At 55.4% G+C, this 271,704-nt stretch overlaps 6 protein-coding genes across 12 annotated transcripts; 2 read left to right on the top strand and 4 right to left on the bottom strand.

Annotated features, from left to right (window-relative positions):
• Nucleotides 1–65,243: 65,243 nt before the first annotated feature.
• On the bottom strand, nt 65,244–172,583 carry LOC139681459 (S-adenosyl-L-methionine-dependent tRNA 4-demethylwyosine synthase TYW1-like). The gene is made up of 16 exons (XM_071574858.1): nt 172,528–172,583; nt 168,764–168,912; nt 168,023–168,163; nt 167,434–167,535; nt 166,363–166,557; nt 164,738–165,019; nt 163,134–163,256; nt 147,702–147,819; nt 134,500–134,552; nt 131,048–131,166; nt 121,210–121,319; nt 114,870–115,047; nt 108,359–108,494; nt 83,887–83,997; nt 76,819–76,986; nt 65,244–66,841 (listed from the first exon to the last, which is right to left on the bottom strand). The coding sequence occupies exons 1-16, from the start codon at nt 172,565–172,567 to the stop codon at nt 66,620–66,622; spliced, it is 2,247 nt and encodes a 748-aa protein (XP_071430959.1). The 5' UTR covers nt 172,568–172,583; the 3' UTR covers nt 65,244–66,619.
• Nucleotides 172,584–172,616: 33 nt separating this feature from the next.
• SBDS (SBDS ribosome maturation factor) lies at nt 172,617–178,078 on the top strand. The gene is made up of 5 exons (XM_071574859.1): nt 172,617–172,805; nt 173,752–173,881; nt 175,369–175,569; nt 176,522–176,686; nt 177,269–178,078. Exons 1-5 carry the CDS (start codon nt 172,678–172,680, stop codon nt 177,395–177,397), a joined length of 753 nt encoding a protein of 250 aa, XP_071430960.1. The 5' UTR covers nt 172,617–172,677; the 3' UTR covers nt 177,398–178,078.
• Nucleotides 178,079–180,215: 2,137 nt separating this feature from the next.
• LOC139681746 (coiled-coil domain-containing protein 183-like) lies at nt 180,216–185,895 on the top strand. Its single transcript, XM_071575388.1, has 14 exons — nt 180,216–180,312; nt 180,404–180,525; nt 180,638–180,709; nt 181,375–181,542; nt 181,678–181,782; nt 181,971–182,078; nt 182,686–182,814; nt 182,930–182,987; nt 183,071–183,171; nt 183,409–183,569; nt 184,419–184,578; nt 184,705–184,830; nt 185,054–185,150; nt 185,786–185,895. The coding sequence occupies exons 1-14, from the start codon at nt 180,216–180,218 to the stop codon at nt 185,893–185,895; spliced, it is 1,614 nt and encodes a 537-aa protein (XP_071431489.1).
• A 5,497-nt stretch (nt 185,896–191,392) lies between these two features.
• On the bottom strand, nt 191,393–204,853 carry LOC139681503 (septin-4-like). Of its 2 annotated transcripts, none has more exons than XM_071574930.1 (12): nt 204,769–204,853; nt 199,601–199,900; nt 199,290–199,383; nt 199,105–199,191; nt 198,165–198,288; nt 197,894–198,028; nt 197,331–197,448; nt 196,911–197,012; nt 196,319–196,415; nt 196,034–196,196; nt 193,456–193,555; nt 191,393–193,175 (listed from the first exon to the last, which is right to left on the bottom strand). In XM_071574930.1, the coding sequence occupies exons 1-12, from the start codon at nt 204,769–204,771 to the stop codon at nt 193,116–193,118; spliced, it is 1,383 nt and encodes a 460-aa protein (XP_071431031.1). In that variant the 5' UTR covers nt 204,772–204,853; the 3' UTR covers nt 191,393–193,115. The 2 variants fall into 2 exon arrangements, with proteins under 2 accessions (XP_071431031.1, XP_071431030.1); XM_071574929.1 differs by lacking the exon at nt 204,769–204,853 and adding an exon at nt 201,662–201,742.
• Nucleotides 204,854–211,245: 6,392 nt separating this feature from the next.
• On the bottom strand, nt 211,246–222,565 carry LIMK1 (LIM domain kinase 1). Of its 4 annotated transcripts, none has more exons than XR_011699531.1 (17): nt 222,376–222,565; nt 220,042–220,138; nt 217,366–217,504; nt 216,879–216,988; nt 216,607–216,798; nt 215,769–215,874; nt 215,506–215,684; nt 215,248–215,431; nt 215,063–215,149; nt 214,711–214,842; nt 214,543–214,602; nt 214,387–214,452; nt 214,144–214,300; nt 213,985–214,040; nt 213,031–213,188; nt 211,783–212,934; nt 211,246–211,312 (listed from the first exon to the last, which is right to left on the bottom strand). XR_011699531.1 is itself a non-coding variant. In XM_071574928.1 (17 exons), exons 1-17 carry the CDS (start codon nt 222,431–222,433, stop codon nt 212,781–212,783), a joined length of 2,028 nt encoding a protein of 675 aa, XP_071431029.1. In that variant the 5' UTR covers nt 222,434–222,565; the 3' UTR covers nt 211,755–212,780. The 4 variants fall into 4 exon arrangements, 3 of the variants coding, with proteins under 3 accessions (XP_071431029.1, XP_071431026.1, XP_071431027.1); XM_071574928.1 differs by lacking the exon at nt 211,246–211,312 and adding an exon at nt 219,394–219,486 and having other exon boundaries at nt 211,755–212,934; XM_071574925.1 differs by lacking the exon at nt 211,246–211,312 and having other exon boundaries at nt 211,755–212,934.
• A 1,131-nt stretch (nt 222,566–223,696) lies between these two features.
• On the bottom strand, nt 223,697–250,481 carry ELN (elastin). Of its 3 annotated transcripts, XM_071575210.1 has the most exons (42): nt 250,278–250,481; nt 244,023–244,073; nt 243,556–243,582; nt 243,337–243,369; nt 241,903–241,947; nt 241,261–241,353; nt 240,821–240,880; nt 240,641–240,706; nt 240,508–240,555; nt 239,127–239,198; nt 238,912–238,938; nt 238,632–238,703; nt 235,707–235,733; nt 235,198–235,263; nt 234,889–234,945; nt 234,681–234,755; nt 234,538–234,597; nt 233,717–233,857; nt 233,592–233,633; nt 232,260–232,397; nt 232,135–232,176; nt 230,959–231,096; nt 230,834–230,875; nt 230,082–230,234; nt 229,957–229,998; nt 229,164–229,361; nt 229,039–229,080; nt 228,366–228,488; nt 228,227–228,286; nt 227,921–228,067; nt 227,761–227,811; nt 227,237–227,338; nt 226,969–227,022; nt 226,665–226,775; nt 226,450–226,485; nt 226,056–226,097; nt 225,797–225,841; nt 225,330–225,368; nt 224,885–224,926; nt 224,633–224,662; nt 224,460–224,510; nt 223,697–224,329 (listed from the first exon to the last, which is right to left on the bottom strand). In XM_071575210.1, the coding sequence occupies exons 1-42, from the start codon at nt 250,357–250,359 to the stop codon at nt 224,280–224,282; spliced, it is 2,922 nt and encodes a 973-aa protein (XP_071431311.1). In that variant the 5' UTR covers nt 250,360–250,481; the 3' UTR covers nt 223,697–224,279. The 3 variants fall into 3 exon arrangements, with proteins under 3 accessions (XP_071431311.1, XP_071431312.1, XP_071431314.1); XM_071575211.1 differs by lacking the exon at nt 241,903–241,947; XM_071575213.1 differs by lacking the exons at nt 240,641–240,706; nt 240,821–240,880; nt 241,261–241,353; ... (1 more) ...; nt 243,337–243,369; nt 243,556–243,582.
• Between the last annotated feature and the right edge of the window lie 21,223 nt (nt 250,482–271,704).

Here is a 271,704-nt window from a genome sequence, read left to right as displayed (position 1 = left end):
TCCCTTGGTGCCAGCTCACTCTGCAGTGGCACAAAGAGGGTCCAGCCCCAGGGCAGCTGCCAAGAGCCAGCCCTCACCCCCACCCTTGGCCAGCTCCACGGAGCCTTTTCCAGGACACATTTGTAATTTTGCTGAAAGCTGCAGTCCTAATGGATGGTTGGAAATCCTCCACGGCTCTCTGGCTGGCCCTCCCCCAGGTGTCACAGGCAGGTCAAGACACTCTCTTGCTGTCCTGCTGCCTCCCCCCACCATCAGCAGCCTCTGGAGCAGGTTGGGAGGCTCCTGGCTCGTGGTTCCCATCCTGTCCCCAGCTCTGCACCACCCAAAGCACCACCCACACCCCAGTGCAGAGCTCTGTGCCCGGCCCAGTGCCAGCACAAAGGCCTCAGTGTCCTCTGGAGGAGCTGCCACCATCTCCCCATCATGTGATTCCATGCAAGGTCCTGCACCCACTTTTTCCATTTCCTCTTAAAATGTGGAATCAAAGAATCCCAGAATGGTTTGGGTTGGAAGGAACCTTAAAGTCCATCCAGTGCCACCCCTGCCATGGGCAGGGACACCTCCCACCAGCCCAGGGTGCTCCAAGCCCTGTCCAACCTGGCCTGGGACACTCCCAGGGATGGGGCAGCCACAGCTTCTCTGCCCAACCTGTGCCAGGGCCTGCCCACCCTCCCAGCCAGGAATTCCTTCCCAATATCCCATCTATCCCTGCCCTCTGGCAGTGGGAAGCCATTCCCTGTGGCCTGTCCCTCCATCCCTTGTCCCCAGTCCCTCTCCAGCTCTCCTGGAGCCCCTCTGGGCACTGGAAGGGGCTCTGAGATCTCTGGTTCTAAACCCAGCCTAGAACATTCTCCAACTCCATGGAATCACAGGATTCCAGAATGGTTTGGGATAGAGGGAAACTTAAGGATCCCACCCCCTGCCATGGGCAGGGACACCTCCCACCAGCCCAGGGTGCTCCAAGCCCTGCCCAACCTGGCCTTGGACACTCTCAGGGATGGGGCAGCCACAGCTTCTCTGGGCACCCTGTGCCAGGGCCTGCCCACCCTCACAGCCAAGAATTCCTTCCCAATATCCCATCTATCCCTCAGGCAGTGGGAAACCATTCCCTGTGGGAGTGGCTGAATCACCCGTTGGACCAGTTGATCTTTGAGGTCCCTTCCAACCCAAACCATTCCATGCTCCCTGTTTTGGGAACAGCTGTTCTCCTCTGAAGAAGGCAAAGCCAATGTCGGAGTGAATGAGGGCTGAGGAATGAACACCCTTTCTCATCTCTCCTTGGCTGACAGGAGGACTCCAGAACCTGCAGTTTGGGGGATGGATGAGCTGCCACGTTGGCAATCCAGGGCTTCACCACCCTCCCAGGGCAGAATTTCTTCCCAATATCCCACCTAACCCCACCCTCTGGCAGTTTAAACCCGTTCCCTTTGCCCTGTCACTCCGTGCTAAAATCAAGGACGTTGTTTTCGTTGCATGTCTGAAACCTTCCAGTTCAGGGAAATCAGGAGTGAATCTCTGGGGCAAACCCAGCGTGATGTGGCACCACAAACCCCAGCCGGGCACTGGGATGAAGCAGTTGGGGGGGCACAGCCACGGTGGGCACCTGCCCATCCCACTGAGGTCATGAGGAAACAGCAGCACAAGGCTTTGCTCCAACCCTGCTGAGCTGAACCTGCTGGGCAGTGACTCTGGAGCAGCCCCTGGAGCGGAGCTGGCTCAGGAACAGCCTGGCACACAACTGTGCCCAGGCTGGAGGGTGGGCAGTGTCAGTAGAAGAGTTTGTTCTATAATTTATCCTGCCAGATGCCCCAGCTCTCGATGCACAAACCTGAGCCATCAGCTGTGAACACCTGTCAGAGGAACTGAGTGATGTTCCAGTTTCTGGGGAGAATAACTGGAGACAACATGGCTGATTTAATCACTAAGTGCTTAGTTCTACAAATGGAGTGGCTTAAAAGAAAATCTCACTGTATTTTTTTTATTTTTTTTTTTAATGAAAGCCTTTCTGCATCAGATTTAACCCAGAAAAATACTCCTCAGAACATGTAGTGCCAAGCAGGTATTAGCCAAATTCATGGGGAAAAGGAGATAAACACTGTCCTCCTGCATGTCCACAGGAGACAAATCCCCCACTTAGAAAGCCCAAGAAAAATGTAATTCTTTTATCACAACTCCATTCACTCTATATTGTTTCTCTAAGAAAAAAAAAACCCTGTCGACTTTGAAGTCCTCCAATGCCATCAAGAACATTTTTTTCCCTCCCAAAGTGTCTCAAAAGTAGCAGAAAATATGAAAAAATTAATGACTGCTAACAGCTGAAACAGATGGTCTGCTGTGAGTCCCCACAGCCTCATGCAACTGTGAGTCAAGTCATTGCTCAAAATGGTGAAGGAAAAAAAAGAAAAAAGAAAATAATAAAAAAATCATTTCAATTTCCAAGGCTACCAGGCTTCCAAAATTCCATTCAGGCTTCCCAGAGGAGAGCCAGCAAAAAAAAAATAAAAAGGAGGGGCTGGTTGGTTTGGCCCCACAGAGGGCTCAGCCCCAGAGTGTCCTGGCATCACATGGGCATGTCTGTGCTCAGCACAGATCCTGCTCCAGAATCCTTCCCACCATGACATTCCCACCCCACACTGCCCACCCCTGGGGGCTGGCACACCCCTCCCACCCCACCCGGAACGAGAGAAAAGCACTTGCCAGGAGGGAAACTCTGGTTGCCTCGTCCTCTGCTGCGGCTCCTCCTTGTCCCCGGGAGACTCGTCCCCTGGGCCACCTTCATGTTTGCGCTGCCCCTCTCGGTGCTCCTCGATCAGCCCCATCGGGACGGTGCCACGGCGGGGTCCGGGCGAGGCGAGGGCTCATCATGGGCACATCAAAGCCCGGAGTGTGACTCTGCAAGGGGTGGACAGAAACTTCACCGCCCGCTCGGTGCCGCTTTATCACTTATTTAAAGCCCATCTCTCAATAATTCATGCCAAGCCTCGTGCTGGGAGCGGGACAGCGATGGCAGGAGCGGCCACATCTGGAACAGATGTTCAGTCCTGCAGAAAAGCTGGCTTGGCAGGGAATGTGCAATGCCATGGGAATGAGCGTGCTCCGGGACACAGCCCTGCTCCTTCTGGGGGCACCAGCGATTCACTCTTGTGTTTTGCAATGCAGGGTTGGCACGGAAGGAAAGAAGCAGCCAGGGCTGGCTCAGACGCTGCCCGGGAGGTGGGAGGACACAGACCTGCAGCATCCACAGGATACTCCTCAGGAACACTGGGAAGATGCTGGCAAGGCACATCCACACATGATGCCATGGGCCCACTCCTACCAGTGCCAGGCTGGAGCACATCGACATGTCCCTGCACAGAGTGTGCCCATCTCCCCTCTGTGAGATGCCACTGTGTCCCAGAATCTGCTGAGCTGGGAGGGACCCACAGGGCTCCTGGAGTCCAACCCTCAGCCCTGCCCAGGCTCAGCCCCAAGAGTCACCCCCTGTGCCCCAGAGCATCATCCAAACCCTCCTGGAGCTCTGGCAGCCTTGGGGCTGTGCCCACTGCCCTGGGAAGGAGCTGGGCCCAGCCAGTGCTCCCGTGCTCCGCCGTGGCCAGGAGGCCCAGGGCAGTGACCCGTCCCCTGGACTCTGCCTTGGGGAGGCCACACCTTGAGTGTTGTGTTCAGTTCTGGGCCCCTCAGTTCAGGAAAGAGATTGAGGGGCTGGAGCGGGGCCAGAGAAGAGCAACGAGGCTGGAGAAGGGACTGGAGCACAAGTGCTGTGGGGAGAGGCTGAGGGAGCTGGGGGTGTTCAGCCTGGAGAAGAGGAGGCTCAGAGGTGACCTCAGCACTGTCTGGAACTGCCTGAAGGGAAGTTCTGGCCAGGTGGGGGTTGGTCTCTTCTCCCAGGCACTCAGCAATAGGACAAGGGGGCACGATGGGCTCAAGCTCTGCCAGGGGAAATTGAAGTTGGAGAGCAGAAGGAAATTCTTCTTTGCAGAGAGAGTGCTCAGGCATTGGAATGGGCTGCCCAGAGAGGGGGTGGATTCCCCATCCCTGGAGGTTTTTCAGCTGAGCTTGGCTGTGGCACTGAGTGCCATGATCTGGTAAAGGGACTGGAGCTGGACCAAGGGTTGGACTTGATGATCTCGGAGGTCTTTTCCAACCCAATCCATTCTATGATTCTGTGAATGTTGGTGGCACAGGAGGCACCAGGGCCACACACACACTTGTCAAGAGCCACAGAGGGATCTCTGCAGGGCACCCACCACAGACCCCCAACCTCCAAGCCTCCAGGCAGGTGTCTCTACCCCACCTGGGACACACAACACCTGACCAGCACCTTCTGGGCCATGTACCTGAGCTCTTGCCCATCCCCAGCATGGGCTGCACTCACTGCCCACCACCATGGACATGCCTGACCCGGCCTTCTTTTCTGCAGCCAAGGCAAGTCAGTGTGTCCTTGCCAAGACTTCATGGCTTGGACCTGCTTGACCCACCATCCCTATTCCTGTCCAGGGACAGCACCCAGGGAATGGCTGGAGCTGTGCCAGGGCAGGGGCAGGTTGGATCTCAGCAAAAGGCTCTTCCCCCAGAGGGTGGTGGGCACTGCCCAGGCTCCCCAGGGCAGTGGGCACAGCCCCAAGGCTGCCAGAGCTGCAGGAGGGTTTGGATGATGCTCTGGGGCACAGGGGGTGACTCTTGGGGCTGGGCCTGGGCAGGGCTGAGGGTTGGACTCCATGGTCCCTGTGGGTCCCTCCCAGCTCAGGATATTCCATGATTTTACAATTCAAGTTTTCAGTCCCTGCAACCCCAACCACTCTCCGACTCTCATTACACTTTGAACAGGCACTTCCTGCCTTGCCCTGTGCTGGCCCCGGTGCCCGGGCAAGTGCCCCCGAGTGATCCACATATGCACCTTGTCATCCTTCCTGCCCCAGCTCCGTGCCAGCCACACTCCTGCTGGTGCCCCAGCCGTGCCCTCGCCGTGCCAGCCGCTGCCACCTCCCCTCCCCTCGCCTGCCCATCTGTCACTCGCCGTCTGGCTGCTCCCTCCTCCTTCCACACAGAGAAGGAGAATTTGAAGCAACAATTTATTTGCTATTTTGCCTGCAATTGCACAGCACCTACAGCTTGAGTTCTGCCCCAAGAGCAGGTGTCTAACTATTAATTAATTGTAATTGTTATTGCCAACCATCTGAGAGCACCTTCTTGGTACAGTCCTTACTTTTTGGGGCTGTCTCCCTCATCTCTGTGTTTTGCAACTTCTCCTCCACAGCTGAGCTCCACTTTTTGGGTGATACAAACTTCCAAATTACTTTCACTGCAGTTTTTCTCCCTAATAGTGTCTTGCTCCTCTTCTTCAAAGTGAGCCTTGCACTTTACTCCACCAGCCAAGCACTTGATGCCAGTAAGAAATTGCCTTTTTTTTTTATTCCTAGATAATGACTGATCTCCCAGATTGGATAATGAAATAAGTAATGACATTAGGAGCCCATTAATCAGGAGTGAGCAGTGAATAACACAGAGTACAAGGCTGTCAATGCTCCTGGAGGACATTGAAAGGGCAACTCTGGAGAAATGGTAAATCCACTCAAAATCTGGTCCACCAGTCTCCCCATGTATAGTTTTATTATCTTAACGTGGCCAACAAGCTTGGAGGACCCAGACTTGCTCCAGGTATTCTGCTGTCCAGGTTAGACATCAGTGCTCAGAAGATTCCCAGCACATTCCAAATCCTGCTGCATCTCACACTTAGCAGGAAGTCATTTTCTTCCATTTCTTCCTCACAGAATCATAGAATCAGAAAAGACCTTCGAGATCATCAAGTCCAACCCTTGGTCCAACTCCAGTCCCTTTACCAGATCATGGCACTCAGTGCCACGGCCAAGCTCAGCTGAAAAACCTCCAGGGATGGGGAATCCACCCCCTCTCTGGGCAGCCCATTCCAATCCCTGAGCACTCTCTCTGCAAAGAATTTCCTTCTGCTCTCCAACTTCAATTTCCCCTGGCAGAGCTTGAGCCCATCGTGCCCCCTTGTCCTATTGCTGAGTGCCTGGGAGAAGAGACCAACCCCCACCTGGCCAGAACTTCCCTTCAGGCAGTTCCAGACAGTGCTGAGGTCACCTCTGAGCCTCCTCTTCTCCAGGCTGAACACCCCCAGCTCCCTCAGCCTCTCCCCACAGCACTTGTGCTCCAGTCCCTTCTCCAGCCTCGTTGCTCTTCTCTGGCCCCGCTCCAGCCCCTCCTCCCCCTGGTACAGGATGGGAAAAAGAGAGGGAGGAGTCCAGGAGGGCCCTTCTCTACAGTCACATCAGTGGTGGTGGTGATAGAACACCAGGAGGACCTTCCCCCCCTCAGCTTGTTCTGCCCTGAGCCACGTTTTCCCAAAGGCATTCCCAGGAGGAAAAGGGCACGTTGTGCCAACAAGGGCTCACACTTGTCGTGCCAGAGGGTGTGTAACAGAGAGGCTGAAGCAGATCTGAGAAGTGAATGCCTGAGCAAAGCCAACCCTTGGAAAAGCAGCCAGGGGGTCACTGCCAGGGGCACAGACACCTCCATCAGGGCAGAGCCTGGTTTATCAGTCTCGCTGTGTCTCCACGCCCACACAAGATGTGCCACCTTGGGCCCAGTGCCTTCAGTCTGGATTTAGAAACAGCTCCCAGGGGACTGCTCAGATGTGTTTTGTGCAGCTGCTGCCAGTCCCTCTCCAGCTCAGAGTCCTGGAATCACTGAGGTTGGCAAAGCCCTCTCAGCCCATGGAGCCCACCGTGTGCCTGATGCCCACCTTGGCAAAGCCCTCCCAGCTCCTGGAGCCCACCGTGTGCCTGATGCCCACCTTGGCAAAGCCCTCCCAGCCCATGGAGCCCACCCTGTGCCCGATGCCCACCTTGGCAAAGCCCTCCCAGCCCCTGGAGCCCACCCTGTGCCTGATGCCCATCTTGGAAAAGCCCTCCCAGCCCATGGAGCCCACCCTGTGCCCGATGCCCACCTTGGCAAAGCCCTACCAGCCCCTGGAGCCCACCCTGTGCCCGATGCCCACCTTGTCCCCCAGCCCAGAGCACTCAGTGCCACATCCAGTCATTCCTTGGGCACCTCCAGGGCTGGGCACTCTGAACCTCCCTGGACAGCCCCTTCCAATGCCTGACCACCCTTTCTGTGGAGAAATTTTCCCAGTATCCAATCTGAACCTCCCCTGGCCCAGCCTGAGGCCGTGCCCTCCCCTCCTGTCCCTATTCCCTGGAGCAGAGCCCGACCCCCCCAGCTCCCCCCTCCTGGCAGGGATTGCAGAGCCAGAAGGTTCCCCCTGAGCCTCCTTTTCTCCAGGCTGAGCCCCCCCCAGCTCCCTCAGCTGCTCCTGCTGCTCCAGCCCCTTCCCAGCTCCATTCCCTTCCCTGGACACGCTCCAGCCCCTCAATGTCTTTCTTGTCAGGAGGGCCCAGAACTGGACATGGACCTGAGGTGCAGCCTCATACTCAAGGTGTGGCCTCGATCTTTACACAAAGGAGGAAGACAGGGAGCCCAGGGATAGAGTTATCCTGGTGAAACACCATCCTGAGCTGCTCAGGACCCTTCCCCATGTGGAGCGTCCACTCTGGGACAGAGGAAGATCAGAAAAAAAATTTTAAAAAGTCATCAGAAAGAATAGAGAAAGAAACCCTTTTTAACTCCCTGCCTAAGACACCTCCCCTGTACTGCCCTTCAGCCCATCTCCCACTGCCTCAGTGAGGCTGCAGACACAGAATTACAGACTGCTGAGCTGGGAGGGACTCACAGGGACCATCAGTCCAACCCTCAGCCCTGCCCAGGCCCAGCCCCAAGAGTCACCCCCTGTGCCCCAGAGCATCATCCAAACCCTCCTGCAGCTCTGGCAGCCTTGGGGCTGTGCCCACTGCCCTAGGGAGCCTGGGCAGTGCCCACCACCCTCTGGGGGAAGAGCCTTTTGCTGAGATCCAACCTGCCCCTGCCCTGGCACAGCTCCAGCCATTCCCTGGGTGCTGTCCCTGCCCTGGCACAGCTCCAGCCATTCCCTGGGTGCTGCCCCTGCCCTGGCACAGCTCCAGCCATTCCCTGGGTGCTGCCCCTGCCCTGACACAGCTCCAACCATTCCCTGGGTCCTGTCCCTGCCCTGACACAGCTCCAACCATTCCCTGGGTCCTGTCCCTGGACAGGAATAGGGATGGTGGGTCAAGCAGGTCCAAGCCATGAAGTCCTGGCATGGACACACTGACTTGCCTTGGCTGCAGAAAAGAAGGCCAGGTCAGGCATGTCCATGGTGGTGGGCAGTGAGTGCAGCCCATGCTGGGGATGGGCAGGAGCTCAGAGATACAGCCCAGAAGGTGCTGGTCAGGTGTTGTGTGTCCCAGGTGGGGTAGAGACACCTGCCTGGGGGCTTGGAGGTTGGGGGTCTGTGGTGGGTGCCCTGCAGAGATCCCTCTGTGGCTCTTGTCAAGTGTGTATGTTCCCACTGCCCGGGGAAGCCTGGGCAGTGCCCACCACCCTCTGGGGGAAGAGCCTTTCCCTGAGATCCAACCTGCCCCTGCCCTGGCACAGCTCCAGCCATTCCCTGGGTGCTGCCCCTGCCCTGGCACAGCTCCAGCCATTCCCTGGGTGCTGTCCCTGCCCTGGCACAGCTCCAGCCATTCCCTGGGTGCTGTCCCTGCCCTGGCACAGCTCCAGCCATTCCCTGGGTGCTGCCCTGGCCCTGGCACAGCTCCAGCCATTCCCTGGGTGCTGTCCCTGCCCTGGCACAGCTCCAGCCATTCCCCACACTCTGGTGGCCGCTGTGTCACTGCAAGGGTTAACTGGGAATACATTCCCAAGCCCTCCCTTGGCTGGGGGAGACTGCAGAGCTCCTGGCCCGGAGTTGCCTTTCCTCTTCCCTTCCCGCTGGCTGTGCCAAGCGTCAGGATCTGGCCCGAGGCACAGCCCTGTGTGCCAGCACGAGCTCACTGACTCACTCAACAGCTCTTCATCACAACACATTCTTTCAATGGGACTTGCATTTGGATGACACTTGCCTTCAAAATCTGGTGCTGGAGAGAGGCAAGAAGTGCAGAAACACGAGCTCAGAGTGAGGGGGGGATGGTGGGGTGGGGTCGGAGCTGGGGGGTGATCCCAGTTGTCTTTGTCTCTCCAGAAACAGATAATCCATTTTGCTCAGAAGAAGAGAAACCCAAAGCTCAAAGGGAAAAGAAAGGTCCCCACATCACTTCTTCCATCAGGCTGACACCTCTTCATGCCAAGGAATTCAACATCTGTTACATAACTCAGGGAACATGTGGTTATTTTCCAGGCTTATTAATAGCCCAGACCCAAAGATTTGAAATGAAAATCAGCAGCTGCTCCAGACTTCACCCCTTGGGGAGGGGGAGAGCAGGTACAATGGCTGGCTGGGGGTCAGGCCTTTCCAGCCCTCCAAAGCTCCCTCTTACAAGCCATAAGGGCTTGGCCTGCTGCTGAGACAGCTGGATTCCCAGATTTTCCCTTTTCACATCTCATTTTCCTTTCTAGTGGAGGCAGAGGAGAGGGGAGAGGATCACAGAGCTGGGGGAGGGCTGGGAGGTGCAGACAGGAGGGGAGGGAGGCAGAGCATCATCATCATCATCACCCCCTCCCAACACAGAGCACTGCCATTCACAGGGCACTCAGCAACATCCATGGCACAGGCACCTGGATCATTTTCTCCATTCCTATGTTGCCCTCTGAGCTGGCAAACAGGCTGAAGAAATGCCCTTGGCACCTGCAGAGAGGGTGGGAAGGTTGGTGGCAGCTCAGCCTGCCCTGCTCTGGTGGGGATGGAGGTACCACCTTTAGTGCTCTCTGACAGTGTTTTCAGGGGGCATTCAGGCTGGCAAACAGCCTGAAGAAATGCCCTTGGCACCTGCAGAGAGGGTGGGAAGGTTGGTGGCAGCTCAGCCTGCCCTGCTCTGGTGGGGATGGAGGTACCACCAGCCTGGGCACACCTTTAGTGCTCTCTGACAGTGTTTTCAGGGGGCATTCAGGCTGGCAAACAGCCTGGCAGTGGGGAGGCTGCGGGGGAGCCAAACAGGGAACTCCTGGCACAGCTCCTAAGTCGTGCCAGGCAATGGTGGAGGCAAAGCCCCCTTGCCATCTCCAGCCCCTCTGAGGAGCAGTGACCACAAATGATCCTACCACTCTCTCGACCCCCTCAGCAGAACCTGAAGCTCAGCTCGATCCAATCCCAAATTCCTCTGTGGCTTTGAGCCAGTGAAGACAAAGCAAGTCTGACAAACGACAGTGACAAGGAGTGCAAACCACTTAATTGGCTGATAATTAGTAAAAGCCAAGAAGGTGTGACTGGTGAGGCCACACCTTGAGTGTTGTGTTCAGTTCTGGGCCCCTCAGTTCAGAAAGGATACTGAGGTGCTGGAGCGAGTCCAGAGAAGAGCAACGAGGCTGGAGAAGGGACTGGAGCACAAGTGCTGTGGGGAGAGGCTGAGGGAGCTGGGGGTGTTCAGCCTGGAGAAGAGGAGGCTCAGAGGTGACCTCAGCACTGTCTGGAGCTCCCTGAAGGGAAGTTCTGGCCAGGTGGGGGTTGGTCTCTTCTCCCAGGCACTCAGCAATAGGACAAGGGGGCACGATGGGCTCAAGCTCTGCCAGGGGAAATTGAAGTTGGAGATCAGAAAAAGATTCTTTGCAGAGAGAGTGCTCAGGGATTGGAATGGGCTGCCCAGAGAGGGGGTGGATTCCCCATTCCTGGAGGTTTTTCAGCTGAGCTTGGCTGTGGCACTGAGTGCCATGATCTGGTAAAGGGACTGGAGTTGGACCAAGGGTTGGACTCGATGATCTCTGAGGTCTTTTCCAACCCAATCCATTCTATGATTCTGTGATTCTATGACTGGGAGGGCCGAGTTCACCAGACACCAGTGCAGGGAGGAGGCTCCTCTCTGAGCCCCACTGGAGTGGAAGGCAGGTGGGCTGTGCCTGAGAGGCCACTCAGACACACTGGGAACAGCAAAGAGCGTGGCCTGAGCTCCAGACTGGCAGAAATCAGGAGCTGCTTTAGCTCTCCTTACAAGAAATCCTGAAATACCCCCTAGGACAGAGGGCAGAGCTCACACAGCCCATCCCACCGGGAATAACCAGAGAGTAAATTGATTTTTCTTCATCTTCAGTCCCAGTTATTTGCACAGTGCAAGGCAGCAGAGGAACAGGAGGGAGAACACCCAAAGACACCGTAGGATCTTGGAGGCAAAAGGCTCCAAAAGACCTTTCAAACTGAGCAAGGAGATGCCTTCAGGCAACACATCCCACCTTCTGCCTCATTGCTGGATCAAAGGCTGGCCCTGGAGACTGCAAATTGCAGTTTGCACATGGTCAAGAACCACAGCACATGGAGGTGCCCCAGGAGGTCTGGGGAAGGGGTCAGACAGGACCCACACTGGTCTCTGGGACTGGGCTGGGCTTGGGGGCCCCCCCAGGCACCTCCAGCAGCCCTTGGGGGTGGTTTGGCCCCAGCCCAGAGATGGGGGTCCCTCAGCTCTCCACTCCCCCCACTGCAGAACTTGCCATGCAGGAGGATCTGACCCAGAGCTGCTTCCTGACCACAACCAGAAGGCACCACTTTGGCAGAGGAAAGGAGCTGTCAACCTGATCATGACTGGAGTGAGATTTTCACTTTCTCTCTCTGTAGCTGCCTTTTCATCCTCACCCAGCTGAAAGTTCACTCATTTTTACTTTCAGAGGCAGCACTTCATATTTTTCCTGTCCACCAAGCTGTGCTTATCTGACCTCATGGATCTATAACAACCATTTCTTATCCCTTTGCCTGTACCTGGGCTGATCCTGTCAAGCTTTTCTGGAAGAATTTTGACAAAAAATAGCATTTTTCTCGAAATCATCATGGGATTCTTGTACAGAATCTTCCATTCCTTCTTTGCCTTCAAATACAGTTCCCAAAATCTGCAGGGTCAATTGGCCACAATTCAGTTTATTAACACAACAGCAGAGCCCCAGGATATTGGGGAAGGAGTGGGCTGAGAACCCAAAAGCTCTTGGAAATTTAGAAAGAGTCTAATTATGTCTGTTACCCAACAAGGACTTCACACATTGTTCACTGCCTTTAGAAAAAGCAACTGACGGTGTCAGAAAAATTAGAAATTGCGAATTTGGGGTAATTGAACTCCTGTTCTCATTGTGCATTTGCCATGGAATGAAAGAAAAACAGGAAGGAGCCTTGCCAAGGTATGGAGAGGGGGAAAAACAACAACAAAAAAATGAGATTTTTGTTGGCAGAGACTTGGAAATTATTGCTGCTCCTCTTTGCTTCCCTCCCAGAATTGCTGCGATAATTCCCCGGAGAAGCTTCTGCTTCTCTGGCACCTTGTGCTCAGCAAGAGGCTCCTGCCCTCAGAGACCCACCCAGGAGCAAAGGAACCCAAAAGGAACAGGGTTGAGGTGCAAACCTGGCAGTTCTGGGGCTGAGCTGAGCTTGAGAAGGTGTTTGGCTGGACTGGAATGCCAAGGGAAGAGGTGTGGAATGGCACGGAGTTGTTCTGAGCAGAGGGCCAAGGATGGCACAAATCAAGACCTTCAGATTTAAGGGGTGTCCAGGCTGAACCAGGTGGTGCTCAGCAGCTGTCTGAGCACAGATGTGCTCATCTCTCCAGCTCACAAGGCCTCTGGGATCTCGTTGTCCCATCCTGCTCCTGACCAGCTCCTGGGGATTCAGGCTGTGAGGCCAAACTCAACCCAAGCCATGGTGCTACTACTTGTGTTGGCACTCACTGACCAGGAGAGACTCAGAGATGGAATGTCTGGTCAAGAAAAGCTTTGTCAGAGGGGGACAGAGATGGACCTGCTTGCGGGGTTATGGCATGCCAGGGTGATGAAGGAGCTGGCAGAAGAGCTTGCCAAACCACTCTCCATCATCTTCCAACAGTCCTGGCTCTCTGGGGAGGCCCCAGGTGATTGGAGGTTGGCCAATGTCACCCCAATCCACAACAAGGGCTGCAAGCAGGACCCTGGCAACTCCAGGCCTGTCAGCCTGACCTTGGTGCCTGGCAGGGTTATGGAGCAGTTCATCCTGAATGCAATCACACAGCACCTTCAGGGTGGACAAGGGATTAGACCCAGCCAGTAGGGGTTTAGGAGGGGCAGGTCCTGTCTGACCAACCTGATTTCTGTTTACGATCAGGTGACCCACCTGGTGGATGAGGGGAAGGCTGTGGGTGTGTCTGTCTGGACTTCAGCAAGGCCTTTGACACTGTCTCCCATAATATACTCCTGGAAAAGCTGGTAGCCCATGGCCTGGACAGGTGTCCCCTCTGCTGGGTCAGGAGCTGGAGGGCCCAGAGAGTGCTGGTGAATGGAGCTGCATCCAGCTGGTCACCAGTGGTGTCCCCAGGGGTCTGTGTTGGGTCCAGTCCTGTTTAACATCTTTAGTGATGGTTTAGATGAGGGGATTGAGTCCATCAGCAGCAAATTTGCTGATGACACCAAGTTGGGAGGGAGTGTCGACCTGCTGGAGGGCAGGAGGGCTCTGCAGAGGGATCTGGAGAGACTTGAGAGATGGGCTGATTCCAATGGGATGGAGTTCAACAAGGCCAAGTGCACGTCCTGCCCTTTGGCCACCCCAAGCCCTGCAGCGCTCCAGGCTGGGCACAGAGTGGCTGGAGAGCAGCCAGGCAGAGGGACCTGGGGGGACTGAGGGACAGGAAGCTCAACAGGAGCCACCAGTGTGCCCAGGTGGCCAAGAAGGCCAATGGGATCCTGGCCTGGATCCAAACTAGCGTGGCCAGCAGGCCCAGGGCAGTGACCCTTCCCCTGGACTCTGCCTTGGGGAGGCCACACCTTGAGTGTTGTGTTCAGTTCTGGGCCCCTCAGTTGAGGCAAGAGATTGAGGGGCTGGAGCGGGGCCAGAGAAGAGCAACGAGGCTGGAGAAGGGACTGGATCACAAGTGCTGTGGGGAGAGGCTGAGGGAGCTGGGGTTGTTCAGCCTGGAGAAGAGGAGGCTCAGAGGTGACCTCAGCACTGTCTGGAACTGCCTGAAGGGAAGTTCTGGCCAGGTGGGGGTTGGTCTCTTCTCCCAGGCACTCAGCAATAGGACAAGGGGGCACGATGGGCTCAAGCTCTGCCAGGGGAAATTGAAGTTGGAGATGAGAAAAAACTTCTTTGCAGAGAGAGTGCTCAGGGATTGGAATGGGCTGCCCAGAGAGGGGGTGGATTCACCATCCCTGGAGGTTTTTCAGCTGAGCTTGGCCGTGGCACTGAATGCCATGATCTGGTAAAGGGACTGGAGTTGGACCAAGGGTTGGACTCGATGATCTCGGAGGTCTTTTCCAACCCAATCCATTCTATGATTCTGTGATTCTATAAGTTCTTGATGAGTTGAGGGATACACCTCAGCCCCCCTGAATGTGACACTGCTCCATGGGGGGAATAACAGACCAAGGGTGGCCCTTCCAAAGAAGTCCCATGGGATCTGAACTCAATGAGCAGAGCTGAGTGCTGGCAACAGAAAAGGTGAGAAATTCAGCCCAAGCTTCACCCAAAAAGCTCAGTCAGGAGCAGGTGAGATGAGCCTGAAAGCAAAGCTCCAGTGCAGGTCCATCCAGGAGACAGGGTGGGAGCAAAGGTGCCTCCAGCCCAGCTCTGAGATCTTTCCAGAGGGCAGAGACCGGCTGGAAATGGGCACAAACAGCTCAAACTGGGTCCAAAGGTGCAAGGTTGAGCTTAAACAGGCTCCTGACCCGTGGGCAGAGGTGTGGGTGGGACCCAGGTGAGGGTGTTCAGGGCATTCAGTGCCCTCAGGGCTCTGGGAGCATCAAGGTTTGATCCTAGGATTCAGAAATGTGGATTCAGGTGATGAACACCTACAACCTTCTCACCTGTCCTGGCATCTCAGACAGGGTTCTCCTGAAAATCTCCCCGGGCCAGGGCACAGAATGACATTTATAGAGTCATTGAGGTTGGAAAAGACCTCCAAGATGCCCACCTTGTCCCCCAGCCCAGAGCACTCAGTGCCAGGGCCAGTCCTGCCTTGGGCACCTCCAGGGCTGGGCACTCCAAACCTCCCTGGGCAGCCCCTTTCCAACCTGACCACCCTTTCCATGGAGAAATTCCTCCTGTCACATGAGGACAAGTGAGCTGGGGCTGTCACAGCACAGATTTGAGCTCCTCTTGAAATCAGGAGTGATTTGCCAGGCTCAGGAAAGCAAATTGTGAGGATTTATCAGACCACCAAAGTCCCTTCACCTCCTGTGCCATCAAGTGAAGTCACTGTATTTGGATTTCCACATTTTTCTAAAACAGGGCTTGAGTTCTGGAAAACACCTTTTCCTGTGCTTTTCTTCTTTTGCAGCAGCAATTTGAGCCATTATTTATCAAAAGGTGCTTCATTTCCCCAACTTACATAATAAATAAAGAAAGGGAGGTCTGTGTCAGTCAAATGTGCTTTCAGACATTCTGGGGGTTTGGTAAAGAAAACCTGGTGTGTATTTAAACTCTGCAGTTTTAAACTCTGCACTTTTACCTCAACTCTGCAGTTTTACACGTGCAAAAGTTTTAATTTGATGCTCCATCTTATTAACTCTTGGGTGTCCTCCCCCTTCCCCTGAAATAAAGGGCAGTCCCCTCTCGCTCAGCACTGAGAGTTTCATTTTTCAAGCTCTTAGCAAAGCATGTTTGAGGCTGCCCCGACAGACACACTCATTTTGCCTTCAAACATTTCAATTATTACTTAATTTAGGCCTGCCTGAATTGTCCTGCTGCCTCCAGTCTGACCATTGTCACAGCAAGGCTGGAGCATCTTCAGCATGAAAGGGGTTTTAAATTGTACATTTTAATCAATGTCCAAGAGTTGATGTTAATATTGTGACTTCATTCGATCTTGGGGAGGCTTCACCTCCAGTCCTGGGGACAGTTTGGGGCTCTTCATGGTAAGAGAGACATTGAGGGGCTGGAGAACATCCAGGGGAGGGAATGGAGTTGGAAAGGAGCTGGAGCAGCAGGAGCAGCTGAGGGAGCTGGGGGGGCTCAGCCTGGAGAAAAGGAGGCTCAGGGGGGACCTTCTGGCTCTGCAATCCCTGCCAGGGGGGGAGAGCTGGGGTGGGTCGGGCTCTGCCCCAGGGCACAGGGTCAGGAGGAGAGGAAGCTGTGCCAGGACAGGGTCAGGTTGGATATTGGGAATATTTCTTCATGGAAAGGGTGGTCAGGCCCTGGCACAGCTGCCCAGGGCAGTGGGGAGTGCCCATCCCTGGAGGGGTTTAACAGCAATGTGGATGTGGCACTTGGGGACATGGGGCAGTGGTGGCCTTGGCAGTGCTGGGAATGGTTGGACTTGGTGATCTCAGAGGGCTTTTCCAGCCTTAATGATTCTGTGATTCTCTGATTCAAATGGGGTGGATTCCACCTCTGGAGCTGTGCCTTGGACAGGCAGGAAAATAACAGGGCACACCCTGGGTCAAAATGGTGACAGGGCATCCCTTGGGGCAAAATGGTGACAGGGCACTCCCTGGGGCAAAATGGTGACAGGGCACCCTCTGGGTCAAAATGGTGACAGGGCACCCCCTGGGGCAAAAGGATTGCAGGGCACCCCCTGGGGCAAAAGGATTGCAGGGCATCCCTTGGGTCAAAATGGGGACAGGGCACCCCCTGGGGCAAAAGGATTACAGGGCACCCCCTGGGGCAAAAGGATTGCAGGGCACCCCCTGGGGCAAAAGGATGACAGGGCACCCCCTGGGACAAAAGGATGACAGGGCACCCCTTGGGGCAAAAGGATGACAGGGCACCCCCTGGGACAAAAGGATGACAGGGCACCCCCTGGGACAAAAGGATGACAGGGCAACCCTTGGGGCAAAAAGATTGCAGGGCACCCCCTGGGGCAAAATGGTGACAGGGCACCCCCTGGGACAAAAGGATGACAGGGCACCCCCTGGGTCAAAATGGGGACAGGGCACCCCCTGGGGCAAAATGGGGACAGGGCACCCCCTGGGGCAAAATGATTGCAGGGCACTCCCTGGGTCAAAATGCCCCCCAGTGCTGGTGCCAAGGGCTGGAACTGTGATGCCCACCAGGGCCCTGGAGGTGCCTGAGCAGGGAGGGGTGTGGAGCTCAGCTCAGAGAGGTGCCTGGGATATTCTTGCCCCTGGAAGTCACAGCCTGGGCACAGCCCTGGGTTGGGATGCCCACTTAGAGGGCACCTGGGTTTTGTTGGGAAGAGGCTGCTGGGGGGATCTGTGAGGCCAAGGCACACACTGGGTTGGCTCCATCCAACACACCTCACGAGGTTTGAGCTCCTAAATAGTTTTGTGGCCCAGGAAATAACTATTGGAGTTAAAATGTTTGAGTCTGGAAGCAGAAAAGAAATTCTGTTTGGCTGTGAAATGCCCAGGATTGATTCAAATTGTAAGCACTGCTCATATGACTGTAAATATATATATATATATTCACCATATATATACACATCTTACTATATATATATAATATTATACAAATTATCAATCAATATATAAATAAACAATATATTGATTTTTCTACAGCTACATTAAAAATGAAGAAGCTGGTTGAAAAAAAAGAAATAAAAAGGGAGAAGGGAAAAGATGAAAATAAGGGCTTCAAACTCTCTATTTCAAGCCTGGAATAATCACAGATTGCCAAACCAACCAGAGTTAAAAGGGAAAAAAAGGTTGTGCAGCAGAGTGGGAGAGTTAAAAGGCATTACTCAAAAAGCACAAGTGTGTGGAGGGAGGAAATAGAGCCCTGGATGTGACAAATTGCACGGGAAAGAACAGTGTGACAGGCCAAAAAATGGGCTGGAAGAACAACCTGCTGGAGATGGGAGAGGCAACAACAGAACCTGCTCAGAAACCTCAGGGGAAGGAGGTTTGGGGGGAGCTGAAAAATGAGCCCTGGGGAAAAAAAACACTCAGGACAGGCAGGGCCTGGCTGGGAGAGTAAAGGGGCTTGTTGGCATCATTTCAGTATCAAGGAGATGGGAAAAGAAGGAAAAAGGATGGAGAGTTTTTTATAGTCAAAGCATCAGCTCAGTTGGTTAAAACTTGGCTTTAATAATGCCAAGGTCATGGGTTCAATCCCCTGTGTGGGCCATTGACTGAAGAGTTGGACTCGATGATCCTTGGGGGTCCTTCCAACTCAGAATAGTCTGGGATTCTGTGACAGTCTGTGAACTCCCTGCTGGAATCCCAGAGAGTCCTTTCAAACACCTCTGTGTTTGGTAGGAATTACCTGGAGGGGGGTGAGGAGTGAGATGACACTCATCAGTGATACAAAATCAAGCAGGATGGGCAGAACCTGAGCTGGGTGTGAGAGCTGCAAAAAAATCTCCCCAAATCCGATGGCTGAAGGATGAAAGGCTGAATTTTGGTGCCAAACAGCACAAACAACTCATGATCTCCTACCAAATGAACAGCTCTGAACTAGGAATTACCACCCAGGAAGGAATATGGATCCTGCTTGGAAAAGATCCCCTCCAGAGTGGAATCCATCCACTCCATGGCCTTGGGAAAACACAACGTGAGATGTTTCTGGCTGGAGAAACAGAAGCCAAAATTGCAGCTTTGCTGTTGTCTGAACCCATTTGGCACCCACCTGATGAATAAATTCCTGCTCAGGGCACTCCAGGAGGGAGATAACAGGATGAGGAAGGGGCAGAGGAGGGAAATGAGCCTGGCCAGAGACAGAGAGTGGCTTCAGGGCCTTTCAGTGTGGCAAAGAATCACAGACTCATAGAATGGATTGGGTTGGAAAAGACCTCCAAGATCATCAAGTCCAACCCTTGGTCCAACTCCAGTCCCTTTACCAGATCATGGCACTCAGTGCCACAGCCAAGCTCAGCTGAAAAACCTCCAGGGATGGGGAATCCACCCCCTCTCTGGGCAGCCCATTCCAATCCCTGAGCACTCTCTCTGCAAAGAAGTTTTTCTGCTCTCCAACTTCAATTTCCCCTGGCAGAGCTTGAGCCCATCGTGCCCCCTTGTCCTATTGCTGAGTGCCTGGGAGAAGAGACCAACCCCCACCTGGCCAGAACTTCCCTTCAGGCACTTCCAGACAGTGCTGAGGTCACCTCTGAGCCTCCTCTTCTCCAGGCTGAACACCCCCAGCTCCCTCAGCCTCTCCCCACAGCACTTGTGCTCCAGTCCCTTCTCCAGCCTCGTTGTTCTTCTCTCAGTTGGGTTGGAAGAGACCTCTGAGATCATCAAGTCCAACCCTTGATCCAACCCTACTGTGATCACCAGCCCATGGCACAGAGTGACCTGGGCTGGTGATCACAGTGGGGTTGGATCAAGACATGTTGGATTCTCTGTCCCTGGAGGTGTTTAAGAGGACACTCAGAGCCACATCCAGTCCCTTCTCCAGCCTCGTTGCTCTTCTCTGGCCCCGCTCCAGCCCCTCAATCTCTTGCCTCAACTGAGGGGCCCAGAACTGAACACAACACTCAAGGTGTGGCCTCCCCAAGGCAGAGTCCAGGGGAAGGGTCACTGCCCTGGGCCTGCTGGCCACGCTAGTTTGGATCCAGGCCAGGATCCCATTGGCCTTCTTGGCCACCTGGGCACACTGGTGGCTCCTGTTGAGCTTCCTGTCCCTCAGTCCCCCCAGGTCCCTCTGCCTGGCTGCTCTCCAGCCACTCTGTGCCCAGCCTGGAGCACTGCAGGGGTTGGGGTGGCCAAAGGGCAGGACCTGCACTTGGCCTTGTTGAACTCCATCCCATTGCAATCAGCCCATCTCTCCAGTCTCTCCAGATCCCTCTGCAGAGCCCTCCTGCCTTCCAGCAGGTCGACACTCCCTCCCAACTTGGTGGCATCAGCAAATTTGCTGCTGATGGACTCAATCCCCTCATCTAAACCATCACTAAAGATGTTAAACAGGACTGGACCCAACACAGACCCCTGGGAACACCACTGGTGACCAGCTGGATGCAGCTCCATTCACCAGCACTCTCTGGGCCCGACCCTCCAGCCAGCTCCTGACCCAGCAGAGGGGACACCTGTCCAAGCCATGGGCTACCAGCTTTTCCAGGAGTGTATTATGGGAGACAGTGTCAAAGGCCTTGCTGAAGTCCAGACAGACACAACCACAGCCTGCCCCTCATCCACCAGGTGGGTCACCTGACCGTGAAAGGAGATCAGGTTGGAAGGGCTTGAAAGGGATGTAGGACACACTTATTAAAATAAGAGCTTCATCACACCCTCAGCATCACAGAATAGAGAACAAGTACTTGCTGTTTCTCACAGACTTAAGAGGTACCTGATGAAATTACCAAGAAATAATTTTAAAAAAAAAGAAAGAAAAAGCCAAAGAAAGCATTTTTGCAAATAGTGCCCAATTATGTTGTTGGATTTTTCCAGGAAGACATCGTGGTGCTCCGAGGCAGAAATAGGTTCAGGGAGGAGTGAAATGCTGCACTGGAGCTGAGACAGACCCAGAGTCAGCTCAGGAAGATTCCAGGAGGGATGGAGAGAAGTTGGGAAGCCAGAGGAGTCTCCAGGAGATCAGGTGGGAGGGGAATTTGTCCTCACCACACAGAGTCCCAAGTAAAGGAGCATCATTGCCCTGAGTCTTGTGGCTTTTCATCTCCTGACAGAGGAGAAGATGTTTCCTCCTGTAGCTGCTGGACGTTGGAGCTGACAGACACCCTCAGCAATTTCATGAGTATGACATTTGGGACATAACTAATGGCCAAGAAAAACCCTCCTGAATCCTCACCTGTGCCCCTGTGCTTTGCACAGAGCAGGTTCTGCTCATAATTCACACTCTTAAACTCAGCTAATCTGCTCTTTAAAGTCCTTTATGGCGCATCTGACTCAGGCACAGCAGCCCCAAAAATAAATATCTTTTTTTTAAGGGATTTTCACTGGCTTGCCTTGGGTAGGGGCAGGAGGAGGGGACAGAGAGGGCAAGGGGGAAGCCACTGGGGCAAACTCTGGTTTTTCCACATCCCAGAATTAGTCCTGGGCTCTGACCTTTAGCCCAAGAGCCCAGAGCAACCTCCCCAGCCTTCCCCCCTCCTCCTGCCCCTCTGCCCTGCCTGCAGTTCCCACGGGCACCAATTCCCTCTGCTAAAGAGCCAGAGTGCCCACCCAAAGAAGTGAAGTCTGACTGGTGGAGCTCTGAGCTTTTAGAGAAGCCGAGTCAGAGACGCCCCAGCACTCACAGCGCTGACCAGAGGGCAGGGTTAGGTGGGATACTGGGAAGGAATTCCTCCCTGAGAGGGTGCTGAGAGCCTGGCACGGGGTGCCCAGGGAGGCTGTGGGTGCCCCAACCCTGGCAGTGTTCAAAGCCAGGCTGGATAAGGTCCTGAGCAACCTGGGACAGTGGGAGGTGTCCCTGCCCATGGTTGGGATGAGACGAACTTCAAGCTCCTTTCCAACTCCTCAGTGTTCTCTGATTCTGGGATCTGGGATTCTGGGAGCTGGGATTCTGGGATCTGGGATTTGGGGATTCTGGGATTTTGGGATTCTGGGATTTGGGGATTCTGGGATCTGGGATTCCGGGATTTTGGGATTCCGGGATTCTGGGATCTGGGATTTTGGGATCTGGGATTCTGGGATTTGGGGATTCTGGGATTTGGGGATTCTGGGATCTGGGATTCTGGGATTTGGGATTCTGGGATCTGGGATTCTGGCATCTGGGATCTGGGATTCGGGGATTCTGGGATCTGGCATTCTGGAATTCTGGGATTCTGGGATTCTGGGATCTGGGATTCTGGGATTTGGGGATTCTGGGATTCTGTGATCTGGGATTTTGGAATTCTGGGATTCTGGGATCTGGGATTCTGGGATTTTGGGATTCTGGGATTCTGGAATTCTGGGATTCTGTGATCTAGGATTCTGGGATTTTGGGATTCTGGGATCTGGGATTCTGGGATTCTGGGATTTGGGGATTCTGTGATCTGGGATTCTGGGATCTGGGATTCTGGGATCTGGGATTCTGGGATCCGGGATCTGGCATTCTGTGATCTGGGATTCTGGAATCTGGGATCTGGGATTCTGGGATCTGGAATTCTGGGATCTGGGATTCTGGGATCTGTGACCCTGACTGAAGCACACACAGACCCGGATCTGCAGCCCCACATCTGCCCCCAGGGTCCCAGGCACTCCTGTGCCATTCTCTTCATGCCTATCCGTGGCTCCTCTCATGCCACCCTGCCTGGGACATCCACCTCTGGAAAACCACCCAAGGCTTGGCAGAGAATCTTAAAATCCCAACTGGTCTGTGTTGGGAGGGACCTCGAAGCCCATCTTGCATTAGGGACACCTCCCACCAGACCCCACCAGAGGTTTTGCCAACTGGCACCTGCCCCTGCCCCAGCCCTGGGCAGTTTGGGGTGACCCAGAGCGAGCCCTGCTGGGTTTGAACAGCTGACAGGGGGCAGAAATAGGGGCAGAGTTACCCAGAGTGGTCAGCAGGACTGGCCAGGGTTTCTTGGTGTCTCTGGAAGCTGCAGTGGTTTCCTCAAGCATTAAACAAGACCTGAGGTGGAGCTTTTTGAGCCAAAACCAGAATAAACCCATCACCTCATCATAAACCACCTCTCTGCAGCCACCCAGCTCAGCTGGGCTTTAAAGGCACTGCCAGCACCTTCCACAGACCCATCTCCTTCTCACACCCCTGAGAAAGCCCATCTGTTATAACTCACATTTCAGGGGGGAATCAAACATCTATCAAACATCCCAAAGAAAATTTCACTGCTCCTGTCAGGTCACAGAATTGCACCTTCAGTCCCTGGACCAACCTGATGGACAGAAGATTCCACCTCCTCTTTGTCTTTTATGGGTGAGGATTCTCTATAAGGCCTCAATCTCTTTTCCCACTCCATGTGGTCATCAGGAGCAGAGAGAACAATGGGCTGTGGGATGAGCTGAACTGGGGAGGGCAGAGGGGCTGCTGGCAGTGCCTGGCACCTCCCCTGCCCCCCAGCTGCCCCACAGCTGCCCCACAGCTGCCCAGGGTCCTGTCCCTCCAGGCTGTTCTCTGAGGTCAGCACTGGTTGGGATAATCCCACTGGTGTCATTAGCATGACAACAGCTCTTGGATCCGCAGCTTTTGTTCCAGAAAATGGGTTTTTGGATGGAAGCTCGTTGAGAGGAGCTTACAAAAATACCACAGCTCTGCATGGATGGCTGTGCAGTGCCAGGGGGCAATGCCACCCAACAGAAGCTTCTTGGCACCAGCACAACTCGCTCATTACAGCACATGAACAAGTGTAACACACGTTATGAAATCATCTCCAGCACCAGGACAGAAGGACTTTGCCCTTCCCAGGCACATCTGCAGGGCTGTGCCAGCTCTGGCTCCTCAGCACAGCAGGGCCATGGAGCTCCTGGAGGGGCCAGGGCAGGCTGTGAGGATGAGGAGGGCACTGGAGCATCTCCCTGCCCAGGGCAGGCTGGGAGGATGAGGAGGGCACTGGAGCATCTCCCTGCCCAGGACAGGCTGTGAGGATGAGGAGGGCACTGGAGCATCTCCCTGCCCAGGGCAGGCTGTGAGGATGAGGAGGGCACTGGAGCATCTCCCTGCCCAGGGCAGGCTGTGAGGATGAGGAGGGCACTGGAGCATCTCCCTGCCCAGGGCAGGCTGTGAGGATGAGGAGGGCACTGGAGCATCTCCCTGCCCAGGACAGGCTGAGGGAGCTGGGGCTGTTCAGCCTCCAGAGCAGACACTGAGAGGGACCTCCCCATGGCTGGCAGTGCCTGCAGGGAGGGGGCAGAGCACGGACCAGGCTCTGCTGGGGGGGCCCAGCCCTGGCACAGGAGGAACGGGCAGAAGCTGATGCCCAGGGAGTTCCAACTGGACAGGAGGAAGAACTTCCCTGTGCAGTGACCCAGCTCTGAACAGGCTGCCCAGGGAGGGGTGGAGTCTTCTCCCTGGGGATATTCCAGAACCCTCTGGGCACAATCCTGTGCCATGTGCTCTGGGCTGGCCCTGCCTGGTGTGATAAATACAGACTTAATTCATGTCCAGAACATAACAAGACATTCTGTGTAGCTGGATGCAGTAAAGATTTAGCAACAGGATGTCTATGAGCTTATCAAATAATGTAGAAAAAGTAGAAAAATAATTAAAGTTAATAACCAAGCAGCCTTTTGCAGTCAAATAAATACAGTGCAGACCAAAGATAATCCGAGAACACCCAAATACAATAGAGAAGTGAACCCAAAGATAAGGAAGAAGCACCTCAAGACAACAGATAAGGCTTAACTAAAAAGATTGTCTCCAGTTAAATTTTAAGTTAAGAATCACACCAAAGAAGAACCAGTCCCCAGGACCAGGGAGAAGCAACAGGAAGAATCAGATGAAAGGATCTCAAAGCAGAGAAAGAAGAAAGTCATTTATTGGAACTGGTTAAAAATAAACCTGCTCTGAGTGTCTAAAAAGGAGCCTGCGAGCTCAGAGGGGAGTCACTGATGGAGCAGAGACTCCCAGTGCACCCAGTGCTGGTTACTCTGTAGCTTTCATTACTTATAAAATTAAACTACCCTTTATATCGAATGATTGGCTATTTGGGTGGTCGTTTATCACACTGGGCAGGGAGGTGGCACCAGATGCCCCACTGTGGTCCCTCCCAGCCTGACCCAGCCTGGCATTCTGTGCCACTCTCCTGCTCTCTCCTCCTGCGTGGCTGCAGCTCTGGAGCTGTGCTGGCCCTGGGGTTTCACAGCATCACAAGGGGCAGGTCCAAGGGGCAGCCAGGCTTGGTGTCTCCTCCGTGACAGCCCCACTCCTGTGGCATCTCCTTGTCATCAGAAACCAGCAGCTTTCTTGTTCTTTCTTGTTCTCAAACCCTGGAAGACCTTTGCTGTTCTCCAGTTAATCCTTTCCCAGCTTCCTGGGCTGTTTCTCCACAGTGGATTTGTGAGGGAGCCCAAATAAAACCACCCTCTCCACAGATTCCAGTTTCATTTGCAGGTCTGGGTGTGCCAGCCCCGTTCCTGCCTCTGCTCCTGCAGCAAAGCTTCCAAGAGAAACCTTTCCAAAACCAGCAGGGGCATCTCTCCAACTTCTAGCAAAGCATCAGCAGCTCCTGAGGGTTTATTAATCCACTTTGAAGCAGTGCCTGGGGCTCCCAAAGCACTTGGGCACTTCTCAGACTGGAGTCCCTGCCTTGGTTGGAGCCAGGAGTAATTCAGAGCAATTCAGTTCCCGAGCAGAGCAGGTCACAGCACAACAGGATTTAAAGGGTGAAACCTCCATCAAACTGGGTGACATCTCTACATGACTTTCTTGAAAATCTACTTTCAAGGATCCCCAGGGCTCCTGATACAATTTGGCTTAACTTTATTTAAAGATCAGCCTCTGGCAGACCATTGATTTTTGGCAGTCTTGGGGTGGACTTGGAAAGGAAGGTTTGCATTGTCTGGGCAGCCTTTTCCCTCCTTCCATTAAAAGGTGGGTTTAAAATAATTCACTGCAAGTGGCTTTACCTTCAAAGGGCAAAACAGATCCTGAAGGAAGGTGGGGGGAAAGGATAAAAACATCAAAGAAGACAAGATGAACCTGCCCTGAAAGGCCACCTGGATCCAGCTAAAGCCTCCAGATGACCAGCACAGATGACCCACCTTCAAGCTCTCCTGACCCATGTCTGGATCCCCTGGCTGGGTCTGCTCTGGTGTCTCCACCCTGACTCACTCCCCTGCTGTTCGTGCCTCCAACACTTCTCTTCATAACTCTGCCATTTCAGTCACTTGATCCCTTCCTACCATTTAGGACTTCTGTAGACTGGGTTTAATTTGTCACACTAATTCACACTGCAACATTCTGCCAGAGATGTGGAATGGGCTCTGACATACATCCCTCGCTCTGAGGAGGAGAATATATTCATTTCTAGCAGCTAGAAGTAGTAAATTTAGGTTTTATCTCCATCACATCCATATTGGTCCCTTCCTGCTCCAGACACTCCACTGGGTTTCTTTTGTTTAAAGGTGACTGGCAGAGAAAAAGCCAAAATCAGAGTTATGCCCTCTGTGCTCGTGCTCTTTCCACTGTACAGAGGAAAGGAAGTAGGAAAGGTTATTACCTACAATAAAAATAGAATTATTTTTCTGCTTGTTCCTCAGAAATTCAGCTCTTGTTTGCAGGAGGAAAATCTGGGCTGGTTGGAGAGGGACAGGCAGGGAAAGATGGAGCAAATGGGAGCAGTGAAGGTCAGACCTTTGTGCCCAGCTGGGCACTGGTCTGTGGTGGTGTTATCAAGGAGCCTGGGGGAAGGAAAGGGCACTGGGACTATGGAAAATTTGTGGCCCAGAGAGTTTCTGCAGGATTCTGGGCACTGCCTGCCACACTCACTGAGGGCCCACGACTTGATTTGGGTTCAGATTCACTCTCTCCACCTGCAACCACCTCAGAGGCCACCTCAGAACCTCCCTCAGATGGGCAGGGACAGCTTTGCCACTGCTCATCCTTCCCAGGGGAAGACAGAAGGTAAATTAAAAAAAAAAAAAAAAAAAAAAAGAGGACTTTTCATCACCACAAAGCCAATTTTTCTCAATTTAGAAAAGAAAACCTTACCCAGGTCACCTTTAATGCGAGCGATGTCAGGTGAGCAATTCCCTGCCCGCCAGTCCTTCCAATCCTTTTGTCATCATCCCTGACACTCAGCGCTTAATTACAGAGGACAAAGCCCCAAATCCCACTAACTGCTGAGCTCCGAAATTCCTCCCTCCCCTCCCTTTTTCATCTCAACATTCCCAGAATTAGAAGGGAAAAGCCAAACCTGGTGGCCCAGCCCTTCCCGCTGCCGAGCTCAGGGATCCAGCAGGAGATAAATCCAGCCTTGGGCAGCAGAGGTGGCTCAGGGGGGAGGTTGGAGGTGGCATTTAAGCTCGGTCCTCCTGCTGGGTTGTGGGTGCCACCCTGGGCAGGGAGCGCTGGAGACACGAAGGGCTGGGCTGGGCGAGATCCCTCCGTGCCAGGACTCATTCCCTGAGAGTCAGCAAAACTTTTCAGCCCTTCATTTCATCCCATTATTTCTGCTGATGGCACTATAAATAATTACTCCCCACCCTCTGGATGCTTGAGAGGCTGGAGATGCTCTGCTGAACCAGGAGGTACATTTTGTTCGTCTTTCTGCACCCCACTTGGATTTTTTTGGTGGGTTTCAAACTCTGCTCTGTGTTTTGCAGCTCTGCTGGATGGAGGAACCAGGTCCCAGGGCCTTCTCCCGACAAGGCTTTGCCTCCAGCCCCGCTCAGACCACGGGAACAGGTTTTTTTACTTTCAGGCACTCTCAGGTTTCCTTGCCAGGTCTGCAGGCTGGGAACAAGGGAGTTATTATGCCACGTCTGGGTCACAAGGGACAAGCTGCCTCCTGATGTCCCCAAAAACCACAAATGGTTAAATCACTACCAGAGGGATGGGAACCACTGAGGGAAACAGCCCTGAACAGGAAACCCGACAAACCCCAAACCCCAGGACACACAACATCCCTTTTCCTCCCCAGCCGTGAGTTAACCCCGCAGCTGTGCCATGGCTTTCACCCTGTCCTGGCACCTTTGCTTTTCTTGCAGCCTCCTCCTCTCTAAGTTTCCTTCTTTCAACTGCTCAAGCTGAAATGTTTTGGTGCCCACAAAGCACCTGATCCCTCCAGGTGCTCAGCTGCTCCTCCCCCGACCCTGCTCTGCTTCCCTCGCTCACTTCCAAGTTCCCATCCCGTCTCTCTCTCACGGCAAACACCGACAGGGAGGGACAAACCCATTTTCCTGGCCCAGTCCTGGGCCGTGCTGAGCTCACAGGATTCCCTCCACAAACCCTGGGAAATGACGGCCAGGCAGAGTTTTTCCCCCGGTGGATTAAGCCAGGCGGGATTTTTTTGCTGTGCCGATGTCGCACACAGCCTGTCCCCTGATTTACTGAAGGAGTGGCCACCATCGAGCACCTCTCAGCGAGATTAGTGGCGGCTTTTCCAACCCTATTTCAAGCCTCGAGGAGGTTTGTTGTTTGTCAGAAGTGTTATTAACTTCGGGTAGGCAGGGGGATAAATGTTTCCTGGCAGAGCCCGTTTCCCTCCGGGCAGCGGGGCAGGAGAGGGACCCCAACCTCACCTGAGACCCGCTGCGAGGGGATAAATTTTTCCTGGCAGAGCCCGTTTCCCTCCGGGCAGCGGGGCAGGAGAGGGACCCCAACCTCACCTGGGACCCGCTGCGAGGGGATAAATGGGTGCTCATTAAGCTCAGCGCACCCTAATGATGCACCAGCTCGAGACAGGGATGAAGGAAGCAAAAAACATGATTTAAAGAAATAGCCCTATGGAAATCTATCTCATTTGGGAGGAGAGGGGCAGAGGGAACCCCTCGGGGAGTGGGGTGGTTGGCACTGAAACGTTCCCCTCGCACCACGTTCCTGCCGAAGGGCAATCCATCAACCCAGCTCCGGCTTCTCCTGCTGAAGGGACGGTGTGAAAGCGGCGCTGCCTCTGCTCAGACCCCGCGGGTTTCGGGCCGTGAGGCTCGCGGGGAATGCTCTGCATTGCGAGTGCAGTGCGCATGGAAGGATGTGGCAAAAACTCTCTTTAACCTGGGCACAGCCTGGCGAGAGGAGCCAGCGGGGGCGGCCGGAGGCGCCACCAACTTCGGCGCTGATTTATGGAGCGGGCAGCGCAGCGCAACTTATCTCGGGCTGCGTGGCAGCTCTTGGCGTTTAAGGAGCGAGGCAACAAAACAAAACAAAAAAAAATTAAAAAAAAAAGCAAACCGCAAGTCCAGGTCGCGCAGTTAAATTATTTATAAGGGGAGGGAGAGGAGAGCGGAGGGAAGAGAGAGCAGGGCAGGACGGAGAGCCCCTCGCCCCCAGGTGCGCGGAGGGAGGAGGATGCTCCGCCGCCCGCCCCGCCAGCCAGAAACGCCGCGTTAGACTTTCTCTCCAGCAAACGAAAACACGGGAAAAAAAAGCAGGGGGATGCTTCCAGCTGCCAGGCAGGAGAGAGGGAGAAGCCATGCAAGCAGCCCCGTCCCTCCGCGCGTACCTCCTGCCGCCGGTCCCAGGTGAGCCGCTCCCCCCATCCATGCCGGAGAGCGCCGAGATGTCCTGGAGAAGCCGGAGCGACTGCCGCGACTTGGGAATACAGAATATGGTACAAGCTTTAATTAAAAGAGTCTGAAGGCTCTCTCCTGCTCGCTCGTCCTTTTTTTTGCAGTACCAGAGCGGATTTAAAGGGCTAGAACCCCAATTTGGCAGCGCTGCTCCCCCAGGAGCCACGCTCGCCCGCGCCGGCCTGCCAGCCCCAGCAGCGTCTTGCCGCCCGTCGGGGGCATCCTGGCAGCCAGGAAGGTCCGGAGGAAGCAGCAACACAAGTTGCTCGGTGGCAGCAACACCAAATTGTAAATCGGTGGTCCCTTGGTGCCCAGTCGGGGTTCTATGGGCAGCGAGGCGGGCGAGGGGAGCCCCAGCGCTCCTGCGGGCGCAGGGAGGGAAGTTTGTGCTCTGCCAGCGCTCTGGTGAGCCCAGAGGAGGTTGGGTGGTGTCCCCTCTGCCTTGGTGCTCTGTGGCAGTGCCCTGCAGGGCTCTGGGGAAGGGCTGCGTCAGCCCAGCCCAGCTCAGCTCTGCGGGACGGGGTCCTCGCCCTCCTGCCTCTGCCCAGGGAGCTGGGAAGCAATTCCATTTGGATTTGGTGGCCACTTGCTGGTGCCAAGGCAGCAGGGAGATAGCCCAGAGAGTGACGTTGATCCCTCCTCAGCTTCAGGTTCCTCCAGTCATTCTCCAGATCTCCATCCAAACCCCTGTCTGCGCCAGGCTGGGCTCAGCGGGCACCTCGGGGGGCTCAGCAGGGCAGGGGCGGCCAACACACCATGTCGAGCCCTGCCATTGCTTCCCATCCCCTCCCCAGCAAAGAGGTGGTGAGGATGGAGTGAGAGGTGGTGAGGATGGAGTGAGAGGTGATGAGGATGGAATGAGAGGTGGTGAGAATGGAGTGAGAGGTGGTGAGGATGGAGTGAGAGGTGGTGAGAATGGAGTGAGAGGTGGTGAGGACGGAGTGAGAGGTGGTGAAGATGGAGTCAGAGGTGATGAGGATGGAATGAGAGGTGGTGAGGATGGAGTGAGAGATGGTGAGGATGGAGTGAGAGGTGGTGAGGATGGAGTGAGAGGTGATCAGGATGGAGTCAGAGGTGATCAGGATGGAGTCAGAGGTGGTGAGGATGGAGTGAGAGGTGATCAGGATGGAGTCAGAGGTGATCAGGATGGAGTCAGAGGTGGTGAGGATGGAGTCAGAGGTGACCAGGATGGAGTCAAAGGTGATGAGGATGGAGTCAGAGGTGATCAGGATCAGGTGCAGCCTTTCCACAGGTCCAGATTTTGAGTTGAAATGAGGAAAAACAAGTGGAACGACCAGCACAGAAAGCCTCATCTTCTTCTTTTCCCTGGTTTGGCCCCAAAATGCAGCCCACCCTCGCCAAGACCAGCTCCAGAGCATCCCAGAGCTGGCATGTCTGACCAATCCCTTGCATTCAGGGCTGACCCACACGTTCTGGCTTTCTCTTGTCTTATTAATTACACTGAGTGGCGGATGCCAAAAGGAAAAGCTGGTTCTAATTCCACGCCACAACCCAGTTCCAAGCTGCTGAGATAATTAGCAGGTTATTAATGAAGGAGAAGACTACCACCATGGAGGAAGAAAGGGTGGGGAGGGAGGGCAAGCACAATTTGGGCCTGGGTAGGGAAACCACAGTCAAGCTGGAGAAGACTCTCTTGTCCAAGCCAATGCCTTGAACCTCCTTCAGCGCTCAGAAGGTGCTCCCGGCGCAGGGCCGGATCCATGAATGTCCTGACGAGGCGGCAGCTTGGCCGGGGGCCACAACGGGAGTGGAGCAGCTCTGGCTCATCCCTGTAGCCTGTGGACATCCATCTGGCTGCAGGGAGGGAGAGGAAGCTGTTTGGGATCCTGCTTTTCCACGAGTCTTGGGAAACGACGGCCACGGGTCGCGTCGAATCGGGGGTGGTGGGTCTGTTGGAGTGTCACCATCGCTCTGCAGGGGTTTCTCTGGTGGCTGCAGGGTGTCAGCCCTGACCACATCTCCCCCCAGAGGGTGGTGGGCACTGCCCAGGCTCCCCAGGGCAGTGGGCACAGCCCCAAGGCTGCCAGAGCTCCAGGAGGGTTTGGATGATGCTCTGGGGCACAGGGTGTGACTCTTGGGGCTGGGCCTGGGCAGGACTGAGGGTTGGACTCCATGAGCCCTGTGGGTCCCTCCCAGCTCAGCACAGTGTGGGGTTCTCTGAACACCTTCACATCTTCCCTCAAAGTCAATCTGATGACAGGTATTGATACAACTTCCCAGGCACCAGCTACAAATTGCCCATAAGACATCACTTGGCAGGGGCTGGTGGGGAAGTCCTTTTCTGGGTGAGGAGGTGACCAGGCAGAGATGAAATGCCACCAAAAAGAGGATGTCCCAAGAGCTTCTACCCTCTGGCCTGAGCTGTTGCCTTCTCATGTGTATCTCAGAGGCCTGTGGTTGTTGTTCCTTTAATTATTAATCCTTGCATTGACGTAATCAAATGTGCACAAGCTTTTCAGGGGTGCTCTGATGTAAAAAAATGAAGAATAAATTTCCTTCCCTCCCTTAAAACTTCTCGCAGTCCCATGACCAATTTTATTGCCGTTCTGCTCTAATTTTAAATCTAGCAAGAAACATTAAGTCTTTCAATTAAAAGATCTCTTCCTTCAGATACTGGAACGTAGCCTGAAGTGCAGACCATGAGTGATATTTTTCATGGGGATTGTAAGTGCTGGATCTGAGCTCCAGATCAGCTGCCTCAGCAGCTGGGCTTGGGCTTCTGCACTGCCTGGTTGGCTAGACTTGGGTGGCAGTGCCAAGGTGTTCCACTTTGGGAAGATCCTCAGCCTTGTTTGGGGTTTTTTTCCCTCGTCCTTGTGTTTCTGAAGCGACCCTTGAATTTATTCTTTATGTTTTGATCATCCTGGAAGTCTGTGGTGAGGGACAAATAACCCTCAGCGTGATGCCAGCCTGGAATCTTGGATGGTTTGGCTTTTGACTGTGCAATATCCATCCCTTCCCTCCTCCTTAGAATGAGCTGATCCATGGCCATGACACACGAGATCTTCCTTGTGGAATGAGCTCAAACCCCTCATTTGTCACAATTTCAGAGTTGGGTTTATCACAGACTGGGCTGAGCTGGGAGGGACCCCCAGGGACCATGGAGTCCAACCCTCAGCCCTGCCCAGGCCCAGCCCCAAGAGTCACCCCCTGTGCCCCAGAGCATCATCCAAACCCTCCTGGAGCTCTGGCAGCCTTGGGGCTGTGCCCACTGCCCTGGGGAGCCTGGGCAGTGCCCACCACCCTCTGGGGGAAGAGCCTTTTGCTGAGATCCAACCTGCCCCTGCCCTGACACAGCTCCAGCCATTCCCTGGGTGCTGTCCCTGCCCTGGCACAGCTCCAGCCATTCCCTGGGTGCTGTCCCTGAGCACAGAGAGCAGAGATCCCCCTCAGCTCTGCAGAAGCAGCTCTGCAGTGCCAGGACAGGTTTGGGTCACACGTTGAATCAGTTCCTTTGGGCTCATCGACATTTCATACGAAAATCCTTTTGCCCCCTTGGTTTGAGAAGGAACAAATGGCAAAATAGAATCATTAGATTGTCATATGGAGAATCTCAGACAGTCACAGACTGTTGAAAACCCCTCTGAGATCACCAAGTCCAACCATTCCCAGCACTGCCAAGGCCACCACTGCCCCCTGTCCCCAAGTGCCACACCCACATGGCTGGTAAACCCCTTCAGGGATGGGCACTCCCCACTGCCCTGGGGAGCCTGGGCAGTGCCCACCACCCTCTGGGGGAAGAGCCTTTTGCTGAGATCCAACCTGCCCCTGCCCTGGCACAGCTCCAGCCATTCCCTGGGTGCTGCCCCTGCCCTGGCACAGCTCCAGCCATTCCCTGGGTGCTGCCCCTGGTCCCACAGAGTGCCTGCCCCTCCTCTGCCCCTCCTGAGGGCACCATAAACACCAGGAAGTGTGAAGTTTTGTTCACTGAAGGTTTTCTCATGTTTAAACCCTAAATTTTTCACTTTCCCACAAATCTTGCACTTGAGCCCTTCGGGATCTGTCTCTGCAGGTCAAGTCTCCTGGAGGGAGTGTGGCTATGGAGGTGTTTAGTCTCTGGCAGAACTCAGGGTTTGAAGGTTTCTGCAGGTGAGATGGGAAGAGCTGGAGACATTAAACAGCTCCAAGGCAAAGGCACTTCAGGAGAGGAGCAGGTTCAGGAGGCTGGGTCAGACCCAGCCAGCAGTGCCCACTTGCCCTGGCATGGGCACCTCTTACTGACCCAGCTCCACCCTCCTTCCCCAAACCCTCAGACCTGGGGCACTTGGGCAGGGTGGGCAGGAGGTGTGAGCCAAGCAGGGGGGTGGCAGATGCAGAGCTGAGCAGGACCTTGTCCAAAACCCACAGGGTCATGTTGCTGCCAAATTCCTTCTCCACCCCAAACCATGAGGCTGCTTGGAAAAGGAGGAATGGCCAAGCACAGGGACAAGCTCACTCTGCAGCCAGATGGTGTTAACTTGGTCACTGCTGCACAGCCTGAGGCAGCTTGTCCTCTACATCCCATTTTCTGGAGGGCAAACCATCTCACTTGCTCAGGTCTCGAGGCTGGAGGAGCCCATTTCTGTTTCTGCCACTCAGAGTTTCCCTCAGCACAGACTGGACAGTGTCACTGATGGCTCCAGGACAGCCCCACTGGTGGGAGACCTGTCCCAGTTGAGCAGGTGGGAGCAGTTTGTCCCTGTGTGGGTGTGCCCAAAGCTGGGCATTCTAAACCCTCTGGGCCATTGCCCAGCAACTGTTCCCAAGGGCCCACTGGCAGCAGCTGCCCAGGGCACAGCTGAGCCCTCAGGCTGGGAGCTGGCTGGGAAAGAAGCCTGGCAGAGGAGCTGGGAGAACTGCCCTGCAGGGACTCCTTGGCACCTCCACACCCACCTGAGGGCTCAGCTCTGCTCAGGGGCCAGCAACCATTCCAAAATCCCCCCTGACTGACACAGTCAGATCCCCCAGTGTGGAACTCCCTGCCCTGGGGGAGGCACTGGAGGCTCCCACCCAAACCTCAGGGGAGACAATCTTGGGCTTTGGGGACTTGGGGAACCACTGATTGGATGCAGAGGAGGAGCAGCCCCTGGCCAGGAGGAGCCCCCCACTCTCCACCAGACTGTGCCATCATCTGCACCAACAGGTTTGTCCCTTCCTTTTCCTTTGGCCTCGAGGGAACCACGTGGGGCTCAGCACAGGGGCCACCAAACCCCCCTGTGTTTGTGCCCCAGGGGGTGGGTTACACTGCTGGGCTTGGGGGTTAAACCCAATTTCTCTTTGCATTTCTTGTAATATTGTTATTAAATTGTAACTCTGACTTAGAATCTCTTTTGTGTTGGGTTCATTTCTCCTGCAGGTTTATCTTTCAACCAGCACAAGACCCTAAACCTGATTGATTTAAATCTAACTCCAAAGAGGAGTTTATGTGACAACCCTTTTCCTGCTGACATGGGAGCAGCACTCAGAGTGTCTGCCCTGGGCAGACAGAGGGCTCTCAAAGTGCCATATTGTGTCAGGCCAAGAAAATTGCCCTGTGCATTTGCAGTTAATCACCCAAATCACAGCCCTTTCATAAAGAGAAAAAGCAGAGAGAATAAAGCGTGCTGGAAACCTCTAGGCAGGGGTTTGGCCTCCTGAATTCCAACACAAAGCTTTGAAAACCTTGTTTGCTCGCACCAAGTGTCACCAGGGGATTATTTTTTAGAACTTCAAAAGGAATTTGGAAACAAATAAAAAAAAAAATCCCTTAGTTATACATGGGGGAGCTGATACTTAATCCAGTTTTGCAGATCTGTCCCCAGTCTCCTTTTGCTGACTTTCCAAACCTCTCTGGGACACTGATGGCCAAGCTCAGGTCGTGCAGAAAGGTCTCATCCATCTCTCAGTATAAAGAGGTCCTAAATTAATTTAGTCACAAAGGATTCTTTTCACCCAGATTTGTAAATGAAATGAGATTCTTGCCATGTTCATGTGCCCACCTGTCTCAGTGGCTTCTGTCTGACCTTGACCCTGGTCGATGCCAGGCTGTCCTCCAAGGAGAGAACCCTTCAGAAGTTGCAAATCTGGCCAAAAAAAAACCCTTCACCTGGGCAGGCATGACAGAAATCAGCATAAAACTGATCTTTACCAGGTCTGGTGCAAGGGGGTTTGATAAAGACAAATCAAAAGCAATATCTGTGCTGCAGGTAAGTGATGGTTAAAACAGGAATGGAAAAAAAGTGGGATTTTTTGTTTCCACTGAGTGAGATTTTGTGCAAGACACAAAGAGAGCAAGGGCTGAGCAGGGCCCAGGGAGGGGCTGCAATGGGGAGGGGTCAGAGAAGAGCAACGAGGCTGGAGAAGGGACTGGAGGTGGCACTGAGTGTCCTCTTAAACACCTCCAGGGACAGAGAATCCAACATGTCTTGATCCAACCCTACTGTGATCACCAGCCCAGGGCACTGTGTGCCCTGGGCTGGTGATCACAGTGGGGTTGGATCAAGGGTTGGACTCGATGATCTCAGAGGTCTCTTCCAACCCAAGTGAGAAGAGAAGAGCAACGAGGCTGGAGAAGGGACTGGAGCACAAGTGCTGTGGGGAGAGGCTGAGGGAGCTGGGGGTGTTCAGCCTGGAGAAGAGGAGGCTCAGAGGTGACCTCAGCACTGTCTGGAACTGCCTGAAGGGAAGTTCTGGCCAGGTGGGGGTTGGTCTCTTCTCCCAGGCACTCAGCAATAGGACAAGGGGGCACGATGGGCTCAAGCTCTGCCAGGGGAAATTGAAGTTGGAGAGCAGAAACAAATTCCTTCCAGAGAGAGTGCTCAGGGATTGGAATGGGCTGCCCAGAGAGGGGGTGGATTCCCCATCCCTGGAGGTTTTTCAGCTGAGCTTGGCCGTGGCACTGAGTGCCATGATCTGGTAAAGGGACTGGAGTTGGACCAAGGGTTGGACTTGATGGTCTGGGAGGTCTTTTCCAACCCAATCCATTCCATGATTCCATGAATGCCTGTGCCATGGGCAAGAAAAATGGGAAGGGGACCTAAATCATCCTGCTGGAGGACACAAATCAGCCTGGAACCAACAGTGGGAACAGAGGAAACCTTATTGATGGGCTGCTTTGGGCTTTCAAACTGTTAAGGAAGAATGAGGAGAGGGTGTGCTGGCAGGTTTAGTGACTGCCCTGGGCTTGGGGCTGCTCCTGCCCTCGGTCTGAGGAACAGCCAAGGCCACAGAGCCAGAGCTTCCAAACACTGAACTGTCCATCCTTCTGAATTCTTGCATATATTGACCAGCTCCAACTCCATTTCAAACTGGAGCAGAGATCTCCAGGGTTTGCTCCTCCAGCAGGTTTCCTGACAAGTGGTTGGATAAGTGAGAAAGCCCAAAAATAACATTGGGAAGAGGAAGAGACAAATTCAAGTCTGTCACAGAAGACAAGAAGTCACTGTCCAGCCCCTCAGCAAACACAGGCCCACAAAGCACAGGATCACAGATTCAGGCAGGCTGGAAAAGCCTTCTGAGGTCCAACCATCCCCAGCATTGCCAAGGCCACCACTGGCCCATGTCCCCAAGTGCCACATCCACATGGCTGTTAAACCCCGCCACGGGTGGTGATTCCATCACTGCCCTGGGCAACCTGTGCTTGATGAACCTTCCAGTGAGGAACGTTCTCCTGCCAAACTGGTGAGGGAACTGGGTGAACTGGGTAAGGATTTCGAGATCCTAAGTCCATTGGAAAGCAGGTCCTGTTGATTCTGCTCCTCACAGAGCTCTTGGCCTGAGATTTTTTTGCCTTCAGCTGAGTTAGACACAGAGCTGGAAAATCTCAAATTGCCTCAAATCATGGAAACACTCAACTGAGACCCCCCAAGGCTGTGTCCATGCAATCTGTTCTGCTCCTGAGTGTGACCTCCCTGCTCAGCACCTGCAGGACTGGATGGCTTTGCAGGGCTCATCCATCACAGCCATTCCCACTGCCAGCCTGGGCTACAACGTGCCCACCAGCCCCTTGCCACTCAGAGCCAGGCTTTGCCTCCTGGAGGGGAAAGCCAAAGAGAGCCTCTGCCAGGAGCCCACACTGGCCTGTTCCTGGGGCATTTTTAACACCTTTGGGGTCATTTTATTCTCTTTTGGGAGGACACAGAGCCTGCACCCACATGTGGGATGGAGCACAAGCCAAGATGTTGGTTTTGTTACAAGTCCCCCCCAGCCACATCCCCCTTTGTGGGGTTTTTCCACGTGCTGTGTCACCAGTTCTCCATCCAGTGTGGCCAAAACCAGCTCTCAAGCTCCAGGATCCCTGCCCTGGGGCCACCAGTCCTGCTGGGTGGCCCTGGGGGTGTGGACAGTGGGAGATGAGTCCCTGTGGGCACAGCCACTTCTTCTCCATTGGGGTGAAATCGCACATGAAAACCACACTGGAGATCATTTCCATAGTTCTGTGGCATCTCCTGCTTCCCAGCCCACCAAGAGCCAAGGAAAGGGGCTGGGAACACACTGGGAGAGGAGATGAGCAGTCAAAGGGTGCTCAGATGTTTGTACCTGCTCAGGAAAGGGGGTTCTGGGCCAGCACAGGGATTTGGGCCACTCTGTGTCCACCCTGGGGGTGTGAAAGTGTTCCCAGAGGGGATGAGAAAGATTTGGCTCCTCATAAATAAGAGAAGAAAACCAGCTCTTCATGTGTGTTTGGAGCCCAGAGACCCCCCCGTGCCCTGGGCTGGTCCCACAGGGTGGGCAGCAGCACAGGGGGGATTCTGCCCCTCTGCCCCCTCAAGTGAGACCCCCCTGCAGAGCTGCCCCAGTCCTGGGGGCAGCACAGGAAGGACATGGAGCTGCTGGAGAGTCCAGAGGAGGCACCAGGATGGTCAGAGGATGGAGCAGCTCTGCTGGAAGGGAAGGCTGGGACAGCTGGGAGTGTTCAGGTGGAGATGAGAAGCTTTTGGGGGGAACTAATTGTGGCCTTCCAGGACTTCAAGGAGCTACAAGAAAGATGGAGAGAGACTGTTTAGAAGGGATGGAGTGACAGAACAAGAGGAATGGCTCCCACTGTCAGAGGGCAGGGTTAGATGGGATATTGGAAAGAAATTCCTGGCTGTGAGGGTGGGCAGGCCCTGGCACAGGTGCCCAGAGAAGCTGTGGCTGCCCCATCCCTGGGAGTGTCCCAGGCCAGGCTGGGCAGGGCTTGGAGCCACCTGGGACAGCGGGAGGTGTCCCTGCCCATGGCAGGGGGTGGCACTGGATTATCTTTAGGTCCTTTCCAACACAAACCATTCCATGATTCTGTGACATCCTGACAAACCAGCGGGTCTTTCAAGCACATTCCAGCCCATCTGTGCGATGTGGGTGGGTGTTGGAGCTCCGGGTGCCCCAGCAGAGGATGCTCTGCCCTCGGGCTGTGCCTGCCCCACACAACCCCTGCTCGGGCCTTTCAAGAGCCCCCACTTCTCTCGCAGCCTCTAATTGGGCTTGGCGGAGCTCCTGGCCCGCTCTCCTGTGAGCTGAAGAGTCATTAAGCAATTCTTTGAAGTGGAGCTATTATTACCTAAAATGCTAAGCACGACTTGACGCTCGCGGGTTGTGTAACCGCATCGGGCCGCACACGCCGCAGCCCGTGCGCTGGAGGAGCAGGAGGAGCAGGAGGGAAGGGTTCAACCCGTGCTTGCTTATTTACATCCCCAAATTATTGCTGGGAATAAAAGCCGCAGCCAACGGCGCTGCCGGTGATGGCAAACCGCGGGGAGCGCCTTTTCCAGCGGGATGCGGGATGCGGGATGCGGGATGCGGGAGGAGCGCGGAGCTCCCGGGATGTGCCGGGAGGGAGCAGCGACGGCTCCTCCTCACCTTGGCTTTGCTGTCTCCATGGCGATGGCTCTGCGTCATCCTTTCCGCACGGCGACAGCGACCTATGCAAAATCTGGCCTCGTTTTTGGGAGCTCAGGATGGAAAGGAGCGCGGGGAGGGGTCCTGGAAGGTGCTGTCCTGCTGTGACACGCAGGAGGGATGGACAAACCCCAGGGGCTGCAAAGGCGCCTCCAGCATCACCTGCTGTCACCCCGCCCCGCTCCTGAGAAGGAGTTTGGTCACCTGTCCCCTTGTCGCCCTCAGGGCCAGCAGGGGTTGAGCTCTGGAGCAGGGACAGCTCACAAAATCACTGGTTGCAGCTGCTGCTTCTTCTGCCACATGCAAAGAAACCCCCAAATGCAAGAGCAAAACACCAGTGCCCTCCTGGCTGGGACCATGAGGAGCACCCAGAGGCTGTTGGATGGGCTGTGCCCAGTGGCAACAGGCTCCCCAGGGCAGTGGGCACAGCCCCAAGGCTGCCAGAGCTCCAGGAGGGTTTGGATGATGCTCTGGGGCACAGGGGGTGACTCTTGGGGCTGGGCCTGGGCAGGGTTGAGGGTTGGACTGATGGTCCTTGTGGGTCCCTCCCAGCTCAGCATGTTCTGTGACTGATTCTGGGACAACTTCTGGGCTCTCATGGCTCCACCTGGGGCTGCTCAGGGCAGGGCTGGGGCCCTCCTGCTCCAGCACCTCCCAGGAGGTGCAGAAGGGCCTCTCAGCACAGCTGGGAAGATCCATGGTGGGATGGGATGATGGTCCTTCACCTTGAACTCAGCTTACAGGTAGAGGTGGTGTCCACTTTCATCAGCCTTAATTCACAGGTTAATGCAGCCCCCAGAGGAGAGAGATCCTGAGTGTCTGCCCAGGTAAAAAACAAGCTTTAAAAGGAAAGAAAAAAATTGTGCAAACCCCAGAATTTCAGGATGAAGAACTTACTAAGAGATCTTGGAGGGAAGAGGAGAAAAAGAGAGACAGGTTGGGTTTATTTGAAGCAGAAATTGGTGCCCACTGTGGCTGTCCCTGGGCCTTTATCCTTCCCTAAATCACCTCCCCTCAATCACCAGAGTGAAGTCCCTGCACGCATTTGAGATTAAAATTAAAGTGTAAGAGGTTCTTCCTCCTAAACCCTCCTTTTGGGTTAATCCTGTATTTGTACTACATGGGAATGGATCAAATGATTGAAGGACCAGGACATGACAACAACCAATATCATCAAACAGAGCTTCCCATTAGTGTGTGTGGGATTACATCGATTCAATTCAGTCCTGGAGAACAGGGATTAACCCTTCCTGTGGCCCTTCCCTCTTCCTCAGGCTCCTGGGAATCTTTCTGCTGGCTGTCCTTGCTGGAGGAGAAGCAGGAGAGCAGCCCATGGACCCCCAGCCCTTCTTTTTGGGGTGAAGAAGGAACAGGATGGTGCTGGTGGGGCCTTGATGTGAGCAGATGGGAATAAACCTCAATGACCTGGGCAGAACAGGCAGGTGACATGACGTGGTGTCCCAGGGCCACCCCCTGCTCAGCTGGTTGGTGACCCTGCAGCCAGCCAGGATCTCCTCAGGGTGGAGGGTGCCAGAGAAATGCCTTTGGACACGCTTTGCCTCGGGGGTTTGGGGGAGCTGCTGGTCAGCAGAGACTGTCCAGGCAGGGCCAGCCCTCCCTGTAGAGCCAGGAGGGTCAGTTGGGCAGAGGAGCTCAGAGAAGGGGCCTCCACCATGAAATCCATTCAGAGGGACCATCCTGAGCTGGGAGTGTGACCCTGAAGAAAGGCCTGGAAGGATTCCCAGGACAAAAGGGATGAGGGGGCACAGGAGCACCAGTGAGGTGGGAAAACCTCATGATGGGCCCATTTTGGGCATGTGATCAGTCTTAGCTGTTCCTCTCCAGCCCATTCCCAGATCCCAAACACTCAGCCTGGCCTTGCCTGACCCACATCCACAGGATCGTTGTGCAGGAGCTTGGGATTGTTTTCCAGATGGATTTAGAGCATGAGCAGCCCCAGTGCATGAGCACATCTTTCCATGCAGGAAATCCCTCAGCCAGGAGAGGGCTTAGGGATACTCCCCTGGCCCTCTCCATGAGCAGACAAGGTCCTGCTCCACTCTTCTCCCCAAAGGATTATCCAAGGAGGCCTCTGCAGGACAACCCTCACAAACACCTCCTAAACCAGAGGGATTTTTCCTCCTGTGGTTGTTCATGAAGGTCTGAGAACTTTGCCCACAGATCACATAAAGCAGGTGCAGGAGCAGGAACGGGTTTCCAGCTCCTTCAGAGCTCTTGGCAGCTCCAGGGGCAGCTCAGCTTTGCAGGAGGCAGGACTGTGACCTGCTAAAAATGCAAACCCAGTCCTGCAGGGTTTCTTTGGATTGCAGGAATCTCACCTGCTCAAATTCCACGGCATAATGAAGGGTCAAGAAAGGCTGTTCTGACTCTCCAGCCTCATCCTCTTGATAAAACACCAGCCAGGGAAGAGCTCCCAGCCACGTCCTCAGCATCACCCACCAGAGAAACACCTCAGCTCTGCCCACACCTCCACCTGGGGTTCACACTGGGAAAGGTGGAGGGCACCAGTTCCTCCAGTTTAAGGGGAAAGGGTTGAAGTGGTGGCACAACACACAGGAATGAGCTCAGCTGTTAACACATCAAAAAAAAAAATTAAAAAAAAAGAGAGAAGAAAGAAAGGAAACTTTGGCAGAAGTGAAAAAGAAACAAATCCCAAACCCAGAGTTGTTGATGTGATGGGAACACTGAGAAATGAGCAGGCACTTGATGAACTGCAGTGAGGGCAACGAGTGCAGAGAAGGATGGTCTGACCCACAGAATCCTGAAGGATCCTGAGCTGGAGGGACCCACAAGGACCATCAGTCCAACCCTCAGCCCTGCCCAGGCCCAGCCCCAAGAGTCACCCCCTGTGCCCCAGAGCATCATCCAAACCCTCCTGGAGCTCTGGCAGCCTTGGGGCTGTGCCCACTGCCCTGGGGAGCCTGGGCAGTGCCCACCACCCTCTGGGGAAAGAGCCTTTTGCTGAGATCCAACCTGCCCCTGCCCTGGCACAGCTCCAGCCATTCCCTGGGTGCTGTCCTTGCCCTGGCACAGCTCCAGCCATTCCCTGGGTGCTGTCCCTGCCCTGGCACAGCTCCAGCCATTCCCTGGGTGCTGCCCCTGCCCTGACACAGCTCCAGCCATTCCCTGGGTGCTGTCCCTGCCCTGGCACAGCTCCAGCCATTCCCTGGGTGCTGTCCCTGCCCTGGCACAGCTCCAGCCATGCCCTGGGTGCTGTCCCTGAGCACAGAGAGCAGAGATCCCCCTCAGCTCTGCAGAAGCAGCTCTGGAGTGCCAGGACAGGTTTGGGTCACACTTTGAATCAGTTCCTTTGGGCTCATCGACATTTCATACGAAAATCCTTTTGCCCCCTTGGTTTGAGAAGGAGCAAATGGCAAAATAGAATCATTAGATTGTCATATGGAGAATCTCAGACAGTCACAGACTTGAAAATCCCTCTGAGATCACCAAGTCCAACCATTCCCAGCACTGCCAAGGCCATCACTGACCCATGTCCCCAAGTGCCACACCCACATGGCTGTTAAACCCCTCCAGGGATGGGCACTCCCCACTGCCCTGGGGAGCCTGGGCAGTGCCCACCACCCTCTGGGGGAAGAGCCTTTTGCTGAGATCCAACCTGCCCCTGCCCTGGCACAGCTCCAGGCCTGGTGTTGGAGCAAAGTGCTTCTCCCAGAACACTCTTGCTGGAGGCAGCACCCTCAGTGGGTGGGAGATGGACAGGAGGGCACAGGGTGGGAAAGGACCCCACAAGCCACGAAGTTTGTGGCCAACCCAGCCCAGGACAGCACCTTGCCCTGCCCACCCTCAGGGCTGTGAGCCAGGGTGGGGAGATGCCTCCTGGGCACCCTCCCTGTGTCACCCCCAGCAGGAACTGTCCCAAGTTTGGCACTGCAGTGATGCCCTCACTGTGGGATCAACCCTGAGGCCACACGGGGGGTGCTGATGGACCCAACCCTGCAGTGGTGGCACCTCAGGGGGGTGAAAGCCCGAGAGGCGTCTCCAAACGCTTCCTGCAGGCAGCAAATTCCCCAAATCCCGGCGGAGCATCCTCGGGATGGCCGCGGCTCCCGCACATCGCGCAGTGCCCTCTGCTGCACGCTCGGCATCGCGAGTCTCCCACCTCAAACAGCATTTCCAAGCCAATTCAACCCCCACTTCGCTGAAATGAAAAAAAAAAAAAAAAAACAACAAATAAACCCAACCCTAATCCAAAGGATTTTTTTGGTTGTGTTTTTTTTTTTTTTTCCAGGAGCTCAATCCATTTAAGGTGGGATCTTTTCCAAGCTGATAGAAGCTATTCATCATTAAAAAAATATCTCTGTCATATTATTCCTCCTGTGACTGATGGCACTGATGGAGCATTGGAGGTGGCATCACACGTTTCTGTTATTGAAAGGGACAAAATTGGGCAGCCCCTCCTGCTCGTTCAGCACAGACAGGGGAACGAATCCTGCTTCCTTAAAATTGCTCCTGACTCCTGTCACAGGGATGGGATTTGCTCAAATAGATATAATTTCCTCTCCCATTATGACAGGACTGGAGAGAGACACACGGTGTCAAAATCCAGATCAACACGATCGAGCACTGACAGAGACACCAAAGATTATCAGACCCCTCCAGGAGCTGAACCTGGGCAGGAATTGAGTCCTGGTGCTCCCCAGACCCCCCCCAAACCTCCTCAACACCCACATCTGGCTGCAAAAAAATCCCCTGGAAAAACCTCAGGGGAAAAACTCACAGCTTTTCTTGCCCTGCTCTAGAAACAGTCCCTGATTTCTGGAGTCAGCAGCAGGAAGCTCCAGGGATCCTGGGGCCTGGCAGCAAACACTCAGTGAGAGGCCAGGACAGAAATGGGATGAGCCAAAGGCTGTTTGATGGGATGGAGGGATAAAAAGAAGACCAGGCTGAAGCACTTAATGCTGTGAGGGAAATAATTAGCACCTCACATGAGAAGGGAGCAGAATCTGAAGGTGCCAGGAGAGGTGGAAAAGAAAACGTGCCATGGAAGGTCCAGGTAAACAGAAATAAAGATGCAAGGAAAGATATTAAGTGACATTTTCGAAAAGGTTTTAGGAAGCCTGAATTCCATTTTATGCAGGATTTTAATTTCCATGGGCTGCCAATCAGGTCTGAGCTATGGAGAGCCTGATTTGAGGGATATTTAAACCCCCAAAATACATGTCTGGCCTTGGGGGATGGAGGTTTTTCATTATGAAGTCCCTCAGCATGACCAGAATCTTCCAAAGCCTCTGGCCAGACTCATGCAGATCATTTCCCTCCCTGCCCCAGGAACCTCAGCCATTGCAGAAATGGGATTTGAGACAGACTGAAAAGTTTGCCCAAAATCCCATTTCTACAAGTGAACATTGCTGGGAATTTGGCTACAGAGTGGTTTGGAAAACGAGTCCAGGTGGCTCCGAGCCACTGCCTGAGACCCAGCACAGTCTGGGCAGGGGCTGCACTTCCAGCCTGGGAGGAGAGTCCAAGAGCAGCCACCTGAGATCCAAAGGGCTCCTGTGCCATGGAAAAGGGGAAGGAAGGCCCAGGTCCTGCCCAGGGAACGTGTGGGGACCACCATCAGCAGGGACAGGGCTGTGCTGCAGGATTGGAGCTGCCCAGCAGGTCAATGACACAGAGCAGAGGTTTGGGGAGCACAGAGGGGAGGGTTGGCTGGAGATGGTCCCTCCATTCCCATCAGTCACAGAGAGGGTGCCCAGGGGGTGAGCACAGAGGGGAGGGTTGGCTGGAGATGGTCCCTCCATTCCCATCAGTCACAGAGAGGGTGCCCAGGGGGTGAGCACAGAGGGGAGGGTTGGCTGGAGATGGTCCCTCCATTCCCATCAATCCCAAAGAGGGTGCCCAGGGGGTGAGCACAGAGGGGAGGGTTGGCTGGAGATGGTCCCTCCATTCCCATCAATCACAGAGAGGGTGCCCAGGCGGTGAGCACAGAGGGGAGGGTTGGCTGGAGATGGTTCCTCCATTCCATCAATCCCAAAGGGCATGCCCAGGGGGTGAGCACAGAGGGGAGAGTTGGCTGGAGGTGGTTCCTCCATTCCATGAATCCCAAAGGGGTGCCCAGGGGGTGAGCACAGAGGGGAGGGTTGGCTGGAGATGGTCCCTCCATTCCATGAATCCCAAAGAGGGTGCCCAGGGGGTGAGCACAGAGGGGAGGGTTGGCTGGGGATGGTCCCTCCATTCCATGAATCCCAAAGGGGGTGCCCAGGGGGTGAGCACAGAAGGGAGGGTTGGCTGGGGATGATCCCTCCATTCCATGAATCACAAAGGGGGTGCCCAGAGGGTGAACCCAGAAAGGAGGGTTGGCTGGGGATGATCCCTCCATTCCATGAATCACAAAGGGGGTGCCCAGGGGATGAGCACAGAGGGGAGAGTTGGCTGGAGATGGTCCCTCCATTCCCATCAATCCCAAAGAGGGTGCCCAGGGGGTGAGCACAGAGGGGAGGGTTGGCTGGAGGTGGTTCCTCCATTCCATGAATCCCAAAGGGGTGCCCAGGGGGTGAGCACAGAGGGGAGGGTTGGCTGGAGGTGGTTCCTCCATTCCATGAATCCCAAAGGGGTTGCCCAGGGGGTGATCCAAGCACAGAGATCCATCTGTTATTTAAATCACCTCCTGAAATGGTCTGCCTGGAAATGCTGCCTCATTCCCAGTAAGGAGGTACAGCTAAACCCTCCAGTGGTGGCTTTTGGCCTTTTCCATTCACATTCCTGCTGCCAGGGAAGCTTCTGCTGATCCATTTGATCTCCTCTCAGTCATCCAGCCCAGGACATGGAAGTGCTTTCACTCAAATTCTCATCCAGACATTTTCCCCTCCAAACGTTCCACAAGCAAAGGCATCCTGTGGGATGTTCTGTCCAGTGATGACCATCAGGGACAGTCCCCACCACTCACCTCTCCCAAAGCCACCTGCAGCCAGCCCAGCCCAGCTCCAGCATTCCCAGGAGTTCCACACCAAAGTCCAAACAGGAAGCTCTGGGTTGTATCAGCCAAGTTTCCAAACATGTGACACCTTCAGTGGGTCAAGTCCCTTCCAAAACCTCCTGGAGACACTCCAGTGTTGTCCTCAGCATGTGCAGCTGGGAGTGCTGCCCAGAGGGGACCCACCCTGGGGCACCTCGACCTGAAGACCATCGGCTGGGCATGGATCTCCTCCGGAGTGTCCATCACCCAGGACAGCAGCAGAGCAGGGCAAAAATGAGCAGAGAAGAGTCAGCTGAGGCTCAGCTCGGGGTCTTCAGGATCTTGGCTGGCTCTTCCTTGGAGCTGGCTCAATGCCCTCCCCCCTCCCCTTGTCCTGGTCTCTGCCAGAGCTTTATTTTCTCATCCCAAAAATGCAAAATGAGCAGAGAAGCTCTGGGGGCCTCAGACACTTGTACACAGAGGCTGTTTCATAAACCCTGGTGTGGCTGAGATGTTGGAAGCTGGAGCTAAACAGAACTTCCTCTGTGGCCATAAAGCCTTGTGGGCTCCTCCTCTCTGGCTTTGGGACACCAAGGAGCCAGAGGTAGGGAAAAGGAGAAGTGCCTTCTCCTGGCATTGCCTCAACTGGACCCCAAGGAAACCACCTCAGCTCCTGTAGGTTTGATGGTCACACTTGTGCAGGTTGGGAATTCTGCTGGGAATCCCCTGGTGTGCCCAAGGGCTCTGAGGTGAGGTCTCCATGGCCCAGGCTCTGCTCACACCTGAACAACAACCACCTCCAGCTGAGCCTGTGGCTACAGAGCCAAGAGCTGCAGGGACATGATGGATAAAGCCTAGTCCTGCAGGTCCTGAGCTCACCAGCCAACCCACCAGCCTCTCCAAAGCTCCATATTTTTGTGCCCCCAGGTGAGGACAGACCATCTCGAGTCCATCATTTCCATCAGAGCAGGGATGACGTGGCTGCAGTCCCAGACTGTTTCCTGGGAATGCTGGTTGTGACTCAGCCCCTGCTGCTGGAGTGAGGATGGACAACACAACCCCTTCTGCCTCCCTCTGCCACCTGCAAGGGCAGGTCACTCCAGGGCTGATTTCCCTCCAGGATTTGGCTCTTGGTCTGTGTTAAAATGGCAAACTGTGTGTGCAGGGGTGGGTCAGACAACCCCTCTGCCTGGAGGCTTCTCCTGGGGCAAATCAGAGAATCACAGAATCACTGAGGTTGGAAAAGCCCTCTGAGGTCACAGAGTCCAACCATCCCCAGCACTGCCAAGGCCACCACTGACCCATGTCCCCAAGTGCCACATCCACATGGCTGTTAAACCCCTTCAGGGATGGGCACTCCCCACTGCCCTGGGGAGCCTGGGCAGTGCCCACCACCCTCTGGGGGAAGAGCCTTTCCCTGAGATCCAACCTGCCCCTGCCCTGGCACAGCTCCAGCCATTCCCTGGGTGCTGTCCCTGCCCTGGCACAGCTCCAGCCATTCCCTGGGTGCTGTCCCTGAGCACAGAGAGCAGAGATCCCCCTCAGCTCTGCAGAAGCAGCTCTGCAGTGCCAGGACAGGTTTGGGTCACACTTTGAATCAGTTCCTTTGGGCTCATCTACATTTCATATGAAAATCCTTTTGCCCCTTTGGTTTGAGAAGGAACAAATGGCAAAATAGAATCATTAGATTGTCATATGGAGAATCTCAGACAGTCACAGACTCATCAGGGTTGAAAACCCCTCTGAGATCACCAAGTCCAACCATTCCCAGCACTGCCAAGGCCACCACTGACCCCTGTCCCCAAGTGCCACATCCACATGGCTGTTAAACCCCTCCAGGGATGGGCACTCCCCATTGCCCTGGGCAGCTGGGCCAGGGCCTGACCACCCTTTCCATGAAGAAATTTTCACAGTATCCAACCTGACCCTCCCCTGGCACAATTTGAGACCATTTCCCCCTGTCCTGACCCTTTGCCCTTGGAAAAGACCCCCCTGGCCCCCACTCATCTCCCCCCTCCTGGCAGGGATTGCAGAGCCAGAAGGTCCCCCCTGAGCCTCCTTTTCTCCAGGCTGAGCCCGCCCAGCTCCCTCAGCTGCTCCTGCTGCTCCAGCCCCTTCCCAGCTCCATTCCCTGAATGTTTCCACCCTGCCCATGGTCATGAAAGCTCATTAATGCTGACACAGCATCACTAAGAGCACCTTAAGCCAATGAATGTGGGATCTTTGAACAGCCATTTCTTAATCCAAAGCTCTTGGATTTAATGCCCCACCATAAAAAAGCCTGAGAGAGGATCCTGAGAGCTTATAAATGGCACCTGGTGGCCAGTGGTGACATGCTGAGTGACTTGGGCTTCCCCAAGCTCTGCCAGAGCAAATTGAAGTTGGAGAGCAGAAAAAACTTCTTTGCAGAGAGAGTGCTCAGGGATTGGAATGGGCTGCCCAGAGAGGGGGTGGATTCCCCATCCCTGGAGGTTTTTCAGCTGAGCTTGGCCGTGGTACTGAGTGCCATGATCTGGTAAAGGGACTGGAGTTGGACCAAGGGTTGGACTTGATGATCTTGGAGGTTGTCACATGAAAGGGAGGAGGGAGACAGAAATACAAAATTTCTGGTCTTAACTGTATTAATTAAAAGTTATTAGCAGTAAGTGCTTCCAGACAATCAAATCTGGAGGTGCTGGAGTGGGGCCAGAGAAGAGCAATGAGGCTGGAGACGGGACTGGATGTGGCACTGAGTGTCCTCTTAAACACCCCCAGGGACAGAGAATCCAACATGTCTTGATCCAACCCCACTGTGATCACCAGCCCGTGGCACTCTGTGCCCTGGGCTGGTGATCACAGTGGGGTTGGATCAAGGGTTGGACTTGATAATCTCAGAGGTCTCTTCCAACCCAAGTGAGAAGAGAAGAGCAACGAGGCTGGAGAAGGGACTGGAGCACAAGTGCTGTGGGGAGAGGCTGAGGGAGCTGGGGGTGTTCAGCCTGGAGAAGAGTAGGCTCAGAGGTGACCTCAGCACTGTCTGGAACTGCCTGAAGGGAAGTTGTGGCCAGGTGGGGGTTGGTCTCTTCTCCCAGGCACTCAGCAATAGGACAAGGGGGCACGATGGGCTCAAGCTCTGCCAGGGGAAATTGAAGTTGGAGATGAGAAAAAACTTCTTTTCAGAGAGAGTGCTCAGGCATTGGAATGGGCTGCCCAGAGAGGGGGTGGATTCCCCATCCCTGGAGGTTTTTCAGCTGAGCTTGGCCGTGGCACTGAGTGCCATGATCTGGTAAAGGGACTGGAGTTGGACCAAGGGTTGGACTTGATGATCTCGATGCTCTTTTCCAACCCAATCCATTCTGTGATTCTGTGGTTCTATGAAATCCTGATGTCCCCAACACTGTCTGTCTTCTAACTTACAGCCCACAGGTTGGAAGGGGTTCCGACTTCCAATATGAAGCCACACTTAAGCCAGAAAAGAACTTTTCTCACACCAGTTCCCAAAATAACATTTATTAATACAAATCTGTGACAGTTTTTGTGGGTTCTGCTTTGCCAGTGAGAACGTTCAGCTGCAAGATTGGATTGAATTGATAATAAAAGAGCCCAAAAGAAACCAGCACAGAACACATTTTACAGAGACAAACACACCAAACTCAAGTTCAATGTATCCCATTTTCCCAACAGACAGAAACTAAACAAAGAACTACTAACTACAAACACAGCCAACTAAAACACTTACCCAGACACTCTCTCAATAACAAGACAATAAAATATCTTGCCCACCACTCTCTCTGTGACACAAAACAAAAGAACAGAACTGCTTCTTACCAACACACATGTTGAAAAAGAAACTGCACATTGAAAGCACAGCAAGTTACTGTAGAGCAAAGCAGAGCTGGGCTTATAAAGTAAGAACAGCAAAAATTAATAACCAACATAAAGTAGCAAAGTGTGAAGCAAGTTACTGTTATTGGTATTGAGGCAGCAAAACACAGTCAGGAAAGGAAATGCTTATAAAGCAAGAATCAAAGTAGCTGTTGGCATAAGATGTAAGATGGAATGTATAAAGGAAGAAAGTAAAGTTAGAAAAAATAGAAAGCACATGGTCCTCTCACCCCTACACTGTTCCAGGAGGAGGAGGAGACAGGACAAGCTGCAGCAGTTCCCCTCACAGAGACTCTGCCATTTCTCCCTCTCTGCTGGAGTTTAAACTCCACACACTTTTTATACCTTTTTTTTTTCTTTCATGTGGTTTTGTGTGGCTAAAAGTCAATCTGTTGGGGGGGTGATGGTGATGCCTGAGGGGAGGTGGCTCTGAAGATATCACAAAGGGGGCCATGTCATTCCTTAAACAACACTCCACCCTCTGTTATCAGTTTGAAAGCCTTTGCCCTCAGCCAGGGTCATCCCTCCAGGGGCTGAGACATCTCCTTCAACCCATCAGGCCTTATCAGGGGCCATCACTCCACAGAGGTCTCTTCCAACCCAATCCATTCTATGATTCTCTTCTGTGATTTTTGGGAATGGCAAATACACCTGGAAATTCTCCTCTGAGAAGTGAAAGGAAAACATCAAAACACCCCATTTAATGCAGTTATTAGAAATGCAAGGAGAGTAACCAGCCTCATGCAGGTAGCACCAGGATGATTTATATTATTACTCCTACAATTATTATTAGAGCTCCAAAGATCCTGAGGCACAGCAGGACCATTTGGAGAAAATATGGAAGTAAATTGCAGAGGAAGGCGTAATAATTGAGGCAATAAGTGAAAACACATAATGCACAAGGAGAGGGTGTGATCCAGCCCTGTAAAACTGGAAGTCCTCCTCAGGAAAATCAAGGAGCAGCTGTTTGGGAGAGCTCCACAATGCTGAGGTGGCCCTGGGAGCTTTAACACAGGCAGGAGGAAGAAATTCCTGATGTGGGGGGGAAATGTCAAGACTGGAGGGTCAGAGAGGAGGAGACACCTCTGGGTGTCTGCTGGAGATGGGGGGCTGAGCTGGGTGGAGCTGAGGGATCACTCAGAGCAGGGCCAGGGGTGATGCAAACCACTCCAACCTTCCTCAGATTCAGTGTCCCCAGATTCAGGGTTCCCATTGGGGTCTCAGTTACCCCAAGGGGAGATGCCTGGAGGGTCCTTAATTCAAAAGCAGCGATGAAAACATCTCCCTGTGTCTCTGCCTCTGTTTTCTGCACTGAGAGGGGACACATCAGGGCCCTGGAGATCTTATTTCTCAGGCAGTCACCAAAATAAACCTCAGCATTCCAACCACCATCCAGCAGCCCGTGGTGGGAACTCCCAGCCAGACGTTCCATGTGAGGCACCAGGGGGCTTTGAACACCTGTCTGGCTTTATTGGGGTTTTCACACAGAAAAGAAGCAGAGGGCAAAGGGAGAACAGGCAGGAAATGGTTCTGATTCAAGCAAAGACATAAAAAAAGTGAACATTCCAAAGCTGCTGGTTTTGCCCAACTGTAGAGGGAAGAGTGAAGTGCAGGGACTGAGCACCCCAATCCCAAACAAATCACCCCTGAGTTCCCACCATTCCTTCTGGAACTGTGACTTTTGGTAGCCTGTATTTTCCCGTGCCTTTAACTGGAATGTAACTCCTCCAAAGCTTCCAAACCTCCCTGCAACACCAGAGTCTGCTGGAAATCCCTGTCAGAGCTGAGTGTCACCACCAAAGGCTTTGCATTTTTAACTGAGATCAGAATTCCTGCTCTGACCGAGCCACGAGTGCAGCCCTGCCTTTGCCACCTGCCTTTTGGAGGTGAACTTCAAGTTTTGCCATCATTAATTCCTGCAGAATGTGCTGCTCTGGAATGGTGGGGGTGGGACTTCAAACTGGACCAAGCACCAGAACTGCCCCGTTTTGGGGGACTGAGTCAATTATCAACAAATTTGCTGATGACACCAAGTTGGGAGGGAGTGTCGACCTGCTGGAAGGCAGGAGGGCTCTGCAGAGGGATCTGGAGAGACTGGAGAGATGGGGCTGATTGCAATGGGATGGAGTTCAACAAGGCCAAGTGCAGGTCCTGCCCTTTGGCCACCCCAACCCCTGCAGTGCTCCAGGCTGGGCACAGAGTGGCTGGAGAGCAGCCAGGCAGAGGGACCTGGGGGGACTGAGGGACAGGAAGCTCAACAGGAGCCACCAGTGTGCCCAGGTGGCCAAGAAGGCCAATGGGATCCTGGCCTGGATCCAAACTAGCGTGGCCAGCAGGCCCAGGGCAGTGACCCTTCCCCTGGACTCTGCCTTGGGGAGGCCACACCTTGAGTGTTGTGTTCAGTTCTGGGCCCCTCAGTTGAGGAAAGAGATGGAGGGGCTGGAGCGGGGCCAGAGAAGAGCAACGAGGCTGGAGAAGGGACTGGATGTGGCTCTGAGTGTCCTCTTAAACACCTCCAGGGACAGAGAATCCAACATGTCTTGATCCAACCCCACTGTGATCACCAGCCCAGGGCACTCTGTGCCCTGGGCTGGTGATCACAGTAGGGTTGGATCAAGGGTGGGACTTGATGATCTCAGAGGTCTCTTCCAACCCAAGTGAGAAGAGCAACAAGGCTGGAGAAGGGACTGGAGCACAAGTGCTGTGGGGAGAGGCTGAGGGAGCTGGGGGTGTTCAGCCTGGAGAAGAGGAGGCTCAGAGGTGACCTCAGCACTGTCTGGAACTGCCTGAAGGGAAGTTCTGGCCAGCTGGGGGTTGGTCTCTTCTCCCAGGCACTCAGCAATAGGACAAGGGGGCACGATGGGCTCAAGCTCTGCCAGGGGAAATTGAAGTTGGAGATCAGAAGGAAATTCTTTGCAGAGAGAGTGCTCAGGCATTGGAATGGGCTGCCCAGAGAGGGGGTGGATTCCCCATCCCTGGAGGTTTTTCAGCTGAGCTTGGCCGTGGCACTGAGTGCCATGATCTGGTAAAGGGACTGGAGTTGGCCCAAGAGTTGGACTCGATGATCTCGATGCTCTTTTCCAACCCAGTCCATTCTGTGACTGTGATTCTTTGATTTTGCCAAGGGAACAAGAGCAAAGCCCAGGCCATGCCCCGGGGCTGCTCCGTGTGCTCCTGTTGCGAAATAAAGGGGAGGATTTGCTGACCCGAAATCCTTTCCTAAAGGAAGAGGCTGCTGAGGAAGCACTTAATAATTAATGCAGCCACTTAACTCCACTTAACCCGCATCATTAATATTTAGAGCCAAGGAAAGGCAGAGCATGGCACAGAGCCCACGGAGAGCACAGCCCGGGCTGGGGATGTTTTCCTGGTCCCAAGGGATGCACCAACCTGGGATACCCCTCAAGAAAATGGATTTTATCCCTTCTCTATAACATTATATGGTCTTGCTGCTTTTCATCAGACCTGTAGTAACTTTGTATTTTATATTAATTTTGGATTTTCTCTTGTTGTGTTTGTTTAAAGGGAAACCAGCAGGAGAAACAAATCCAACACCAAAGAGATTATAAGTCAGAGTTACAATTTAATAACAATATCACAAGAAATGCAATGGCACAAAGAGAAATTGGGTTTAACCCCCAAGCCCAGCAGTGTAACCCACCCCCTGGGGGCACAAACACAGGGGGGTTTGGTGGCCCCTGTGCTGAGCCCCACGTGGTTCCTCCGAGTCCAAAGGCAAAGGAAGGGACAAACCTGTTGGTGCAGATGATGGCACAGTCTGGTGGAGAGTGGGGAGCTCCTCCTGGCCAGGGGCTGCTCATCCTCTGCATCCAGTGAGTGGTTCCCCAGTCCCCAAAGCCCCAGATTGTCTCCCCTCAGGTTTGGGTGGGAGCCCCCAGTGCCTCCCCCAGGGCAGGGAGTTCCACACTGGGGGATCTGACTCTGGCAGTCAGGGGGGATTTTGGAATGGTTGCTGGCCCCTGAGCAGAGCTGAGCCCTCAGGTGGGTGTGGAGGTGCCAAGGAGTCCCTGCAGGGCAGTTCTCCCAGCTCCTCTGCCAGGCTTCTTTCCCAGCCAGCTCCCAGCCTGAGGGCTCAGCTGTGCCCTGGGCAGCTGCTGCCAATGGGCCCTTGGGAACAGTTGCTGGGCAATGGCCCAGAGGGTTTAGAATGCCCAGCTTTGGGCACACCGACACAGGGACAAACTGCTCCCACCTGCTCAACTGGGACACTTATAGCCAAGTTTGTCAGTTCTCTTAACCATGCAGAGCTTTAGACAAAGAGGAATTTAACCCTGGAGCTGTAAAATCAACTGTAAGAAATAAACTAAACCCTTGTTTTAATTAGAGGCTGAGCTGTAAGAAATGAATCAGCAAAGCTGCCCAGGTTAGAGACTAAAGCTGTGACATTGTTTAGTTAAAGGAAATGCAGAGCTGCAGAGATCAGAGCAGCCCATTGAGCTGTTCAGCCACCCCAAATATCCTGCCTGACTTTGGGGAGGGGTTTCAGTTGTAACTCAGTAAATAAACCTGGAAACACAAAAGGCTCGTAGAACACCTTTGGTGGAATTATCCCCCATATTCCCAGTGCTGAACAAAAGAAAGGATTTTATTCTATTCCTTTGGATTTGATTGGTTCTTAATTCACCTGGATACACAAACTGGGACCCAAGTGCTGGGCAAACACAACCCCCAGCTGGGTGGGGTCTTAGTTTGAGGGAAAACCAAAATATTTACCCAAAAGCAGAGGGGACGACTCCTCCACAATAATCACATTATTCCTTATTAAATTTAAGAAAAAGGAACTTTAATTAGAAAATGGATACAAGAGGGATAACTGTTCTTAACTACTATATATCCCCATATATATGTAGATATGGATATAACTGTGACAGATCAGAGCAAACAACTCCCCCAGCCCCAAAGGTAAAAGCAAAAGAGAACAACCCCCAAAGGGTGGATTCCTCCTGGGGCAGTTCCATTATGGACAGTGTCAGTGTCACACCTGGGCTGGCTGTGAGGGGAGTTCTCAGTCTTTTCCCAGAGAGGCACAGACAAGGGGTGAGCACTCACTGAACTCTCTCTCTTTGTCCTTTGTCCCAAACAAAGAGGGAATAAAACTGGGAGTGGAGGAAATGGTGATAATTCCCAGGAATCTCCTTACAGTCAAATCGATCCCCAGGAAGAAGGGAAAAAAAGGGTCTGCAGTGTCCTGAAGCAGCTGTGACTCTCTTCTCTCTCTCTCTCAAGCTCAGGGTGCCCAGAGATGGAGGGGAAAAGCAAAGAGCAAACCCAGAAAAAAACAGTTCTCACCAGCAGCTGTGGCTCCTTTTCTGCAGCTGCCCAAAGAAAAGCCCAAAAGTCAAACCAGCACCCAGGGAACAAAGAAAGAAAAACCTCTCCCCACCCCCCAGGTGCTGGGGTTCTGTTTTCTCACCTCCATCCCACCATTCAGCTGGAATCTAAAAGTCCTCAGCCATCTTTTGTCCTCACTCCTGGCACTCCAAATCCAAACTTTTGTGCTGGGATGGTGAGAAAAATTCTCTGAGGGGGCTTCTCCCAACACCACCTTCCTGTGTTTGAACCTTTAACAGGTGGGGAGGTCCTGGAGGGCCCCCTGGATCCAAAAGTCAGTGCTCAGAGCAAATCTCCCAGAGCAGGGTTGGACTCCATGGTCCCTGGGGGTCCCTTCCAACTGGGAATATTCCCTGATTCTGGGATGTGTTGGAAAAGTGGCTCCAGTGTGAGTGAGGGGGATTTGGGAAAGCTCAGCAGGGTGGGCAGGAGGGAGGGAGAAGCAGCCACAGCCACTGCACTGGTTTGTCCCTGCCCAGCTGACACTGGCAGAGAATCCCAGCCCTCTCCCAGAGCCTGGTGGGGGTGTTGGAGGTTTAACATCAGCAGAACAAATCAGTGCCCACCAGACCTGAGGGCAGCACAAAGAGTCCAGGCCAAGGGTTCAACACCCCAGAGCAGAGCTGTGTTTGGATCCATTCCCTGGATGGACACTGGGGACAGGGGCAGTGCAAAGCAGGGAACCAGGAAATGGGAATGGGATGGGGGGTCAGGGAAAACATCCCACTCCATCCCTGGCAGGATTGCAGACCCTCCTGCAGGGGCAACTCTGAGCCTTTGGAGATGGGTTCCATCAGAATGGGCAGTGTGGGAAACGCTGGAGAGCCTGGAGCCACAGGAACCCAGGGATTGTGGTGATGGGTTTATGGACTCCTGCCCTGGAGCTGTGCCAGGGCAGGGGCAGGTTGGATCTCAGGGAAAGGTTCTTCCCCCAGAGGGTGGTGGGCACTGCCCAGGCTCCCCAGGGCAGTGGGCACAGCCCCAAGGCTGCCAGAGCTCCAGGAGGGTTTGGATGATGATCTGGGGCACAGGGGGTGACTCTTGGAGCTGGGCCTGGGTTGGACTGATGGTCCCTGTGGGTCCCTCCCAGCTCAGTGATTCCCTCATTCTGGGGCAGTAAGAGATGTGAGGATTGTCCTGTGGCTCCTTCTACTTGCAATGCACTCCAGATTTACAGCCCCATCTCCAGACATTCCTCCAAGGGAACCAGCTCTGAGTCCTGGGGAAGGACTGTCACTGCCCCTCCTCCTCCTCCTCCTCAGCCACCACCTCCTTCCCTGGCACCCCTTTAACAGCCACACCTCCCTCAGGCTCAGCTCTTTGTTAGTCCAGACCCTCCCAGCCCATCCCTCCAGAGCAAACCCACCCACCCTGTGCCCTCCAGCCCATGGTGCCCCCCAGCCCCTGCTCCCCTTCCCCTCATCCCAGACCCCGAGGCCCCAGCTCAGTGCTCTGCCCCACAGACCTGCTGTTTGTCCCCCTGCAGCCTCCCTGTCCTTGGTCTTTGGGAGCCTTGAGGACTTCAGGAGGCTTTAAGGACTTTGGGAGCCCCTCTGGGCCCCCCTTCTGCACAGCACACACACATGGATTTAGATCATTAATGCTGATGAGATCAAGCATTTTCAGTTTAACAATTTCCAGGCTGCTGAGGGCTCTCTGTTCCCTTTGTTTTCCCTCTCCCATCCCAACCCACAGGCAAAGGAGCCCATTTATGGATGCCCATGTGTGGCCTGGCAGGAGGGTCCCCTGGCACCTGCAGGGCTCTCAGGGCTGTTGCCCCCTCTGGTTTATGCCAACAACCCATCCCACCAACCCCTCACACCACCCACCCCTTCAGGATGTTCCCCCGAGGCTCATTGCAATTTCTGCCACCAGGTTTTCGCTTCAGTTTCGGAGATTTGTTTATTTATTTTCCTCTTGCAAACACAAACCCTGCCCTGATAAATGACATCCCTGCTTTTATGGCTCTTCCCCTTGTCTCTCTCATATATTTGCCTTTCCTCACCCTCCATCCCCAGGCTTCTTATCTCATGCATCATTCATCCCAGCTCCTGCCTTCTTCCAGGCCACACTTCTGGGAGATGCAGATCAACTTGAATTCCTTCTCTCCCTCTGCCTTGCCCTGATTTGCACTTTCCCATCTCTGCAGCAGCCTGGAGGTTTTTTGGGAAGAGCAGGGGGAAGGAGAAAGGCAACAACACACCTTTCACCAAAGCCTTGGAAGATCTCCATGGAATTCTAATGACCTGGGCCATCCAGAGGGACATCAGCTCCTCTGGCATTAACACAGGGACAATAGAAGGGGACAGGGCAACATCTTGGTGTCCAGCCTGGTAAAACACAAGGGAAAATTAGCAGGGGGGCTGTCAGGGGTGTCCCACCAGGCTTTGGGCATGGTCTGGTGCCAAGGGAGGAGGCTGTGGTGGCTTCCCCATGTGCCCCCCTGCACTCTGCAGGTGACACTCACACCTAAACCCCTCAGCTGGTCCTTCCCTGAGCAGCATCTCCACGAACAGCCATCCCTGACCCTTCCAGCTGGACTTTCAGCTGTGGCTCAAGCACCCACAGGCCACTTTGGTGTCCTTGGAGCTCCCACCATGGCAGTGCCCACCACAGAAGGTGATCCTGGGGATTTCCAGTGCGTTTCTCTGTTGCTTGGTGGCTGCCCCATCATTCCAAACGTTCCAGGCCTGGTTGGACAGGGCTTGGAGCAACCTGGGGCAGTGGAAGGTGAAGGAGATGGGCTTTAAGGTCCCTTCCAACCCAAACCATTCTGTGACTCTCCATTCCTCAGCAGGACCAACCAAGCAGGTCTCACCTCTGGGGCCACTCAATCCCTCCCCTTCCCTCCCCCTTTCCCATTCAAAGCCAAGCTGCAGATTGGCCAGAAATCCCCAGGATCACCTTCTGTGGTGTCCTTGGAGCTCCCACCATGGCAGTGCCCACCACAGAGGGTGATCCTGGGGATTTCCAGTGCGTTTCTCTGTTGCTTGGTGGCTGCCCCATCATTCCAAACGTTCCAGGCCTGGTTGGACAGGGCTTGGAGCAACCTGGGGCAGTGGAAGGTGAAGGAGATGGGCTTTAAGGTCCCTTCCAACCCAAACCATTCTGTGACTCTCCATTCCTCAGCAGGACCAACCAAGCAGGTCTCACCTCTGGGGCCACTCAATCCCTCTCCTTCCCTCCCCCTTTCCCATTCAAAGCCAAGCTGCAGATTGGCCAGAAATCCCCAGGATCACCTTCTGTGGTGTCCTTGGAGCTCCCACCATGGCAGTGCCCACCACAGAAGGTGATCCTGGGGATTTCCAGTGCGTTTCTCTGTTGCTTGGTGGCTGCCCCATCATTCCAAACGTTCCAGGCCTGGTTGGACAGGGCTTGGAGCAACCTGGGGCAGTGGAAGGTGAAGGAGATGGGCTTTAAGGCCCCTCCCAACCCAAACCATTCTGTGACTCTCCATTCCTCAGCAGGACCAACCAAGCAGGTCTCACCTCTGGGGCCACTCAATCCCTCCCCTTCCCTCCCCCTTTCCCATTCAAAGCCAAGCTGCAGATTGGCCAGAAATGCCCAGTGCCCCCCTGGTGGCACCTGCCAAGGCTGCCATGGCTGCCAACTGCAGCTGAGAGATGGACACACCAGAAACCTCCACAAATCCCCCAAAGCTGCTTTTGTCAGAACAAAAATGACAGTTTGGGGTGGTGTAACTGAGAGATAAACACAAGCACAGGAGTAAAAGCTTGGGAAGGGCTTTCCAGTCCCTTTGGGAAGGGCTTTCCAATCCCTTTGGGAAGAGCTTTCCAGTCCCTTTGGGAAGGGTTTTCCAGTCCCTTTGGGAAGGGCTTTCCAATCCCTTTGGGAAGGGTTTTCCAGTCCCTTTGGGAAGAGCTTTCCAGTCCCTTTGGGAAGGGCTTTCCAGTCCCATTGGGAAGGGCTTTCCAATCCCTTTGGGAAGGGTTTTCCAGTCCCTTTGGGAAGAGCTTTCCAATCCCATTGGGAAGGGTTTTCCAGTCCCTTTGGGAAGGGCTTTCCAGTCCCTTTGGGAAGGGCTTTCCAGTCCCATTGGGAAGGGCTTTCCAGTCCCTTTGGGAAGAGCTTTCCAGTCCCTTTGGGAAGGGCTTTCCAGTCCCTTTGGGAAGCCTCTCAGACTTCCAGCAGCTGCAGAAGGCTGTGAATGTCCCAGCTCTGCTTCTGACACTGCTTAGAGAGGTGAAAGCTTCTGAGAAGTGCCCACCTGGTTGGGGGTTTGGCCTCTTGCTGGGAGGAGGAAGGAGACAGGAGGCAGGAGGCAGGAGGCAGGAGACAGGAGACAGGAGGCAGGAGACAGGAGACAGGAGGCAGGAGGCAGGAGACAGGAGGCAGGAGGCAGGAGGCAGGAGACAGGAGGCAGGAGGCAGAGCCATCTCCAGCTCCTTTGCCCAGAGCTGGTGCTGGGGGTTGTTCTGCAGAAGGTGTGGGAGGAACTTCTCCACTGGGCCATAAATGCTCATAAAATCCAGAGGCAGAGCTTGGCAAACTGTTGCTGAGGAGACCAAACAGCTTCTTGGGGCTGAATGAATTAATGCAGCACATCCTGCCCACAGCAGCTCCTCTGAGACCTTCCCCAAGCATGTCCAGAGCTCTTGTGCCTTGGGTGAATATCAATCCAAGCAGGAGCACACGTGTCTCTCAGGGGTTTCAGCCTTTCTGCAGGTTGTGGGTGTTTGTTGTCCCACCACAGCAGGTGCTGTGGAGCTGAACCTGGAGGGAAACCATCAGTGAAGTTGGATCTGGATGTGGAGCACCTGAGGCCAAACCACCCCTGGAGACCTCCTGGGAGGGATGGACCTTCAGCAGAGCGAGGAGAGACAAAAGTGAGATGCCCTGAGAGGTGATGTGGCCACATCCATTGGCAAATCCAACCATCTCAGTGGGTCACAAGTGTTTGGGCTCATCCCAAGGCAGCTCTGTTGGGTTCCACCCCAGGCTTGGCATCCCACTGAAGGAGGGGGCACCATCCAGCTGGTCCAAAGCACATCTCAGGAGAAACCCAGGGGTGCCCAGCAATGGTGAAGGACACCAGCATTGCTCCAAGCCCCTGGCCAAGGGCTGGCCCCACCTGGAGGTCACTCCTGGCTCCAGGCACGGAGGGCACAGCCGAGGGGCACCCTGGGGCACCCTGGGCACGTGAGGAGCTCCCAAGGCCCTGAGTCAGCGTTTGCAAAGCACAGTTCACTTCTGAGGGGATTTCAAATTAAGCTCTTTAAGCAACAAAGCAAGATTTCTCTTTAAACCTCTGTTTAATCTCATAATCCTGAGGGAAGACCTCTCCTCCCCTTGGGGAAAAAAAAAAGAGATTTGCTGAGGGAGACATAATTACTTTATCCCCTTATAATTGGATGATATTTGCTGATTAAACACAGAAAGCCTTGGGGAAAGTTTGATTTTGGATAAGAGTTTAAAGATCTTTAAGGAAAAAAAAAAAGATAACCCAAAAACCACCAAAAAACCCACAGAGAAGGATGAGAGAGGAGAAAAAAGGGTCATCTTCTGGTGGCCTTGTGGTGCAACCAGCAGGAGGAGGCAGGAGGGACTTCTGATGACTCCCACTATGGTCCAACCATGGGCAAGGAGCTGAAGCTCCTCCAAACCCCACCTGGCCCTGGTGGGACCAGGGGTCTGTCACTTTGGATGACCATGACAAAGCTCAGCTCTGAGATGAAAAAGATCCCCAGATATTTAGGGTTGGCAGGAACCTCCGGAGGTCTCCAGGCCAACCTTCTCCTCAAGGGGATGGAGGAGCTGCCACCACTCTGTGTGTGATCCAGCAGGAGGATTTGACCACCAGGACCTCCAGGAGCAGAGAAACAGAGAACAAGGACCACAACCCCACCATGGAGGGGTCACTGATGGCAGCAAAGCACTTTGAAGGCTTTGGATGGGAGATGTGAGACATCAAAACCCCCTCATGGTGTTATCAAAGTAGCAAAAGCCAAGTCTGTAACAGCCTAGAAAATATTAAATGATATAAATATAAAATAATATTGAATATCTGAACAATGTGAAGGGAACTCCCTGAAGGGAAGTTCTGGCCAGGTGGGGGTTGGTCTCTTCTCCCAGGCACTCAGCAATAGGACAAGGGGGCACGATGGGCTCAAGCTCTGCCAGGGGAAATTGAAGTTGGAGAGCAGAAAAAACTTCTTTGCAGAGAGAGTGCTCAGGGATTGGAATGGGCTGCCCAGAGAGGGGGTGGATTCCCCATCCCTGGAGGTTTTTCAACTGAGCTTGGCCGTGGCACTGAGTGCCATGATCTGGTAAAGGGACTGGAGTTGGACCAAAGGTTGGACTTGGTGATCTCAAAGGTCTTTTCCAACCCAATCTATTCTGTAATTCATTTTCTGTGTCAGACTCTGATTGTTCTGTGAATCTTTCTGACCTAAAGATCAGCACAAAGATGCCAAGGGAGGACCTTCCCAAAGTCAGAAAATTCCTGGACATGCCCCACCCCCTCAGTGTCTGTCCCATGAGGGGTTTCAGCCCCGTGGGGAGGACACAGCAAAGCAAAAGCTGCACCCAACTGATGTCCCTGCAAACCTTCCCAGGTCCCGTTCCCTGGCAGGGAGGGCACCAACCCCCCGGTGGGCTCTCCCCTCTCTCCTGCCCCATCCCACCCAGGGGAGAAATTCCCTGATCCCCAAAACAGCTTGGGGAGGGCTGTGGATGCTTTGCCGAGCGACTCCAGGTTTCCTGGGGAAAAGCTCCACGGGCTGCTCTTTGAACAGCCCGTTATTATTCAAGTCTTTGATGCTTCCTCTCTGTTCTCCAAAGGACGCGTGTTCAGCACTGAGATGGTTCAAACGCTGCTCCAGCCGGAGCCGCGGGCAGAGGATGAGCTTTGGCGGCGGGTGGAGCCGCAGAGGGGAGGATTGAGATGTTATCAGCATCCCTACGATATCCTGGCGATGGGAAAGGCCGACACGGCAGCGGGAGGGACGTGCTGGAGCTGCTCCTGCTGCAGGTGATGGCGGGAGGTTCATGGACACGGTCCTTGTCCCCCGTGGCCACCCAGCTGGATGGCAGAGGTGACAAACACCAGACCAAAGTCCCTCTCCAGCTCTCTTGGAGCCCCTTCAGGCACTGCAAGGGGCTCTGAGGTGTCCCTGGAGCCTTCTCTTCTCCAGGTGAGCCCCCCCAGCTGTCCCAGCCTGGCTCCAGCCCTGGAGCATCTCCGTGGCCTCCTCTGGACTCTCTCCAGCAGCTCCACGTCCTTCTGATGTTGAGGACACCAAACCTGGAGGCAGCTCTGCAGGGGGGTCTCACCTGAGGGGGCAGAGGGGCAGAATCCCCCCTCACCTGCAGGACATGGTGGATTTGGGGTTGCCAGAGCACTCAGGTGGGGCACCTGGAGCTTCTCATCAACCAAGATGCTGATAATTCATTCCCACCAGCAGTTTGCTGTTAGAGGTGGGATCAGAACATCTCCTGAGCATCTGCTGGGATGGGACATCCTCTCAGCTTCTCCTTTTGGGGTTTGCTCCTGGTGCAGGTGTCTGGAGGAGGGGAATGGACATGTCCCTTGTCCCCCATGGTCACCCAGCAGGTGGCTTCAAAACCCACCTGCAAACAGGGCCCTTTGGCTGGTTGAGAGAACTCCACTGGGGTAAAAACAGCACCACATTTTGGGGGATTTCTCCCATCAGGATTTAACCACAGTTTTTTTCCAATTGCTGCATTGTGAATTTTTTCTGATTTGTTTTTTTTTCCTTCAATTTTTGCAGGACTATTTCCTTAACAATCTTCTCCTCAGTTTTTATGTACCCTGAGAAGGGTTCTTGGTTTGGAGATTTGAATTTGAAAGATGCCACCAGTCACTGTGCAGTGGGGACATGGAGGTCTGGCTGGGGCAGTCCAGGAGAGGCACCAACCCATCCCAGCAGCTCCCAATGACCTGATCCCACCTGGGAATGGGATGGGGGGGAGAAGGTGGGAAGGTGGAGCAGAAACCATCCACAGGGAGTGGTGGGATGGAAGGCACCTTGAAGCTCATCTTCCTCAGTCCTTCCAAGTGATGACAGGGGAAGGCTTTGGGATGGAGGGAGAGGCTGGGAATTGTCCAACCCAGACATGGTGGCCCCACTCTGGGAAACTGGATGTGCCCCACAGGGGAAAGGGATGTTGGCACCAGGGGCAAGGCCTTGGTGACAGCCACAAAATCCCCCCATTTCATGCTCTCATTGGCTTCAGTCCTGCTGCTGCTCCACGGATTTTAGGGGTGAAGGTTCAGGCTGGCTGGGGGTCACTGCCCCTTCCCAAATGTCCCATCCCTCCTGGAAATGCCACCCAGGAGCTCCTGCCACCTCCAGCTGCTGCTCCAACTTGCTTGGCTGGGGAAGGGAGGACACACAGGAGGAAGAGGGGGATGAACTGGTGAACTCCCACCTCGGGAAAGCTCATCTCTGGAAGAGCAAGGGCTTCCTTAGGAATATTCCCCCGGGATTAAGTGCCCCCTTTCCCTCGGGGAGCTGCTGGAGCAGCCCGTGCTCTCAGGGCTGGGTCTGTCCCTCGCTGTGCCAGCCCTGGCTGGGGCTGAGCTTGATGAAGTGAGAACGATGCCCTTTCTTCAGTTAATTCCCATCTCTTTTTCCTTCCCCCTCGGGGCACAGCAGCGGCTGGAACATCATAAATGATTTAGGAGCGGAGCCAGATGAAGACAAAGCTGATGGATGACGGTTCTGTCTGGGGGAATGTTTTCCTGCTGGAGATTTTTTGGAAACAAATCTGTTTATCCTCATTCCAAAGCGAAACACGCCCCCCATCCCGAATGACTCAGCCCTGAGTCAGGGCCCGGCAGCCAGGAGGGATCCAGGGAAGCAGGAGCTGGACCAGGCACAGGAATCCGGGCTCAGGGCTCCTCAAATTCCCCCTGGCTTTGGGTGGTGGAAATAATTTTTGCCCATTCTGCCCTTAGGATGGAACTTCCCGAGTGTCCGGGTTGGGTGTTGAAGCAGCAGGTCCCACTTTGCCCTGGGAGTGGCACCCAGGACACACTTTGTGCCCCAATCCAGAGGGTGGAGAGTCCTGTAGGAGGGTCCTGGGCAGCACTGGGGGCAGGAGGAGGATGGAAACCCCCCTGTGCCCCCACTGCTGGAGGGTGGTTGTGATCCAGATCAAAACCTATGGAAAATGGGTTGGAATTACTCAGTTATTAAATCCAAAGTATTTAGAGCATCACAAGAGCGTGGGCTGATCCTGCAGTTGTGACATCACAGAGGTTTTCCCCAGCTGGGATCTCTTCCTGACCTTTGGCAGAACACAAAACACCTCATTGAATTCAAATCCCTGTTTTTCAGAGCACATCCTATTCCATTAAAGCTTCCCTGTGGAACTGTCCAGCCTGGAGCATCCTCTGGAAGAGGATCACAGGGAGCTGCCTGAGCTGGAAGGTTTGCCCCGACCTCAAGGCAATTCCAGAGGAATTGCAGGAGTGAATCCTGCCCCAATTGCTCTTGGAGCAGCTTCCAGCTGGACCCCAAGAGGGACAGGAGGAGGGGTGAGGGATGGAGGTCATGTAGGAAGGAGGAAGAGGTGCCAAAGAGCAGGGAATATGGTGGGTCATGGTGGACACCAAACATGCCATTCCAGCACTCCAGCTCTGCCCTCAGCCAGCTGATGCTCCAGGGAAGGGAGTGGAGCTGGGAAGGGGCTGGAGCAGCAGGAGCAGCTGAGGGAGCTGAGGGGGCTCAGCCTGGAGAAAAGGAGGCTCAGGGGGGACCTTCTGGCTCTGCAATCCCTGCCAGGAGGGGGGAGCCAGGACAGGGGGTCGGGCTCTGCTCCAGGAACAGGGACAGGAGGGGAGGGAACAGCCTCAAGGGGTCAGGTGGGACATCAGGAGGAATTTCTCCATGGAAAGGGTGGTCAGGCATTGGAAGGGGATGCCCAGGGAGGTTTGGAGTGCCCAGCCCTGGAGGTGCCCAAGGCCAGGTTGGACAGGGCTTGGAGCAACCTGGGATAGTGGGAGGTGTCCCTGCCCAGGGCAGGGGGATGGCACTGGATGGGCTTTGAGATCCCTTCCCACCCAACCCATTCTGGGATTCTGTGACTTTTTGCATCAGTTTTGCACCCATCATGCACAGACACACCAATGCCCTCCCTTCCACTCCACATCCTGTTAAGAAAAGAGACATTATGCAACATTGGTGCTTTTGATCTCCTTAAAATCAAATTACCATCCCCTTGTACAAAGCCTTGTGCAGCAGCCACACACCAAAGGGGCTCCAGGCAACATTACTTTTATTTCCTTTCTTCTTTAGAAACACTTTTTACAGCTTAAGAAACGAGGCTGCTTTTAAAAAGAAAGACAATCCCCACCCCAGGAACTCTCACCACCCTCAGCACTGTGGAATGAGGGGGCTGAGGGGTCTCCTCTGGGCACACCTTTGATCCGTGTCCTGGAGTCCAACCAGAGCCCAGAGCAGGGCTGAGTTGTGTTCCCACCCCCAGCTGACACCTCTGAGGGTGAGTTAAAGCCATTTCTGGTGTTGGTTCCATGAGGCTCCTCTGCAGGGCTTTGGCTGCAGGATCCACAGCCCCAGTGCCCTTGGGGAGGAGGAGGTGCCCAAGGTGGGGCTGCCCAGGGGTGGGAGCCATGGAAAAGGTGTGGGAGGCCAGTTGGGAAGGGGCAGAGGTTTGCCTGGCTCAGCCATGTGGGCACTGAAGGCACAGGAATGTGCCCAGGGGTTTGATCTCTGTCATGGATGCAGCACAAAGGGAAAGGGAACCATCTCCTCATCTAAAAGCCTTTCCCAGCTGGGCTCCAGCACCTCCAGAGTGCCCAGGGTGGCCAAGAGCAACTCCTGAGGGACCTCCAAAGGAGAAGAGGTGGTGGCTTTGACCACAGAGACCTCAGCTGGGTCCAGTATTCATTTCCACCTGATAGTCCAAGGCTGTGGAGCTTCCCAAGGGAGCAGGGGGAGCTCCATCCCTCCATCCAGGCTCCCCATGGACACTGGGCACACACAGCCGGGGCTTTGAGGGATTGAACATGGGGGTTTAGGGCTGCTGGGAGTGGGGTAGAACTGCTCAGGAACATTCACCCCCAACCCCATGAAGCTGCAAGATCCTTGGGCAGGTCCCAGAAGTCACAGCTGGTGTCAGCTGGGGTGCTGTTACTCACACCATTCCCAAGTTTCTTGGATGGGATGAGGTTTTGTTAACAGGAATTGAATCCATAAACCTGAACTAAGTCCATACAATGCCATTCCCAGCAGGGATCAGGCTTTTCCATCCAGGTCCCACATGCACTGATCCAACCAGCTTGTGGGGCTGAAATCCTTATCCTTGGGGCTGTGGAATGTTCTGCTGCCAAGCAGGGGGCTGGCATGTGCCAGGCCCTCCTCCCAGCAGGGCACAGGACTCAAAGGAACACTCCCATTCCACGTCCACCAACATCCAACTCCCAACACTCTCCACTGAGGAGGTCACTGCTGAGGAACTTCTGATTTCAGCCAGAGAATGTCACGAATATTTTCCTCCAGGAAGCCCTAAAAGCAGGAGGGGAAGGTTCAATCAAGGCCTGAAGCTCCTTCTCACCACCCAACGTGATGGAGAGACCCAAAGGGCGGGGTGGGCCTGGAGGAGGAGCCCCCGAGCTCAGCAGCCGGAGAGGTCCCGAGCTTTGCTCCTCCGCTGGTGTCTCACATCCAGGGGGTCAAAGCCCCGTTCCTTGGCCCCAAAGAGAGCCCAGGCAGGAGTCCTGGCTGTGTAATCAGCTGCTGAGAAGCTCCTGGAGCCACCACTGAGCTGGTGCTCCTGCACCAGCTGCTGGAAGCGCTCGTAGTCGATCCACGTGTGCCACTCGCCACCGACCTTGAACTGCAGGGAAAACAAAGGGAATGGAGTGATGGGAACACCAAACCCACACCTGTGCCAAGGCAAGCTGGGTGTGGGTTCAGGGGGTCAACTCTATACCCACCCCGAGGGCCAGGGGAAAGCCATCCAGAATGGCCTCAAGAGGAACCCAAAAGAAATTGCAGTGGATGAATATCCAGAGCCACATCCCATTCCCAGGGCTGGACAACACACAGACACAGGATCCCTGTTTTCCTCACAGCTTTAGTCATCACAGGCTCTTTGGCAGCAGGGAATTGATCCTTCCCCCTACTCTGCCCTTGGGAGACCCCCCTGCAGAGCTCCCTCCAGGTCTGGATTCCTCAGCACAGGAAAGAGGTGGAGCTGCTGGAGAGTCCAGAAGAGGCCCCGGAGATGCTCCAAGGGCTGGAGCCCCTCTGGGCTGGAGCCAGGCTGGGACACTGGGGGGCTCACCTGGAGAAGAGAAGGCTCCAGGGACACCTCACAGCCCCTACCAGAGCCTAAAGGGGCTCCAGGAGAGCTGGAGAGTGACTGGGGGCAAGGGTTGGAGGGACAGGACACAGGGAATGGCTTCCCACTGCCAGAGGGCAGGGTTAGATGGGATATTGGGAAGGAATTCTTGGCTGTGAGGGTGGGCAGGCCCTGGCACAGGTGCCCAGAGAAGCTGTGGCTGCCCCATCCCTGGGAGTGTCCAAGGCCAGGCTGGACAGAGCTTGGAGCACCCTGGGCTGGTGGGAGGTGTCCCTGCCCATGGCAGGGGGTGGCACTGGATGATCTTTAAGGTCCCTTCCAACCCAAACCATCCCATGATAACCTCCATGAGGGTTGCACTCTGTTGGATGCTTTGCTGGGCCCCTCAAAGCACCAGATCCCACCCTCACTTCAGTGCCCCTTTCCCAGGAGGAACAATCCCACAGTGCATCCCAAAGCCTTCCCAGGCCTGCCTGCTGTTCCCAGAGGACACTTACACCTGACAGACCTTGGTGTGGGAACTGGAGGAGCCCTGGAGGAGATGTGCAAACCTGGGAGCAATGCCCAGGTGCCCCTTGGGGGCCAAGGGCAACCAAAGCTCCTGCTCAGAACGTGTGTGTCCAACTGCAGAGCAGCAGAGCCTGGGAAATGGTAGTGGAGCAGCATCAGAGCAGGGATTGGGATGGATTTGGGTGATTCTTGACAGGGGCAAGAGGGTTGTGTTTGGGAACAGAGGAAGATAAAGAGGTTTAATGACATGAATCCTCTTTCCATGTGAGAATTTGAAGAATTGCTCATTTTGACAAGCTGAAGCTGCATTTGTCTCGCAGACCTGCTCTGCTAATTTAGCACCAGCCTCGCCTGAATCCTCAATTAGGATTTATCTGAGCTAAGAGCTCATTATGCATTTCATCCAAAAAAAAAAAAAAATAGGGAAAACAGACTCACTCCTTGCTTGTGGTGGGTCGGGGTTTTTTTCCCCCCCCAAACTTGATGGCTGTGCATTTAAAAAGGCACTTGACTTTCTGCCCAAGAGCTAAAAGCTTTTTTGGTTGGAAAAACTGCTGACACCTGCGAGACGCTGCCATCAGAGGTGGCCGATGATCGTCAGCAGCAGCCTCGGGAATGGCAGCGCATTCCCACCGGGATCGGCTCCCCTCGGGCAGGGAGGGGACACTGCGCAGTCACAGCTCTGGGGAACGAGCTGGGCAGGAGCAACTCGCCCAAGGCTCGTGTTTCACATGCCCAGGAGGGGGATGTGTTGTGTGAGCCACCAGCAAAGCAGCACAGAGGACACCACGGGTCAGCTGCAAAGCAGGTGCCACAATCCACGATCCCAACAGGATCAGGGCTCTGAAGATCTGAGTTCCTCTCCCTGTGCCTGTGGAGGTGTGACGGGACATCCACATCCCAACAGGATCAGGGCTCTGGAGATCTGAGTTCCTCTCCCACTGCCTGTGGAGGTGTGAAGGGACATCCATGATCCCAACAGGATCAGGGCTCTGGAGATCATAGAACCACAGAATCATAGGATGGATTGGGTTGGAAAAGACCTCCGAGATCATCAAGTCCAACCCCTGGTCCAACTCCAGTCCCTTTACCAGATCATGGCACTCAGTGCCACGGCCAAGCTCAGTTGAAAAACCTCCAGGGATGGGGAATCCACCCCCTCTCTGGGCAGCCCATTCCAATCCCTGAGCACTCTCTCTGCAAAGAAGTTTTTCTGATCTCCAATTTCAATTTCCCCTGGCAGAGCTTGAGCCCATCGTGCCCCCTTGTCCTATTGCTGAGTGCCTGGGAGAAGAGACCAACCCCCACCTGGCCACAACTTCCCTTCAGGCAGTTCCAGACAGTGCTGAGGTCACCTCTGAGCTTCCTCTTCTCCAGGCAGATCTGAGTTCCTCTCCCAGTGCCTGTGGAGGTGTGAAGGGACATCCACATCCCAAGAGGATCAGGGCTCTGGAGATCTGAGCTCCTCTCCCGGTGCCTCTGGAGGTGTGAAGTGACAAGTTCACACCTCTCATCAGACTCTGCTCCCCCAGGTTTGGTTCAATGCCACACTGCAAATTCCCACACAAATTAAACCCCAATCAGGGGATCCAGCAGAGCCTTTAAGGCACATGGGAGAGCAGGGAAGGTGCTGAGATGATTCCACGATGGATGTGGAGCACTAACAGGTCCATGGGTCCTCAGAGAGCCTCGAGGCCACCTAAGAGCAACCCAGCACACAGAGCTGAGACTTCACCTTGGCTGCACAGGTAAAGCTCTTTCCCTTGGAAACCAATGGCATGTTCTAATCCCAGGGTGGAATCACAGACTCATTAAGGCTGGCAAAGACCTCCCAGATCATGGAGTGCAACCTTTGCCTGATCACAAAGGGCGAGCTCATAAAGAGCCCTCAACCCCCTGGCCCAGAGTGGCTCAGGAAGGGCAGCAAAGCCCCAGGAGATGCTGGAGCAGCAGAGCAGCCAGAAGGAGGACATGGAGAGTGGCCACCACACCAAGTTTGGGTACTGACAGTTCAACAGGGCCAGGTCACCTGGGTCAGGGCAACCCCAGGCACAAATGCAGGCTGGGTGGAGCAGGATAGAGAGCAGCCCTGAGGAGCAGCTCTGAGGTGAAGGGCTTAGGGGTGCTGGAGGATGAGAAGCTCAACATGGAATCATAGATTGGCCTGGGTTGAAAGGGACCTTAAAGATGATCCAGTTCCAACTCCCTGCCATGGACACGACCTGGCCTTGTGCCCTGGAGCCCAGAGACCCCCCCGTGCCCTGGGCTGGTCCCACAGTGTGGGCAGCAGGACGGGGGGGATTCTGCCCCTCTGCCCACCCAGGTGAGACCTCCCTGCAGAGCTGCCCCAGATATGGGATTCCCAACGTCAGAAGGACATGGAGCTGCTGGAGAGAGCCCAGAGGAGGCCACGGAGATGCTCCAGGCCTGGAGCCAGACTGGGAGAGTTGGGAGGGTCACCTGGAGAAGAGAAGGCTCCAGGGACACCTGAAAGACCCTTCCAGTGCCTAAAGGGGCTCCAGGTGAGCTGGAGAGGGACTGGGGACAAGGGATGGAGGGACAGGACACAGGGAATGGCTTCCCACTGCCAGAAGGTTAGATGGGATATTGGGAAGGAATTCTTGGCTGGGAGGGTGGGCAGGCCCTGGCACAGGTGCCCAGAGAAGCTGTGGCTGCCCCAGGCCAGGTTGGACAGGGCTTGGAGCAACCTGGGACAGTGGGAGGTGTCTCTGCCCATGGCAGGAGTGCCACTGGATGGGCTTTAAGGTCCCTTCCAACTCAAAGCACTCCATGACTCTGTTAGAACATTCCCACCAACAACCCACTGAAGCTGCCTGGAAATCATTACAAAAGCAGATTAAATAATAGCAAATATTTTTAGTGCTGCAACAGCACAGCCATAAAACAGGATGAAATAGAAGCAAGTGTGTCCTGGGAAGAAATTGCTTCTGTTGAGGAATAAAAACCAGACAAACATGGGGTGGGGGAGAAGAGCCACAATTGGCCTCGAGATTTACAGCCTGGATTTTAAGGAATTTGTGATTGCTCTGTAGGTTTAAGACCCAAATTTGTTTCCCAACACCCAGATAATACCAGGTGAGGCAGCACTAAACATCCCTGTCATTATGTGCCCAGGTGTTTTAGGGAATCTTTCACTGCCTGGTTGAGAACTTTAAGGTGATAAATACACTGACAGAAGACAAATGGCTCAAACCCTGCCCTGGTTTTTTCTTTGAACTTGAATCGTGAAGGATCTCAGCTCCTTCAGCTGGCCCTGGAGCCCTCTGGAGAGGCAAACTCTCCTCTGGAGAGGCTGATTTTCCTCTGCAGAGGCAGATTTTCCTCTGGAGAGGCAAACTCTCCTCTGGAGAGGCTGATTTTCCTCTGGAGAGCCAAACTCTCCTCTGGAGAGGCAAACCTGCCCTCCCTCAGGGCTCTCTCAGCCCTGGGATGACTCAGGAGCCCCCGAGCTCTGCTCCCCAAGCTCCAGCCCCAGGGTCCCACCACAGATGGCTCCCAACTGGCAGCTGATGGATTGTTGGAGATCTCACAGACAGGGCAAGGAGCTCCAGGAGGCCTTAAGGATGGGATATGGGAGGGAAAGGAATGAGGGGAAACTCTCAATGGCTTTCAAGCCCAGAGAAGCAGATGCTGCACCACCACTGGGACACCTGAAGGGGTTGGTGTGACCTCAGAACTGGTTAGACTGGGAGGGACCACAGTGGGGCATCTGGTGACACCTCCATCCCAGAGCACATGGCACAGGATTGTGCCCAGAGGGTTCTGGAATATCCCCCGGGAGGAGACTCCACCCCCTCCCTGGGCAGCCTGTTCAGATTGCTTTTCTTATCACCATCTTTGCATAAGGAATCTCTGGGGGGTCAAACCATGTGGAGATACGGAGGCCAATAGAGTAGGACAATTTACTGCATTCCTTCAGACACACACAGTCCAGGGTTTATCCAGGTGGATGAAATGGAGAAGGGGACAGAGAGGGAGAGGGAAACTGGCCAAAAATCAATTAGTTTGGGCTAACAAGGCTAATGTGACATGTTCTGTCACAAGGAGGTTCCACTTCAGCCTCTCCCCCTGGTCTTTCTCTGCCACAAAACCTGAATGTATTTCCAGGGCAGGAAAGGAGCAGGAGGTGTCTGAGCACATGAGAAATGTGGGATCTGGGAATGAGATCCCACTCCAGCTCCTGATCCCTGTCCCCACCATCGGCCACAGCTCTGGGCACACCACCAAAAAGGCACCTGGAAAACCGATCTGGAGTCCTGAACTCCTTAATTTCAACCTGAGGGCAGCCCTGGGAAGAACTAATGAGCTTTCACACCTTCGCCCGGGGTGTGATTAAACAGATCCCGTAGAAGGGCATTTTCACCACCTGCCGCTGAGAAGCTCTCCAAGACAAACAAAGAATTCACTGACTCATTACCCACAATTTCTCACCTAATTAAGGCTCGCGGTTATTTAAGGCTCCCTTTGTTTGACAGTGGCAGTGTCTGAACTGGAGTCACTCAGCAAAACAAGAAGAAATATTGAGGATAAATTAATCTGAGCAGGGTCATGTTGTGTTGAAAAAGGTACAAACTTTCCCTTCTTAATTATTAGTTGCAACCTCAGGCTTTAGGGGGATGAAATTAATATTAATCTGGTTTTTAAGTTGCAGGTGCAGGGAAGAGAAGGTAATAATGCAATTAAGAAGAAGAGGGCAGGGTTAGATGGGATATTGGGAAGGAATTCCTGGCTGGGAGGGTGGGCAGGCCCTGGCACAGGTTGGGCAGAGAAGCTGTGGCTGCCCCAACCCTGGGAATGTCCAAGGGCAGGTTGGACAGGGCTTGGAGCAACCTGGGCTGGTGGGAGGTGTCCCTGCCCATGGCAGGAGTTTGGAATGAGATGATCTTTAAGGTCCCTTCCAATCCAAACCATTCTATGAGTCCATGATTTACCTGAGAGGCCACCAGGAACACACAGGAGAGTCTCACCACATCCATGTCCATGAGGCTCAAGGAAAACCATCCCAGAGACACTGAGCTCTGGGAATAACCAGGCTTTAAACCCCTCCACAGACAGTGGAACAGTCAAGAGGACCAAAACTTCCATCAGTCTCAGATGGGAACAAGAATCATAGAATGGACTGGGTTGGAAAAAACCTCCAAGATCATCAAGTCCAACCCTTGGTCCAACTCCAGGCCCTTTACCAGATCATGGCACTCAGTGCCACGGCCAAGCTCAGAGAACATCAACAGCACCGAGGCAGCTCCTTCACACCTAATTCCCTTCATTTGCCTTTAATTAAGGGAGATGATCCGCAGCCTCCTGAGCGCTGGTTTCTCCTGGGGGAGGATGTGGGAAGAGCTATGCCAGAGGGTTTGGGGAGCCTGCAGGGTGTCCAAGGGGGATCAGGGAGGCACGGGAAGGGTGGGAATGAGGCTGGGCTGCCTTCCCACTTCCAGCCACAGACCATTTCATAGAATCATAGAATGGATTGGGTTGGAAAAGACCTCCAAGATCATCAAGTCCAACCCTTGGGCCAACTCCAGTCCCTTTACCAGATCATGGCACTCAGTGCCACGGCCAAGCTCAGCTGAAAAACCTCCAGGGATGGGGAATCCACCCCCTCTCTGGGCAGCCCATTCCAATCCCTGAGCACTCTCTCTGCAAAGAATTTCTTTCTGATCTCCAACTTCAATTTCCCCTGGCAGAGCTTGAGCCCATCGTGCCCCCTTGTCCTATTGCTGAGTGCCTGGGAGAAGAGACCAACCCCCACCTGGCCAGAACTTCCCTTCAGGCAGTTCCAGACAGTGCTGAGGTCACCTCTGAGCCTCCTCTTCTCCAGGCTGAACACCCCCAGCTCCCTCAGCCTCTCCCCACAGCACTTGTGCTCCAGTCCCTTCTCCAGCCTTGTTGCTCTTCTCAGTTGGGTTGGAAGAGACCTCTGAGATCATCAAGTCCAACTCTTGATCCAACCCCACTGTGACCACCAGCCCAGGGCACAGAGTGCCCTGGGCTGGTGATCACAGTGGGGTTGGATCAAGACATGGTGGATTCTCTGTCCCTGGAGGTGGATTCTCTGTCTCTGGCCCCGCTCCAGCCCCTCAATCTCTTTCCTCAACTGAGGGCCCCAGAACTGAACACAACACTCAAGGTGTGGCCTCCCCAACACAGAGTGCAGCAGCTTTGCAGTTCTACACTCAGGGATGGGAAGTTCTCTCAGCAACCAGATGTGTAAAAGCAGAGGAACCACCTTCCAAGAGAATTCCTGGAAATGGGGTTCACTGTTGTGGTTTCCCAAAGAGTGGAACAACCCCCAAAGGTCAGACCTGCACCCTTGGGAACCCCCCTAGCCCTGTGTAGGTTCTCCTAAAGAAAAGCTTCATTATTGCAGGTTTATTTGGGTTTAATCCCCACCCCTGCCAAGCTCAGCTGCCAATTAAGCCAGGGCTCCATCCAGAGAGCTCTAATTCCAATGGATCAAACCTGGATTACTGCAGCACAACAGAGATCTCCTTTTAATAATTAAAATATCAAGCCCAGCAGAGCCACCTTCCTGTTGGCAGGAGACAAGGGAAAGGAAGAAAACCTTCAGGAAATTCAACATTCTGTGTTCACACCTGCCCTGGGGATGTTTTTTGGCTGTTTGGCCCCAACCTGGGGATCTGCCCCATCCCCTGGGAATGCTGCACCTCCTGGTGACCTCATTCCAAGCAGCTTTTCAAGTTTGGTTTTGCCCTGTAATGCAGGATCTGGATGACAAGGACACCTCCCAACTCTCCCAATGACTCACAAGGCAGGAAGGAAAGGGATGTGATGGACTGTTTGTCTCTGCTCTAACCCTTGTCAGTGCAGCTGGGAGTGAAGTGCTTCCTTTCCCTCCCTAAATATAGACCAAGTGCTCAGCATGAACATCTCCACCACCTCCCCAGGCTCTGCAGCCTCTGCAAGCAGGGCCAGGACACACGTGGAGCCCCCACGGGACAGCAATGGGAAGGAAAGGCCAACTCTCACTTTTCTGAGAGCATTTTGTGATTGATGGAGAGTGAAGAGCACCTTTGGTTGGCCAGGAGAAGATGTCCCTCAACTCAGTTCAGTTCAAGCTGCCCCTGACACCAGCCCTGGAGTTACCAGGACATCCTCAGCACTGCAGTTCCGTGGAATCATGGAATGGTTGGGCTGGAAGGGACCTTAATGCTCATCTCATCCCACCCCCACCACCTCCCACCAGCCCAGGGTGCTCCAAGCCCTGTCCAACCTGGCCTTGGACACTCTCAGGGCTGGGGCAGCCACAGCTTCTCTGCCCAACCTGTGCCAGGGCCTGCCCACCCTCACAGGGCAGTTTGATTATGGGACATGAACTTTATTCCCAAGAACCTCCCAGATATTCCACAGCTCCAATCTCAGCGTCACCTCTTCACTTGTAGAGAGAAGAAAATCCCACCAGACCTACAAACTGCAGTTTCCTCTCCCTTAAATCCCTTTTTCTCCCTAAATCCCTGGCCTGAAGAGACTGCAGAGCTGAAGTCCTAAACTATCATTCATCACACAAACAGCTGCCAATCACTGAGTCTCCATCACTCAAGGCAGGATGAATTATTCCTGACATTCCCAGACTCTTTCCTACAGGCTGCCATTCAATCTTGAGGCTAAAATTAGGCTGAGCATTGTTTGAACCCCTCCAAACTCAGAACACAGTGGAATAAGTCACATTGCTTAATGATTTTTATTACAGTCTTCCTGCAACTCCTTAATTTTTTAAAGATCCCTTTGATTTTGCAATTCCTCGCTGCGGTTTGAGCGTTCCCAGGGCACAGGTTTGCTACAAATAACAGACACTGACAAATTTTATTCTCCACTAGAGCCTGAAATGCAAAAATTAAAACCTAATCGAAATAAATCTATTTTTTATTAGTTATTTTAGTGCAGGGGACAGATTGTTTCCCAAAGACACCCTCTGCTAATGGCTTTGGAAGGCAAAGCAGCTGCTGAATTCCTCCTGGGCAGGTATCAATTTATTCTTGTTACTAATGGTGTTACTTAAATTATGCATCAATAAGGTCCAGGCAATCTGTTTGTTTTCCTTCCCTGGACCTTAGAATGGAAAAGAATATTTTGCTTTCTCAGGCACAGTTGCCAGTGGCAACAACCAGGAGTGAGAGTGTAAATAAAGCAGATTTAAAGGGAGTTAAAACAGGGCCAGTGCCAGGTATCCATCCTGGTTTTCTCTGCTCCTGGCAAAAGCAAGGATCAGTTTGGGAACTGTGAAAGGGTTTTCAACAATGAGATTCTAATAAATATCAAACCTGTTTTCAGTGGGAAAGGCAGTAGGGATAGATGGATATTGGGAAGGAAAGGAGCTGGGAAGGGGCTGGAGCAGCAGGAGCAGCTGAGGGAGCTGGGGGGGCTCAGCCTGGAGAAAAGGAGGCTCAGGGGGGACCTTCTCTCTCTGCAACTCCCTGATGGATCCAAGGAGGGGATTTGGGCTCTGCTCCAGGGCACAGGGACAGGAGAGGGAACAGCCTCAGGCTGGGCCAGGAGAAGTTTAGGTTGGATATCATGGAAAATTCATGGAAAGGGCTGTCCAGCCCTGGCACAGCTGCCCAGGGCAGGGGGAGAGTGCCCACCCCTGGAGGAATTTAAGAGCCACATAGATGTGACTCTTGGGACATGGTCATAGAATCATAGAATGGATTGGGTTGGAAAAGCCCTCCGAGATCATCAAGTCCAACCCTTGGTCCAACTCCAGACCCTTTACCAGATCATGGCACTCAGTGCCACGGCCAAGCTCAGCTGAAAAACCTCCAGGGATGGGGAATCCACCCCCTCTCTGGGCAGCCCATTCCAGTGTGGCCAGTGGTGGCCTTGGCAGTGCTGGGTTGGACACAACGACCCTGGGGGGCTTTTCCAACCTAAATGATTCTGTAAGAACATGTGAGAACAAGGCCATTGTGCCACACCCCCAGGAGAGGATGGCACCCTGGTACCCCTGCCCAGCTCACCTTGGTGTGTGCCAGCAGCAGGCAGTTGGAGTGCTCGTGCTCACAGGCGATCTCGTAGTCAGGGAGCAGCTCTGCCAGCTCCTGCACAAAGCCCACCACCTCCTCATGCCAGGGCACGTTGGCCATGGTGAGGCTGCTGGCAGAGCTCTCACCACAGTAGGTCACACCCTGAGGAGAGACATGGAAACCACTGTGAGTTACCTGAACCCTTCCCGAGCTCTGGGAAGTGCCAGCATGGTCTGGTGCTCCCACCACTCACACCCCAGTATTCCCAGCACTGCCATCCCACAGCTCCCAGTGCTCCCACCTCCCTGGCTCAGCACTGTGAAGGTCAGGCAGTGCTGGCACGTTGTGTCTGTGCCCAAAATCCAGCCCATCCCTGGGAAGGGATGTACCCAGCACGTGCACACTGATGTGATGGGCACAGAGAGCAGAGCACAGAGACATTTCCCACCTCAGTCACCCCTGGTGTGAACAGGCAGGAGCACAATCCTTGGGGAACAGCTTTTGGGAGGGTGCTCTGGAAGCACACCCAGAACAAGTCACTAATTGAGGAGCAGTGTTGTTCAAAAGACACCTTCACTTCAGATCCAGTGGTGCTCAGCCAGCAGAGACCCCAAGCTCCTGCTCCAGGTCCCTTCCCACCACCTGGGACAGCACAGGGATGGATGGAGAGCACGTGGGAGCAGGACCCTGTCCCTGCTGTGCCCCACACAAAGCCAGGACACGGGCACTGCTGCCCTGGGGGCTCCTTAAGGGTCAGCACAGATCCCTGGGCAGGGAATGCAACCCCTCCAGGTGTCCTACACCTCACCCAACACCTTCAGCCTCAGCATCACAGAATCCTTTAGGCTGGGAAAGACCTCCAAGATCATTGAATCCAACCTTTAACCAACCCTCACCTTGCCAACCAGCCCAGAGCATCCACTTCCAAGCTGATCTCACACAGCCCATCAGCTCTGGGTGTCAGTCAGAGGGAAGGGCAGGGATGGATGTGGTGAGTGGCACTGCCCAGCCCGTGGATCACACCAGCTCTCTGGCTGCCCACACACATGGCCATGCCCTGAGTGGTGCTGCAGCCACCCCAGGAGCTGCTGGGACTGCCCTGAAGTGGAAGGAACTGCTGCTGGAAAAGCCAAACTCAAACCCTGGGCACAGCCTTTCATTCCAGCTCTTCCAAATGAGCAGTGTGGATACTGGGAGAGAAAGGGCCACTGTTGGATCACTCCCCCTCTGCCCAAAGAGCCAAAATCATGGAATCACTGAGGTTGGCAAAGCCCTCCCAGCCCCTGGAGCCCATCCTGTGCCTGATGCCCACCTTGGAAAAGCCCTCCCAGCCCCTGGAGCCCACCCTGTGCCTGATGCCCACCTTGGCCAAGCCCTCCCAGCCCCTGGAGCCCACCCTGTGCCCGATGCCCACCTTGGCAAAGCCCTCCCAGTCCATGGAGCCCACCCTGTGCCTGATGTCCACCTTGGAAAAGCCCTCCCAGTCCATGGAGCCCACCCTGTGCCCAATGCCCACCTTGGCAAAGCCCTCCCAGCCCATGGAGCCCACCCTGTGCCTGATGCCCACCTTGGCAAAGCCCCCCCAGCCCATGGAGCCCACCCTGTGCCCGATGCCCACCTTGGCCAAGCCCTCCCAGCCCCTGGAGCCCACCTTGTGCCCGATGCCCACCTTGGCCAAGCCCTCCCAGCCCCTGGAGCCCACCTTGTGCCCGATGCCCACCTTGGCCAAGCCCTCCCAGCCCATGGAGCCCACCTTGTGCCCGATGCCCACCTTGGCAAAGCCCTCCCAGCCCATGGAGCCCACCCTGTGCCCGATGCCCACCTTGGCAAAGCCCTCTCAGTCCATGGAGCCCACCCTGTGCCCGATGCCCACCTTGTCCCCCAGCCCAGAGCACTGAGTGCCACGGCCAATCATTCTTATCCAGCTCCCCATTCTGGGACCAGCTGCCCTTAATTTGGAGATGTGATCACTTGAACCTCCTGAATTACTGATTTAGTCTGAGCCCTGACCTCAAATCTCTGCTGAATTGCTCTATCTTTAATCAAGTCACTACAATTCTCATCAATTGCTTCAGCAGCCTGTGGCTGCTGAGATGGAGTTTTGCTTCTTCTTTCTTTCTTTCTTCCTTTCCAGATTAAATTCATTAAAGGCTCATCCAACTGGTTTAACCTGTGGTATCACAAAACCCTTTTACAGAACAGAACGCTGTAAAATATTAAATGAAATTGAATATTAAATTAAACTGTAATTTGTCATGAACAGAACCAGGTCAATAGTTGGGGAGAGGCAGTGGGTGATAAACACTCAACGTGTCACCCACTTGGAGTGTCCACAGTGGTCTAGTTTACACCATCCTTTAATGTCTGCCTAAAACCACTTGTCAGATACCACCATGATCCACTTAAATGTCTTCTGATCAAATAATTCACTGTCATTTTCCCAGGAATTAATTTGTCACCAGTGAGAGAAGAAATCACACACCAGATCCCAGGGTTGGCCACAAACCCAAAGGATGCAGAAAAAGAAAGGGCTTTTCCTCTCGACCACTGCCCCTCTCTGGGTGGTTTCATCCCCTTTGCTCTTGGCTTGAGGTGTTTTATTCCAGTCACAAAATCAAGCACAGCCTTTAAACCACAATTTAATGGATGATTATGTTTGGCCTCCTCTGTGAACACTTTCACCCCTTGTAAATGGCCTTGGCAGCCACGTCCATGTGTGCTGTGCCCACAGCACCTGCTCCAACCAACACCTGAGCTCAGCTGCTCCTTCCATGGCCAACAAACAGACACATCCCTGCAAACACCTTCCATCAGAGCAAGGTGAGCCACACAGTGCTGAACCAACACACACAGCCTCCTGCTAATTAGCAACTCTCCAAGTTTGGGATGCAATTACTTTCTCACCAATAAATTAATGAGTGCTCCCTCTGAGCGCCACAACTCAGAGCCAGCCTGGAAACAGGTTCATGGTGCTAAACAGGGATGCACATTCATTTGGATTCACCCCAGCTCTGAAAGTCTGAAAAAAAGCCTTTAAAAATATTAGTTCTATATTAGTTAGTCCTATTTCAGAGCAACCAGCCACGCAAACAAGGGGTTATGGATCCCCAAAGTTCAGCTGCAGAGACACAGAAATATTTCCCCCGCATTCATTACCCAGCTTATGGTTTGAGCAGCATGAAAAATGGATGAGTACAGAGGGGGGAAAATTCTTAGGAAGCTACAACATGACTCATCCTCTTGATAAACTCCAAAGATATCATTGCCAAGCCAAGAAAACACATGGAATAAGTGAGTGCTTGGCTGGCTCGTTAATTCCCAGCACAGATCAATGAGGATCAGCTTCCAGCACACCCAAGGAAAGCACAGCAGCTTTCAACATCCCCAACTTCGTCAAACTTGACTTAATTAACAGTGCTGGCACCACTTAAAAAATGGGAAGAGTTGATTAGGGCAGTCACGTTATATTTTCCAGTAATACACGAAGACAGTTATTAAGACATCAAGAATTAAGAAGGAAATGATTCCATTGTTCACCCAGAGCTCTCACACCAACCTCCCCACGGCAGGAACCTCAACGATGCTGCCTCTTAATTACCTCCTTAATAAGGTGCTTTCAGCATCCTAATCCACAGAGCTTTGGCCAAGTACCTTGATATGCAGAAGCTTTTTGAAAAGCATCTCCTGCTTCTGCTGGGATGAATCCAGAGCTCCTGTGTCGGGTGTGCTCTGGATTTCACAGGATCATGGAATGGATTGGGTTGGAAGGGACATTAAAGACCATCTCATTCCACCTGCCATGGGCAGGGACACCTCCCACCAGCCCAGGGACATCTCCCACCAGCCCAGGGGCACCTCCCACCAGCCCAGGGACACCTCCCACCAGCCCAGGTAGCTCCAAGCTGGCCTTGGACACTCCCAGGGATGGGGCAGCCACAGCTTCTCTGCCCAACTTGTGCCAGGGCCTGCCCACCCTCACACCCAGGAACTTCTAATGTTCACTCTGTGAGTTTGAAGCCATTCCCCTTGTCCTGTCCCTCCATCCCTTGTCCCAAGTCCCTCTCCAGCTCTCCTGGAGCCCCTTTAGGCACTGGAAGGGGCTCTCAGGTCTTCAAGAGCCTTCTCTTCTGCAGGTGAACACCCCCAGCTCTCCCAGCCTGTCCCAGAGCAGAACTCCTTCATCCCTCTGATCATCCTGGTGCCTCCTCTGGATCTGCTCCAACAGCTCCATGTCCTTCCTGTGGCTGTGGTGGAGCTGAGTGAGCACAACCATTGAGCAGAGCCTCGTCCCAGGATGGGCATTGCCTGTTGCTGCTGTGAGGGGCATGAGGAGCACATTCCTTGCCCCATGGACTCCTGGATGGAGACCTCACCAACTGGGAATCACCTGAATTCACGGAGCTCTGAAGGGAAGATTCCGGGGAACTAAATATGACAGCACTTTGTTTCTCAACAACGACTCCAGACTTCCCAACTTAATTACTGAACAAAACAATTCTCTTAACTCCCAGCCCACAAATTACAGAAGTAATGGAGGCTGGTGTGAAGTGACAGCAGAACAAAGTGCTGGCCAAGCTGTTGAGTGACAGAGCCACTGGTTATAATCTGGGGCAGCCCTGACCCGAGGCAAATACAAAAAGCCTCAAATGACATGTTGATAGATGGCACTCCCTGCAATAAAACTGCTCTTGATGTGGCATCAGCTCCCTCCAGATGACAGGCAGGAGCCCTGACACACGTCTGCCCCTCCTGCAGCGGGTTCAGCGAGGATTCAGCTCGTTGGGTGTGTTTAATAATCACTTCCAGGCTGATCTCACACAGCCCAACAGCTCCGGGTGTCAGTCAGAGGGAAGGGCAGGGATGGATGTGGTGAGTGGCACTGCCCAGCCCGTGGATCACACCAGCTCTCTGGCTGCCCACACACATGGCCATGCCCTGAGTGGTGCTGCAGCCACCCCAGGAGCTGCTGGGACTGCCCTGAAGTGGAAGGAACTGCTGCTGGAAAAGCCAAACTCAAACCCAGGGCACAGCCTTTCATTCCAGCTCTTCCAAATGAGCAGTGTGGATACTGGGAGAGAAAGGGCCACTGTTGGATCACTCACCCTGTGCCTAAAGATCCAAAATCATGGAATCACTGAGGTTGGCAAAGCCCTCCCAGCCCCTGGAGCCCACCCTGTGCCTGATGCCCATCTTGGAAAAGCCCTCCCAGCCCCTGGAGCCCACCCTGTGCCTGATGCCCATCTTGGAAAAGCCCTCCCAGCCCCTGGAGCCCACCCTGTGCCCAATGCCCACCTTGGCAAAGCCCTCCCAGCCCCTGGAGCCCACCCTGTGCCCGATGCCCACCTTGTCCCCCAGCCCAGAGCACTGAGTGCCATGGCCAGTCCTGCCTTGGGCACCTCCAGGGCTGGGCACTCCAAACCTCCCTGGGCAGACCCTGCCAGTGCCTGAGCACCCTTCCCATGAAGAAATTCCTGCTGCTGTGCCACCTGCCCCTCCCCTGGCCCAGCCTGAGGCTGTGCCCTCCCCTCCTGTCCCTGTGCCCTGGAGCAGAGCCCGACCCCCTGTCTCCGCTCCCCCCTCCTGGCAGGGATTGCAGAGCCAGAAGGTCCCCCCTGAGCCTCCTTTTCTCCAGGCTGAGCCCCCCCAGCTCCCTCAGCTGCTCCTGCTGCTCCAGCCCCTTCCCAGCTCCATTCCCTGCCCTGGACACAAAAATGCTGGATGTCAACACAAGCCTTTGGCTTTTAGGACGTGGCAGGATGAGTTGCACATGAAATACGACCATGTGTGATGTGTGATGGCATCACAACAGGCTGAGGCAATAAATACACCTGATGTATATTTAATAACCCCAGGACTGCTTCTCCCTTCCCTGTTGGCTTAAATAAATGAGTCCCACAGAGCTGCACCACTGTAAGACACTCATGCAGATGAGAGAAGGTATTAAGCTCTGCAAGGATCTAAATCTCTATCCACTCCAGCCCCTGAGCCTCTTTGGAGAGACACTGGATTAGCTCCATTCATCTTAACTGGATGTCATTTATCTGCAGTGTTTAAGCAGGAAATCCCAGCAGGATCAGCCTCATTTTCTGGCAGAAAATTCCACTGTCTTGGAATAATTGGAATCATTTTTTGTTTATTTGCTTTGAGCATGACCTGGTCATTGCCCTTCTAACCTGTCACACTGCAGTCCTGAAAACAAAACTGCAAAGCCCTGGGCATGTGCCAGATGTGCTTCATTCTCAAGGAACATAAGAAATTACTTTTAATTAGAAATAGCAAGTGTTTTGGGGACAATTCCCAGGTCATGAATGCTGTGTGGCCACCACAGCTGCCAGGGCTGGCCTAGGGACACACCAGCAGGAGTTTTTGTCTCTGCAGATCCCTAAGGAGTGCAGGAAAAGGAATCCCAATTCCCAAGAGGAACCATGATCTGAACACACTCAACCCCTCCTGTCTTCATGTGGGTCAGAACTGAACCCCTGACTTTGTGTCCTCCAGTCCAGTCCCAGAACCACAGAGTGGTTTGGTTGGAAAGGAACTTCAAGCTCATCTTATCCCACCCCTGCCATGGGCAAGGACACCTTCCCCTGGCCCAGGCTGCTCCAAGCCCTGTCTAACACTTGGACTGCTGTGGGATCCTGTCCATGGGATCACCTGCTCACATGCACTTCAGCAGCACAATCCACTTCCCAGGATTTGGGGGGCACATCACAGCCCCTCCTCTGCTCAGCTTCCATTCCAGAGCACTCAAACACCACAGGGACAGAACAATATCTGTTTATCAGTCCCTCTTTCCAGGAGAAACACAGGAAAAGGTTAGGATTGTGTTGGGCAGAAATCAAGACTGTCCTGTGGCCCACTGGAACCTGCTTCAAATGCACACAGAAGCCACTGGAAAATATTGATTATTAATTCTTAAATTAATGCAGTCAAAGAAGAGTTAAGTTTCTTCTACAGCACTGAAATCTTCAGAGGAATTTACTTACCCAGAAAGTTTAAGGGGGGAAATGGGGAGGGGAAAAAAAAGGAAAATACTGATGGAAAAAAATAAAGCAGCCTCACCTTGACCTCGATGAAGTCTGGTTTGCCAAGAGATATCAGCTCAGCATAAGCCCTGAGTTCCTCCACGTTCCAAGCCTTCACCAGGGTCAGCCTGTACACCGTGCGCTGCCTCTGGAACCAAGGGAAGATCCATGAGCATCCCATGGAGCACAGGGAGGGGGGCCCAGCCCTGCCTCAGCTCCACACAATGAAATCATCCTTTTCTTCCAACAACCCATGGGTTGAACCAAGCCAGACCTAACCCAGGAGTCTCCTCGCTTGTTCCTTCAGGGAATTTTCTCCTCAGCATCGGAGCTGAGCCACCTCATCCCATGGCAAGCCATGAATTGGCTCTGTCTCTATATTTGATTCCATTTTATTTACTAATATGTATTTGTTTATAAACAGAGTGCTTGTTTCCAGCTTTGCTCACTGGCAATGGAAGGTTTACAGTTGGATTCAATGATCTTCAAGGTCTTTTCCAGCCTAAATGATTCACTGATGAAATGACTGATCTTCTCTCTGGATTTCCTGGGCACTTTGTTTTTATAGGAGTTTTAGCTTAATGAGAAAATAACCTGAAAATTTATCTCTCTTTGATTTGCTTCCTCAGGTATAAAATGTCCCCATTAGTTACAGATATTTCAGTTCCCCCAGCTGGATCATCTGGCATTGGTGACTTTCAGAGGAACACGGAATCGTTGAGGTTGGAAAAGCCCTCCAAGATCATCGAGTCCAACCATTCCCAGCACTGCCAAGGCCACCACTGCCCCATGTCCCCAAGTGCCACATCCACATGGCTGTTAAACCCCTCCAGGGATGGGCACTCCAACACTGCCAGGGCCTGACCACCCTGTCCATCAAGAAATTTTCCCCAATATCCAACTTGACCCACCCCTGGCACAGCTTGAGGCCTTCTCCTCTCATCCTGTCCCATGTTACCTGGAAAAAGAGACCAACCCACCCCTGGCTCCCCCCTCCTGTCAGGGAGTTGGAGAGAAGATTCCCAGGCCTGACTGCCTCCCATGCCCAGTGACAGCACTCCCAGAACTTCTTTCCTTGGAGATGTTCTGACTTTCCCTCCAAGGGCTGCTCTCCAAAGAAGTCACTGAGGACAAAAGGCCTCTCAACATGGAACAGCTCCAGTCTTGCTGCTGCATCCTCTTGTTTCCATCTTTCCCCTTCAGCTTCTATTGACGTTTTATTTTGCTTATTTTTGGAATATATTTATAGAGCAATTTTGCAGCAAAGCTGCTGTTTGGATTAACTCCTTTCCCATCCCCACACATAAAAACAGCACCAGTTTAACCAGAGTGAGAGAGCCCTGCAACAAATCCACAGCAACTCCCCAGGCTGGACCCCTGGGTTGGGACTTCATGGCATGGAGTTCTCCTGCTCCAGCAATTCCAGGCTGAGTTAAGAGATTCCCCCTCATGTCTCACCCATGAGATGATGTGGCACAAGACTCCCTGCTTGGAGCAACCTGGGATAGTGGGAGGTGTCCCTGCCCATGGCAGGGGGTGGCACTGGGTGATCTTTAGGTCCCTTCCAACCCAAACCATTCCATGATTCCATGAGCTGCAGCTGAACCTTCTAACCCTGAACTTCTCCCACTGTGACTCCCCCAAAAGCACCCACAGCTCAAGGCAAAGCAGGGATGGATCCAGGAATTCCAAACCTCACTCCAAGGCTATTAAAAAATTCATGCCATTGCCCCATCCCAAATAAATCCAAGGTTTTCCCCCCACCCATTCCCATTCCAGCCACATTTTACTTCTTCGGAGCCTCCAACCTCCATGGAAGTGAATTTTATTTTCCATAGAAACATCATTTTTATGTGTTTCACAGGGGAAAAAATAATTCCTACACCAGTTTGCTATGGAAACACTCCAGGTTCTTTACTAAAAAACAATTAGAGAAGGAACAAATAAAAACCAGGAGCATCTTCTTCCAAATATTTCAAAAATAAGCCAGCTGACCTCTAGTGTGACTGGGGCATATAAGAACATATTGAAGAACAGGAGATTCAGGATCTGATTGGATTGGCAAAAGGTTCAGGGCAAGAGACAAGCAGGAAATCAACAGTTAATTACTAGAGAAAAAAATGAGGGAGCTAATTGGAAAAAATAAACACATAATTTGCCACATAACAGGGAAAGAAGAAACCAGAGGGGAAATATCTGAGGAGGAAAAACTGCAATGCACAGACACCCATCAGTCTGTGAAATGATCAGAGACACCCAATTAATGGAGAAATGTCTCCCCAAAGGTCAGCTCACAGTGGGAGGCAAAAGCAACAGCAAATAACAGTTTAGATTTAACAAACCTGCTCCTATTTCGCAGCCCCAGCACAGGCAGCAGATCTGGCAGAGCTGGGAAGTGGAGTTTCCTCCCATTGAAATCTCATTTTTAATCCTCTCCAAAATACAGCCCTGATGAGTTTAGAAGTTTAACTTTCAGCCCAAGTGGTTCATAAAACTAAAAGTGCTTTTAAGAGGCTTCCCCCTCTCAGGGCAGCACTAAAAGGAGTAACTGCAGCCTGTGCATCCATCACCTCCACACCAACCAGCACAAAGCCTGGAGGAATTCATCACATCTGGTCAGGGGAAGCAGGTAAAGAAACTCAACCCCTGCCAAGGCAAACAGAGGGAAAAATCAGAAATGAAGATTGTGACTGAAGAATCACAGAGTCATAGGCTTGGAAAAGACCTCCAAGATCACCAAGTCCAACCCTTGGTCCAACTCCAGTCCCTTTACCAGATCAGGGCACTCAGTGCCACGGCCAAGCTCAGCTGAAAAACCTCCAGGGATGGGGAATCCACCCCCTCTCTGGGCAGCCCATTCCAATCCCTGAGCACTCTCTCTGCAAAGAATTTCTTCCTGCTCTCCAACTTCAATCTCCCCTGGCAGAGCTTGAGCCCATCGTGCCCCCTTGTCCTATTGCTGAGTGCCTGGGAGAAGAGACCAACCCCCACCTGGCCAGAACTTCCCTTCAGGCAGTTCCAGACAGTGCTGAGGTCACCTCTGAGCCTCCTCTTCTCCAGGCTGAACACCCCCAGCTCCCTCAGCCTCTCCCCACAGCACTTGTGCTCCAGTCCCTTCTCCAGCCTCGTTGCTCTTCTCTGGCCCCGCTCCAGCCCCTCAATCTCTTGCCTCAACTGAGGGGCCCAGAACTGAACACAACACTCAAGGTGTGGCCTCCCCAAGGCAGAGTCCAGGGGAAGGGTCACTGCCCTGGGCCTGCTGGCCACGCTCGTTTGATCCAGGCCAGGATCCCATTGGCCTTCTTGGCCACCTGGGCACACTGTTGGCTCCTGCTGAGCTTCCTGTCCCTCAGTCCCCCCAGGTCCCTCTGCCTGGCTGCTCTCCAGCCACTCTGTGCCCAGCCTGGAGCGCTGCAGGGGTTGGGGTGGCCAAAGGGCAGGACCTGCACTTGGCCTTGTTGAACTCCATCCCATTGCAATCAGCCCATCTCTCCAGTCTCTCCAGATCCCTCTGCAGAGCCCTCCTGCCTTCCAGCAGGTCGACACTCCCTCCCAACTTGGTGTCATCAGCAAATTTGCTGCTGATGGACTCAATCCCCTCATCTAAACCATCAATAAAGATGTTAAACAGGACTGGACCCAACACAGACCCCTGGGGACACCACTGGTGACCAGCTGGATGCAGCTCCATTCACCAGCACTCTCTGGGCCCGGCCCAGAAGCCTCTTTGCAGAGAACAACATCTCTCAGGTGCTGCTGAGCAGAGAGAAGAGCTGGAAATGACTAATAGCCCCAAATGTTATGTGGGAATAATCCATGAGGAATGCTGGCAGTCAAACACCAGCCTGGTTATTCGTGTTCTAGTTGTGTTTGTTGTACAAGAGAGCCCCGGGAGAGCCTCCTACAAGCACAGCAAAACAAGAAATAAAGAGCTTAAGCCCGGAGAGTTGAACGATCTGAACCATCAGCATCTCACACCTGCCTGATGTTTCACAGCTCGTGTTTCCAGGAAAAGCAACACTTTGGAATCTCCTTCCCTCCAGTTTTCCAAGGGAGGGAGTTCTGGCACAGCCCTTTTTTTGTGTTCCAAAGTGTCAGCTGAGTTTTAGGAGTGAAGTGCTTTGTTTAAAGTCACCTGTACCACTTTCATTGCTGATATTAATTAAGGTGTTAATGATGTTCCTTTCCCACTCCTGGCAAAGCTCCAGCCCATGGCTTGGATCCAGCTCTGCTGGGTCAGGAATGGGCTGATGGGAGAGGATGGAGCTGCTTCCAGGTGGCATCCCCATGGCACAAACCCTGTGGGGAGAGGCTGAGGGAGCTGGGGGTGTTCAGCCTGGAGAGGAGGAGGTTCAGAGGTGACCTCAGCACTGTAACTGCCTGAAGGGAAGTTCTGGCCATGCTCTGGAGACATCAGGAGAACGGGAGAGGAAGAGGAGTTAATGCAACAGGGAGGGTGTGGAACTGCACCTGTTTTCCACCAAAAAGCTCTTTGTGCAGAGCAGCAGCCCCAGGAAGGGGCAGCCCCGGGGCTGGCAGGGCCAGGAGTGCCCATCAGGTGGCAAAGGCAAACCAGGTTATCACGGCAGAGTGGTGTGAAACAGCCCTTGGGGTTCCTCTGGGATTGGCTGAGGGACCTGCTCCATCAGGGCACTCTAATATGGAATATTGTCCAGGAAAAGCACTTAGAACCACTTTGGCAGGTACCCCACTGTGACTTGATCCCCCAAATCTTTCCAGCCTTACTCTCTGGAGGGCACAAACCCCATCAGTGTTGGCAGGACACTCAGGAAATAGAAACTCTATGTTTCCTCTCTCACTATGAAGCAACTGCCACCTTTCCATTTGGGGGGCCCAAAAATGCAGGTTAGAGGGTCCAGCTGATCCTTTTGTTGCCCAAACACCTGAGGGCAAAGGAATGAAGATCCACCCTGGGGAGGAGCAGCGTTTTGCCTTCAGGCAGATCTGCTAAAACAGCCCAAAAAACATTGCAGCCCTTCAGTGCCAGGACAGGGAGACACAAACCTGACCAGGGTTAGGGAAGGATGCTGAGGATAAAAAAGGCATTTCATCAAGTGGATCTGAGGTCTCTCAGCAGGCCTGGGCAGTGCCACGGCCCCAGGGCTGTCAGAGCTCCAGGAGTGTTGGCACAAGGCTCTGAGGGGCAGGGGGGGATTGTTGGGGTGTCTGTGCAGGGCCAGGGGTTGGACTCAATCCCTGTGGGTCCTCCCAGCTCAGGATATTCTATAATTCTATGAAAAAGCCCCAACCTTTTGTCTCAGGGTGTCTCATTCCCTGGTCCCAGCAGTGCCCAGAGCTGTGACTGGGATGTCCCAGCTGGGGATGGGGCTCCTCCCCCTGAGGATGAACCTCCAGAGAAGCCCCAGGGTGTGCCCACCTGCTCCCTCCAGCAGCTCCCACTGAACACACCCAAGCTCCCTGCCCAGCCTGGAGACCTCCCCAGCTCCCTGCCCAGCCTGGAGACCTCCCCAGCTCCAGCCCAGAGCTGCACTGACCTTCCCACCTGTTTCCAAGGGGGTTACATTATCCTTTGGAAACATCCCAAAACTTTCCCAGCCCTTCAACATCTGCAAATGAACCTTTTCTGCACGTGCAGGTTTTGCTGATGGGCAAATCTTTGAGGCAAAGCCTTGAACACCCCCAGCCCAGGCCAGGCCAAGGCTGCTCTGCTGACACCCAGAAGGTGTTAACAAAGGACTTGGTGTCACTTTGACTAAGTGTTCCCTTCCCACTTCAATAACCAAGAGGGATTGGGGCTGCTTTTTTTTAATCATTTCTTTTTAATTCCCTCCTCCTCAACATTCATCTTTTCGTAGATCAAATGTAATTATTCCTCATGAAACAGCCCAGGTCTAATCTCAGGAGGAAGAGGGAAGGGGGAACACACCAATTGTGTAGCAAAGAGCAGGGTGTGGAGTGATCCAAGCTGGGCTGGGCCAGGGGGAGCATCTCCCTTCTCCAGCATCATCTCCCTTCTCCAAGTGGGGCAGGAGAAGCATTTCCCTTCTCCAGCATCATCTCCCTTCTCCACATGGGGCAGGAGAAGCATTTCCCTTCTCCACATGGGGCAGGAGCATCATCTCCCTTCTCCAATTGGGGCAGGAGGAGCATTTTCCTTCTCCAATTGGGGCAGGAGGAGCATTTTCCTTCTCCAGTTGGGGCAGGAGGAGCATCTCCCTTCTCCAAGTGGGGCAGGAGAAGCATTTCCCTTCTCCAGCATCATTTCCCTTCTCCAGCATCATCTCCCTTCTCCAAGTGGGGCAGGAGAAGCATCTCCCTTCTCCAATTGGGGCAGGAGAAGCATCTCCCTTCTCCAAGCAGGGCAGGAGGAGCATTTCCCTTCTCCAAGCAGGGCAGGAGGAGCATTTCCCTTCTCCAAGTGGGGCAGGAGGAGCATTTCCCTTCTCCAAGTGGGGCAGGAGAAGCATTTCCCTTCTCCAGCATCATCTCCCTTCTCCACATGGGGCAGGAGAAGCATTTCCCTTCTCCACATGGGGCAGGAGCATCATCTCCCTTCTCCAAGCAGGGCAGGAGGAGCATCTCCCTTCTCCAAGTGGGGCAGGAGGAGCATCTCCCTTCTCCAAGTGGGGCAGGAGAAGCATTTCCCTTCTCCAGCATCATTTCCCTTCTCCAGCATCATCTCCCTTCTCCACATGGGGCAGGAGGAGCATCTCCCTTCTCCAAGTGGGGCAGGAGAAGCATCTCCCTTCTCCAATTGGGGCAGGAGAAGCATCTCCCTTCTCCAAGCAGGGCAGGAGGAGCATCATTTCCCTTCTCCAAGCAGGGCAGGAGGAGCATCTCCCTTCTCCAAGCAGGGCAGGAGGAGCATCATTTCCCTTCTCCAAGCAGGGCAGGAGGAGCATCTCCCTTCTCCAAGTGGGGCAGGATTGCTTCTCCAAGACTTTCCCTTGGATCATGTCCCTTGAACTCACTCTTCCAACAAGGCAGTCCCACAGTTTGGAAGTAAATAAAATAAACCCCTTATTTTTATTACAACTTCCTTGCTTAAAGCCAAATACCCTGAACCCTCCCATACCTTTCTTTGATACAATTATTTGATTGCCAGAAAATGCCATTTCACGCCCAGACACCTCAAGAGAAAGGTTTATTTTTTGCAGCTAATGAATCTCAGCGCTGTCAACAGAAACACTGAGCTGCTTGAATGGCACAAACACTCTCTGGGGAGAAGAAATGATGGTGCAAACTCCAAACAAGAGCTGCTCTTTCTTCCACCCAACTCCACAGAGCCTTTGCAGGAACTGATGACGAGCAGGAAACCACTTCAAAGGCGGCACCTTCGTTTCATTAGGAGCTTCTTCCTCCCTTCAAGGAAAGGTTTGACTCACAAACCCACTTCAGGACACATTTTAAAGCTTCTGAGCTGGCAGAGACCTGCTCTGATCATGAGACTAAAACTGGAAGGCAAGTGCAGCCCCCCCAGGGCAGCATTCCTGGCTGGAGAGCTGCCCATTCCCGGCGTTGTCCCTTCCCAGAGCTGGAGCCTGTCCCCTGCCTGGGTTATGCAACTCCTTCCTAAGTGAGCAAGTGCTGAATAAAGATATCAAAGCAATTTTCACACTTGGAAATTACTTGTCACAGGGATGTGGATCAGGAAAAAAAAAAGCCCCTGGAGCCAAGAAGCTCTTGGGCAGAGTCGATAACGTGAGTTTTTCTGCATAAACCTCAGCAAGGATAAAAGATCCAAAATGCAGCAAAAGGAGGTTTCAAATGCCAACACCCCCCAGATTTCACAGCCTGCCAAAGCCTTCCAGCTCAGCCTGGAGACACAGCCCTGGAGGTCACTTCTGTTCCTCCCAAAGCCAGCTCTGCTCAGCCTCCAGACTCCCAGAAACTCTGCAGATCATGGAATCATGGAATGGTTTGGGTGGGAAGGGACCACAGAACTCATCTCATTCCAACCATGGGCAGGGACACCTCCCACCAGCCCAGGTGGCTCCAAGCCCTGTCCAGCCTGCCCTGGGACATTCCCAGGGATGGGGCAGCCACAGCTTCTCTGGGCACCTGTGCCAGGGCCTACCCACCCTCACAGCCAAGAATTCCTTACCAATATCCCATCTAACCCTCTGGCAGTGGGAAGCCATTCCCCTTGTCCTGTCCCTCCATCCCTTGTCCCCAGTCCCTCACCAGCTCTCCTGGAGCCTCTTTAGGCTCAAGAAGGGGCTCTCAGGTCTCCTTGGAGCCTTCTCTTCTCCAGGTGACCCCCCCAGCTATCCCAGCCTGGCTCCAGAGCAGAGGGGTCCAGCCCTGGAGCATCTCCATGGCCTCCTCTGGCCTCGCTGTGGCACTCAGGAGAACATGAACATCATCATCATCCTCATCATCCTCATCCTCATCCTCATCATCAGTGCCCTTGAAGGGATGCAGATTAATCCATTCTTGTGACAAGCAGGACCCTCCATTCCCACAAGGACCATCTCGCTCTGCTCAGGCTCCTCCATCACTGGAGAGACGATGTCCTGCAGCAGGCACAGAGCAGGGCCTGGGCACCATCCTGCAGCAGGCACAGAGCAGGGCCTGGGCACCATCCTGTCCAGCACAGGGCAAGGCCTGGGCACCATCCTGCTGGGCACACAGCAGGGCCTGGGCACCATCCTGCCCAGCACAGAGCAGGGCCTGGGCACCATCCTGCTGGGCACAGTGCAGGGCCTGGGCACCATCCTGCCCAGCACAGAGCAAGGCCTGGGTACCATCCTGCCCAGCACAGAGCAGGGCCTGGGCACCATCCTGCTGGGCACAGTGCAGGGCCTGGGCACTATCCTGCTGGGCACAGAGCAGGGCCTGGGCACCCTCCTGCTGGGCACAGAGCAGGGCCTGGGTACCATCCTGCTGGGCACAGAGCAGGGCCTGGGCACCATCCTGCCCAGAACACAGCAGGGTCTGGGCACCCTCCTGCAGCAGGCACAGAGCAGGGCCTGGGCACCATCCTGCTGGGCACAGTGCAGGGCCTGGGCACTATCCTGCTGGGCACAGAGCAGGGCCTGGGCACCCTCCTGCTGGGCACAGAGCAGGGCCTGGGTACCATCCTGCTGGGCACAGAGCAGGGCCTGGGCACCATCCTGCCCAGAACACAGCAGGGTCTGGGCACCCTCCTGCAGCAGGCACAGAGCAGGGCCTGGGCACCATCCTGCTGGGCACAGAGCAGGGCCTGGGCACCATCCTGCTGGGCACAGTGCAGGGCCTGGGCACCATCCTGCTGGGCACAGAGCAGGGCCTGGGTACCATCCTGCTGGGCACAGAGCAGGGCCTGGGCACCATCCTGCCCAGAACACAGCAGGGTCTGGGCACCCTCCTGCAGCAGGCACAGAGCAGGGCCTGGGCACCATCCTGCTGGGCACAGTGCAGGGCCTGGGCACTATCCTGCTGGGCACAGAGCAGGGCCTGGGCACCCTCCTGCTGGGCACAGAGCAGGGCCTGGGTACCATCCTGCTGGGCACAGAGCAGGGCCTGGGCACCATCCTGCCCAGAACACAGCAGGGTCTGGGCACCCTCCTGCAGCAGGCACAGAGCAGGGCCTGGGCACCATCCTGCTGGGCACAGAGCAGGGCCTGGGCACCATCCTGCTGGGCACAGAGCAGAGCCTGGGCACCCTCCTGCTGGGCACAGAGCAGGACCTGGGCACCATCCTGATGGGCGCAGAGCAGAGCCTGGGCACCATCCTGTCCAGCACAGAGCAGGGCCTGGGCACCATCCTGCTGGGCACAGGGCAGGGCCTTGGCACCATCCTGCTGGGCACAGTGCAGGGCCTGGGCTGACTGAGTGGGTGGGATCTCTGCCCATGGCAGGGGGTGGATTAGGATGGTCTTCAAGGTCCTTTCCAACCCAAACCACTCTGTGATCTGAGTGTTAATGCCAAAGCAACTGAGATGTTTTTAAAGAATAACCCCAAACTCCAACCAAAACATGAACCTGGTCCTACTTTTCCATTGAAACCCCATTCCTGATCTCTGTGAGAGAATCAGGAAAAAAAACTAATTAGAGAATCAGGAATAAAACAACTACGAGGTGAGGGATTGATTAATCCATTCTTGTGACAAGCAGGACCCTCCATTCCCACAAGGACCATCTCGCTCTGCTCAGGCTCCTCCATCACTGGAGAGACGACGTCCTGCAGCAGGCACAGAGCAGGGCCTGGGCACCATCCTGCTGGGCACAGAGCAGGGCCTGAGCACCATCCTGCTGGGCACAGAGCAGAGCCTGGGCACCATCCTGCTGGGCACAGAGCAGGGCCTGGGCACCATCCTGCTGGGCACCGAGCAGGGCAGGGCTGACTGAGTGGGTGGGATCTCTGCCCATGGCAGGTTTGATTAGGATGGTCTTCGAGGTCCTTTCCAACCCAAACCACTCTGTGATCTGAGTGTTAATGCCAAAGCAACTGAGATGTTTTTAAAGAATAACCCCAAACTCCAACCAAAACATGAACCTGGTCCTACTTTTCCATTGAAACCCCATTCCTGATCTCTGTGAGAGAATCAGGAAAAAAACTACTTAGAGAATCAGGAATAAAACAACTACGAGGTGAGGGATTGATCCACCTTTTCCCAACACCTGGAGGCCAATTCAGCCCCTCTGAAGGTGAAGGAGCAAAGCAGGTTCTAATTCTTTCAGCTTTAAGAAACACAATGGTCCCTCTGGAGTACAATTATTGAGGTGCCAAGTCTGATCTCCACATGAAATTTCTTATTCTTTTAAGGTCTTGCAGATAAGATGAAAACTGCCACGAATAATAATTAGAAAACCATCCAAGGTGGGACTTCTGGTTTGCATCAGGGTTTTTAAAAGACACACATCACTCCACACGAGTGCTCTGGTGTCATCCAAAATCGATTTGGATCGAGCAGCTCTGAAATTCTGCCTCGAAAGGACAAGAAAATCCTGCAGGGATTTCAGCACATCAGCTCTAATTCCTCAGCCAGAATTTGAAACCAGATGAAGCACAAGAAAAAGGGATCCAGATTGGAACCCCAGGAGGAAAACCCACCAGTTTTTCTTCTCTTACCACAATCATTCTTCCTGTACATGCTTGTAATCTACTTTATTACTCCACATTCCAGCAGAAATTAATCAATTATTAAAAAAACCTCGAGAAATAAAACAAAGTACAGCAACAGTTTTCTTTTCAGACCTCAAAATGTTGTTCTCAAGCAAATCCAGGACCGTGACTGCTCCTTATCCATTTTTCATGGCCTTGGTTTTAATACACTTACTCTTGGAAATCAACCCCAACCAATATTCCAGGGATTATTCCTTTCTTTCCCGTGTTTCTAAGGCAGTTTCAAGGAATCATGTAAAATTTATACCCAGGGAAGAAGAAGTCCAAGGCAATGGGACTTAAAATAGAAGAGCATTAAAACAGATCACATTGAATCAGCAGCACAAAGCACTTCAAGCTTGATGTTAAACAGACCACACAGGTTTGCAGGGAACCAGTGGAGTTTTAACTCCAAAGGGTCAGGAAAAGCAGCAGCAGGAGCCTGGCTGGTGCTCCTGCACTTGCCTTTTGCTGCATTAAATGTTTCTTGCAACATTTGAATGCGTGAAACTCTTCTTGGTTGGCCACATGTTCTCTCCAAGTGATTGCTTTGATTTACCTTCAGTTGGTGACTTTGGTTACTGTTATTAAATAAGTAGACAGATAAATGTACAGAGACTCAGAAACCTTCCCTGCTCAGCCCCAGGGCCTGATAACACCCCCTGAACAGGAAAACCACAGGAATTGGGAAGTCTCTGTTGTTTAACTTGTCAAGTGACTTTTCTGTTTACTCCAGAGACTGGGAACCAGCAGGAGAACCCTTTGGAAGAGGGGATGGTTTAAGGAGTAGGGGTGAGGAAAGGGGTGGTTTCAAGCTGGGGAGGCAGAGTCTGATTAGGTTTCTAAGCACAGAAGCGATAGCAGGAACCAGAACAGTTTGGGGAGGCTGGGACAGGACACAGGGAATGACTTCCCACTGCCAGAAAGTTAGATGGGATATTGGGAAGGAATTCTTGGCTGGGAGGGTGGGCAGGCCCTGGCACAGGTGCCCAGAGAAGCTGTGGCTGCCCCATCCCTGGGAGTGTCCAAGGCCAGGCTGGACAGGGCTTGGAGCACCCTGGGCTGGTGGGAGGTGTCCCTGCCCATGGCAGGGGTGGCACTGGATGAGTTTTAAGGTCCTCTGTTGGCTGAGCCAACTTGTGTTGTGTTCACCCATTTCCAGGGCAGGAGTTGGGTGCAGTTCCTCTGCTGACTCATTCAGGGATCTCCCTCTTCCCTTATCCCAGGGGGGCACTTGGCTGCTCATGAGTGTGTTTGGTGAAGGAGCTGATATCAGATCACAGAATCACAGAATAGATTGGGTTAGAAAAGACCTCCAAGATCATCAAGTCCAACCCTTGGTCCAACTCCAGTCCCTTTACCAGATCATGGCACTCAGTGCCACGGCCAATCTGCATTTAAAAACCTCCAGGGATGGGGAATCCACCCCCTCTCTGGGCAGCCCATTCCAATCCCTGATCACTCTCTCTGCAAAGAATTTCTTTCTGCTCTCCAACTTCAATTTCCCCTGGCAGAGCTTGAGCCCATCGTGCCCCCTTGTCCTATTGCTGAGTGCCTGGGAGAAGAGACCAACCCCCACCTGGCCAGAACTTCCCTTCAGGCAGTTCCAGACAGTGCTGAGGTCACCTCTGAGCCTCCTCTTCTCCAGGCTGAACACCCCCAGCTCCCTCAGCCTCTCCCCACAGCACTTGTGCTCCAGTCCCTTCTCCAGCCTCGTTGCTCTTCTCTGTGTCAGAGACACAGCCTGGCTCTGACCTGAGCAGAAAAGGACTCCTGAGATGAAAAATCCTCCCCATCAGGTGATATAAAATCCCTCAGCAATGCTCCAAGGCCCTGTGACTTTGAAAGGACTTAAACCTTCAGCTTGGCAGGGACTGTGCCATGGTGGCTCCCAAGACAGGCAGGATCAGGACCTTCCCCACCCAGGCTCTCCATGGGCTGGAGCAGCAGCTGCAGCAGCAGCAGGGCCGTGACAGGGACATGCCAGGGGACAGGAACCTTGTCCTGCTCCAGCTGCTGCTCTGCCACGTGACAGGAGCTCGGCCAGCACTGACCTCCAACCACAGAGGAGCTGAGTCAGGAGAGGAACCACCTGCCTTGGCCTGAGCAAGAAATGGTGTCTGAGCTGAGCAGGAACCTTCACTGCACCTGGGACAGGGTTCTGTGTGCAGGGGGGACACAGAACCAGAGAAGGGACCCACAGGGACCATCAGTCCAACCCTCAGCCCAGCCCCAAGAGTCACCCCCTGTGCCCCAGAGCATCATCCAAACCCTCCTGGAGCTCTGGCAGCCTTGGGGCTGTGCCCACTGCCCTGGGGAGCCTGGGCAGTGCCCACCACCCTCTGGGGGAAGAGCCTTTTGCTGAGATCCAACCTGCCCCTGCCCTGGCACAGCTCCAGCCATTCCCTGGGTGCTGTCCCTGCCCTGGCACAGCTCCAGCCATTCCCTGGGTGCTGTCCCTGCCCTGGCACAGCTCCAGCCATTCCCTGTGTGCTGCCCCTGCCCTGGCACAGCTCCAGCCATTCCCTGGGTGCTGTCCCTGCCCTGGCACAGCTCCAGCCATTCCCTGGGTGCTGTCCCTGAGCACAGAGAGCAGAGATCCCCCTCAGCTCTGCAGAAGCAGCTCTGGAGTGCCAGGACAGGTTTGGGTCACACTTTGAATCAGTTCCTTTGGGCTCATCGACATTTCATATGAAAATCCTTTTGCCCCCTTGGTTTGAGAAGGAACAAATGGCAAAATAGAATCATTAGATTGTCATATGGAGAATCTCAGACAGTCACAGACTCATCAACAGACTCATAGACAGATAGAACTGATTGAGTTTCTTGCTGTTTCCTCGAGTTCTGAGGGGTTTAGGTTGGAAGAACTCTCCAAAACTGAGTCCAAGTGTTCCCCCAGCACTGCCAAAAGCCACCACTGACCCATGTCCCCAAGTGCCACATGGCAGTGCTGGGGGATGGTTGGACTTGATGATCCTACAGGGCTTTTCCAACCTTAATGATTCTGTGATTCTATGGCAAGAAGGAGGAAAGTTCACCTCAAACACATAAAATATCCTCACACACACAGGGGGGGAACTTCAGGAAAAAACTGGGGCTTCAGGGTGACCTCATTGTGGCCTTGCAGTACCTGATGGGACCCTACAAGAAAGATGGAGAGAGGCTATTGAGAAGGGCTGGAGTGCCAGGACAAGGGGAATGGCTTCAGATTCCCAGAGGGCAGGGTTGGATGGGATATTGGGAAGGAATTCCTCCCTGGGAGGGTGGCACAGCACCCAGGCTCAGCCACAGCCTGGCATGGGGTGACTGGATTGAGAGGAACAAACTGCCACTTGTTATCTCAGGAAATAACAAACCAGCAATGCAAGTTCCAATGATGAAAGCAGAGATTAAGCTGCCATAAAAACATAATTACCTCGTTAAAAAACACTCTTGTGGACGGCGAAGCAAAGGATTTATGGTATTTTTCTTCTGGGTTTTGTCCAAAGCTTCTAAAAATAGATCTGAAAGGCCCACCATGATGTGCTGGAAGTGCTGCCCATTCCACTTAACAAGGCCCAACATAAACAAGGAGTCTGAAATAAATTTCTCTTATTGATTAAGCAATCCTTGAGAGACCAGTGCTCTTGTAAGGTCCTAATTCAGGAGCTGGGCTCTAAAATCACAACCATTATGGACAGAGAAATAAGTTTTCAACATTTGAACTGCCCATTCTTGTTCACTAGTGGAGCTGCAGCTTGGCAGGGGGTGAGGACATTCCTGCAGAGTGAGAGGGAAGAGCAGGAGGTGCCAGGAGTGTGTGGGGGGGACATTCCCATCCCAGCACACACTGGGATGATGCTTTAAAAGCAGCCCCTGAAGAGCACCTGGATGATGCTCTGCAGGAAAAGATCTTGGAATCATTAAGGTCAGAAAAGCCCTCTAAGATCATCGAGTCCAGCTGTTCCTCCAGAGTCACCAAAGCCACCACTTGCCATGTCCCCAAATGCCACACCCACATATCTGTTAAATCCCTCAACACAGGAGTGTTTGAGGTCTGGAGTCCACAATGAAGAAAGATGTGGAACTGTTAGAGTTGGTCCAGAGGAGGCCATGGAGATACTCCAAGGGCTGGAGCACCTCTGGGCTGGAGCCAGGCTGGGACAGCTGGGGGGGCTCACCTGGAGAAGAGAAGGATCCAGGGAGACCTCAGAGCCCCTTCCAGTGCCTGAAGGGGCTCCAAGAGAGCTGGGGAGAGACTGAGGACAAGGGATGGAGGGACAGGACACAGGGAATGGCTTCAAACTGCCAGAGGGCAGGGAGAGGTGGGATATTGGGAAGGAATTCTTGGCTGTGAGGGTGGGCAGGCCCTAGCACAGGTGCCCAGAGAAGCTGTGGCTGCCCCAGCCCTGGGAGTGTCCCAGGCCAGGTTGGACAGGGCTTGGAGCAACCTGGGCTGGTGGGAGGTGTCCCTGCCCATGGCAGGGGGTGGACCTGGATGAGCTTTAAGGTCCCTTCCAACCCAAACCACTCTGTGATTCTATTCTATGATTCTATTTCAAAATTACATTGGTTCTTAATAAATAACATCACAACAAAGGGTTGACCCAAGGCCTACATGTCCCTGGATGCAGAGTGTGCCTCCTCCTCCCACCTGAGCAGCATCACTTGGGCTTGACAGGATCTGAAATTCTGACACCTCAAACCAAAGCATTCATTTAGAGACCCAGTCTCCAGGAAAAGCCTTCAGACCTTCCTGCCTGGACCCTCCAGGAGAGCCCAGAGGGGAGAGAAAGGCTCCTCAGGACTGTTAAGCAAATTTCACACAGAGCCAGAATGACATAAAAGCAATGGAGCAGACAAATGTTTTTACAGGTCTGTAAACACTTGTATCATCCCATGGATCATCAACTCTCCCACTGCAGGGCTCACCAAACACTCCATCCCCTGCTGCTCTCAGAACTAAGGATTAGGGGAGATCCTTTAGTGCATCTAAAGGAGAGCAACGAGGCTGGAGAAGGGACTGGAGCACAAGTGCTGTGGGGAGAGGCTGAGGGAGCTGGGGGTGTTCAGCCTGGAGAAGAGGAGGCTCAGAGGTGACCTCAGCACTGTCTGGAACTGCCTGAAGGGAAGTTCTGGCCAGCTGGGGGTTGGTCTCTTCTCCCAGGCACTCAGCAATAGGACAAGGGGGCACGATGGGCTCAAGCTCTGCCAGGGGAAATTGAAGTTGGAGATGAGAAAGAAATTCTTTGCAGAGAGAGTGCTCAGGCATTGGAATGGGCTGCCCAGAGAGGGGGTGGATTCCCCATCCCTGGAGGTTTTTCAACTGAGCTTGGCCGTGGCACTGAGTGCCATGATCTGGTAAAGGGACTGGAGTTGGACCAAGGGTTTGGACTTGATGATCTCGAAGGTCTTTTCCAACCCAGTCCATTCTGTGATTCTGTGATCTGATATCAGCTCCTTCACCAAACACACTCATGAGCAGCCAAGTGCTCCCCTGGGATAAGGGAAGAGGGAGATCCCTGAATGAGTCAGCAGAGGAACTGCACCCAACTCCTGCCTTGGGAATGGGTGAACACAACACAAGTTGGCTCAGCCAATAGAGGACCTTAAAGCCCATCCAGTGCCACCCCTGCCATGGGCAGGGACACCTCCCACCAGCCCAGGGTGCTCCAAGCCCTGTCCAGCCTGGCCTTGGACACTCCCAGGGCTGGGGCAGCCAGAGCTTCTCTGCCCAACCTGTGCCAGGGCCTGCCCACCCTCCCAGCCAGGAATTCCTTCCCAATATCCCACCTATCCCTGCCCTCTGGCAGTGGGAAGCCATTCCCTGTGTCCTGTCCCTCCATCCCTTGTCCCACGTCCCTCTCCAGCTCTCTTGGAGCTCCTTTAGGCACTGGAAGGGGCTCTCAGGTCTCCCTGGAGCCTTCTCTTCTCCAGGTGACACCCCCAGCTGTCCCAGCCTGGCTCCAGAGCAGAGGGGGCTCCAGCCCTTGGAGAATCTCCATGATCTCCTCTGGACACATTCCAAGCCCCAGAGCCATTCCCAGGGAATGGAGCAGCCCTTGGCCAGTGATTGGATTGATAAGCAACAGAAGGGCTGGAAAGGGGAACAAACCCAAGTTCCCTTCAGGCCAAGCCTGGCACCTCCCATGCAGCTTCCAGGAGAGCTCAAGGCAAAGGGAAGATCATGTTTAATAGAGGGTAAGAATATCAAAAGCTTCTTAAATGTTAATCAGCAGAAAAGCTGGGCAAGCTGGATGATGTGTGCTGGCTGAGGAGAGGGAAAGATGAGAGGACATGGAGGAGGAGGAGGAGGAAGGCCTTGTCATTCCCATTTCCAGCTCCCAGGTAAGAGCCCCTTTCCAAAGGCCAGGGCAAGGGGCAGGAGTGCCCTGTGCCAACCCCAGGGTGGCAGCTGAGCAGCCTCTGCAGCCACAGCCAACAGCCCCAAAGCCCCAGGCAGGAATGAGGAGGGGAAGGAACCCCCAAAGCACCAGACAAGAACTAAGACAACATGGATTTTGCCCCCACCTCTGCCTCAGGCTGGTCCCACCCACCTTGCCTTCCCCCAGCTCACTGTCCTGCCTTGCCAAGACACACAGCACAGCCAGGAGCTTGGAATGACACATCCCTTTGACTGTGAGCTGTGTTTGGGAACAATTCCCCCCTTTTCTTGCCTACAAGCAGACCAAGAGGCACTGGAGCAGGCAGAAGAAATCAGGTTTCTCTCCCCCTGCAGCCAAACACCTTGCTGGTCCCTCTGGATTGCTGCTCCCTGGAAGCTGCACTGAAGGGAGATGATGTACTTCAGAGGCAATAAGTTAGTATTAAACACCTCACCTGTGTCACACCCCTCTCACTGCAGCTCCAAGGGGTTACACCACAAGTCTCATTAGCAAGCCCATTAACACAAGCCCACAGCTGGTGCAGAGCATTTACTGTGCAGAAGAGTCAGAGTCTTCCAAATTTATAGTGGCAAAATTGATTACTGATTCCAACATCTGTTGCATATTTTACATTTAAATTCTCCTTCAAAAGTCACTCAGCTCAGAAACATCACACAGGGCTCCCCCTCCCCCAGGAACCACACAAATCATCTCCCTGCAAATCAAATGTGTCTTTTCAGAGCAGCAATTGTTCCTGCCATGGATTACATAACAATAAGCACCAGAATGTGCTGAAGATGTGACTCCATCTATTGATGCTGTTTGTATTCACACAGAGCCAAGGGGAACTTCGAGGGCAGAGTAACATTGAGGGGGGGAAAAAAAGAGTAAACAGCAGCAGATGCAAGGCTGGGAATGTTTAAATATTCCAACTTCAGCATCCAGAAGTGTAAAAGGAATTACCTGGGAGCACTGTGCAAATGCTGACCTGGAAGATGGGAATGAGAGATGGTTTTCTATCTCCTGCCTTCCTCTGGCACCTTCCAGCAAGGAACATCCTGGCAGTGCCAGGCACCAAATCCAGGCACTGCCAATGGGTGACAGCCCAGCACAGGTAGAGGGAACTATTTCCCTTCTTGACAATAGTTTTAATAAAGGAAAAAAAACCCCAAAACCTTTGCTACACCTCACCCAGAGAGCCATGGCCCTGGTTCTCCAGGAAATCTTAATTGCCTTGAAGCAGAGAAACACTGAGGGCAAGGTGATACCCAAGATGTGAAGCACATGTTGTGTATGATGTTCAAAGCCACGACTCTGAGCTCCTGACAGTGCCAATAAGCTGTTTCTTTTGCTTTCTGTGACCCTCCTGGAAGGACAGGAAGGACAAGGTTCTGCTTCATCATCAGTTCCTGCAGTGCCACAACATTTATTAACCTCAAGGGCTCGTTCCCCTCTTGCTTTGTGTGTGGCTTCAATCTGTTTGAGAGAACATTGGCACCTGTCCCCTGAAAGTTAGAGCAGCTCAGCAATGCCCACTTGGTGTCTGGCAGCACAGCAAGTACTGCAGGGTACAGGGCATCGAGTGGATTGGACAGGATTTATCATGATTAAGTCAAGAAAATACAGACAGAGGAGGTGACACCACGGCAAGGTTGGAAGAATGTTCCTCAGAGCACGTGAGTGACATCAGGGACCTTCTGCCCAGAGATCAGCAACCCCATGGACACCCCTGGACCAGCAGAAACTTCCTTCTAGGGCTGTTTTAGTCTCCCAACAGCTTAGGAAGAGCACTGGCAGCAGGTCAGGGAGGGGATCCTGCCCCTCTGCCCAGCCCTGGCAGGCACATCTGCAGGGCTGTGCCCACCTCTGGCTCCTCAGCACAGCAGGGCCATGGAGCTCCTGGGCAGGGCAACCTGGGCTAGGGGAAAGTGTCCCTGCCCATGGCAGGGGGTGGGATGAGATGGACTTTAAGGTTCCTTCCAACCCCAAACCATTCTGTTGTTCTACAATCACCTCACTGAAGCAACAGGTTTGAAACCCACCTCTTTGCCCTCCTGTTTAAGAAGGATCAGCCTGGTTTTGGTTGCAGGAAAGAAAACAGTCCAGAACACCCTTTCTCACCCAGGACTTTGTCTTCTCCTTTCCTCTTCCTTCTGCCTGGATTATCAGAGCAGATCTTTGCTTTGCAGCCCCAGGGTAGAGAGCAGGGGAGCTGCAGGATCAGCACCTGCCAAACACCACCAGGCTGAGCCCAGCAAGGCACAACTTGTGCTCTGAAAAAACTCCTTTTTCCCACAGATGTGCCCAGACCAAACCTGCCCAGGACTCCCACCAGCAGTGACTCAGGAGCTGCAGTGCCAGCTTGTCTCGTGCTCAGGAGAGTGAGGTCAGTCTGGATGGTTTGTTGGGCACTGCAGAAATATGGGGCTTGGATTTGGCTTCCAGATAAATCGGCAGCACCTTCCCAGCAAAATGCATCAGCACTTCCCCACTCCAGGAGCACTTTAAGGTGGTTTGTGGGTACCAGAATGATGTATAACATGATGCCACTGGGACAGTGACTGTCCCCCTGTGCTGGCACTGGTGAGGGCTCTTGAGGGCTGTGCCAGTTCTGGGCCCCTCAGGAAAGGGACATTGAGGGGCTGGAGTGTGTCCAGAGAAGGGGACAGAGCTGGGAAGGGGCTGGAGCAGCAGGAGCAGCTGAGGGAGCTGGAGGGGCTCAGCCTGGAGAAAAGGAGGCTCAGGGGGGACCTTCTGGCTCTGCAATCCCTGCCAGGAGGGGGGAGCCGGGACAGGGGGTCGGGCTCTGCTCCAGGAACAGGGACAGGAGGGGAGGGCACGGCCTCAGGCTGGGCCAGGGGAGGGGCAGGTTGGACATCAGGAGGAATTTCCCCATGGAAAGGGTGGTCAGGCATTGGAAGGGGCTGCCCAGGGACGTTTGGAGTGCCCAGCCCTGGAGGTGCCCAAGGCAGGACTGACCGTGGCACTGAGTGCTCTGGGCTGGGGGACAAGGTGGGCATCAGGCACAGGGTGGGCTCCAGGGGCTGGGAGGGCTTTGCCAAGGTGGGCATCGGGCACAGGGTGGGCTCCATGGGCTGGGAGGGCTTTGCCAAGGTGGGCATCGGGCACAGGGTGGGTTTCATGGGCTGGGAGGGCTTTTCCAAGGTGGCCATTGGGCACAGGGTGGGGTCCATGGGCTGGGAGGGCTTTTCCAAGGTGGGCATCGGGCACAGGGTGGGCTCCAGGGGCTGGCAGGGCTTTTCCAGTATCAGTGGTTCTGGGATTAAGAGGAAAAACCCAACAAACAGCAGCTGCCCCAAGAGTTCTTGTGCCCACCTGTGATGACACAACACACAGCTGGGCAGGGCTGGCAGAGCAGTTTTACCAACTGGAGCAAATATTAATTGGCTCTTGTGTTATCCATGTTTCAAGGACCCTTCAAAGTGCAGTTGCTCTGAGGAGAAAATGCACCTGCTGGTTGAGCTCCTTTTTCCTCTCCTCTTCACCTTGACCAGAGTATTTTTAGCTTTATGGACAGACTTGCCAATACTTTCACCTTCAATTCTTTGCAAGGAAATTTCTGACAACACCCAGGGATGAATGAACCAAATCTGTCCAGGGTCAAGAGAGGCAGCAGGAGAGAAATGATGAGCAAAAGCAAGTTCCCAAAAGGCTTCTGCAATAACTTTTGCCTTCAGTATTTTAGCTCTCCCTGCTTCCCACAGCCTCCTCTGCTCACAGAGGACTTAATTTGTACCTGAATTCAGCTCACTCTGACCTGGGATTTGGTTTAAGCCCAGCCAGCACAATCCCACACAAACCACCTGATCACGCTGCTCACCTGCCTTTGCAGAAGGAAGTGCCACTCAATTCCACTGAGTCTCCCAGATCTACCAATCTAAGTAGATTTGGCAGAAAATAGCCCAACATTGTCATGTCAGAAGGCAGAAAAACTCATCATTTAATGGGAAGTCTCTCCTGGCTGTTCATCTCAGCAGGTGACGTGTCAACATCTGCCCAACTGGTAAACACGAGTGTTTGATTCCATCAGAGCACAGGATCAGAAAGGAGGGAGGGAGTCCTGCTCCTGCAGCCCTGTTGTTACTAATTCATGTGCTGCTGGCCCAGGGTGCTTCATTAATTACCACAAAACATGTCACACTCAGCTCTGAGCTGACACAATCCCATGGACCTTCAGCTCCCTGCTCAGATGGACACAAATCACCACAGAGCCCTCACAGTGCAAAGGTCTCCCTTGTTGTGATTCTCAGAGCTGCTGGTTGGGGTAAATCTTCCAGAACTGAGGATCTTTCTATGGAGCAGGAGGGTGGTGAGGAATATTTCTATGGAGCAGGAGGGTGGTGAGGGTATTTCTATGGAGCAGGAGGGTGGTGAGGATCTTTCTATGGAGCAGGAGGGTGGTGAGGAATATTTCTATGGAGCAGGAGGGTGGTGAGGATATTGCTATGGAGCAGGAGGGTGGTGAGGGTATTTCTATGGAGCAGGAGGGTGGTGAGGGTATTTCTATGGAGCAGGAGGGTGGTGAGGGTATTTCTATGGAGCAGGAGGGTATTTCTATGGAGCAGGAGAGTGGTGAGGGTATTTCTATGGAGCAGGAGAGTGGTGAGGAATATTTCTATGGAGCAGGAGGGTGGTGAGGGTATTTCTATGGAGCAGGAAGGTGGTGAGGGTATTTCTATGGAGCAGGAAGGTGGTGAGGGTATTTCTATGGAGCAGGAGAGTGGTGAGGGTATTTCTATGGAGCAGGAGGGTGGTGAGGGTATTTCTATGGAGCAGGAGGGTGGTGAGGAATATTTCTATGGAGCAGGAGGGTGGTGAGGATATTTCTATGGAGCAGAAGGGTGGTGAGGGTATTTCTATGGAGCAGGAGAGTGGTGAGGGTATTTCTATGGTGCAGGAGGGTGGTGAGGGTATTTCTATGGAGCAGGAGGGTGGTGAGGGTATTTCTATGGAGCAGGAGGGTGGTGAGGATCTTTCTATGGAGCAGGAGGTGGTGAGGGTATTTCTATGGAGCAGGAGGTGGTAAGGGTATTTCTATGGAGCAGGAGAGTGGTGAGGGTATTTCTATGGAGCAGGAGGGTATTTCTATGGAGCAGGAGGGTGGTGAGGATATTTCTATGGAGCAGGAGAGTGGTGAGGATATTTCTATGGAGCAGGAGGGTGGTGAAGAATATTTCTATGGAGCAGGAGAGTGGTGAGGAATATTTCTGTGAAGCAGGAGGGTGGTGAGGGTATTTCTATGGAGCAGGAGGGTATTTCTATGGAGCAGGAGAGTGGTGAGGGTATTTCTATGGAGCAGGAGGGTATTTCTATGGAGCAGGAGAGTGGTGAGGGTATTTCTATGGAGCAGGAGAGTGGTGAGGATATTTCTATGGAGCAGGAGGGTGGTGAGGAATATTTCTATGGAGCAGGAAGGTGGTGAGGGTATTTCTATGGAGCAGGAGAGTGGTGAGGGTATTTCTATGGAGCAGGAGGGTGGTGAGGGTATTTCTATGGAGCAGGAGAGTGGTGAGGAATATTTCTATGGAGCAGGAGGGTGGTGAGGGTATTTCTATGGAGCAGGAGGGTGGTGAGGATATTTCTATGGAGCAGGAGGGTGGTGAGGATATTTCTATGGAGCAGGAGGGTGGTGAGGGTATTTCTATGGAGCAGGAGAGTGGTGAGGGTATTTCTATGGAGCAGGAGAGTGGTGAGGAATATTTCTATGGAGCAGGAGGGTGGTGAGGGTATTTCTATGGAGCAGGAGAGTGGTGAGGAATATTTCTATGGAGCAGGAGGGTGGTGAGGATATTGCTATGGAACAGGACGGTGGTGAGGGTATTTCTATGGAGCAGGAGGGTGGTGAGGGTATTTCTATGGAGCAGGAGGGTGGTGAGGATATTGCTATGGAACAGGAGGGTGGTGAGGGTATTTCTATGGAGCAGGAGAGTGGTGAGGGTATTTCTATGGAGCAGGAGGGTGGTGAGGACATTTCTATGGAGCAGGAGGGTGGTGAGGGTATTTCTATGGAGCAGGAGGGTGGCCAGAGCTGCCAAACTCCAGCACATACTTTAATGTCCTTCCTGAACTGCAGTTTCAAGGGGACCTCTGAGAACCAGAGCAAAGAGGCCCACGGGGGTTTCTGACCCTTCCCAAGCTCCCCTGAATTTCCAGCTTTCCTTCAGCAGCCTGTTTTCCTGTAACCACTTCAGGAAATCGACTATCTGATAATCTCTTTGTCTCTCACAGCACTTTATACTCACAGAATTTTGCTGCCACATTTGAGACACATTTCCCTCTCCTTTTCTCATTAAGTTTCTCCCCACATGGAAAACTGATCAAACTTGCTGCACCTGATGTACAAACCATGGAATATGTTCCCAACACACCCAGAACACACTCCATGCTCCATCTTAAGCCTCTCAAATCTTTTGTAGAAAGGCTCTCCTTTCGTAGAGAGTAGAAGTCAGGAGGGTGTGAAGGAAGAAAAAGGTGCTTAATTTTGAAATTAATGTTGTTGTTTCCTGAGACAAAAAGTTTAATGATGCTGAGAGTCTCATTTGCAAGATAAATAGAGAGACAGGTGTATTTAAGAGACAAAGACTGAATTCACAGGAGCCAAAATCTCCCCCAGAGTGTTCAAGGAGTTTCTTTGTTCTTCTGTTTCCATTTGCCCCAAGGGAGGTTTCCTGATCCCTAAAAAGTCACCCTCTGTTAGGCAGGTACCACCACACGCACCATCCCACCTTTTCCAACGTTCCCAAGAATCTTTGGAGTCTGTGGCAGCTGTGGGAGACCAACCCTTGGGGGAAGAAACTCTTGATGAAGCTGCCTGGGGTTTCACTGGAATGGGCATTAAGGTATTTAAGGCCTGAGGTGTTTACAGACCAACTTGAGTTACAGGTAGAAATATTTAGAGTATGAAAGAATTATTAACCATATTATAACTGAATTGAAGAAGGTTTGGGCACTCAACTCTCAGTTCAAACTGATGTGAACATTTAGAGCCTCTCCAAAAACTTTTAATGATGAAAGATGTCTTTATGAAAAAAAGCACATTCTTAGCTGGGTACCTTTTCAGCCAAGGCCTTTAAACTGTCCAGGAACCTCTGCCAGAAGTCCTTGAAGAGGGGCCTGTCGATCCTCCTCAGGCTGTCCCTGGTGCTGGCGTCGACACTCACGTAGAGCTGCGTCACCGGCTCCAGGGCCCTGCGGAGGCAGAGCAGGAACTGCTGTTTGCAGACATTGCTGCTGCTTCTGCTGCTGTTCCCCCAGCCAAGCACACAGAAAATGTACAGCAGCTCCCACCAGGGCCAGCAGCAACAGAGCTGGATGGTATTTACAGGGATGATGTCCCAGTTGAGCAGGTGGGAGCAGTTTGTCCCTGTGTGGGTGTGCCCAAAGCTGGGCATTCCAAACCCTCTGGGCCATTGCCCAGCAACTGTTCCCAATGGCCCATTGGCAGCAGCTGCCCAGGGCACAGCTGAGCCCTCAGGCTGGGAGCTGGCTGGGAAAGAAGCCTGGCAGAGGAGCTGGGAGAACTGCCCTGCAGGGACTCCTTGGCACCTCCACACCCACCTGAGGGCTCAGCTCTGCTCAGGGGCCAGCAACCATTCCAAAATCCCCCCTGACTGCCAGAGTCAGATCCCCCAGTGTGGAACTCCCTGCCCTGGGGGAGGCACTGGGGGCTCCCACCCAAACCTCAGGGGACACAATCTTGGGCTTTGGGGACTTGGGGAACCACTCACTGGATGCAGAGGAGGAGCAGCCCCTGGCCAGGAGGAGCCCACCACTCTCCACCAGACTGTGCCATCATCTGCACCAACAGGTTTGTCCCTTCCTTTTCCTTTGGACTCGACGGAACCACGTGGGGCTCAGCACAGGGGCCACCAAACCCCCCTGTGTTTGTGCCCCAGGGGGTGGGTTACACTGCTGGGCTTGGGGGTTAAACCCAATTTCTCTTTGTGCCATTGCATTTCTTGGAATATTGTTATTAAATTGTAACTCTGACTTATGATCTCTTTTGTGTTGGGTTCATTTCTCCTCCCAGTTTACCTTTAAACCAGCACAGAAAACCATCCAAGTCCAGGGGTTTGTCTCTGCCAAGTGACCACCATCAAGAGCAAGATGTTCCAACCAGCTTTGAACAAGTAACACCCCCAGAGCTGAGAACCTCACACACACAGGCCCTGGCTGACAATTTAATTATCTTTTCCTCACTGAACTGGAACATGTTTCACTCCAGAGCAGCTGTAACACACTGGGAAAGGCTTCCCAAGGGAGGGGTCAGGGGAAGCGTGGACAGGCTCTGCTGCTCCCCAGTGATCCTGGGGTTAAAATCAGCCCCTTCCCCACGTTCTGTCTGCTCTGGCCTATGGAAAACTTACCCCTTCCAATAGGAATGGATATCAGGAAGACTTTTTTCCATGGTCAGGCATTGGAAGGGGCTGCCCAGGGAGGTTTGGAGTCCCCATCCCTGGAGCTGTCCATGGCACTCAGTGCTCTGGGCTGGGGGACCAGGTGGGCATCAGGCACAGGGTGGGCTCCATGGGCTGGGAGGGCTTTGTCAAGGTGGGCATCGGGCACAGGGTGGGCTCCAGGGGCTGGGAGGGCTTTGCCAAGGTGGGCATCAGGCACAGGGTGGGCTCCATGAGCTGGGAGGGCTTTGCCAAGGTGGGCATCGGGCACAGGGTGGGCTCCAGGGGTTGGGAGGGCTTTTCCAAGGTGGGCATCGGGCACAGGGTGGGCTCCATGAGCTGTGAGGGCTTTGCCAAGGTGGGCATTGGGCACAGGGTGGGCTCCATGAGCTGTGAGGGCTTTGACAAGGTGGGCATCAGGCACAGGGTGGGCTCCAGGGGCTGGGAGGGCTTTGCCAACCTCAGTGACCCTGGGATTCTAAACAGAGCCATAATTCAGCCATCTCCTACTGCTGGACATGTTGAACTCACCTGACCTGGAGCTGGATCCTCAGCCAATTTTTTGAAGGGATAGCAAAGCTGTTTAGAAAATAAGCCCCACACAAACCACCCCTGTGTTCTCCTTCTGCTGCCAAGGCTCTTACTCCATGGAAACCCAGCAGAAGAGCCTTCTGGTCACACAGTGCTGGTGAGCATCTGTGAGGCCAACACTGGTAACCTCTAGAGATTAAACCTCCTGAAGAGCCAGGGCTGAGTCTAATCCCTTCCACAAACCAAAGAAGAAAAAGAGAAGCAGCAACAATTCCATCAGCAAAGGGATCATGGAGGGCATTAAGAACACAGAGAAGGAGCTCCCTTAGAACCACAGAATCATTTGGGTTGGAAAAGACCTCCAAGGTCATCGAGTCCAAGCTGTGACCAATCCCCACCTTGTCCCCCAGCCCAGAGCACTGAGTGTCACATCCAGCCATTCCTTGGACACCTCCAGGGGTGGGACAAACCCTTGTCACAGGCAGAGTGGCAAAGGCAGTGAGTGCAGCACACCCACTGTGGTGGCACCTCCTGCCCCAAGGGCTCTGAGAAGAACAACCACGTCCTGATGGTCCCACAGAGCCCAACAGACTGGGACAGCATTTTGCCAGTGTAATGAGCAGGCACCAGTCCCAGCTCCCTGTGGATCTTCAGAGAAGATGAGAAGAAATTAGAAACTATTGTTCAGGTGCCAAACAGTGTCACCTAAAAATACATCAACCCCCTGCCCAGCCCAAAGGTGACAAAGGGACAAGAACTGGCCAGAGCGAGACCGAGCAAAGCTCTTTGTGACCAGAACAATCCACCCCAACACGTTCTCTCTGCCTTTATTTAGAGAGCAAAATGAAATCACCCAGAACAAACTTAACATTTCAGGTTAAAATATCAGCTTTGTAAACAAGCTCGTCTGGACTGGCAGCTCAAAGCCACAGACTCCAAAATGACCAAATGTTCTAGGCCTAAGTGGATTGAAATACTCAGTTTCACAGAATACTGAGCCAAAATACTCCTTTTTATACCCAATGCTGTGTTTGCTTAATTAAAAGGGGCCTCAGTGAAGATGGAGTGGGTGTTTTTCAAACTAAAGCTGAGAAAAATCACCTCTTCTCTGAGGAACTCAAACCTGAGGACAGGCAAGAACCAGACTCACTGTGAGAGAGAGAAAATGAAGGAATTAGAAGAGATCCCAGGGAGGGAATTCTGCACCACATTGCCCCAAACAGGAGCAGTCCCCAGGGCCCTGCATGGCTGGGAACTGAGCCAGGATGAGCTCTGCCAGCAGGGAACAAGGAGAAAGGGCAGCCATGGGTGCCATGAGAACAAGAGTCCAGTCAGATGGTCCTGGAATGGACCCACATTTCCTAATTAACAGGACATGGAGTTGTGTGGTACCAGGATGGAGTTTGGTTGTCTGAGATGGAAACCAGGACACAGAACCCAGGGCATTTATACATGACCTTGAGCAGGAATCAGGAGAGAGTGGCACAGCACAACTCAAGAGCAATGAAGTGATGTCAGGCACCAGCCATGAGGTGCTTCCACCAGCCCACAGGGACAGAAACAGCAATACCAAACCCAGTATGTGCTTCTGAGCATTTATGAGAATGTTTAATATTGATAGTCAGAAATGCAAACACACACACAGAGGGTCTTGTTCAGAGCCACAAATCAGAAACAAGAGCCAGGAACTTTCAGTGTGAGCTCACCTCACTTTATGGACATCTGTGTGTCTGGGCAGGTGAAGGTGCAGCCCAAAGAGAAGAGGAGGAGGAGGAGGAGGAGGAGGGGGAGAAGGCTCAGGCAGCACCAAACTGGAGCCCCAGTGGGTTCCTGTCCTAAACCCCCCTAAACACTCCCCTCTCACAGAGTGGTTTGGATGGGAAGGGACCTTAAAGCTCATCCAGTGTCACCCCCTGCCATGGGCAGGGACACCTTCCACTGTCCCAGGTTGCTCCAAGCCCTGTCCAACCTGGCCTGGGACACTTCCAGGGAAGGGGCCCCACAGCTTCCAGGCACTCAGCAATAGGACAAGGGGGCACAATGGGCTCAAGCTCTGCCAGGGGAAATTGAAGTTGGAGAGGAGGAAAAAATTCCTTCCAGAGACAGTGCTCAGGCACTGGAATGGGCTGCCCAGAGAGGGGGTGGATTCTCCATCCCTGGAGGTTTTTCAGCTGAGCTTGGCCGTGGCACTGAGTGCCATGATCTGGTAAAGGGACTGGAGTTGGACCAAGGGTTGGACTTGGTGACTCGGAGGTCTTTTCCAACCCAATCCATTCTATGATTCTCTGCCCAACCTGTGTCAGGCCTTGCCCAGCCTCACAGGGAAGAATTTCTCCTCAATATCCCACCTATCCCTTCTCTCTTGTCCTGGCACTCCATCCCTTGTCCAAAGTCCCTCTCCAGCTCTCCTGCACCAGAGGTCACTGCCTGTTTCAGGAGTAACTTTCCCTCCCCAGCTCCCCCCTGCTGACAGCACAGAACTGAGCCTGCTGCTCCTTCAGTGCCCATATTAAGCAAATCATTTGCTTTGATGAGCCAAAGATCAGTTGCCATTTTTAAGACAGCAAGACCAGCATTTTAGCACTTTCTTTTTTGTTACTTTTGAACAAAAGTAGATTCAGCAGATCCGAAGAAGTGCAGCTTCAAACTAGAGCCTGATCTCTCTTTTTAAACTGCTATATTTAGGAAAGAGCAATTTCTATTTATCAGGCACATAATACATGACTTAAAGTAACTTGATTACACAATTATTCAATCATTTGGAATGCCTTTGTAGTGTATAATTACTCACTCCAAAATTGCCTGCCCTCCCCCCTCACTGCCATATTCAGACCACGGGAAGGAGGGAAAAGGAAGCTCTACCAGAAGTCCTGACATGGAGAGGATGGAGCAGAGAGGATGAGCTGAGTGACACTCCAAAGCCACCCTGCACACACCTCCAGGCTTAGACTTTGCCAGAGCTGATGGAACTGTGAGCTCTCACCCACCCTGCAGCTCACACCACGTGCTGTGTTTCTTTGCTGCTCTGCTTCAGATGTTGTTAAAAGCAGCCTGAATGCTCCAGAACAGCAGAAATAGGGATCCTTTGCATGCGTAAAGACTCTTGAAGAGCTCATTACAATGTTTTCAACATTAACTCAAGTCCCTCTGAGAGGGAGGTCAAAACCTTCTGATGTTACTTTGCCACGGGGTGTGTGCTTGTCACCTTTGCTTGCCCTGCACTCAGGATGCTGGGCTGGGCAGAGCTTTGGGGTGAGCCATTGCAGCTGCTGTCGGGGATTGGAACAGAGACCAGATCCCAAATTTATGAGCTCAGTGTCCTGCTCTGGCTGATAGAAACACTCACACCAGGTATGCACAGCCCCTCTCTCTTCTCCAGCAGGTACATCCCATTCTCTTCACTTTCAGAAGTAATCACAGTTTGTTTAAGAGGCGTAGAAAAGAAAGTAAAACTGGGGGAAAGAGATGAAAAAGAGCAGGGGGAGACTGAGGTTGAAACCAAAGAGATGCCAGGTGGGCTCTGCCACTGCAGGGCTCGTGCAGAGCTGACTGTGGTGGGTGAGAACACGGAATTAAGGCACTCAAAGGTCAACACTCCAGTGTTTCCATAGGAAGGATTAGAACAGAGACCAGATCCCAAATTTATGAGCTCAGTGTCCTGCTCTGGCTGACCAGGTGTGCACAGCCCCTCTCTGTTCTCCAGCAGGTACATCCCGTTCTCTTCACTTTCACAAGTAATCACAGTTTGTTTAAAGGGTGAAGAAAATAAAATAAAACCGGGGGAGAGAAAGAGATGAAAAAGAGCAGGGGGAGACTGAGGTTGAAACCAAAGAGATGCCAAGTGGGCTCTGCCACTGCAGGGCTCGTGCAGAGCTGACTGTGGTGGGTGAGAACATGAAATTAAGGCACTCAAAGGTCACCACTCCAGTGTTTCCATAGGAAGGATTAGAACAGAGACCAGATCCCAAATTTATGAGCTCAGTGTCCTCCTCTGGCTGACAGAAACACACCAGGTATGCACAGCCCCTCTCTGTTCTCCAGCAGGTACAACATCCCATTCTCTTCAGTTTCAGAAGTAATCACAGTTTGTTTAAAGGGTGAAGAAAAGAAAATAAAACTGGGGGAAAGAGATGAAAAAGAGCAGGGGGAGACTGAGGTTGAAACCAAAGAGATGCCAAGTGGGCTCTGCCACTGCAGGGCTCGTGCAGAGCTGACTGTGGTGGGTGAGAACATGAAATTAAGGCACTCAAAGGTCAGCACTCCAGTGTTTCCATAGGAAGGATTAGAACAGAGATAAGATCCCAAATTTATGAGCTCAGTGTCCTGCTCTGGCTGACAGAGACACTCACACCAGGTATGCACAGCCCCTCTCTCTTCTCCAGCAGGTACAACATCCCATTCTCTTCAGTTTCAGAAGTAATCACAGTTTGTTTAAGAGGTGTAGAAAAGAAAGTAAAACTGGGGGAAAGAGATGAAAAAGAGCAGGGGGAGACTGAGGTTGAAACCAAAGAGATGCCAAGTGGGCTCTGCCACTGCAGGGCTCGTGCAGAGCTGACTGTGGTGGGTGAGAACATGGAATTAAAGGCACTCAAAGGTCAGCACTCCAGTGTTTCCATAGGAAGGTGTTTCATCTCACCTGATCTCCTCTGGGAACTGTGCATTTGTGACCAGGAAGCTGGAGATGCTGTGCTGGTGCAGGAGCCTCACGAAGCGGTTGATCTGGGGGTACATGATGGGCTCCCCCACCAGGGACAGAGCACAGTGTTTCACCACCAGGGCCTCCTCCAGGCGAGCTGCCAGCACTCCTGACACACCTGGGAAAGGGCAAAACAGGCCCAAATCAGCACTGGATGGGCCCCTGAGCAACCTGCTCCAGAGGGAGGTGTCCCTGCCCACAGCGAGGGGTTGGAGCAGATGGTTTGTAAGGTCACTTCCAACCCACTCTGTAATTCCGTAACAAATCCCCCTCCCAGATCCTGCACCTGTATCCAAAATACACCCAGGCACAAGGAGAGCTGAGAAAAGCAGCTGAGCCCTCTGGAACCAGAGCGGACACCAGGCCACAGGCAGTGCCCAGGAGCAGCTCTGCAGGAACCCACAGCCAGTGCCCACCCAGAGCCTGGGGCTGTGTGTGCCCCCAGCACTGCTGGGAGTGTCTGCTGGAAACACTTGAGCCAGGCTTTAATATTTGAGTCAAGCTTTAACATTTGAGCCAAGCTTTAACATTGAGCCAAGCTTTGAGTCAAGCTTTAACACTGAGCCTAGCTTTAACATTGAGCCAAGCTTTGAGTCAAGCTTTAACACTGAGCCTAGCTTTAACATTGAGCCAAGCTTTGAGTCAAGCTTTAACACTGAGCCTAGCTTTAACATTTGACTCAGGCTTTAACATTTGAGCCAAGCTTTAACACTGAGCCAAGCTTTAACCATTTGAGCCCAGCTTTAACCATTTGAGCCAAGCTTTAACCATTTGAGCCAAGCTTTAACATTTGAGTCAAGCTTTAACATTTGAGCCAAGCTTTAACCATTTGAGCCAAGCTTTAACATTGAGCCAAGCTTTAACATTTGAGCCAAGCTTTAACACTGAGCCAAGCTTTAACCATTTGAGCCCAGCTTTAACCATTTGAGCCAAGCTTTAACCATTTGAGCCAAGCTTTAACCATTTGAGTCAAGCTTTAACATTGAGCCAAGCTTTAACACTGAGCCAAGCTTTAACCATTTGAGCCCAGCTTTAACCATTTGAGCCAAGCTTTAACATTTGAGTCAAGCTTTAACATTTGAGCCAAGCTTTAACCATTTGAGCCAAGCTTTAACATTGAGCCAAGCTTTAACATTTGAGCCAAGCTTTAACACTGAGCCAAGCTTTAACCATTTGAGCCCAGCTTTAACCATTTGAGCCAAGCTTTAACCATTTGAGCCAAGCTTTAACCATTTGAGCCAAGCTTTAACATTGAGCCAAGCTTTAACCATTTGAGCAAGGCTTTAACATTTGAGCCAAGCTTTAACACTGAGCCAAGCTTTCACATTTGAGTCAATCTTTAACCATTTAAGCCCAGCTTTAACCATTTGAGCCAAGCTTTCCATTGCTGAGCCCCCAGTGGTGCTGCCTGAATGGCGAGACAGCAACACAAGAGGCAGTTTAAGGCAGCCTCAATCAGGTGTCTCAGAAAAGCAACCCAGGTCATGTGTGTGTGTCTGCTCTGGCCCCTGTGGGCCCCCAGCCCCAGGAAAAGCAGCTCCTGGGGGAGCTGAGCACACCTCACTGAGCAGAGCAGCTACAGCTGGCTCTGAATCCAGCCGGGCAAACACGGAATGTGCAGCTCCACAGAGGATGAGTTCAAAACCCAACCCACCACGGGCCTGAACAGCCAGAGAGATTTCAGAAGGAAAACAAGGAACTCAACTGCAGCACTCAGGTGAAAACACCACCCACAGGTCTGACCTCCTGAGTCATGTTTCCCATGGAGGGCTGGGAGAGGGGGAGAAAATGCTCCTCCAGCCCACCCACACCCGCCCAAGCACTCAGGACCCCCTGTGAGATCATCTGACTCCAAACAAGCCTCTGCTCCAAATATGTCACTTCCCATTTCCCTGACGTGCCTTGATGTCCTCGAATGGAATGGGAGGGTTTAGATTGGGGGCTGGACTGTTGGAAAGATAAAAAAGCAAAGCCTGGAGTGGGAATGCAGGTCCTCAGCTCACCTCTGGTTGCCTTGACGCTGCAGCTGGAGCAGCACAGAGAATGACTTGCTGTGCTGCAAAGCCCAGATAAAAAGAGGTGTTTGTGGCTGTTGCTGCAGCCTCACGGAGGGAAGCTGGTTTGGAAGCAGAGCAGAGCTCAGTGCATTATAAACCAGCCAAGCTCAGGCCTGGGGAAGTGACAGGACTAATGGTTAGTCCATAGAAACTTGACAGTACTAAATGAGGGCTTTATTTGAAAAGAAAGAACCACCTGAACCACACACTGAGATTAAAGGACTAACTTTCGTATTCCTAAAGCTCCTGTAAGTCACTTCTGGAATTAATTAATTCCTCTCTCTCAGCATCTCTCATCTGGGCTCCATAATTACCGTGCCAGCTTTACAAGCAGAGAGAAACCAACCCCAGCATCACGTAAGGTTGGAGTGGAACTTTCTCCAACCAGTTTACACCCAATCTGTTGGGTAGAAAACACACCCCAGAGGAGGGACAGGCTTTGGGTGCAGCCATTTGGCCACAGAACCAGCAGCCAGGCAGGGATAAACTGCACAATCAGTGGTATTCCAGGTATTCCATAACCTCCTGCACTTTGGGCTTCCATCTCCCAACAGCACCAGGGACTCTGAGGATGTCCCAGGACAGGCCTTGCATTTTGGTTGGTCTTTTCCTTTCCCCAGGGCTGTGTTATCAGAGCCTCCCACTCTCCTGGTTCTGAATTATGTTTCCATTCTGTGTGTGCCCTTTGCAAGGGCACAGAGATTTACCAGTCACTCCCAAGAAAAATGTATCCATCAAATGCAGCACTTCCCACCTTCACTCCATATCACTAACAAGTCTCCCCATCACTTACTCCAAGACAGAATTGTGACTTTAATGTCTGTGGTCTTCAAAAGCAGTCCAGACTATGGCAACAATAAAGGAGAAGATGATGTATTATAGGGACTGAAAGTACACAGGACTATCTTCCAGGATATCCTAAAGGATAAAGGGACACAAGAATTCTGTTCCTGTAAAGAAAATCTCATTCCTGTACAATGCATACAATTAAAGCCTCACAGAATGAGAAAATCACAGAGGGGTTTGGGTTGGAAGGGACATTAAAGTTCATCTCATTCCACCCCCTGTCATGGGCAGGGACACCTCCCACCAGCCCAGGGTGCTCCAAGCCCTGTCCAGCCTGGCCTTGGACACTCCCAGGGATGGGGCAGCCACAGCTTCTCTGGGCACCTGTGCCAGGGCCTCACAGGGAGGAAGAATTTCTCCCCAATATCCCACCTAAACCCCCTCTGTGTCAGTCTGAGCCCATTCCCTGTGTCCTGTCACTCCAGACCCCTGTAAAGAGTCTCTCTCCATGTTTCTTGTAGCTCCTTCAGGTCTTGGACAGCCAAAATTAGGTCACCCAAAGCTTCTCTTCTCCAGGCTGAACAATCTCAGTTCTCAGCCTTTCCTCACAGGAGAGCTGCTCCATCCCTCTGATCATCCTGGCCCTCCTCAGGTGAGCTCACCAGCTCCTTTGGCACATGGAGATGTTTATGGATAGACCTTCCTGCAAAGCACTGGGACTGGGACTAGAAGGGGCAGCACCAATTTGAGCAAGTGGCTGTGGGTATTACCTGAGCAGCACCACTGGATGCTCAAGCCTTGAGGGCTCCTTAGATGAGAGAGTTCCCCATATTTTTTACTTCTCCAGGAGCCCAAATTGTCTATTGTACTCTGCGTGTCATTGTTCAAACACCTCAACCCTGCTGGAAGCTCTGCTGGAGTCTCTGTGGCTGCCCAGCCACCACTGCAGAACCACAGAATTGGTGAGGCTGGAAAGGACCTCACTGAGTCCAACCATTCCCAGCACTGCCAAGGCCACCCCTGACCCATGTCCCCAAGTGCCACATCTACATGGCTGTTAAATCCCTCCAGGGCTGGGCACTCCAAACCTCCCTGGGCAGCCCCTTCCAATGCCTGACCACCCTTTCCATGGGGAAATTCCTGCTCATGTCCAGTCTGAACCTCCCCTGGCCCAGCCTGAGGCCGTGTCCTCCCCTCCTGTCCCTGTGCCCTGGAGCAGAGCCCGACCCCCCTTCTCCCCCTGGCTTCCCCCTCCTGGCAGGGATTGCAGAGCCAGAAGGTCCCCCCTGAGCCTCCTTTTCTCCAGGCTGAGCCCCTCCAGCTCCCTCAGCTGCTCCTGCTGCTCCAGCCCCTTCCCTGGACACACTCCAGCCCCTCAGTCTTGTCCGGAGGGTCCCAGAAGTGTCCCCAGCCCTCGAGGTGCCCCAGCACAGGGGGCAGTGCCCAGCTGAAACCTGCCCTCCTTCCCCACAGCAACCTGGCCCATCACACAGCTCAAGCCTTGAGGTAGTTCATGGGGTTTTGATGGGTTTTTTCCCCTCTAAAAATCAATCACAATAAAATCCAACCTACTATGTGTGGAATGCTGCTAAGTTGGCTGGAAAGAACAGTCATGGTTTGTGCCCGAGGCAGCTCCAGCCTGGCCAGGGGACAGCTCTGGCACGGCACACTGGGGACTTCCAGCCTCCATCCTCTGCCTCTCCCTGCTTCAGCTCACCCCACATGGTTCCAACTCAATTTTGCTTTCACTGCTTCTACTCTGACAATATTTCCACAGGCACCTCAGGGAAGTGACAATGTGAAATCCACCAAATGTAACAGGAGCTCCCGGGCTTTTCATACCGATTTTTCTGCTCCTTAATGAACCTCTGGCTCGTGGGCTCCCAAGACAGGAAGCATGTTGCCATCTATCACTCTGAAAAAGTAACACAGCCTTTCTTTTCCCACTTTGCAGCACAGTCCTAGTCCAGAGTTCTGGGTTTTTTCCCTGCTCTTTCTCCTTTCACAGTTCCAGGTCAAGGGTAACTGTGCTGAGGATGAATATTTCAGAGAATATTTATGAATTTGTTCAATGGAGAAGAAGCTCCAAAAAGAGAGAATTGGGATGTCCTTACAGACCTCTTGACACTTGAGCAGCATTTTCAGTCTGCCCATAGTAATTGCCTCTCCCCAGCCCTTTCTGGGAAGGGAGCAGGGAGTAGTGAAGGAAGGAAAAGGTTATTCCTTAGTGCAGGGTGATAATGGATTTACATCAAAGACTTGAAAGGCTCCCAGGCTGGAGAGTCCCCCACCCCTCTGGGCACCACCCTGGCTGAACAAGCTCATTTTGATGTCTGACTTGACCCTCCCAAACAGAACCCCAAGTCTGTGGTTCCTTGTTCTACCATGGCAGGAGGTTCTGTGGGTTCAGCACAGCCTGACATGGGGTTACAGATTTCCTGAAGATCCTTCCACTAAATCACTGAGGTTGCAAAAGACCTCTGAGATCATCGAGTCCAACCATCCCCAGCACTGCCAAGGCCACCACTGCCCCATGTCCCCAAGTGCCACATCCACATGGCTGTTAAACCCCTCCAGGGATGGGCACTCCCCACTGCCCTGGGCAGCTGTGCCAGGGCCAGACCATCCTTTCAGTGAAGAAATTTTCCCAATATCCAACCTAAACCTGCCCTGGCACAGCTTCCTCTCCTCCTGTCCCTGTTCCTGGAGCAGAGTCCGACCCCCTGTCCTGGCTCCCCCCTCCTGGCAGGGATTGCAGAGCCAGAAGGTGCCCCCTGAGCCTCCTTTTCTCCAGGCTGAGCCCCCCCAGCTCCCTCAGCTGCTCCAGCCCCTTCCATGGATCTACTGGCTCACAGGGATGTCCCTCCAAGTCTCCCTGAGGCAAAGCTGTGCCTGAGTGTGTCTCACCCTCCCTAAATTACCCCTGCCAAGTCTCTGAGGGTGTGCTCAGTGTCATCACCCCCCACATCCCCTGATGGACATGAGGCACAACAGAGCCAAAGAAGCCCTGAGTTTTCCCTGGAGCTGCTGCTCCCAAAGTGCCAGATGATCCAAAGCAGCCACTTGAGGAAAATGAAGCCCATGAGGCCATAACTGGAGCTCTTTTTCCACCCATTACCCAACTCCAGTGAATGAGACAGAGCCAAGATTCCTCATCATCCAGGCCAGTTTACCCACTGTGGAAACCTCTGTGCACACCAGGAGAAAGGATTTACAACCACCAAGAGGCCACTCCACTTCCTCCCTCCAGGCTGAGAGGAATGCCAACCACCTCAAAAAACTTTCAGCTTTCCACAGAAGTGTCTTCTCCCCATCTTTGTGATACCCTAAATCTGAAACCTCCTTCCCAAATGAGCAGAATGTTCCCCCCCAGAGCTCTGAAGATGCTACTGCTGGTTATCTTCTAAAAGCATCACTGATGGGGCAGGAGAAGTTACCTTTGAACTGCTTGATCATGTTCTGATGGTTCTCAATTGCCTCCTGCAGGATCATCTCAGGCTGGTCCATCTTCCACCTCCACTCTGTGCCCACGGGATTGGTGTGATGCCTGAAGGAAGAGCAGACAGTTCCTCACTGCCACTGGGAACAGCCATGGGAGAACCCACCACCATTTGGCATTAATAGTATCAAAAGTAACAAGAAATTCCCAACAATATCCTGCTGCTGACCCAAATTTTAGATGCCATCCTTGCCCACCACTCTCATACCTCTCTCCTTCCAGGCTCTGGTCTCCCCAGAGGGAAAAACGGACCAAACTTACCACACCTATTTTGAAGCACAGGTGAAAGGTTTCTAAGCCAAAATGATGCTCTGCAGCCACAAAAACCTCTGTAAAGGAAGGGAAGCTGGTTCTGCCTCCTCTTGTGGCCACAGCTGCACAAAGCTCTGGAAAAGGAAGGGCCCAGGAGGATTTTACTTCCATTTCAAAGGTACCAATCACCACCCTGAGAAGGGCAGGATTTGTTTCTAATCCAGTCTTTGTGTCATGGTGTAGCAACAAGACAGATCAGGGCAGGACACTTCAAACTCTTGGGGACCAGGAGGTCTGCACTGTGCCAGAGATGCATTGCTGGTGGATCTGGTTAATCCCCCAGATTTCAATTCCTCTGAGCCAAGCAGATTGAAGGAGGAAAACCACAGAGCTTCCATCTGAGGAACAGCACATTGGGTTGGGAAGCCAACCTTGCCTGGAGAGATCACTGTACCCAAAACCAGGTAAACCCACACAAACACCTGGAACACCTACAAAGTTTTACCCCATTTCTTACTTTATTGGCATGAGATGCTACAAAACCATTGCAAGTGAACTGGGAAAAAGTCCTGCATTGTGACCAGCAACTGAAACATTACAGGCAACTGGTTGGTCCCCATCATGTTCACATGTGACAAACACAGCCCAGGGAGAGCCTGTTCCCTGCTCAGAGAATTCCCCCCTCCTGCTGCACTTGGATTGCCACAGAACAGGGATCACCAGCTTTCAAGTATCATCTTAAGTCAATGAATTGCAGTGTTTTCACCTCCTTGTTCTCTTTCCATCTCCTGCTTCTTTCCAAAACCTGCTCCAACAGCTCCTTCCCTTTTCCCTGCACTCAGAATAATTCACTGAGAGAACAGCAGCACATTTTGCAGTGTCTTCCACAAAAGCTGTTGGATTAACACAGCTCTGGAAAAGGAAATAGGATCAACCAAAAGGCACTCCTCACCCTCAGTGTTCTGCCCAGGTGACCCCTGTTTGCTGCCCTGCTCTCCAGGAGCCTGGAAGGCAGCCAAGGAGATGGCTGTGAGGTGACCTGGTGCCTTCAGCCTTCCAGCCATGAGGACACGATCCCAGCATGGAACTGAGGGAGAAGAGACAGGGAAGCACTTTCTCAGGATGAAGTGGCTGCTCCAACACTTACTGGGGACAAGGAAAATACTCCCACTGACTTTGGACAAGGGGGAATGGATTCACACTCAAGGAGAGTAGGAGCAGGTGGGATATTGGGAAGGAATCCTGCCCTGGGAGGGTGGGCAGAGAAGCTGTGGCTGCCCCATCCCTGGGAGTGCCCAAGGCCAGGCTGGACAGGGCTTGGAGCACCCTGGGCTGGTGGGAGGTGTCCCTGCCCATGGCAGGGGGAATGAGAGGGGCTTTAAGATCCTTCCAACCCAAACCATTCTGGGATTCTCTAAGTGAGAAAAACCTGCACTCTGCCAGTGCTAAAAGCACAGATTGTAGACCCAGCCTCACTAAAACCAGCCTTTTGGCCCAAACACTTCAACAGCAAAGATTCAAACACTGCTCCCAAACTTTACCACCTCAAGGATCCTTTAAGCCAAACCAGCTTTGCTTTCTGAATTTCCCCTTTTTTTCCCCCAGGCTGCCAACATGGAAAAGTTTTTTGAATGTCAGCTATAAAAGGCATTTATAAAACTCTTACATGTTTAACTACATAACTTGTACCTTGTATATTTAATAGGGCAAGCTGGCAGAAAATCAATAGGCTCTGGCTACACTCTGGACAGCTGCTGGTGTCCAACAGCCCTGAATTTCAAATACCTTCAAACTGTTTAATAAACATACCAGGTGGTGTCTGCAAAGCAGCTTACTTGGCAAAAAGGGAGTTTCTCTTCCAACAAGAGGATAAAGGGGCAATGCCTTGTGGCTGAGACTGGTCTGTGGTGCCCAGCACACATGGAGTGACTGGTCTGTGGTCCCAGCACACATGGAGTGACTGGTTTTGGTGCCCAGCACACATGGAGTGACTGGTTTTGGTGCCCAGCACACATGGAGTGACTGGTCTGTGGTGCCCAGCACACATGGAGTGACTGGTCTGTGGTGCCCAGCACACATGGAATGACTGGTCTGTGGTGCCCAGCACACATGGAGTGACTGGTTTTGGTGCCCAGCACACACAGAGTGACTGGTTTGTGGTGCCCAGCACACATGGAGTGACTGGTTTGTGGTGCCCAGCACACATGGAGTGACTGGTTTTGGTGCCCAGCACACATGGAGTGACTGGTTTGTGGTGCCAGCACACATGGAGTGACTGGTTTGTGGTCCCAGAACACATGGAGTGACTGGTCTGTGGTGCCCAGCACACATGGAGTGACTGGTTTTGGTGCCCAGCACACGTGGAATGCCTGGTTTTGGTGCCCAGCACACATGGAGTGACTGGTTTTGGTGCCCAGCACACATGGAGTGACTGGTCTGTGGTGCCCAGCACACATGGAGTGACTGGTCTGGGGTGCCCAGCACACGTGGAATGCCTGGTTTTGGTGCCCAGCACACATGGAGTGACTGATATGTGGTGCCCAGCACACATGGAGTGACTGGTTTTGGTGCCCAGCACACATGGAGTGACTGGTCTGTGGTGCCCAGCACACCTGGAGTGACTGGTCTGTGGTGCCCAGCACACATGGAGTGACTGGTTTTGGTGCCCAGCACACATGGAGTGACTGGTTTTGGTGCCCAGCACACATGGAATGCCACTGTCACCTCCTCATTTCCCCCAGGCTCCATGACCCTCCACACCATCCACCTCTCTGGCTGCTCCAGCCTTGAGCTGGTGCCTGTGCATGGGATTCCATCCTTCCCAAAATAACACAAGGGGAAAAGAAATCTCACCCAAAGGCACACCCAGTGAAAACCTTGGGGTTTTAGGAGAGATTCCAGGTGTGACACAGGTTTGGTTTGATCCCTCAGAGCATCCCACCACCATGGAGCGATGCCAGGCTGCAGGAACACGATGGGAAGCTCCCCGTGCCCCCTGGCTGACCAGGTGCCCCCCATCCAGCCTGGCATCAGACCTTTGGTCCACCAGGATTCTCTGACAGCACTCCCAGAGTGCCCCTGGCAGCCCCTGAGACCTGTGTGAAGGTTTGTCCTCCCAAGGGGCTCTGCATCCCCAGCCCCAACCACCTGGGGACTGTTTTAATCAATCTGTTTCTGCTTTGTACCTTCTTAAAATGATTATTAAGCCTTCCAAGAAGCTCTGAGGGCAAATGAAACTTGGGTATAAAGTACCACTTGGTTCAGAGATGGTGATTCCCTGAAGGTGAGGAAGTGCTGGTGGCAATGCCCAGGAAAGGACAGAGCAGGGAGGGAAAGAGCAGAATAAAATTAGGCGAGTTCAAGAAGGATTTTCAGTGAACCCTGAGAACCATCAGGGGAGATCCCAAAGGAGAAGAGCTTAAAGGCAAAGGAGTTCAGGAAAAACTGGCAGTTTTTTAAAGCCTATTAAGGCAGAAGCACAAACTGCAGCAATAAAAAGCAAAGATTCAAAGGATAACAAAACCACTCTGCTCTTCTGCACCTTGTGATCCTCCAGCTGCAATCAAAAGGAGCACAGGAACACAGGACACAGCAGAAAGGTGAGGGGAAAAACATCACACCTGACTAGGAAAGGACATACAAAAGGGCTCCCAAGGCTGACCTTGCCTGTAATGATGGGAGGAGGAGGAGGGAGAGCAAGGAAAGAGCTTGAGCAAACCATGTTTAATGTTCCTCTGTGATGGCAGCAAAGCTGGTTGTGCCTTTGCTTCTGCTTTCTCCCAACAGCAACAGCAAGAGCCAAGACTGGCCTGGGAAGAGAACAGGCTGGAGATATTGAAATGAAATGTTTTCCCTGGGCTGGATAAGTCACCCTAGAGCCTGTTGGATAAGTTGGCTGACAAGGTGCCAGGGGTGGGTGAGATGGGATATTTGGGAAAATTTCCTCATGGAAATCTTCACGTTGCAGGGCAGTGGGGGAGTCCCCACCCCTGGAGGGGTTTCACATGGGTTAGTGGTGGTGCTGCACTCAATGATCTCAGAGGGCTTTTCCAACCTAAAGGATTCCATGGTTCTCTTCCAACTCACACCTTGGAAATCTTAAGGATGGAAGATGCTCCATGCTGAAAAACTCCATCCCAGCTCCTGGAAATGCTCCCTTTTTTAAAGAGCACAGTTTCCCACCAGGCAGGAGATGCTCAGCACCCCCCAGGTGCCTGCCCTGTGCTGGTGTCCACCCATCCCATTCCCTCCCAGCACAATCCTGCTTGGCACGGCCTCCAAGACCATTTCAGAACTAATTTGAGTGACAAAACCTACAAATTGTTATGTTACTGATTGCTGGATCTGGGTATCAAGGCACCAACCCCTGCAGAAACTACCACAACATCTGTGGGCATTTCACAGCCAACAATCTGCTTCTATTGCCCACTGATGGCAGAAATCTGGGAGCTGACAGTGACAACTACAGAAGTCTTCAACAAGCCCAACCCAAGGGCAGAAAAAATCCCACTGCTACAGGATGATAATCACTGATTTCCATCCAATTTCACCTGTTTTATCCCAGAAATGCCTCACAGAGCAGCACAGAGAGGCACCAAGACTCCCTTCCCACTGACGGGGGCACGAACTGGGGACACTCTATGATGTCCTGTCCCTCTCTCCATTGATAGGGTTATTTCAGGAGCTCCTGGAAGGCCCCAAATTCCACAAAGCAGTGAAGAATCAAATCTGATGGAAATTATGACCTTGGGTCACAAGAAAAAATAACCAACCTGAAACCCTGGGAGAAAAGAGCAGCAGCTCAGCAGGACAAGGAATGGTGGCTGGAGGCGCCCAGAGACTCCCTGAGGTTCTGAGGTTTACAAACCTGCAGTGTCAACTCCTTTGCTATCCCAACACTTCCCATTTCCCTGAAGAATTTAGTCTCTGGAGTCGAGTTATTTAATGAGCAGAAGCTTTTGTTTTAATCTGTTTTCAGTTTCTCCTGCATTTTTTAATGACCTTAAGTAGTTTTCCAACGAGAGATGATTAATTTTTCCCCTCTTCATTTTGCAGGGCTGACTGTGATCACTGGCTTTTGGCCACACACTTATTTAGAGGGTCTGGACTGTTGCCTCCTGTAAACCTGAAACCTTCAAGTACAGGTATAAACATCACAGTTACAGGAGAAGAAATATGAGCCAATTCCTCTGCAGGATATTCCACTCTGTCTGCTTTGCCTCGTCCTCAGATGCAAAAGTAATAAACCCTATTAATTTAAATCTTATTTAGCTGTTCCATCTCTCTATAAGAATTGATTGAGCTTCAGATACTCAGCCAAAAAGCCTCCTCAGAGCTGGTTTGCCTGGTGACTGTGCTGGAGCCCAGTGTCAGAGAGCCTCAGAACCCACACTTGCTTTAATTGATTAGAAGATTGGGGCACTTGCACAGCTCCATTTAGGCAATTAGGCTAAAGAGACACTACAAAGCAGTGATGGAGAGAGACACTCTCCCTGTGGGCAGAATCATAACAGAGATGTTGCAATAATTAAGGTGTGGGGATCCCTCCCCTCCAGCCCAGGAGTTCAGCACACACGGTGGGGGCACAGCAAACAATCCATCTCAGAGAATCGTGGAATATCCTGAGCTGGGAGGGACCCACAGGGACCATCAGTCCAACCCTCAGCCCTGCCCAGGCCCAGTCCCAAGAGTCACCCCCTGTGCCCCAGAGCATCATCCAAACCCTCCTGCAGCTCTGGCAGCCTTGGGGCTGTGCCCACTGCCCTGGGGAGCCTGGGCAGTGCCCACCACCCTCTGGGGGAAGAGCCTTTTGCTGAGATCCAACCTGCCCCTGCCCTGGCACAGCTCCAGGGCATTCCCTGGGTGCTGTCCCTGCCCTGGCACAGCTCCAGCCATGCCCTGGGTGCTGTCCCTGAGCACAGAGAGCAGAGATCCCCCTCAGCTCTGCAGAAGCAGCTCTGCAGTGCCAGGACAGGTTTGGGTCACACTTTGAATCAGTTCCTTTGGGCTCATCTACATTTCATATGAAAATCCTTTTGCCCCCTTGGTTTGAGAAGGAACAAATGGCAAAATAGAATCATTAGATTGTCATATGGAGAATCTCAGACAGTCACAGGCTCATCAGGGTTGAAAACCTCTCTGAGATCACCAAGTCCAACCACTCCCAGCGCTGCCAAGGCCACCACTGCCCCCTGTCCCCAAGTGCCACATCCACATGGCTGTTAAACCCCTCCAGGGATGGGCACTCCCCACTGCCCTGGGGAGCCTGGGCAGTGCCCACCACCCTCTGGGGGAAGAGCCTTTTGCTGAGATCCAACCTGCCCCTGCCCTGGCACAGCTCCAGCCATTCCCTGGGTGCTGTCCCTGCCCTGGCACAGCTCCAGCCATGCCCTGGGTGCTGCCCCTGCCCTGGCACAGCTCCAGCCATTCCCTGGGTGCTGTCCCTGCCCTGGCACAGCTCCAGCCATGCCCTGGGTGCTGCCCCTGCCCTGGCACAGCTCCAGCCATTCCCATCTCCCAGTCTGCTTTTGCTGTCCTCCAAAAAAGCTGCCACATGATCCTGCCTCCCCAACCTCTCAGGCATCTCTCTGAAGGCCAGGCCAGTGAGGGGGCACTGGAAGGACTGACAGCTCCAGGCACCCACTGCTCCCAGGGACAGGGGGACAAGGAAAGTCTCCAGTGCAGAGTCAAGCCCCATCTTTTATAAAAACCTTAATTTTCTGATGTTTGGGTAGTGACCCCACCCAGGAGGTCCAGTGGAAGGTGTCCCTGCCCACAGCAGGGGGGTGGATGGAGATGATCTTTGAGGTCCCTTCCAACCCAAACCATTCTGGCTTTCTGTGAAAATTGGTTTGGGGCCCAAACGTGTCCAACTCTGATGACATCCAATTCCCAGGGAGAGCAGCTCAACTGCAGCATCTCCTGCCAAAGTGAGGGAGAGAAAACAAACAGGCTCCTTGGCCTTTTCCTCAGCCATCCTGGGAGAGCTGCAGTTGGTCTGCAGTTGGAAACACTGGCAGGTTCTACAAATGTCAAAATCCTGAAAGAAGAGCTCAAGAAAAAAGAACCACAGAGGCCTTATCTGCAAGGCAGAGCTGCACAAGGAGACCAGCAAGGCATAAAACCAGGATTAGAAACATCCTGCCAACAGCAGATCAAACCTCCTGCTTTGTGTGTCTCCAAGAGCACAGATGGCAACTGCTGCTAAGAAGGTGACTGTTCATCCTGCCCAGCCATGGGCACCTGCAAGGCCAAGTTCAGTCTCCTGTGATTAAGACTCTGTGAGGTGTGGTGGGTTTGAAATAAAGTGTATAGGTAGGCCTGACTGCAAGGTTTGTGAGCTGGGCTGGCACAGGATCAGCAGGGATTTGGTGGAGGAAGAAGGGATGGAAATTACACGTGGAATATAATACATAAGAATCCTTATTATTTATGGAACACCCCAAATGAGCAGCACAGCTCACAGCCACACAAAGGCTGCAGCAGCCCAAGCACAAGATGTGGAAAAGTAACCAAAAAGAAAACTTTCAGCAGCAGTTCTGGTTTATGTCAAGCTTAAGGTGTATTTAAACCAAGCCCTGGGATAAGTCTCAACCTGAGCCTTCTGTATTCCAACTTAACACTTCCAGCTGCCACAGGAGGAATGAGAGACAACCAGCTGCATTCCATAGGGGAGAGTCCAACTCCTGCCACCCATTTCACCACAGGAGGTGGTGAATAAATGAAACCTGTCAGCACAGACCCCTGCAAAGCTGTTCCCTTGCACTCAGGTTGTAACCACTTGGAAAATCAGCATTCCAGATCAGAAGGGCTGCTGCTTCCAGGATGTGACAAGTGGCACTTACAGGATGATGAGTTAGAGGCACATGGAATGTACCAATTTATCCCAATTACTGCAGTCTCCAATTTACACTTGCTGGACTCCCCTGGTTCAGTCCATGCTCCACACAGAGGCTGCTGCTAAGAAATACTGAACTGGGTCACTCTGAAGAGAAAGTGTGTTAAATTCCCTGGGGAGTAATTCTGGGGGCAAAGCACCTGATCCTCTTTGCTGTTCAGGATGTACCTTCAGTGCAGGGACAGAGGGCCAATCCCCTGCACAGCAATCACAGCCACCTGCAGAATTCAGTGCCCCTCTGTGAGCTGAGACATGGAAAAAAAGAGACATGAGCAGCACATTTTTCATCCCAGCCATGAGACTGCCCTGAAGAAAAGCAGAACTTGCTCATTAAAACATCCCATTTGCCGAGTCCTTTCCAGACAGGATATGAGGAAAGCCCATCAAGAGCACCAATTAACATTTTGGAATGGACTCCCAAATGCAAATTTAACAGGATGACCAGTGTCTAGTGCTTAAACTTAACACCAACACAGCTTCAAAGTGCCTTCACAGTCACAGCAGGGCTTTAAATGTTCCCATGAAATATTTGCATTATTAAAACTTGAAGACTGTGAAAGACAGAAAGGGACACTCAGATGAATTTGGCTGGTTTTGCATGGAAATATTATTACAGAATCCTAGAATGGTTTGGGTTGGAAGTGACCTCACAGCTCATCTTGTTCCAAGCCACTGCCAGGGGCAGGGACACCTTCCACTAGATCAGGTTACTCAGGGATTGCTTATTGGGATGCTGGACACTCAGGGATGGAATGAGTGTTGTTGGCAGCCTGGGGGAAGGTCTAAATCCCAAAGGAAACAGCTCCCATGGGATCAATCAGCAAGCAAGGCAGAAGACAAAAGAGCTCAAAGAACAACTTCCCTGTCCTCCCACTCTGAGAACTCACACCACTGCTGACCCTTCTGCTGAGGCTCAGCCTCCCTCCCCCTCCCCTCCCTGCACTGCCCCAGCCTGGCAAACACCTCCTGGAGAAGCCCAGGGGGAAGGTGAGCAAGGGGCTTTCAGCTCAGGCCCTGAGAATCAACCACAAAGTAATTCCTGGGAGAAAAGAGGTCATTTTACTGACTGAAATTGCAAGTCATTAAGTTGATGAACAAACCTGCTGCCAATGCTCTTCCTGGTGCCCCCCAGGATCCCAATGGCCTTTTGGCCCCCAGAGCTCCCTGCTGGCTCAGGGACAGCTGGTTGCCCACCAGGACACACTTCTGCCAGGAATGACATGGCTGGAACCTGGGCAGCCCCAGGGCAGTGGTGCCAAAGGCTGGAGGAACCTGCCTGGGGCTGTGCTGCCCATGGACAGCTCCCCCCCCAGCCTCGAGCCAAACTCATCCATCTCCATCCCATCAGAAACCAGGACTGCAGTGGAGAGTCAGGGCCCTGCCCTGGGGGCACCAACAGAGCAGGGCTGAGCCCTCCCTTTGCTCCTGCAGCTCACAAGGATGGGCTGGGCTGTGCTGAGGAGCCAGAGAAGGACCAGCCCTGCAGATGTGCCTGCCAGGATGTGCCGATGCCCTCCAGGATCCCACCGGTCAGTTGGTGCCCCCCAGAGCTCCCTGCTGGCTCAGGGCCAGTTTGGCTGTGCCCAGCAGACCCCAGCCCCAGTATAACCCTTCCCCAGTGCTTTACCTCCAGCAGAACACACATTTGTTGGCACAGGCCAGGCTGGGTGTGGCCTCCATGCAGCGGTGGCTCTCGATGCCATAGAAGGTGTGTTTGTAGCAGCCCCCTCGGCCCCGCAGCATCGACTGGACAGACACACAGACACAGCAAGGTGAGAACACACCCTCTGCAACCACACTGGGGGCACAGGGTTGAATCTGCTCCCCTCAGTGCCCACCAAGATCAGTTCAAAGCCCCTGGGGTGACACTGAGAGGGGCTGAAGGACAGGTAGCAATAGGACAAGGGGGCACGATGGGCTCAAGCTCTGCCAGGGGAAATTGAAGTTGGAGAGCAGAAAAAAATTCTTTGCAGAGAGAGTGCTCAGGCATTGGAATGGGCTTCCCAGAGAGGGGGTGGATTCCCCATCCCTGGAGGTTTTTCAGCTGAGCTTGGCCGTGGCACTGAGTGCCATGATCTGGTAAAGGGACTGGAGTTGGACCAAGGGTTGGACTTGGTGATCTCAGAGGTCTTTTCCAACCCAACCCATCTATGACTCTCTGACACCAGTGCCACGTGCTCTGAGCAATCCCAGCACACACAGCACGAACTGTGACTGTTTATATGCAGCCCTACAGCAAAACTGCATTTAAGAGGCCAAATTTACAACTGTTTTAAAGCAGAACAAGCTTTAACCTTAATATCTTTTCCTGCTTTCCTGCAGCTTTTCACTGAATCAGCCCACGAAAAAAGCAGGGGGAGCCACTTGGGCTGCAAGAAGTGTCATGGTAAAAGCTCACTAAAGAGTAACAAGGATCAATTTGAAGGCTGCCCTACTGAACATTCAATTCCTTTCATTTGCCTGCCAGAGTATTTCTTTCCACACTAAATTAAATAAATACCTGACCTTATAAACCCTCATTCACACCCAGCAGTGGCTCCAGCAGGACTCTGCACTTCCCAGCACCACCACAGCAGCCTCCCCGTGGGAATTAACTCCTCTTTAGCATTCAAGCTGTTTGGAGCCAAGGCTGCCTTTCATTAGCTCAGTTAAGTAATAATAAATGAGAAAGAAACTACTGCTCTCAAGAGCAAATTTGAAATGTGACATAGCAGCTCTTTCTGCACCTTCTTCTACCTGAAGAATTGGGGTGATCCAAAAGAAAGTCCTCACTGAGCAGCAGGGAAAAATACACAGGTAATCCCCAAGCTATGCACAGGATGGTTGTACAGGTAGAAGAATCCACAAATGCTGTTTATTCTACCCATTCTTCAAACAGAGACTTCAGGAGATTCACAAATTCTAGGAGAGCAAGTTCTATTATATGGGGCTTTTGTTAAAATTTGCAGGGATTTGACAGAACACAATCTTTTCTATCTGTGATATCCCTCTGAAACTCTGTTTAACACTGATCCTGCCAGCCCTGCTCCTGCTTTCCACTGCTACAAATCTCCACCACAGCCCCTGAAGACACACAGTGGTGTGAACCTGAGGCAAAGCCACTGCCTGGAACCAATTTCAGCTCAATTTATTAGAAGACTTTACATTCAATTCCTCCTTAAGCTAAAAATAGTGTGGGCCTATCTAAGCACACGGAGCTGCTATTTATTTTGTGGAATGGTTTTACAGCACTGCATTAAATTGTGGTTCTTTAATCAAAATAGCTCCTCTGCCTTTCTCAGTCACAACGTTGGAGTCTGACAAGTTTTTCTTTAAACATTTCATGGCCATCTCTGGCACTAAAAATGATAGAGGAGAGAAATATTTGTAAGAGTGAGCAACAAAAGCAGCAGTGGGATCGATGTATGTCACAAAGAGTCCTGACAACACAGGGTGGGTGGGGAGGACCAGGCTTTGGATGCAGGAGTTCACTGACACCAGGCACTGCAACAGAAACCACTGGGGATCACCATTCAAAGGGCTGCTCTAAATAAATAAAGTTAATCATGCAGCAAAAGAGAGCTCAGAGCCCAAGGACTGATCAGCTCCACAGCACAGGCATTGGAGATGTGCTGGAATGTTAATGGGGGGCTGATTCCCACAGGTTCTCATCCCAGGAATGCTGGAGGGGTCAGTGTGGAGGATGAAGGGGCTGGAGCAGCAGGAGCAGCTGAGGGAGCTGGGAGGGGGCTCAGCCTGGAGAAAAGGAGGCTCAGGGGGGACCTTCTGGCTCTGCAATCCCTGCCAGGAGGGGGATGCCGGGGGTGGCCAGGGGGGTCTTTTCCCAGGGAACACGGACAGGAGGAGAGGGAATGGCCTCAAGCTGTGCCAGGGGAGGTTCAGGTTGGATTTTAGGGAATATTTCCTCACTGAAAGGGTGGTCAGGCCCTGGCACAGCTGCCCAGGGCAGTGGGGAGTGCCCATCCCTGGAGGGGTTTAACAGCCATGTGGATGTGACACTTGGGGACATGGGGCAGTGGTGGCCTTGGCAGTGCTGGGGATGGTTGGACTCAATGAGGTCTCTTCCAACCCCTCACTGATTCTGTGATTCTCTGATCAATGTTACTCCCCACATGTACAACATTAGAGACCAACTTTCAATCTCTGAGTTTCTCAGGGGCCTGCAAAGGACAACTGAAACAACAAACCCCCTGAAGCAGCTGAAGTTTGTTCTCCAGGGCTTTGTGCCTCTGCTGGGAATGCTTTTAAGTCTGCAAACTGCTTGAAAAGGTGACAGAGCCCACAACAGAAACTGCAGGACTGGGAGGATCATGTTTTCATGTAGATCATGGAATTATTTAGGTTGAAAAAGACCTCTAAGATCATTGAGACCAATGACTAGCCCAGCACTAAGCCCACCACTAATGTCCCTAAGTGCCATTTTCCAGCTTTTGATGTTTTTTCAGTGGTTTTAAGAAACAAGCCCCTTCCTAAGGGACCATTTAACCCCATTTTACATACCCTAAAAGCCTCCTGGCAAACTTAATCTGTGTTTCCCTTTTCCATCTATATTTATTCTTTAACATGTGTACATGCCCACAGATACAACCACATCCCTACACACTCCCACAGAGTAATTTTTAAGAGTGCTGCCATTAAGAAGTGCCACCTCACTCTCTGAATGTGATGTGGGAAGTGCTGCAAAGCAGAGGAGGAGCCCTGAGTGTCCCGACAGGTTCCTGTGTGCCCATCCAGGTGTAGCAACACTGTCACCCTTGTTCCAGAGCCCTCACACTGCTGATGGAACCTTCCCACTTTCCTCTGGGGTGTTCTGCTCCTGCCTGATATTTCAGCAGGCTGGAGAGATTTTTGCAGACAGCAGAATAACAGGAAAAACCAGAAAATGATGTTCCCAGCCCAGTTGAATTCTCACTCTTTGCAGCAGGGTTTTAACAGCTTGAAATGCAAGACCAGAGCCTGAAAGGGGGAATTTGGTTTTGTGCACACTTTTAAGTGATATTTCATTGGGAAAGTGAAATACCTGAGTTAAGTCTATAGCTTTGTTTTATTTGCCAAGGTAGAGAAGAAAAGAGAATGTACCTTTGTCCATCGGCAGAGCTTCACCCCAGAATGGCTTCCAATGAGTTTGTAACCTGAAAACAAATCAAAAAATGATTAATAGTTGAATTTAACCTGCAATGATTGATACATAAAACATGCCAATTGGTACCCAAACTGACTGAGCACCACAGTCTCAATGCTGCTCTTCCCTGCTGGCCCCGAGGTGACACTGCCAACAATGGCAGAGCTGCACACCAGAGTCAAGGCCGTGGCCACCCAGAGGATCCAACCAACTGGAAATGGTTTCTTTTAATGGCACATCTATTGATATTGCTCAGTCTTGTCTGAATCAACAGGGTGGCCAGAGGATTCCTCTGTGGGACAGGATGGCAGATCAACAGGTCTAACCCAGCAATGAGGGACAGCTCAGAGACCCCAAGGGAGGGGGCAGGACAGGGAATCAGGAACATCTCCCTGGCTCTGAGCCACCCCCCTACAGCAGCCAGAGCCAAGGATTCCTGATCCTCACTGGCAGCTCTGGCTGAGCCCAGAGAACAGCCCCCAGTTCCCACTGCAGGAGGGAGGGCAGAGCAAGGGAATCTGAGCAAAGCTCAGCCTAACCCCAACCTTCAGGCTCACCAACTCCACCCCCGTGGTTTTGGTGCAGCCACAGCGAGGGAGCTGCTCCTCCATGCCCAGACAGAAGCTGATGTCACATCAGCTCCCTACTCCCCAGCCAAGAGCAACACCATTCCATTTAAATGTATTGGACCAGGAGGATTAATTCATAATGCTCCTTAAGCATTAAGTGCTATTATTACCCAAATTGCTTGAGTTGGGTTATATCCCTCATTGAAAAAAAGTGCTTAGAGGCCAGTATGTCTGCAGGATTAAAAGTCACTTCAAAATGAGCCCAAAAATCAGAGGGATTTGAGACACCTCACTGTGACACTCACGAGGCAGCTCTGACACGTCAATGGGCCCCACACTCAGCACTTCTCCACTGGCTGCTTCGGGCTGGGCTTTACATTAACACTTTCAAGGGGGAAAAATATCAAATTTTAGCTATCAAGTCTTCTTCCTGCCAACCAGCATCAAGTTAACAGGGGAAAAAAAGCCTTCTGTCCAGCACAAGTGGCCTGCAGCTCCTCCAGTGAGCAGCAGCACAACCCCCTGCCCTGCCCCACGTCCCTGGGCAGCTCTGGCACGAGATCCCAGGGACAGTGACTGCATCCCAAAGCCCCCACATGTCCAAGGACAGCCAGCCAGCCAGGAATGACAGTGCAGCAGATGGCACAGCAGCTGCACCAGAGAGAATTCAACTGGGTGAAGACAGGCATGGCTAAGAGGGGAGCAGAGAGCACAGCACAGCAGGGACCTGCCCAGGGTCTTCTTCTGCTTCACCTGGTGATGGATCCCATCTCCTCACACTGGCTCTGACCTTGCTGGGGGGTCAGGACACAGGTGGGTTTAGCCTGCCCAGTGCCCTGAGGTGGCACAGGACACTGCACAAACACCAGCACAGAGGAGGTACCTGGCAGGAACCAGCAGTGGGGACCCCTGTGAGATGGCAAAGGGCCAACTGCCAGATCAGGAGAGGCTTTGGGGGCTTCAGAGTCAGGCTGCTCCCAAGTCCTGGGGCCCACCTGCCCTCCAGCTCTCTGGGGATGGACAACATTTCAGTATTTTCCTTTCTAAATGAATAACCCCTGATATAGAGATGGATGGATGGAGGAAAGGCTGGGAGAACTGGGATTGTTCAGTCTGGAGAAGAGAAGGCTTTGGGGTGACCTAATGGTGGCCTTGAAGCACCTGAGGGAGCTACAAGGAAGATGGAGAGGGACTTTAGACAAAGTCCTGGAGTGACAGGATAAGGGGAATGGCTTCCCACTGCCAGAGAGCAAGGTTAGATGGATACTGGGAAGGAATTCCTGGCTGTGAGGGTGGGCAGGCCCTGGCACAGAGAAGCTGTGGCTGCCCCATCCCTGGGAGTGTCCCAGGCCAGGTTGGACAGGGCTTGGAGCAACCTGGGCTGGTGGGAGGTGTCCCTGCCCATGGCAGGGGGTGGAACAAGTTGATTTTTAATGTCCCTTCCAACCCAAACCCTTCCAGCCCTTCCAACAAGGAACTGTCAGTCCCCAAAGCCACACACAATACTGGGGACACCTTTATCTAGGACTGGATGAGACCCAGAAGATCCTGGGGCAGGTTCTGACACTCCACAGCACAGCCACACACACCCCCCACGTGGCTGTAACCCAACATCTCCCACTCCCTGGCTCTGTCCTGCCCAGTTCTTCAGCTTTTCTTCCCAAACAAGCTTGTCCAGCAAGGTCTAATCTCAGCTGAGACCTCCCTGCACTGCTGGAATTTGTGTCCTCACAGGATTTCTGGCTCAGTGCTCAAAGGAAGGCTGCACTCCTCCTCCCTCTGATACAGCTGTCCCAGCCAGGCTCTGCTGCTGTCAAACAGCACAGCCCAAGTCTTATTTTATTCCATTTTTCAAAAGCCAGCAGCAGCATTCATGGGAGATTATTCCCTCACAGATCACTTGTCAGTAGAAGTAATATGGCTGGTTTAAAATGGGGTTTGGAGGAAAATTAAATTGGAAATAGGACATGCTTGCCTAGATCTGCTACTGAGTTGTTTGAGGGAGGAGAGGAAGCAGCTAAAACTGAGCAAGATGCCAAGCTCCAGAGCTCCAGCATTTTCTCTGAAGTTACTTAAATCAACTTCCACCATGTGGAGCACCCACAGCTTCCTTTAAAGGCCAAGAAAATTGTACATGTTCAACATCAAAACGGTCTTACAAACTGCAGCCAGCTTTGGGGCTGAGAAGGGGGTTACTCATCTCTGCTGCTGCCAGGAGTGCCAGCTGTGGTGGCAGGAGGAAACAGCAGGACCTGCAGCACTCCCTAAAGCCACTGCACAGAAAACTTTAAAAGCTTTTATTTCCCTGGTGGGGCTGAGATGCTGCAGTGCAGTTTCCAAGACTTGGGTCCTGCACCACCTGGGTCATGGGGAGAAAGTGTGGCCACCCTGCCAGTGAGTGCTGGCCATGCCAGGGCTTGGACACTTGGAAATGGGATGAAAGGGCAGTGGCCAAGCTGAACACCCTTCACAGCTCTGCTCCAAGTGGGCAGAGCCTTCACAGCCTCCTTCTCTCCCCAAGCACTTGCTGTGCTGCTGGGAAGGAGGGGCAGCAAAAGAGTCTGGGCTGAAAGGAAGCACAGAAGGATAAACAAGAACCAAGCAGGGTCACAGAATCATAGAACCATTAAGGGTGGAAAGACCTCCAAGATCATCAAGTCCAACCACTCCAGCACTGCCAAGGCCACCACTGACCCATGACCCCAAGTGCCACATCCACATGGCTGTTAAATCCTTTCAGGGATGGGCACTCCCCACTGCCCTGGGCAGCTGTGCCAGGGCCTGACCAACCTTTCAGTGAAGAAATTTTCCCAATATCCAACCCAAATCTCCCCTGGCCCAGCCTGAGGCCGTGCCCTCTCTTCCTGTCCCTGTGCCCTGGGGCAGAGCCCGACCCCCTGTCCCAGCTCCCCCCTCCTGGCAGGGATTGCAGAGCCAGAAGGTGTCCCCTGAGCCTCCTTTTCTCCAGGCTGAGCCCCCCCAGTTCCCTCAGCTGCTCCTGCTGCTCCAGCCCCTTCCCAGCTCCATTCCCTGCCCTGGACACACTCCAGCCCCTCCATGTCCTTCTTGTCCATGAGGGGCCCAGAACTGCGCCAGGACTGGAGGTGCCCCAGCAGTGCCAGCACAGGGGGTCAATCAATCCCTTCCTCACTGCCAAGCTTCAAGCCCAGCCTGTGAAACAATGCCCTCAATGCCTGAGGCTCTCCAGCCCTGTTTCCACACTGCAGCTTCTGCTGAGCCTGCCTTGGGAAGCTCAGGGCAGCTCAACCAACCCCTCCACCAGCTCTGCCACAACTCCACTGAGGCTCTGCCAAACGGTGTTGGAGCCAAATCCTACTGACAGCCCCAAGTGTGCCCCTGTGGGTGCCAGGACTCACCCCCCACAGCCACTGCTCTGCTCTGAGGGGACATTACTCAGGAGCAATAACTCTAAGTGACTATTTGGACACAGCACCTTCCCAGCAATCCAGTGTGTTGTCTGGATGGAACTGCTCACAGTCCCTGGGTATCTTCAGATCCTAAAGCTGAACAAACCAATCTATTTATTATTTCTGCAGCCTAAGAGTCAGAGGATTCCTTAAACTATAAGCAGGCTCAGTAATCAGCTCAGCTCCTGACTGAAGGCACAAGAGCATCTAATCTGAAGGCTGTGTATTAGTTGATCCTGCTGCAGATGATAAATTTGGGCTGACCCAGAGGCTTGCCAAACTTCACTGAAATTAAGTGTCACTTTTATAGACATGAATTAAGCTTTTAAACAAGCTTTGGGGTGAAATGAGTGTTATCAGGCAGTAACACCAGGCTGAGGAACATTTGGAGATCGCTCACCCTGACAGTCCAAGTGGAGTTTAACAGCCCACAGAGGGACTTGGAGCCAGAGAGATGGGCAGTGCCACAGCTCCTGATTGCTCCAGTGTCTGGGGCAAAACTGGGCTGCAGGTCTTGGGAACTGCACTGCAGCATCTCAGCCCCACCAGGGAAATAAAAGCTTTTAAAGTTCTTCCTCTAAAATTCAAAGAGCTCAGGGAGGGACCCAACAGAGCCCTCAGCCCTGAGTCAGGACCCTCTGTCTTTATACTCTGAGATTTTTAAATGCAGATTGGACATGGCGCTGAGTGCCATGATCTGGTAAAGGGACTGGAGCTGGACCAAGGGTTGGACTCGATGATCTTGGAGGTCTTTTCCAACCCAATCCATTCTATGATTCTATAAAAAAGGCACATTTGGGGATATCAAGGAGTTCTGGGTGTGGTTTTTCAGTTTACCAGGGCCATGCACACCACCAGTCCTTCCAAGCTACTGGCTGGGGATGAACTATGAACAGAAATGAACAATTATGTTATTTTTGAAAGCAGAACAGACAGGAGGAGATGAATTTCTCCAAGTACAACTGTCCACATCAGCAGGAGTGTGTTGTACCTGCACAGTCTGAAAAGCTCCTCTGTAAGACAGACCTGCTGAACAGCTGCCAAAGGTTGCTGACTGTGCTGAAGAGCAAAACGTCCACAAGAAAACCCGCAGACACAGTCACTGATACTGGAAAAGCCCTCCCAGCCCATGGAGCCCCACCCTGTGCCCGATGCCCACCTTGGCAAAGCCCTCCCAGCCCATGGAGCCCACCCTGTGCCCGATGCCCACCTTGGCAAAGCCCTCCCAGCCCCTGGAGCCCACCCTGTGCCCGATGCCCACCTTGGCAAAGCCCTCCCAGCCCCTGGAGCCCACCCTGTGCCCGATGCCCACCTTGGCAAAGCCCTCCCAGCCCCTGGAGCCCACCCTGTGCCCAATGCCCACCTTGGCAAAGCCCTCCCAGCCCATGGAGCCCACCCTGTGCCTGATGCCCACCTTGGAAAAGCCCTCCCAGCCCACGGAGCCCACCCTGTGCCCGATGCCCACCTTGGAAAAGCCCTCCCAGCCCATGGAGCCCACCCTGTGCCCAATGCCCACCTTATCCCCCAGCCCAGAGCACTGAGTGTCACGGCCAGTCCTGCCTTGGGCACCTCCAGGGCTGGGCAGCCCAACCCTCCCTGGGCAGCTCCTGCCAGTGCCTGAGCACCCTTTCCAGGCAGAAATTCCTGCTGCTGTGCCACCTTTCCCTCCCCTGGCCCAGCCTGAGGCCGTGCCCTCCCCTCCTGTCCCTGTCCCTGGGGCAAAGCCCGACCCCCCCCCAGCTCCCCCTCCTGGCAGGGATTGCAGAGCCAGAAGGTCCCCCCTGAGCCTCCTTTTCTCCAGGCTGAGCCCCCCCAGCTCCCTCAGCTGCTCCTGCTGCTCCAGCCCCTTCCCTGGGCATGCTCCAGCCCCTCAATCTTGTTCTGAGGGTCCCAGACCTGGACACAGCACTGGAGGTGCCCCAGCAGTGCCAGCACAGGGACAGTCCCTGCCCTCCTCCACACCTCCAGTTCACATCTCTACAGCACTAAAAGTTTGCTTCAACCCAAGACCTTGAAAGCACAAAGCACAAAGCTTATAAAAGAACAAAATTATGAAATGATGAACCATGTGGAATTATGAATTATATGAAATTATGAAAGATTAGTGGTTGAAAAATCTCCCAGAACTCTAAGGAAAAGACCCAGCTATCGTTGTCCAGGAATGCAGCAACCAGGAGCCTGGAAAAGCCAATCTGGTGTCACACTGTGCTTCACAAACTTTATTGGGTTTCACAAGGCTGTTCCTCTGAGAAGAGCACCAGAGAGCTGATAAATCTGTGTGGTTCTATCAAGCACTCCCCTGAAATAAAAACCTCTGCTCTAGAGCAATGATTATCTGTTAGAGCTGAACCTCAGTGCAGAGAGAGAAACTTCACGCCAGGACAACGTTTACAGGGAAAAAAATTCCCAATTTCCTGCAGTTTCACAAGAGTGCAGTTTAAAAGGGCCAGAGCTGAAGGTTGGTGACACAGCAAGATCCATCCCCAGCACTTTTAAGGATCATTTCCCAAGCTGAAACACAACTGCTGTGCTTCAGTCACCACCCAAAAGACACTGGATGCCAGAAAATTAATAATCATTTTAACAACATTAAGAAATGCCATTGCTGAGGAACCCTCTCAGATTACATCAGTATTTTACACAAATCTGAAAATAAGGGGAATCTGGGCAGTGGAATTTTTCAGATTGCCCAAGCATGACAGGAAGAACCTCCAGGTTCATTCCTAGAACTGCTCAAGCTTCAAGAAACTCTTGCCAAGCCCATCAAGACCCACTTTAGCTTCTCTCTTTGTCTGCAAAAGTGCTCTAAAAAGCACAAAAGGCTCGTGGTTTGTGAAAGGATCTGGTTCCATGAGCTCAGAGGAGGAGTGAGGACATGAGGAAGGATTGCAGGATTGCACCTGGAATGCAAGAACACTGTCATTCCCAAATGGATGGGAAGTTTGGTCTTTCAGCTGCTTCAGATCCAGCTTGTCATACACAAGTTGAACATCTGGAATGTTTGTAACATACAGGAAAAGTCTCCTGAACTAGTGAAAGGAATAAGCTGCTTCACTGGCAACCCAGACCCAACCTGGTGCTGGGAAAACGGGACTGGCAGAGTGCAAGGTGGGAATGCCAGGAGCTGGAATGGATCCCAACCTCAACAGCTGAGCAGGAAAGAGCTAAAGAACTCTTAAAACCTGGCTTTTCACTTCCACCCAGACCACAGAATCATAGAATGGATTGGGTTGGAAAAGACCTCCGAGATCATCGAGTCCAACCCTTGGTCCAACTCCAGTCCCTTTACCAGATCATGGCACTCAGTGCCACGGCCAAGCTCAGCTGAAAAACCTCCAGGGATGGGGAATCCACCCCCTCTCTGGGCAGCCCATTCCAATCCCTGAGCACTCTCTCTGCAAAGAAGTTTTTTCTCATCTCCAACTTCAATTTTCCCTGGCAGAGCTTGAGCCCATCGTGCCCCCTTGTCCTATTGCTGAGTGCCTGGGAGAAGAGACCAACCCCCACCTGGCCAGAACTTCCCTTCAGGCAGTTCCAGACAGTGCTGAGGTCACCTCTGAGCCTCCTCTTCTCCAGGCTGAACACCCCCAGCTCCCTCAGCCTCTCCCCACAGCACTTGTGCTCCAGTCCCTTCTCCAGCCTCGTTGCTCTTCTCTGGCCCCGCTCCAGCCCCTCAATCTCTTCCCTCAACTGAGGGGCCCAGAACTGAACACAACACTCAAGGTGTGGCCTCCCCAAGGCAGAGTCCAGGGGAAGGGTCACTGCCCTGGGCCTGCTGGCCACGCTAGTTTGGATCCAGGCCAGGATCCCCTTGGCCTCCTTGGCCACCTGGGCACACTCTTGGCTCCTGTTGAGCTTCCTGTCCCTCAGTCCCCCCAGGTCCCTCTGCCTGGCTGCTCTCCAGCCACTCTGTGCCCAGCCTGGAGCGCTGCAGGGCTTGGGGTGGCCAAAGGGCAGGACCTGCACTTGGCCTTGTTGAACTCCAGCCCATTGCAATCAGCCCATCTCTCCAGTCTCTCCAGATCCCTCTGCAGAGCCCTCCTGCCTTCCAGCAGGTCGACACTCCCTCCCAACTTGGTGTCATCAGCAAATTTGCTGATGATGGACTCAATCCCCTCATCTAAATCCTCAATAAAGATGTTAAACAGGACTGGACCCAACACAGACCCCTGGGGACACCACTGGTGACCAGCTGGATGCAGCTCCATTCACCAGCACTCTCTGGGCCCGACCCTCCAGCCAGCTCCTGACCCAGCAGAGGGGACACCTGTCCAGGCCATGGGCTACCAGCTTTTCCAGGAGTATATTATGGCAGACAGTGTCAAAGGCCTTGCTGAAGTCCAGAGAGATGCCTCTTTTAATCCAAGAGCACTTTTCCCTTTGCAGCACAGAAGTGTCTGGGCAGTGGGAAAATAAACCCTCCAAGAGAGAAATGCAGAATTTCTTGTCAAATTACAGCAGAACAACCTCAGAGACCCCTGATATTTTCACCTGCATCAATACCAGGAGAAAAGAAAAACCTTTTCTATCTGTCCCCTTTGACCAAAAGCACCATGACAAGGCAGACCAGTCCCTGAAGAAAATGTTTGCCATGGACATGTCACATGGGTGACCTTCCCCAGTATCAACCTCAGCCAAGCAAGGCTTGGAGAAGGGAACCCATGGGCAGCAACAACGTGTCAGCTCATCCAACCCCAAATAACTGCAGGTTCTTGGGACCTCCTCTCACCCAAGGAGAGATGGAGAAAGGATGTTCATCCCTCAGGCCAAGTAGCTCCACTCCCTTCTATACTGGCTTTGCCATCCTCAGAGGAGAAAAGCTGCTCCCAAAAAAGGGATCATAAAATGCTTTCCGTTGGAGAGGACCTCAAAGATCAACTGGTCCAACTGGTGATTCAGTCACTCCCACAGGGAATGCCAGAGGGCAGGGTTAGATGGGATATTGGGAAGGAATTCCTGGCTGTGAGGGTGGGCAGGCCCTGGCACAGGTTGGGCAGAGAAGCTGTGGCTGCCCCATCCCTGGGAGTGTCCAAGGCCAGGCTGGACAGGGCTTGGAGCACCCTGGGCTGGTGGGAGGTGTCCCTTCCCATGGCAGGGGTGGCACTGGGTGGGCTTTGGGGTCCCTCCAACCCCTACCATTCCAGGATTCCATGATTCTTTATTCCCAGGAAAATTCCATAATCTACAAGAACCTGACATTTTTAAGAACTGGACATCAGTGCCAGCTGGGGCTGAGTTTGGAGTGGAAGGTACCAGCCTGCACAGGCTGCTCCTCAAGTCAGAACAAATCCAAAAGAAGAGTAAGAGACAGAATTACAAGTTGCTACAGACTGGATCTTATTTCCTTGTTTTACTGAGACACCTCTCAGTCATTCAGAGCACATTCCCTTCCCACACTGCTGCCTGAATTGTCCCCTTGAGGGGGAAGAGTGTCACCTTATGAAGAAAGGACAGCAAACCTTAGCCCTGCCTGAATGTTTCTTGTATTTTGTTCCAGCTTAAACTTAATTTCAAAGACCAACAATTTCCAAAGCCCATGTAAAACAAAACAAAAAAAAAAAGGATGCACTTCAAATATAATTTTTCATTTATTCTCCTCTATTATCATGGAGTAATTCTACCAGTTCCATTGCATGAGGGAAGAGTCAGGCCCTCAAAACTGAGACTTTCACCATCTCCTCTGCTCCTGAGAAGTTGCTACACCTGTGCCAGCACTTGAGTATTGCAGACAGCTCCCCCCCAGCTCCTGGCACCTCCCATGTGGTGGGACTTCAGCATTATCTGCTGCCTGGACCCTTCCCCTCTGACTGGGTATTCACTCTTTATTCACACAGGCCTTTCCTAAGGAATTGCTCTTCACTCTGCCTGGTTTTGGTCACTCTATTTATTCTGCTTACTAAGAATAATGTGCTATTCAGCAAACTGGTGTTTCATCTCCCCACAGCCAATATTTGATTCCTGTGGCACATCTCAGGGACTGCACCAGCCTTGCCAATCCCAGACCCAGCTGTGGGCTGCTGGTGCCACCTGGAGTCCAACAGCTGCACCCAAAGCCCAAACACAGCCTGCAAGAGCAGCACACTCAGCTTTGGATCTCACTCCCAAAGTCTGGACACCCCAAAAGCTCAGCACAGTGAGCCAAGCTGAGCTGCTCAGAAGAGCTCAGAGCTGCAGGCACAGGAAAGCTCAGCCCAGGAAGGGACAGCAAAAGTCACCAAATGCTTTGAAAAGCCTCAGCACAAAGTTGGGGAACACTTGCAAAGCCCAGCCTTCAGTTTTTATCTGTAGGCAGCCTCCTGCTTGCCCTAACACACTGAAAAACAGACTGAAGTGCAGCTTTAGCTCAAGGACAAAGTCAAAGCAGGACAGTAAGTGGTGCTGGAGCAGCCCAGACTATTCTGGACATGAGCTGTGCTCTAATACACCACCTGCCTTTGGATACAAGTGAAATAGAGGTGTCCTGGACACCCTGGGGCTAAATTGTAGACCAGTAAAGACAGACCAATCCAACAGGACTGCAGCAAAACTGTCCCTGTGGGAGCAGAGACACAAAATAACAGGGGGGTCAGTCTTGGCATCAGTAACCCATCCCCACATTGAGAGATCCAGGGGATGCACAGAGTAAGAAACCACAGAATGGTCTGGCTTGGAAGGGACATTAAAACTCATCTCATTCCACCCCCTGCCATGGGCAGGGACACCTCCCACCAGCCCAGGTTGCTCCAAGCCCTGTCCAACCTGGCCTTGGACACTGCCAGGGATGGGGCAGCCACAGGTTCTCTGGGCACCTGTGCCAGGGCCTGCCCACCCTCACAGGGACAAATTCCATCCCAATATGTAATCTAAACCTACTTTTTTAATTTGAAACCATTCCCCTTGGAATCTCCTAAGCAAACATTCAGCTCTTCAGGGCTTTGAGTTGTTTTTTCTGTTTTATTCTGCCTATTTCAGAGAAGCATGTCAGGCATGACCTGCAGCTCTGCTAAATCCACCTGCAATGTGACAGTGATGGTGGAAGTGGCTGTCACTGAGTGACATCATGTTAGAGCTCCAAATATCTCAGGGAGTCAGTGCAGTGAAACAATAATTCCCAGCTGCCAGCAATCCTTCTGTGCTCAGCAGGACACGTCTGGCTTCCAGCGGGACCATCACCACCAATCAAACATTTGGCAAACCAAGGGGTGGCTGCAACTAAAGCTGGAAACAACCCCAAAGGAGCACAGGAGTGACACAGAACTATGGAGTATCCTGAGCTGGGAGGACCCACCAGGGTCATGGAGTCCAACCCTCAGCCCTGCCCAGGCCCAGCCCCAAGAGTCACCCCCTGTGCCCCAGAGCATCATCCAAACCCTCCTGGAGCTCTGGCAGCCTTGGGGCTGTGCCCACTGCCCTGGGGAGCCTGGGCAGTGCCCACCACCCTCTGGGGGAAGAACCTTTTCCTGAGATCCAACCTGCCCCTGCCCTGGCACAGCTCCAGCCATTCCCTGGGTGCTGTCCCTGCCCTGGCATAGCTCCAGCCATTCCCTGGGTGCTGTCCCTGCCCTGGCACAGCTTCAGCCATTCCCTGGGTGCTGTCCCTGCCCTGGCACAGCTCCAGCCATTCCCTGGGTGCTGTCCCTGCCCTGGCACAGCTTCAGCCATTCCCTGGGTGCTGTCCCTGGTCCCACAGAGCAGAAATCAGAGCTCCTTTGCCAGCAGACCCAGCTCAGCTCACCAACAGGGCAATTAAAGCTCTTGAGAGCCACTTGTAGGACACTGGCATTGAAGGAGCAAGATCTCAAGCACACAAAGCCTCAAGGTGACAGGGGGTGACATTGGATGGGCTTTAATGTCCCTTCCAACCCAAACCATTCTGTGATTCAACACCCAGAGCAACCAGTTGTTGCTAAACAAATTAGATTATCTTTTGCCTACACTGCACTTCTTATTTGTGGAGAGAATGATGCTGAGGGAAGGAGGGAGTTGTTTTATTTGCTATACAGCCCTCAAAGCCTGTTTTGGTGTGTTATTGGCAGAAAAACTGTTCTGTGGCACAAAAAACCCCACAGCTTCTCTTCTGCACTGCTGAGTGACCAGTAAAGAATCAGGAGAGCAGCAGAGGAGGGGAGGGCTGTGAGAGGCCCCTGTAACTACAGGCAGACAGACACAACAGGTTGAAGTGTTTGAAACTGGATTTATGTAAGTAGATCCTACTAGTTGGTCCAAGCCTGGCACCACCCTGAATGCCAAAGGAAGGAAGAAACACAGACCTGCTTATCTGGATAATGAATTCCTGTCCCTGGAGCATCCCAAGGAAATCAGAGCTCTCTGGGGAGCCTTCCTTTGTGTCAAAAAAATTATAGGAGGAAGGTGACCTTCCCTCCAGCACTGCTTTCATTTTCCAAATGGCCACTTTTTATTAAAGCACAGTTTCCTTCATGCCCCAAAACCAAACCAATGCAGACTGGGTAAAAAACTGAGTCAGTGAGAACCCTCCACAACCATCACACAGAGCCCTGTACCCCAAAAACAGCAGGCCAGGGCCCCACAAACCACCCCCTCTGCCCTGACAGGAGCCCACCTGGGATCCTGTGTCCCAAAGCACCAAAGGAGACATCTGGGCAGTTGGGGCACCACCCATGGACTCAGCAGCCCCTCTGACCTCTCAAAGAGGGACAGCAGATGCCCACAGCCCACACCACAGGCATGCCACCCAAATCCACCTGGCCCCTAAACATCCCTGCAGGCAGGTATTGGACTTCTGGATCCAAAACAGACAGTGCCAGAATCACGGAATGGTTTGGGTGGCAGAGGATGGTGCCAGACTGTTCTAGGTGGTGCCCAGCAACGGGACAAGGAGCAATGGCCATAAACTAAACCACAAGCTCCACCTCAAAACTGAGGTGGCAGAGCCTGGAACAGCTGCCCAGGGAGGGTGGGGAGTCTCCCTCTGTGGAGACATCCAAACCCACCTGGAAGTGTTCCCGTGTCACCTGCTCTGGGTGATCTCCAGAGGGCCCTTCCAACCCCAAACATTCTGTGATGCCTCTGCTTAGAGCCTCCCATGACTGAGGGTCCAGAGCAGCACCTTTCACACAGAGAACACCCCCCACCACTGCTCTGGTCAGAGCCCACCACCCAGCCTGGCAGTGCTGCCCAGGGGCAGGTCTGGCAGAGCCTCACCTTGTTTCGTCAGCGCGTCTCTCAGGGCCGGCGTTATCATCTCTCTCTTCTCCCCCTGCTCCTTCCTCCCAGGGGTCTCTCTCATTCCAGCACCTCCTTCCTCCAGCTCACGTTCTCTCTGTTCAAAGAAGTGAATTACAACCATTTAGATTCCAGCATCACACTGTGAAACACTGTGGTCCAGTTCAGCCACAGGTCATTCCAATGGGATGAAGTTCCACAAGGCCAAGTGCAGGTCCTGCCCTCTGGCCACCCCAACCCCTGCAGTGCTCCAGGCTGGGCACAGAGTGGCTGGAGAGCAGCCAGGCAGAGGGACCTGGGGGGACTGAGGGACAGGAAGCTCAACAGGAGCCACCAGTGTGCCCAGGTGGCCAAGAAGGCCAAGGGGATCCTGGCCTGGATCCAAACTAGCGTGGCCAGCAGGCCCAGGGCAGTGACCCTTCCCCTGGACTCTGCCTTGGGGAGGCCACACCTTGAGTGTTGTGTTCAGTTCTGGGCCCCTCAGTTGAGGAAAGAGATTGAGGGGCTGGAGCGGGGCCAGAGAAGAGCAACGAGGCTGGAGAAGGGACTGGAGCACAAGTGCTGTGGGGAGAGGCTGAGGGAGCTGGGGGTGTTCAGCCTGGAGAAGAGGAGGCTCAGAGGTGACCTCAGCACTGTCTGGAACTGCCTGAAGGGAAGTTCTGGCCAGCTGGGGGTTGGTCTCTTCTCCCAGGCACTCAGCAATAGGACAAGGGGGCACGATGGGCTCAAGCTCTGCCAGGGGAAATTGAAGTTGGAGAGCAGAAAAAACTTCTTTGCAGAGAGAGTGCTCAGGGATTGGAATGGGCTGCCCAGAGAGGGGGTGGATTCCCCATCCCTGGAGGTTTTTCAGCTGAGCTTGGCTGTGGCACTGAGTGCCATGATCTGGTAAAGGAACTGGAGTTGGACCAAGGGTTGGACTTGGTGATCTCAGAGGTCTTTTCCAACCCAATCCATTCTGTGATTCTCTCCCACACTGGAAACTGAGACAAGTGCCCACACAGGAATTCCTGCTTTTGTGTAAACCCTTTTCCCTCCAGGCTCTGACCCTTTGGTAATTTAGGACAGTAAATCCAAAAGGAAAATCCCACAACACACTCATTTTTTTTCAATAAAATTCTTCAGGATATTTTCACACCCAGGGTGTTAAATCCCATCCAGGAGTGAGAGGAACCCCAAGTGTTTCATGACTGCACAATAACCTCATCTCTCCACAAACCAGTGTGTGTCTGCAGAGCCACATATTTGGGAGAGGCCAGGGGAGAAACCTCCCCCTATTGTGCCAGCCCAGGAGTTCCCAAAGCAGGATTTGTGCTCTCCATGAGCCCCCTGAGGCAGCACCCCCAGGCACCACCAACATTCAGCCAGCCCCAAAGGCTGTTCCCTGCTCCACACCCAACTCCAGCATCACCCCATGGAATTGTGGCTTCCAGGCACAGCTGAGCCCTTGGAGCTTGTTTAAAACCAAATGCAAGGAATATCAGGTATTAGGATGATGTTACAAGCAGGAAAAGCAAACCCTGGCACGTAAAAAAGTGGTGAATCCCCCACTGTTGTGTCACTTCTGAGACTTTATGGGTATTTATTGTTTCATGTCTGCACAAAGAAGCATCAAAGTGGAAATAATTACTTGGATATTTCACACAACTTGTAATCTGTCAGTCCTTTATGGCTTTTATTAAAGGAGTTATGGATAAACAACAAACAAAAACAAGCAGAGGACATTTTGTCTTCAAAAAACTGAGGCTATTTCACATCCAAGCCTCTTTTGTGCCAAAGACATCAAGAAGTTCAGAGAAATGCTTCCAGTTTTTGAGTCTGCCCACCAACTGTCAGCATCACTAAGGAAACCAGAGCTCCTGACTTGCCAAACTGTTCTTCCCAAGCAGGGAGATGCTCCTGGATGTAAACAGATTTATTTTGTACCTGAAGTCAAATTTCAGAAAATAAAAGGTTCCCCAGGAAAAATTAATAATAAAAACCCCACACAAGGAGGTTTAAGGATGCAACAGTTCCTAATAAGCACTCAAGAAGGAAACAGGGGATTTAGGGACAGAGATTATTACCTTCCCTACTCATTTTGGATAAAACTGGGCTCACAGACTCAGGGATGTTTTGCAGGAAAAGCTTTTCCAACCACCACAATATGGTCCTTCCTGCAGGAGAAGTTCTGTCCATCTCCTACTTCCTTTGCTGAGTTTCCAGGCAGGACTGAATTGGTTTCTGTAACACATCAAAACTCCCCTGGAAGGCACATCCAATAACTACTTATCATTTGGTGGCTTTAAAAGCTCATTTTTTGAGGCTTGATCTTCATTAATCAGCAAGATGCTTCAACAGTAAAATATTAATATTGCTGGAAAAGCCTCATGCATAAGGAAGGAGATGGAAGATGGAGAGTTTATCTATCAAGTGTTAAATAAAGAATTTCTCCTGCCACAAGGCATGATTTAAGCCAGAACTAAGCCCAAGGAAAGGCTGAGCAACCTGGGCCAGTGGGAGGGGTCCCTGCCCAGGGCAGGGGGTGGAACTGGAGGAGCTTTAGGGCCCTTCCAACCCAAACCATTCCATGACTCTGTGATTTGTGAGCCACTCAAAATGCTAAGTAGGATTTAAACATGGACAGATCCTGTGCTCCATAATCTCATGCCAGGTTTAGTTCTCCCAAAAGAACTAACTCTGCATTATGGAGCACATCATAATATTTAAAATGCAGCAATTGATTTAATTACAAGTGAGACATCCCATCCAAGACAGTGTTCAGATACAGAAAGAGTTTTTCTGCATGTGAAGCATTTGCATTCCCACCTCTCTGCCACTGCAGTACCTGAAAAAAGCACCTAAACACAACATTCAAACTGTCTTGCTGGCAGGGCAGAAATACAGTTCAATAATCATTTTTCCCCTCAGAGCTGACCATAATTTTCCCTCCCCACACCCTGATGTGAAAGTCAGTAAACAAAATAATCCTTTGTTTTTCCCTGCCTCGTTCCCTTGGCAGGTGATTGGCTTCAGACACCCCTTGTGGGAAATGGACTTCACAGCACAGGCATTTTTACTTATTTGCTTAATAAACCTCTCATATCTATTATTTAGGGCTGGAGTGGAGAGAACAAAGTTAACTTTGCACAGAGCAAACTTTTCAAATTCTGGTGATTTAGCAGAAAGCCCTGTAGTAAATCCAAGGCAAATTACTGGCTTTCCATAACAAATCAAGCAAGCAGGGCCAAGATCCAGCTTTGGAGGCCCTTGGAACACTTCCCTGCCAAGGAACTGGAGAGTCATCCCCTGGGTGTGCTCACCAGGGAGAGAGCCCATGGGTATACCCTGAATCCCTGGCACCCAGCACAGCCCCACTGCATCTGCTGGAGGGGGGTCTGGCACTGCCAGGGGGTCCCAGTTGAGCAGGTGGGCCCAGTTTGTCCCTGTGTGGGTGTGCCCAAAGCTGGGCATTCTAAACCCTCTGGGCCATTGCCCAGCAACTGTTCCCAAGGGCCCATTGGCAGCAGCTGCCCAGGGCACAGCTGAGCCCTCAGGCTGGGAGCTGGCTGGGAAAGAAGCCTGGCAGAGGAGCTGGGAGAACTGCCCTGCAGGGACTCCTTGGCACCTCCACACCCACCTGAGGGCTCAGCTCTGCTCAGGGGCCAGCAACCATTCCAAAATCCCCCCTGACTGCCAGAGTCAGATCCCCCAGTGTGGAACTCCCTGCCCTGGGGGAGGCACTGGGGGCTCCCACACAAACCTCAGAAGACACAATCTTGGGTTTGGGGACTTGGGTACCCACTGATTGGATGCAGAGGAGGAGCAGCCCCTGGCCAGGAGGAGCCACCACTCTCCACCAGACTGTGCCATCATCTGCACCAACAGGTTTGTCCCTTCCTTTGCCTTTGGACTCAAGGGAACCACGTGAGGCTCAGCACAGGGGCCACCAAACCCCCCTGTGTTTGTGCCCCAGGGGGTGGGTTACACTGCTGGGCTTGGGGGTTAAACCCAATTTCTCTTTGTGCCATTGCATTTCTTGTGATATTGTTATTAAATTGTAACTCTGACTTAGAATCTCTTTTGTGTTGGGTTTGTTTCTCCTGCCAGTTTTCCTTTAAACCAGCACACAGGGATGCAGACCTGAATAAAAGCCCCTGAACCTCAGGAGCACGTGAGGAGAAAAAGGAATCTCTTCCCTTTTTGTGCCATCCAGGCAGGGCAGCACAAGCCCTGTGGGCATGGAGAACTCAACCTCGATGGGTCAAGGGCATCTGACAGAGGGCACAGAGCTCAGCACCCCCTGCCCAGGCAGAGCTGCTGCTGCCACTTGGCTAAGTTCCATTTAGGTGTTTCCAAGGCTTTCCTACAAATTTCCTTTCCAAACTCAGCCAGAGCTGCATCCAATGTGACCAACAGGATGTGCTGCTGCCACAGGTCCTCTTTGAAGTGCCCTCTCCAGGATGACAAGGTGCCCAGCATGTCCTTGTTTTCTTTTTTATTGTATCAAACACTCCTCAAACTAATATTGCAGGGGTGAGAAAAATAAAAAGATACTTAAACTCCATGCAAAGGCTGAGCACGTTGGGGCTGCTGAGCCTGGAGAAGGTTGTGTGGTGACATTAGAGCACCTTCCAGGACCTGAAGGGGCTACAAGGGAGCCAGAAAGGACTTTGCATCAGGAATTGGGGTGACAGGACAAGCAGAATAGCTTCCCACTACCAGAGGGCAGGGATAGATGGGATACTGGGAAGAAATTCCTCCCTGTGAGGGTGGGCAGGCCCTGGCACGGGTTGGGCAGAGAAGCTGTGGCTGCCCCAGCCCTGGGAGGGTCCAAGGCCAAGCTGGACAGGACTTGGAGCAACCTGGGCTGGTGGGAGGTGTCCCTGCCCATGGCAGGGGTGGAATGAGATGAGTTTTAAGATCCCTTCCAACCCAAATCATTCTGTGATTCCCTAAATTAACTGAATTTAGCACTTTCAGCTTCATGGCTCTATATATTGATGTGCCATGGCTCAAAAAACAAAGTTCTCCCAGAAGCTTTTACTCTCAGAAGAAAAATGACACTCCGAATAACCCAATTCTGACTAAAGTTCTTTCCTACTTAACCTCCCAGTGGTCAGACAAAAGGGAACCCTTGGCCTTGCCATGATTTACAGTCTCATCCATCTAAAGGCTCCAGGACCTTTTAACAAATGAAAGGCACAAGGATTAGGAAAACAGTGATACATCAGTGGCTGGAGCCAGGACTAACAGAGCCAGGACTAACAGAGCCAGAGCTGAGGGAAAGTGCTGGCAAGGCTCTCAGGAAAAGGCTGCCTGGCAGCAGGAAGCATTAGCAAAACTTTCCCTGGGGAGCTGTTAAATGAAGTATTAAAGTTCATGAATTACATGAATGAAGAGTTAAAGTTCACAGCAAGCAGAGCTCTGGAAGCAAAGCTCCAGGGGAGAGAGGATAGGCAGGAATGCTGCCAGCTTTCCCCTCACTCTGGCTCATCTGTCAGGGATGGCAAGAGCCACCTGGGGGTCTGGGAAGCTGCTCAGGCTGCCCATAGGAAAGGCACTCATTTCCTTCCAAAACAACCTTCCTGTAAGAGTAAAAAACATGGAAAAGAAGGGACAGGGAGCAGATTCCCACAAGGAACTCTGGAGCATGAGGAGACCTCATTGCAGTTCCAATTTCCTCGGGAGGGGCAGGCACTGAGCTCTGCTCTGTGGAACCAGGGACAGCACCCAGGGAATGGCTGGAGCTGTGCCAGGGCAGGGACAGCACCCAGGGAATGGCTGGAGCTGTGCCAGGGCAGGGACAGCACCCAGGGAATGGCTGGAGCTGTGCCAGGGCAGGGACAGCACCCAGGGAATGGCTGGAGCTGTGCCAGGGCAGGGACAGCACCCAGGGAATGGCTGGAGTTGTGCCAGGGCAGGGGCAGCAACCAGGGAATGGCTGGAGCTGTGCCAGGGCAGGGACAGCACCCAGGGAATGGCTGGAGCTGTGCCAGGCCAGGGACAGCACCCAGGGAATGGCTGGAGCTGTGCCAGGGCAGGGACAGCACCCAGGGAATGGCTGGAGTTGTGCCAGGGCAGGGGCAGCAACCAGGGAATGGCTGGAGCTGTGCCAGGGCAGGGACAGCACCCAGGGAATGGCTGGAGCTGTGCCAGGCCAGGGACAGCACCCAGGGAATGGCTGGAGCTGTGCCAGGGCAGGGGCAGGTTGGATCTCAGGGAAAGGTCACAGAATCACAGACTGTTCTGAGTTGGAAGGGACCCATAAGGATCATCAAGTCCAACTCTTAAGTCAAGGGCCCACAGAGGGGATTGAACCCATGACCTTGGCATTATTGCAATCAAGTTTTAACCAACTGAGCTGATCTCAGGTCCTTCCCCCAGAGGGTGGTGGGCACTGCCCAGGCTCCCCAGGGCAGTGGGCACAGCCCCAAGGCTGCCAGAGCTCCAGGAGGGTTTGGATGATGCTCTGGGGCACAGGGGGTGACTGAGGGTTGGACTCCATGAGCCCTGTGGGTCCCTCCCAGCTCAGCACAGTCTGTGACTCTGAGAGGAGCAGAGAGAGGGGCACTGTGGGGACTGTCCTGCTCCAGGTACACAGCCCTGGCTGTGACAGACACAGACAGAGCTGCAGTTTGCCCAGTCCATGGGCACACACCCTGCCAGCCCCTCAGTGACCCCCTGTCACTGCTGTCATTCACCAGCACCAAGGGCCTGGAGCCCTCAGTGAGCACAAGGATGAGTGCTGGAAACTTGGACTGAGTGATCTGTGAACAAGCAAACAGCCCAAGGGCAAGAAAATCTTACTAGAAAGAGCTGCCAGAGTCTACATTATCACAGGGTATGTCCCCACTCCACAGGGGGTGCCCTGTGAAGCACAACCACCTGAACCAAAGCAGAGAGATGGGAACTGGGCAATCCATCCCCTTGCCAGGGCTGAAGTAAAAATCAGGGCATGTGTTGTCAAGTGGCCCTTAAACCACAGAATCCCTGAATGGTTTGGGTTGGAAGGAACCCTGAAGATCATCCAGTGCCACCCCCTGCCATGGGCAGGGACACCTCCCACTGTCCCAGGTTGCTTCAAGTCTCATCCAACCTGGCCTTGGACACTCCCAGGGATGGGGCAGCCACAGCCACAGGGGGAAGGACCTGAGATTAGCTCAGTTGGTTAAAACTTGGTTGCAATAATGCCAAGGTCATGGGTTCAATCCCCTGTGTGGGCCCTTGACTTAAGAGCTGGACTTTATGATGGGCAGGGACACCTCCCACCAGCCCAGGTTGCTCCAAATCTCATCCAACCTGGCCTTGGACACTCCCAGGGCTGGGGCAGCCACAGCTTCTCTGCCCAACCTATGCCAGGGCCTGCCCACCCTCATAGCCAGGAGTTCCTTCTCAATATCCCATCTAACTCTGCCCTCTGGCAGCTTGAAGACATTCCCCCTTAGCCTGTCCCACCACCCCTTGTAAATAGTCTTTTTCCATCTTTCCTGCAGGAGAGAAAGTCCCTGAGAAGTTCTGACAGATACTAAAACAAAACCAACTCAGAGGCAGGATTTGTCTCTCCTGTACAAGAAACCATTGTGAATATTCAACCATGAGGTGCAAGGAACCTCCATCCACGTCTCTCTCTCTATGCTGCAGGAGAACAGCAACTCCCTTGTGCTGCTCTGAGGCAGCAGAGGGAATCTTCCATTCTCTCTCAGTTTGAGGAGTCAGTTCTGAGATTTCTGTACACACAGAGCAGCGTTTTAAATCCCAAACTCATGCAGACAAGCAGTGACAGAAGCTTGTGCTGCCATCCAAGTGAATCAGTGTGAAAGGACACTGCTCATCTGCTGTGAAATGCAGAAGGATAAATAATCCCACCAACATCCAGTTTGCTGCAGTTTCTGCATCAGCCCAAACCCTCAAGGACAGAAAAACCTCCCAGATGACAACTTGAAAGTATCTCTGCAGTGTTACAGAGGGGTTTGAGATGGCTCTGCTGCAGGGCAGGGTTTACAGGGTGTCATTAAACCACAGCTCCATCTCACACACAGAGCCTGTCAGAGTTTGTTTGACTTGGGAAACGTCCTCGGACACCCCATAAAGAAGATTGATTTTCAGAGGCAAAAGAGTCAAAATTAAAATGTGTCTGTGTCCACCCAAAAGTGACTGCTTAGACTTGAAAATTGAGCCATATATTCACATTTTATTCCTTTCCTCTGTGGTGCAATACTCACAGCCAAGACCCAGGTAACACAATTTAACAATTTAATGCCCAACTTAAACTCAGTAGATTTTCCCCTTCAGTCTCTTCTGCTCTCACACTCAGAGCAGGCAGGACACATAGTCCTGCCATATTTTGCAGGTTTTCTATAAAATGGCTCTGTAAAAGAGCCACTTCTCCATTCCATCATTTTTTTCTTTTCCTTACAGTTTAGGATTAAAAGAGCATTTCATTTCAACATCAATTTTTCAAGTGGTCAAAACACCATAAAAAATACAACAGGTTGGGTTGGAAGGACATGAAAGCTGACCCATTCCCACTCCCTGCCATGGGCAGGGACACCTCCCACCAGCCCAGGCTGCTCCAAGCCCTGTCCAACCTGGCCTGGGACACTCCCAGGGATGGGGCAGCCACAGCTTCTCTGGGCACCTGTGCCACGGCCTGCCCACCCTCACAGCCAAGAATTCCTTCCCAATATCCCACCTATCCCTGCCCTCTGGCAGTGGGAAGCCATTCCCCTTGTCCTGTCCCTCCATCCCTTGTCCCCAGTCCCTCTCCAGCTCTCCTGGAGCCCCTTTGGGCACTGGAAGGGGCTCTCAGGTCTCCCTGGAGCCTTCACTTCTCCAGGTGAGCCCCTCCAGCTCTCCCAGCCTGGCTCCAGAGCAGAGACTCTGCTGCACAGAGCTCTGGAATTCTGCTCAGCTGTCACTGGACTGACAAGAACCTTAAAAACCAAACAGGAAAAAAGACACCCAAGAAAAGGAGCCCCAGGTTGGTGAGCAGGTGGGCTGGGCTGCTCCTCCAACAATGGTACTGCTCCTTCATTAGCTCAGTTGGTTAAACTTGGTTGTAACAATGCCAAGGTCATGGGTTCAATCCCCTGTGTGGGCCATTGACTTAAGAGTTGGGCTCGATGATCCTTGAGGGTCTCTTCCAACTCAGAATAGTCTGGGATTCTGGGCAAGAAAAGGCTGCAAATGAAGAGGAATCCAAACTCCCTGGGGCACTTCAGCCTTCCAGACCTTTTTATATTTATCAGCTCTGCTTCACTACCCATTTCCTGACTAATTCACAACAGACTGAAGAACAACCAAGACCCCAAGATCAGCTCAGTTGGTTAAAACTTGGTTGTAATAATGCCAAGGTCATGGGTTCAATCCCCTGTGTGGGCCATTGACTTAAGAGTTGGACTCGATGATCCTTGGGGGTCCCTCCCAACTCAGAACAGTCTGGGATTCTGGGAAGGGGTATGGGATCCTCCCCTGGGGCAAAAAGAGTTTCCATTTAGAGATCTCAAATCCCTTTACAAAGGAAGGCTCTATGATACCACATGTCACAACATCCAGCCAGAGGTTATCTTTGAAGTTATTTTTAGAGCTTTTTTCCTTGGGCACTCACAAGTCTTACAGAAAAAGCAAGTTCAGGATCCCTTGTGATGTTGTTTAGGAATCATAATTCTTTCCAATAGCCAGGGGTTAGATTTGAATACAGGAAAGGAGAAGGGTGAAGTGTCCCTCTGACACACACAGATTTAAATGGTAAAAGTAATGCCTAAGAAGTTTAATTATATTTTTTTAAAGCTTATTTTAAAATGTAATTCTGAGCCAGAGTAGCAGAGGTCAAACCCAGAGCCTGAGTTGCTGCAGAGAAGGGCTCATTTTTCTTAAAGACATCACTCACCATTAGAAGTTTTTGGAGAGGCTCTAAATGTTCACATCAGTTTGAACTGTGCCCAAACCTTGTTCAATTCAGTTATAATATGGTTAATAATTCTTTCATACTCTGAATATTTCTATCTGTAACTCAAGTTGGTCTGTAAACACCTCAGGCCTTAAATACCTTAATGCCCATTCCAGTGAAACCCCAGGCAGCTTCATCAAGAGTTTCTTCCCCCAAGGGCTGGTCTCCCACAGCTGCCACAGACTCCAAAGATTCTTGGGAACGTTGGAAAAGGTGGGATGGGGCATGTGGTGGTACCTGCCTAACAGAGGGTGACTTTTTAGGGATCAGGAAACCTCCCTTGGGGCAAATGGAAACAGAAGAACAAAGAAACTCCTTGAACACTCTGGGAGAGACTTTGGCTCCTGTGAATTCACTCTTTGTCTCTTAAATACACCTGTCTCTCTATTTATCTTGCAAATGAGACTCTCAGCATCATTAAACTTTTTGTTTCAGGAAACAACAACATTAATTTCAAAATTGTGTCAACAAAACATGCCCATTTGATTGCTTTCCAACCCATCCAAAAATTAGGATATTATTACTGCTATTGCTGTTACTCAAGCCTGAAGTTTATAAATATGAAGGTTAATAAAGTCATTTCATTGCCTGGGAATGAGTCTTGATTGCTCTTTCTGGTTGATCCCAATTTCCCAGATAATCTGCAGTAAGAACTGCTGTCCCTGTGGTTAATGCATTAATGCATCTGCAGGACACAAACACACCCATCAGAGTCCACTTTGATCTGACAAACACATTCCAGGGGAGCAGCTCTGGAGCACAAGGGAGGGAATGTGCCTACACTGTGACACTCTGAACTCCACCTAGTTCTTAAACTCATTAAGAACCATCCCCACAATATTATGAGATTTGGTGCACTAAGTGTGGGATTTACTGTCCTTTAATACATTTGAATATATTACCAATATACACCCAACCTTGAGGCAATTTTTGTGCTCACACTCTGTGTGCAGGAGGCACCATCACCAGGAACTGTGAAACTTTACCCCAACAGCTCCTTAAAACTCCATCTCTGCTCCAAGGGAGCAGGAATAGCTACAACTCCACCAGAATGAGGTTCTGGCATTCTCCTTGAACCCCTGAATCCACCTGCCTGATCCAAAGGACTGCAAAGGATCCAGTCCCTGCTCTCCAAGCCCTCTGACAATACTTTACAAAATGCAATGAACCTGCAGTTCATGGAGGGAAAAGGCTGTGAAACAAAACTCAGCCTTGATTTCCATGAAGTCAAACAACAAGGAATGGTTGCAAAATTAAATGAAGATGACCTGCAGAGATGTGAGTGGACATTTATTAGATACATTTGCCTCCACAGCCTCACTCTGCCATCCCAGAAAAGGCAGGACAACAAGGAATTATGACTATCTGTCCATATCTGCTAGCGACTCTCCCAAAAGGCAATATATACAGAAGATCCAAGCTGGGCCTTAAAACATTTCAAAATCCCCACGTGGCAAAAGGCAGGACCTGCTGTTCCATCCCCCCCACACAGAGGGGTGACCACCCAACACTGACACACCCACAAAACCCCTGCTGGAAACCTCTGCACATTTCAGGCACAAGTAACTTTGAGGATAAAGACCTGTCTGTGATATAACCCTGAAGATACACCAGTTTCTCTCCAACCTGCTCACTTGTGTGTGAATAGTTCAGGTACAAACCTCCAGAGCAATCCCCTGCATGGGTAAAGATTTCATAGAATCATAGAATGGATTGGGTTGGAAGAGACCTCTGAGATCATCAAGTCCAACCCTTGGTCCAACTCCAGTCCCTTTACCAGATCATGGCACTCAGTGCCACAGCCAAGCTCAGCTGAAAAACCTCCAGGGATGGGGAATCCACCCCCTCTCTGGGCAGCCCATTCCAATGCCTGAGCACTCTCTCTGCAAAGAAGTTTTTTCTCATCTCCAACTCAAATTTCCCCTGGCAGAGCTTGAGCCCATCGTGCCCCCTTGTCCTATTGCTGAGTGCCTGGGAGAAGAGACCAACCCCCACCTGGCCAGAACTTCCCTTCAGGCAGTTCCAGACAGTGCTGAGGTCACCTCTGAGCCTCCTCTTCTCCAGGCTGAACACCCCCAGCTCCCTCAGCCTCTCCCCACAGCACTTGTGCTCCAGTCCCTTCTCCAGCCTCGTTGTTCTTCTCAGTTGGGTTGAAAGAGACCTCTGAGATCATCAAGTCCAACCCTTGATCCAACCCCACTGTGACCACCAGCCCAGAGTGCCCTGGGCTGGTGATGACAGTAGGGTTGGATCAAGACATGGTGGATTCTCTGTCTCTGGCCCCACTCCAGCCCCTCAATCTCTTTCCTCAACTGAGGGGCCCAGAACTGAACACAACACTCAAGGTGTGGCCTCCCCAATGCAGAGTCCAGGGGAAGGGTCACTGCCCTGGGCCTGTTGGCCATGCTAGTTTGGATCCAGGCCAGGATCCCATTGGCCTTCTTGGCCACCTGGGCACACTGTTGGCTCCTGTTGAGCTTCCTGTCCCTCAGTCCCCCCAGGTCCCTCTGCCTGGCTGCTCTCCAGCCACTCTGTGCCCAGCCTGGAGCGCTGCAGGGGTTGGGGTGGCCAAAGGGCAGGACCTGCACTTGGCCTTGTTGAACTCCATCCCATTGGATCCCATTTACTGCAAGACAACAGGTCACCTCAGTGTAAAACAGAAGAGTCAGACTAATTTTTCACAGTCCAGCACTCCATGAGAGGAAAAATGGCTCAAGGGAGAACACAACTCACATGATACAGGACAAGTCACAAACTCAGAGCCTCAAAAGAGGAGATGGGACTTTAGCTGAGGTGCCCTGGATGTGAACAATCACAGCCTCCTGCCTGGCAGCAAGAGAGCCTGATTGTGATGAATGGCTTTCATAAATGCAGATCATCTGCTCTTTCATCCCCAGTCCTCAGTGCTCACTTTTGTCACAGTAAATCACTGCACCTACAGGATCATTTCACAGCTCAAGTGTTTGCACAAACCCTTCCACTCCATGTGCATGTTCCCCAGGAGAGTCAGCAGCAGCACAAAGCCATCCTTCCTCCCACCAATGGCCATCAGCTCAGGCTCCCCATGGAATACTGACACAGCTCTATCCTGCCCTCACCTCATACATGAGAGCTGAGGATTTCCATGGAGTCACTGCCCAGGGCCCTTTCTCCATTCCCTGCTCTGGTGGCAGGAGCAGGAACCCAGAAATGTGGATTGCAGCTGGGCACAGCAGCCTTGCAGAGCAGGAATGAAGGGGCCAGAAATGGCAACTACAGCTTTTGAGGTCTCCAATTCAACCAAAAAGCCCTGGGACGTGCCTAGATCAGCACATTTCTGTGGCATCAGTGCCAAAGGCTGATGCAGAGTTTTAGGGTCTCCTGTCCATCACCTGAGAACAGCTCATGTCCCAAAGGGCCAGGACACTTCCAGGCACTCTGAGAGTGAACTTGCAGTCCCACACCAACAGCTGCACCCTCAGGATTTAACCACCTGCAGGAGGGCAGCATTCACCTGTCACAGCAGAACAACTTTGCCATCTCCTCCAAGGAAAAGGCTCAGGGGATCAGAAACTGCAGCTCAGCCTCAGGTGGGTGTCTGTGCTCAGGCAGAAGCTGCCCCTCTGATCAGGGGCAGGCACGTGGGTCACAGCCACAGGAACCTGGTTAGAGGCACGGGTTACTACAGAAGAGTAAGTACCACAACACACAGGGCTCTCACTGCTGGAGCAGAGCAACAAAAAGCTGAGGAGAAAGTGGTTTGAACCTTCCATCAGTCAAGGGCACAGAGAGCAGTGAATTTCCACTGCCTGTGTACAAACCCACACCACACCAACCTCAGCCCTGCTCACCACCAGAGCCCCAAGCTTGAGAAGTGAAGAGCAGGAAGTATTTTATTGCTCTGCTCCCTTTTTATTCATGAACCAGGCTGTGACACGTGTTTTTCCTGCATTACACTCTCCTCGATCACGGTGTTGCCATATTTTGTCAGTCAGTGAAGAGCCAATACCTAATTCCTCATAAAACTGCTGGATGTCCCCACCTCCCTTCCCTGGGCAGAACCACCTCCCAGCTCAAGCTCCTGCAGGAAATGCAGTTCCCTTTCGGCCGGTGACCTCTAGTGGTGAGCGCAGGAGGCAGGAGAAAGGACCACGGTTCCACCAGGAAAATGATCGTTTCTGCCCCCAGACCAAAGCCACAAAGGTCACCCATCCCTCCCTGACAAGCTGCAGCACACAAGTCCATACAAGCTCAGGGACAGAGCCCCCACAGCAGCCGGCCTTGCCCACAGCTCAGTGGGGTTACTCCCTTACAGAGTTTGTTACAAACAGCAGGAAAGGTTTTCTTTACCTTCTTCCCCCTCTCCACAGGGTGAGGAACAGAAATCCCAATGCTCCCTTGCACTGCCTTCCCCTCCCAAGCACACAGCCTGCCTTGGGGTGGCCCTGTTGTGTCATCTCAGCTCAGATGGCTAAGGAAATAGTTATACTTTCAAAGAATTATGGAATGGTTTGGGTTAAAAGGGACCTTACAGACCCCCTGCCATGGGCAGGGACACCTCCCACCAGCCCAGGTTGCTCCAAGCCCTGTCCAACCTGGCCTTGGACACTCCCAGGGATGGGGCAGCCACAGCTTCTCTGGTGCCAGGCTTGGACCAACTAGTAGGATCTGCTTACATAAATCCAATTTCAAACACTTCAACCTGTTGTGTCTGTCTGCCTGTAGTTACAGGGGCCTCTCACAGCCCTCCCCTCCTCTGCTGCTCTCCTGATTCTTTACTGGTCACTCAGCAGTGCAGAAGAGAAGCTGTGGGTTTTTTTGTGCCATAGAACACTTTTTCTGCCAATAACACACCAAAAGAGGCTTTGAGGGCTGTATAGCAAATAAAACAACTCCCTCCTTCCCTCAGCATCATTCTCTCCACAAATAAGAAGTGCAGTGTAGGCAAAAGATGATCCAATTTGTGTAGCAACAACTGGTTGCTCTGAGTGTCGAGTCACAGAATGGTTTGGGTTGGAAGGGACATCAAAGCCCATCCAATGTCACCCCTGCCATGAGCAGGAACACCTCCCACCAGCCCAGGTTGCTCCAAGCCCTGCCCAGCCTGGCCTAGGACACTCCCAGGGCTGGGGCAGCCACAGCTTCTCTGCCCAACCTGTGCCAGGGCCTCATTTTGGGCAAGAGCTGTGAGAAGCCCACACTGCAGAGGCTCCCAAGGTAAGGAAGGTGTAATTACAGAGGTTGGTTTGGTGGGAAGTTTGGTGAAAAGCTTCCCTGAACTGAAAACAACACCTGACCCCTGCAGCATTTGCTGGGTGAACAAGTCACAGTCAGGCTGTAACTACATCCACCACACCTCCAAAGTATGTCATTTTTTGGGACAGGCTCTCCAATAGCTCATATTTTACTCTCCCCCCAACCAAACCCTACACATTCAAACCCAAGAAGTGATATTTCAAACAATCCAAGCCCTGACCATTCCACACCCACTGTAACAGCAGTACCTTTGCTTTCTTCATGTGGCCCATGATACTGCCAAGATCTTCAACATCAATGACAGAGTTTGTGCCTCCAGCTTCCTCTGCACCAGCTTCCTCCTCGCTACTGGTTTCAAACAATTCCTCTGCCTGTGGGAGAGATCAGAGAGAACAAATGAAGAATTTATCTGAATGTTAAACATTTCAAGTGAATGAAATAACTCTCCTTATCAATAAAAACCCACTGAAAACAAGGAACATCCTACCAATAACCTGTAGGATGTATATGGAAGCCTGAACCCCTTCAAACCCTCCAAGTGCCTCTGGATGAATGAACAGGGAAAGAGGGATCTGCTATTTAAACCCAACTCTTCACAGAGCAGAAAGGTTGTCTCCCTTTCTGTACAGCACAACAGCCCTGGTGTCACAGCAAGATTTACTCCTCTAGCCCCTGCAGCAGCCAGCACTCCCAAACTTAGCCAGAAGAGCCACTTATTTTCCTACAAAATTCACCGTGGCCACAGCAAACATTTCCAACCCACAATAAATGGTTTGAGGGCCATTAAAATGCCATGGCAGCTTTGGGTTTTGAACTGTAGAACAAGAGGATTTCTAATTTAAAATCTGCAATCAATAAACACTGCAGAAAACAAATGATTACAGGAGACACACACAGAGGAAATACAGGACTGGCTCAGGTAACTCCCCCAGCTGCCTTTGGAACAACCTTGGGATGCAGGCAGAGCACCCAAGCTTCACCAGCATGAAGTGCAAGCAGGTTAACTGCTCACAGGCAACTAAATGCTTCACCTGGCTATGAGACAAACAAAGAGTCTGATCAGAACCCAAACTGGCTCCCTGGAGCACCTGCCACAACATAAACCTCCCCCCCAAGTGGAGATCAAGACTCCCCCATCACATAAATGCCATCTAGGTGGGTCCATCACTAATTCTTTGGTCCTTCTTTTTGGATGGCTCATTCTACTTATTATCAGCCATGGGATCTCATCCCTCTTCCCCCTCTGCTCCAGAACTGCTCACAGGCAACTAAATGCTTCACCTGGCTATGAGACAAACAAAGAGTCTGATCAGAACCCAAACTGGCTCCCTGGAGCACCTGCCACAACATAAACCTCCCCCCAGTCAAGATCAAGATTCCCTCATTACATAAATGCCATCTAGGTGAGTCCATCACTAATTCTTTGGTCCTTCTTTTTGGATGGCTCATTCTACTTATTATCAGCCATGGGATCTCATCCCTCTTCCCCCTCTGCTCCAGAACTGCTCACAGGGAACTAAATGCTTCACCTGGCTATGAGACACAAAGAGTCTGATCAGAACCCAAACTGGCTCCCTGGAGCACCTGCCACAACATAAACCTCCCCCCAGTCAAGATCAAGATTCCCCCATCACATAAATGCCATCTAGGTGGGTCTATCACTAATTCTTTGGTCCTTCTTTTTGGATGGCTCATTCTACTTATTATCAGCCATGGGATCTCATCCCTCTTCCCCCTCTGCTCCAGAGCAAAGTACCAGCATCCCTCTGGACTGCAGGAGGAAGGAGAGAAGCCAAGCAGTGCTCCAAGGGGCACTAAACCAGAAATGAGGCCTCATGGGTTGTGGCTGTACCTCAGTATTCTCGTGTTCTGACGCTTCGTGTTCATGATCCGAGCCCTCCTTGCTCTGCTTCCCTGGAGATTTGCACTTCCCTTTCTTGCACCTCCCACTGCAGGGCTTCTTCTCCCCTCTGCAGAGTGCCTGGAGCCGAGTGAGGAACTTGGTTTTCCAGGCTGCAAAGTCAGCCTCGATGCTGCCGTGCCTGCTCTGCGCCACGTTGCAGTCGCCCTCGGCACGGGTCATGACACGGCTGGCCCCCAGCACCCACAGCCACCTGTCAATGCTTCTTCCAACCTAGGGCAGCAGCAAAGGCACAGGGAAATCAAACCAAGGCCAGGTGAAAGCAGGGAACTGAAAGAAAGCAAGGATCAACCTTGGAGACAGAGCTAGTGAGCTGCACGGGGCTGCAGGGCAGGGATTTGTGGAGTCCCTCTCAGCTGCAGCCTCAGCACTGGCACAAGGCAGCCTGAACACCACCACCCTCCCTCAGACTCCACTGGAAAATCCCTCTGCTACCCCGCTGGTGTGGCAAGGGATGAGCTCTGGGAACAAGCTGCTCTGTGTGATGCTTGCTGGTCAAAGTGGTCACGTGTGTAACAGCTTTCACATGGCCCCAGCTGTGAACACAACCTGGTGACAAGAGATGCCATTTTCCTGAGTGAGGTGAGACCAATGCCCTGTCATACATCAGGGAGTAAAGCTGAAATACACAACATAAAAAGTGGTTTGAGAAAAGCCCTGTAAACTAGAAGTGAGAATGTTTGCAGTACTGTGCCCTCACGTGCTGACAGAAAGCTTTCAAAGCCAGGAAATGAACTCAGCAAGGACTGACCAGATGTGTTATCACACCTCCCAGTGCACATGGGACTCCCTTCCCATTTAACAGGGCAGCACAATTGCTTCAAGGCTGCACTGCCCAGGTGGCCAAAAAAGCCAATGGCACCTGCCCTGTACTAGCCATGGGGTGGCAGCAGGACCAGGGCAGTGACTGTCCCCTTGTGCTGGCACTGCTGAGGCCCCTGGAGGGCTGTATCCAGTTCTGGGTCCCTCATGACAAGAAGGACACTGAGGAGCAGGAGGATGTCCAGAGAAAGGCAGAGGAGCTGGGGAAGGGGCTGGAGCCACTGAGGGAGATGGAGGGGCTCAGCTGGAGAAAAGGAGGCTCGGGGGGGACCTTCTGGCTCTGCAATCCCTGCCAGGAGGGGGGAGTCAGGACAGGGGGTTGGGCTCTGCTCCAGGGAACAGGGACAGGACAAGTAACTTCAAGCTGTGTCAGGGAAGGGGCAGGCTGGACATCAGAAGGAATTTCTTCACTGAAAGGGTAGTCAAGCACTGGCACAGCTGCCCAGGGAGGTGGTGGAGTCCCCATCCCTGGAGGTGTCCAAGGAAAAATGGACATGGCACTCAGAGCTCTGGGCTGGGGGACAAGGTGGGGATTGGGCACAGGTAGGACTCGATGGTCTTGGAGATCTTTTCCAACCTAAAGGATTCTGTGATTCTGCCTGTGCCCTAAACCCAGTCCCTCAACTCTTCACAACAGCTGCAGTTCTCACCCAACCTACCAGAACAGCTCAGTTTTGAAGCAGTTCATCCAGCAGAGGCTTTGACACCAAGAAAGGAGGACAGGGGGTACTTACTGTGTTGTAATGATCCACATACACCGAGTTTCCCAAGCCAAACACAGCGTATCTCAGGCCCTTCAGGTGGGTGTTCCCAAAGCGGAAATCACTGGCTGCCTCCTCCAGCCACTTGCAGAACCAGGCTGAGCCCTCCGGGGGCTGCCCGTCCGTGTACGTGGCCACCAGGAACACACAGACGCTCCTGCTGGTGGTCTGATCACAGAAACAGGACAGGATGGAAGAGATCATTGCATTTTCCAAAACACTTGGCATCAGGAAAAGAGCTGCAACACTGGCAGAAGTCAAAAGCCAAGGCTAAGGGTGTTAACAGTCCTTGGTGTGGGATGGGGCAGGTGACAATCCCAGTGGTGAGGAATGACCTGCAAAGCATCCTTAATTAGCAGAGAGATCAGGCTGTTTGTGCCCTGCTGAAGAGAGACGCCGGTACAGCAGAACTGGACACTGTCCCCAACCAGCAGCTTCCTGAACAGACTCCTTTCCTTCATCATCAAGTCCATGATAAAGTATTTATCATGGATAAATATTTAAAACTGTTAGGGGCAGTATCCAGTGCTGACAACTCGTACTGAAACCCTCAGGAATTCCCAACACACATGCAGGGAGATAATCCTAATTGGTGTAATCAGAACTTTCAAGTAGCAGCTATCCATGTGGACAGAAGAAAACCCCACTATGCTTTACCCCATATAAATACACCTTACAAGGAGTTTCTAACATATAAGCCTGTAAAGGCTGCAGAAGCATCACCAGCTGCTTGTTCTGGCTGTAAACCCTTCTCCAGGTGGACACAGAGACAGAACAGGGGACCTGGTGCAGCCACTCTCACACCTGAGTTACAGAACTGGCTCATACAAAGTCACTGTCAGCATCAAAATGTTCCATGTGATGCTTTCCTAGGAATTCTCAAAATTTATGTATTTTCTGTTAAGGGTTGATGGGCTACACTTGCTTATGTAGCAGGAAAGCAATTTCAACACAGAGTTTTGGGGAGAGAAGTACAAGAGGAAAACAGCCTTGATGATCCCAGGAAAAACTTGTATTTATTACTGATATTTATGCCATACCCACCTCCTCTGATAAACTGTCATCTGGGTCATAGTCTCCCATGTTAATGACTTCCACAGGCAAATTAAGGGAAGTAACAGCTTCAGCCAGAGCTTTGGCAAATCCCTGAATAAAGAAACATAGGAAGTTTTCAGTTATTCCAACCCACACAAGCCACAAAACCTCCCAGGACAGGGAGAGCAGCAACACCTGAGACCAGCACACTGGACTTGTAATTCCTCCCATTAAAAATATGGCTGAGAGTTCCATGCTTTTTCATGACTTTACATTTACACACACAAATTACATTTCTTTTGGAGAAAGCACCAAAACCAGCATCTCTCTCTAAGACCTGCTAGCAAATTAAAATTATATTGTGGGAGCAAACTTGAAGCTCCATAATCAATATGTTACATGCCCTACTAAAAGGGAGGGGGAAAAGGTCTATTTTTATAGAATTTTCCCTTATCTCTTGTGCTGGGCAGTGACTTGTAACAAGCCAATGAACTGCCTGATGCACCCTCAGATTTGTACCCAGTGCAGGGTTTTAAGACAAACAACATACTTGAATCACAACAACATTTCAAATCTGTGGAACAAAAGTAACTGATACCTTTGCTGTGCCAGTCTGAGACCCATAGAAAATCTTTACTCCAGCAACATGCACCTCCTTGGCCTGAGGAGTGGCACATCCATTTATTAGCTTGGCTTCTGTTCCTTTGGAGGAAGGAGGATTCCCACTGGATTTTTCACCCTAGGACACAAGAGCTGCATCACCTTCAATCCCCTTTCAAAAGGATGTCAAACCAAAAGCACTTAAAATTCCAGTCCTGTGGCCAGACTCTCAGCACTGCACAAATGTAGCAGCCAAAGCATTTTGGTTCCTCACAAACACAGCAGGAAATGTTTTCCTGATCTAGGCCACCCTACAATATCTGGGAGATGAAAGGATCCAGATGAACCTCCCAACTTCTGCAGCTGAACTTCTCCCACCTGCACAAGGTGGTTTTCAGTTCCTGAATGGCCCATCACTGGAAACATGAAAGGAAAATGCTGGACACAAGCAGAGGGATTTACTTGGAATGACAGAGGTGGACAGGTGGGCACAATGTGGGAAGTGTCCAGCTGAGATCTGCTCTAATATCACACCAACAAGGGCTTTTAGTGACCCACAAACAAAAACTAATCCAAACTGAGGATGACAACCACATGAACTAAACTGCATTTGGGATGTTCAGCACTCCAGGTGGGCCCATTTCACTGCACCAGGGGGTGCCCTCACCCAGCAACGACTCACTTCCACACAGGGGTTTTTGAGGTCTCCTCAGGCAAAAGTGCTGACAGGTTCAGTTACCTTCTTTTTGGCTTTGGTGATGGTGAACTGAATGACAATCCAAAGGCTGACCCCAAGAGCAACAGCAGAGTAGATGTAAAATCTGTGCAGCCAGATGGACGCCACACAAGTATGGAAGTAGTTCCACATATCCACTGAGACATCTAAACCTGGAATGAGGCACAGATTCCAACAGTATGAGCATGGAATGAGCACCCAAAACCCGACCACACAGTACCCACAGTCTCATGTCATCAGCTATTCCCCAGGCTCTGCAGAAAACAGCTTTTGGAGAAGGCACTAAGGATGAATCAAGATACCTTCACCTCCTCGGGTGTGTCAGCTGAGCTCCAAACTAACATTTCAGTCTCTGAGTCTGGAAACTCAGTTTTTTCTTCATAGGGCACCTCTCTTACAAGGAAAGGCAGAAAATACTTGAGCTGAGCAATTGTCTGAAAGTCAAAAGTCCTTGTGAAACACCCACTGGGTCGTACTGGCCTGGTTTTACACAGACCCAACCAGTGCAGCTCTCTGGAACTGGAAAGCTCCAGTTCAAGGAGGAATCACCTCCAGTTTGCTGCTGAACACAAGCCTTGCCTATACACATTAGATGTTACACAGAATACAAACAGAGTTCCAAGGGCAGACTGAAACCTGGATTCAACTGGAAGCACTTTCTCAGAATTCTATGATGCAAGTGAAGTTTGACTTGGAACAACTGGGACATTTCAAGTTGGTTCAGTGCATTCAGGGTACAGAATGCTGCAGCCAGAACAACCTCATGTGGTGCCTGTGATTACACAGGAAACATTCAGGTGCTTAAAAAAGGCTGGTTTGTCACACTTATTGACTGAGAAACACAGCTGACACCCTCCTGCTGTCACCTGCAGCCCCCTCAGACCTTGATTTTGCAGGTATCAGACATGAGCACAGAATCCAAGAGGCTAGAGACTGGTTTTGTACTTCTCTGGGCTGTTACATCAACAGGGCAAAGGCTCGAGGGGATGCCCTTCAGCCCTCCAGCAGCAACACTGAGGCTCCCAAAAGAGAAGAGCCAAGAGCACTTGCCAGTGGGCAGTGCCAGTGCTGCCAGCCCACCCCAGCAGCAAACTCCTGAACGGGGGCTCCAAAAACTTCCTGAGCCCACATAATACTCTACCTCACCCTCTGTATGTTCCACCTTCAGTTACACCACAGCATCCCAACCCACCCCCTGACCCCCCACTGGAGCTGCCATCCATTCCTCAACACTGTGCCCACCCCAGCAGCTGCCCCTCTGCCCACCCCACTGACTCCTGCTCTGTGCTGACCCCTTTCTGTGCTGCCCCCTCACACAGAGCTCCCACCCCCTCCAGACCCACCTGTTATTACCCCCACCCTACACCCCCTCCATGGTTATTAACCCTCCACTGCCCCACATGGTCATTACAAACCCCCCTCCACCACAGTTACCACCCACAGACAGTCCCTCCATGGTTATTACCCCAATCCCCACCATTACCCACACACACTCCCCCCTCTTGATTATTAACCCCACTCACCCCACACACACTGTTATTACCCCCATCCCTCATGGTTATTATTATTATCCACACTATTATCCACACCCCCTTACACTTCTTACCCTCAACTCCACACCCCTCATAGTTGTTACCCCCCTCACAAACACACCACCCTCGTGGTTGTTCCTCCTCACAGACAATATCCCCTCTCTCTCTCTCCCTCCCATACACCCCTCAGTTATTACCCCCACCTTTCCCTGCCTTTCCCATGGTTATTAACCCTCATTCCCAGTTACTAAACACCCCTCTCACAGTTATTACCCCACACACATAGATATTATCTCCCCTTACAGTTATCACCCTACATGCAATGGTTACATCCTCCCTCACAGTTATTGCCCCATACATGGTTGTTGTATCTCCCCTCAGTTTTTACCTCACATACACAGTTTTTATCCCCCCATCAGGGTTATTACACCACACACATAGTTATTATCCCTCCTCACAGTTATTACCCCACACAGGGTTGTTATCCCCCCCATAGTACAAGCTCTGTGGGGAGAGGCTGAGGGAGCTGGGGGTGTTTAGCCTGGAGAAGAGGAGGCTCAGAGGTGACCTCAGCACTGTCTGGAACTGCCTGAAGGGAAGTTGTGGCCAGGTGGGGGTTGGTCTCTTCTCCCAGGCACTCAGCAATAGGACAAGGGGGCACGATGGGCTCAAGCTCTGCCAGGGGAAATTGAAGTTGGAGAGCAGAAAAAACTTCTTTGCAGAGAGAGTGCTCAGGGATTGGAATGGGCTGCCCAGAGAGGGGGTGGATTCCCCATCCCTGGAGGTTTTTCAGCTGAGCTTGGCCGTGGCACTGAGTGCCATGATCTGGTGATCACAGTGGGGTTGGATTAAGGGTTGGACTTCATGATCTCAGAGGACTCTTCCAACCCAACTGATTCAATGATTCTGTGACTCTATGATCATGGTTATTGCCTTCCACATCACAGTTACTCCCCCCCCCACTCCTCATGTTTAATTCCTCCCTGTTCCCACTCACGCACACCCACCCTCCTGAGACTTCACTGCACACACACAGCAATTGTACCCCTCTGGCCATCCCCGCACACACACACGGTCACTGTACCCCCTGGCCATTCCCGCACACACACGGTCAGTGCAGCCCCTCTGCCCGGCCATCCCCGCACACACACGGTCATTGTACCCCCTGCCCTGCCACCCCCGCACACACACGGTCACTGTACCCCCTGCCCCTGGCCATCCCCGCACACACACGGTCACTGTACCCCCCTGCCCGGCCATCCCCGCACACACACGGTCACTGTACCCCCTGCCCCTGGCCATCCCCGCACACACACGGTCATTGTACCCCCTGCCCGGCCATCCCCGCACACACACGGTCAGTGCAGCCCCTGCCCGGCCATCCCCGCACACACACACGGTCAGTGCAGCCCCTGCCCGGCCATCCCCGCACACACACACGGTCAGTGCAGCCCCTGCCCGGCCATCCCCGCACACACACGGTCACTGTACCCCCTGGCCATCCCCGCACACACACACGGTCAGTGCAGCCCCTCTGCCCGGCCATCCCCGCACACACACGGTCACTGTACCCCCTGGCCATCCCCGCACACACACACGGTCAGTGCAGCCCCCCTGCCCGGCCATCCCCGCACACACACGGTCACTGTACCCCCCTGCCCGGCCATCCCCGCACACACACGGTCATTGTACCCCCTGCCCTGCCACCCCCGCACACACACGGTCATTGTACCCCCTGCCCTGCCACCCCCGCACACACACGGTCACTGTACCCCCCTGCCCGGCCATCCCCGCACACACACGGTCACTGTACCCCCCTGCCCGGCCATCCCCGCACACACACGGTCACTGTACCCCCTGGCCATCCCCGCACACACACGGTCAGTGCAGCCCCTGCCCGGCCATCCCCGCACACACACGGTCACTGTACCCCCCTGCCCGGCCATCCCCGCACACACACGGTCACTGTACCCCCTGGCCATCCCCGCACACACACGGTCAGTGCAGCCCCTGCCCGGCCATCCCCGCACACACACGGTCACTGTACCCTCCTGCCCGGCCATCCCCGCACACACACGGTCAGTGTAGCCCCTGCCCGGCCATCCCCGCGCACACACGCTCAGCCCCGGCCATCCCTGCACACAGCGCTCCCCTCCCGGTTACAATCCCACTCACACACCACCAGTCACACCCTCATTACACCCCCCCTCTCACGGTTGTTATCCCTGTTATTACCCCCGCCCCGCTGTCCCGCATCGCTCCCGCTCCCCGCCATGCGCCGCCCGCGCCGCTCCCGCCCCTTCCGCCCCGCGCTCCGCCCCGTTCCGTGTCGTTCCGTCCGGGCCGTGCCGGGCTGGGGGCGGTGCCGGCGCCGCGGCCGCAGCCATGTCCATCTTCACCCCCACCAACCAGATCCGCCTCACCAATGTGGCCGTGGTGCGGGCCCGGCGCGCCGGCAAGCGCTTCGAGATCGCCTGTTACCGCAACAAGGTCATGGGCTGGCGCAGCGGAGCGTGAGTGCCCGCGGGGCGGCGGGGCGGGGGACGGGCAGGGCCTTTGGGATGGGGCAGGGCCTGTGTGGGGACCAGGGAAGGTCCCGTGTGGGCACCGGGAGGGACCCGTGTGATCACCGGGGCAAGGCCCTGTGGGCACTGGGGCAGGGCCCGTGTGGGAACCAGGGAATGGCCCGTGTGGGGACCGGGGCAGGGCCCGTGTGGGCACCGGGAGGGACCCGTGTGATCACCGGGGCAAGGCCCGTGTGGGGGACGGGGCAGGGCCCTGTGGGCACCGGGGAAGGGCCCGTGTGGGGAGCGGGGCAGGGCCGGTGCAGGGAGCGGAGAAAAGCCCGTGTGGGACACAGGAAAGAGACTGGGGGGACCGTGTAGGGACCCAGGAAGGGTCGGGGGTCTATCCCGGGGCCCGTGTGCGCCCTCGGCCGTGGCCCTTGCGGGACCCGCGTGTGTCCCGGGAGATGGTGCGGGGCCGGAGGGGCAGTCGCCGGCCCTGCCCGGCCCTGGGCAGCGACACCGCGGCCGTGGAGGTTTTCAGGCCCTGCTGATCCAGCCCTGGGCACCAGGGGTTGCTCCTCTCGTCAGGGGTTGTTCCTATCTCCTTGCATTGTTGGCTTTGCTGGAGAGGAACTTTGGACAGGAGCCTGGAGGGTCAGGCCAGAGGGAATGGCTTCCCACTGTCAGAGGGCAGGGATAGGTGGGATACTGGGAAGGAATTGCTGGCTGGGAGGGTGGGCAGGCCCTGGCACAGGTGCCCAGAGAAGCTGTGACTGCCCCAACCCTGGCAGTGTCCAAGGCCAGGTTGGACAGAGCTTGGAGCAACCTGGGACAGTGGAAGGTGTCTCTGCCCATGGCAGGGGGTGGGACTGGATGAGCTTTAATGCCCCTTCCTACTCAAACCATGCTGGGATGATTCTGTGAAGTTTTCTAACCCTGTTTTAATCTCTAGGGAGAAAGATCTTGATGAGGTCCTGCAGACACACACAGTGTTTGTCAATGTTTCCAAAGGCCAGGTGGCGAAGAAGGAAGATCTGGTTCAGGCATTTGGGACAGATGACCAAACAGAAATCTGTAAGATGGTGGGTTTCACACACTTGGCTTTATAAGAGATGTGAGAAGAGTGAGAGTCCCACAGTAGGTCAGTTTGTACTGGAAGGTGTTTGAAGAACACAGTGCTGCTGTAGGTGAAAGGGTTGTTTATTAAGAAATGGATCAAAAGGAGCAATAACTCTGTTTTATGGTCTTAAATTTTATATATGCATCTGGTTGAAAAGAGTTCTGAATGTGCTGTATAACACACAGCTCTGCACTGATGTTAACAGACACAGCCAGCACTGAACAGTTTATCACCTCAGACAGAACATTAAGGATACAGGGAAAGGAACTGGATGCCTAAATATAAAAAAGAGCTAAAGCTGTTGGAGAGCATCCTGAAGGAGGACACAGAGATGGTGAAGGGCCTTGAGGGGCTGTACAAGGAGCAGCTGAGGGCATTGGTCTGTTCAGCTGAAGAAAAAGAGTCTGAGGTCAGAGCTCATGGGGGTCTGCAGCTTCTCACGAGGGGCAGTTCTGAGCTCTGCTTTCTGAGACCAGGGACAGCACCCAGGGAATGGCTGGAGCTGTGCCAGGGCAGGGACAGCACCCAGGGAATGGCTGGAGCTGTGCCAGGGCAGGGACAGCACCCAGGGAATGGCTGGAGCTGTGCCAGGGCAGGGGCAGGTTGGATCTCAGGAAAAGGCTCTTCCCCCAGAGGGTGGTGGGCACTGCCCAGGCTCCCCAGGGCAGTGGGCACAGCCCCAAGGCTGCCAGAGCTCCAGGAGGGTTTGGATGATGCTCTGGGGCACAGGGGGTGACTCTTGGGGCTGGGCCTGGGCAGGGCTGAGGGTTGGACTGATGGTCCTGGTGGGTCCTTCCCAGCTCAGCACACCTTGTGATTCTGTGCCATGGGTCAGTGGTGGCCTTGGCAGTGCTGGGGAATGGTTGGACTTGGTGACCTCAGAGGACTTTACCAGCCTGACTGATGCTGTGACTCTGCCATCAGCATCTTCTTCTCCAGGCCAAGCTCCATCAATCTGGTGGTGCAGAGATTCTCAAGTTCTGGAAAATCAGGGAAAACCTCATTGGTAACCAAATCCTGTTTGGATTATCCAGGAATTGGGACTAAAAGTGGTTCTTCCCCCAGAGGGTGGTGGGCACTGCCCAGGCTCCCCAGGGCAGTGGGCACAGCCCCAAGGCTGCCAGAGCTCCAGGAGGGTTTGGATGATGCTCTGGGGCAGGGTGGGGTGTCTGTGCAGGGTCAGGAGTTGTACCCAATGATCCTGATGGGTTCCTTCCAGCTCAGCTTATGATGATTGTGTGAAATGTGTGTTTCTCTTGCTGTACTTTACTGTTTCTGTGCTGTTTGTTTGACATCTTCCCGTGTCATTGGTCACATTAGTATGGTTATTGTTTTCTGCCCTTCACATCAAGCCATTGAAGCAATTACTAAATTTCAAAGAGTTACCAGAATTTCCACTGTTCAAATCCATGCTGTTTATTAACTGATTCCTTCACTGCTGTGGTACAGATTTTGTCCAAGGGGGAGCTGCAGGTGTCGGACAAAGAGCGGCACACCCAGCTGGAGCAGATGTTCCGAGACATCGCCACCATCGTGGCTGACAAGTGTGTGAACCCTGAGACAAAGAGGCCTTACACAGTGATCCTCATCGAGAGAGCCATGAAGGACATTCACTACTCTGTCAAACCAAACAAGAGCACAAAGCAGCAGGTGAGTTGTCCTGCAACATCAGCTCCTGCTCCAAGGTGCTGTATTCCGGTGTAATTCCTCAGTGCCCAGTCACACAGGGAGCAAAGCCCTGGGATCTGAGGCCCTCAGAGGGATTACTCAGCCATCTGGCAGCTGAGTGCTGGGTACAAGCAGCTCCTGAAACTCAGGCAATTTGTGTTCTGAGAATTCAGGGAAGGGAGAAAGAAAGAAAGAAAGAAAGAAACTTAAAACAGCAGCAACGCTGCACCTGGAACAGAAATAAAAGGTATATTATTTATGCTAAATGAAGTGGGATGTCAGGCTTTGGGATTGTTTAGCCAGGAGAAGAGGAGGCTCAGAGGTGACCTCAGCACTGTCTGGAACTCCCTGAAGGGAAGTTCTGGCCAGGTGGGGGTTGGTCTCTTCTCCCAGGCACTCAGCAATAGGACAAGGGGGCACGATGGGCTCAAGCTCTGCCAGGGGAAATTGAAGTTGGAGAGCAGAAAAAACTTCTTTGCAGAGAGAGTGCTCAGGGATTGGAATGGGCTGCCCAGAGAGGGGGTGGATTCCCCATTCCTGGAGGTTTTTAACCTGAGCTTGGCCGTGGCACCGAGTGCCATGATCTGGTAAAGGGACTGGAGTTGGACCAAGGGTTGGACTTGATGATCTTGGAGGTCTTTTCCAACCCAATCCATTCTATGATTCTGTGATCTGAACCACATGGGTTTGTGATGTCTGTGCTATTTAATTTCATTTCAGACAGCGTTTTAAGTGTTTGAAGTGATCACAAACAGCAAGAACTCTCTGTCTTTTCTTGCTAATCTGTCAGAGTGTGACAGCAGCCTCCCTGCAGCAGAGTGGCAGTGGCCAGCAGTGAGAGATGGGTCTGAAGATGATGCAGAGGGGTTGAGGGTTTGCTCTGTGTGGTGGGTTTTAAGCAGGTGTTCAAATGCTCTTGTTCATGTCCTTACAGGCCCTGGAAGTGATCAGGCAGCTGAAGGAGACCATGCAGATCGAACGTGCCCACATGAGGCTGCGGTTTATCCTCCCAGCAAAGGAGGGCAAGAAGCTGAAAGAGAAGCTCAAACCACTGATCAAAGTTATTGAGAGTGAAGACTTCCAGGAACAGCTGGAGATTGTAAGCAAAAAGCAGTCCCTGGGTTTCATACTTGATTTGACTACATATTTTACTACAAGATGAATCCGTAGATGGAACATGGAACTGCAGGTTTACCAGAGATCCTGAATCAGAGCTGCTGTGTGGAATGTTTAATTTCATACAATGCCAGGGATGTGAGCCTGGAAACAGCCTTTGTTACCCAGAGATTGCTGCTCCAATTTCTCTTAGTAATGGTTGTCCTGCAGAACTGATAAGTTTCTCTGCATATGTAAAATGTTAATGTTATATGGTGGCTCAGGTCTTTGTTGTGACAGTGGTTTATTAATTTATTAAAAAATCAATGTGGTAAAGCATAATTTGTTAGTAGTATAAATCTTTCTGGAGAACAGGATAGAATCCAGAATCCCAACTGGAAAAAGCCACATCCAACACAGGGATCTGGAACTGCCAAAATTCTGTGGGAAGTTTAGATTACTTGATAGATATTATCAACTCTGCAAAGTCCTTCTCAGCAACTAAACAGTATTTTTTAATGAAAATTAATATTAGGCCTGGATTAGGGGCTGGTGAAATTGAGCTGTTGTTGCTGAACCATTTCAGGTGTGCCTTGTTGACCCCGGCTGCTTCCGAGAGATCGACGAGCTGATCCGGAGTGAGACGAAAGGGAAAGGAACGCTGGAAGTGCTCAGTCTGAAGGATGTGGAGGAAGGAGATGAAAAGCTGGAATAACAAAACCTTCCTGCAGCAGTTCTTCAACAACCTCCCCTAAAATGACTGGTGTAGCCACTCTCTTCTGTTAGACCTTGGTGGTTTTTTCCAATTTTTGCTGCCAAATATTTTCTGACACTAATCCTTTGGGGGGTTTTCCATGCAGTGTGAAGGGTATTTTATCATTTTACACTTCTTTGGGTTACAGATGTCTTTGCCTGTAGGAAGATTTTGTGTCAGAGTTGCACTAATAAGGACTGAGTTAGGATGTGGTAGGAGGTTACTCTGGCTTTGCTTTGGTTTCAGGGTTTTGCTGTTGAAGTGTTTGACTGATTTTGTGCCAATTGTTTGTACTTTTAAGTTGTCAGTGTTGAGTGGAAGATTGCACTGGTCACTGAGCAGTGGGTTTGTGTGTGAGGAGAGGAACCCCAAAATAACAGAGAGCTTCATTGTCACTTCTAAACAGGTGCAAAGTGTGGATCATGTCCAAAAATCAGTGTCTTGGCAGCGTGAAAACTGACTTAGACTTCCATAATTGTCTGCTTGATAATTAAAGTATTTCAAAGGACCATTAGTAAAGATTTCCTTCACTGGATGTAACAGCACTTGCTGGCTTAGAGATGATGTTCTCCAAATAACTTATTCATAAAATATATTTAGCTACATTAATAAAAGCAAATGATCATCTATTTATATATTATAGCTACAGAAAGAAAGAAAATACTTATTTTTGTTAACGGTATAGGAGATACCCCTGGCTGTGGTGATGCTTTTTGTAGGCTGAGCCCGTGCTTGGGACCTGCTTGGTTCACATGATAAATGACTCTGAAACAGGCAGTGGTGGCCTGTGGCCATGGAGCCAGACAGGCTTTTGTTGGGCTGTAATTCCCAGCAGGAATTGTTTTGTGTGTGCCCCTTTGCTTTTTGGTGTGACACAGAACAAGCCTGGCAGCTGTTCCTTTATCCTCTGTCTTTTCAAGCTGCTCTCTAATCCGTGCACGGGATTTCCAGCCAGCTCCTGAGGCACAGGATAGAGTTCTGGCTAATTCTGTTAAATCTTCTTGCAGCTGTGTTAAACAAACCATTCTGAGTTGAACTGGGGTATTTCAAAGGAAAGGGGAAGAGAGGACAACAACGGGGGGAAGGAGATACTAAAAATACAAACCACCAGGCAAAGCAGATATGGTTTGGTGACTAAAAGTTAAACCAGCAGGAATTTGGGAAGCCTGTAATGTTACATTCCTGTTTCCATGCTGATAGTGAGCAGCAGGTGAGGAGCTGGGGATTAAATCCAGCCAAGGATTAGATCTCTCCCAGGTGAGTGTGTGAGGGGCCTTGGTTGCTGCTGCCTTGCAGAGCACGTGATTCACCCCCTGACAATTAAACAGAGCTCAGGTTTGTCCTCCTGACCTTTTCCTCTGTGCCTTTTAACTCATCGTGAATTTTCCAGAATTTCAGCAGGGGGAGTGGAAGTCAGCAGGAGGAGGGAGGTGCTGTGGGACTGGATCCTCATCCAAGGCTTCCCCTGGGATGCTGATCTGTGCTTGGGCAAGGCTGGCATCAATTTCTTCCACAGGGTTTGGAAAGGACTTGCCACACTAGAGCCTGAGCTTTGCTGAGGCAGGTGAAACAGAGGTTCTTGAACCACTCTATCCATTTTAAAATGCTCTCTCCTGTCCCCAAGATGTTTAAATTTAGTGGTGTAATTGCTGCATTTGCCACGTGGAGACCTTTGGGTGCACAGGCAGATCCCTCATGGGTACAACCCTGAGCTGCTGCTTTCCTGTGCCCATCTCCCCCTGCATCCTTTAGGAAGCACTGAAGATCATGTTGATATTCAGCTTGTCACTGGCAATTAAAACTAACATGCAATTCATAAATATGCAAATGAATGAGATGCTGAGTAAGAGCCTCAGAGGATCTTGTGTCGCTAATACTTGATTTCACAATCCTTTAATTTCTTTGTTTTCTGTGTTCAACACCTGGAGCACAACAGGATGGCTGCAGGTTAAAGATCTGGAGTTACAGAAACATAATCTAAGCTGATTTATGAGCTTGGTGCAGGGAAACCAATTTCCTTTTCCCTGCTAATCCAAACATTAAGGATTTTCTCTGCTGGAGGGAGCTTGGGTTTATTTATCAACAAATAAATGTACATGCTGGCATTTCTTGTCATATTTGCAGTTCAGCAAGAATGTATGGTGAGCATCAAAATAAAGCTCAGTATTGGTAACTGGTTTGGGTGTGCCTGTTCCAACAGGAGCATAATTCCCTTGCTAACTAACTGGAATTCCCAAAGGTGGGCATTTGAACAAGCTGGCAGCTTCCAGGAGGGCACTGCTGGTGTGGTTGGGTGTACCTGATCATGTGTTTTCCATGGAATTGTCCTCCTGTTCCTGGTGTGGCTTGGAATGGTCCATGGATTGGCACTCACTGCCATGGACTGGTGATCACAGTGGGGTTGGATCAAGGGTTGGACTTGATGACCTCAGAGGTCTCTTCCAACCCAGTTGATTCTGTCATTCTGTGATTCTGTGACTGGTCCATGACTGGGCAGGTGACAAGTGCTGTTGCCACAGTGATGGGGAACAAGTCTGGGATCCTTCTCTCCCCTCATTAATCAGGCATTAATTAATCTGTTGCCTGCAGAGGCCCAGAGGGGCCATGGCTGAGCAGAGGACACGCGGCCGGCGGCGGTTGGAGGTGCCACGGCGGCAGTTGGAGATGCCACGGTGACAGTTTCACAGCGGAAACGGGTGGTCACAGCCCTGTGACGCCTCCACGGGGCAGTGGGGCTGCTGTGGCTGCCCCACCCGGGGCCAGGATGGTGGGCCCAGGCATGGAGCCCCCCAGGCAGGGCGCTGGTGGCACACGGGGGCAGAAGGCCGGGCTGGACCAGCGGTGCCGGGAGCTGCGCGACCTCGTCACCCTGCAAGGTGCTGCCCCTTGGCCCCCCGGGGACAGGCAGGGGGCTCTGCCCTCCCCATCGTCCTACACATTACCAGAGACCTCCCTGATGTCCTCCAGAGCAAGGGATGAGGATTTTCTCTCAGTCATGTGAGGAAAAGCTCCGGTTGAACAGAGAGCTGCTGCCCAGCCTGCAGCAGGCGTTGCAGGAGGATACTCGTGTCCTGGACTTTGTCCTGAAGGTACCAACAGGCCCCACCTGCTGTACCCCTGCACCAGCAGCTCCCCCAGCAGCAGAATGTGACCATTCCCAGGCTGGCAGTGACAATCCCTTTGTCCCTCTCCTGCCCACAGTACAACAAGTTCCCCACCAATGATGTCTTCGCAGAGGGACAGGCCATTGCTGCAGCCACTGAGAACCTGGAGGTGATGGCAGGGTCTGGTGGGCACAAGCTGCTCGTGGGGTCTGGGGCTCTGGGAACACTGGGAAGAACAGTACATGGTAGGGGAATGTAGTGCCAGCACAAGGACAGCCCCACAGGGCTGCTGTGGTGAGACAGGGTGTTCACATGGGTCCCTTTCCACCACAGTACCCCTCATGCAGGTCCTCCTTTAGCCCCCCTTGAGCAACCCTTGGCCCCAGCAGACATCCTGGCTGTCCCACCCTGGCACTGCCTGGGTTCCTATGGGGGCCAGCTGCATCCCTGGGAGAGAGAGATGCTGTCCCTGCCCTTCCTGCCTGTCCCAAGGTTGTGACCTGGTTATGAGCCCATGGAGACAGAGGAGCTGCCTTTGCCTGGGGGCCTCTTGCAGGGACAGAGCGGTGCTGCTGCGCTCTGACAACATCCATCTGGGGCACTGATCGATTTTATTGACCCCCAGCCCTGGGTCTGTGTTATGCAGAGTCCCTAAGCCTGGCCCAGCCCTGCCATCAGCAGTTGTTGACCTCTGCCTTACCCCAGCAAAGCTCTTCCAGATCCCACCCTGTCAAATGTATGAGTGTCCCCTGCTCTACTTTGAGGGGAGTTTTCCAGGCAGGACCCCCTTCTCCTGCAGCATCCAGCCTGTTAAACACTCACATGCCCATTCAGGAGGCCCAGAAGAGGCTGGAGGCTTTGGTCAATGACCAGGTGAAGGTGTGTGACATGCTCCTGCACCAGGTGAAGCAGTGGAGTCAAGCCAGGGACAAGCGCCAGAAGTTTCTGCAGCAGCTGCAGGAGGCTGAGATGGATGACAGGATGCAGCAGCCACAGTTTCAGGTACCCAGGAGCCCTTCCTGGTGTGACAACACCCACAGTGGGGTTTAATCCTGCCCCCTAAGGTGGGCACCAGGCAAGGCACACGGAGTCACTTGGTGTCTTCCCCCCCCCCCCCCCCCCCCGTGTGTGCCCCAGGCGATTCGCCAGCTGGGCAACGACATTGAGAAGATGCTCATGAAAATTCACACTGGGCAGAGAGTGACCAACCTGTACCTGCAGGTGCAGGATATGCTGAAGAATGTGAGCTCCTACTCACTGTGCCATCATCCCACCTGCTCCCCCCAGAAGGGCACGAGGTGCCCAAGGGGCTGTGTCCAAGAGGACGCCCTCCTGGATTGGTGCAGCCCTCCTGCTCCCCCCCAGCCCCTGTCACAGCACAGGGCACCTCTGGGCTCAGTGGGTGATGTGCCATGGTCTCTGTGTCCCAGGAGCTGTTCTACGCTCCTCGATACCTTAACCTCATGTATGGCATGACTGTGATGTACAATGAGGAGCTCACAGCTCGGCAAAACCTCAAAGCTGCTGATGTGATCAGGGTAAGATGGACCTTGGGGCCCCTTCCCACCCTCCAGTGCCCACAAACAGAACACATTCCCAGGCCTGGAAGCCTTCCTTCCATAAGAGATGGAGCTGGAGTTGCCCACAGCACCCAGATGCCTCCATAGCTCCTCCTGGGTCTCCTTCTTGGGCCAGGGGCAGCCTGCCTGAAGCCCCAGCCATGGTGGAGGCAGCTTGCTCCATGCCCCAGCCCTCCTTCCCCAGCTTCCTTCCTAGCCTGTTTGCATGAAAGGAGGTAGTTTTTGACACTGGCCATCCCAGAAGCTCACAAATCATGGAATCATGGAATGGTTTGGGTTGGAAGGGACACAAAAGCTCGTCTCATCCCAACCACCTGCCATGAGCAGGGACACCTTCCACTAGACTAGATTGCTCCAAGCCCCACCCAACCTGGCCTTGGGCACTTCCAGGGATGGGGCAGCTGCAGCTTCTTCTGTCCAAGCTATGCCAGGGCGTGCCCACCATGACTGCAAAGAGTCCCTTCCCAATATCCAGTCTTAAAACAACACTTAACTCTAATAGCCAATCTGAAGAAAGCTCCAACTGACTCTGGCAGCAACTTCTCCCTCCTCTCTTGTGCTCCAGAAACTCATGGCCGAGGCAGGGCCGCAGGTTCTCATGGAGAGGACTCTCAGGATGCAGTCCCTGGCTGAGCAGAGGGCACACGTCAAGAGCCTCGAGGAGGAGACAGAAAATGAAAGGCAGCTGAGAGAGGTGAGCTGGGGGTCCAGAGCTGTGGGCAGGTGGCAGCCAGCAGTGCTGAGCCCCCCGGGGCTGGGGGGCTGCCCTAGGTGCCAGCAGCTGGGGGTGACGCTGAATGTCCCTGCAGCAAGTCGTGTCCATGCTCTCTGCAGACCAAGACCAGGGCTCTTCAGATGTGTTGGTGGGTGAGTGCCTGGCGGGGTGCAGGGGGTGGGCTGTGGGCAATGCCACAGGCCCATCCTTCCCTGCTGCTCCCCTCCCACCCCAGGTGCAAATGTGGAGGACACCACGACTAAGATGGAGCATGAAGCCTTTGTGAACGACAAGATGGAGAAGGCAAAGGCTGCCCTGAAGTGCTCCTGCCTTTGGGTAATGTGAAAACCACCTCTGGTACAACCTGGGGCTGCTCAGGTGCTGGAGAGCTGAGACCTCCCTGCTCAGCTTGTTTCTCTGCTCCCCTCTCCCTGGAGCCCCCCAAAGCCCCTCTTGGAGGGCACATGGAGCTCCATGGCATGAGACTGTAGCTGTAACCCCCCCAAGGCCGTGGCCTAGGCCCTGCCCAGCAGCAGCACCATGGGCAGAGCCCTCCTGCTCTCCCCTGGGCAGGACATCCCTGGCAGCCTCCTGGAACAGCAGAAGACCTTGGGGGACCTGGAGCAGCACATCCAGGAGTGCAAGAAGCAGAAGCGGGTGCTGAAGCAGATGCTCAAGGAGCTGGAGTTGAAGCAGGCTAAACTGAAGTTCCAGGAGCCCCTCAACACAACCAGGTGCTGCTGGCCTGGGGACAGTTGTGCCAACCAGGCCACCATCCTTGGGGGGCACATGTCCCAACAGGCACCCTGACCTCCACTCCCCTGTAGCCACCCACCCCTCCCATACCAAGGGGGTTTTCTGAGCAGGGTGATCACCCAGCTCGGCTCCTGGCAGAGCACCCAAAGCTCCCACTGTGGCCCCAGGTGTACCCTTGCTCCTTGCCTGGCATGGGAAGTGATGCCAGCAGCAGGGAGTTGGGTTGCAAACAGCAATTTTGCTCTGCAGTTGAAGAGTGGGGACGAGGAGGGACACCTCAGAAGGTTTGCAACACATCTGGAGTGTCTGCAGCAGATCTGGGGTGTTTGCAGATCTGAGGTGTCTCTGTAGATCTGGGGTGTCTCTGTAGATCTGGGATGTTTCAGCAGGTCTGGGGTGTCTCAGCAGATCAGGGGTGTCTCTGCAGGTCTGGGGTATCTCAGCAGCTCTGGAGTGTCTCTGTAGATCTGGGGTGTCTCTGCACATCTGGGGTGTCTCTGCAGGTCTGGGATGTCTCAGCAGCTCTGGAGTGTCTCTGTAGATCTGGGGTGTCTCTGCACATCTGGGGTGTCTCAGCAGCTCTGGAGTGTCTCTGTAGATCTGGGGTGTCTCTGCACATCTGGGGTGTCTCAGCAGCTCTGGAGTGTCTCTGTAGATCTGGGGTGTCTCTGCACATCTGGGGTGTCTCTGCAGCAGCTCTGGGATGTCTCTGTAGATCTGAGGTGTCTCTGTAGATCTGGGGTGTCTCTGCACATCTGGAGTGTCTCTGTAGATCTGGGGTGTCTCTGCACCCCTGTGCAGTTGAAGAGGTGTGTGGTTGGCTCCAGGCTGCAGGAGGAGGAGCTGAGGATGAACCTGCAGCGGGAAGAGGCTCGGCTGGAGCAGATGCGAGACCAGATGATGAGGAACCAGGAGCAACTCATCGAGTTTGAAAACAGCATCGACAACCTCTTCATCCGCCTCCAGGGCATCACCATGCCTGGCCAGGTGCCCACGAGGCTCTGGGGGCAGCATAGACCCAGTGGGGTGGGACAGCACAGTGACACCCAGGGCAGCCACCAGCACCTCGAGGTGTTCCCCCCACCAAGGTGGTTCTTCTCTCTGTCCCTCCAGGAGCCGCCTGGCAAGGCCATGGGGGTGGAGGAGAAGCTCCAGCAGTGTGAGGAGAAGCTGCAGTACCTGAAGCAGCGGATGTTGGACCGCCCTGCCGAGGCTCAGACCTATGACAAGAGCAGTAAGGTCTGTCCCTCCATCCCTGCTGTGTCCTTGGGGACCCACACAGGGCTCACAGGCCCATCCACATCATTCTTCCTCATCCAGAGGATGGAGGAAGCCACAGGGAAGAGCCATGGAGCAGCTCAGCCCTAGATGGCACTGTGGGGTGTTCCCCCTCAAGGTGGGGCACCCCCTGGGTTGTAACACCCCCTTCCCTTCAGCAGTTAACCCGGGGTGTCTTTCACAGACTTTTGAGAAGGTCAGAAATCTTCTGGAGAAAACAACAGAAGGTGAAACGCAGAACCTGAAGATTTCCTTTGAGGATGCAGACACTGCAGTCCCTGGTAGGAGAGCACAGCAGGGACACATCCCACAGGGACTGTCCCAGCCTCTGCCTGCTGGAACTTCTGGGGGTCCTTGTCTGTCCCCCACTGTCCCAGCACACCCCAACCCATGAGTTGCCTCCAGATCCTGGGGCTGACCTTGGCTGTCCCCAAGGCTTCGAGCATGGGTGGTGGTTTTAGGTGGGGATGTGGGAGAAGGAAGGCAGACAGGGGAGTGATGAGCATCAAGCCACAGCAGGAACAAGGAGAGATGCTGTGGGGCAAACAGAGCATCTCCTATCTTCAAAATTGTCTGGTTGTGAAGAATAACCAGTGTTTGTGAATGCTCTTGGAGAAGACAAAGAGCTTTTGGCAGCACACCTTTTTTTGGCAAAGCAGCAGTTCTGCCCACCACCCTGTAGCTCCAGACCTTTATGGGAAGTCCCAGCACTGTTGGACATGGGCCACAGTGGTGTCATCACCAGGTCCTGCAGGTCATCTTGGGATGCTGGGTTGGAAAAGTCCCAGTGCCTGGCAGGAGGGCTCTCCAGAATCCCACCAGCCCCCCAAAACATGCTGGCTCTGCCAGAGACATGGACACAGCAGAGATGGCCCTCAGACCCTCCCCACCCCCTCCTCTCCACTCTCCCCTCCAGACTCCTTGGAATTGGAAGAAGAAGACCACGACTACATCCCCAGCCGGGCAGACATCAAGAAGCAGGGGCTGCAGCTGATCAAAGCCAACACCAAACGCAAAAGGAAGTAGCAGTTGCTCCACAAGACCTTCAGGTGCCCCAGACCACCCTCTGTGCCCTTTCCCCAGCAGGTGTAATAAAGCAGATCTTCTTCATTGCTCCCAGGTCTGTGGTAAAGCTGGAAGGGGTGGTCATTTCTGTCACTCAGAGTATGTGGGGGTCCAGTGGTGAGGGGTGCTGGGCTGGCTTTGGAGGATGGGCTGGGCTGGGCACAGCTTCCCAGCTGGAGCCAAGCTGGGAGCAGGGCTGGCTTTCTCCCCCTTGGTCCTATGGGGCCAACACCTTCCTGGGACCTCTGCCCACCCAGCCAGCTCTGGGACCCCAGTGGGCTGACTTCTGTCCAAGGCAGCTGTGGGGAAATGTGGGGAAGGGGCTGAGACCCATGTGGACCTCAGGGTGGGTGTCTTTGTGTCCAGGTGTGGGAGCAGAAGGACAGAAGGTTTGGAAAGAGAGCCAAACCTGAGGTGTAAGCCCCCAGCCTGGGGCTGCCTGAGCTTCCTGCAGACCCCTCAGTGCCTCTCCCTCTCTGGTTCCTGCACACACCTCATGTAACTCCCACTCACAGCCCTGAACTGAGCAAGCACCAGGTGTCACCCGTGGGCTGCAGGAGGGGCTGGAGGTCAGGGGTGCCCCAGCCTGACCCAGGACAGCAGAGGATGCTGCACCAACCCCGTGGCTCCAGGGTGGGACCCTCAGCCCAGCCATGGAGGCCACCTTGTCATCTCTCCTCTCGTACAGCAGTGCTGCAAATAGATGGTGCTGTTTCTCCAAGGACAGCTGACACAGAGAGGTTCTGCCCATGGTCCTGGATGGAGACCCAGGACAGGGGCACCTGGTCCACTTCCACAGGAGACCATCAGCATCAGCCCAGCCTTCCACTGTCATTTCTGCTTGGTCCCTGTACTTCATGCTGACATCACTAGTGGCATCATCAGTGAGGGGAGGGATGGACAATTCTGCCAAGCTTCTCAGCACATTGGCAGGTCCCACTGCGTGTTCTTGGTGGGTCTCATGTGGTGTGGGGATTATATTGCCAAAACACATCAGAACTTGAGTATTCTCATGGAAGCTCCAGAAACAGTGTCCTGTGTCAGTGAACACATCTCATGGAGCTTCCCAGAATCAACAGCCACACAGGTGGGCTCTTCTGCAGTTAAAGACCACGCTGTAGTTGCACCCATCCATCTCCTGTCCCTGGCCTGTTCTCCCATGCCCACCACAGCCAGTGTGTGTGTTCCAGGGTCTGAGTCTGGGGGTCCTCATCTGTAAGGAATCCAAAAGTACTCCCCAAACCCTGGGGACCAGCAGACAGCATGGCTGATGGTGCTGGGCTTCTCTGTCCACACCCAGGGTATGAAGAGCCTTGGCCAGGCCATGCTGGGTGGCAATAGGTGGCATCAATAGGTGTCTTTATGGAGCAAAATCCCAGCACACCCCCACCCTTCCCACTGACTGGGCATCTCTGCTTTCTGTGCCACCAACCTGGTGGGGACATTGGTGCAGCCCAGGCTCTTGTTGCCCCCCTGGCACCCTGGGGCAGCACAGTATGGACCAGGAACTGTGGAAAATCTGCCCATCCACAGGCTTTTGTACAGACCATCTATCCCTTCTCTTTCTAATCCATCCCTGGGGGTATTGGGTTGGAAAGGATATTAAAGACCATCTCATTCCACCTTCTGCCTAGGGCAGGGACACCTCCCACCAGCCCAGGGTGCTCCAAGCCCTGTCCAACTTGGCCTTGGGCACTCCCAGGGATGGGGCAGCCACAGCTTCTCTGGGCACCCTTTGCCAGGGCCTGCCCACCCTCACAGGGAAGGATTCCTTCCCAATATCCCACCTAACCCTGCCCTCTGGCAGTGGGAAGCCATTCTCCCTTGTCCTGTCCCTCCATCCTTTGTTCCAGGTCCCTCTCCAACTCTCCTGGAGCTCCTTTAGGCACTGAAAGGAGCTCTGAAATCTCCCTGGAGCCTTCTCTTCTCAAGAGGAACACCCTCAGCCTGAAAAATATTTCAAGCTCTTGGTCTGGTCTTTCCACTCCAGCCATGGGGAACAGAAAAGCCACGAAGGTGCTGAAGATATTTATCTTCCAGAGCTGGAAGGAGGATTCACTCTGTGGCCCATTTCCTGTCTGGAAGGTAATTGTGGGATGTTTTAGCTGCCCTTGCAGGAGGCAGGAGCAGCAGCAGCACAACAGCAATGGGGGTTTTGTTTACTGTGTATAAGGATGATCCTCAAGTTCACAGAATTCCAGACTATTCTGAGCTGGAAAGGACCCACAAGGATCATCGAGTCCAACTCTTAAGTCAATGGCCCACACAGGGGATTGAACCCATGAGCTTGGCATTAATACAGCCAAGTTTGAACCAACTGAGCTAATCTCAAGTTGTCATCTCTGAACTCACCGAGCCGTGAGTGGAGTCACAAAGGCTGTACCTGCTCCATCAGGAGCATCCATGGGATGCGTTCAGACACTGAATCCCAAACCCCCCGCAGGTTTCCAGGGAGAGGGGAAGGCCTGGCACGCCCCAGCCCGCAGCTCCAGGCACGCAGCTGGCACCGGGTGCAATCAGAGTGACTGCTGTGGCTCCCCCGGAGCCGGGAGAGGCGGCGCCGGGAATGGATGTGACAAGGGGAGAAGAGGCACAAGAAGAGAAGGGGAAGGAGCCGGAGGCAGAGCCTTGGCTTCTGGATTTAAAAAGAGTGGGAAAAGGTGGGGCCGCAGGGGGTCTCCCGTAGGGAGGGTAACAATGTAAGGAATAAATAAGGGAAGGGTTGGGAAGGGAAGATTAGGGAAGGGGAGAGGGAAGGGAAGGGGAGAGGGAAGGGGAGAGGGAAGGGGAGAGGGAAGGGGAGAGGGAAGGGGAGAGGGAAGGGGAGAGGGAAGGGGAGAGGGAAGGGGAGAGGGAAGGGGAGAGGGAAGGGGAGAGGGAAGGGGAGAGGGAAGGGGAGAGGGAAGGGGAGAGGGAAGGGGAGTTGGTTAGGGAAGGGAAGTTGGTTAGGGAAGGGAACTGATACAACTGAGGTTTCATTAGGTGTCAGACATGGATGGCACAGCCCAAGGAAGGAGGTGAGAGGCCTTTTCAGCTCTAAGAAACCTTTATTCCCTCCCTCCAAGTCTGGCTGGAGCTCCAGCATGGATGTCTGCAACCAGTGCCAGCACTGGTGAGAAAACTAAAATAGGACATCAGGAAATGAAAGCATTTGCAGTGTGGAAATGTCTCTGCCTTAGGAGGGCTGGGTTTGAGTGGGTTTGGGAATTTTTATTTTTAAAGGTGTGATAAAAATCAGATGGAATGAAGGGTGGGCACAGCTGGGGCTGTCACTGGGGCCTCAGCACCGGGTTTTATGCTCTAGAGAGAAGCGGAACCAAGTAAATCTGCCAGTCTGAAGCCAAAGAGGACAAAACCAGAGGCTCTGTTGGGTGTTCTGGGGAGGGAGTGCAGGCAGGGGACTTGTCATGGAGCTGCCAGGGTGGGATGTGGGAGGTTCATGTACCCAGCCTTCCACCTGAGAGCTGCTTCCACCTGAGGAGGCACATTTTCTGTTTCCATGTTGATGACAAGAGGGTTGATGTTTGGGATGGTGGTTTTGGCCTGGTGAGTAGCAGGAATTGGCATCTCTAGTCCCAGGGGGAGTTCAGCATCCTGGGTGAAGCACAGTGGGACTGAGACAGTGCTAGTAAAGGAGGGAAGGACCCTCTGGGGGTGGTGTCCTGCCCCATGTCTGACCCTCAGCAAGGGGAGAAGGTGCAGCAGGCAGTGGATGGGGCTGGCAGCTCCCCACAGGCAGCTCTACTCCATAGTGGGAACCACAGACCACCTCAGACCATTTTGGTGGCCTCTCTGGACCTGTCTGTGCTGCAACCCTGGAGCTGGAAGCAGCTCCACGGGACTCAGCAGAGCAGAGAAGAGTGGGAGCATCCCCTCCCTCATCTGCTGCCCACACTGCTGGGGATGAGCCCAGGAGACACTTGGCTTTCTGGATTGCCAGTGCACATGTCCAGGTCATGTGCTGTTTGTCACCTCAGTGCCATCCATCCATTCATCCATCCATTCATCCATCCATCCATCCATCCATCCATCCATCCATCCACCCACCCACCCATCCATCCACCCACCCACCCATCCATCCTTCAGTCTGTGCTGGCCCTTGACCTTTCTCTTGGCCTGGCTGAACCTCAGGAGGTTCCCACGGCCCCACTGGGTGACCCCACTTCCCTCCAACCCATCAGCTGCTCCATCACCTTGATGGAAAAGCAAACCCAGTGTGTCTTGGGTGGTGCAGAGAGCAGGGAAGTGCAGCCTGGCCTTCGCTCTCTGCCAAGGAATCTGGGAAACTCCTGGGAAGTGCTTTGGCCATTTTAGCAGAGAGAAATAATACAGCCATTCATTGGAGTGTCCTTGGGGTTTAAACCACGACACACTCCCAGCCAGACACAGCAGGGATGTGGGGATGCCCAGGGATGTGGGGATGCCCAGGGATGTGGGGGGATGCCCAGGGATGTGGGGGGATGCCCAGGGATGTGGGGGGATGCCCAGGGATGTGGAGGGGAGCAGGGATTTGGGGATGCCGAGGAATGGGGGGATGCCCAGGGATGGGGGGATGCCCAGGGATGGGGGGATGCCCAGGGACAGGGGAAGGGGGGGGGGGGGGGAAACAGGGATTTGGGGATGCCCAGGGATGGGGGGATGCCCAGGGACGGGGGGGATGCCCAGGGATTGGGGGGGAGCAGGGATTTGGGGATGCCAAGGGACAGGGGGGCAGGGATTTGGGGATGCCCAGGGATGGGGGGATGCCCAGGGACAGGGGAAGGGGGGGGGGGGGGGAAACAGGGATGGGGGGATGCCCAGGGATGGGGGGATGCCCAGGGACGGGGGGATGCCCAGGGACGGGGGGGGATCCCCAGGGATTGGGGGGGAGCAGGGATTTGGGGATGCCCAGGGGCGGGGGGGCAGGGATTTGGGGATGCCCAGGGGCGGGGGGGCAGGGATTTGGGGATCCCCAGGGATGGGGGGGATCCCCAGGGATGGGGGGGGGGGGAGGGAGGGGGGTATTTGGGGATGCCCAGGGATGGGGGCATGCCCAGGGACGGGGGGATGCCCAGGGACGGGGGGGGAATCCCCAGGGATTGGGGGGGGGGGATCCCCAGGGATTGGGGGGGGGGGATCCCCAGGGATTTGGGGATGCCCAGGGATGGGGGGGATGCCCAGGGACGGGGGGGATGCCCAGGGACGGGGGGGATGCCCAGGGACTGGGGGGGATGCCCAGGGACTGGGGGGGATGCCCAGGGACTGGGGGGGGGAGGGAGGGGGGTATTTGGGGATGCCCAGGGACGGGGGGGATGCCCAGGGACGGGGGGGATGCCCAGGGACTGGGGGGGATGCCCAGGGACTGGGGGGGGGGAGGGAGGGGGGTATTTGGGGATGCTCAGGGACGGGGGGGATGCCCAGGGACGGGGGGGGATGCCCAGGTGTCCCCTGTTGGTGCAGAAGCCACTCGGGGTTGCAGACAAGCCGGGTCAGCCGTATTTATTGAGAACAGTTGTGGAGGGATAAAAATATTTCCACTATCTCTATAAGAATTTATAAACCTATACTCTGCCGTTAACAAACGCCTCTAGGACCGTCATGCCAAGGGAGGGGCTTCTGTAAGAAAATAGCGAGATTAAAAAAAGGAAAGCACTAATATACCCTGCCCGGGGGGGCCCTGCCCACAGGGGCCAAGGGACCCCCTGGCTGGCACGGGGGGCACATGCCAGATGACCCACCCTGAGCTTCATTTGGACAAAGCCCCCACCAGCCAAACCCAGAGGAGAGCCCACCTGGGGGACCCCAGCTCGGGTGGCCCTGATGGGGACAGGACACACCCCCTGCCAGTGAGCTCCCAGTGCTCCCAGTTCTGCCCACATCCTTGGCACCCCTTTTCCTTTCTCTTTCCCCGTACCCAGAGGGAGCAGGGAGCTGGATTCAGCTCCCAGGGATGCTGGGAGGTGTGGGCCAGGCTCACCCTGGGGACACACAGTGGTGCTTTGTCAGGAAGCAACACAACTGGGGACATCCTGGGGGGACACAGGGACACAACACAGTGCTCTGCAGGGTGGGAACATGGATGGGGACATCCTGGGGGGACACAAGAACACAGGGAAAGCAACACGGATGGGGAGAGTCTGGGGGGACATGCTGCAGTGCTCCATGGGGCAGCAACACTGATGGAGACAGCATGGGGGACATGGGGACACCATGGGGACGGCATGGGGGAGCATGGGGACAGCATGGGGGACATGGGGACAGCATGGGGACACACAGCAGTGCTTCACTGGGAAGCAACATGGGTGGGGACATCACTGGAGAACACACAGGGATGCTCTGCCAGGAAGCAGCAGGGACAGGGACATCCTGAGCACACAGAGACACCACAGACAAGCAAGTGGCACCAGGGGCCGAAATACCAGCAAAGGGCAACGCTGTTGGCCAGGGGGTGAGAGGTGCCACAGGTGCAGGACAGTCATTATTGCTTTACAGGGCCACCATCGAGGGGGTTCTGGGTTGGGCACCCAACCTCTGCTTTGGGTTCAAGGGACTGTCCCCAGGGACCATGATTTTCCTCAGTGCTCCCTGTGCCGTAGCACTGGTGTCACGTGGTGGGGACAGGGACACCACCAAGCTTCAGTCCCCCTTGCACTGGTGCTGGCACGAGCAGGGTGGGGGCTGCCCCTCCATCCCTTTGGTCCCCTTTGTGCCCCAGGACCTGCTGTCCCTCCGTGCCAACCAAGGCAACAAGCCACCCTGTGCCCCCAGCAGGGCAGTCGGGGGGTTGGGAGGGGCTGGCAGCAGTTCCCCCCCTTCCCTCCTCCCTTAAGCCAGAGCCAAGCCGAGCGTGAATGCTGTAAGCAGGCAGCCCGAGGTGACACGGGGACAGGGGACACGACACAGAGAGGAGGCTGGCAGGAGGGGGGCGGGGGGCAGGGAAAAACAAAGCTTAGGGGACAAAGCTGTCCCCTGTGCGGGGGGGCCACCGGGGCAGAGGACCCCCAGGCCGGGCGGGCTGTCCCCTGCTGTCCCCTCGGGCCGGCGCTGGGCGGTGGATAAGGCGATACCGCAGCAGCTTTAAGGTGGCGGGTGCGGTGTTGGTACCGAGTCTGGCAGCGGGGCCGGGCGGGATGGAGCGTGATGTAAACATTTCTGATCTGGGGGCCAGGAGGAGGAGGAGGAGGAGGAGGAGGAGGAAGGGGCTAGTGTGAGTCCTTCATCTGCTTCTGGATCTTCTGGAGCATCTCCTGCATCCGCCGCAGCTGGAAGGGAGCAGAGCAGGGGTCGTGGGGGGTGCCGGCACCTCCAGCCACACCAGCTTCCATGGAGATATATTTGGGTCAGGCATCTCAGGCAGACTGGGATCAGCAAGAGGTGGGTGGGGGAACCCTCTGATGCCCCTCAACACCTCCTGACCCTTGGCCCGAGGAGCAGCATCTGCTGGGATGCTGCAGGAAGGGGGGCCCCTGCCAGCTGTGCCATGGCTGGGGCTGGAGAAAGGGGGAAGGGGCGACTGGGGGGCTGAGCCCTCCCCACACTCACCTCCTCGTCCTTCTCCCGGATGAGCTTCTCGGTCTCCACATCTGGCACTGGGGGGATGACGGGGATGGGGAAGTCTGTGCCGCTCTCCCGTGTCAGCTTGCTGTGGGCAGAGAGAGGAGGTGAGGATGCTGCCCTAGCCCCCCTGGGAGACATTCCCCCATGGATACCCCAAACCCTGCAGTGTCCAGCACCCATCTGCACCACCCCTGAGCCTCCAGGCCACCAACACAAGAGGCCTTTTCCCAGGCAAGAGGGATGTGAGAAGGCTCCAGGCATCCTCCCAAACCTCAGCACTCCAACATGCCAAAGTCAAGGGGGACCCAGGGATTCCTTCCACACCTTCCCATTTTGGGAAGCATCCCACCAGGATTGGGCTCTCCTGGCCTGGTATTTATTCTGCTGCTTCAAAACACTGTAACCTCAGCATCTCCCCTGGCTACAGCCCCACTGCAGGATGGGCACCTGGGGTGTGCCCAGCCAGCCCAGGGATGCTCCACGCCCCTTTTCCCAAGCCTCAGCTGCAGTTCAACCCCATTCCTGCTGGAGAACGCCATGGGCATCCCCCTGGGGCCACCCCACCTCACAGGATGCAGCCAGTCCAATCAATGGCTTCTGCCATGCCCGCGGCTCTGGGAGGGACCAGCTCTCCCTCCCATCCCTTTGGATGCCACGTGCCACCCCCGCGGGTGGCAACACGGCTGAGACACCCGGATGGGCTGGCAGGGGTCACACGTGCTGCCACGTGCCACCACCACGTGCCACCGCCGTGCAGCCCCTCTGGTGATGGACACAGTGGATGTGGCACTGGCAGGATGGGCCATCCCTGCCCCGCAGGGTCAGGTAGTGCCAGGGGGCTGTGCCAGGGCAAGGGACGGGGTTTGGCCACGTTTTGAGGTGCTTTGGAAGTCGCTGCCTGTTGTCACGGCTCCTCACCCTGGGGGGACACGGCAGGGAGCACATGGAGCTCCTTCCACCCTTGGCAGCAGGACAAGGCTGGAGCCAGGCCCCAGCAACGGGATGAGCAGCTTCGCCATCCCAGCAAAGCCTGTCTGCACCCCAAAATCACAGCCCCAGCAGGGCACTACGATGGGGGTCCCCTTCCCTTGGGCAGCCTTTGGGGGGTCTGGTGCCACCAGCTGGTGCCACATCTCCCCAACCCTGGGTGCCACCAGCACACAGCATCCTCCTGGCACTCCAAGGGCAGTTTGGGGACATGAGTGGGTGGCCACAGGGCCAGAGTGGGTGGCCACAGGGCCGACTTGCCCCGAGGGCGGCTGCCCGGCCCTGGCACGGGCACAGAAGGACCAAGACAATGTTGGGTACCAACAAGTACTTTATAGAGGGGCCAGGGGGATGGCAGGGGGTGGCAGCGGGATGGCGGGGGGAGGAGGGCGGGGCCCCAGCGCGGCCCCGGCCGGTCCCGGCTCAGTCGGCCGAGCAGTCGCCGCAGCACAGCCTCAGCACGCAGGGATGGCGCCTGCCCCGGGGCACGCATGGAGAGACCATTTAGAGGTGCCTATAGAGGTGCCTATAGCCACTGACAGCCCCCCTAGACCGCTGATCTAGCCCCCCACGACCCTCAGAGCCTCCACTCGCTCCAACAATGCTCCAACTCCCCAGCTGGAGGGTCCCATGCTCAGCACATTGGGCTGGCTAAGGGAGATGTGGATGCCTTGAATCCAACTGGCCTGGGAGCAGAGTCCCAGCCTGGATGTTTGTTTGGCTCCTGCTCTGGCCCTGGAGCCTGCAGGGATCTTCTTACTGCTGGAACATCCATCCCACAACCAGCTCCAGGGGGATGCAGGATCCCCCTCCCTGATGGGGCATCCCCTGAGTCATACCCAGCCCAGAGGGAACACAGGGTGCCCCTTGCTGCTAGGGCACAGCCCCAGCCCGAGCCCCAGGGGCACACAGGGTGCCCCTCACTGCTGGAACATCTCCTCCACCCCAGCCCCAGCTCTGGGAAGATACAGGGTGCCCCTCACTGCTGGAACATCTCCCTCACAGCAAGCCCAGCCCTGGGGAGATGCAGGGTCCCCCTCACTGCTGGAACATTTCCCCCACACCAATTCCAGCCCTGGGGAGATGCAGGGTTCCCCTCACTGCTGGAACATCTCCCCCAAACCAATCCCAGCCCTGGGGAGATGCAGGGTCCCCCTCACTGCTGGAACATCTCCCCCAAACCAATCCCAGCCCTGGGGAGATGCAGGGTCCCCCTCACTGCTGGAACATCTCCCCCACACCAAGCCCAGCCCTGGGGAGATGCAGGGTGCCCCTCACTACCCCAGACAGCCCCGGGGGCCATCGTGTCCCCCTCACCGCTGGGGTAACCACACCTAAGACCAACCCAGCCCTGAGGGTCCCCCTCGCTTCTGAACCTTCCCCTCCAGCTATTCCTGGCCCAGTGGCACAGGGAAGGTCCCCCCACATCACCGGGGCTCTCTTGCCCAACCCTTCACGGACCTGCACACAACCCCAACCCTCCGAAACCACCACCGGCGGTGGGCTGGGGTCACCTCAAGGAGAGGACACCCCCCCACCTCCCTGCCCAGCCTGACGCCGAGAGCCGGCCCCGTACTTGCGGTTCCTCTCCTTCACCACCATGCGCGTCATGCTCTGGATGCACTGCGTGCGGTAGTTCTCGTAGTGGGTCTCCCGCGTCACGTCCTTCAGGTCCTGCATGTGGGTCCTCACCAGCATCGTCCGCAGCTTCACGAAGTCGCAATGGGACGGGTTCTCCACTGCGGGGGAGCCCGAGGTCAGGGGGCTGTGGTGTCTCCCCAGATCCCCCAAGAGCTGGGCAGTGCAGAGACAGGGTGATGTCCCCGTCCCCACAGGAGCACTGGGGACAGCCCAGCGTTACCTTCCACGATGCCCCAGGGGTAGAGGCGCCCTCGGACCCGCCGGCCTTTGGCCTCCACCACCGTGTTGCTGCCAATGACAGCGAAGGGGATGCTCTCCTGCAAGAGCGTGGGGGGTCAGCAGGGCTCAGTCCTGTCTGCCATGGCCCATATCCCTCCACATGCACCTTCATCCCTTCACATGCACCTTCATCCCTCCACATGCACCTTCATCCCTCCACATGCACCTTCATCCCTCCACATGCACCTTCATCCCTCCACATGCACCTTCATCCCTCCACATGCACCTTCTCTGCTGTGTCCACCATCCATTTGCCAAGATACCCCAAGGTCCTGGTTGTGGAGAGCCCCAAGGGGGATGACAGAGGTCATGGCATGGGCTTCTCCACCCCCAGCCCCATCCCACTAAGCTGGTGGCACCTGTGGAATCTTGGTGATGTGTTTGTACAGTGTGATATGTACCAGCCCTCCATGCTGGAGCTGCTGGAGAGCTTGTGTGGCCTCAAAGAGTCCTACAGGCACCCCAGGATGATGTGTCCTCCTGGCCATGGGGCTCTGTCCCTCCAAGGACGCAGCTGGAGGAGCCAAACCCACCTTCAGCGCCTGGTCCTGCAGCTTGAACTCCTCATCCTCGTCAGAGTCGCACTCAGGGAACTGGTAGATGCGGATGCCATAGTGGTCGATCTCCTCCCGGATCTGGAGGCAAACAGTCCCCTCAAGGCAGGGCTCTGGCCCTCAGGGAGGGGTGGGAGGCACCTCACAGTGCCACTGTTCCCGAAAAGCCTGTTGCCCCCAGGCTGGATGTCATGGACACCCCAAACCCTTCTAAGATGAGCCCCAGAGACATCCTTGGTGTCCATGGGGTCAACAGAGTCCTCCAGAGCGCAGCCAGGGCAAAGAAGAGGCAGGAGATGGACAGAACCCTCAGCCAAGTGAGGAACCCCCAGACCTCAGGACACCTCAACCCCCAGGGACCTGCTGGGCCGCCTCCAGGCTGGACCGATCTCCCCTTACCTTGTTCTTCATACGCTCCACCTCGGCGGGGGTCAGGGTGTCAGCCTTGGCCAGCACAGGCACGATGTTCACGCGCTGGTGCAGGGCTCTCATGAACTCCACGTCCAGGGGCCGGAGCCTGCGGGGGGAGCCCGGTGAGCCCCGTCCCACCGAGCCCCTCCTTCCCCGGCCCCGCTGAGCCCCGTCCCACCGAGCCCCTCCTTCCCCGGCCCCGCTGAGCCCCGTCCCACCGAGCCCCTCCTTCCCCGGCCCCGCTGAGCCCCGTCCCACCGAGCCCCTCCTTCCCCGGCCCCGCTGAGCCCCGTCCCACCGAGCCCCTCCTTCCCCGGCCCCGCTGAGCCCCGTCCCACCGAGCCCCTCCTTCCCCGGCCCCGCTGAGCCCCGTCCCACCGAGCCCCTCCTTCCCCGGCCCCGCTGAGCCCCGTCCCACCGAGCCCCTCCTTCCCCGGCCCCGCTGAGCCCCGTCCCACCGAGCCCCTCCTTCCCCGGCCCCGCTGAGCCCCGTCTCACCGAGTCCCTTCCCACCCCCGCCCCCCGGCAGCGCAGGCAGGGGCTGCCCGTACCCGTGGCCGAAGGGCGAGATGAAGTAGATGCAGCAGTGGACACGGTTGTCCTGGATGTTTTTCCGGTTGAGGCCACTTTCGTCACGGAAATACTGCTCGAACTGCTGGTCGATGTAGTCGGCCACCGGCTTCCAGCTGCGGGGACAGCGAGGTGACTGCCGAGTCCTCTGCGGGACCCCTGTGCCCCCACCTCAACATGTCTCATGGCTCAGCATCCCACCCTGGGGAGATCCCCTGCCCTGGGGAGACCCCCCACCCTCAGGGGACTCACCACTCGGTGTTGTTGACGGCGTCACCAAAGCCCGGCGTGTCCACGATGGTCAGACGCAGCTTGACCCCCTTCTCCTCGATGTCCACCACGTGCTTGGTGATCTCCACCGTCTGTGTGATGCGCTCTGGGACGGTGGGAGACACATTAATGGGGGGTGACACCACAGGTGAGAGGCAAGGGGGGGTGACAGAGGGAGATGCTGCAGCCCCCCAGGTGTCTCCCCATCCCAGGGTGGCTTTGCTGGGTCACCCCTGACACACACCGTGGTCCAGCCCAAGAGGTGATGCTCCATGCCATGGTCCACCCATCCCTTGGTGGCTGTGCCACCTGCCCTCCAGGGCCCCACCCCAGGCAGCACAGGGATCTGCTGGGGCTGGGCATCACTGTGGGAGCATTTAGGGGTCTCTGTACCCCCATGTGTGACCCCACAACTACAGGCTGCTTGTGCCCCTTCACCCCCAGGACCTCTCTGTGTCCCTGCATCCCAAAGGATGCTCCTGCTGAATTGTGTTCTTTGGCTTTCATTCCAAGCAACGGAAACAAATCAAACAAACCCCTTGAACTCCTGGGGATCTGGGCAAGTTTGGGCCATTTTAATTCCAAAACTGGCTGCAGCTGAAGCGGCACCGTGCCCTGGACCCCGACAGTCCTGAACCTCCTGGATTTGCTGCCACTCCAGCCGATTCCCAACAAGCCAGGGCTTGTTTTCCCAGTGGGTACAAAACCCCTGTGGGGGGTCCCCGTGCTGGGCAGGGGGGTCCCTGCTGCCTTGGAGTTAACCCCAGTGCCAGCAGGTGGCTGGCAATGGGCCACATGTGGCTTCAGAGGAGCCCAGCTGGGCAGGGAGAGAGGCTGCAGCCCCCCACGGGCATCACGGGGCTCTGCCACCCCCACATGTCACCAGGACACCCCATCTGGGCTGTGACTGTCCCCCCCTCACCTTCAGCATTCAGCAGCTTGCGGTCCCTGTACATGTCCGTCAGGAAGAGGCTGTTGACCAGCGTGGACTTGCCCAGCCCAGATTCCCCTGGAGAAAGGAGACAAGAACGAGGGGAGCTGCCAGTACAACCCCCACACCCCACTCTGTGGGGTCAGCACCTCCAGCCCAGGCTCAACTCCCCGTACCTGCCACCATGAGGGTGAAGTCGAAGCCCTTCTTCACCGACTTCCGATGCACCTGGTTGGGCAAGGTGGCAAAGCCCACGTACTCCTTGTCATCCTGCGGGCACAGGGGACGTGGGACAGGGCACACCACCATCCCACTCTCCATCCCTTTCCCTCCCCAACCGCCAAGAATCCCCAGGGATTGGAGCATCACAGAGTGAGGCCATTCCTGCCCCAAACCTGCAGGAGGGGAACACCCTCCACCGTGACTCCTGCAGCCCCTCACCCCGTGTGTGCCGCCCCACGCCCCTCCCCACAGACACATCCTGCACCTCGGAGGAGTCGTAGGGGTCCAGCTGCCCCCAGGGGCTCCGTGGGCGGTTGGGGCTGGGGGGCGGGGGGGCCGCGATGTGCTGCTGGGTATCCAAGGGCCGAGAGCGGGAGAAGATCCTGCTGTCCCTCTCGTCGGTGGCTTCGTCGGTGGGGACCCTGCCCACGCTGCCCAGGGGGTGGCCGGGCTCCCGCCGGCTCTCTGGGGGCTCCACCTTCCTGGGGCTGTCAGTGGGTGGGCAATCCCGCAGGAACTGGGTCAGCTCAGCCTCGTCTGAGTCCTGGTTCAGGAAACGCTTTATCTGGGGACCAAGGGAGGAGGTGACACTGATGGTGGCAATATCAGCCCGAGATGGCACCACCCGACTCAGCATCACGAGCCCCCAAGCCACAGCAGCCAGACACATGCAGCCTAAGGGTGGCAGGACTGGGAGCAGAGGAGGGACACGGCCACCCCAGGGGACGAGCCACCACCCTGGGGACAGCGCTGGGGACAGCCCTGGGGATGGCAGTGGGGACAGCCATGGTCCTGTGTACCCCGGGCTCTTACAGCTTGTGGCGTGGGGACGGCAGCCAGCTCCTGGCGCTCCGGGGGACAGGGGTGGGGACTGTCCCCCTGCGTACCCTGCCGCTCCTCGGGGTCTTCTGGGGTAGCCAGGACCCCCACGTACCCCATGGCCTGCCGGAAGGGTGGGGAGGGGGTGCCAGGGAGGAGGGAGAGACACCGAGAAGTGGTTTAGAGCAGCGGGAGAGGAGGTGGCGGTGAGGCTGGAGGCAGCGGGCAGGCAGATGGCAGCCAAATTCTGCCTGTGCCCCCCACCTGCCCTCTTGTGGGGTCTCAGCATGGGCGACGGACAAGACACTCCTGTTCCTGCTGTCCCAGAGGACAGCCAGGGCAGGGGCTCGGGCCCACCGATGTCACCAGGACCCCGACTCCTCCTTCCCCTGGCTGTGCCCAGCCTGGAGCAGGTGCAGGCAGCAGCCCCAGGGAGGGGCTGGGGGGGTCAGGCACAGCGACCCCCGAGCTGGTGGCCTTGTGGGGCGGCGGGGCAGGGACGAAGGAGGGGGACGCCGGCATTGGGATGGCTCCACATCCTGTTTACAAGCACTGACGGGAGGAGACGCGTTCCCAAGGGCATGTCCGGCAGCAGCGCCCGCGGGATCAAGCCCTTCTGCCAAGGTCCCCAAGCTCCTGCCACGGCAGCTGCCAGGGGACCCCAGACCGATGAGCAGCGAGACTCCCAAACAAGGGGCACGGCGGGCCCTTGAACCTGCAGCTGGGGGTCAGTGACCCCCCCCAGATCAAGGCGAGAGCCCTTCATGGGGACACGTGTGCCCCCCACGCCGTGTGCCCCCCACGCCGTGTGCCCGCTCGCTGGCGGGGCGGGCAGCGGTGCCGGCGGCAAAGGCGAGATGCGCGGAATTAACGGGCTGGAAACAAGGTCACGGCGCTGCCGGGGCTGAGCGCTCGCACGGCTGTCCCCTGCTCCCGCTGCCCCCCGCTCCCCTGCCCCCCAGTCCTGCTGCCCCACAGTCCCGCTGCTCCCAAGTCCCGCTGCCCCCGCGGCCACCAGCACGGGCGGACACCGTGCCAGGCTGGAGGACAGCAGGCGCTCCCATGGCAGGGGCTGCAGGACCCCCCGTGCCCTTCTCTCCCCCAGAGGGTCCCGACTGCTCGGGGGGTCTGTGTGAGCGCAGCATTCTCTTCCTCACCGACCTTGATCGGGCGTGGCTCAGTTCCAGCGCCCACCACAGCACAGCCCGGCCGGGGGCACACAGCGATGGCAGATGATGCCACCACCACCTCCGAGCTCTTCCAGCCCCGCTGCCGCTCCTTCCCTCGGGGCTCAGCCCTTTGGGGCAGCCCCTCGCCCCCACCCTGGCGAAGCCGATGGCCTCGGCCGTGCAGCATCGCAGGAGAGGTTTGAGCCACTTCCTTGGGGGTCCTGCAGCAAGCGCAGTGCCCAGCAAGGCTGTCCCTGAGACGGAGTAGTGGCTGTGGAGTCCCCCCATCCCCTCTGCCCTCTCTCTCGCCCGGCCGGGGAGGGACAGTGCCCCTGTACCTCTTGCCCAGGCTGCAGCTCGGGGCAGGTGGCCATGGCACAGCCGGTGTCGCCCGTGGCCAGCAGAAGATGCCGAGTGGCCCCGGCTGTGCCGAGGGATGGGGAGCAACATTAGCATAACTCCACCCTGGGCAGGCTCCGCGCCGGGCGCCCACGGCACCCAGGAGCCAAGCACGGCCCCTGCAGGTGCTGAGGGGCACAGGGGGGCAGAGGGACCCCCGGGGCAGAGCCAAGCCCTGCTCCCGCTCGGCTGTCGAGATTTCAAGGACCATCAAAGCACCGTTGGCCAAGGAGGTGGCAACGCAGGTCCTGAGTAGCTGCGGGACCACCACCATCACCATCACCACCAGCAACCCTGAGCTGAGCACGCAGCTTGGCTACAGCCCAGGAGGACACTCAGTCCTTGGAAACACCTTTGTTCCAGCATAAAAACCCTCTTCATCCCGGGACAAAAAACTCCTCCACCCTGGGACAAAAACCTGCTCCATCCCAGGACAAAATCCTCCTCCATCCCAGTTCCAGCACGTTTTGTCACCCTCCCCACCCTGGGTCATCCTGCAGCCTCCCGGCAGGGCTCCACAGCCTCTTTGAGGGGAGAACCTCAATTTTTCATGGAAAGCTGTTTAAAACTCCACACTTTTGCACCTGACGATTAAAGCTTCCCCACACGGCTCCAAGTTCCTGCTCGAGCTGGGCCTGGCTGGGAAGGACTCAGCCCTGAAGTGGGAGAACAGGAGCGTTGCCCACCACAGAGATCCCAGGCTCCAGCGATCCTTCCTCGGCTTTCCCGGCTCATCCCTGGGAGGCGAAGGGTTAACAGTGCCCCAGGAGGAGCCATGGGTGGCAGCCAGGGTTCCTCAGCTGTCACCCCGAGGTCACCAGGGACGGTGATTCACCTTGATGCATTGTCGGGATGCATCAGAGCAGCTCAGGCGCGATCCAGGGACGCTCGGCCGCTTTCCAAGTGTCCCACCCCGCACTCCCGGCAGGAGCAGGGATTTACGGCAGCGAGAGCCTGGGGCTGCGCCAGTGCCCCCGTAAGCAGATTACACACCCGGCTGCGCGCACGCCGGCCTGACACCCGGGCTGTCACCGGCCTCGCAGCCCGGCGAGGTGGCACACGAGCTGCCTCCTCCCCGCCTGTCACTCTGCATCGCACCGTCCCCGCACGGTGACAGCCCGAGGGCTGCGGCAGAGGGGGACGCGGGGACAGCCTGAGCTAGGAAAGCCACCGGCTGCCCCTGAGCAACTTTCCACCGAGCACCACATTCCCATAGGGTGGGTTTTCCCAGACTCTTTCTACGGAGAGAGGAAGGGAACACCAGAGCGAGGTGCTGTCCGCACCGCCAGTCTGCCCGGGGTGTCCCCAGCCCGTGTTAAAGTGACACCCAGGTGTGCCACCCACAGCACGGCACTGCTGCTCCACTGTGGCACTACGGCTGAGCATCCCAGGCACAAACGCCGTCCCACAGGCACCCAACCAACACGGAACAAGACCACGGTGGCCCCCACCGAAGTCCAACACTGCCAGGACCAGCGTGACTCTTCCCCAGGACAGCCAGAACGTGGGCTGTACCTGCTCCAACCTGTCTCTGGGTGCACGGGATGCTCCCACCGGAGAATGGAGTTTGGGACCTCCAGCTCTCCCCTCTCACTCATCAGCAGCGTCCCATCGGGAAACAGTTTTGGAACCGCTGTAAGAGGAGCAGGGTGCTGGGCACCCTCTGGATGCAGGGCTGGCAGCAGTGCCAGTCCCCGCTCTGGGCGGGGTGTCAGCACCAAGCAGGTGAGCACGTGGGACCACAGCCACATCCCCTGGTGCAGCAGCTCCAGCCCATTCCTGCAGGGAATCCTCCAGCTTGAAGGACCTGTGAGCACCTGCATGGGGACCCCGGATGGGACCATACCCTGTGGCTCACCGTGAGCCGGGGAGTGTCCGGGCTGGAAACAAGGTGATACCTCAGCACGTGGGGACGGGCAAGAGCCAGCCCACCCAGTGCCGGGAGACAGTTTTTCATTCCTTTTCTCCGGCCTAGCTACAAACTGCTTTGGGGACAGAGGAATGTGGCACCGCTGTCGGGGGGCACCTGCTCCGCCTCTGGGGGTCTTTCTAGACCACCCCCAGCCCAGCTCACCCCACGCGCACAGAGAAGGCAGCCCAGCTCCCTCCCGGTACCCAGCTATGACTGTCGTCCCCCGCACAGATGTTCCAAGGCTGGATCTGTGCATCCCAAAGCCACAGTTCGGAGCCTGTCGGGAAGGCGCTCCGTTGCGACACGCTCCGCCAGCCGCCCTCCTTCCTCTGCTTTCACTGCGTCCAGCTCCGGAGGAATGTGCCGGGCTGGTTCCCACGGCGGCTGCTGGGGACGGGCGGCCGCAGCGGTCCCCACCAAGGGCACCGGTCCCAGCGGCCACAACCCCGGTGCCACGCGAGCCACGGCCACAGCCCTCCGTCCCCATCCCCACCCTGGGCATGCCGAGTGGCTGGAGGTCCCTGCGGGGACGTGGCCCTGCCGAGCGGCTCTTGGGGACCTGCCACCGCCGCGGAGGGGTGAGGCGGGACGAGGAATGCAGGACAAGCTCCCGCGGGCCGGCAATGCCAGTGGCGGCTCCGGACCTTGCCGGTAAGTGCAGAGCCGGCTCCGTGCGTGTGACGGTCCCCGCCGAGGGCCCGGCCAGGCTGGCAGTGCCACCAGCGCCGCAGCCCGGGGACCTGCCAAAAACCCTGCTGGGCACCGATGCTCGGCACGGAGCCACCCGAGAGCAGCCCCCACTGCCCACGCACGGACATCGCGGGGGAAGCGCAGGACGCGGGGACACGCAGGTGACGCTCCCGAGCGCTGCCCGCCCCGATGCCCCGGTGAGGGGCCCGTGACCGACCCCCGCCTCCCCCGGGGCTGCTGCCCGCCGGGCCCGCGCAGGTGCTGCCCCGCTGCCCGTGTCCCCCCCGCGCTCCGCTGCGGCACCGGCGGCCCCGGCCCGCTCCGCCCCCGCGCACCGTCACCTTCACGGAGGGCAGCGGGAGCGGGCCCGGGCTGCGGGCCCGTGCCACGGTGCGTGGCGCTGCGGGACAGCCCAGGCCGGTTCCCCGTCCCCGCCGGCCTTACCATGGCTGCGGCGCCGGGCGCCGTCCGGGAGCGGCGGCTGCCGATGGGCACGGCCGGGCCCCGCCGCGGATTAGCAGAAATAGCAGCGGCGGGGGCGGGGGCGGCCCCGGGGCGGGGCGGGCCGGGGGGCGGGGGGGGGGCGGCCACTCGGCATCACCGGCAGCGATACCGGGCACCGGCACCGGCATTGGCATCGGCATTGGCATCAGCCACAGCATCAGGCACCAGGCACTGGGCACCAGCACTGGCATCAGCACCGGCATCGGAAACAGCGCCTGGCATCGGGCACGGCATCAGCACTGGGCACCAGGGCCAAGCACAGTATGCTGGGCATGGACACCAACATCAGGCATTGGGAACCACGCACCCAGAGCAGACACTGCACACCAGGCAGTGGCATCAGGCACTGGGTGCCAGCACTGGGCACCAGCATCTGGCACTGGGCGCCAGCATCCAGCCTTGGCACTGAGCACTGACATCTATACCGGGCACTGTTCTGGGCACCAGCATCAGCATCCAGCCTTGGCACTGGGCACTGCACCAGGCACTGGGTCAGGCACTGGCTCTGACATCACTCATGAGGCACCAGGCGCTGCATTCTGGGCACGGGGCAATGGTACCAAGGCAGCAGCACCAGGCATTGGGCTCCAGCAGCAGCATCAGGGCATCAGCAACAGAGCACTGGGTACCAGGAACAGGACACTGCACTGGGGACAGGGCACTGGGTACTGGGGCAGGGCCCAGTGCAGGCAGTGGGTACAAGGCCCCAACAGCAGTTACTGGTACAGCTGACAGGGAGCTGCTCCAGGGCCAGGGAGTGACCTCCTGGCAGTGGGCACCAGTACCAGACACTGCTCTGCAGGCAGCAGGTACTGGACAGGAGGCACTGGGATCCACACCAGCCACTGAGTGTTGGGAGCACTGGGCACCAGTTAATGGGTATTAGATACTGAGAAAACGTGCTGGCACCAGACATCACACATTTCCTGCTGGGTTCCAGGGACTAGGGGTGCACTGGGCATAGGGCACTCAATCCTTGTCTTTCCCAGTGCTCCCTCTACAAAATGCCAGCCTGGCTCTGCCTCCTGAAGCCCTTCCCCTGCCTGATGCCTGGTTGGTGGGTTGGCAACCTGGCAAGGGTTGTGTCCCTGTCCCCATCCCACATCAGGAGTTGGGGTGACAGCCCCTTCCCAGAATGCCCCCGATCCTAAGGGCATGTGAGTGGCAGTGGCACGTGGCTGTTGTCCCCATGTCCCCGAGGGCAGGGGAGGACGCTGGCACCGCGGCCAGGGCAGCGTGGGGCGCTGCTGTTCCAGCCATGAAAGGACCCGGGGGAGCCTTGGCTGGCAAAGGCCATACCCCACAGTGAGCAGCTGGCACAGCCTCAGCCATCCCCACATTTCAGTCCCCTGGTCCAGCTGCCCACCAGGACTGTCCTTGTCACCCACAAATGCACCTCAAGTCAGTGGGGTGGCAATGCCACATATATTGCCAGAGTATCCCTCTCCTGGGCACCTTCTCCCTGCCTCAGATTCCCTGTGCATAAGAAAAGTGGTAATTCCCTGAGGGAAAACATGGATCCAGTCCGGGCTGTGTGACTCCACAGGGACCATCTCAGCCTTGTCCCCAACCTTGTCACTGCCTGGAGCCTCATCCCCTGCCACGTTACAGAGCCAGGCTGTGTCCAGATGGCTCCACATTCCCTTTATTTCCATAAATAACCATCCCAGGCTCAACGCAGCCTCAGAGAGCACCGGTGGGCACCCGGACCCAGTGTTTGGGAGGTCCAGGCGAGGATCCCACTCCCCTGGCAGCCCATCCTCCCCGGCCGGGGCGTTGCAGGCAGGGGCAGGCAGGGTCAGGCAGGTGAGGGTGGCTGTTTACATCCCTAATCCTCACAGCCAGCGCTTTCCTCCGAGATTACCGGGGATTAGGGACTCGGGGGCTCCAGGAGCTCAGCCCCGGCTCTCCCTGCCCTTCAAGGAGCCTGCGGGGGTGGGAGGGCAGGCTGGGCACCGCTGTGGTGAGCTGGATGTTCTTAGCGGGCACAGCCTGGAGCAGCCACCAGCTTGCCACGGCCTCGCTCTACTAGCCCAATGCCCAGCGAGGCCGGCGAGCTGCAACTCGGGCTTTAAATGGAGCGTTAAAAGCCGAAGGGATCAGCTCCGGAGCGGGAGGGACAGAAGGGGCTGCACGGTCTCGGCTGGGGGATGACGCCAAGGGCAGCGATGGGGACTCCGGGGAGGTTGGCACAGCTTGAGAGGTCCCCAAGGTCCCCGAGGCACCCCGGTGTCCCTCGCCCTGTCCAGCAGCAGCAGGTCCCAGCACGACTGGGAAGCCACCGCTCGCTACCGGGGCCCGGAGCTCTGTAATTACCATGGGAGGCCGAGTTATTTTGGGAAGCGGCTCCGCTGCTGCCAAAGCTTTTATTCCTCCAAACCAAAACAAGATGGAAAGAGCCCAGCCCAGGATGCTGCATCCGGCGGGCGTGGGGAGGTTAACCTCCTCCTGCCTGCACCCGGGGGCTGCCTGCTCCCCCTGCCTGCACCCTGGGGGGCTGCCTGCTCCCCCTGCCTGCACCCCGGGGGCTGCCTGCTCCCCCTGCCTGCACCCTGGGGGCTGCCTGCTCCCCCTGCCTGCACCCCGGGGGCTGCCTGCTCCCCCTGCCTGCACCCTGGGGGCTGCCTGCTCCCCCTGCCTGCACCCTGGGGGGCTGCCTGTTCCCCCTGCCTGCACCCTGGGGGGCTGCCTGTTCCCCCTGCCTGCACCCGGGGGGCTGCCTGCTCCCCCTGCCTGCACCCAGGATCGGCCTGGTCCCCCTGCCTGCATCCTGGGGGGCTGCCTGCACCCTGGGGGGCTGCCTGCTCCCCCTGCCTGCACCCTGGGGGGCTGCCTGCTCCCCCTGCCTGCACCCTGGGGGGCTGCCTGCTCCCCCTGCCTGCACACGGGGGGCTCCCTGCTCCTCCTGCCTGCACACGGGAGGCTGCCTGTTACCCCTGCCTGCACCCAGGATGCTCTTTCTCCTGCCTGCACCCAGGATGTGCCTGTTCCTCCTGCATGCACCCAGGATGTGCCTGCTCCTCCTGCATGCACCCTGGGTACTGCCTTCTCCCCGTGCCTGAATCCAGGAGAGCCCCGAGGTCAAAGTGGGTCCTGGGGGCTCGGGTTGCGCTGGAGGGGCTTCAAAGGGTCAGTGGGGGAAGATTTGGGGGCGTGGAGACCACGGGGTATCAATGGGCATGGGGTGGGCCTGAGGGGGCAGCCCCATCCTCTGCTGCTGGCAGGTCCAGAGGCCACATATTTGGATGCTTTCCTGCATCCGCCGTGAGAACGACTATTTTTAGCTCTTTCTGTTGCAACAGATGCAGTTTTGGGGTCTTCCCAGCACGGTGGCCGGGCCGAGGAATGCCAGTCAGAGAGGAGCACCTCACTGCTGCCCCCAGTGAAACATCCCAGGGCACCTCGAAGGGTCCATCCCAAAGGCATCTGCCCACCCTGAAGGATGGGCAGAGGGGGTGGGCAGAGGCTGCACTTTCCAGTCTCCAAAGCAGCCAAACAGGATCCAAGCTGGGAGTAAATTCTTTTTTCACGGTATGGAGAGGATAAGCCACATCACACGCCCCACAGTGCCCCATGGTGCCCCCCAAGATCTGCTCCAGCACAAGGTTCAGGTGGGTTTGGGGGTTTGTGCTCAGGTCAGACCCCAAAAACCTGGGATGCAACTCCTGCATTTTAGCTTCTTTCCCTTGATCTGAGATTGTAAGGGCTGCCCATGCCTGCGTTACTCCCTGTGCTTGAGTCTTACAGGGCAGCAAATATCCCCCAAATGCACATTCTGGGGTCTCCCAAATCCAAAACTCACATGCCAAGGTCTTCCAGCCCCCCAAACTCATCACTGGGGCCCCCCAAGCCTTAAAGTAGCCCTCAAACCCACACAGCAAGTCTACCCATCCTTATCTCCCTGACCAAGGTAAGGGGTTGTGGGGGATCCACATTCCCCCACTCTGGCCAGTGCCAGCCCCCCAGAGCAGTTTGGACTCAGGATGAGCTCCATGGGATGGTGGCACAGCAGCAGGAACAGTGGCACAGCCATCCAAACCCACGAGCCCAGGTGGTCCCACCCCCAGTCCTGCCCCCACAGCCACCTGCCCTCCCTGGGCTGAGCCTTCCCACACGTCACCAGTCCCCCAAACCCCTCACAAAGGATTCACCAGCTGATGCTGCTCATTCCAGGTCCCATTTGGGGACCTGGCAGCACTGCGGAGTTAGGAGTGCCCCAGTGCCACCCTAAGCTGCCACCCCATCACTTACCTCCTTTGGAGCCACACCAGGAAGGGGTTTGTGCTGGAGCTGGGGGAGGATGGCAGCAGGACCAAGGAGAAACAATTTTTCCCATCAGAAGCAGCTGAGGTTTTCCAGGCCTGCCCTTGCTGTCCCCTCCCAGGCCCCTCTGTCCCCCAAGCCCACCAGTTGGGTCAGAGATGGGACTCACATGTCCCCAGCTGGCAGAGAAGGGCAGGATAGTGGTGACACACAGGGAAGCACAGGAGAGCTGTATTCCCAGAGCTCTGTTTATAAATGTCACATTTACATAGACCCTACAAAAACTGCTGGCAAGTGAGTTGGGAACATGTGTCCCATGGGATTTCTCTGCCTGGATTTGCCCAGGATAAGCCTCATCTCTCAGGGACCAGAGGACATCTGTGGCAGGACAGGGAGCTGCACCAACAGCTCCTGCTTCCCATCCTTGTATCCTACACCCCGGCTCTGGCCAGAGGGGAAGCTCAGGCAGGTGGGTACTGACCCCCAGCATTGGCCTCCGCCCCCCCAGGGCTTTCAGGGGTCTGGATGTTCCCTGTGGAGCCATCAGGTCCTGATGACATGTGTGACCCAAAGAGGTGGCTCCTATTCCAGCCCAGGCTGGTGGGGGACACAAGAGGCTGTGACAGTGACACCTCTGTGCCCAAATCATGGAGGGACAGTTCAGGCTGCTCCAGAACCACAAAAAATTCCTCGGTCCTGAGCTGAAAGGATGGATGCTGTGCCTGGAGGACAAAGGGTGGCTCTGGGTGCAGGGCAGAGCCAGGTGCCAGGCACAGGATGGTGGATCAGATGGGTGGATGGGAATGATCCCAGGATGTCTCAAATCCAGTCAATAGCTCAGAGTAGGGATGGGCTGAGATGGAAAAGGCTCCAGAGGATCCCAGTGCTGTCACCTGCTCACTACTGGAGAATCCTCCCATGTGGGTGAGCCTTCATCTGGCTGGGAATGGGAATCTGGCCCCATATCCCTATGGAGCTGATGTCCCAGCTGGACCTGTGACCCCTCCCCAGCTCCACACATCCCTATGGAGCTGAGCACCCTTGTGGGATCCCAGTAACCCCTCCTCAGCTCCACATATCCCTATGGAGCTGAGCACCCTTGTGGGATCCCAGTAACCCCTCCCCAGCTCCACATATCCCTATGGAGCTGAGCACCCTTGTGGGATCCCAGTAACCCCTCCCCAGCTCCACATATCCCTATGGAGCTGAGCACCCTTGTGGGATCCCAGTAACCCCTCCCCAGCTCCACACATCCCTATGGAGCTGAGCACCCTTGTGGGATCCCAGTAACCCCTCCCCAGCTCCACACATCCCTATGGAGCTGAGCACCCTTGTGGGATCCCAGTAACCCCTCCCCAGCTCCACACATCCCTATGGAGCTGAGCACCCTTGTGGGATCCCAGTAACCCTTCCCCAGCTCCACACAACCCTATGGAGCTGAGCATCCTTGTGGGATCCCAGTAACCCCTGCCCAGCTCCACACATCCCTATGGAGCTGAGCACCCTTGTGGGATCCCAGTAACCCCTTCCCAGCTCCACACATCCCTATGGAGCTGGGCAACCTTGTGGGATCCCAGCAACCCCTCCCCAGCTCCACACATCCCTATGGAGCTGAGCACCCTTTTGGGATCCCAGTAACCCCTCCCCAGCTCCACACATCCCTATGGAGCTGAGCATCCTTGTGGGATCCTAGTAACCCCTCCCCAGCTCCACATATCCCTATGGAGCTGTGTGCCCCAGTGGGATCCCAGCAACCCCTCCCCAGCTCCACACATCCCTATGGAGCTGTGTGCCCCAGTGGGATCCCAGCAACCCCTCCCCAGCTCCACACATCCCTATGGAGCTGTGTGCCCCAGTGGGATCCCAGCAACCATGACATTTGCAGAGTGTTTGCCCCTGTTCTTCACCAGGGTACTGGGGGACAGGCAGTCAGGAGCCACCCTGGGGGGACAAAGCCACTGTCACTTCCCCAACCCCTCAGTCCCTCCAGTTGAGCATCCCCAGAGCAATAATCCATGAGATTTCCTGATGGAGATTCCAGCCTGGATCCCAGGACCCCTTTGGGCTCCATCCCCAGCTGCAGCATCTGTGGGGACATCCTTGGGGACATCCCCGCAGTCCCTTCCCGGTCACTCCCCCATGAGCATCCTGGGTTCCAGTTCTTGTCCAGCTTCCAAAGCTCAAGTTACCCTTGAGGACGCAGATCCCCCACCTTGGGGACCTTAATTTGGTTTAGGAAGGTGACAGAGAAGAGCATAGCAGGGTCAGGGGCCACCACTGCATGGGCCACCTTGTTGTCCCCTGGTGCTTGTTTTGCACCAAAGGCAAAGCTGCTCCACAGCACCAACAGTGACATAGCTCTGTCACCTGTGGGGTGACCCACTGGGGCACGGCCAGCAGGCCAGGGTGGGGACACAGGGCTTGGGGAGCCTGGCAGGGACGGCATCAGCTCCTGGGCTGGGGGTGACCCACGACAGGGTGGGGACAGCACGAGGGTGACAGCAGCACTGCCACCACGGGGGTGACCAAGCCGGGGATGCCACCAAGTCCGGATCCACCGCACCCCCTGAGCAGGGGGACCGTCCCATCCCCTCCTGCCTCAGTGTCCCCTCGGGCTCCCAGCCCCCCCGGGGCAGGCGAGCGATTGCCAAGCAGGCCGGGCAGCGAGCGGGGAAGGATTTATTGACTCACGGCTCGGGGTACATCACAGTTTGAGCTCCCTTCCCGCCTCCGGAGAGGGCGTCGCCTTGGACTTCCCGGGCAAAAGTGCGCGGAGAGGCTTCACAGTTTGATCCCTTCGGGAAAGCAGAACCGAGGCAGTGACAAATGGCAAACGCTACGTTGTATGAAAAAATAATACAAACTCTTCTCTTTAAATATCTTACAGAAAAATGAACCTGAATAAAGAGCATGAAAAGCACCGCGTGGCGCAACCCCCGCCCCGCCCCTGCCCTGCCTGAGCCCCATCAGGGCGAGGGGACCGAGATGAGCCGTGGCCCCACATCCCTCCAGAGCACCCTGCGCTGTGCCCGGGGATGAAGGGGCACAGGGTGGCACGGGCAGGGGGGCGTGGGGGCGGCGGGGACCGCTACGTGCCTGTCCCCACGCCACAGGGGTGTCCCCCACAAGGACCCTTCGCTTGGCCGGGGGTGCCGGCAGCCCCCCGAGCCCGGGGTGCCAGCGGGAGCAGCGTGAGTAGCCGGCCGAGGGCGAGGGCATTGCTACGAGGGGCCCTGGGGGGGGGGCTCCGGGGGGCCGTGGACCCCCTCCCAGAGGAGCCAGGGGTCCCTCCTGTGTCGCAGTGCAAGTTCACGGAAAGCCAAGGCACCTGTCCGGGGGAGCCCGCGGGGCTCGGGCGGGGGCAGCCCCCGGTGTGCAAAGGGGAGGTGAGCCAGGGTGGGGTGCACACGGGGACACCCAGGTGGTCCCCGCGGTGCGGCCGGCCGGGCTGGTCCTGGGGGGGCAGAGCTACGGCGTGGGGGGTGCCCAGGGCCATGCGGCCCCAGGGAGAGCCGGCTCCCCGGGGCAGTGCGGGCAGCGGGACGGGCAGCCCGTGAGGAGAAGGGGGGATGCATCCAGGGAGCCCCGGGGGTCCAGCCCCGGGGGTGGGGCAGGGGCAGCCCCGGGAGGTGCTGGCGGCGGGGGCAGCTCCTTGTCCCGCGGCTCCAGAGGGGGCGCAGGCGGGGGGTCTATCGGGGCGGTGCGGGCAGCGCGCCCTCGCCCCGCCGGTGCGTCTCCCCGAAGGTTCTGTCCAGCTGCTCCAGCTGCGAGCTCAGCGGCAGGTGGATCTCCAGGTGCATGCGGAGGGTCTCCAGCCACTGCTCCAGCTTGGCGAAGGACGGCCTGGGCGAGAAGGGGACACACGTGGCAGCTCCATCGGCCCCATCCCCACTGCCCCATCACCCACCCAGGGCACCCCCGGGGTCTCCAGCCACTCACCGCTTCTCGGGGTCCAGGTCACAACAGGTGACAGCGATGGGGAAGAAGCTGGGGGGGCAGGCAGGGGGACAGTAGCGCTCCAGGAAGCCCCTGACGTTGAGGCCAAAGTCGGTGGTGCGGGGCAGGTAGTCGGGGTCAGCGCTCACCCGGCCGATGATCTGGGGGGGACAGGAGAGGGCTCAACCCAAAAGGGGGGACCTCAACTCCAAAGGGAGACCCCCCAGCTCTGAAAGAGGACTCCAAACACAATGAGGACCCAAGGCCAAAGGAGGACCCCAAACACAAGGAGGAATCCAGCCCCGAGGGGGAGACCCCAGCAGGGAGACCCCAAATCCAAGGGAAGGCTCCAAGCCCAAGAGAAGCAACCCAAGCACAATGAGGATCCCAACTCCAAAAGGGGAGATCCCAAACCCTAAAGGGAAGACCTCCAAGCCCCAAGGGTGACCCCAAACACAATCAGGAGACCCGAACAGGGAGACCCCAAGCCCAGGAGAGGGAACCCAAGCACAATGAAGACCCAAACTCCAAGAGGGAAATCTCAATCCTGGATGGGGAGAACCCTATGCATAATGAAGACCCCAATCCTGACGACAATGAGGACCCCAACCCCAAGAACAATGAGGATCCCAACCTCAAGAGGGAGACTCCAGTCCCAATCACAATGAGGACTCCAACTTCCAGATGGAGACCCCAATCCCAGGGGGAAAACCTGAACACAATGAGGACCCCAGAGCCACAGGAAGACCTCATCTCCAAGAGGAGACACCAACTTCAGGGGGAGAGAATCCAAACACACTGAGAATCCCAAGCTCAGGGGAGGAGGCTCCAGTATGAGGGGGGAGATTCCAAACACTCCAACCCCAAAGGGGACACCCCAACCAGGGGGGCAGGTTAACCCAAACACAATGAGGACCTCAGCACCAGTGGGGAGACCCCAGCTCCAAGGGTACTTGCCTCGCACAGGACGATGCCAAAGGAGAAGATGTCCACCTTCTCATCGTAGCTCCTCCCTGTGGGGAGAGACAGGTCAGGCCATGCCACACATCCTGTCCCCGCTCCACCAAGAGTCCCCTGCCTGGGGACAGAGCCCTGGCCATCCACATTGCCCCTCACCATTGATCATCTCGGGGGCCATCCAGTAGGGGTTCCCCACCACCGTGTATCGCTTCTTGCGGTCTGGTTTCTTCAGGTTCTTGAGATGTTCAGGCTGGTTCTTCTCGTCCACCATCAGCCTCGCCAGGCCAAAGTCAGCCACCACCACGCTCTTGTTCTGGGGGGCATGGAGACAGGTAAGCCACGGGGTGGTTGAGAAACCCACCCAGGCCAGGGGAGGGACACCACTGGGGTGGGACTCACCTCCCGCACGAGGCAGTTGTGAGAATTGAGGTCACGGTGGATGATGTTCATGGAGTGGAGGTAGGCCTGGGGGAAAGAAAGGCTGAGAGTGGAGGCACCCCCACCCCGCAGTTCTCCCACCCGCCAGCACCCATCCCAACCTGTGGTGGCACCCACCATGCCAGCAGCGATGTCCTTGGCGAAGCTGACCCGCTGGCTCCAGGGGTAGTGGCTGTCCTGGGGAGCAGGAGAGGGGATTTGCCAAGAAACAGAAGAGGAGAGGGGTCCCTCATCCCCACTGGGGCTGTGGGGTGGTAGAGGCCAACCTCTCCCCACAGTGCTCACCATGCTCTTGATGAGGCCCCTCAAGGTGCCCCCCTTGATGTACTCTGTGATGAAGTTGAGCCTCTTCTCTTTGTACAGCACCCCAATGAACTTGAGCACGTTGGGATGCTCCAGGCAGCGCATCACCTTCACCTGCAGGAGACCCCCCCATGCCCACCGTGTCTGTGACACCCCCAGGCACCCACACCCACCTGGGCAGACCCCCTGCCACAGGCAGGGCTGTACCCACAGTGCCTGGCCACCCCACTCCAGGTGCTGTGCCCAGCACCCATGTCAGGCTGGGGGACAGGATGGGACAGACCCATCCCTTGTGTCCCCCCAAACCAGGGGGTTAAGGGAAGGGGACGCTCACCTCTTTGAGGAAGGTCCTCTGTGTTTCCTCATCGAAGCGGATCAGTTCCTTCATGACCATCACCTCACCCGTTTCCCGATGCGTCACCTGGGAGTGCACGGACTGAGCCACCTCCACCTCCAGGGACATCACCCCCCATCCATCCCAGGGAGCTGAGAGACCCTCACACTCATGCCATGCCCCACCTTGATGGCCTGGCCGAAGCAGCCCTTGCCCAGCACCTCCCCGTGGATCAGGTCGGAGGGGCGGAAGATGCGGTGGGCGCGGGACACGACGCGCAGCGACTCAGAGCGCCCGATGTCCTTGCGCTGAGACGCAGGAGAGCCCACAGAGCCGGAGCCCGGGGACTTGTCCGTGCTGCAGCTCCTCCTGCGGGGTGGGGGGCAGAGGGTGAGCTCCAGGGAGGGACCCCGAGGGCAGTGGGGGGTGAGGGGTGTCCTTACGTGACGGCGCGCTGGCGCATGGCGGCGGGTTCCCCGCAGGGCGCGGGGGCCGGGGAGCGCAGGGGGCTGCAGGGGGCAGGCAGGGGGCTGCCCGATGGCTCCCGGGCAAGAGGCTCGTGGGGGTCGTGCTCAATGGTCAGCTGGAGCAGGCGGCTGGTCTCCTGGATCAGCAGGTCAATCTGTGGGTGGAAAGGGACAGCAGGGTGGTCTTGGAGGCATCCCAGGAAAGGGGGTGGTTGGGGGGCACCCCAGTGGGAGCGTACCTCGTCCAGGGGCACGTGGCCGATGGGAGTGCCGTTGATCTCCAGGATGCGGTCGCCCACGTGGATGGAGTTCTTCATGTCGGGGCTGATGCAGTCTGGGTCCACCCTGTGGGGCCAGCAGGGTCAGACCCCCAAGAGTGTCATGGGGGGAGTGTGCTGGGACACAACTCATGAGGTCAGGACACTGTCACCTGTGGGTATGTGCTGGGACACTGCCCACAGGCCCCTCTCAGCCAATGGAGAGGGGACAGGCTGACACGGCCCCTGCGAATCACCTCTGGGAACACACAGTCACTGTACCCATGAGCCACCCCCCAAGACAGGGATGTGTAGGCAAGATGCTCACAGATCACCCACTGTGGGTTGTGGACACATAGGCATGGTGCCCTTGTTGGATGGGGTCATGCAGTCACAATACCCATGAGTCACCCTCTGGGGTGGGGACACACTGTCATGGTACCCACAAGTCACCCCTGCTAGATGGAGACACACAGGCACATTGCCCCTCCTCCTGGACAGGGACATGCTGGCAACAGTATCTACGAACCACCCCAACCACACAGGGACGTGCCACCCTGGCACCGAGGGGCAATGCCAGCATTTCACCCCCAAGCCACCCTGATGGCCAGGGACACACCAGCACAGCTCCCACAACCCTGTAGTTGGGGACAGGCCACCACAGTCCCCAGAGGCCACCCCTGGCCAATGAGGACACACAAGCCCCATCCCTTCCCCTCCCGCCCTAAAAAGTGTCCCTGGGGTGGATGCCACCAGCAGAAGTGACAGGGGCTGTCCCAGCCCCAGGGAGGGGACAGTGGCAGAGGGGACAGGGACGCACTCTCGGACGCGGACGGTGCGGGGGTGCTCAGTGCCACAGCCCTGGTCGATGGAGACGGAGAAGCCGCGCTTGCCGTCGGAGCAGGCGGGGATGGAGACGAGCGTGACGGTGTGTGGGATGCGGGAAGCTGGGGAGTCCGGCAGGATCTGCTCGATGACCGGCGTCACCACCATCTGGTAATAGCAGTGGCCGCTGTGGGGACAAGAGCAGAGGGGTGGGCAGGGGTGTCAGGGGACATGTCCCCCCACTCTCCCACCCAGGCTGGGACGTACCAGTAGAGCTTGGAGCGCTCCACCAGCGCGTAGGTGTCGCCGTCCCCAATGAACGTGCGGCAGTTGAGGCAGCTGAAGCACTCGGGGTGGTACTTCTGCTCCCCGGCCACCTGCGGGCAGACACCATCAGTGCTGGCACCCCGGGGACTGGGGCACCAAGGGTGGGTGCTGGGGTTTGGATGGTGCTGGGAGCACCCATAGGTGCACTGGGGCCATGAGAAGGGCAGGCAGAGCCATGGGGTGCCACCAGAATGGGAATGACTGGAGGGACATCTCCCACCACCCTGAGCCTCCCCCAGCTCCAATATGGGGGCACAGCCCCTCCATGGTCCCACTAAAGTGCAGAGGACATCCCTGCCACCCCCAGAGCCCAACCTGTGCAGGGGGTCTGCACCCCCTTCCCACATCACACGCTTTCCAGGAGCTCAGCTGAAGGTCAGAGCTCTGTGTCCCCCCAGGGGCCCCCCCAGGACCCCCTGGTGCTCACCATGACCAGCCCCTTGGTGATCTGCTCGGAGCAGCCGTGGCAGAGCTCCCCAAAGCGTGCCCAGTAATCCTTCTTGCAGTACAGCCGCCCATCCTTCTCGTAGTACTGGTGGGACAGGGAGGCCCCACACTCACAGCACCTGTGCCAGGGGACAGGGATCCCCTTGTCACCCTGTCCCCATTGTCACCCTGGGGCACAGCCAGTGCTCAGCCAACCCACAGCCCTCTGGGCAAGCTGCTTCCCCTGTTTCCTACCCCACTGCAGGGCCACTGCATCCATGTGCCACCATCCCCAGGGTGGCAGCAGGGGACTCCAGTGGTGACAGTGCAGGCTGGCACTGTGGGGATGTGTGGGCACACCAGGGTGGGCAGGACAGGAACAGACATGGGGAAGGAAGTGACAGCCCTGCACAGATGTGCTAGCCTGGGCATGGACACATAGAGGGATGTGCCAGACTGGTCACAGACATGCCACTCCGGTGACAGACGTGCCAGCCTGGCACAGGCACACAGAGAGACGTGCCAGCCTGGCACAGACACACAGAAGGAAGTGACAGACTGGTCACGGACAGAGAACATCCCCACCTTGGTCACACACACACAGAAGCGCATGTCCCTCTATCCATGGCTATGGTGACATGCCAGCCTGGTACAGACACACAAAAGGATGTGACAGACTGGGCCCAAGTGTGACAGCCTGGTCACGGACAGAGGGACATCCCACCCTGGTCATGGATCTCTCACCCTGGTCACAGATGTGACAGCTTGGTCAGGTTCAAACAGAGGGACATGTCACCCTGACCACAGACAGAGGGACATCCAGCCTGGTCACAGACACACAGAGGGATGTGCCACCCTGGGCATGGATCTGTCACGCAGCTCACAGAGGGACTTGCTACCCTGGTCACAGACATGCCAGACTGTTCCCAGTCACACAGAGGGACGTGCCCCTTGGTCACAAACCCCCTACCCTGGCACAGACACACCAGCCAGGTCAGCGACATGCCAGCCTTGGGAGCGTAGGGGGTGACAGGGCTGTGCACCCAGGGGTGCAGGGGGGGCAGTCAATTTTGGGGGTGCATAGGCAGGTACAAGGGTGCTGTGTCAGGGGCAGGAGCGGGGCAGGGGTTGCTAGAGGGGATTTGGAGGGGGGTGAATGGGAGGCTGCAAGGGGGATGCAGAGGGGATGCTACAGGGGATTTGTTGGAGGGGGATGGAGAGGGGATGCTATAGGGGATTTGTTGGAGGGGGGATATAGAGGGCATGCTATAGGGGATTTGCTGGAGGGGGATGCAGAGGGGATGCTATAGGGGATCTGCTGGAGGGGGATGCAGAGGGGATGCTATAGGGGATTTGCTGGAGGGGGATGCACAGGGGATGCTATAGGGGATCTGCTGGAGGGGGATGCAGAGGGGATGCTATAGGGGATCTGCTGGAGTGGGATGCAGAGGGGATGCTATAGGGGATCTGCTGGAGGGGGGATGCAGAGGGGATGCTATAGGGGATTTGCTGGAGGGGTGCAGGGGCTGCTGCAGGACATGCCGCAGGGGTGTTGGGGGGTGCTCGGGGACTGTCGCAGTCCTCTCCCCGCCCCCCTGCCCCCCTCTCCCAGTCGTGGGCGGGCGCCGCGCGCAGGTGGAATACCAACCAGCGGTGACGTCACGGCGCGGAGTTTCCCCACCCCATGACGTCACCGCGCGAGGACTCCCCCGCCCGATGGCGCAGCACGAAACCTCCCCTGGGCTGGGGTCGAGGGGCGGGGATGCGGAGGGGGAGAAGGAGGAGACGGAGGAAGAAGAGCCGGGGGAGGAGGAGGGGAAGGCTCTCCAGTCAGCCCAGCGCTGCCGGAAGCCGCTTGCCCGGGGTGGGGGGGCCGGATCCAGCTGCGGCCCCGCAGTGGCCTCTCCGGGGCTGATGGCCCAGGGAAAGGGGCCCGAGCCTGGCCGGGGATGGAGGGGCAGTGCCCCCCCGGGGGTGCCTGGGGTGCAGAGCACGTCCTGACCCCACTCCCATCCCCGCTCCCACTCACTTGGCTCCGGCGCTCAGGACGCGGCTCTTCCTCAGCACGGCCGCCAGCATCCTCCACGGGACAGCGGGGACACCCCGGGGACACCCTGGGCTCCTCCAGCCCCACCGGGAACCCCGTCAGTTCCCGGCCACCCCCTGCGACCCCCGACCCGGGACCTCGCTCGTTCTCCTCCTCGGGGCTCCCAGCGCTGGAGCTGCCGGGAGGGCTCGAGTGAAAGAGGAAACAGGGAGGGAGGGGGGCGGGTGACATCAGCCACACTCACCCTGTCACCGGGCAGGAGGGGACAGCGCGGGGTACAGCGGGGGACAGGCAGCAGAGCCCTCTGCCAGGCCCAGCATCACCCGGGGCACCCACCACGGGTGCCAGGATGCACCGTGACACCGTGACAGCACCGCGCACGTCTGTGCCACAGCCGAGCCAGGGGGTCCACTGTCACTGTCACTGTTCCTGCAGAGCATCCCGGTGTCCCTGATGCCACCCCAGCGTCCCTAAGGCCATCCTTTCTGGTGTCCATGACACCATCCAGCCCGATGTCCCTGATGCCGTCCCAGCGCTCCCAGCGCCATCCATCCCGGTGTCCCCAGCGCCACCCCGACGGTCCCTCTGCCATCCATCCCGGTGTCCCCGCTGTCACCCGGCGGGTCCCACCTGAAGCAGTCCGAGTGCCAGTCTGCCTTCAGCGCCTGCAGGTACTGCCCATCGTAGATGCCCTGCCCGCAGCTCGCACACACCGGCAGGTCGGTCCCTGCGTGGAGGGGGGGACACAAGGGGACAGGGCTGTCACCCCGCCTGGTGTCCCCATCCGCCCGCAGCAGGACTCAGGATTAGATCCCTCTGCCCCGGGCGATGAATTCCATCCCCCACCCATCGATCCTGGAACGGGTCAAGGTCGTGGCACCGATGTCCCCAGGGCTGGGGACAGGGCACTGCGGGATGGGGGGCACATGCTGAGGTACAGGAGGGGTGGTGGGGTGTAGGAGGGTGGCAGAGGGTGAGGGGTGGGTGCAGGGAGGGGTACAGGGGGTAGGATGGGTGCACAGAGTGCAGTGAGGGTGAAGGGGTGCAGGATGGGTGCAGGAAGGGATACAGGGAGGATGGAGGGGGGTGCAGGATGTACTGAGGGATACAGGAGGGGACACAGAGGGGATCAGGATGGGTGCTGGGGGATGAATGGGGCACAGGATGGGTGCTGGGGGATGAATGGGACACAGAGTGGTGCAGGATGGGTGCTGGGGGATGAATGGGGCACAGGAGGGGTGCTGGGGGATGAATGGGCACAGAGGGGAGCAGGATGGGTGCTGGGGGATGAATGGGGCACAGAGTGGTGCAGGATTGGTGCTGGGGGGTGCAGGGTGCATGGGAGATGAATGGAGAGGTGCAGGATGGGTGCTGGATGGGAGACTGCAGGATGGATAAGGGGTGCAGGGGCACACAGAGGGTCCATGGGGGATGTGGAGGTGCAGGGAGGGACACAGAGGGGTGCAGGGTGACTGCAGAGGTCCTGAGGGTGCAAGTTCTTGGGGGATGTGGGGAGAGATGAGGGGTCTGGGGGATGCAGAGTGCAAGGAAAACACGGCAGGGATGTAGGGGAACAGGGAGGGATGCAGGGGGTTTTTGGGGTGCAGGAGGGATGCAGGATGTTTGTGGGGTGCAGGAGGGATGCAGGGGGACAGGGAGGGATGCAGGATGTTTGTGGGGTGCAGGAGGGATGCAGGGGGACAGGGAGGGATGCAGGATGTTTGTGGGGTGCAGGAGGGATGCAGGGGGACAGGGAGGGATGCAGGGGGTTTGTGGGGTGCAGGAGGGATGCAGGGGGACAGGGAGGGATGCAGGATGTTTGTGGGGTGCAGGAGGGATGCAGGGGGACAGGGAGGGATGCAGGATGTTTGTGGGGTGCAGGAGGGATGCAGGGGGACAGGGAGGGATGCAGGGGGTTTGTGGGGTGCAGGAGGGATGCAGGGGGACAGGGAGGGATGCAGGGGGTTTGTGGGGTGCAGGAGGGATGCAGGGGGACAGGGAGGGATGCAGGGGGTTTGTGGGGTGCAGGAGGGATGCAGGATGTTTGTGGGGTGCAGGAGGGATGCGGGGGGACAGGGAGGGATGCAGGGGGTTTGTGGGGTGCAGGAGGGATGCAGGGTGGAGGCGATGTGGCAGTGCAGGGTTTGAGGGTGCAGTGGGGGCACAAGGGTGCGCAGGGGGAGGTGTGGGGATTTAGGGGGTGCAGGAGGGAGATGTGGGGGTGCAGGAGGGTGGGATGCATGCTGGAGGAGGGTGCACAGGGGGAAATTGCTGGACAAGGAGTGCAGGGGGAGATTTGGGGGTGCAGGAGGGATGCAGGGGGTGATGGGGGCTGGATGGGGAGTGCAGGGGGACGATACCAGGTGAACGGGGGCACAAGGGGACATTTCGGGGTGCAGAGAGGATGCAGGCTGTAAGAGGGACGCAGAGGGTGATGGGGGCTGGATGAGGGGTGCGGGGGTGATTTGTGGGTGCAGACGGGATGCAGGGGACAGGTGAGGGTGCAGAGGGGATGTGGGGAGAGCAGAATGGGGGTTTCAGAGCACGATGGAGGGATGTGGGGGGGATGCAGACTGGATGGTGGGTGCAGAGGTGATCTGGGGGTGCATGGGGATGCAGCCTAGAAGAGGGGTGCCGTGGGGATGCAGGGGGTGATGTGGGCTGGGTGGTGAGCACGGGGGGAGATACACGGGGTGCTGGGGGACATCTGGGGGGATGCAGAGGCCGGCTGGGGAATGCAGGGGGGATGTAAGGGCGCAGGATGGAGGTTGCGGAGGAGGCTGGAGGGGTGCGGGGGCAGGGATGCGGGCGCGCGGAGGGGATGCAGGGGGGATGCGGGGAAGATGCGGGGGGCCTGCAGGCTGGCTGGTGGGCGCGGACCAGCCCCCGTGGGGGGGTCTCGGGCCCGAGCGGCGGCGGAAGCGCTGAGTCAGGCCGGGGGGTGGGCTCGGGGGGGTCACGCACCTTCGTCCTCTCCCATAGGCTCGTCCCTCCAGGTGCAGCACAGCAGCATCAACCTCATGCAGCCGCGCTAGCCGGCGCCGCGCCGGGCCCTGCCCCTGCCCTCTCCCTACGCTTGTCCCCTGACCCTGTCCGTGTCCCTGTCCCTGTCCCCGCCCGGTCGGGCCCCCCCGGCCCTGCTGCGGCTCCGGCGGGCGGGACCGCGGCGGGAGCTCCGCGCCGGCGCGGCCGCCAGGGGGCGGGGCCAACGGGACGAGGGCGGGGCCATGGGCGCCTGATGGGCGGAGTCACGTGGTGGGTGTGGTCGGGGGGCGTGGTTATCATGGAGGGGCGTGGTCCGGGACGTGGGACCTGCAGCGCGGTGGGACCGGCACGGTGGACACGGGGGTGTCCCACCCATCCCTGGCCCTCGGGAGTGTCCCTATGTGCCGTGGTGTCCCCATCTACCCCGGGCCAGCCCCTTGGAAAGGGTACAGGTGTCCCCCCACCTAGCCCTGGCCATGACAAGTGTCCTCAATTACCCCGGGCCACCCCTCTTGGACAGGGTACAGGTGTCCCCACACACAGCCCTGGCCATCACAAGTGTCCCCAGTTACCCCGGGCCAGCCCCCTGGGCAGAGCACAGTTGTCCCCCCATCCATCCACCCGTGACCATCACGGTTTCCCCACACACCCTGTGCTGTCACTGTATTCAGGGCAGGGGTGGCCCCAGCTGCTCCGGGCTGTCACTATGGGGTGTGATGTGGGAGCCCACGCTGTCAACATGGGACAGGGCATGGACAAACCCCTGCATCCCCAGGCCACCACCACGGGGCCAGGCATGGACCCCATTCCTGGGTCCCTGGGTTGTCACTGTGGGACAGAGCATGGATGTCCCCTACGCTGTCACCTCAGGACAGCACATGGGTGTACTTGTCATCCTCTGGACTGTCACAGGGCATGGACTTCCTCCCGGGTTTCTAGATGTCACCCTGAGCATCCTGCTTGTCCCCCAGGGTACAGCCCCAGGACGAGGCATGGATGTCCCTCTCACCCCCAGGACAGAGCACAGATCGGCCCCTGGGTTCTTGTCGCAGCGGGACATGCCATGGCCATCCCAATGATCCCTGGAACTGTCACTGTGGGACAGGAAAGGGGCAGTCCCTGGGTCCCCAGGCTGTCACCACACAGTGAGACACGTTGTCCCCAGACCAAGGACCGAGCATGTCCCCAGGCTTGTGCAGAGCCACGGGCTGGGCTAGACTCCCCCTCCCACATTGCCACCACCACGGGGAGGGGAACAGAGACACGGGACAGAGCCAGAATCCTTTAAAAACTTGTCCTTTATTAGTCTGTCAGAAGCGAGTCCCTCTGTAGAGGACGTCCCACCCAGTTATAGCAAAGTGAGCAACACGAGGGGACCGAGCCCCTCCTGCCCGCGGCCCCCCCAAACCGGGGGGAGCGCGGGGACCGCGGTGGGGGGCCAGGCCGACAGGAACATCCCTCCCCGTGCAGCCCCCCGCTGTCGGCATCCCCTTCCCTCCCTCCCTTCCTCCAATGTGGGGATGCCCCTCATCCTGCCCCCCACTGCCCCGGGGGGGTCAGTTCTGGGGCTGGGGAGGGGTGCGACACCCCAATTCCCTCCCCCAGAATCCCGCAGGGAGCGATAGCACCAAGCGGGACGGCTGCTCCCCGCAGTTTATTCCGCGCTCCCTGTCGGGACGGAGGGGCTGGGGGGGGGGGGGGAACACAGATGCTGCCGGAGGTGCGGGATCCCTCCTGGGAACGTGGGGCCGGGGATGGCCCCGGGATGGATTGGGAGGGTCCGGGGTTTTTGAGAGGGAGGGGTGTCTCAACTTTGCTCGGGATTTACATTCTGGACCATGCAGTAGCACCAAAGTTCATGAGGTCACCGGTGACGGCAGCGGTTACTTTCGCCTCCTCCCGCAGTACTTCCCTGCTGCGCAGCCCACGCCGCCTGCGAGGGGTGGGATGCACCGGGTGAGCCTCCCCCTGCGCCCCCAGACCCCTGGGGGGTGCGGGAGAAGGGCAGGCGCTGTGGGAGCCGGTCCCAGCAGAGCAGGAGGTGTGCCGGCAGCAGCACTCACCTCTAAAGCCGAGGGCACCGAGGGCTCCTCCGTAGGGCTTGGGGGGCTTCCCTGCAGGGAGAAGGCAGAGCAGGGTGAGCGGGACCCTCCCCGCCCCCCTCGGCTGGCGGGTGCAGGATGGCTGCGCACCCCACCACTCCAAAAACGCCCCGCAGGGGAGGATGGACACTCACCACCAAATCCCAGTGGGGCGCCTACTCCACCTGGAAGAAGAGCGAAACCCTCAGCACTCACTGGGCACGCAACTTTCTCTGCCCTGTACCCCCCTAGTTGAGCCCCGCTCCAGCTCAGCCCGCGCCCCCGGGGTCCCTCCCCAGGCCGTGGCCGTGTCCCTGCCCTCTGCAGGCTGTGCGTGGCCCCGGGAGCCAGGTGGGCACCGAGCTGTGCCCGGGGTGTGTGCTGAGGCAGCGAGCTGGGGGTGGTACCTGGAAATATCGGTGACACGCCAAAGCCGGGAACTCCAACCCCTGGGGAAAAAGCAACAGCCAGTGACAGCCTGTGACAGCAGTGCCACCCCAGCCTGGGCTGGGGACACCCTGGCTGGGCTCTCTTGCTCATTGCAGGGACAGGAGCCGTGGCAAAAGCCCCTGTCCCTGCTGTAGGACCCATCTGGCTTCTTCCAGGCAGCCTCGTGCCCCGCAGGGAGCAGCAGCAGAGTGGGGACAGCAAGCAGGGACAAGTGTGGCGTGGTGGGGGATGAACTCCCACTCCAGCTCCAAACCACAGCACTCACCTGGCCCCACAGCACCAAAACGTGCAGATGGGACAGCCCCAGTGAGGGTGGGGAGTGTGTGGACAGGCAGGGGGAGGGGGACAGGCACGGGGACAGGGACTGAAGTCAGTCCTCCAGCCCCTCTGGCTGTTCCTTACCGGGTTTGGGAGGTTTCCCAGCAGCTCCTGGGAAGATTCCTGTGTCAGAGAGGGGCATCAGTGCAGCCCCTGCCCGGACATGCTGTCCCCAGAGCTACAGCCAGACCCTTCTATGGGCCCAGAGGGGCCTCAGGAGGGACCTGCAGCTCCACATGTTGGGGACATGGTATGGTGCTGTCCCCTGTTCCCATGGCATAGGGAACACCGGTGTTATGGCCCCCCATCCCTGCTCAGCAGTGGTATTCCCTCGGGATCACACCCTGGGAGCAGGGCAGGCAGCAGACACAGGATGGGGCACAGTGACAGTGTGGGGTGGGACTGCACCAGGGGACCAGGAGGGGACAAAAGTGACTGTATCCCCTCCATCCCATAAACCCCCTTTCCTTTTCATCATTCTGCTGGCACAGAGCTGCCACTCCCTGCACCCCAGCCCAGAGAGCCCCAAGGCCAGGGCCAGCATCACTCACCAGCACCGAGCCCACCAACTCCAAGGCCACCAACTCCAAGGCCACCTGTGATGGAGACCATGGGTGAGCATCAGTGGGGCGAGGCAGTGGGGCAGTGTCTGACCCACTCTTTGCCCAGCCCCAAGTGTGCCCGCCCTACCCTGGCAGCCCTGCTACCTTCATGCCCAGGGGCATCATCCCTCTGGAGGAGCATCCCTCCACCTGTATCCCTTTGGGAAAGCATCCTGCTGCCCATATCCCTCCCTCTGCCAGCACTTACCTGGGAGGGCACCAACCCCTGGGACTCCAACCCCAGGAACACCTGCCAGAGAGAGAACATTAACCCCAAGTCCCCCTGCAACCTGGCACCCCCAGCTTAGCACTCCCAGCACCCTGGCACCCATCCTGGATGTCCTCAGCACCCATGTCAGAGCCCTCAGATGGGGGTGACCCCTTGCATGACACATGCAGGAGAAAAATGCCCCAGCAAGTCCAAGGCAAGAGGTACAGGTGGCACTTTGCACCCATGGGTGACAGCACACCACCTCCCATGCCTAGGCCACAAGGGGACACACAGGGGACACGAAGCAAGGTCAGCACCCCAAGGGCCACACAGGGATGGTGCCTGGGGACAGGCAGAAGTGGACCTGGGGCAGGGTGACAGTGATACGTACCGAATTTGGGAGGTTTAGCACCTACTTGGGGGATGCCTGCAAGGTGAAGGACAACACCATGGTTAGGATGGTTACCCCTGCACCCCCTCCCATGTGCCACCATCCCCTGTCCTGCCTGCATCCCCCCCTGCCACCCCTTCATGTGGCTCAGAGGCTTTTATCACCCCAGGCCACTGCTGTCCCCAGGCAGGTGCCCAGGTGGGGTGTGGACATACCTGCCCCAGGGAGGACACCACCTCCAGGTACTACCACACTTGGCACCAACCCAGGCAGGCCATCAACACCAGGTACCACTCCTGGCACTCTGGGGACACCAGGCACTGCGCCTGCAGAGAGAGGGAGTGAGGCAGCGTGGGGTTGATCCCTGTGTGATCCCCATAATTGCTGATGTGCCCAGTGTGTGGTGCCCACCCCCAGAGCCCCCCAGTGTCCGCTGGACCAGTCTGTGCCACACTGGGCTGATGGGGAGACCCCAGAGGCCCCCCGGGTGTGAATGGTGGGTTTCTCTGGCCAACTCACCGAATTTGGCTGCCTTTGCTGCTGCTTTCGCTGCTGCCCCTGGAACTCCAACACCTGAGTGGAGACAGCAAGAGGGGGCTCAGCATCCCTGGGGGCTCCTCACAGCCAGCCTGGGCACAGCCCATCCCTCACTCCTTGTCTGTGTCCCGGCAGGGGGAACCATGAGATGACAGAGACCACCAAGGTTCTCCTCATGCCTATCCTGCGCCAGGGCTGTCTCCACACCAGCCAGGTTGCCACTACCACCTGCCCCATTCCTCCTCCTCACCTGGGACTCCTCCAACACCAGGAACCAGGCCACCCACTCCAGGAACCAGGCCACCTACACCAGGAACCAGGCCACCCACTCCAGGAGCGATGCCACCTGCTCCTGCAAGGAGAGAGGGAAGGATTTGGGCTTCAGCTCAGGAAGAGATGTGGTGGAAGGAGCTGGCTGAGAAGGCATGGCAGGCTGGAGTGGGCAGGTGGATGGATGGTGAGATGGATAGTTGGCTGGAGGTGTGGATGGAGGTACAGAGAAGGGAACAGATGGATACTGAGATGGATGGTGGTGGGTAGAAGGGAGAGTGAAGGGAGTGATGTTTGAGAAGGTGGTTGGATGGTGAGCCTTGGAGTCTCCCTGCAGACCAACTCTCTGAAGAACCATAATCTCATCCCACCTACAGCCCTGCACAGACTCATCCCTCACCCCAACCCCCAGGGATCCCCATGCAGGGCTGGGCCTCAGCCCCTACCAGGAGGGGGAGCACGAGGCAGAACAGGTGGGATAACCCTGGAAAGATCCTGGCTTACCGAACTTGGCTGCTTTGGCGGCTGCTTTGGCAGCGGCGGCAGGACCAACTCCTGGGGGAGAGGTGAATGAGAGGGGCAGTGATGGGCTGTGGTGGCCACACCAACACCCCTCAGCCAGCACCGCTGGGGACACCTGAGTGTCCTTTGGACACTGTCTCACCTGGAATGCCAACCCCACCAGGCACCAGACCGGGCACGCCAACACCAGGAACACCAACTCCAGGCACGCCTACTCCAGGAACACCCACTCCAGGCACGCCTACCCCGGGAACGCCAACGCCAGGAACGCCAACGCCGGGAACACGTCCTGCTCCCACAGAGAGGTTCCCATATGTGACCAAGTGACCAGGCCCCATAGCAGAGGTCCCACTGACCTCCCCATGGTCCAGAGCACCAGAGTGTGCCCCACCTCACCCCTGGGGAGACATCCCTTCTCCCTCCCTGGAAATGGCTGGTGGGAACTCACCGACTGCCGCAGCTTTTGCTGCTGCCTTTGCCGCAGCCGCTGCAGCTGCTGGGCCACCCACTGCAGGGACAAAAGGGACAGTCAGGGGACAGGTGAGGCCAACATCATCCCACCAGCTGGTGGCAGCCCACCCACTCACCTCCAACACCGGGCACGGCACCGGGAACACCAGGCACTCCGGGCACGCCTGGGACACCAGGAACACCAGGGACGCCGGGAACGCCAGGGACTCCAGCAATGCCAGGAACACCAACACCAGCTCCTGCAGGCAACAAGCACAGAGAAGTTAGACCACCCTGCAGCAACAGTTGAAAGGTGGGACCTCATCACTGCTGTGCTGTCGTCATCATGCCGTGGTGAGCAGAGCATCCCACTGCCTCATCCAGGAGAGACCACAGCAGTGATGTGCTTCCGTTTTGGAAGGTGTTGGGTGACCCTGGACAGGAGTCTCTCTGCCAGGGATCTCTGTCAAGACTGGCAGTGAAGCTGAACTCTTGAGCACCAGATTCTGTGTCAGGTCTGCTGCTGGAAAACAACTTTGGTAAAAAAGCCAAGATTTCAGATTAAGTCCAAAGACATGAGTTGGGTCTCATCAGTCCCTTTCATGGAGCAGCCTCCAGATGGCCTGAAGAGGGAGAAGGTCCTGCCCTGGGGATCAAGCTGAGCCCACATGCAGCTGCCAGGAGCTGAGCTGAGCACAACCCATCCTCCATCAGAAGTGATCCCCAGGGCACACCCTGTGTGTGTGTGATGGGTGGGTAGGAAAGGGGGAACAGGTCCCAGGGGCAGAGGGGGCTCCTCACAACACGTACCATATTTAGCTGCCTTTGCTGCTGCTGCTGCCGACGGCACCCCTGGGGACAAGGAGAGAGGGACCCTCAGCCACCATGGCCCTGCAGAGCCAGGTGGTGGGGACAGGGCTCCTGGGGACAGTCACCTGCCACCCCAGGGACAGCTCCGACACCGGGCACCACTCCAGGGACAGCTCCAACTCCGGGTACCAGGCCTGGGACACCACCCACGCCAACGCCGGGAACGCCAACGCCGGGAACGCCAACGCCGGGAACGCCAACGCCGGGAACGCCAACGCCGGGAACGCCAACGCCGGGAACGCCAACGCCGGGAACGCCAGCTCCTACAGGCAACAAGAGAGGAGAAGTTAGAGCTCATTGCAGGAACAGTTGAAAGGTCCTGGTATCTTGTCAGGGCGTGGCTCTCATAATGATGCTGCAGTGAACAGAACATCCCCTGGCCTCATCTAGAGGATGCCACAGTGGTGCAAGGGTGACATGGGTCCCTTGTCTTGCAAAACCCAGTTTGATGCACTTCCAGGATCCCACCAGGTTTTTGGGAGGTGTTGATGGACTCTGGGCAGGGCTCCCTCTGCCAGGGGTCTCTGCCCACACAAGCAGATCCTGTGTCAGGTCTGCTGACGGAAAACAACTTTAGTGCAAAACCCAATGTTTCAGATGAAGTCCAAAGACCTGAATTGGGTCTCATCATTCCCTTTCATGGAGCAGCCTTCAGACACTCTAGATGAGGTCCTGGCCTGGGGATAAAGCCCTGGGGCCCAGAAGCAGCAGCCAGGAGCTGGGCTGAGCACATCCCATCCTCCATCAGGAGTCATCCCCAGGGCAGACCCCCCTGCCTGGGCACACCCTGTGTGTGTGTGATGGGTGGGAGAGGGTGAGCAGGTCCCGAGGGCAGAGGGGGCTCCTCACAACACGTACCATATTTAGCTGCCTTTGCTGCTGCTGCTGCCGACGGCACCCCTGGGGACAAGGAGAGAGGGACCCTCAGCCACCATGGCCCTGCAGAGCCGGGTGGTGGGGACAGGGCTCCTGGGAACAGTCACCTGCCACCCCAGGGACAGCTCCGACACCGGGCACCACTCCAGGGACAGCTCCAACTCCGGGTACCAGGCCTGGGACACCACCCACGCCAACGCCGGGAACGCCAACGCCGGGAACGCCAACGCCGGGAACGCCAACGCCGGGAACGCCAGCTCCTACAGAGGAGAAGTTAGAGCTCATTGTAGTAATAGTTGAAATTTGGGTCCTCATCACGGCTCTACTCTCATCACTGTGTCATGGTGAGCAGAACATCCCATGGCCTTGTCCAGGAGAAACCACAGCACTGCCATGGAGGGATCAGACTCCTGTCTTGCTAGACCCAGTGGGATGCACTTGCTGTATCCAGTCATGTTTTTGGAAGGTGGCAGATGAGCCTGGGCAGGGGTCTCTCTGCCCAAATGGCAGCCAGGCTCAGCCCTTGGGCATCACATCCCTTGTCAGGTCTGCTCCTGGAAAAACTGATTTGGTAGAAAACCTAAAGGATTCAGATCAAATCCAAAGACATGAGTTGGGTCTCATCAGTCCCTTCCATGGAGCAGCCACCAGACACTCTGGAGAGGGAGAAGGTCCTGTCCAGGGGATGAAGCCAAGCCTGGATGCAGCAGCTGGGATCTGAGCTGAGCACATCCCATCCTCTATCAGAAGTCATCCCCAGGGCAGACTCCCCTGCCAGGGCACACCCTCTGTGTGTGTGTGATGGGTGGGAGAGGGTGAGCAGGTCCCAGGGGCAGAGGGGGCTCCTCACAGCACTTACCATATTTAGCTGCCTTTGCTGCTGCTGCTGCCGATGGCACCCCTGGGGACAAGAAGAGAGGGACCCTCAGCCACCATGGCCCTGCAGAGCCAGGTGGTGGGGACAGGGCTCCTGGGGACAGTCACCTGCCACCCCAGGGACAGCTCCGACACCGGGCACCACTCCAGGGACAGCTCCAACTCCGGGTACCAGGCCTGGGACACCACCTACACCAACACCGGGAACGCCAACACCAGGAACGCCAACGCCGGGAACACCAGCTCCTACAGGCAACAAGAGGGAAGATGTTAGAACTCATTGCAGGAACAGTTGAAAGCTGGGATCTCATCATGACTCTGCTCTCATCATCGTGCCATGGTGGGCACGATGGGGACTGGGGAGCTGCCCTTGACCCACTGTCCCAGGGACAAACTTCAGGCCACTTCTGGAAGGTCCAAGTGTGAGAACTGCCCTGATTGCCAGGGGCACCACAGCACAGAGCACACTCTGCTAAGGTTCCCCCTGATCCAAACCTTCCTTGGGAATGTGGCAGGACATTTTCATTATAAAACCTGGAGGACAAATGGAAGAAATGGGCATCAATTTTTTAACCCTCAAAGACAGCTGCCATCAAGCATGTCTCCACCTGAAGATTCCCAGGGCTCCATAGTGGTGATGGAAGAGAAGGTCCTGGGACGTGGCCAGGTAACCATTGGCTCCACCTTTTGGAGCAGCACATGGACCCCCAGCACTGTATGGAGGCTCAGGGCCAATTCTGTCTCCTCCCTATGCCTGAGCTCCCAGCCTCCCTTCTGCCTGCCCATGTCCCTCTGGAGCTCCATGGTGTCAATAGGCCTGCTGGGCACATAGACCACATAAGACTCAGTTCAATGCACTCTCTGGATCTCACCAGGTTTTTGGAGGGTAATGGGGGAGCCTGGACAGGGGTCCCTCTGCCAGGCATTTCTGCCCACCCAGGCAGTGAGACTGAGCCCTTGGACACCAGATCCTGTGCCAGATCTGCTGCTGGAAAAACGGATTTGGTACAAAACCCAAGAATTAAAATCAAGTCTAAAGACATGAATTGGGTCTCATCATTCCCTTTCATGGAGCAGCCACCAGACACTCTAGAGGAGGTCCTGCCCAGGGGATGAAGCCAAGCCTGGATGCAGCAGCTGGGAGCTGGGCTGAGCACATCCCATCCTCCGTCAGGAGTCATCCCCAGGGCAGACTCCCCTGCCTGGGCACACCCTGTGTGTGATGGATGGGTGGGAGAGGGTGAGCAGGTCCCAGGGGCAGAGGGGGCTCCTCACAGCACGTACCGTATTTAGCTGCCTTTGCTGCTGCTGCTGCCGACGGCACCCCTGGGGACAAGGAGAGAGGGACCCTCAGCCACCATGGCCCTGCAGAGCCAGGTGGTGGGGACAGGGCTCCTGGGGACAGTCACCTGCCACCCCAGGGACAGCTCCAACACCGGGCACCACTCCAGGAACAGCTCCAACTCCAGGTACCAGGCCTGGGACACCACCTACACCAACGCCGGGAACACCAACACCAGGAACGCCAACGCCGGGAACACCAGCTCCTACAGGCAACAAGAGGGGAGATGTTAGAGCTCATTGCAGGAACAGTTGAGGGGTGGGACCTCGTCATGATGCCATGGTGAGCTAAGCATCCCACGGCCTCATCAAGGAGAGGCCACAGCAATGCCAGGGAGGGATTGGTCCCATGGCTCTGTCTGGAGAGTCACCAGCACTGGGGACCACAATGATCCTCATCATCACAGGGGCCTCAAGATAGTCCTCATCATGGGGACATTGAGCCTTGCAGCCAAACAGGCCATGAAGGAGAAGTGGCTGGTGGCCTCCAGTGTCTGTCTGAAAGGGCTGAGTGTGGCCAGGCACTGGTCAGACTGGGGAGCTGCCAGGACACTGACAGCCCTGACCCACTGGCCAAAGGGACAAGCATCAGGTCACTTCTGGAAGGGCTGAGTGCCAGAAGGGCTGTCCTCATGGCCCCCTGCTTGGCAGGTCCCTGGCATGCCAGCACAGAGTAACCACTGCAAATTTCCTCCCTGAATCCCATCCTTCCCTGGGCATGTGGGGAGCCTTTTTTCCCACAAGATGTGGAGAGAAAAAAAAAGAAAAAAATGGGCATCAATTGTTTAACCCTCAAAGAAGAGCTCCCATCAAGCATGAATCCTCCTGGGCATTTCCAGGGTTTCACAGTGATGATGGAGAAGGTTCTGGGACATGGCCAGGTAACCACTGGCTTTGCTTTTGGAGCAGCACACAGACCCCCAGTGCCAATTCTGTCTCCTCCCTCTGTGCCTGACCTCCCGACCTCCCATGTCCCTCATCCCCACTGGAGCTCCAGGGGGGCATTAGCCCTGCTGGGCACCTGGGTTATGAAAAACCCAGTTGGATGCACTTTCTAGATCCCACGAGGTTTTTGGAGGGCAGTGGGTGAGCCTGTGTAGGGGTCCCTCTACCAGGGATCTCTATCAGGTCTGCTGCTGGAAAAATGGATTTGGGAGAAAACTCAAGATTTCAGATCAAGTCCAAAGACATGAGTTGGGTCTCATCAGTCCCTTTCATGGAGCAGCCACCAGACACTCTAGAGGAGGTCCTGCCCAGGGGATGAAGCCAAGCCTGGAGCACATCCCATCCTCCATCAGGAGTCATCCCCAGGGCAGACCCTGGCACATCCTGTGTGTGATGGATGGGTGGGAAAGGGAGAGCAGGTCCCAGGGGCAGAGGGGGCTCCTCACAACACGTACCATATTTAGCTGCCTTTGCTGCTGCTGCTGCCGACGGCACCCCTGGGGACAAGGAGAGAGGGACCCTCAGCCACCATGGCCCTGCAGAGCCGGGTGGTGGGGACAGGGCTCCTGGGGACAGTCACCTGCCACCCCAGGGACAGCTCCGACACCGGGTACCACTCCAGGAACAGCTCCAACTCCGGGCACCACTCCAGGGACAGCTCCAACCCCGGGTACCAGGCCTGGGACACCACCAACACCAACGCCAGGCACTGCCCCTGGAGCTGGAGGGAAGCAGAGAAGTCAAATGCACCCAAACACCCCACTCTGCCACTGGGCTCTCACAGGAGACTCCAGGGTACCTGGCTTTGGAGGGGATTCCCTGTCCTCTCAAACTAACTGCTCAGGGACCCTGGGATTGTGATTCCCAGCTCCCTACACCACCTCAGTGGTCTGGAGCCCACCTGGCCATGCAGGAGCTTTGGGACCCCCAAGGTACCCCAAGGCTGTGGCTGTAAATCCCAGCTGTGCCCAGGGCTGGCATGTTTTCCCTGGCTGATCCAATGAGCACTTTGCTGCTTTTCTCCCAAAAACCAGCCAAGGAATAAGTGGAGAAGAGGAGATCTGCATTACCAGGAGCATCCCTCCACTAGGGAATGACAGCTCAGTGCAGACTCCATGTCCCTGGGCACCCTGCTGGCACCTGGCACAGCAAAACCCCCATCTCCTGTGGAGTAAGTGTGTGAGGTGGATGCACTGCCCCATGCCAGGCTGCTGCATCACAAGGGGCTGGCCAGCCCTTCATCACTGCCCAAAAAGCCACTGGAGCCAGGGCAGGGGGCTGGGAGAGCACCCCAGGAGATGGGACAGGGGCTGCTGGGGCAGGTGGTGGAGTCACACAGCCCTGACAACAATGTCGTGCTCTTCCATGTCCCGAGATCTGTCCAAGACAGAGAGAACTCACCAAAGGCTCCTGCCTTTGCTGCTGCCTTTGCTGCTGCTGCTGCTGCCGCTGGCCCTCCAACTGCAGGACAGCAGGAAAGTCAGTGGTGTGGGACAAGGGGAGGTGACCCTCCCCTGAGCCCCAGGGCTGAGCCATCATCTCACCTCCAACTCCTGGGACGCCGGGTACCAAGCCGCCAACTCCAGGGATGCCGCCAACCCCAGGCAGGACACCGGCTCCTGCCACAGGGGAGAAGAAGGTGGTCAGCCCAGCGAGGCAGGGACACAACCAACATGCCCCCAGCCTGGGAGGGAGGGCCCAGCTGCCCAGCTGGGGACATGTGTGGTAGATGTGCCATGGAGGGCGACTCACCGTATTTCGCTGCTGCTTTGGCCGCTGCTTTTGCTGCGGCCGCCTGTGCTCCGACTCCTTGGGAAGGACATGGGCAACCGCTGAGACCCCAAGGCTGGTCCCACCTCAGCTCCCCCACCCCACAGGGACCATGGGGATCGGGCACTCCTGCCAGCATCTGTCTCCCTCACCTTTGGGAGGTGGTGCACCCCTCCAGGCTGTCCCTGGGGTCAGCAGACAGTGCCCAACACCCCAAAGTGACGGGGTGCCCGGTCCCCCTGCCCTGCCCATGCCAGTCCCCCACCCCGGGGCTGCGGGGTCAGAGTGTACCTGTCCCGGTGGGATACCCTGCCTTCCCTGCCACGAGGCCTGCTCCTATCCCACCGGGCCTGAGGCCTGCAACCACAAACACAACAGCAGAGCCATGTCAGGCACCAGCTCGGGGAAGGGCGACGAGGCAGATGGAGCAGCTCCCTTGGCCCAAAGGGTCTCCTCCCGCTGGTGCTAAATGATATGGGGGGGATATCAGAGCCTGTTTCTCCCCAGCTGAGATGCCACTTCAAACATCCCTGTCTGGAGTTGGCAGTGGCTCAGGATGGATTGACAGCTCCCAGCCAATGGCATGGGATGCCAGGAGAGTTGAGTTGCTCCCAGCCAGGTCCACATTCATGGTGGACAAGGCACAAGGTCCCCAGGGGACCACCTCACCCTGGGAGCAGGATGCCCCTCACACCACCCCAAGGGTCAGGGGCCACAAGGTTGTGGTGGCAGCCAGTGGAGCCACAAGGAGCTACGACCACAGAGTGAGGGCTACAAGCACTCACTGTAGGGCAGCTTACCATTGGTGTAGGGCAATCCATAGCCACCTGGAGAGGAGAGAAGGTGGTGGGTTAGCACCTGGCTGCCCGTGGCTGTGCTCCTTCTGCTCCTCTCTACCAGCTGGCTGTGCAGCACCAGCCCTGGGGGCTCCTTCCATTCAGATAGTAATTTCTCCAGGATATAAATCCCCATGGGGGAGCTGGGCCAGGAGATGCTGTTCTCCTTCCTCCTTCACCTTGGAAGCAGTGTCTCCAAAGAGAGCCGCCCACTCCAGCCTCGAGCCGAGGGCTGCGGCACCTGGAGCTGGTTTTGCAGGAGCCTCCCATGACCCTACTCCAGCGGGGGGTCCCCCGAGAGCCCCACGGCAAGAGCTGTACCCAGCTGGCTGCACCACAGCCAGCTCCAAAGGAAAGGTTTTAATTGGAATCAGGGCTTGGGAGCCTCCACTGAAACGTGACCTTGTTAGGAGGTCAGAGAGAAGGGACAGGGAGGGATTAAAGCAGGAACATCGTGGCCAGGGAAACGTCTCCTTGCGAAAGAGCCGGATCCCAGCGCTCGGAACAGAGCGGGGATGCCCAAGACTCAGGGACTGTGCACTTGGAAGCAGCGCCCAGCTGCCACCCCTGCTGGCAGCAGCCCGAGGGAAGTGATAGATTGCCACATTCCTGATGGGCTGCCACATGTCTGATGGGAACACCACGTGGGGTGGAGGGTGTCTCACACCCCAAAGCCTCCTGCTGAGGGGTGGTGGGCAGGGCGGGGATGTGGCTGCCTGTGGCCAGGATGGGATTGCTCATGGCACAGCATCTCCTTGGGCGCAGGATGCTGTCCCCTCCCACCAGCCAGCATGTGGGGACCAGATTTCCCTCCACCCTGTCAGGCTGTCCCATGGTGTCCCACACCAGCACAGTGTTGCTGGAAGCCAGAGGTTTTCCTAGGCTGCAGCAGCTTTGAGCTCTGCTGGGTGTCCCCAACCTTGGGGGCCTCCCTTGTCCATCTTGGGGCACCTTATCAGCACCTTGCTCATGCTAAAGCTGTGAAAGCTCAGGGTGACACTCATGGAGGTGACTCCAAGGGCCAAGAGTCCAGGTCCTTGGGTCTCCAAAGGTTTTGCCAGGACCAGGTCCAGACCCTCACCACCCCAAGCTGGATGAGACACCAGCTCCTGCCCTGGGGCTATGCCCATCAGGATGACACCAGAACTGCCAGGAAGGCTCAGGCTGATGGGCACAGCAGCTGGCATGGAAAACCCTCCACACAGACCAATGTCACCCAAGCACAGCTGGACACTGGGGAGTGGTCCCCATTGCTACAACATCAGTGGGACCCTGATTTCAACCAGAGCTTCAGGCTGAGCCCCCAGGGAGGGGGATGACCCCAGGGCCACCTCCTGAGCAGGGACAGCACAGGAGCAAATCATCCAAAAAGATGACTTTCCACTGGAAAGGTTATTTGTCCTGCTGTCCCCTCATCCCCTCTCAACCCAGACCTACTGCAGTGGGGACAGTGCAGGAGACACCTCCATGTGTGACAGTCCCTGGACCCATCTACAGCATCAAAACAAGAGCCTTTCTAGTCTGTTCCTGCTCTGCCAGCCCCCAAATCCTCAGAGGTGACAAACTGGCAACCCCCACCCAACACCCTAGGAAGGGCCTGAGTGCCAGGTGAGATTGCAGCTGGGGGCACCCCTAAAATCAGCACACCCAACACCCCTGAGTGCCAGGCAAAACCACAGCTGGGGACACCCCTAAAATCGGCACCCCCGACACTCCAGGAGGGTCAGGGCTGCCGGATGAAACCACAGCTGGGGCACCCCTACAGGGCTCCCTGGCCACGGCGGGGGTGTCCTCCCCTGGTACATTTGGTGAAGGCTCCTCATGAGGTGGGTCAGCCTCGGCATTCCATCCGGGCTGTGTGCCAGGGTGGGAGAGAGCCAGGCACGGCTGGCAGCTGGTTCTGCACACCGGGCACCCCATGAAAGGCAGTTTGGGGCAGGAGCCCAGACAGGATCCAGCGGCGGTGGGGCCGGGTCGCCCCAACGAGTGTAACTGAGCTCCGCGGGAGGAAACCGGGACGGGCCAAGCATTGTGGTGACGGACCCCGTCGGGGGCAGCCGGCGGAGCTGCCAGGGCTGGCACCAGTGCCGGGCCGGGATGTGCTTCCCCTCGGGGGCTGCCCTCGCCAGGGCTCTCCTGCCTCAGCCGCTCTGTGAGGGGGGAAAGCGGCGCCCCAGGGATGTGGGTGCCTGCCCCGATCTGTCTGCTTTCCTCCTCAGGGATGTCCCTGGAGCTGGCAGCATGGCCCCTGGAGGGCACAGCACCCACCACTGTCCATCTGTGGGCACGGCCGGCACCTGGCACAGGGCTGGGAGGTGGAGGGAGCCTGAGCAGCCCAGCCTGGGAAGGGGGTGCTGAGCTCCACCAGGGTTCCCTGGGCTGGGACTGAGCCTCCTCTGGGTGGAGGGGATGGGGACCTGCCTGGAGCCCCAAGGTGGCCTTGGCTACAGCCCCTTGAGCCAGGACACCTGGCCCAGGTGAATGGCTGGCACAATCCCAGCAGTCACAGAGCCACTGATCCCTGCAAGGGCTGTGCCTCCTGCCAGGAGGAGCTGGCAGGGACATCCTGGGGTGGCCTGGCCCAAAGCATACCCTCAGAACGTGACCTTTCCTACCTTCCAACAGCTGGAGAGAAGCACAGCACTATCCACACGGACCAGGGCCAAGACCAGAGGCATCACCCCAGCAGCTGCCCCTGGGGCAGCCACAGGCAGGGTGCCCCATCTGCCCAGAGCCCCTGGCTCTGTCCTGCTGTCCCAGGGCCAGCCCCAGCACTGCCAGGTCCAGGGAACCCGTGGGCACAGTGGCTCAGCCCCAGGGAACGGCGGGTCCTTCTGCTGACACTATGGGGGTCCTTCCCCCGCAGCCCCGTTGACCATGGTGGCTTACCTGGGAGTTTAGGAGCTTTGATGGGATACCCCAGAGGGACACCAGGCTGCTGACCTCCAAAACCTCCCAGTCCTGCAAAGCCAACAGCAGACTCTCACCTGGAGCCCGCACCATGACTGCCACCAGTCCTTGAGAGAGGGGAGCACCCCAGGGCACTCCAGGAGAGGAGACTGGGGGGCTTGGGAAGCCCTGAGGCATCTTCTGGTGTGGGGAGACCATGGCTGCGATGAACAGGCTTGGGAAGGAAGAGAAGGACAGGCAAGAGAGACAGGACACTCACCAGGGATTCCTCCAAAGGCTCCAACTCCTAAAAAGAAACACAAAACACCTGTGTGAGCTCTGGGGCTGGGCCTTGAGGCCCAAATTAGCCTGAGTGGGTTCTGCTGGAGGTGCCCTGTAGGGCTGTGATCCCAAAGGATGGGCTGGAGCCAGCTCCAATGGGATTGGGAGGGTAGAGCTGGAGCCAGGTGTTCCCAGTGAATTGAGGGGACCTACCTGGAGCTTTAGGCTTGACTCCAGCTCCAGTGGGTACTCCGGGCAGCACTCCTACGCCAGGGAAGCGGACACCTGCAGCAGATACACAGGGCATGAGCTGGGGCATCATTATGTTCTGGTACCCAAGACCCTGACACCCATCTCCTAAATCCTTCATCACCCATCTCTGGCTCAGAACTGACTGCGAGACAGGGCACCTCCATCCTCAGGGGTTTGCTAGGGCCCCTCTGTGCCAGCCTGCCTGCCCCCTCAACTGTAAGGGGAAAGTTTGCTCCAGCCCTGGAGCTGCCTGGGGTTTAGGGGGCAGATCAGGTGGTCTGGAGGGAACATGGCACTCTGGAGAGGGTCTCACTGGTGGCAGCAAAGCCCAGCTCATGCTGTGGTACAGCCAAGCCCGGGCAGTGGTCTGTGCACAGTGGGCTTGGGGCTCTTCAGGGAGCAGGAGGGTCCTGCCTGCTGCACCCCAAGGTTTCCTGGGCAGCAGGCAGTGTTTTGGCCTGGCAGTCATTTGGGTTTTTGGGTTTCAAATTTCTTTCTGGTTTGATTTTTTTGGTTTGGGTTTGCTTTTTTTTCCCCCTTTTACAAATGTCTCTCATTATAACTTGTGCATTTTCAGACATGGAAAAGACATTCCTGTCCAGCAACACACTTCTTCTTCGGACAGTGTCGAAACATCTTGTTTTCACAAGTTTTCCTCCCCCAAATTACTTTGCACTGAGGAATTCCTCTCTCCCCGCCACTTCCTCCCCCTCCTTCCCACGCCGCCAGCCCTGCCGTGGCTGTGCCAGTTCCTCTCCCAGTGCCGGTGCCGCCTGCTCCTGCTGAGCTTGGCACGAGATCCCCGGAGATGCCGGGTCCCTCCATGCCAAAGGCATGGAGGAAATGTCACTGTGACCTCAGCAGAAGGGTTTGGAAGCTGCAGGGCAGACAGGGAGGCAGGAGGTGGCAGGGCAGGGTGCTCTGCCCAATGTGGGTTGCTGGCACTGTGGAGGCACCCCTTGGAGTTTGGGGTGCTGGTGGCTGGGTGGGGACCCCCTCAGAGATTGGAGTGCTGGTTGTGGCGTGGAGATCCCCTTGGAGGTTGAAGTGCTGCTGATGGGATGGAGAAAATACCCTCAGAGGTTGGTGTGCTGCTGGTGGGATGGGGACCCCCTTGGAGGCTGGGATGATGCTGGCAGGACAGGGTTCCCCTTGGATGTTGGGATGCTGCTGGTGGGAATCCCCTCAGAGGTTGGAATGATGCTGGCAAGACAGGGTTCCCCTCAGAGGTTGGGATGATGCTGGTGAGGTGGGGACCCCTCAGAGGTTGGGATGATGCTGGTGGGGTGGGAACCCCTCAGAGGTTGGCATGGTGTTGGTGGGGTGGGGACCCTCCACTCACCTGCACCAGGGAGGATGCCGCCTGGAAAAGCTCCAGGAATCCCAGCACCTGCCAGGCAAGAGAAATTCAGGGATGAGTGCCCAGACACAATCGTTTCCCACCCTGGCCTCCGGCTCTGGGGCCATGCACCTACCTGGTATTTTAGGGGGTTTCCCTGCCGCGCCAACCCCGGGCTGCACCGCGCCCGGTACCACGGCACCTGCAGGCAGCAGAGACCCCTGAGCCCCCGGCACCGGCTCCTGCCCACCCTGGTGGGCACGGGGACAAGTCTGCCCCAGGCTTGGCTACACTGGAGTCGAGGGGTATTTCCTACCTGTGGAGACCCCGAGGCCACCAGGACCACCAATTGCACCCACGCCTCCAAGGCCAGCACCTGGGGGCATTGGGAAGAGGAGTGTGCCAGTGGGAGATGCCACCGCTGAGCTACAGGTGGCAGGAACGGTGCCAAAGAAGGGACAAGATCACGATGGCTCTTGGGGGGCAAAGGGGACACCCTGAGGCAGTACCGGGGGTGGGTCCCCCGCACTGGGCACAGGGATCAGGTAGCTTGGTGCTCTCCCCTCCTGGAGGCTCAGGTTTGGCCAGTTTCCCTGTGCCTGGGTCCCTCCAAACTCGTAGGGATCCCAGTGGGAGCAGCACCTCCCCCAGCTGCATGGGGAAATCTTTCCTAACCCAGACTCCCAGGGGACACCAGGAGCGCCCAGGAGCTGCAGGAGCTTCAGCATGACCTTGCTCAGACCCCTCACCACTCACCAGCTTTTGCAGCAGCCTTGAGAGCTGCGGCAGAGGCAGCCCCTGGGAAGGCTGCCCCAGGGAAGGCACCTCCTGGGAATAGACCTGCAGCACCTGTGGGGAGAACAACCACCATGAACATCCCCAAAAAACAGCTGCCAAGAAGGTGTCCTGCCCTCCACGGTGGGCACAGGGGGTGGTGAGCTGTGGCAGGCTGTGAGGCAGGGCCAGGGCTGGCATTAGGCTGGGCGAGGCGGTGGTTAGTGGGCACTGTCCTGTCCTGCATCCCCCCAGATTCCTGCTCCTATCCACTAACACCACCTGGGCACCCTGCAGTGGGTGCTGTCACTCCTTCAGCCCCAGCTGGGCTGGCTGACCATGTCCAGGCACCATCCCTCTGCTGCAGACCCCGGATTCCTCCTCGCCTGTGGGGATGACCCCGCTGTGGTTGATGCCATGATGTTGGGGGACCACAAGGCTGCCTGCTGGGAACTGCAGTCCCCCAGGTGTGGGAAGGGTGCCCAGACCAGGTGGGACCCCCCCAGGCAAGCTATGACGAGCTATGGAGATGGGGACAAGGGACATGCTGTCCCCATGGCAGGTCTCTGGGGACATCGCCCCGGGGACGGTCCGGAGTGGGGGTGGCCGGTGGTCTGTGCTCACCTGGCTGCAGCCCAAGTGGGCCGAGGCCCCCAAGTCCTCCGACCCCTGGAAAGAGAAGTGGGGTGAGATGGGTGGGCAGCCCAGAGGAGCAGAGTACTCCTTGTTGCACCATCCCGGTGGGATGGGAGCATGCCCTGGGGACGGGCACAGCGGTGGGTGGCAAATGTCCCTGCTAGCAGCTGGGTCCTCCATCCCGTCCCCTTCTGCCTCAGCCACCCCCCAGCCCGCCGGGCCACGAGGGGACGGAACCAAAATGTTTGTGGCTGAGGAATGAGTCCCTGGGTCTCCGGCCAGCACTGCCTTCCAACATCTGGGGCTCATCAGCCCTCGCTCCCTCCAGGCGCAAATTCCAGTGCCGCTGGCTCGGGGCGCGGACACCGCTCCGGCTGCGCCTTCGCGGCCGCCCCGCGTTTGGTTTTAATTATGCCGAAATAAAGGGCCTTGTTTTTCTTTCCACGAGCTGAAATCTGAGTAAACGGAGGTTGCCGGCCCCCGCCTCGGGCTGGCGCTCCCGCCGCGCAGACGGGCCGGCTCGGGGGGCCAGGGGGTGGGATGACCCTGCCCCGGGCACAGCGGGTACCCCTGGGGTGGGCAGGGAGGGCAGACCCCCATCTGCCTAAAGCAGCATTTCTCCGTGGGTGACAACAGGCACTGGGCTGATAGTGATAGGACAAGGGGGAATGGTTTTAAACCAAAAGAGGAGAGATTCAGATTAGATGTTAGGGAGAAATTCTCCACTCGGGGGTGGTGAGGCCCTGGCACAGGTTGGGCAGAGAAGCTGTGGCTGCCCCATCCCTGAAGTGCCCAAGGCCTGGTTGGATGGCGCCTGGAGCAATCTGGGGTAGTGGAAGGTGTCCCTGCCCATGGAAGGGGGTGGAATGAGATGATCCTCACAGTCCCTTCCAACCCAGACCATTCTATGATTCTATGGTCTTGCTTGGCACCAGATTTGCCCCCTGCACATTCAGTCCCTGCTGCCCCAGCTTCTCCCCATCGTGCCCCAGGCTTGGTGCTCTCAGGCTCTGCATCCCCCTGCCAACATCTCGCCTGTCTCCCAGTGATGTCCTCTCTCCCCCCTCATTTCTGGGCCAGGCAAACCCCAGCGAGGCTGTGGGAGCCCCAGCAAAAGCTGCTCAGCCACGATCACAGGTGGGCAGAGGTGCTGCCAACTTCCCACCCGAGCACCAGCTCCCGGCTTTGCAGCTTCCCCAGATGCTTTGGCACAGGCCTGCAGGCAACAAGCATCCCAGAAGGGGGGCTGGAGGTGAGGGGGCAGCACGCTGAAGCTCCTTGAGGCTGTTGGTGTGGCAAGGCAGGGCTGCTGTGTGCCTCAGGCATGGGGGTGCCCAGGGTTGGGGGAACCCCTTGGCCATGTGAGAGGAAGGTGAGGGCTGGCATGGCTGGCGATGGGAGAGCCAAGGAAGGGCTTCTTACCTGGTTTGGGAGGTTTGGCTCCAGCCCCGAGTCCTAGGGGAGAGTGAGCGGAGTGGGGTCAGAGCCGTCCTTCCTCTGAGCATCCCCCAGGGAGGGGGACACCGTGTGGGACAGGGCCAGCCTCATGGCAGACCCCCTGCCCACCACAAGGCAGCTCTGCCAGGTGTGCTGCCCCCCTTCCATCCCAGCACACCCTGAACAAAAGGTGCCAGCACTCACCTGCTCCCAAACCTCCAACTCCAGCACCTGCGAGCAATGGCACAGCCTGAGCACCTGCTGCTGTGAGCACTCACCTGCCCGTGCCAGGCTCCTGGGGGTCCATGGGGAGGCAGAGAGGGTCACATGGGTGCAAGGGGGTGGGGCATCCCCCCTGGGGTGTCCCCAAGCTTTTGGTTGAACCAAAAGCTGTGACCTGTGAGCACCTCTGGTGGCCACAGCTGGGCAAGGGTGTAGGTGCCAGCCCTGGGCTAGTGGCCCCCAGGGTAAGTCGGGCACTGCCACACAGTCCTGTCCCACATCATGGGGCTGGTGCTGGGACAGCCACACAGGGCTGAGCAGCCAAACAGCGTGTTCCTCTGTCCCCTGATCCCAGCTGGTAGGTCCCCAGCCTCTCATGGTATCTCAGAGGCATCCAGGGACCCCTCAGGCACCTGCCCATCCCTGCAATGATGCCTGGAGCTTCTTACCTGGGAAAAAGCCTGCTCCTGGCACTCCTCCCGGGATAGCACCAGGGACCCCTGCAAGAGAAGGAACCCTCATTAAAATCCCCACAGGAGTCCCAAAAGAGGGGGTTGTGGGGAGTGTGACACCTCCTGTGCTGCTCCCTGTGGAGGGTGGGATGTGGGATGTGCCTTTCCTTGCACCCCTCAATTCCCCCAGCGTGCCAGTGATAACAGGGCTTGGAGGTGCCCCAGTTGGGATCTGGGGAAGGCATCTGACTGGAGGTGCCAGCAGGACTTGGACCTGCACAGGAAGGAGGAACAGCAAGCTGCCTGCTGTCCAGACCTGCTTCCCAAATCCCATCCTGTTCCACAGCCAGCACCATCTCCATCACCTCCAGCTTCACATGGCTCTGAGGGAACAGGTTCAGGCATGATCATGCATGGTGGGAGGAGAGTCTGTCTCAGTTTATCACTGCAACTCATGCTGGTCCAAGTCAAACCCGTTGGCTGGGGCTTCCCCATGCCCTGCTGGTGCCCTGCCCCTGAGATGCCAGTGGGAAGAGCCAGCTCAGGCCAGTGGGACTGGCGTGACACACTGGGGAGACCCCGCTGAGACCCATTGAAGCTGCCATGTCCCTCTGCCTCTCTGTGTGACACTGGGGTCACCCCTCAGGTCTCTTTGCTTTCCAGGGCATCTCAGCTCATGCTCAGAGGCCACAGTGGGGGTTTTTGGCTATTTTAGACCCTGGCAGAGGTGTATCTTCTGCAGACCACCAGGCAGCCACCCCTGGGTGGTGCCCCCAGCTCCACCAGGGCCATGGACACTTGCAGGTGAGTTGGGGGTACAAGGGGGTTGCAGTGCAGGGGGATGCTCCACTTTTGGCTCCAGGAGAGGATTTGCTGTGGGATTTGCAGTGGGGTTACCCGGACAGAGCCATGCAGAGGAGGTGGTGGTGGCTGCAGTGCCCAGCACCCCTGTGACAAGCTGCAGCCAAACCTCCTGCCTGCACTGGGCAGAGGGGCTGGAGTTCAGGGTGGACAAGCACTGGGGGTCCTGTGGTGGTATGGCTGGGACCTGAGGACCTGCAGTGGCCTCCCCAGTAACCAGGGTGGGGTTGGGGGGTACCTGGTACCACCAGGAGCCAAGTGCCCACAGTGACACAGCCCTGGCAACATCACCATGGGCTGCAGGTGCCCAGGGGCTGGGCAGGGTAGAGCCAGTGCCTGAGGGGACAGGCAGGTGGCAGGGTTGGCACACCACAGTGGGAGGCACATTGTGTGCCAGGGGCAAACCCTGGGGGTCCCCCACACTGTGCACCACAGCCCTCTGCTCTGCCCCACCAGTGGCAGGGAGGAGGGTGTTCCCTGGGCCCAGCTCCCACATGTTCCCCAACACTCCCAGTGCCACTGGAGAGGTGCACTGGGATGCACTGGGATGTCAGGGCACACGTGTGCAGTAGGGGTGTCGAGCACAGGGGGTGGCAGGACACACCAGCAGGACACAAATCCCTGGGGATGCACACGCAGTTGGAGGACCCGTGACGGGACCCATCACACGAGCCCCACGTGCTCCCCATAGAGTGGGGCTCAGCCCTGTGCCCCCTAACACCCCTCCCAAGGTCCTGCCAGGGCAGAGAGCCCTGGAGCAGCTGATGTCTCTTGGAATGGAGGGGATACATGCTCGGTCATCGCTCCAGTAACCGGCTCACCCTCCTGGCACGGCACAGCCCGGCCTGGCAGCTGGCCAGGGGGTTACAGAGCAGTTCCTTTCCCGGCCAGGGGGTTACAGAGCAGTTCCTTTCCCGGCCAGGGGGTTACAGAGCAGCTCCTTTTCCCGGCACATTCCCCCGCCCACTCTCCCTCCCCTAAACTTGGATAAACAAAACCCGAACTTCTCACTTGTTTCCAAACAAACTCGGAGCGTCCACACATCGCCTGTGCTTCCCCCCCGCCCTGCCGGGAGGGGACACTGCGCTGCCACTGGGAGCCAGTGCCGGTGGGACGGCCAGGTCCGGCCGGGGACCACAGACTGTCCTCCACCAAGGAGAGGATGCTCAGCCCTCCCGGTGCTCCCCAGCCTCAGCCCCCACAGCCAGGCAAGGTCGGTGGTGCTGGGGCAGTGCTGGGGGACCCCAGCTGATCTCCCTCTGTCCCCTTGTGCCAGTGACACCCAGAGAAGCAGGGAGAAGGCAGGATGGTTCATGGCACTGCTGCAGTGCATGAGGAGCCCAGAAAGTTCCGTTTGGCACCTGCCTACAGCCACAGGTGCCATACTCAGCCCTTCATCATCATCATCACCCTCCAAGTGGATTCTGGCAGGAGGTCCCACTGTGGGGACACTGTCACTGCCCCCTCCCCAGGCATCCCTCAGATGCCACCCAAGGGTCAAGACACGGTGCTCATCCCAGTGCCTCAACACCTTTTGGGGGATGTTCCAGTTCATCAGCCATCAGCATGCCCAGATCAGAACATGGAGGGGGTCAGCAAGGCCTGGCAGAGCTGGGATGGCCAGGGGACAGCAGGATGACTGTGGGAGGGTACCATGTGCCTTTGGGGAGCTGGGTCTTTCACTCAGAAGCTCTCCCTGACCACTCTGCTGCCAAACAGAGCCAGCTTTGCCCTTCTCTGGGAGCTCTTTTACAAGCTGCTCACCCACAGCCCAGCTCAGGGGCTGTTCCCTGGAGCAGGCACTGCTGTGGAGTCTCTATCCTACTTGGTTCTCCAAATCCCTCCCAGCACCACCAGTCCCTCCCACTGGCAGCACCATCACACGCGAGTGTTGGCAACAGCCCAGCTCAGCACCGGCTACACCAAGACCACACCAGGCTACGGCCATCACCCTCTGGACAGTCTCTGTCCCTCTCCAGCCTCAGGAACAGCAGCCCCTAGCCTAGTTTGGGGTCTGCATGCCCCCGTTTGTCCTCAAGATCCATTCCCTTGGCACATGGGGAAGGGAAAACTGAGTCACCAGTCTTCCAGCACGGAAGGAGTTCTGTGCTGCCTCTGCCCCTGCCCTGAAACTGTCAGGACCCACAAAGGGGGGTTCCCAGGCTCCCAGCTTGTCCCCTGGGCTGGGCTGACTGTAAACCTGCAGAGCATAGTGCTGGTCCCCAACATTCCAGCACCCACCCCAGGAATGTCTTCTTGATGCAGAGAATTTGCACCTACATGTGCAACCCCAGCTGTGCTGGGGTTTGACCCATGGCAGTGCTCAGGATCTGTTGTGGAGCCTCCTTGTTTATAGGAACAGGCCTTTTTGTCCCCCAGTTCCATCCCACAAGTCACACTATTTGTGGTATCCACACTGTTCCACTGCTGGTGCTGCTTCCAATCCCAGGATGGGATCAGCTGCACCATTCCCACCTGCCCCACTGCTCACTGCTGGCTTCACAAGCCAGAAATACCGATGATTTCTCTATTCCACAGTTTTTGAGACCAAGACCAGGCTGGAGAATCCACCACAGGACATGAGCTCACACGCTCACCGGGCAGCCAGCCCTCGTACCTCGCTGCCCTCCCTGTGCCCATGGGCACCCACTCCTGGAGGAGCCTCAGTGCATAACCACCAACATTTCCCCTCTTCCCTCATTCTGCTGTTTTCTTTTTCTTGGGAGAAAGTTATGGAAACATTTGGTCTCCAAGTGACTTTGAAGCTGTGTTGCATCCCGGCCCGAGCTCACTGGTAGCAGCTCGGGGGGAGCAGGGGGGCTGCTGTCAGGAGCCTGGCTCCTCTCCAGCCCCCCTGAAGCTCCAGCTTTCATCTCTGAGCACTGGCAGATGAGCTACGCCCTGAGAGCTGTTTGGGGAAGGAGCGGCCCCAGCAGGCCGGCTGGGAAGTGGAGATGCCACCCCAGCCCCATCACTACTGGCCCTGGGGCACCCTGAGGACGCTGGGTGCCCTTGGAGAGTCCCCACAACACCAGGCTGGATGGCAGCACACCCAGCGCCCACATCTCTGCCCCCCCCAAGCTGCCCCCTGTGGCCCCAGAGCCTGCAGGGCTGGGACCTCCCTGGGGACCCTCTCCCAATCCTGTGGGTGTCTCTGCCAGAGGATTCCCCATGCTCTCCAAGGGAAGCCCTGAGGGATGGATGGAAGCTCTGAGAGATGGGTGTCCTGCTCCAAACACTGGGACACACTGCACTTGGCACCTTTAGGAAAAGGCATAGCAGCTTCCCCATGTTACTGGTGCCCAGCCTTGCAGGTGCCCACGGTGCCCAGCACAGCTCTGATCCCCAGGGGACAGATCCCCAGGGGCCACCTCAACCCCCTGGCACTGCTCTGAGGGGACAATCTGTGTGTGAAAGAGGGTCCCTCATTTTCCCCCTCGATTCTGGGATCTCTCAGGGTTCCCTTTCCTGCCAAGCTGGTTTGGAGCTGCGCAGGCAGCAGCTGCTGGAGGACACTGCTGTGAGCCCTCTCCAGGTGCCCCCCACAGCACCCTGGCATCCCCCCACACCGTGCCACTGGCTGTGCCTCTGTCCCAGCTCTGGCCCCAAGGGCTGGCATGCCAGGAACATGGCTGAGCACACCAGGATGCAGAGACACTGCTCAGTCCTCCCCGGGGAGAGTTCTCCAGTGTCCCACCAGCACAGTGACCATCTCCACAGCCAGGGCCACCTCCTCAGTGAGCTGCTTCCCAAACCAGCGAACACCCTTGGAGACTGAGCCAGAGCCTGGAGTCAGGCCAACATTCCCAAACTGCTCAGGAACAGCTGCAGAGTCCCACTTGGACACTGCTTGACAGCTGGGGACCAAAGCCACCATGGCTCAGCAAGCCAGCACAGAGCATCACTGCTGGAGACAGAAAGTACCTGGCACTGAGCACATCCCACCCAGCACCTTGACCAGGATCAGGCACTGACAGCAGCTCGGCTTTACAGGTAGCTGCCCAGCTCTGGGGTCCCACTGTCTGCACAGCCAGGGAGGAACAGCCCATGGACAGGCTCCTGGGAGCCCCCCACACCAGGGCAGAACAGGGAGCTGCAAGGCCCATGCAGATGGAGCTGGTGAGGGATAGCCCAGCCTGTAGCTGTCTCGGTGCCCACACAGCCCTGGCACTGCCCACGGGATCCTGCCCCCTCCCCTCCTCCGGTCCTCAATTGTGTCCGTCTGAGAATCTCTGGCAGCGACCCCACTATGGTGGTGGCTCTGCCCATCACTCGCTGTCAGTGGCACAGCCCCCCCGGCTCTCCAGAGGTGGCTGTCCCACCTCCGAGATGTTGTCACCACCTCATAGCCCCCTGTCCGGTCTGGCTGCCTCAGTGGGCTCTAAATCTGTGCTCAGCATCTCTGCCCGCCCCGGTGGGAGCTCACAGCCCGACCCAAGACACGAGCCTGCCCCCAGGCAGGCACCTGCTGCGCCGGCCCCGGCTGTGTCACCTGCTGTGCTGGCTGTCACCTCCCCGTCCCGGCCGCGTGTGCGTGGGCTGGGGTGGCACACAGCCCCTGGGGCTCGTGTCGCTCTGGTGGCCGGACCCGGCGCTGGTGACACAAGTGCAATGAGGGCGGTGTGGGGTCCACTCCAGTCCACTCCTGCGATTGGGGTGGGTCGAGCCGCTCGGCAGCTGCACCAGCCCCGGGGGCTGTCACGGCCACACGCTGCGGGCAGCTCGCACACGTCGGCTGCGGGACGCTCCCACCCGCTCCCCTCCAGCTCGCACTGCCACCGCACCGGGGGATGACGGGTGCCACCTCCCCCCACCTGGCACTTCTCACCCCCATGGCAATCTGGTGGCCAAACCCAGCGCCCTGCCTGCATGTTCCTGAGCTTCTCGTGGCTCCAAGCCTCTCATATTCCTAAGCCTCATGTCCTCAAATCTCATGTCCCCAAGCCTCTTGTGTCCCCAAGCCTCTTGTGTCCCCAAGCTTCTGGTGTCCCCAAGTCCCTCGCCAGGACGCAGCACATCAGAGCCTCCCCCTGACCGGAGTCTGGCGCAGCAGTGCCGTTATAGGACTGCCCCGTGTCACCACCCTCGGTGACATCCCATCGCACCCGAGCATGGCACAAGCCACCCGCCGGTTTGGGGAGCAAAAAGCCCTTCGCGGAGGTGGCAGCCGGGAGGGCTGCCCACCCCCCTGCCCACCCACCCTCGGGGACGTCCCCAAGGTAGGGCAGGGTGGGTGACAGTCCCTCCTCGGGGCCACACAGCCGGGGCAGGCGTGGAGCTGCTCGGGGGGCTTGGAGAGGAGGCTGCAGCCCCGGTGGCCACGAAGGGTTCCCGCAGGACCGGGGCGAAGCGCTGGCCTGGGATAAGAGAAGGAGCCTTTCCGTTCCTTACCTCCTTGCTGAGTAGCCGGGAGGATGGAGAGGAGGAGGAGGAGGACTCCGGGAAGGAGGGGTGCAGCTGCCTGCCTTGCCATCTCTTGAAGCAATGCCCCCGTGCTCCCGCGGGCTGTGTGTTTTATCCCAGAGCTGCTTAATTGTTGCTTCCAAGGATGCGAGGGGAAGGGGAGGGGGGTAAGGAGGGAGGGGAAAAGGAGAGGGAGAGGGGGGAGAGAGGCACAGGACACTACGTCATGAGGAAAGGCCAAACACACACGAGCCTCTCCCGCCGATTGGGTTAGCTGCTCGGGGAGGGTTTTTTTTTCCTTTCCCCCCTTTTTTTTCCTTTCTCTTTTTTTTTTTTTTTTTAATTCCTCGCTGCTCTCTCCAAGCCAGCGCGTCTCTGCCAAAATCGCTGGAAGAGAGGGGGGAGCTGCCAAGGCAGGCGGTGGGGGAGGGCACGGGAGCTTCGCCCACCAGCATGGGTGCCACGGGGGGTTGGGGTCACGGGTGAGTGTCGCATCCCGGTTGGCACCTGGCGGTCTCGCATCCCGAGTGGCATCGGCCCAAGGGGGATGGGGTGCAGGTGGGGATCGGTTGGGTGAAGGGATGGGGGCGTCCAGGGAGGGAGTTCGGGGGTGTGCCACTCCGGCCGCGAGGTGCAAGGGAAGAGACTGGCCCGATGCCCAGTGTCGGTGCTCGGTGCCAGTGCCCCGTGCACGGAGTCTGGAGCCCGGATCTCGGTACCGATGCCATTGCCTGAGGTCGGTGCATAGAGTCCTGTGCCAGTGTTGGGGCGCAGTGCCCGGGGCCAGTGTCCAGTACTAGTGCCAATGTCTGGATCCCGGTGCCGATGTCTGGATCCCAGTGCCAGTGCCCCACATCAGTGCCCCGTGCCGGTGCCCAGATCCTGGTGCAGGTGCCAATGCTCATGCCAGTGCCCAGTGCCAGTACTGGTGCCCGAAACCCTGCACTGGGTCCCGGTGCCAATGCTGGTGCCAGTGCCAATGTTCGGATCCTGGTGCCAGTACCGGTGCCCGAGTCTCAGTACCGGATCCCAGTGCCGGTGCAAATGCCAGTGTCAATGTCCAGATCCTGGTGCCGGGTCCTGGTGCCGGTGCCAATGCCTGTAACAGTGTCCAGATCCCAGTGCCGGGTCTTGGTGCCGGTACCAGTGTCCGGATCCTGGGGCCAGGTTCCGGTGCCTGTGCCAATGCCAGTGCTGGTACCAGTGTCCAGATCCCGGGGCCGGTACCAGTGTCCGGATTCCGGGGCCGGATCCCAGGCTGGTTCCAGGCTGGTGCCGGTCTCCGCCGGCGGTGGCCGTTAGGTGGCGGGCGCGGGGTGTCCGGCCGCCGGCAGGCCGGGAAAACCGGGCTGTTTGCAGAAAAACGTGCTGCCGGCACCCGGGGGTCCCCTCCCGGCCAGGGGTGTCCTGGGGACACGCAGGGCCCGGCCGGGCTGGTGATGCCCACACGGCCCCCGGTGCCCACCGACCCGGGGCTGGGGCAGTCTGGGTTCCATCAGCTCTGAGCCCAAACCCAGCCCCTGCGTGTCCCCACTGGCCACCTTGTCCCCTTTCTCGTGGGGTGTCTCTGGGCAGGTGTTGGGGAGCAGCTGGGGTGGCAGTGAGTTAAACTGAGGGATGAATCACAGAATCATGGAATGGTTTGTGTTGAAAGGGACCTTAAAGACCATCTTGTTTCAACCCCCTGCCAGTGGGTAGGGACACCTTCCACTACACCAGGCTGCTCTGAGCCCTGGCTAGCCTGGCCTTGGACACTTCCAGGGATGGGGCAGCCACAGCTTCTCTGGACAACCTGTGCCAGGGCCTGCCCACCCTCACAGCAAAGAATTTTCTCCTAATATCCCATCTATACCTGTCCTTTGGCAGTGAGAAGCCATTCCCTGTGTCCTGTCCCTCAATCCCTTGTCCAAAATCACTCTCCAGCTCTCTTGGAGCCCCTTTAAGCACTGCAAAGGGTTCTAAGGTCTCCCTGGATCCTTCTCTTCTCCCTGTGAACACCCCCAGCTCTCCCAGCCTAGCCCCAAAGCAGAGGGGCTCCAGCCCTCAAAGCATCTCTATGGCCTCCTCTGGACCCTCTCCAGCAGCTCCACACCCTTCTAATGTTGGGGACCACAGAGCTGGGGGCAGCATTGCAGGTGGAGGGCAGAGTAGAGGGAGAGAATTCCTTGCCTCAGTGTTCAGTGTGGTTGAATGACAAGGAATGCAAAACATCCCTCTCACTTGCAAGTCCAACACTGCGACTTCCCCCTTGTGCCAGGAGCTGAGATGCTGCTCATGCTGGTACCTGACTCCTCATGAGCCCCAACCTGCTGCCAAGAGAGTGAGAGCATGGAAATGCCCTGTCTGCACCCCCTTCCCAGGGGGCTCCCTGTCATCAGGCCACACCATTCCCCACGTTCCTTCCACCTCTGCGGAAATTGGCAGCAAATTATCAGCAAATCCACCCAGTTCCTCTCCGGCTGCGAGAGGTGCAAAGACCTGAACCTGGACACCCTTCTAAAGAAGTGTGAGCTAAATCCGTGCTCGGGACAGTCCCTCCCGAGCCCGGCTGTCTGGCTTATCTCAGCTCCCACTTTATTTTAGGGAAAGTGCTGATGGCTGTGGCCGCAGGAAATCCGGGAGGTGGAAATGAGGGAACGTTTTGCCCTCCACACCCGGCGCTGGGACACGCCAAGGAGGTGGTGGGGAGGACTGTGGATGAGCTGCTGGCGCCTCGGTGGGCTTTGAGTGGATTTGGGTGGGATTGGAGGTGGATTTTTTTTTTTTATTCACCTGCATCCTTGCAAAAGGCTGCGGGTTGGGGGCACGGAGCACCCCAGGATGTGCAGAGGGAAAGAGCATCGTCCGGGGCAGCACAGCCGGGCTGGCCCGTCTGTCTGTCCATCCTTCCCTCGGCCGGCGTTGCCGGGTGATGTAATGCTTGAGCGAAAACACACGCGGTCGTTAAACGCGAGCGCTCTGCTCCAGAGGAGCGACGCGGGAGCGGATGGATGCAGGGACCAGCAGCTTTGCAGTGGTTCCAGCAGCCTCAGGGCTGTGATGTGGCCCGCGGGATGCAGACCCCGGGTCGGGGCTGGCCGGGATTCCGGGTGATGCATCCTCGGTGTGTGTGTCTGTGTGTTAAACATGCCCAGAGCAGGGCTGGGAAAGCGGCCTCGCTGGGAGTCAGAACTGGGAATGAGAACTAGGGCAGCTGGCCGGCTCCTAGCAGCTCCCATCCCTTGCCAGTGGAACGGCTGTGACTTTTGAATGCGTGTTTTGTACCTAGAAAGAATAGATGTGAGGCAAGATCTCCCCGCCCCTGGCACTCGCGCCTGGAACGGGATCCAAACCCTTTGTGTTTGGCCCGGGTAGAGCCGAGTGCTCCACGAGCCGCCCACGGGGACGGGCCAGGAGTGTTGCCCCAAGGGTGCAAAGTGCTGAGGAGAAGCTGCTGGGGAAGGCACAGATATGGGGATGGTTTGAAGGGAAGGGGAAAGCAGGAAATGCTTCCCACTATGGGGAAAAGGGGGGAGTTGCTGCGTATCTGGGTGAGAAAACGCACCTCGAGGGCTGGAGCAAGAGCACCTGGGGACACATCCAGGACCGGCCTGTACCAGGACTGGGGGTTTTGCAGGGACCTGTGGAGCTCTGGGAAGGATGGATGATTCCTGCAGCCACTCCTCGCTGCGGGTCCCATCACGGTGGCAGGTGAAGGGTCACACACAGTTCCACTAAACGCTGACATAGTTGCTGGGGGCGATGCCAAAGAGCCTTACGCTGCTGTCACACACACACAGAGCATCCCAGGGGTAACACCAACATGCAAAACACAGAAGTAAACACCCCTTTGCCATAGCTACGAGGAGCCCCACACCTGCCCGGCCCCCCTGGACCCCAATCCCGCTCCATGAGCTGTTGACAGCGTTGTCATAGGAAACGGCGCAGCCTAACCGGGTGTGACGGATGCACTCAAAGGAAAGGTATGTGTGAGGAGCAGGTCATGGAAACAGCGTGGCCTCCTCATGGCCCCAGGGAAGCTGAAACTGGTATGAGGGTTCAGAACAGCCCAACTCACCAAAATTTAGTGGGCCTAAAATTTTCGTCCATCCTGTCTCTCTGCTGACCAAGTGTTTGGCCACGGTGTGTGTTGCAAGAAGGTGGTGTCGTCTTCATCTCAAGCACCAAGGGACAGGGAAGCTGCCTCTTCCCATTCTGAGCATCCTTGTCTTTTCCTGCCTTACTTCACCAGCTGTTAATTGTTGACCAAAAGGTTTTCAGCCCTGTAGATGCTGCAAGAAGAAAGCTTCAGACTGGAGAGACTGTCTGAAATGAACATCTCTGTGAGTCATCCCAGAGAAAGGCCTCCCAGGGCACAAGGCAGGAGTGGGAGGTGGGTTATGAGGCACAGACAGGGCTCTGTGGTACCTGGGAATCAAAGCAAGCCACTGCTCGACCTTATTTTCAGCAAGTGAAACCTTCTGGCTTGCAAAGTCCCACACTCAAAGGTATTGTCACCAGCCCACAGTTGTCCCCGTGGCTCTCCTGGGCCAGCTCTGACATTTGCAGCCAGGCCTGAGCTGTGGGCAGCAGGCAGGTGACCAGCCAACACCTCTGAATGTGGCTCCAGCTGCAGCCCCTGTGTTTTCTGGCCAGACACCTGGATAACTCCTGCCCATCATCAGGCACTCTGGAGGGCACCAGTGGGAGGCCAGGGTGAGTGTGTGCTTGGACTGGTGCATGGCAGGATCTTTGGAGCAGGGGAGCATCACCCCTTTTCCCATCAGCCATTCAGAAGCCATGGAGTTGGTCTGGGGATTGGGTTGGATGGGTGGCTGTTAAAACACTGAGGACCACTGGATACTCTGAGCATGGTCTGGGGATGGGGTCACCATCTCTCCCTTTTCTCTTCATCCCATTGCATCTCCCAGCATGTTCCCTGGGGAGAACATTCAACTCCCCCATTCTGCAGCCCCACAGGACACCAATATGGCACATGCCTGGTGCACCTGAGGGAGCCAACCTGTCCTTAGTTGGGATATGAGGCTGGAAGCCACCACAGACACGTGTTTCAGCACCAGGGACAGGATCCTAGACCAGAATCACAGAACCATAGAATGGTTTGGGTTGGAAGGGACCATAAAAAGCATCCAGTTCCTCCCCCTGCCATAGGCACAGACACCTTCCACTAGACCAGGTTGCTCCAAGCTCCATCCAGCCGGGCCTTGAACACTTCCAGGGATGGGATTATCTCAGCTGTCCCCACCTACACTTGGTACTGGGGTGTTTCTCAAGGCACAGAGGCGTTGCTGTCTGGGGACTGTGAGGCCTCTCCCTGCCAGGTCCCCTTGTACATTGGTCTGTTGGGTCTGATGAACTAACGAAGCTCGTGTGACCCCAGGGTACCCAGCCCAACCTTAACTTCCCATTAGCTCCTCTTTCTTTGGCAGTACCTACCCATGGTTGTTATGGGAAGAGGTTTTGCCAACACAAGGATGGGGGCAGAACTGGAACTGCAGCCAGGTGTGGAGGTGGGATGCTCTTCCTTGGCATGGCCAACAGAAACAGCATCATTCTCCCATGGCCAAGATCTTTTGGGAATGTTTGCCATTGGAGTCTCCTCATGAAGAGAAGGGGAGACACCATCCATGTCAGATCCATGTGTCCTTGTCAGTAACTGCTCTCTAACACTGTCTCTCCACAGTAGTCTCCTTTTCCATCTTTCCTCCAGTTTTGGTGCCTGGTTCTCTCACCCTTTGGCCCCCTAAATCACTCCTGAATTGATGACCCCCTTGCTGCAGGTCACATCATGTGGCTACGAGCCCTCCAGCTCTCCTTGTCTTGGTCACAACCATGTTTGTGATGGTGCCTTCTCCACAGGCTTTGCCTCCCTGTCATCCTCTCTCCTTTCCCTGTGGATAACCAGCCCTGCCTGTGCTGGGAAGATCCATGAGGCTGGGACTATGTTGTGAGTGGTGCAGTGATGGGATCTCCATCCTTGGACTTGTCCAAAACGTGCCTGGACAAGGCCCTGAGCAGCCTGGCCCAGCTTTGGAGTGCTTGCTCAAGGGCTGGGCTGGAGACCTCCAGGCATCCCTTCCAACCTAAATCCTTCTATGATTTATAGCAAATTCTCTTCGGTATTTTCGCAGTTCTGGGAAGCCTTCAGTGATGTATCGTTGAACTGCTCTAATCCAGTGCTGGCCAAGGAGGGATTTAGTGGTCCTGGCTCCACACATCTCATTCACATTGTCCTTCCCAAGGACAGCTGAACATCTGCTGCCCGTAGGTAACTCCAGGCCGCTGCACGGCCCCGCTCCCACTTGGGTGTGAAACCTCCGCCTGCCTCCATCCCCACCGACCTGCGCTTGGAGCTTTCAAGTGGCCCTTTTCATCCTTCTCTGGGCTGTCTGTGAGCTTTCCAAGTGTTGATTAAAAGGTACCATCACTGCAAAACGTGCTGTGCCTGAGTGGATATGGCTTTCAGCAAGTGAAACACAGTGTTTACTGGAACGCGCCGCGGTCGTTCTCGGTCAGGACTGATTCCCTGCCAGATGTCAGCTCTGACCCCCAGCAGTTTCGGCAGTAGATCCGCTTAAAAATTGGAGGATTGTTTTGTATTCTTGAAAGAAAAGGGAAGAAAAAAAAAGGGTATGTTTGTTATGAAGATATTGCTTTTCACTGCCTGTGTACTCTGCAATGGCCAAAGCGTGTTCAAAGGGACTCACAAATCGCCTTTGTGCACAGACTGAGGCTGGAAAACATCAACCCAGGAGGGGAAAACTGAGGCAAGTCGTGGGCAACTGAGCACAGAGATGTAACTGGTAACACTCAGCCAGAACATGAACTTTAGACACTGCCTGTGCTCCACTTTGTGTCTGTAGCACAGAGGGGCCCTAAGGAAAAGGCGGTGGAGCTCTGTTATCTCGCAGCCAGATCCTTGTGGTGTTGAGGGGAAACATATAGCAGGCAGGGCTGGGCTGTCTCCCTCCCCTCCCAATGCACCCTGCAAATGCCAGTCGATGGCTCCCAGAGCCCTGATAATTCCAAGCATGACTCACAGCTCAAAAATCAAGAGCAGAGCTTCAAATTAAGAATTATTAAATAAAAAAAAAAAGGCAGCACATACTGGGTATGGTTCATGTTCTGCTTTTTATGCCTCCAGCTTTTCTGTGCATTCAGAAGGGCTCAGACTTTTCCTTTCAGCAAAGTGAAATCTGAGTCTCCCCCAGGCTCAGGACTCTGGGAGATGGGGATTGAAAAACCTGCAAGGCAAGTGATGCATTCGCTGATGGAAACAAGGCTGTGGATTCACAGAGGAGTTTCTTTCCCCAAAAGGTTCCCTTGCAGGGAACTGGAACTCCCTACAGAGGCTGGAGGTCACTGGGCTGTCCTTCATGGAGGTGACCTGGAGGCTGGAAGAGATTGACTGCCAGGAGGGGACCTTGAGATAAACTCCCTGTGCCAAAACACTTGTCAAGGTGGGGATTTGGTTCAGCATCTATCTCCAGCCTCCGTGCCTGACTCCCAAAGAGGCACCACGTGTGTGATTAAAATCCCTGCAAGCCTGAGGTCTGGCATTTCATGATCTCTTTGCTGGGAAGTGACAGAAATCCTGCAGAAAAAAAGCTAAAACTGTGCTTTCAGCAGGGTATGTACATGCAGACGGGTGGCTGGTCCCTCTGCCACCCTCCCTGAGCTGCCAAGGGACTTTCATCTCCTCCACAGAGGGTTCTACCATTATTTTCCCCCTTGGGAAAGCACCTGGTGCTGGGCTGGGTGATTGTCCACAGCTGGCCTGTCTCTGTCCAGGCAAGAGGAAACGTGACTGTGGGGTTTTATGGCTCTAATGAAATAATGGGGTCAGGAAACTGGGGAAGTGGTGGAGGAGGTCGTGGGGTTGTGGGACAGCAGGGCTGAGGTGTTTCCACAGCAATGTGGGTGTGGGGACAGGAGGAGAGGACAGAGGGGACCGGGGGTGGGCTGAGAAGGTGACTGGATCAAGGCAAGGAGAGCTGGGACAGGGCTTGGGTCAAGTGGTGTGACCTGCAGCAAAAATCATTGATGGAGGAGTGATTTAGGGGGCCAGGGATGGGAAACCAGGTGCCAAAACTTGAAAAAAGATTAAAAAGAAGAGCACTATGGAGAGTCAGGAAAGGGATGGGTAGTCTGGTATTGCAGAGAATTTACCAAAGCAAATATACAGAACCAATCCAAGATGGGAGAGTGAAGAGGTCGAACATCATGTGGGATGGAGGGGATCAGCTGTCAGAGCTGGGAACTGAGGGAATGAGAAGAGCTGAGACCTTGTGCCTGTGACTGCAAAGAGCTCAGGATCTGAGCAAGGGCTGGTGACACCAGGCAGAGGTGATGGTGGGAAGGGGGTTCAATGGTTCCTGCATGGGCTGTGCTGGGGTTAAAGACATCAGAGATGGCAGCTGTGACAAAGCAGAGGAGGGAGGGAGGCCCTTCATTCCATCCCAGCACAAGCCAGGACTTCCTCACACCCCCTGGGGATCCTCCAGAGCTGCATCCCTACAGGACTCTTCCAGTCCTGGCCATCTCTGAACCATGCTTCTTGAGTTGATGCTGTTCTTTAATCTTTCTTTCTGAGCAGCAGCAGCAACAAAATCCTTCCTCACCTGGGCTCTGCTCAGTCCTGGTTGCCTTTCTCCATCTCCATGGAGCCATTAGCCAACAATGGTCCTGCTCTTCTCCAGCAGTGCCTGTGCTGGAAACATCCCTCCTGACACATCCTCAGCCTGTGTTTCCCTCTGAGGGATGGGATGGGCAGGGGAAGCCCAGCCAGTTCACCATCAGCCTGCAGATCCCCACAACTGCAGCCCCTCACCAATGCCTGGCACAGCCAGGAGGGATCATATTGAGGAGTTGACCCTATATCTCTCCCAAGGTTGTGCCAGGGGTAATCCAGAGCCTCTTCTTGCTACTTTCTCCTGGAGATGGAGGAGACAAACCCTGGTAGACCCCTGGTTTGGGGTAACAAGCAGCCCTTGAGCAGCTCTATTGCCTTTTGGGGGCTGTTTGACTGATTTGCTTCTCCACCAAGCCCCACTATAGGTCTCAGCTTCCCAGGAGAAGCCACAGCTTTGTCCATCTGCTGGGGTTTGGCTCCCCTCGAAGAGCCCTGCGAGCCACTGCCCAGCCCTGGCAGGTCCCAACGCCCTGTGGTTCCCATCGGGCTGTCTGGGCCGAGGAGCGAGCCCCGAGGCGCAGCCCCCCGGGGGGGATCAGCCGCTCGCCGCGCAGTCTGGCACGAGCTCCAGCACAAGTGAGGCCCTGGCCCCGCACCAACGCACGCTGTTTCCTCCCGGCAGGCTGGCCAAAAGGAGTCAGCTGAGGACAGGAGAGGAGCTGGGAGTGCAGGCAGAGCCAGGGAAGCGAGGGGGTAACAGGGCACCAGGCTGTGTTCGGTGACTGGGTGCTGCCAGGGATGAGCCTCACCCAAGGGGAGCGGGAATTGATGCCAGCGGGTCCTGCTGCCCGTCGCACGGTTCATCTCCTTCTCCAGGTTTTGGGGTGTCTCCGGTTCTGTCCTTTGCCAGGGCCCACCAGCAGCCCCTGGAATCTGGGGCTTTTCCCTTGGGTCAGAAATCCCTCCCTGTTTGATACAAAAAACCCATTACCTCCAAGTTCTCCCTCTGCTCAGAGCCACAACCATCACCAAATTTTCCACACAGCTTCCAAGTTTCACCTGTCACTTCAAGCTTCATCCCTCGAGTCCTTTATTCCCACTGAGATAACACAGGTCCTCCCCTCTTTTATTCCCAGGAGCATGGGCTGAGCAGAGACAATTCCCCCTGCCACCTGCTCCTGCAAGCCAGTGTTTGAAGCTCCTGCTCCCCATGGCCTGAGAGCCTTGGCATCAACCCTATGTCAGAAACAGAGGTTGTTTGCCTCAGGGATGCACATGGATGAAGGTTTTAAAAGCTTCCAGGATCACCTCCGTGCTGCCACCCTGATTCTGGTGCCCACAGTGATGCTTTGGCTTAACTCAGCCAGTTAAGACGTCATTTGTAACTCGCACATGCATAATGTTTCAACTTAATTAATGATTCTTTGACTGCAGAACATTGCCTCAGGCCAGGTGAGCTCCTCACTGAAGAGGCTGCAGACAAAAAGAGCATTGATGAAATATTTCACCATTTCAAAGGAAAATTCAGGGGGTTTTTCATTCTAGCATGGAGCTGGGTTATATTTCATGGCTGGACAAATAAACCAAACACAGACATCGTGTTTCAGGATGAAACAGGCTTTTTGCTTTGAATCTAAATTATCAGGAATTCAGTTTTGGTTTCAGGGATAAAAATCACAGAAATACAATTTTTAGGTAAACTGATAATCATCAGGTTTTAGTTCCACTGGAAACACTTAAGGAAGGTGTTTCCCAATCCCAAAGGTGCCCCAGTGTGGATCTGGAGAGCCCCAACCTGACCAGACGAAAGGATGGTGAGTTGTGTGTTGGGTTCAGGAAGGTCCCCACCAGCCCCATGGGTGTAGATGGATAGCAGCAGAGGTTGTAGGTCCAAAGCCACCCCACTGTTGTCCTGTCTCAATCCAAGGGGGTACAAAGAGCATCCAAACACACAAAGAGCAGAATGAGACTGAAGAAGAAACAGCCACACTCCAAGCCCCTGGGGGGCTGCTGCATGGGAACACCATCTGGACCAACATAATTTTCACCAGACAGAGGTTTTCAGGTGGCCCTTTCGAGGGTAGGTATTTTCCTGGGGAATGGCTGGAGTTGGGGTGCCAGCAGCAGGCAGTGCCTGCAGGAGAGGGACTCTCCCCCCAGGATGTGTGGGGGCTGCTTGGCACAGGGCTGGGGCTGCGCTGCCGACTCTGCCATCCCCGCTGGAGCTGCTTTTCCTCGCAGCACTTCACAACTCAGCACTCTTGAGTTAATTAGAGAACCATATGCCCCCTTCTCACACATCATAAAAGCGCGTGTTTAAAGCCGGGTGATAAAAGGGAGCATTAGTCTGGGTCACTGCAGGGCTCTGAGCTCAGCTCGGCGGCGCTGCCTCGCTCCCTGGCCCGCACTCAGACCAGGTGGAAACGATGTTTGAGTCCATCTGAACTTGCTCTCCTGCCAACTTGCTTGAGAGACTACCAAGTATTTTACAGTTCTCTCCCAGGCACGGTTTGTTCTCTAACAGTCTCCTGCAGCCTGTGTGTCCCTGCTTAACTCTCCCTGCTCTCTCCTGCTCTGGGTGCTGAGTTTCCATCTCCCAAAGGAAACTTGGGACTTCAGTTGGCACTGCCAGTAGGTCTGTCCTTGTTTTGGTCCTCAGGTAGCTTGAGGCTCTTCCAGGTGGCTGTGGACACTCCAGCCCCCTCTCCCTTCCCTGGGGCAGACAGGGTGCAGGGCACATCCCCAAGCCATGGCTTTGGGCACATCCTGGGGGACAGGGGGACATGGGGCAGTGAGCACCTGGTTACAGCTGGTCCAGCTGTGCTCATGCTCATCACTGTGCATATCCAGATATCTTCTCTTTCCTCCTCTTTGCCTGCAGGACACATTTCCCTCCCATCCTGGTGTGCAAGGCAGAATAACACGCCAGATGTTTCATGTTAAAAACTCCCTTTTCCTCCTTTCCGCTTTCTTGAAAGAGTCTCAGATGGGGAGGTGAGGACCCTGTCTGCTCTGGTGAGGACCACCTAATCTGATCAGGTCCCTTTTGGCACGAGGTACAGCCAGACTGCCATCAACCCAAAATTTGAAGAGATGAAGTGCAACCCTCAGCAGGGAGCTGTGGGGGCTGTGCATGTGTGATGAGCAGGAGAGCTACGGAGCTGAGGGAAGAGAGCCTGAAGCATCCTGCAAGCCCATGGGGCTGCCTCCAGAACCCCAAAGTTGTGCAGAATCACCAGTGATGTGAAGCCATGGGGCCTGAGGAGGGCACTGGCAATGGGGACCTGGCAACCATCTACACAGGGGTCTCAACTAGGAAATATCCTTCCAGAGCTGTATCTGCTACTCCCCATGGAAATGTGTGGGACAGCACAGCTGAACAGCAGGACCACCTTGGTGAGGGTCCACCACAGGCCACAGAGGCCCTGAGTCCTCTGAGCAACTATGGAAAAATGGGGATGTAGGAACAACCTGCTGGTCTGTGCACCTGGAACCTGGGCTTGGAGGATGGAGAGAATGCTGAGCAAAGCATATTCAGTAGAAGGGAAAGTCACAGAATCACACAGTGGTTGAGGTTTGCCAGGACCTCTGTAAGTCACCTCCAAGCCCCGGCTCAAGTAGAGACACCTGAAGTGAATTGTGCATGGACTATGTCCATGGGACTGTATCCGTGACTGAGAACATATCCAGGGCCCACTGCTAAGATGGACAGTGGAGAGGAGCTGTAGGACACTTCAGGAAGCCCAGGACACCATCCTCCTTGTCCCCTGTGGGGCTCCCAGAAGGTCTCTCTCCAGCAAGCCTGTGGCACTATGACTTTCCTTTCCTGTTGCACCAGGACAAGGAGCAGTGTCTGGAAGGACATCTCCAGCTGGTGAGCCTGCTGGGGAGTCTGCTGGGGGGCCTCACCCCTTACTCTCCTCCAGGAATAATGTCAGGGACAGCACCAGTCCTGCTGGGAAGACAGGCAGAGAGAAGAGGAGCCAAGCAGACCCCACATGCTCCTGGTTCCTTGCAGCCCTTTTTGACATGGCTTGCTGAATGTCCAGTGGTATCCTGAACTCCAGCAGAGCCAAGGAAGCTTGGGGAGAACTGTACACCCTGTTCCTGCCCAGTCTGGCACCTGGCATAGTCCTTGGCTCGGGGACAGGCCTGGCTTGCTGTGCCTGCCCAGCATCCCTGGGACCTGGCTGCAGACAAGGATGCTGAGCTGTGAGCAGCAAGCCCTGGGTTATTTTTGCAGTGCTCACAGCCTTGCCCCTCACATTCCTGTTTCCTTGTGCTATGTTTAGACAATTTTGCAGGACACACTTGCTTCCACTCCAAAACCATCTTTATTTCTGTGTGACAAGAGCCTGACAAGAGAGGGTGAAAGCCAAGGCAAGGCCATGTGGTCTCTGTGTGCCTGGGCCAGGTGGACAACATGAGCAGTGTTGGTGTTGGCCATCCCTGGACTTAGCAGGGTTGGCTTGATCTTCTCTCAGTCGATTTGAGTGAGCAGTCCACGTCTCACACATGACATTGTCAGGGCTTGGGGCATCCTATGGGGCAACCTGTGGGATGGAGCTCTGCAGCAGGACAGGGAAACCATGGCCACCCAACATCTCTTGCTATCGATGCGCCCTTGGAAGAGCTCAGTGCAGAGCTCAAGAGTGTGTCTCTCCCAAGCATGGGGACTCTGCTGAGCTCATCTCTGCTCCTTGGACATCACTACAACCTTCCAGCCAGGGGTCCAGCTCACCTTCCAGGGAGACAAGTGTTAAACGTTCCCCTTCCTCCCCTGGCTCTGGCAGCAGAGTGCTCATCTCTGCAAGTGCCTAAGTGGAGGGATTATTAAGTGAGTATGAACATCCTTGAGTGTAATCCACACGCAAATGCAAAGTTAAATTGAAACCAGAAAATCACTTTAGCAGCATGATTTATAGCCATTAACCCTTGGGTGACAGCAACTGGACTTTCCCTGCAGTGCCAGGAGAAAATGGTCCACCTGAAACCTGAGGAGAAGGAGGTCCAGAGGACAGCTGTGGCCACAGCTGATGTCTGTGGTGCATCCCCACCTGCCAGGCTCCAGGTGTGCACCAGGAGAAGATCAGGCCTCTGGTGTGCACAGCTTGAGGTCACCAACACCCCAAAGGGAAGATGCATCTCCCAATCCAGGAGCACTCCCAGCCCTGGACACATCCTGGGATGGTCTCTCTGTGCACCCTGAAGGGCTCTCTGCTCTCCTGCCCCCACGGGAGCCCCTTGGAGACCTCTTTGGAGGAATTGGAAGGAAAACATATGCCTCAGATAGAAGTCCCAACACACTTTGCTGCAAATACTTTGGGGGGATCCAGGGGGGATGCTCAGAGATTCTGGTCCTCTCTGCAACCTGCCCATGCCAAGTGGTGGAGTGCAGAAGAAGGCACTCAGCAGCATGTTTGACTCCAAGGGTGCAGAGTCTCCAAGAGAGAGGGAGAAGGAGCAAGGGGAGAGGGCTGAGGTGAGGGGAGGAGATGGAGAGGTGGTCCAGCTGGGCCATGGTGAGCAAGGGCAGAGCATTTGGCTGTGCCCAAGGAGCGAGCGTGGGACAAACAATGAGAAGGCAGAGCCATATCAGCCTGTGATCATCCACCTGCTGCCCTGCGCCATGCCTGCCCATTCCTCGATCCCTCTCTCCTTCCCTCCCTGTTGTTCCCTGCCTTCTTCTCTTCCACTTCACAGAATCACAGAATCACAGAATCACTGAGCTGGAAGGGACCCACAAGGATCATGGAGTCCAACTCTCAGCCCTGCCCAGGCCCAGCCCCAAGGGTCACCCCCTGTGCCCCAGAGCATCATCCAAACCCTCCTGGAGCTCTGGCAGCTTTGGGGCTGTGCCCACTGCCCTGGGGAGCCTGGGCAGTGCCCACCACCCTCTGGAGGAAGAACCTTTCTCTACCATCCAACCTTGCTCCATCTCTCATGAACTTCCCCAGTGACCTGAGCCTGCCACCAGAGCCAAGCTGTGACCACCCCATGGGGCTTTCCCTCCCCAGTACACCCTCACTCTCTATGCAAACCCTTCTTTGAAGCCCCAAACCCTGCTTGGGGATGGGATTCCTCCTTGACTCCCAGCTAGCCACGCTTCCCCTGCCACGCCGGTGCCAGCAGCCCGTGGCCGCACGAGACGCTTGGCAGGAGGCACAGTGAGCTCAGCGCGGGCGAGCGCTCGGGGCAGCCTGTTCCAGGGAGCACAGGCAGCTGCCAGCGGGAGCCAAGGTGCACGAGGGGAAGGCTTAGGACATGGTTGGCAGGGCCACGGCCACCCCTGCTCCAAGAACTACAGAAATATGTAAATGAGAAACTCGGCCCCCTTATTTATGAGACTTCGCGATTCATTTTTCATGTGGGGAATGCGAGCGAAAGAAAATATGAAATATTTCTCCGATGACACAGTTTCCACCCAAGAAAGCACATTCCTTGGAGGCGATGTGCATGTGCACGGGGGCCACATGGGACCAAGCCTAGACCCTAATGCAAGCTTGGCTTTGCAAAGGGTAGAGGCTGCTGGGCCGAGTCCCACGGCAGAGCAGTGGTGGGATGGCAGAGAGGGACCTTCCAAACTGAAAAGCCCTGCTGGGGTGCTGGAAGGGACAGAGCTGATGACAAGGGTCAGAGCAAAGCTGGTCCAAGGAGAGAGGGGGAGATTGCACCTCCTGGTCTTCCTCCTTTACAACTAGAGCAGGGACTCAGCTCCCTTCTGCACACTAAAAACTCAATTTCCTTGTGAGAGGAAGAGGAGGAGCAGGCATGAGCTCTTCTCTGTGGGGATCAGGGACAGGACCCGCTGGAATGGCCTGAGGTTTTGTCAGGGAAGATTTAGGTTGGATCTCAGGAAAAGGCTCTTCCCCCAGAGGGTGGTGGGCACTGCCCAGACTCTCCAGGGCAGTGGACACAGCCCCAAGGCTGCCAGAGCTCCAGGAGGGTTTGGATGATGCTCTGGGGCACAGGGGGTGACTCTTGGGGCTGGGCCTGGGCAGGGCTGAGGGTTGAACTGATGGTCCCTGTGGGTCCCTCCCAGCTCAGCCCAGTCTGGGATTCTCTCATTCTGTGATCTCCTTCTCCCAACATATACTAAATGCTCACTCCTGGCAGTGTCTGAATTTCCTGGGGTTGTCCAGGTGTCCCTGTTTATTGCCTTAACAGTTAAAATTCATCTCCAGCTGGCTCCTTCAGGATGTCCTCTCCAGGTCACTGTTTCCATGTCCTTCACGAGCCCCTTGGGAAAAATCCACACTACTAAAATCTATAATATCAATGGATTCAGAGTCCACATGTTCTCATGGGCCAGACCAGCAGCATCAGACCAAGCACGCTCCATGTTATGGTCCTGCCTATTCCCACCTCTCTCCTGGAAGTTCTGCTCCAGCCCTTACCTTCTCCTAGCCCTGAGACAGGAGAGAGGTGTTCTCCACTGGTCTGAACCCTTCTGTACCTCTTCCAGCAGCCCTTCCAGCCTGATCCCCTCCAGCCTCTGCAGTGAGCCACGTTCCTCCAGTCCTTTGAGTCTTGGAGGGAACCAATCTCTTTCCAGGTTGCCCCATCCACATCTGCTGGAATGCAGAGCTCTTGTCTCAAGGCAGACACCACTCCTTCCCAAAGAGCTCACACAACCCCCTGGCACAATTCATGGCTGTTTCCCTCTGCCCTGACTCAGCCTATACCTGCTGCTGTCTCGTGTAATTAGCCAACAACCCATTATGCTGCTCCCCTGGCCCAGACTTTCTCTAATTGCCTTGTCCAGCTGAGGAAGTGAGCTCCATTTGGGATCCTTCCTGCCAGCCTCAGTGCAGGATTTGGCCCTTTGCACCACACAATACCACCCCACCTCCAGGAGATGCTGCCCTGAGAAAACCTCCTCACAGTGACAGGGAGAGTACCAGGGGGACCTGTCTCAGTGCTGGTGGTGGCTGGTGAGCCCCAACTCTTGTTGGCCCTTCCCAGCCCACACTGACCTATTCCCATGGGAGCTGTGTTGAGCTGGAACCAGCTCTTGAAGGACTGGGGCAAGTGAGCTGAGACCACCATCGGGTTTGGGTTCCAGGGGACATCATCATGAGTCACCCTGTGATGGGTGCACCATTGACATCACAAGAAATGGGATGTATTTAGGATGGGCCCATCCCGAGATCACCTTCAACCTCCCCTCTTCTCCCCTCCCATCAGCCTCTTCCCTTTATTGACCCAGCTGCAGAGTCTGCCACTATTTGTCTGAAGTACCTTCACAAGGTCCATCTCAGCTTGACTTCTGGCAATTCTCACTTACACTGAGCATTTCCAGGTCCTCAGATCCACTTTCCCTGAGGATCTACCTGGTTCTGTTCATTCTCACTGTGATTTTTGATGATTTTTTGTGGGGAGTACCAAATAGTTGTGTACCTTTGTCTTGAAAATCCTGTCATCCTTTGGCATCTCAGAACTCTCCAGTTCAGCTGATTTCAGTGGCTGGATCCCTAAACTTCTCCCAAGATAGGAAAGATGGATATTCCACCTGCCCTGCTGCTCTGGCAGGGGTTATTCTTCAGGCTGTGTCAGATGAAACCTACGTGGCCAACGTGCACATTCCACAACTGGCATCTCCATCGTGTCCCCCAGCAGCAAACTCCAAGTCTAAAATAGTAAATTCTGGAGCCATCTATCAGCTGTCACATCCCAGAATAGTCAGTAGCATTTGCTCTCCAATCTATATCTGGAAGTGAAAGGCTCCCACTGTGACAGCAAGATTTATGAGCAGTTGTGATCAAGGGACATGTCCAGACTGTTTGCTCCAGTGCCTAAAAAGGACTTGAGCATAAACGATGGGAATAGCCCCTCACTCCATGCTGGGCTCCTCTTCCATGGGCCCCTGATGGGAGAAGCCCAACCCCCCAGGGCATGGGGACAAGGACCCCACCACTTTTCCTCCATGGTGTCTTCAGTGACTCCAGCAGCCTCTGAGTTGACTTGATCATCACCATGGCCATGCAGTGCTTGTGTCCACAGCCTCCTGTTTCTGAGCTGCAGATCCCACTCTGGAGGCAGCCACAGAGCTCTGGAGGTGCCTGTTTCTCTACATAGTCCTGGAGACACTTCTCCTCCCAAAGGAGAGCCTTAACAGTTAAAATTTGCCACTGGCTGGCTCCTTCAGGATGGCCTTTCCAGGTCTGTATTTCCATGTCCCCCATGAACACCAGGGAGAGAATCCACACTACCAAAATCTACAGTGTCTGTGGATTCAGTATCTACGGATTCAGTATCTACATGATCTTACGGGCCAGACCTTGCTGCTGAACACTTCAGACCTTGGAGTCAAACAAACCTCAACACACCAACCTTCAAATCCCTTTCCGCTGTGCAGGATTCCAGAATATCTGGTGTATTTTGTTTCTGCATGGCACTTTCCATCACAGGGGTCATTCCATGCCACCCCTCGTCCCCCATGTGTCCCCTCTCATGTCCCTTCACCATAGCCATGTCTCACACCAGATGTCCTGTGAGGAGCTATGTGGGCTCCTGCCACAGCACACACATCTCTCCATGCTTTTGGCTTCAGTCATGTTGAAGGATGAGCTCTGTCCTCCCCTTAACCTGAGCCCTGCCCAGCCTCTCATCCCCTTGAGCTGGGTCCTTGGTCGACCATGTTGCATGCAGGAACCTGGGGAGTGACACCAGTCACAGTGATTTGTACCCTCACTAATTTGTCCCAAGCCTGGATTAACTCTCAGTGAGACTTTGTGTTCGGTTTGGGTTGGGATGACCATAACAAATGACACACGGGGGTGAGGATGGTAAGGGACTGGAGTACAGGAGGGGAGGCTGGGGGAAGCGGGTTTCATTAGGTGAGGGACTCTCTAATTGCTGTCTTCAACTGCCTAATGAGTTACAAAGCCAGAGCCAGACTCCTCTCAGAGCTGTGTGGTGAGGGATGCTGGGGCAGCCGGCATAAGCTGCAGCGAGGGAAAATCCAGTGCGAGGTGAAGAAAAAGGAAGATTTTCACAACGAGGGTGAAAATCCTCTTTGGAGATGTTCATAACTGGCCTGGACAAAGCCCAAAGCCACCTGGTCTCTCCGTGAAGCTGGCCCTGCTCCGAGGCAGAGGCTGGACCGAAGGCACCGTGATCCCTCCCAGCCTGCAGCTCCGTGCCATACTACGATGTCCTGCATACTTCGATGAGCAACGCACGGTCTTGGCTTTCACTGCAATTAATGGAACTTTTTTCCCCAAACATAAACAGTCTGCTCTTTTCAGGGAAATCTGCTGGCCTGCCTTCAGAGCCAGGGAGCCACAGCGCCGGTTATAGCCCGGCCATTGATTTACTGGTTTGACCACGGCCAAGTTGGACAGCGTGTCCCTGCCGAGATCCAGCATCCTCGAAAGGCAGGAGAAACCCAGTCTATCAGCTAGTCCATCTCATCCTAATCCAGCGTAGGGCCTTCACAGCCACCAGCATAATCAGCTCTCAGATGAAAGCCACTGGGGGAGTGCATCCATCATTGTTAGCCTGATTAGAGCTAATTCACAACATGTCTGTTTTCGAGAGATTGTGTCTTTTTCTCTGCCTCGCTTCCTGTTTGCAAGCAGATTGCAGCAGTCTTTAATTAATTGTGGCTTCAAATTATCCAGGCCCTTCTCAGGGAATACATAAATCTTCCCTGACTGGACAGGATGTATTGCAGTGAAGGCACAAGTTGGAGGGGGAGAGAGCAGGGTCTCCACGGGCCGGGTTGTGTCTGTGTCCGAACGCTCCTGCCCGGTGCCAAGGCCTGGGGTTGACCTCCATCCTCCGTGTGTTTTGGAGCTGAGCACTCCAGTTCCATCCCTGTTCCAAGGGCTGGTCTCTCTCCTGCTCGTGAACGGCCAGTACAAAGAGTCTGCAGACCAATCCCGATCTGCCCGTGCAATCCAAGTGAATTTTCCTTGGGAATTACTTTCACTACTTGCTCTGCTGTTGCTGTCAGAGGGCCATGAGAAGTGATTGCCATAATGATGGTTGAAATCCAGTTTCCCTTCTAAGCCTTTTTTCATGTTATTTAGAGCTCAAATCAACTCTTTTTTGGTTGAAAGTTTCCACTCTTGGGTCCAAGCCAAAAGCAAATTTTTCAAGAAATTGGAACCGACTGGGTTCAGTCATTTCTGAGTCACACACATGGAAAAATACACATTTCCCCCTCGTGCTCCACGGAGACACTTTGGACATGTACAACTCAAAACCAGCTGGAGCAAGAGACTTCAGACTTGGCTTGTTTGAGAGTCCACAGTGAGGTGTAAAAACCAAGCCAGGTTTGGAGAAGCTCATATTGGCATTTTCACACTTCCCTTCCCAAAAGAGCCATCGAGTTGTGTGCAATGGGCAAGAAGACATGCTGTTCTCTCCCCCGTGGCTTTACATTGCTCTATCCAATGGGATAATCCCAGGGGATTAGCATTTAAAGTAATGAATGTTTAAAGTTAGCTAGAGAAGAATTCCAGCAATGTTCAATTCTTCCTAAGCCCCTTAAATGGAGCCGAGCTGAGGGGGCCTCAGACAGGGAGACATCAGTCAGCTCCAGAAGTCAAAGGGAGTAAACACAGGCCCTTCCTCAGTGCAGGACAGATGTGGGGGACTCTGTCACCCCAAATGGCCCAGCAGCTGGGACAGCTCTGCTCCAACCACCCCTCTGCAGACCGAGGCAGTGGGGACCAGTTTGCTCCGTTGCGTTTCCAGCCCTGAGGGTTTTGTGTGACTTCCCTGGCACTGAAGCGTGGCAGAGGCAGGAACAGAAGCCAAAGCCTTAGACACCAAACTTTTAATCACAACCCCCATCTTTTCTTCCCTTAATGAACTGTGTCGAGACCGCACGAATCTTGCTGCTGGAATTTTCTGCTCTCCCCTCCTCGAGGCAGGGGCTGGCCATGGGATGTGCAGTCAGTGTGAGACACCAAAGGTAGCTCCAGGGACAAGTGAGAACACTTGGCCAGATGGCTGGTGTGTGTTTGCCCCCAGAGCTGCCTTTTGTGCCCAAACTCTTCAGCTGGGAGGGTCAGTTGTCATCCCCATCCCACAGGTGTGGGGCATCTACAGGTGCAGGGCTTCACCAGGGGGGTTTCTCTGAGGAGATGTCCAAGGAAGATTCTAGGTTTGAGGATTTCCTGAAAGGTCAATTTTTGGAGGCAGTGAACTGAAATCAAGGTGTCCAGGATATCTAAGATGCCCAGAATGTCCAGGATGCCCAGGAAGTACAGGATGCCCAGGATGTCCAGAATGCTTCGGGTTTCCAGGATGCTCAGGATGCCCAGGATATCCAGAATGCCCAAGGTTTCCAGGTTGCCCAGAATGCTCAGGTTGCCCAGGGGGCTCAGGGAGCACCACAAAGGCTGTGTCCAAACTGGAGACCCATCCTCTGGCATGCCCCCCATCTCCACAGTGGGGGTGTTATAGAGCAGGGAGGTGCCTGCACAGGAGGAGCACAGCAAGCCCTGGCAAGCAGGGCCATGATAAGCTGGGTATTTCACACCCTTCCCTGCCAAGGAAGGGTGGAAGTGGGAGGGAGAGGCCAGGAGGTGCAAGGGGCTGGGAGAGGAAACCAGCTGCATGAGTCACGCAGCTGATGGGCAGGATACCCACAGGAAACGCCTTTTCCCCTGGATAAGGTGTAAGGGACAGGCTGGCACCAGCCCATGGGCACAGGTTGTCCCAAGCACTGCTGGGTGCAGGACACACGTACAAACAGCAGAGTGGGATGGAGAAGGTGGCAGAGTTTTGCCCAGCTCCTGCTGTGCTGCCCCAGGGCTGGTGGGATCC

This window comes from Pithys albifrons, chromosome 21 (genome assembly GCF_047495875.1).
Source record: "Pithys albifrons albifrons isolate INPA30051 chromosome 21, PitAlb_v1, whole genome shotgun sequence".
In the NCBI taxonomy this organism is placed as follows: domain Eukaryota; kingdom Metazoa; phylum Chordata; class Aves; order Passeriformes; family Thamnophilidae; genus Pithys; species Pithys albifrons.
The sequence above is the reverse complement of the archived record's forward strand: the minus strand, read 5'-3'. Positions and strand labels throughout refer to the sequence as shown.

Coding starts and splice junctions, on each gene's coding strand:
- LOC139681746 (XM_071575388.1), top strand. CDS start 180,216: ATGGAGCCCCCCAGGCAGGGCGCTGGTGGCACACGGGGGCAGAAGGCC. Junction 180,313..180,403: donor CGACCTCGTCACCCTGCAAG/GTGCTGCCCCTT, acceptor GATGTCCTCCAG/AGCAAGGGATGAGGATTTTC. Junction 183,570..184,418: donor GAGCCCCTCAACACAACCAG/GTGCTGCTGGCC, acceptor GGTTGGCTCCAG/GCTGCAGGAGGAGGAGCTGA.
- LOC139681503 (XM_071574929.1), bottom strand. CDS start 201,697: ATGGCCACCTGCCCCGAGCTGCAGCCTGGGCAAGAG. Junction 197,013..197,330: donor TGGAGCGTATGAAGAACAAG/GTAAGGGGAGAT, acceptor GTTTGCCTCCAG/ATCCGGGAGGAGATCGACCA. Junction 196,416..196,910: donor TGCAGGACCAGGCGCTGAAG/GTGGGTTTGGCT, acceptor ACGCTCTTGCAG/GAGAGCATCCCCTTCGCTGT.
- LIMK1 (XM_071574928.1), bottom strand. CDS start 222,433: ATGAGGTTGATGCTGCTGTGCTGCACCTGGAGGGACGAGCCTATGGGA. Junction 217,505..219,393: donor GTCCTGAGCGCCGGAGCCAA/GTGAGTGGGAGC, acceptor CCCCTGGCACAG/GTGCTGTGAGTGTGGGGCCT. Junction 216,989..217,365: donor TCACCAAGGGGCTGGTCATG/GTGAGCACCAGG, acceptor GTCTGCCCGCAG/GTGGCCGGGGAGCAGAAGTA.
- LOC139681459 (XM_071574858.1), bottom strand. CDS start 172,567: ATGGCGGGGAGCGGGAGCGATGCGGGACAGCGGGGCGGGG. Junction 168,164..168,763: donor TCACCAAAGCCAAAAAGAAG/GTAACTGAACCT, acceptor CTTGTGTCCTAG/GGTGAAAAATCCAGTGGGAA. Junction 134,553..147,701: donor AGACGCGCTGACGAAACAAG/GTGAGGCTCTGC, acceptor ATTTGTTTTCAG/GTTACAAACTCATTGGAAGC.
- ELN (XM_071575210.1), bottom strand. CDS start 250,359: ATGGCAAGGCAGGCAGCTGCACCCCTCCTTCCCGGAGTCCTCCTCCTC. Junction 232,398..233,591: donor AGCAAAGGCAGCTAAATATG/GTACGTGTTGTG, acceptor TGTTGCCTGTAG/GAGCTGGTGTTCCCGGCGTT. Junction 224,511..224,632: donor CGCCCCACTGGGATTTGGTG/GTGAGTGTCCAT, acceptor TTCTCCCTGCAG/GGAAGCCCCCCAAGCCCTAC.
- SBDS (XM_071574859.1), top strand. CDS start 172,678: ATGTCCATCTTCACCCCCACCAACCAGATCCGCCTCACCAATGTGGCC. Junction 172,806..173,751: donor ATGGGCTGGCGCAGCGGAGC/GTGAGTGCCCGC, acceptor TTTAATCTCTAG/GGAGAAAGATCTTGATGAGG. Junction 173,882..175,368: donor AAACAGAAATCTGTAAGATG/GTGGGTTTCACA, acceptor GCTGTGGTACAG/ATTTTGTCCAAGGGGGAGCT.